This window comes from Grampus griseus (genome assembly GCF_964374135.1).
Source record: "Grampus griseus genome assembly, chromosome: 7".
NCBI lineage: Eukaryota > Metazoa > Chordata > Mammalia > Artiodactyla > Delphinidae > Grampus > Grampus griseus.
In genome coordinates this window covers 82647753-82936110 of record NC_139001.1, presented here as the reverse complement: position 1 = coordinate 82936110, position 288358 = coordinate 82647753, and positions in this window count along the sequence as shown.

Here is a 288358-nt window from a genome sequence, read left to right as displayed (position 1 = left end):
AAGACCCAGCTCTACTTAGCGACGAGCAAGCTACAGTGCTGGACACCCTATGCCAAACAACTAGCAAGACAGGAACACAACCCCCCCTATTAGCAGAGAGCCTGCCTCAAATCATACTAAGTTCACAGACACCCCAAAACACACCACCATATGCAGCCCTGACCACCAGAAAGAAAAGATCTATCCCCACCACCAAAACACAGGCACCAGCCTCCTCAACCAGGAATCCTACACAAGCCACTGAACCAACCTTACCCACTGGGGGCAGACACCAAAAAACAATGGGAACTACGAACCTGCAGCCTGTAAAAAGGAGACCCCCAAAACAGTAAGTTAAGCAAAATGAGAAGACAGAGAAACACACTGCAGATGAAGAAGCAAGGTAAAAACCAACCAGACCAAACAAATGAAGAGGAAATAGGCAGTCTACTTGAAAAAGAATAAGAGTAATGATGGTAAAGATGATCCAAAATCTTGGAAAGACAATGGATAAAATACAAGAAACGTTTAACAAGGACCTAGAAGAACTAAAGAGCAAACAATGATGAACAACATAATAAATGAAATTTAAAATTCTCTATAAGGAATCAATAGCAGAATAACTGATGCAGAAGAGTGGATAAGTGAACTGGAAGATAAAATAGTGGAGATAACTACCACAGAGCAGAAGAAAAAAGAATGAAGAGAATTGAGGACAGTCTCAGAGATCTCTGGGACAACATTACACACACTAACATTCGAATTACAGGTCTCCCAGAAGAGGAAGAGAAAAAGAAAGGGACTGAGAAAATATATGAAAAGATTACAGTTGAAAACTTCCCTAAAATGGGAAAGGAAATAATCAACTCCCAGAAGCGAAGAGAGTCCCATATAGGATAAATCCAAGGAGAAACATGCCAAGACACATATTAATCAAACTATCAAAAATTAAATACAAAGAGAAAATATTAAAAAACAGCAAGGGAAAAACAACAAATAACATACAAGGGAATACCCATAAGGTTAACAGCTGATCTTTCAGCAGAAACTCTGCAAGCCAGAAGGGAGTGGCAGGACATATGTAAAGTACTGAAAAGGAAAATCCTACAACCCAGATTATTCTACCCAGCAAGGAACTCATTCAGATTCAATGGAGAAATTAAAACTTTTACAGACAAGCAAAAGCTGAGAGAATTCAGCACCACCAAACCAGCTTTACAACAAACGCTAAAGGAACTGCTCTAGACAGGAAACACAAGAGAAGGAAAAGACCTATAAAAACAAACCCAAACAATTAAGAAAATGGTAATAGGAACATACATATCAATAACTACCTTAAATGTAAATGGATTAAATGCACCACCCAAAAAACATAGACTGGCTGAATGAATACAAAAACAAGACCCATGTATTTGCTGTCTACAAGAGATCCACTTCAGATCTAGGGACACATACAGACTAAATGTGATGTGATGGAAAAAGATACGCCATGCAAATGGACATCAAAAGAAAGCTGGAGTAGCAATTCTCATATCAGACAAAATAGACTTTAAAATAAAGACTACTACAAGAGACAAAGAAGGACACTACATAATGATCAAGGGATCCATCCAAGAAGAAGATATAACAATTGTAAATATTTATGCACCCAACGTAAGAGCACCTCAATACATAAGGCAAATGCTAACAGCCATAAAAGGGGAAATCAACATTAACACAATCACAGTAGGGGACTTTAACACCCCACTTTCACCAATGGACAGATCATCCAAAATGAAAATAAAGAAACACAAGCTTTAAATGAAATATTAAACAAGATGGACTTAATTGATATTTATAGAACATTCCATCCAAAAACAACAGAATACAGTTGTTTCGCAAGTGCTCGTGGAATATTCTTCAGGATGGATCATATCTTGGGTCACAAATGAAGCTTTGGTAAATTTATGAAACCGGAAATCGTATAAAGTATCTTTTCCAACCACAACACTATGAGACTAGATATCAATTACACGAAAAAATCTGTAAAGAAAAACGAACACATGGAGGCTAAACAATACACTACTTAATAACCAAGAGATCACTGAAGAAATCTAAGAGGAAATCAAACAATACCTAGAAACAATTGAAAATGAAAACAGGATGACCCAAAACATATGGGATGCAGCAAAAGCAGTTCTAAGAGGGAAGTTTATAGCAATACAATCCTACCTCAAGAAACAAGAAAAATCTCAACTAAACAACCTAACATTACACCTAAAGTGATTAGAGAAAGAAGAACAAAAAAGCCCCAATGTTAGCAGAAGGAAATAAATCATAAAGATCAGATAAGAAATAAATGCAAAAGAAATGAAGGAAAAAATAGCAAAGATCAATAAAACTAAAGCTGGTTCTTTGAGAAGATAAACAAAACTGGTAAACCATTAGCCAGACTCATCAAAAAAAAAAAAAAAGGGGGAGAAGACTCAAATCAATAGAATTAGAAATGAAAAAGGAGAAGTAATAACTGACACTACAGAAATACAAAGGATCATGAGAGATTACTACAAGCAACTATATGCCAATAAAATGGAAAACCTGGAAGAAATGGACAAATTCTTACAAAAGCACAACCTCTGAGACTGAACCAGGAGGAAATAGAAAATATAAACAGACCAATCACAAGCACTGAAATTGAGACTGTGATTATAAAACCTTCCAACAAAAGCCCAGGACCAGATGGATTCACAGGCGAATACTATCAAACATTTAGAGAAGAGCTAATACCTATCCTTCTCAAACTCTTCCAAAATATAGCAGAGGGAGGAACACTTCCAAATTCATTCTATGAGGCCACCATCACCCTGATACCAAAACTAGACAAAGGTGTCACAAAGAAAGAAAACTACAGGCCAATATCACTGATGAACATAAATGCAAAACTCCTAAACAAAATACTAGCAAACAGAATCCAACAGCACATTAAAAGTATCATACACAACGATCAAGTGGGGTTTATCCCAGGAATGCAAGGATTCTTCAATAAATGCAAATCAATCAATGTGATACACCACATTAACAAACTGGAGGAGAAAAACCAAATGATCATCTCAATAGATACAGAAAAAGCTTTTAACAAAATTCAACACCTATTTATGATAAAAACCCTCCAGAAAGTAGGCATAAAGGGAACTTACCTCAACATAATAAAGGCCATATATGACAAACCCACAGCCGACTTCGTTCTCAATGGCGAAAATTGAAACTATTTCCTCTAAGATCAGGAAAAAGGCAAGGTTGCCCACTCTCACAGCTATTACTTAACATAGTTTTGGAAGTTTTAGCCACAGCAATCAGATAAGAAGAAATAACAGGAATGCAAATCAGAAAAGAAGAAGTAAAGGTGTCACTGATTATAGATGACATGATACTATACATAGAGAATCCTAAAGATGCTACCAGAAACGTACTAGAGCTAATCAATGAATTTGGTAAAGTAGCAGGATACAAAATTAAGGCACAGAAACCTCTTCCATTCCTATACACTAATGATGAAATATCTGAAAGAGAAATTAAGGAAACACTCCCATTTACCATTGAAACAAAAAGAATAAAATACCTAGGAATGAACCTACCTAAGGAGACAAAAGACCTGTATGCAGAAAACTGTAAGCCACTGATGAAAGAAATTAAAGATGATACAAACAGATGGAGAGATATACCATGTTCTTGGATTGGAACAATGAACAATGTGAAAATGACTATACTACCCAAAGCAATCTACAGATTCAATGCAATCCCTATGAAACTACCAATGGCATTTTTCACAGAACTACAACAAAAAATTGGACAGTACTAGAACAAAAATTTGCACAATTTGTATGGAAACACAAAAGACTCCAAATAGCCAAAACAATCTTGAAAAAGAAAAATGGAGCTGGAGGAATCAGGCTCCCTGACTTCAGACTATACTACAAATCTACAGCAATCAAGACAGTATGGTACTGGCACAAAAACAGAAATATAGATCATTGGAACAGGATAGAAAGCCCAGAGATAAACCCACACACATACGGTCACCTTGTCTTTGATAAAGCAGGCAAGAATATACAGTGGAGAAAAGACAGCCTCTTCAATAAGTGGTGCTGGGAAAACTGGACAGCTACTTGTAAAAGAAGGAAATTAGAACACTTCCTAACACCATACACAAAAATAAACTCAAAATGGATTAAACACCTAAATGTAAGGCCAGACACTATAAAACTCTTAGAGGAAAATGTAGGCAGAACACTCTATGAAATAAATCACGGCAAGATCCTTTTTGACTCACCTCCTAGAGAAATGGAAATAAAAACAAAAATAAGCAAATTTGACCTAATGAAACTTACAAGCTTTTGCACAGCAAAGGGAACCGTAAAGAAGACACAAAGACAACCCTCAGAATGGGAGAAAATATTTGCAAATGAAGCAACAGACAAGGGACTTATCTCCAAAATATACGAACAGTTTATACATCTCAATATCAAAAAAACATAACAACCCAATCCAAAAATGGGCAGAAGGCCTAAATAGACATTTCTCCAAAGAAGATATACAGATTGCCAACAAAAACATGAAAGGATGCTCAACATCATAATCATTAGAGAAATGCAAATCAAAACTACAATGAGGGGCTTCCCTGGTGGCACAGTGGTTGAGAGTCCGCCTGCCGATGCAGGGGACATGGGTTCGTACCCGGGTCCAGGAAGATGCCACATGCCGCGGAGCAGCTGGGCCTGTGAGCCATGGCCGCTGAGCCTGCGCGTCCAGAGCCTGTGCTCCACAATGGGTGAGGCCACAACAGTGAGAGGCCGGCGTACCGCAAAAAAAAAAAAACCTACAATGAGGTATCACCTCACACCAGTCAGAATGGCCATCATCAAAAAATCTACGAACAATAAATGCTGGAGACGGTGTGGAGAAAAGGGAACCTCTTGCACTGTTGATGGGAATGTAAATTGATACAGCCACTATAGAGAACAGTATGGAGGTTCCTTAAAAAATTAAAAATAGAACTACCATACCACCCAGCAATCGCGCTACTGTGCATATACCCTGAGAAAACCATAATTCAAAAAGAGTCGTGTACCACAATGTTCATTGCAGCTCTATTTACAATAGCCAGGACATGGAAGTAACCTAAGTGTCCATCAACAGATGAATGCATAAAGAAGATGTGGTACATATATACAATAGAATATTACTCAGCCATAAAAAGAAACAAAATTGAGTTATTTGTAGTGAGGCGGATGGACCTAGAATCTGTCATATACAGTGAAGTAAGTCAGAAAGAGAAACACAGATACCGTATGCTAACACGTATATATGGAATCTTAAAAAACAAAAGAAAGTGTTTCTGAAGAATCAAGGGTCAGGACAGGAATAAAGACGCAGACGTAGATAATGGACTTGAGGACAGGGAGAGGGGGAAGGGTAAGCTGGGACAAAGTGAGAGAGTGGCATTGACATATATACACTACCAAATGTAAAATAGATAGCTAGTGGGAAGCAGCCGCATAGCACAGGGAGATCAGCTTGGTGCTTTGTGACCACGTAGAGGGGTGGGATAGGGAGGAGGCGAGGGAGACGCAAGAGGGAGGGGATATGGGGATATATGTATACATATAGCTGATTCACTTTATTATAAAGCACAAACTAACACACCATTGTAAAGCAATTATAGTCCAATAAAGATGTTTAAAAAAAATTCAAGAATCATCTCAAAATTATTTCATCGTTTATGAAAAAATGACTGAATAAGCAATTATTCACAAGTAAACCCATGACAGATTTTTAAATGGTTCTTGAGAGGTACACTGTGATTTTGCTCTCCATCCTAATGAATGTGTGGCCTTTGTTATTATTCTGTACCTTCAGCCTTGAGTTCTTTGAACATTCTCAACTAAATTCCGTAACTCCTTTGTAGAAGAATTTTCCATAAAAACACAAAATGAAAGTACAAAAAGCAAACTTAATAATGATTGGAGAATTGAGAGTCAAAGTAGTGAAACAACTAAAGACTTACACTAATTTACAGTAATTTCTGGGCTTAAGATCAGGTCTTTAGGCTTCAACTTTTCTGGGGTTTTTTGAAACAAATAGTTTGGCTCTCAGAATAATCTGAAGGCTTCTGTTAGAATGGCATTGGGTTAGAAATTCTAGAGATTTGTTCACATAGAACTTCTTAATAAAAGCCAAAGAACATGAAAAAAGTAATGATTTCATAAATCTGCTATCTTTATTATAAAATCATTATTTGTTTTGCTAATTTCCCATTGGGCTAAAACACACTTGTGTTTATTAGTCATCTGCTGCCTTTACTTCTGCTATCAAACTACTGAAATAAAAATCATACAACGTCACAAATTCATTCAACTTTAAAACTCATTGCCATAATTTCAACTGGACTTTGACACCTGCCTGACAATCCTTCTGGTTTTCTTAGTCAACTCTATTTTCTAATTTTCATAAACACTATTGAAAACTTCCATCCTACCACCTTCCTCACATTATCAGAAAATCTCCTAAAAAATCATGGGACATACTAAAATGATTTGGGGGTTTCTACTATACATGATATGAGGGCTGAAACCATTTTTATTTGAATGGTTCAATATAGAATGGCCTCAGCAGGTTGGAGGGCCTAACAGCTAACTGGGTAACACTGACACATCAGATGAACATATCCCTGTTTCATTCTCTTCGTCATTTTCATCACTGCAGGAAAAGTAAAAATACAGTTCTCATCATCCTTAAAATAAGGTCAATTATCTAACAAACGTGGAGGGTGATTATTAATCTATCATTCATCAAATATTGCGTGCCTGCTACTATATGTTTCATGTGAAATTTCTCAGTCAAAATAGGTTTTACTTTCACTGTAGGAGGAAAAAGAGTTCTCAGGTTGTATTATATAACTCAAACATTTCTATCCAATATACTCTTTTTCTTAATAACTGAAACTCACAGAGTTGATACCATTGACCTATACAGGTACTCTATTCCTCTTGTCAGCATGGCTAGTTTTTGAAGCAAGTGTCTCCAACAAATTTTTCCTACTTTAATAATTGCTGTCACAATGGGATATATCCATTTGGCCCTCGGTATTCACAGGGATTGGTTCCAGGATCCCCCTAGGATACAAAATATGGTGGCGCTCAAGTCCCTTATATAAAATGGCATAATATTTGCATATAACCTACACACATCCTCCCATATACTTTAAATCAACTCTAGATTATTATAATACCTAATAAAATGTAAATGCTATGTAAATAGTTGTAAACACAGTTGACCCTTGAACAATGCAAGTTGAAACCCTGCACAGTCGAAAATTCTCATATGACTTTGGAGTCAGCCATCCATATCTGCGGTTCCACATCCATGTATCCAACCAACCACAGACTGTGTAGTACTGTAGTATGATTTATGAAAAAACTCTTGGTGTAAGTCGACCTGTGCATTTCAAACCTGAGTTTGTTCAAGGGTCCACTGTACAATGTAAATGCTATGTAAATAGTTGCCAGTGTGTGGCAAACTCAAATTTTGCATTTTGGAACTTTCTGGAATTTTTTTTCAAATATTTTCCATACATGGTTGGATGAATTCACAGATGCAGAACCCACACATATGGGAGTCCAACTGTATGTGACGTGAAACTAGATGCTACCCTAGATTAGGCTGGATACTACTGTCAAAGTCATATAAACAATTACTACAGCAATTTTTTAAATGTCTAAGACATTACATGGTTAAACAAGCATATCTGAATACAGGTCCCCTTTGAGAGAATGTTCATAAACTCTACCCAATGTTGGGAGTGTCAAATCAATCTGACTGAATCCTCTTACAGAGCTGAAATACAGGATAAATCACTCAGCTCAGGGTGCTTCTTCAAAGGACAGCAAGCAACTCTCCCAATATGTTTATTTATAGATGGTTGCACCACTGAGACCACTATGTTTCTGTGTGATTGGTGGAGGAGGTTCTCTTTCTTGAACAAACTTCTACTACTATAAGAAATTTGTAGAGTGTTGAGAAAATTGACCAGCAGTTAGGTCAATTAATTATTACCAAATTATTAATTAAATGACCATATGATAAATTGAGTAGTTACTAATTTCTGTTATATAAAATATATAATAAAGGCAATTTCTACCTTTTTCAAGCCCTGTCACCTCATACTGATCCAATCTTACCCATGTACCTTCGAAATTTCTACATAGGATATTCACCTTGACAAAATTCAAGACCCTCAATAATCAACATTAGACTTCATTACCCATAGATTATAAAAATTAAGAAAATTAAGTTATATTTTTTACATGTATTTTTTAGATAACTTGTATCTCATGAGAGAAGCCCAATCACGAAGCTAATCAAAAGGAAGTGCATGATGAGAAGAGGGGACTTTAGACCATGTTCACCACTGAGATGGGACTCACAGAGGTTAGGTAGGTGGGTGTCCTTCCCAACAACAGGCTAAGCAGTGCTAATAAAGACTACAAGGTGGGTGAAGCATCAGAAGCCACTCCAAAGACAAATCCACAAGTCTGGATCCAACCTGTTCGTGTTGTTCAGAGACTGGAGGCAGGCAGGTAGGCAAGAGTCAGATTGAGAGATGCCAACTCCCAATCCCAGTCTACTGGAACAAGCAGACTACTGAGGAGACTCAGGAGTAGGTTAATGATACATGCAGGGGTAAGTGAGCTGTGTGGTTAGGAAGAGTAAGTCCCTACAGAAGCAGAAAAGTTTAGTGAGGCTACAGCCATCCTTTTTTGGAAGGAATCATAATTACTTTGTTGTGTTTCTTGATAAAATAGTAACTGTAACAAAATTTACTGATAGTAATGTATAGTATAGTATGGTATGGTATATTGCAAAAACAGCAGGGATCTTTCTGCTACTCTCTATATCTTTTACAATGTGACTTTGCAGCTTCTCACATCAAAAGCTAGAGTCCATTTTCCCTTCTCCTAAATCTTGACTGGCCCTTAACTTGTTCTGGACAGGGAAATGCAGCAGAAGTGACGGTGTGCCAGTACAATCCAAATCCTCAAGTGCCTTGCTTGCCTCTGTTCATTCTCTTGGAAACCTGAGCAGCCACTGTGAGAACGATCCCAGGCTATCCTGCTGGATGATGAGAGAATACATAGAACCAAGAGGAGCAGCCCCGGCAGAAGCCATTCTAGACTAATCAGCCCCCGGCTGACCCGGCAGCTGACTGCAAACACAGGTTCAGCTGAGCCCGGCCTAGATTAACGATCAACAGGATTATGAGCTAAAACATTTTTCAGTGGTTATTATTTTAAGACAGTAAGTTTTGTGATTTTTTTTTATGGGAAAAACTAACTGATGCAGAAATAATTGGTTCCTAGAACTGAGGTGCTGCCATGACAAAAATCTAAAATAAGCACCTTTGGCAGTGAGCACTAAGCAGAGGCTGGGAAAATGGGAAACAAACTCTTAGCAAATGCTGGGAAAAAATAAAGCAAATTGTTATTGGAGGTTAAAAAAATGGCAATCTGTGTTTTTTAGAATAAAATAATTGGCAAAAGAGCTGCCTACAGGAACTTGAAAGATAGCAAATGTATATAATTAACTTCTGATTTTGGCTAAAGAGATCTCCACAGAATGTTGAAATGTCAGCTGGTTGGTCCTAGCTGCATATACGTACAGGAAGAAAGAAATGGGCTAAATAAAGAACTAGCCAGTTTGCAAGGAGAAATTTAAAGGAATTTAGAGGGGACAAAATTTTCTGGGATATAAAGGAATTTGTTTCTTATCTTTAGTCTTCCCAGCCAGTAAAAATTCTCAAAGTAAAACGAGGCCTGAGGAAAAAGATTTATTCAAGTGTGTAGCTCCAAAACACTTTCCTGAGAAATCTGAAAGAATATGTTGTCAAATAGACTCTCTCAAATAGACAAAACTGCTCCTCAGATTCTTAAGAGCATGGTTTCACAAAAGCCCAATTCCAAAGTGACAGTAAAAAAAAACCTATATAGAGACACAAATCTTAAAAACGATCATGGCTATGATTTTTTAACAAATGGAATAGGCACAAATCGAACTCATTAAGGCCACACGACTTGGAGGAAATTGTATATGTAAAAGTGACATCAAGCTTCTTTAAGAAAGAATGACTTTACTCAAATTACAAAAGCCCTCTGGACACCCAACTTTCTACAATAAGGAAGCTGGCTAAGAAAATTTTTCGAAGGGCTAAGGAAGGAAATTGTAAAGGAAAGATGTTCTAGAGGAAGGAGCCAGGAGCCCAGAGGGTAGAGCCAAGAGCCAAGAGCCACAAAAAACAAAAGGGGGAACATTATGTCCCAAGGAACATAATCTTGCTTTAATCAAAGAGTATTCATTATTCCAAGGTAAGGAGCCTGACAATATTCCCACCTAGATTTTAAAATTTCTGTGGACCAGTCACTGCTATGTATCTCTCACTTTTTCTCTTTTAGAATGGTAGTGTTTATTGAATTTACCCTATCCCCATATCAACAGTTTACATCAGATGTTTGTAGGACAGATAACTTTATATTTCATGAGTCTCTGGATCAAGGAAATCCACATATGATAAGTTTCATCTGGACTTTACATGGATAATTTACATTCTAGAATTTAAGTCTGATGCCACAGTTCCATGGCATGGCTTTTAGGGATACTCAGATAAGGAAGAATATATTTTTCATGGGAATGGATGTGAAAATTGTAGCCAGAAGACAAACTGTGGCAGATTCCAAAATTGGTAATACTCAATCATTCCTCCTTGTAATCTATGTTAATTGTAATGTGACTATACAGTTTTTCTCTTTAAGAGATTGGTTCTTATTTCTCATTGTCTTGAGTCTGGGCTGGACTTGTGACCAGACCAGCTTTGGTCAATAGAATAAAGTAAAAGGGTTGATGTACTAGTTAGAAGCATAGGACTCAAGCAAGCTTTGTTTACCACTTGTTCTCTTGGAACCCTGTTCAGCCACCAGGTAAATAAGCCCAGGCTGATGAGCAATTGCATGGAACAACAATGAACCATCATAGCTGAGGCCATTCTAGACTATGTAGCTCTAGCCAACTATGTTGCCATCTGACTACAGATTCATGCCTGGACCTGGCTGAGTCCAGAAAACCATACAGCTGAGCCCCTCCCTAATTGCTGACTCATAAAATCGTGATCTAAATAAACAATTGTTATTTTAAGCCACTTGATTGTGAGTGAATTTGAGATTCAATGAGCATGTCTCCTTACTTTGGGCATATCTCCTAACTTTTCTCAGTCTCTCTTCTTCACCCAAAAAATGGTGAAAAAAAGAGTACCTACCTATTATGTTAAGCACTTAGGATAATACCATGTATACAATAAACGTTCCCTTATTAATGTTTTTAAGGAGAAAGCAATAGGTCTTCACCAATATTATATCAATAATAATAAATCTTGTTATAAACCTATGATCAGGCCACTATGCTTGGCACTTCACACATTATCTTTAATCCTCACAACAAAACTCTAAGTAGTTATTTTGATTTCCTTTTTCCATATGAGAAAATCAAGTAATAAACATGTTGATTAACTACTTCCAGATCTATGACCAAGACAGTCATCAAGCCAGGGTTTGAAAATCATTCTGAATCTTTCTATTATACCATGACCTCTGTGGTGTATTAAATAATGGTCCCAATTCTCTCCCCTGCACTGTTAACATTCATCCATTCCTTTATGATGGCCTTACAGTAGATGGCCTTACCCCTTGTGACTGGTATTGGCCATGTGACATGGTTTGGCCAATGATTAACAAATGTGACATGAGTATAGGCTTGAAATATGATTAGGCATTTCTTCTTGTCCTCTTGTGCTCCTGTCATAGCCACGAGAAGAACAATCCCCAGGTATCTGCTCCCCCTCCAGTTGGGTACTCTAAAGGAGCAGCAGAGCGGCCCCAAATTACAGATGCAGAACAATTACAGCCAATTCACAGGCTGCAAGTATGTCCTTTCTTACATGAGCAAGAAGTACTGAGTGTTGTTTGCCATGGAGATTTTTGTTGTCACATGTTGCCTAGCAAAATCTGAATGACACAGCTTTCTAGAGTCTTCAAATGTTGAATAATATAGTAATAACGAAACATTTCATTGCCTGAAATATTCTATAATCTGGTGGAGGTAGACAGAAGATAAGTGAATGTCAACCAGAGGGGGGAAAACAGTTCTTCCATATGTGAGATAAAATTTTAGTCTCAAGTTTGAGCTATTTTGCTTAGGAAATTATGGATAGATATCTTGTGAGAAGTTTAGATTCCTAGTTTTGAGCGATAAAATATGCTTATGCATAGAGGAATTGATTCAGTGGGTCTGGGGTTTTCAAACCTCACACTTTCCAGATAAAGGTTTGGTACTTGACTAACTCCAGGGAGATAACCTCTAAGCCTTTGAAAGGTTCTGCCTCAAAGAGTGTCTTAATTTATCTGGTGCCTTGGTCCAATCTAGATAGTTTATGGTGGGGGCTTTTGGGTCACAGGGTATTAGTTTGACTTTTGGAGGGACTGGAGACTAAGATCAACTATATGGGCACTCCTTGTCTACATACCTAACCCCAGATTAAATCCTGGACACCAAGTCTTGGGTGCACTTCCGTGCTTAAGAAAACCCATACGTGTTGTCACATAATGTTGCTGGAAGAATTAGATGCTGTGAGACTCCACTAGGAAAGGCCACCTAGAAGCTTGCACCTAGTCTATCCTGCACTCTGCCTTACATGCCTTTCACCTTTGCTGATACTGATCTGTATCCTTCCAGTTTAATAAACCATAACAGATTTTCTGAGCTCCATGAGCTCTCCTAGCAAACACCTGAAACTGAGGGTGGTCTTGGGGATCCCTAACAATATTATTGGCCTCATAAATTCTTGAAACCAGATTACTTGCCAGGCAAAGGAAAGAGAACAGCAAATGTATCGCGTAGGTATGGTTACTAAATCCCTAGTGAAGGGTGCTGCAACATGTCTAGGAAATCCCTCTAAGTATCCAAAACTTGGCTACCAAGTAGCAAATCTTGGTAGCCAAGCTCTCCTTTTCTTTTATAATATTGGTCCTGAGGAAAGTATACTTCTGGATTAGATAAAGACTGTCCTGGGATTGGATAGCCTCTGGTATAACATTAGAAACATCTGGTTCTCTGAGTGCTGTGAAATCTGAGAAATCTAAACATAGTGAAACTGTTTAATTTCCTAAAATGAGACCAATATTTCAATAGCATTTGTGTGAGAAAGCATTTGATCATTCGTTATTTGATAGATAGGACAATTCAGTGAAGATAAAACTGAGTCCCTGAGTCACATTATATGTTGGGGATAGGGCGTAGGACAGATAATTTTTCTTTTTGGGAAAAAGTTCAAAGACTCTAGATCAAAAGGTGCCATATCTGAGGGCTTACAAGCTGGAAATGAAAGACTACAGACTCAAAATTTTATATTCTTCTAGAAAGCAGAAGACTGAAGAGGAAGGCTCTCAAAATTATAATGGCATACTTATTGCCAACAGAGAATTTTACACATAGAAAAACTATCAAGACAGTTGGAAGAAACAGTATGTGTCAGAAACTACATGTGGCCTTTAAAGCCTAAAAATATTTACTGTCTGATCTTTTGCAGAAAGAGTCTGCCAACCTCTGTTTTAGAAGAACAGCCCTTATCTTTGCCAAGGGAGGTAGGGGTAATAACTAGAAGGCAGTGTAAGGGGACTTCTAAGTTCTAATGTTCTGATTCTTCATATGAGAACTACTTACACTAGTGTTCAGTAAAAAGAAGTTCATCCAGCCATACACCTATGGTATGTGCTTTTATATATGTATATTACATTTCAAAAAATGTTTTGGTGTGTGTAAATGAGTATGTATATATATATATGTGTGTATACACACACACACACACACACATATATACATATATAAGGATCACCTCTACCACTACTTTATTCTATACCACCCGAATCTTTCACTTGGATTATTACAATAGCTTCCTATAGATTCTTTACTCACTAGAGTTGATTCTCCCCACAGCAGCAAGAGAACTCAACGAATCTGTTCAAAATGTTCCTGTGGCTTCTTGTCTCTCTCTCCAAGCAAACTCTGAAGAGCTTGCTTATGACCTAAAAAGTTCTGTATGACCTACGTCTCCTCTCCTTCCTTGACCTCTGCTCCTGTTATTCTTCTCCTGTTCATTTCAATCCAGTCTGAAGGTCCTCCTTGGTTGTCCTTACTAATGCCAAGCATAGCATATTTCCACATCAGGGTCTTTGCATGTACTACTTTTTCAATCTGCAATTCTCTTTCCTTAGATATTTTCATGACTCACTCCTCACTTTATTTTTGACTCTATTCAAATGTCACTTTATCACAAAGGACAAATAGGAAGAATGTTATTCATCTGCACAGTTACACTCTTTCTCTTTACCCTGCTTTATTTTTTTTAATAGAACTTACTTCTACTATACATAACATAAATATCATATTTGTGCTATCACCTGTCCCTCCCCATTAGAATGCAAGCAGCATATTTGTGACTTATCGGTTTTGTTCACTGCTTACCTCAATACCTAGAACAGTGCCTGAGACATAGCAGGTGATCAATAAATATTTATTTTATTTATTTATTTTTGGCTGCACTGGGTCCTCGTTGCTGCGCACGGGCTGTCTCTAGTTGTGGCAAACAGGGGCCACTCTTCGTTGCGGTGCACGGGCTTCTCATTGCAGTGGCTTGTCTTGCTGTGGAGCACGGGCTCCAAGCATGCGGGCTTTAGTAGTTGTGGCACGTGGGCTCAGTAGTCGTGGCTCACGGGCTCTAGAACACAGGCTCAGTAGTTGTGGCGCACGGGCCTAGCTGCTTCGTGGCGTGTGGGGTCCTCGCAGACCAGGTATCGAACCCGTGTCCCCTGCATTGGCAGGCAGACTTCTCAACCACTGTGCCACCAGGGAAGCTCCTAAATATTTATTTAATGAAGTATAAATTTGGATGTGGTCATGGAATGAGGATCCCTATAAACAGTAATAAAATTTAGAGGTCTCAAGAAAAAAAAAAAAATTACCAGATAGATACCCTGCCTCTGTAGAGCATAGGTCCCTCCTGCATAGATATGTGAGATATGTGGCTTCTGCAAAACAATAATCCTGGTTCAAGCTTTGTCTCTGCCAATTCCAATCTTGGTGATCACAGTCTCAGTTTCCTAGGCTATAAACTGGAGATAATTCTAGCAGCTACTTCATGATGTGGTTGAAAGAGTCATATGAGCAAATCCATATAAAACACTTGGTTTAGACTTGGTACAAGTAAGCACTAAATATATACTAACTGTTTATTACTACCATTATTAGGATTAGTCTAGTACTGACTGAAAAGTCAGTTTAAAATGGATGATAATGAGGCAGAGAATACTGGCTTCCACATTCATATTCTAGGCTGAAGCAGTAACCAGGATAAAATAAACTGAGGTCAGTTCTGGAGGAGGGGTGAGATTGAAGGGAAATGAAGAATAATAATTAGCAGAGATCAAAGGAAGTTTGAGAAAAGGAATGAAGTAGAGTAGAAGGAGGTCAGCCAGGAAAAACAGACTCTAGCTAACAAGCTATAGAAGGAATTACTAGCAAGGTGGTCAGAAAGCTGTCACCGACTACCAGTAGAACCAGACTGTAGTGAAAGAAACAAGCTGAGCTGGCTAGGCACAGAAGTTAAAAAATGCCTCTGGAGATCAACTGAGCCAATATTTTGTTGATTAATTTTAAAGATAGTTGCTCAGGGCTTCCCTGGTGGCGCAGTGGTTGAGAGTCCGCCTGCCAGTGCAGGGGACACGGGTTCGTGCCCCGGTCTGGGAGGATCCCACATGCCGAGGAGCAGCTGGGCCCGTGAGCCATGGCCGCTGAGCCTGTGCGTCCGGAGCCTGTGCTCTGCAACGGGAGCAGCCACGGCAGTGAGAGGCCCGCATACCGCAAGAAAAAAAAAAAAAAAAGATAGTTGCTCAGTATTTCTTAAGTCTGGGCAATGAGAAGAGGGTTGAAAAAATAAAAGGGAAGAGGGGAGCTTCTCCCACTTGTGACCAAATTCTCCAGTTAGTAGATTTGACCATAATCTTAGTGTAATCCATTTTCCAAGCAAATTTATTGACAATCAAACCGTCAAAAAATTGAATTAAGTTCCAGTATGAATATAGATATACATATATATAGAATTTATAAATTACTAATAATTTAACTTAAAACAGTTAATCGTTTTAGGGAGGTAGAAAATTAATACATCAAGGAGCATCCAATTTTCTAAAATAATGTTATATTTGCCTAAATATTTCAAAACTTCTATCTTCTGGGCTTCCCTGGTGGCACAGTGGTTCAGAGTCCACCTGCTGATGCAGGGAACACGGGTTTGTGCCCCGGTCCGGGAAGATCCCACATGCTGCGGAGCGGCTGGGCCCGTGAGCCATGGCCGCTGAGCCTGTGCGTCCGGAGCCTGTGCTCCGCAACGGGAGAGGCCACAACAGTGAGAGGCCCGGGTACCGCAAAAAACAAAACAAAACAAAAAAAACCTTCTATCTTCCTTGAACTTATTAATATTTCAGAATAAAGTTAGTGTTATAGAAAAAGGGGGGCATCTTACTTTTCATAAAACCAGAAAGAAAAACAATGACAATAAAATTAAAATATTGTGATTTCATAGTGTGTGATGCCCAATAAAGTATACTTCTAAAAAATCTGAGATAAATTTGTTTCCTGCTACCATGTAATATATTACACTTACATAGTAAAAAAAATACCTGTTTAAATATAAAGATTTTTACATAGAGATATTATTTCAGCATCATAAATGCTGAATTCCCAAATTGTCATTCAGTTATTAAATAATTTTAAATAAAAGGGGCCAATTACCTAACATGGAACTCACTCTCTTCTCAAAGTAATTTTCCATACTATTAGTTTTATATCACAAGTGATGCAGAAAATGCTTCAGACACTATGTATCATTTCCCAGTATAGTTTATAAATATTCAAACTAACAGAAATTACTCAAATTTTGGTTCATCCATTACTTATTTAAAAGCTGGAAAGTATTTTCCAGTTTAACTACAGACTATGTTCTACACAAACTCCTTTCAAATCTAGTTGACTTGACAAAAAAAAAAGACAAAAAACTAACTCGCAATGCTCTCTTCTGAAATAAAATGTGAATCTGAAGCCAGTGGACGCATCCATAAAAACTTGAGGATCTGTCCGAACAGATAACAGCAAGTGCATAAGCTATGGTTTGAGTTTTCCATCTGCATTAGTGACTAATCCACACCGCATAAGACATTGTGGAAACAGTAGTCTGAACTGTCCCATGTGTTCTCATATTCTGGAGAAGGAGTGAATTTGATATTTAATCCATAACTCATTCTTGAGAGTGTAACACTGTTTATGTCTGCCTCTCTAATACACACACACACACACACACACACACAGCTGTATGTACATTTAACTAATTATATGAAGGAATACATCTGAAAAAAGGTCCATTTTATAAAAAGCTAAAGATCAAAACCACCCCATCAATATCAAAAAAGCTCATCAGCTTACCTGGATTTATCACCACTGGTTGTTATCATAAAACCCTCTGCACAGATAACCATTTTCTGAACACAAATAGCAGATTCATCAACTAAAACATCTTTAGTCCAAAGTACATCTGAATAGATCTTTCAAGAAAATCTGCAACACAGTCAAGGCTTGTGACTCCTAAATAGTGCAGCAACTGATAGTTAGGGTTAGTGAGCAAAAGGCTTCCGGTTTCTGAGTTTTCATCAGAAATACACATACCTATCACACTAATACATTGTGAAGAAAACTAGCAAAAGAGGTCCACATGAGTTTGCCTTGATGACTTAAAATGCTATATAAAAGTATGTATTATTGTACATATGTGCCACATCTTTATCCATTCATAACACATATATATGGAATCTAAAAAAAAAATGGTACTGCTGAACCTAGTGGCAGGGCAGGAATAGAGACGTAGACGTAGAGAATGGACTTGAGGACACAGGGTGGGAGGGGGAAGCTGGGGCAAATTGAGAGTGGCATGGACATATATACACTTGAGGATATGGGGAGGGGGAAGGGTGAGCTGTTACAGGGCAAGAGAGAGTCATGGACATGTACACACTAACAAATGTAAGGTAGATAGCTAGTGGGAAGCAGCTGCATGGCACAGGGATATCGGCTCGGTGCTTTGTGACTGCCTGAAGGGGTGGGATAGAGAGGGTGGGAGGGAGGGAGATGCAAGAGGGAAGAGACATGGGAACATATGTATATGTATAACTGATTCACTTTGTTATAAAGCAGAAACTAACACACCATTGTAAAGCAATTATACCCCAATAAAGATGTTAAAGAAAAAAATAGATAGCTAGTGGGAAGCAGCAGCATAGCACAGGGAGATCAGCTTGGTGCTTTGTGACCACCTAGAGGGGTGGGATAGGGAGGGTGGGAGGGAGACTCAAGAGGGAGGGGATATAAGGATATATGTATGCATATGGCTGATTCATTTTGTTGTACAACAGTCACTAGCACAGTATTGTGAACCAATTATACTCCAATAAAGATCTATTTTAAAATAAATAAATAAATAAAAAGTATATTTTAGCAAAGAATTGAATGCTGTACTGTCTGACCTATTCATGCGAACTTGTACATTCTTAACTGAAGCTAAATCTAGCATTAATTCACTGGATCCATTCTGTATAAAGATTAGAAAATATTTCAGTTATACATAACACATAGTTTATTTACTGAGACCTCAAGGTACATTCGCATTATGAGGCAGTATGGTGTTTATAGGTATTATTTAAACATGATCCCTAATTGTCTGTTTCCATGAATATTTGGCCTTAAGTATTCATATGGACAGAAGGAAGAAACTATATATTAGCCTATTGGAGTTACATCTGGCTATAGGGAAATTCAAGAAGCATTTATTAGTTGTCAATGACTAACAGACTAGTTATTACGCCTGCTTATATTTTAGGTATAGATTTTAGATTTTTCTTAAAATTTAGATAGTGCTCTGGTTCCTAACTCAGTCCCATTCCAATTGTTAGGCAAATGAGTGTCATTATACTTGATTTAACAGAAAAAGAGGGTGTCCATTTCTTTTGTTGCTATTATTGTTTAAGGTGAACCTGACATGATATCTAAAAAGGTTTAGCCAGATGTGAAGATGATCAGAAACCTCAGATGAAAATGTCATCCCTTATCTACATTAGTCAATCCTTACTCACTGGATAGCAAGAGATGATCTGTTATAGCTCAGGTGGGGAGTAATAAATGGAAGGAAACTTCATCTCTACTTCCCATCACTAACTAACCAGGGTTTCTGATGCATCCCACTCCATTTGTAAACATAACACGTTCTGGAACATTAAGAACATCTTTGAGCAAAAGTGGTGTTCCTCAACACTGTCCCTTGCTTCCCACCTGCTCATATACAGTTTTATTACATCAAGTTCAAAAATAAAGTCATTCTTGCCATTTATCTTTAACGATTCACTCTGCTTTATGAGTTGTAAATTAAAATCTAGAGAACTTTACCTAAAAAAAGTCACCGATTGCCCAGAAACCCAAATCTTTACTCTGAAGTTGAAGAAAAATGGGTACTTTGTTAAACATAATTCATTAAAAAAAAAGAAATACCTAAAAGAAAAATTCAAATTATATCTCTTTCACTTCTTATTGTATGCTTATATGCACATGTTGTATATATGTAATTTTGTCCAATTACTAAAGTTTCTGAAACTTTGTGTTATTTATTAAATTGATAAATGAATTGTAATCAGCAGAATTATTTTGAGGAATAAACAAACAAATGCATGTAAATCTCAAAGGAAAAAATTGCCTAAGTTTGGGGAACAATTCGAAAATAAAACCAAAATTGGGAAAGGGGGAGACAAATGAGACTATGTAGGATTTTGCTAGTTCTTAGTAACTCTAAGATTGTTGATCAAACACGGAATTCTCCACAACAGCATAGAAAAGGCACTAGGAGATTTATACTTTTACATGGAAACATATTTCAACAGACAGCCGTGCAAAATGCCTTTCTGATCAACCAAGGGTGGAAGTCAGCTATACTTTAAAAAAGAGGAAATATATAAAAAAGAAAAATCCAAAGTAATTAGAAAACGTTTTCAAATAATAACATACTTATTATTTGTACTCTTCTACTTGACAGTACCCTGTTAGATTAATTTACTTTTTATCACAATATGTTCCATGCTACATTTACTCTCAGGAAAATGACACTGACATATTAACCTTCCTTGAGAATTAAGCTTCTGTAACTTTCATTTAAAGGTGTCTCAAGCTTCTGCTTCTTAGTGTTTTATGTCCTTAGTTTTTGTAATTTCACTTGGTTAAAATATTATATATATTATTATTTATACTAAAAGGATATTATGAAGATAAAACTCTATAAAGTACTAACTACTTTTGATACAGAAGGTTTAAATAATATTTAGACCACAAAGTAAACAAACCTTCCTAAGGACAATATCTATACATCAAAAAACATGAACAGTTTACATCCCTAGTAAATTAAAAATGCTTGAAAGGACTCAGAAGAAATTAGTTTAGGACTATAATAAGGATTTCATTTCATGGTCTTATTCATAGAAGGTAATAAGAGTTGAAAACCATTTTCAAGAATAAAAGCAGATTTTATGAATATAGGACTAAAATTAACAAAAAACTGGGGATAGATTATTCATGTAACTTCCACCACTGAAATTTTCACCTTACAGTTGAGATGACATTTCACTGACAAACCTTAAACACTGTAACATTCGCTTAAGGAAAATCATAGAAAGGGACTTCCCTAGTGGCGCAGTGGTTAAGAATCCACCTGCCAATGCAGGGGATACGGGTTTGAGCCCTGATCCGGGAAGATCCCACATGCTGCAGAGCAACTAAGCCCATGTGCCACAACTACTGAGCCTGCACTCTAGAACCACACCACAACTACTGAGCCTGCGTGCCACAACTATTGAAGCCCGTGCGCCTAGAGCCCGTGCTCTACAAGCCACCACAATGAGAAAACCATGCACCGCAACGAAGAGTAGCCCCTGCTCGCCACAACTAGAGAAAGCCTGCGTGTAGCAAAGACACAATGCAGCCAAAAATAAATAAAATTAAATTTTTGAAAAAAAATCATAGAAGTATTTCATAATTGAAAAAAGTCATTAAGCAAAAAATAAATATTTCAGCATCAAATTTTGTTAAGGTTGACTTCTGAAAACATTCTGAAGGTAATAAATATTTCTTTATAAAAATATGTAGACGGCTTCCCTGATGGCACAGTGGTTGAGAGTCTGCCTGCCGATGCAGGGAACATGGGTTCGTGCCCCAGTCCGGGAAGATCCCACTTGCCACAGAGCGGCTGGGCCTGTGGGCCATGGCCGCTGAGCCTGCGCGTCCGGAGCCTGTGATCCTCAATGGCTCGAGAGGCCACAGCAGTGAGAGGCCTGTGTACCGCAAAAAAAGAAAAATATGTAGAAAGAAAACATAACTTATGGTAAAGATGTACTAATACTAATGAAAGTTTTTCTCTTAAATCCCCGTCAAATAAAATATTATTTTCAAGATCTATCAAGATAATTTAAGACAGAGGAATCAAATATTCCATATGGGATGCTCAGGAAGCACAGCCATTCTTTAGAGTATGCCAAGACAATATTCTAAGTCAGAAGAGATGCACATAAAATGTGTAAAAGTCTTCCATAGTACCCAAATCACAACAAATGAATTGCTAAAATGTGTCTCATTTTCAGCACGTCTTAACCCCAGTGCTCATTTCCATTTTCTCAGGCAGGGAGCTGGCTGTAACCCATGCTTTTCACAACCACAAGTTCTTTATCCCTAAATAACCAAATCCTCAAGAGAGCTGCAGACAGCAGAAGACAATTTATTTAGAGAACTATTATGTGAGGAAGAAAACAAGTTGCCATTTCCAATTTGAAACATAATTAGGCAGACAATAGCCTCCTGACTGATGCGCTTTGTTCACTTTGGATATTTACGTAGGACAGTAATTGGAGTGTATTTACCTGTTTGATTTCACATTGTCTAGGAAAGGGTTTCTCATGCTCCATGACTTTCTAGTTGGATTCAGAAGAAAACATCTTGCAGCTACTGCCCTGTGCCACGGCCACACATCACTGCCTTCTAGACACTGTCAGCTGCTGAAACTTTTCCTTTTAATTCTGCCAAACATCTGAGTTAACAGGACTGTTAGAAGGAAAAGGTGGTGTCATTGGATTTGGGTGATTGAGGGCTTTCTATTACTGGGAAGCATTGGAAAAGTCAGCCACTCTTTCAAACAAAAAAGAAAAAATGGACATATATATTCCAAAATTCAATTGATGTAAGTATCCATACATAAATATATCAAAGCATTTGGTCAATGACCAAAAAGATAAAAGATAGTATTGAGACCCATTACATTTCCAAAGAGATCATTTCAAGAGTGGATGGGGACAACTACCTCCATATATATGCAGAGAAAATCATTTTTCCTTATCCTTTGCCTGTGAACTGTCTAGCTACTCATGTGGGAAAAATCTTCATTGGCTGCCATCACACTGTCCAAGTAATAGGCAGTGGGGCAAGGGGATAGACTCATTTATTATTTATTCAATACTATGAAGTAATTACTAAGAAACTTCTCTGATCCAAAGCACCTCATTTGTAATATTGAGTATAAAATTTTAAATAAAAACCCAGCATATATATTGAGCAACTACTTTGACAAGCTGATCAAACCTCACAACAAATTTATGAAGTAGTTATTAACCTCAGTTTTTATAAGCTAAAATTGGAATTTAAAACTTAGTATTTAAACCAAGTAATACAGCTATTAAGAACTAGATTGACCCTTTTGTTCATTTCCTCATTTATTTCACTGCAGTATACTTTCCCCAGATAAGTCAGTGCCTTAATCTTACACAGCCTGATTTTGAAGAATTAAGAACACTTTGGGGGTTTCCCTGGTGGCACAGTGGTTGAGAGTCCGCCTGCCAATGCAGGCGACACGGGTTCGTGCCCCGGTCCGGGAAGATCCCACATGCCGCGGAGCGGCTGGGCCCGTGAGCCATGGCCGCTGAGCCTGCGCGTCCGGAGCCTGTGCTCCGCAACGGGAGAGGCCACAGCAGTGAGAGGTCCGCGTACCACAAAATAAATAAATAAATAAATAAATACTTTGGATTCTCTCTAATAGTATCAATTTTTCAAGATAGTTTTAGAAGTGAATAAGATATATCTAGAAGCACCTGAACAGAGCTAGGCATATGTCTACATTCAGTGGACTGGTTCATATCATGCTTGTAAGCCTCAGGAGAGAAAACTGCTGATCAGCAACCCTACCAGATATTATGTAGACAAATCCCCACCATGGTAATGGCTAGCCCTCCATGCCTCACAATCTGGAATGTGATGAAATTTTATAAGTTTTATGCTATATAATAAACCCTGATATAATCAGAAACGTATTAAACCAGTTCAATCTTCTATTTTCTAAGATGCATTAAATGTTAAGATCATTTTCTAATAACTATTGCTTTCTAAGTGTTTGACAAGTTGTGGACTTTAAAACTTAATATATTTTTTTCATATTTAATATTGGATACGTTATTCAGAATGGGATATGTTAGGCTATAATAATAAACAGCCCCCAAATCTCAGTTGCTTAACATAGTCAGTCTTTTTTAAACACTTTTTCTTTCATTTTATTGAAATATTTGACATATTATTGTATAAGTTTAGGGTATACAACATGCTGATTTGATTTATATATTGCAGTATGATTGCCATTGTAACAATAGCTAGCACTTTTATCACTTTACATCGTTATTTCTTTTTTGTGGTGGGAATAATTTAGATCTAGTCTCTTAGCAAGTTTGATGTTTATACCACAATATTGTTGTCTGTAATCACTATCCTATATATACTGTTGTTTTTTTTTCCCACACATTATATGCCCATCAGAGCTTTGGTAGAGGCTCTGTTACTTATCATCCACATTCTAAGACCCAGGCTCACAGAGCAGCTGGTGTTTGTAATAGTGCCATTAGCCATGGGAGAGAGAGAGCATGGCCAATCTTGCACTGGCTTTCAGAGCTTACAAATAGTGTAGCATATACCATATCTCTGCTCATATTTCATTGTTCAAAACCAGTCACATAGCCATACCTATTTATAAGCATGGGAGAAATATAATACCACCACTTGCTTAGATGGACCAGAAATATTTGATAAAGAACTCTAATGACTAAAAAGCCTGCTTCACTCTTTTTCCTGCATGTAAATACACTCACTCACCCTCGCCAAAGGAAACAATCCATGTGGTCATAGTTTCAAGCTTAAAGTCCAGAATCTCCAGATAATGCCTGATGCCTCTTCATCAGGTCCAGTTATAGCGCCTCGTGATCAGCATGAAGTTAAAAAAAAACTACTATACTACTTTCTAACATACAGTGTGTTCATACTTTGACTCTGTAATTTGGTCTTTAAGTTACAGGAGGTTTTGACTAGTCTAGGAAAGGAATGAACATCACCTAGAGATAGATATGGTGACATACAGGACTTGGTGTCCTCCCTTATTCTAGAGACGGTGATCATACTTTTGATCATATGAGGGATATGTGCATATATGTGTCATGTTAATACCTTGATTTGTTGTTGGTAGTGGTAGTGGTGGTCAGAAGTTAAAATGTGGGTGAAAGAATGTCATGGGATGCTGAGATGAGATATGATTGGACTGTGCTGGATTAACTGCTGTCAAGTCAACATCACCATCATCGCCTTTGATGGTCTTCTCTGTATTGCAGAGAGACTAGTGCCACATTCCTCAGAATCCTTTTTCCTGTATGGTGTCCCGTAGGGTTAGATTCTATCACCAACAGTCACCTGTGTGAACGTTGGAAAATGAAAGGGAAGAAGATATTATTCAGTGGAGGCAGATGCAGCCAGACACATGAGCAGGTATCAGATGTGAAGTTTGCAGGTATTTCAAGGTGCGCTTTTGCAACGTATCCACTTCGGTGCTAAAGGCAGCTGACATAGCTGATAAGGCCTCTTGGGAATCACTCACTCTCACTTCAGTGCAGCTGTCTGATACAATCAAATGGCGCTTCTTAGAGGACCTTAAGTTCTGCAGCAGCTCTACCACAAGCTCTTGAGATCCACCACTTCCATTCTGCAGGCTAAGCAAGTTAGGGACAGCTTCTGCCTTTCTCTTCTCTGGCATCCCACAACTGTGGATGTCTCTAATTCTGTGTATTATCAAAGACAGGTATAATGGCTTCTGTTTTTCTAAACAAACACTGACTGATACCCTGAGTAATACTGAAAACCATGGGGAAGACATCTGACATGTACCACAGATTACATTCTATGGCTGTTCAAGAAATAGATCTATTTTTTTTTACTACTTAAATACCTGTAAGAAGAACTGCAAGTACTACAATAACAAAAATTTAAGTATACATTTTTGTTCATATTTTTATGATTCAGTTATCAATAGTATTACATTGTCAGGAAAAATATTTTTATGAAATCAACCTAAAATTTCTCACTGAATCTCTAAGTATAAACCCACAAGAAAGAAATGGGTAATATAGATTTGTTTTTATTGATTTTAATTCATCTGAAACTCAGGCAGAAATAACAATATTTGAATTACTTAAATGCTGATGTTTTTGTTTCAAACAAAATAAAGTCTGTTAGGAATGATACAAAATTCTACTTTTAAGCATTAAGGAATCATAGATGAGGGATATGTAGAATTTCAAACTATCCAGCATCTTTCACAAATGACATGTCTGAAAATCTAACAAGTAGCTACCACTCTTAACAGACTACCACGTTCCTATTTAGTTTCTTATTTGTCTCTGTCAGGCTGATCCATGGGTTTAGTCCCCAAGTCATCAAAATGAGACTTGGCATTGATCACTGAAATTTATAATACTTTGAAAGATCGCACCCGATTAATGGCATAGCCACACTTTATGTATTTTCATAGCCATACTCATTCACAGTCAGTGCTGGTAGCATGTTGAGACTGTGGGAGGACTTTTACATAAACTGGAGATTGGCATAAATCCTGGATCTCTATCTCTTTACAATCAAAACGCTGCCACATTTCTTCAAGGAGTACCAAAGGCTTGAAGTATGTTTCACCCAATAGATGCTTCACTTTAGTAACTTTTGAAATGTTTTTAAATCATTACACTCCTAAAAGTTTAAAAACTGGCACTATTTTATAGATTAAGTCTTGTTCACCAATCCCACACTTTTGCTTCTTTTCTTCCTCTGGGAGCTCTGTCTTAATGCATTAGCGCCCTTCAGCCTCAGTTTCCTGTGTGCAAAAGGGAGGTGTACCTTTCAGAGGGTTGTTATAAGAGTAAGTGAGGGACTTCCCTAGTGGTCCAGAGGTTAAGACTTCTCCTTCCAATGCAGGGGGTGAGGGTTCAATCCCTGGTCGGGGAGCTAAGATCCCACATGCCACATAAAACAGAAGCAATATTGTAACAAATTCAATAAAGACTTTAAAAATGGCCCACATTAGAAAAAAAAAATCTTTAAAAAAAAAAGAGTAAATGAGATAGTCATGTAAGTTACACAGCCTGTGCTAGGCATTTAGTAGCTATTAATAACATTACCTATTAATTTGCTCAATTATTAAGTATCCTATAATATAAACACCAAATAAAGATTAAATAAAATAATTCATGTATAGTCAAAGGTCATCAAACAGTTTTCTAACTTTCCCTATCTCAATTTCAGGTGTTTTTTTTTCATTTCCAGCTTAAGAATCCATATTATTTCATGGCTTTCTTATTGCCTCAGTAAATGTGGACTTAAGGGAGCACATGCACAGCTCTCCTAGGTGGTCTTTTTGCCCCCCACAACCTAAATTTGGACTAAACTTTGCTCAGTGCATCACATCTGAGGAGACTGCAGTGCAGGCTGGTATGTCCCTAGGCAAATGAATGCAATAAAACACAATAAATACCTTATGAGGAACAAAGTAAAAATCAATTAAGTGAATGTGAATAAAATTCTTGGAAGTGATATCCACATTCCTTGAGATTCCTTTTTATCAATATTTTATCAATATTGGTCCCCTCATTTATGTGTGTCTAGTTGAAGTTTTCCTTCTTTAAACTACTGCTTCCCACGGTATTATGTAGTAGACATCCCAAGCAACTTACATGTGGGAAATTTGAGGTCTGTGCTCACCTGTCTTCTCCGCTACATTCCATAAAATACGAGCTCACCCTCCACAGCTTTCAGGAGCTTTTGAAGTTCTCTTCATGTATCCTGTCATGCTATTAAATTGTTTTTACGTGTTATTTTCCTTAAATAAACTATATTGTTTTGCCTGTAAAACTGCCAAAGCACAAAGGAATGTCTCTAACAAATTTCAAAGATCCTTATTTTCATCATACAGAAATAACTTCGAGTCCTTCTAAAGTTGACAAACTTAAAAATTGAGGTGGGAACGAGCACCTACTGTGGTGCCTAACTTCCACACCTGGAATATTTATTTTAAGGTATCCCTTCTCTGTTCATATCAGATTTTGTATTTTTCCACAAATAATTTCTGAGCCTTGCCACCTGACTTATTTTTGATGATAGAAAACAGGTTACCAGACCCCGTGGATAAAAACATCCTACAGTAAAAAGGGAAACAGATGGTAATTCAAAGTGGCAGTTACATGGACACTATGGGCAATTTAAAGCAAAACACTTCTGATCCATGACTTATCTTGATCATCTTGAAAAAGGCTAAAAATGCAAATAACTGGAGATGCGAGATTTTCTAGACCTGAGTGATAGGACAAAGTTAGAACCCTATCCTTCTTCTAAAAAGTACGTGTTTTAAATGAGTATTTTTCTTCAACTCATGTAAATAAAGCAGATGTGTTGCTTAAGAAATTTTGTTCTGCCTTTTGTCAATGATTACAGATCCCATCTCTGAAAACAGAGCCTGCACAATTCAACACTGTTTAGTAGCCAGTTTATATCTGAAACTTTTCCAATAGGAGTTATTATGGCAGACAGAAAACAAAATAAAATATAAATTTCGAGTGTGGAAAGACCTGGGTTCTGATTTCATATATTAACTGTGTTGTGCTTAATGTCTACAAACCTCATTTTCTTCATCTTAAAAGTGAAAATAGGGCTTCCCTGGTGGCTTAGTGGTTGAGAGTCCACCTGCCAATGCAGGGGACACGGGTTCATGCCCCGGTCTGGGAAGATCCCACATGCCACGGAGCGGCTGGGCCTGTGAGCCATGGCCGCTGAGCCTGCGCGTCCAGAGCCTGTGCTCCGCAACGGGAAAGCCCACAATAGTGAGAGGCCCGCATACTGCAAAAAAAAAAAAAAAAAAAAAAAAAAAGAAAAAAGAAAATAATGATCATTATTTTGCAGTATTAGGATTTTTAGGACAAGGGAAACAATGTTATTTTCGTTCTATCAGCCTTTCTTAGCTCCTCACCCTTCCCTTACGGCTGGTTTGCCTATTCTATTCCCTGACTTCATCATTTAGATATTTTACAATTGTAATCCTCAAAATAGCCCTCTGAAGTAGGTAATTTTATCTCCATTTTCAAAGGGGCAAATGGGAGTTTATAAAGATATATCAGTCAGAGTCTAGTCAGGAAAATAAATACCACTCTAAGTATTTCCAGCAGAGGGAATTTAAACTTGGGAATTATTTACACAGGTGATGGAAAAGTAGAAAAAGCTCTCACGGGTAGCTGAGAGAACCTAGGAATTAGCACAAGAAAAAAAAAAAAAAAAAGATACACCCTTCCTCCCCACCCAAGGTTGGAGATCAACAGGAAAGACACTCAGAACCAGGGCCATCCTGCATGAGCTTCCTCAGGGAGCCGTTAAGAGGGAACTAAAGCCTTAGAATATGCAGCCACTGTGGAAGGTACTGAAGTTAGAGCGGGAGAGGTACAGTTACATTCCTGAGGTCAAATAGCCAGTAAGCAGAAGATTCAGGACTGATCTCCAGATCCTTTTAACTCCTTTCTCATGAAATGAATAAAATTTTATATGTGAAAAGGTTTATAAATTGTAATTCACAATAGATATTTAAGGTAACGTAATACAATTTTAAAGAGAAATTTTGGAATTCCCTTCAAAAAAGAAATCAGAAATAATCCTTGGAACTTTCAGTGAGAACTTACTCAACACTGTTTCCTGGAGTGATACCATCTATTCTAACGGCTTTGGGTCAAAATCAGGCGTTTACTAAAGGTTTTTTGGATTAAAGTGAATCCAACGGGGTTTTGCCATGGTTTTCATTATGTTATCTTTTCAACCAATGGATTTGACCATGAACTTTCATTTCCAAACACAAAATCAGAAGACTAGAGGAAATATAGAGTAAGATAGCAATTTGAGTAGATCTTTGTTTGTTTAGTCATATCTGTGGTTGAATTAAATTTTTGAAAAAAATTAAGTAGAAATGTTTGAAGCTATGGACAATAAAATTGGACTTCTGAAATGTAGTTCACATCCACCTATCTCCTAAACCAAAATACTGAGATAATAAAGGGCTTTGCAATGAAAGATAGTCAATCCAGTGTGTATCAATTATTCATATATTTCAATTGGTAGTGAAAATAGCAAACATGTTCAATGAGTAGTCTTTATTTCCGCAAAGTAGGAAATGCATAATGGATGGAAAAATAAAGAACTCACTTTTCAATACTTGAAACAGCACAGTACTAGAATGCTTATATGTAAGTAAAGTTTTCAAAGCATTTGTTGAAATTGCTGATCAAAATACCCCAAACTACGGTTGAACTTCTGCCATTAATAAAGGGCTGTGCTGCAACTCCATTTCACAGTTTTTGGGTTTCATAGCCTTTAGGCAAGCACAGTTCATACCCATTACTATGCTTGAAAAGATCCATTTCAGCGACAGTTACACAAACAGAGAAACTAGCACGCATTGTCCTAAAATGCTGTGTTTAACCAAAAAAAAAAAAAAAAAGCCTCTGAGTTTTTAAAGTTCTATATGGTGCACCACTGGGAATTGCATATGAGAAATTTCAAAGCATTAGTATCTACAAGCTTTGAAACCCCATAAGTGTTAATATTTTCAGTAATCTGAAATTTAAGTAACTTTTCACATTTTTCCAACTAATCTGTGAATAAGAAATAATATTTTGTTCTATGTGCTTTGTAAATGATGAAAGCAGCTGGATTTTGTATGGAAGGCAAGTTGTTGTTTGAGCTGTGAAAAAAGGACAGACAAAACTAGAAAAAGTAACCAAGAGCTATAATCATGTGCATTAAGACAGCAAAATCTCAGTGAATTTCTTTCCATTGGAAATAAAAGGTATCATTTTCTTCACAATAATTTGGCTAAAATATTAATGTTGACATTAGGAAATTTGAGATTTAAATATATAGGCAGTTCACCTTGAAGGAATATTTAAGATTTAATTACAGATAAAGTTTGTAGAAAAATCCTTGGATTCAGATCATTACAGGGAAGAAAAAAATACGATTGGGTTAGGCATAACACACAGTAGGGCCTATAAAATGCTGAACAAGATGAAAGTAACTTCTTCCTTGTCAAGGAAGATAATACCAAAAAGCAAAAAAACACAGAAGAAAATAATTATTGCAACACAAATAAACAAATGCATTACCAGTAACACTGTTTTATTATATGATTTTGCAGGTAAAGCCAACTTGGGTTTTCAAGTGATGAAAGTAACTGCAGCTGTAAAAGAGTGCTGGGTGGGGATGATTTTATTAGATGAGACTGTTAGAATTAGTGCTTGCCCTGTGGGTCTTATGATTGTTTTAGGATTGGCATCTCCTTCTCCTCCCATCTGCATGGCCAGTGTGAGTCTTACCCAGTAATTCAATGTCACCTCAAGTACATAATATTACCCGATTCCTCCTCCAATCTGGGGCATGTCACCAACCTCTTTCTAATTGTAGGCATAGTGTGTTATTATCTTAGTTACTGTATGTCTCTCCACCTATACAGTAAACTCATGAAAAGCAGGAACTATTTTGATAACCTCAGTTCAAAACACAGGACATGGAACATGATTTACTAATTAACCATGTGAAAACTCTCTTTATAGAAGAGAGACTGGTAAAGAATGAACCTTTCTAATTTGCCATACCTTGTTCTACAACAATTTTTAGTTGATGAATTTTGTTTCATTTCAGCCTAAATTTTTTTTTTTTTGCGGTACGCAGGCCTCACCGCTGTGGCCTCTCCCGTTGCGGAGCACAGGCTCCGGACGCGCAAGCCCAGCGGCCATGGCTCACGGGCCCAGCCGCTCCGCGGCACGTGGGATCCTCCCGGACCGGGGCACGAACCCGCGTCCCCTGCATCGGCAGGCGGACTCTCAACCACTGCGCCACCAGGGAAGCCCCAGCCTAAATTTTAAAATACTGGTTGCTCATGTTAGGAAAAACCAAACCTCCAAAATTTTTAAATGAGGACACCGAAGTCTAAAGTCATTATCTTTGTCAGTTGCTAAATTTACATAACTGAGTAGACATCAAATATTAATGGAAAATTATGTTTAAGTATTATCTAAAAAATACTGAATATATCATAATGCTAGAATAAATCCCCTTAAAATGAAAAGCAAAGCAAAAGGAGACTGCATTAATAAAAAAATAAACTATTCTAACCCTTTACATCTTATATTATTTACTTCTGAAGTCTGAAATTCTAACTTTGAATCTATAGGCTTCTCAGTATTTGAGAGTACCTGATGAATTGTTTTCTTAAAGAATGTTCTTTTGGCTACTCAGGATAATCATGCTTAGTTTGTTCAATTCCTTGTGACTCCATCATCACAATGTCACCTTGCCTGTCAGGCTCAATAAAGGAGGGATGAGCATGGGCACTTAACTGCTTTCTCTCTTGCTGGAACGGGCAGATATTATTAAGAGTCAGTACACATGGGCATGATAAGCCAGGGGAGATGTCTTAGTCTCGGCATATATGCTGTACCTGAAATAAGAACTTTGATCTTCAATTCTGCCAAGCTGACATACCTCATGGGCATAATGTTCCCTAAAAAATTTCAAAACAAAAACAAAACCCTCCCATCTGGGATTACTGTCATATAATTTCTATATCTTGCTGGCTTCAAAAGACTGAATCCTTTAACATGCTATTTCGGTCATTTTAAAAATAAGAGGATGGAGTCTTGGGATGATTGCCCCACACAGAAACTCAGTTGGACAATGATAAAGCTTCTGAATTTTAACGAGAAAGTATCCATGCTTTGCATAGCCACAAAATATCCATTCAGGATATAAGAAAAAGAGAATACTCCCAGTGAGATGTCTCTCTGAACTCGTTATTTAGCTAGTTATAGCCTGATGAGAACTAGATAGTAGTTTTCACATAGATTTTATTTAAGGTTTTACTTGAAGCTCAGAGTTTGTACCCCTAATTCTTACTGTGTCATAAATATCTATACTTGCTCAATGGAGTAAAAAGGATATAGAGATTGGGGGAAAAAAACTGACCATCACATCCAAAAATTCAGAATCCATATCCTAGTAATGATAGAAATAGTTACTTCTTCATATTTATGTAATTATATGTATCTATATAGATATGTAAATATCACTAATCAATATATAACTGTAATAATTAAATGACTGATCTCTCCTAGGCAATCCTGTAAATGAAATGGTTCACATAAGAAGAAAAGATGTGGAAGGGAAATGAGGGGAAAATAGCACTGGAAAGATCCCAGGACAAATAGTCTGAAGATCATGGTTCTGGTCCCAGCTTGACGAGGAACTGACTGGCTTTCGATTTTAGTTAAGACACTTAACCATCTGGATCTATATTCTCACATTTAAAATGAAGATGATGACTGTAGTCCAGATCTAACACGCTATGAGATTTGGTGCTACTAAGAAGTGTGAGAGAGGTATTTCTCTCTTTATTCCAGGAATCAGTGAACATTAAAGTAGGTAGAAGTGCTCCAGAGTTAATATACTTGCCTAAGTATAAACTATGAACCTGTCACTTTCTCACTGGGTAAGTTGGTAACTTAGAACTTTATACATCAGTCAAATAGGTATAATAACAATTTCAGCTTCCTAGGGCTATTTTCTAAGTTTAGAATAGGTTGGTTTTTTCTTTTTTTTTTTTGAGGTATGCAGGCCTCTCACTGCTGTGGCCTCTCCCGTTGCGGAGCACAGGCTCTGGACGCACAGGCTCAGCAGCCATGGCTCACGGGCTCAGCCGCTCCGCGGCATGTGGGATCTTCCTGGACCAGGCCACGAACCCGTGTCCCCTGCATCGGCAGGCGGACTCTCAACCACTGTGCCACCAGGGAAGCCCTGTTTTCTAAGTTTAAATGAGAGAATGCATATAAAAAAGATAGCATGGTGACTAAGTAATAGAACAGTTCAATGAATCTTAGCAGCTATTTGTAGTAATACTAACGGTAGGCAAAGATATAGTAGTAGCATCAACACACCAAAATCAGTCACATTAAGGAGAGAGAATGCCTTTAAGGTTAACAAAACTTAGAACCTGAGTGAAGATAGGAACATAATTCAAAAAAGCAGATGTTATACCAAAGCAAGATTATTCAGCAATAGAAGCATAGGTACAGAACAGCCACTGAAAAAACACAGGCACTGACCAAGTAAACACTATCAACATGAGAGAGGTTGTGTCAGATACATGTGAGTATATGTCTATCAGACAGGTACATTCCTATCAAAGGAAATGACATATCAAGTTATGAGGTCCTGATGACGTTAAAACTCAAAAAATTGTAAAACAACACTTCTTGTTATTCCAAACTAGTCAGACAACTATCTGATAATTTTTCTTTTTATGTATTTATCTATATAGAGAAAATGTAATAATAATTCTAACAAGAGAATTTGTTCCTTCTGCCTGATACATCACTTATTGTGAATCAACAATCTAACATTCTGGACTTCTACTTCAGTCTCTGTGAGTGATGACAGCAAGAGACGGCACCGGAGTTTAATCAAGACTTCAACATCAAAAAGTACAATAGTTTATGCTGTAAAGTCAGACTCTGGCCTATATTAAATTCATTTAAATGCTGCTTTAAAAACGTTCTTAGAATTTGACCACTTCTTCTTTTATGACACCCAAACCGCTTTAAGTGTGATTTTTTTCCTAATACAATTCAAACATCATACAATCCATCAGCCTATTAGCAAATCATCATCATAATATATATATATGTAATATGTATAAATATATAGTAAATCTGTATCCTACTTTATGTCTTAATTTAACAACTGAAATCAATGTACTACCCAATACTAAATGCTAAGTGATAAAAGAACAAATCAATATCATTCAGAGAATGATGGGGGACACCTAAAAGACAAATACTTTGGAAAGGAATGTTTTTCATGTATGGCAAAAATGTTATTAAAAGGAAAAGGCCATATAAATTCATAGTATATGAAAATCTATAATTATGCAAAAAAAAATAAAACATGCACATGAAAACTGATTAAAGTCTCACAACATGGTGGACTGAAATATAGACTTCTACCTCATTCCAAACACTTAAAAATCCTGAATAAAACATAACAATTAAACAAAAGAAAAAAATAGTAGGTGACCTTGAAAGAAAAAAAAAATCTCGAAGTCAGAAGAGCAAAGCATAAGGTAAAACTTAAATAAGAGATCTAAAATATGAGATGAGGGAAATACAATATCTAAAATAAGCCCAACATGAAAAGAGCAGGACATTACTACATAGACAGGGGCAAGGGACATGGTCTTGGTTCAAGAAAAGCCACAGAGTTGGAACTGTAGTCCCTAACTGAGGCTTGGACCCTGGGAAATCTTTTCTCTTAATGAAAATGGAGTTATAGAAATTACATCCTCAGGCCCAGAAAAGTCCTAAGTCTGACTAGGATTCCACATACACTTATAAATACGTATACATATATTTATATTTATACGTATTTATAGATATTTATACTTAAAGAAATTAAAAATATGGTTATTAAAACTAAGAACTTGTTTAATAAAGAGTTTAACATCAAATAAATTTTGATTCAGGAAGACTATCTAAACTGGAAATTAGATGTAACTATATTATATAGGAAGCAAAAGAGAAAGAAGGTAGACAATAAAAGATAGGAACTGCAGAGGCTTAAATGAGAGGATCCAACTTATGTTGCATAGAAGTTTCAAGAGAACAGAATAGATTTAATTGGAGCTAGACAAAATTTCAATAAAAGCTAAAAAGTTCCCAGGTGAAAGACATGAACCTTGGATTAAATAAGCAAAATGAGTCCTGATTCTAAGAAATAAATATAAATCCAAACCAAGATACATTTTATGGTGAAAATGAAGGATATACATATATTTTTAAAGATAGGTAAAAGTATTAAAGAAAATAAAGTTTTAAAGAAAAAAATTTATCACTTAAAAAAGAAAATTTTATAACAGCTTGTTTCTCAGCAAAAATGTAAGATGACAGTGGAAAATATCTTCAAAATGCTGACAAAAAATAACATTAGACAAAAATTCTAAAGTTCCAATGAAATAATATCAAATATTAATGCAAAATAAAGGCAGTTAAGAGAGAAAATGAGATCATTTACTTGTGAATGTTTACTCATAGATTCTGATTGAAAGGTAGAGATAAACTGATTGAATGTAAACATTAAGACAACGGGGCATGTTAAAATTTTAAGATCACTAAAATAATGAAAAAATAATTTCCAAACAAGTAGAATTGGAAAGGGAGGAATAAATAAATCAACAACCCAACAGAAGGTAGAAAGGTGGAAAAAACAAGCAAGAAAAATATATGGTCAAAAGAAAGCACAAAATAACATAGACATAAGGCCAAATACAGCAGCAATTACAGAAAATGTTATCAAATTCAACTCAAAGATTGAAGGACAGATTCTCAAATTAACAAGAACAGCAGAAATTCAATTGTAATCTGACCATAAAATTAGTCAGAACAGACTAGGCTGTGCCGTGATAAATTAACTCTACAATCTCAGTGGCTGAAAGAAATAAATTGTTATTTCTCCCATGAACTTGAAATACATTAGTCAGCTATCCTCTATCTGTGAGACACAGTCACCACACCAGAGGTTACTATGGCTCACTGGCCAGGTCTGGTCACAATTGAAATGAGGCTGGAATAAACAGAGATGATATTCATAATTTTCTGAACACTATCACTTTCACACACATTTAAATGTAACTCAGAAATATTGAAAAGAAAGGGACAGAACAACATACAACTGGCAAATATTAACCAAAAGAAAGCCAATATACTCATCTAATAACTAAGATATTGATTTTAAATTAGAAGAAATCACTCTTAGGAAAAAGAGACAATTTACTAGGAAGATATGATAAATTTTTGTGTGTGCTTAACAAGACAGTCTCAAAATACATATAGAAAACATAGAAATATAAAGAAAAACTCAGTAAATCCACTAACAGAGATTAAATACATCTCTCTCAGATATGTATTAGTAATTATATACACCTAAAACATACTTGGATATGCATATTTATTTGAAAGACAGAAAGTACACAGTGCACATAAATGACACAATAAAAATGTGATCTAACAGATGTGCATTTATACAGGAGACCACATTTATAGAATGTACACTTTTCCAAACATACATAAAAGTTACAAAAATTGACTATGTACTATCTGTGAAACAAGTCTAAACAAACCCAAATTCCTGATCAGACCAAATCCTCTTGCCAAAACACAGTGGAATTAGAATTTTAAAGTCTACGCACAAATACATTTGAACATTTAAATAACATCTGTAAATATTTCTTTGGTCAAATCACAATGTAAATCATAAAATATTTAGAATAAATCATAAAATATTTAGAATTGAACAATAATTAAACTACAATGAATCCTAACTTGTGGGATATAGTTAACTTAGAATTTAAAGTTTTCAAGAGACATATTTGTGACCTAAATACTGGATTAAAAATACTAACACAAAAAATGTGAAGAGAGCAAGCCCAAAGAAAACAGAAGAAAGAATTAGTAGAAAGTATCAGTAAAACCAAGAGAAGTCTTTGAAAAACACAAGTAAAAAGACTGATTTAGAGACGGGGCAGTTCAAGATGGCAGTGTAGGAAGATCCTGAACTTAGCTCTTCCCACAGACACAACAAATCTGTTGTGTCTACACAACAGATTACATATGGAACAATTCCATCTGGGAAGGACTATCCCATAACAGTGGATAAAGGGGCCACATCCAGACAGGTAGGAAAAACATGTGAAAAATGTGCTCTCACCAAAAACCCCACCCCCAGTGTAGCGATCTATAATTAGGAGGGATCTCATGAAAATGGAGCTTCTTCCTGAGGAGTAAGGAGTTTATGCCCCATTTCACAGACCCCAACCCCTGGGTCTTGCACCAGAGATGAGCTCCCAAAACAACTGGCTTTGAAAACCAATAAAGCTTGCAGGCAGAAGGACCATAGGACCATATGAAACAGAGATTCTGCTCTTAAAAGGACTTGCATGCAGACTCATTCACCAGGCAATCTAGCACAGAAGCAGCTGTTTGGGAGGCACCTAAACCATACGTGAAGATTTATTTGTTAGTCTTAGAGCATCTACTAGAACATCAGAACCTGTTGGGACTCTCTCTAGGGAGACAGGTGATGGCATGTACCATTTTTGCGTTCTCCCTCTACCTTGCTAGCACAAGCACTAGCAGGCACCACTTTTATACTCTCCCTCTAACTTGTTAGAGTAGATGTGCCCCACCCCCATGCCACTCCCAGAGCCCTGATAAAGCCACCTGGCCCAGTGCCCTGGCCCTGAGCTGCTCCAGTGTCCCCCCACCCCAAATCAGCTGGCACATGCAGCCCACATAGGGGATGCCCCTTGACCACCTGGCTCTGGGTGCCAGAGGTACTGCTTTTCTGGGTCTCATGGATCTGAAATAATTGAAGAGACAGCTCTTGACACCATCACAAACTGGGCCCTAACAAGACAAATATCAGGCTGCTTGGACAATCACAAAGGCTCAAGAAACAACCAGTGACTAGGGAAAGGTTAAATGATAAGTTTCATCTCCTACACAAGGCCATTCCTTCAAGACTGTGAGAGAGAGCACTTTCACTTAATACATAAAAAACAAACACAGAGAACCAAGCAAAATGAGGAGACAAAAGAGTATATTCGAAACAAAAAGCAAGATAATCCACCCCGGCAGAAAAAACAATAAACAAACCCTTAATGAAACAGATAAGTAATTTACCTGATAAAGAGTTTAAAATAATGGTCATAAAGATGCTCACTGAACTTGGATGAAAAATGGATGAACACAGTGAGATATTCAACAGAGACTGAGAATATAATAAAGTACCAAACAGAAGTCACAGAGCTGAACAGTATAATAACTGACTGAAAATTACACTACAGAGTTTCAACAGCAGACTAGATGAAGCAGAAGAACGAATCAGTAACCTGGAAGACTGGACAGTAGAACTCATACAAACAGAGCAACAAAAAGAACAAAGAATTTTAAAAAGTTAAGATATATTGAGGGACCTATGGGACAAAATCAAGCAGAATAACATTTGCCTATAGGGATCCCAGAAGGAGAAGAGAGAGAGAATGGAACAGAAAACTGATTTGAAGAAATAATGGCTGAAAACTTGCCTAACCTGGGGAAAGAAACAGACATCCAGACCCAGCAAGCCAAGAAAGTTCTAAACAAAAAGAACCCAAAGAGATGCACATTAAGAAACACTGTAATTAAAATGTCAAAAATTAAAGATAAAGAGAAAAATCTAAAAGCAGCAAGAGAAAACAACTTGTTATATACCAGTGAGCCTCCATAAGACTATCAGCAGATTTCTCAGCAGAAACCTTGCAGTCCAGAAAGGACTGACATAGATATAATCAAAGTGTTAAAGGGAAAAAAAGTCCACCAAGAATACTTTACTTGCCGAGGTTATCATTTAGAAACAAAAATGAGATAAAGAAGCTCATCACCACTAAACCAGCCATACAGGAAATATTAAAGGAACTTTTTTTTTTAACATCTTTATTGGAGTATAATTGCTTTACAATGCTGTGTTAGTTTCTGCTGTATAACAAAGTGAATCAGCTATATGTGTACATATATCCCCATATCCCCTCTCTCTTGAGCCTCCCTCCCACCCTCCCTATCCCACCCCTCTAGGTGGTCCCAAAGCACCAAGCTGATCTCCCTGTGCTATGTGGCTGCTTCCCACAAGCTAACTATTTTACATTTGGTAGTGTATATACATTAATGCCACACTCTCACTTTGTCCCAGCTTACCCTTCCCCCTCCCCATGTCCTCAAGTCCATTCTCTATGTCTGTGTCTTTATTCGTGTCATGCTCCTAGATTCTTCAGAACCTTTTTTTTTAGATTCCACATATATATATATATTAGCATAGTTGTTTTTCTTTCTGTCTTACTTCACTCTGTAGGACAGACTCTAGGTCCATCCACCTCACTACAAATAGTTCAATTTCATTTCTTTTTAAGGCTGAATAATATTCCATTGTATATTTGTGCCACATCTTTTTTATCCATTCATCTGTCGATGGACACTTAGGTTGCTTCCATGTCCTGGCTGTTGTAAATAGTGCTGCAATGAACATTGTGGTACAATACTCTGTTTGAATTATGGTTTTCTCAGGGTATATGCCCATTAGTGCAATTGCTGGGTCATACGGTAGTTCTATTTTTAGTTTTCTAAGGGACCTCCACGCTGTTCTCCATAGTGGCTGTACCAATTTACATTCCCACCAACAGTGCAAGAGCGTTCCCTTTTCTCCACACCCTCTCCAGCATTTACTGTTCGTAGATTTTTTGATGATGGCCATTCAGACCAGTGTGAGGTGCTACCTCATTGTAGTTTTGATCTGCATTTCACTAATGGTTAGTGATGTTGAGCATCCTTTCATGTGTTTGTTGGCAATCTGTATATCTTCTTTGGAGAAATGTCTATTTAGCTCTTCTGCCCATTTGTGGATTGGGTTTTTTGACTTTTGATATTGAGCTGCATGAGCTGATTGTATATTTTGGAGGTTAATCCTTTGTCAGTTGCTTCATTTGCAAATATTTTCTCCCATTATGACAGTTATCTTTTTGTCTTGTTTATGGTTTCCTTTGCTGTGCAAAAGCTTTTAAGTTTCATTAGGTCCCATTTGTTTATTTTTATTTCCATTACTCTAGGAGGTGGGTCAAAAAGGATCTTGCTGTGATTTATGTCATAGAGTGTTCTGCCTATGTCTTCCTCTAAGAGTTTGATAGTGTCTGGCCTTACATTTAGGTCTTTAATCCATTTTGAGTTTATTTTTCTGTATGGTATTAGGGAGTGTTCTAATTTTTTTTTTTTTTTTTTGCGGTATGCAAGCCTCTCACCGTTGTGGCCTCTCCCGTTGCGGAGCACAGGCTCCAGACGTGCAGGCTCAGTGGCCATGGCTCATGGGCCCAGCCGCTCCACGGCATGTGGGATCTTCCCAGACCGAGGCACAAACCCATGTCCCCTGCATCGGCAGGCGGACTCTCAACCACTGCGCCATCAGGGAAGCCCTCTAATTCCATTCTTTTACATGTAGCTGTCCAGTTTTCCCAGTACCACTTATTGAAGAGGCTGTCTTTTCTCCATTGTATATTTTGCCTCCTTTATCAAAGATAAAGTGACCGTATGGGCATGGGTTTATCTCAGGGCTTGCTATCCTGTTCCACTGATCTGTATTTCTGTTTTAGTGCCAGTACCACACTGTCTTGATTACTGTAGCTTTGTAGTAGTGTCTGAAGTCAGGGAGCCTGATTCCTCGAGCTCCGTTTTTCTTTCTCAAAACTGCTTTGGCTATTCAGGGTCTTTGCGTTTCCATATAAATTATGAGATTTTTTATTCTAGTTCTGTGAAAAATGCCATTGGTAGTTTGATAGGGATTGCATTGAATCTGTAGACTGCTTTGGGTAGTATAGTCATTTTCACAATGTTGATTTTTCCAATCCAAGAACATAGTATATCTCTCCATCTGTTTGTATCATCTTTAATTTCTTTCATCAGTGTCTTATAGTTTTCTGCATACAGGTCTTTTGTCTCCTTAGGTAGGTTTATTCCTAGGTATTTTATTCCTTTTGTTGCAATGGTAAATGTGAGTGTTTCCTTAATTCCTTTCAAATTTTTCATCATTAGTGTATAGGAATGCAAGAGATTTCTGTGAATTTTGTATCCTGCTACTTTACCAAATTCATTTATTAGCTCTAGTAGTTTTCTGGTAGCATCTTTAGGATTCTTTATATATAGTATCATGTCATCTGCAAACAGAGACAGTTTTACTTCTTTTCCGATTTGGATTCCTTTTATTTCTCTTTTGTCTCTGATTGCTGTGGCTTAAAGGAACTTTCTTTAACTTGAAAAGAAACGGCACTAACTAGTAACAAGAAAACATATGAAAGTTATAATTTCACTGGTAAAGGTAAATATACATAAAGTAGTGAATTAATCACTTTAAAGCTAGTATGAAAATTACAAGGGGCTTCTCTGGTGGCGCAGTGGTTAAGAATCTGCCTGCCACTGCAGGGGACATGGGTTCGAGCCCTGGTTCGGGAGAATCCCACATGCCACAGAGTAAGTAAGTCCGTGCGCCACAACTACTGAGCCTGCGCTCTACAGCCTACGAGCCTAACTACTGAAGCCCGCGCGCCGCAACAAGAGAAGCCACCGCAACGAGAAGCTGGCATGCACCACAATGAAGAGTAGCCCCCACTTGCTGCCACTAGAGAAATCCCGCGCACAGCAACGGAGACCCAACACAGCCATAAATAAATAAATAAATAAATTACTTAATATAAAAAAAGAAAATTACAAGGCATAAGTAGTAAAAATAACTCTATAATAATTAGAAAATGGATACACAAAATAAAAAGATGTAAAATGTGATATCAAAACAAAACTTGTGGGGGGTAAAAACGTAGAGTTAGAGTGCCTTCAAACTTAACTTGCTATCAACATAAAACAGACTGTTATATACGTATAAGCTGTTAGAGATGAGCTTCATAATAAATGAAAAGCAAAAATCTATGGTAGATACAGGCATATCAGTGATAATGCAGCTTCAGTTCTAGACCACAGCAATAAAGAGAATATCATAATAAAGTGAGTTAACACGATTTTTTTTTGTTTCTCAGTATACACATAAAAGTTGTATTTACACTATACTATAGTCTATTAAGTATGCAATAGCATCATGTCTAAGAAAACAATGTACATACCTTAATTTAAAAATATTTCATTGCTAAGAAGTGCTAATCATTGGAGCCTTCAATGAGTTGTGATCTTTTTGCAATAGTAACAAAGATCACTAATCTTAGATCACCATAAAAAATATAACAATGAAAAATTTTGAAATTTACAAGAACTACCAAAATGTGATACAGAGACATAAATTGAGCAAATGTTATTGGAAAAACTGCACCTACACTGGCTCAGTGCAGGGTGGCCACAAACCTTCAATTTTTAAAATGCAATACCTACAAAGTGCAATACAGTGGAGAAGCACAACAAACAGAGATAGGCCTGTACACAAATCATAAAGAGAAAGGAAACTAACTATGCATAACACTATTGAAATTCATCAAACACAAAGCAAGAAAGCAAGAGAAGAAAGGAAAAGAGAAAAGCTACCAAACAGCTAGAAAACTCAATTAACAAAATAAGTGCATAACTATCAATAATTATTTTAAATGCAAATGGTGTAAATGTTCCAAACAAATGACATAGAGTGGCTAAATGGATAAAGAAACAAGACCCATCAATATGCTGCCTACAAAAGACTAATTTTAGATATAAGAACACACATAGACTGAAAGTGAAGGGATGAAAAAAGATGTTTCCTGCAAATGGAAATCAAAAGAAAGCTGGGGTAGCCATACATAGACAAAAAAGTCATTAAAACAAGGTCTTTAATAAAAGACAAAGATGAGCACTACATACTGATGAAGCTGTCAATCCAGCACGAAGATATAATATTTGTAAATATTTATGTACCCAACATAGGAGAATCTAACTATATGAAGCAAATATTTATATATCTAAAGGGAGAAATTGATAGCAATACAATAATAATAGGGGACTTTAACACATCAATGGATCGATTACCCAGATGGAAAATCAATAAAGAAACATCTTATTGATTATAAGATGTATAATAAAGGACACTTTAGGCCAGTTGGACTTAATAGATACATTCCATCCAAAGCAGCAGAATACACATTTTTCTCAAGAGCACATGGAACATTCATTCTCCAGGATAGATCATATATTAGCTCATAAGGAAGCTGTATATGATAGCTCATAAGCAAGTCTCAATAAATCTAAGAAGACTGAAATCATGTCAAGCATCTTTTTTGAACAGTGGTATGAAACTAAATCAAATACAAAAATAAAAATGGAAAAATCACAGATATGTGGAGATTGAACAACATGATACTGAAAAACAAAGGAGTCAACAAAGAAATCAAAGGAGAAATTTAAAAATACCTTGAGAATACAAATGAAAATGGAGATGCAACATACCAAAATCTTTGGGATGCAGCAAAGCCAGTTCTAAGAGGGATGTTGTATAGCAAAACAGGCCTACCTTAAGAAACAAGAAAGATCTCAGAAAATCTTATCTTACACCCAAAGAAACTAGAAAAAGAACATATAAAACCCAAAGTTAGCAGTAGGAGGGAAATGTAAACAATTAATAAACCGAAACTTCAACTAAATAGAGTTGGAAGAACAGAAGGGGGAACTCTCATGCCCTGTGAAAATAACAAAGCCTAACAGGGAGAAAAAAGACTCCTCTTCTTGCTTGGGAAGGACTCAGCCAATGAAAAGCTATGGACTCTTTGTTTAATAAAACCCTCCTATCTTTTTTTTTTTTCTTTCCCTCTCTGTAAAAGTGTTCTCCTTCCCTTGTCATACAGGGACTTGCTCACAGCTTGACCCCAAATTGAAATTCTCTTCTGATCCTGAATAAATGCATCTTTGCTGGAGAAATATTTGGCAGTCTCTTTGTTTCAGATCTACAGAAATAATATAGATCAGAGCAGTAATAAATGAAAGAAACAAAAAAGACAATAGAAAAGATCAATAAAACTAAGAGCTGGTTGAAACGAAAATAAAATTGACAAACCTGTAGCTAGGCTAAGAAAAAAGACAGAGGGCTTAAATAAATAAAATCAGAAACGAAAGAGGAGACATTACAACTGATACCAAAGAATAACAATAGAAAAGATCAATAAAACTAAGAGCTGGTTGAAACGAAAATAAAATTGACAAACCTGTAGCTAGGCTAAGAAAAAAGACAGAGGGCTTAAATAAATAAAATCAGAAACGAAAGAGGAGACATTACAACTGATACCAAAGAATAACAAAGGGTCCCGATACTACACACAATTATACACCAAAGAAACATACAATCTTCTAAGATTGAATCAGGAAGAAATAGAAAATCTAACACACTAATCACTACAAAAAGATTGAATCAGTAATTAAAAAAAAAAAAAAAAGCCAACAAATACAAGTTCAGGACCAGGCAGTTTCAATGGTGAATTCTACCAAAAATTCAAATAAGATTTATTACCTATTTTTCTCAAATTCTTCCAAAACTTGGAGAAGGGAACACTATAAAACTCATTTCACAAGGCCAGCATTACCCTGATATCAAAACCAGACAAGAACACCCCCCCAAAAAAAAGAAATAAAATTACAGTCCAATATCCCTGATGAACACAGATGCAAAAATTCTCAACATAATTAGCAAGCTGAGTTCAACAATATAAAGAAAGGACTATACACCATGATCAAATAGGATTTATCCCAGGGATGCAAGGAAGGTTCAACATCTTCATATCAATGTGACATCATATTAACAAAGTAAAAGATAAAAATCATTTAATAATTTCAGTAGATGCAGAAAAAGCTTTTGACAAAACTCAACGTCTATTTATAATAAAAACTCTCAACAAAGTGAGTATAAGAAGGAGTGTGTCTTCACTTAATAAAGCCTGTATATAGTAATCTTACAGCTAACAACATACTCAAGAGTGAAAAGCTGAATTTTTTTCTTTTATTATCAGAACAAGATAAAGATAAGAAAAATGGCTCATCACTTTTATTCAGCATAGTATTAGGAATATTAGCCACAGCAAATGGGCAGGAAAAAAAATCATACATTTGGAAAGGAAAAAGTAAAACTGTCACAATTTGTGAACAACATGATTTTATACACAGAAAACCCTAAAGAATCCACCAAAAGACTGTGAGAAACAATAAATGAATTCAGTAAAGTTGCACAGTAGAAAATCAACATATAAAAATCAGTTGTATTTTTATACACTAACAATGAACCATCAGAAAAAAAGTTAGGAAAAAATGCCATTTACATCTACATCAAAAACAATACCCAGGAATCAATTTAACCAAGGAGAAAGATCTGTACAGTGAAAACTCTAAGATACTGATGAAAGAAATTGAAGGAGGCACAAATAGATGGAAACATAGTCTATGCTCCTGGATAGGAAGAATTAATATTGTTAAAATGTCCGTATTACCCAAAGCCATCTACAGGTTCAATGCAATCCCTATCAAAATTCCAATGGCATTTTTACTGAAATAAAATTTAAAAGCCCTAAAAATTGTATGTATGCACAGCAGATCTCAAATAGCCAAAGCAATCTTGAGAAAGAACAAAGCTGGAGGCGTCATGCACCCCAATTTCAAACAGTACTACAAAGATACAGTAATCAAAACAGTATGGTAATGACATAAAAACAGACACATAGATCAATGGAACAGAGTAGACAGCCCAGAAATAACCCTTTACATATATGGTCAATTAATTTATGACAAAGGAGGAAAGAATATACAGTGGGGAAAGGACAGTCTCTTTAATAAATGGTGTTGGGAAAACTGGACAGCCACATGCAAAAGAATGAACTGGATCACAATCTTACACCACAGACAAAAATTAACTAAAAATGGATTAAAATTTTGAATGCAAGACCTGAAACCACAAAACTCCTAGAAAAAACCACAGGTGGTAAGCTCAACTTCATACTTGGTAATAATTTTTTAAGATCTGATTCCAAAGGCAATGGCAACAAAAGCAAAAATAAACAAATGGTATTACATCAAACTAAAAATCTTCTGTGTAGTGAAGAAAACCATCAACATAATAAAAAGGCAATATACTGAATGGAAGAAGATACTTGCAAATGATGTATCTGATAAGGGGTTAATATCCCAAAAATATAAAGAATACATACAACTCAATAGCAGAAAAATACTCCAATTTAAAAATGGGCAGAGAATCCAAATAAACATTTTTTCCAAGAGGATATATGGATGGGCAACAGGCACATGAAAACATCACTAATCATTAGGGAAATACAAGTCAAAACCAGAGTGAGGTATCACCACACACCTGTCAGAATGGTTATTATCGAAAGGACTAGAAATAACAAGTATTGTCGAGGATATGGAGAAATGGGAAGCCTCGTACACTGTTGGTGTGAGTGTAACTTGGTGTAGCTACTATGGAAAACAGTATGGAGGTTCCACAAAAATTAAAAAATAGAACTACCATATAATCCAGAGATTCCACTTCTAGGTGTTTACCTGAAGAAAACAAAAACACTATTTCAAAAAGATATATGCACCCCTATGTTCACTGCAGCATTATTTACAGTAGCTAAGCTGTAGAAACAATCTAAGTGTCCATTCATGGATGAATGGATTAAAAAAAGATGTGGCAAATATATACCATCAAATACTACTCATAGCCATAAAAAAGAATGAAATCTTGCCATTGTGAGAACATGGATGGACTAGTGGGTATTACGCTAAGTGAAATAAGTCAGACAGAGAAAAGACAAATATCATATAATTTCACTTCTATTTGGAATCTCAAAAACAAAACAATCAAAATGGAACTCAGATACAGAGAATAGATTGGTGATTGCCAGAGGGGATGGGGGTTAACGGGTGGGTGGAAAGGGTGAAGGGGACAAGAGGTACAAACTTCCAGTTATAAAATAAGCCATCAGGATGTAATGTACAGCATGGGGACTATAGTAAATAATCTGGTATTGCAAATTTCAAAGAAAGTAAATCTTTGCTAATACAGTAAACCTTAAAAGATTTTTATCATAAGAAGAAAAATAATGTTTTAACTTTGTATGGTGATAGATGATCATTTCTCAATTCATACAAATATTGAATCATTATGTTGTACACCTGAAATTAATATAACATTGTATGTCAATTATATTTCAATAAAAAATTGATTTAGAAATAAGTTAAAACCAAAACCTTGGTTTTAAAACTGGACAATAACAGAATAATAAAGGAAAAAAACAGGCTAATAAAAGTTATAAGCACATATACAAAAATCCTAATTAAATGATTGGTAAATCAAGTTATGAAACACATTTTATGATGAGAAGGGTTTACTCAGTAATAAAAAAACATTTTAAATTTAGAAAATCTATTAATGTAATTTTCTACTTCAAGTTATCATGTGACCATATACTTATCTCAATAGAGAAAAAGCACTTTTAAAAATAGAACTCTTGGGCTTCCCTGGTGGCGCAGTGGTTGAGAGTCCACCTGCCAATGCAGGGGACACGGGTTTGTGCCCCGGTCCGGGAAGATCCCACATGCCGCGGAGCAGCTGGGCCTGTGAGCCATGGCCGCTGAGCCTGTGCTCCGCAACGGGAGAGGCCACAACAGTGAGAGGTCCGCGTACCGCAAAAAATAATAAATAATAAAAAAAAAACAGAACTCTTAATTTTGATTCAAAACTGAGAGTAAACTAGTAACACTAGGGAGTTTCCCTAGGTATTTAACACCAAAATATAGTAAGTATCACACTAAATGGTGAAATTTTAGATTTATTTCATTTAAATCAGGAACAAAGCAATAGTGCTTATTACAACCTCTGTTAAACATTGTATTAATTATATTAAAGAACCAAGGTAAAGGAAAAGAATATTGAGGAATTTAAAAAATAGGAACAGTAAGGAGAAACTGCCCTCATTACTAGATAACATGAAAGTGCTCTTAGAAAAATTTTTTGTAAATCTCCAAACAAAATTTAAATCTAATGAGAGAATTCACTAAGTTTAGATAGAAGAGAAACACATGAAAACATCTCTTATTCATTAGAAAATGTATTATTAAAAGGAATTCTACTCATTAGTAGGACAAAAATATAGAAAGTACCCAAGAGTAGATTAAACCAAGTAATTTTTGAAAAATTTTTATATTTAAAATGAAAAAAAGAGGATCTGAATAAATGTAGAGAAATATCATTTTCACAAATGGGAAGATTCAGTATTGTAAATATGAAAATTCTCCCTAAATGAATCTATATTTACTTTAATACCATTTGCTATAGTACAGAAACTTCTGAAGAATTTGAGAAGCAATTCTGAGTTTACTGTGAAAAACAAAGGGCAAGTAGAAGCCTAGATGAGGTTAAAGAATAAAAATGGTGGAACATACTCTAAAATATTAAGCATTTGTATATAGCTAATCTAAAATATGTATATATATACTTTAATTTATAGTATATAGTATATTTAGATATTTAGATAATTATATAATGCCTATATTATGTACTATATATATTATAAAATTTATTTAACTAAAATATTTTATATTTTAATAATTTAAAATGTATAATATATAGTTTGCATATGCAAACTATAGTGAATGTAATTAAATTTTTTAGCAACTGAATGGTTGAAAAGTGACACTGAGTAGTACTTAAATGATTAAGAATTGGCACCTTAAAAAAAACTAAAAAAGGCAAGTTATCAGAAAAAAAAGCGCCCATGAATAAAACAGGTAAAATATGACAGAACATTACAAATCAATTAGAAAATGAGTGATAGCTGTATTAGTCTGGATCTAATCAGGAGCCAGCAAGTACACATAAATTTAAACGTGGGAAACCGATGTACATTTATCCCTTGGTATCAGCAGGGAATTGGATCCAGGACCCACTATGGATACTAAAATCCATGGTTGTTCAAGTCCCATAGTTGGCCCTCAATGTCTGTGGTTCTGAATTCTAGGATTCAACCAACCTTGTATTATGTAATACTGTAGTACTGAGTGAAAAAACATCCACATGTAAGTGGACCCACACATTTCAAACTTGTGTTGTTCAAGGTCAACTAGAATTACTTTTATAATAGAAGAGTAACTATAAAAGTTATTCTGAAGATACTTTAGAGCTGAGGGAGAGTACCCCAGGAAGAACAAACTTGGAATGAGAGTCTCCCTCCTATAGTCAGGGATCCAGAAGGTTTGCTTGAAGGCTACCTGTCAGAGAGGTCCACTGGATTGCCGAGGCCAGAGCAGTCCTGAAGCATGTATAGTGTCTCCCTCTGAACCATCTGGGAAGCTGGTCACTAGACATGGGCCATGTTGGAGCAGTTGACAAGGGACTGAGAGCTTTGGGCACATAGATGAGCACCAGATTTCCCCTACACCCATATCATTGACCGGCCATGAAGCAGGGGCAAAAAGCAACAGAAGGAAACACACACAGAACCAGAGAGAGAAGTCCCCTTCCTATTGGAATGCCCTTCAAGGACCATCTCCTGACAAAGCTTAATGCTGTGCCTGCCTATTACAAAGCAGAAATATTCCTGATTCCATTCATTATGACTGAACAAGTACTGGCAAATACTGAATCTTCACAATTTGAAATAAATACATATGTAATATTAAACATTTGAATACTAAATTCAATATTCAGAAATTGACTACTCAAATCAAAAAATAATACATAATAAAATATTTTAAAATTAATTCTAGATGGATTAAACACTTAAAATTTAGAGAAAATTTATAAAACATTAGAAGAAACTATAAACTTTTTAATCTGGCTAAGAAAATAGTTTTAAAAGACACATAAAAATGAAAATGTTGATGAATTAGACTGTTAAGTTTAAAATTTTTTGCCTCAAGGACCCATTAAATAAAATTTGAAACAAATCACCAACTGGGAAAAGATATTTACAACTCATAACTGACAAAGTTTTAGTTTCAAGAAAGAAATTCCACAAATAAGAAAAGGTTTACTAACAGAATACAGTATAAAGAATTTAAAGAAGAAAAAACAAATGAGTCAATAAACACATGAAAACACGTTCAATCTTACTACTTTTTAGGGATGCTAATTAAAACACCAATGAAGTGCAATCTCACACTCATAAGAAAAAGTTGAAAGGCTGAAGTTACAAGTATTTGATGAGACTTTAGGAGAGGAGAGCTCTCATGGAATGTGATCATAAATTGTTATATTCACCACTAAGAGCAATTGACAAAACTGTCCCAATATGTCTAGGTACGCATTCTAGAAAAAAACTTTCATGCATGTGTAAAAGAAAAAATGATGATTTTCATTTCAACATTATAACAATGAAAAATTAGAAAACAACCTACATATATATCTACTAACAAATTATTGTACATTTATATGAGATGTTATATATCTATTAAAATAGTGTACCAAATCTATATGTACCAACAGTGAAATATCTAGAAAAGAAAAATCAGTGAAATGGAAAAATCAAGTTTCTAAAGAATAACAGTATGATAACATTAGAAGTCTTATTTGTAGATACATATATGTATATAAGATAGCAAAAACAAGGTATTTAACATTTACTTATGTAAACAATGTAGACTGTTTGGTTCATGGTATGAGAAAGACACCCAGTTATATGTGTGTGTGTAAGTAGGTAGGTAGGTAGACAGATAAATTGATAGAAAGAACATGGACACAGATTATCCCAACAATATGGATTGACTATTTTATTCCTTTCTATATTTTGAAAGCTATTTTTCTCATGTACTAAATTCCAATATATATGTTGATATATTTCTCGGCTTTCCATTTCTTTTCATTCATCTTTCAGACCCTGCAGCAATACTGCACACTTTTAAATACTATAGTTTAAAAGCAAGCCCTAATTTTAAGTAAATCATTTTTCCTTGTTTTACAAAATTATCTGAGCTAACCTTGACATTTTCTCAGGTGGTCTTTTTCTTCTCTACAATTCTTTAAAGAATAGACTGAACGAGACTCAAATCCATCAGACATTTACAGAGCACCTACTGTGTCAGGACTGACACCAAGTGCTTTCCAAATGAAACCCAAATATCTATAGACGTGTAATAACATTTTAAAGACTAAATTTTAAAACAGAGTGTAAACCCTGGAGGCAAGGAGAAACAACTTTAGAATTCCTTATCTAGGAAAAAGATGTTTATCTTAAAGACAAATTTCGAAGTCCACTCATCTGATTTAGAAGCTTCCTTTCATCTTGCTCCATGGTTCTCAAAATGTTAGTGTACACAAGGAAACTGTATGCCATTACATACAAACTTTACTCATAACTTTAAAGGATAGTTTTAAATATACACGCATTTCTACCCAATCTGCTGACTTTAGAATCTGAACCTTGGATAAGTTACACTGATACTTTATAATATTAAGGGCTCAATTTTGTGGTATACACTATGAGGGAGAGAAGTGCTGTAGAAAACCAAATAGAAGAATGTATATTGGAGTTCAATTTCATGACTTAGCTTGAGGTAAGAGTTGGACTTTCCAAATAAAGGAAACACCCTGAGTGATGATACACAGGCAGGTATACGGTGAAGTACTTAGAGATCTAGTGTATACATACATATGGTTATACAGGTGGGGTAGTAGACAGTACAAGAAGGTGCACTGACATTGTAGTCCATGTGAACTGTGCAGTGCACAAGGAGTGCAGCAATGTCCAATAGACTTAATTACTTGAAAAATAATGTGATGTTAATCTCATCTATTTAGTTAAGTAAGATGGTCAATATCAAAGAACTGTAAATCTTAAGACTGGAAGAGACACAGACAAATACGATGCTGCTGACATTTTCAATTTACACAGTGTACAAATCATGGGATCATAGCCATAGAAATAGTAAATGATAGAAACGTTGACTTCTAATATTATTCTATAAACAGTGATTGCCTTGCCCATTTTTTCTCTGAAGAAAATGTCCTTTGTTAGTGGCCGATACTTAATCACGTCATCTTTCTACCACTTACCAGCTATTCATTATTAGACTAAGCACAGTTGACTCATAGGCTAACAAGCATCAAACTATGTGTCATAGAAAGATAAGCTGAGACTGTCAGACACTCAACAAGGAAATTTAGTTACCAAGAACTATCTACATATTTTCCTCTCCATTTTTTACTTCCCATTCAGTTTTTAAACACTAGACACACAAGCACACATATTGTAAAATATAGTGTGTGTGTGTATATATATATACACACACATGCTTTTTTTTTAATTAGACAACATAACTCCACTGTTTAATAACCAGAAAAGCCTGGAATCTCAGTGGCTTAATACATAAAGGTTATTTCCTGTCTGTGCAAAGTCCATTTTATGTCCTGTGGCTCTCTAGGGCAGCTGCTTTCCAAACAGTGATTTAGGGATCCAAGCTAATTTGATTTTGAAATGCTGCTATCTCAACATATAGATTACAGCATCACTCAGCAGAGAAAATAAGAGGTATTGAATTCATACCTATCCTGAAGGGCCTTGATCTGCTCATAGCTATCTGGTCAGAAATAGTCACACTGTCGAGCCTAATTCTAAGAAGGCTGAGAGGTCTTCCCCCCAACTAGAAAGAAGACGAGACCCAGATACAGTGAGCACTAGTCATATATGTCACCTCTACACTCTACCTGCCACAAACATGTATGTAGAGTTGAACAAATAGTTATAGAGGGAACATTCATGTACCAACAGTATGAAGAACACTGCCTACAGCACAAAGGGTCCAGGATGCCCTTCTCAATCACAAGATTCTCCCCCGCTTCACAGAGACGACCACTCTCCTGGTAGGTAATCACAAAGTATGGCCATAGCGACCAACTGACTTCAAAGTTATGAGCCAAATGAAACATATTAGTGTTAAACTCAATTAAGCTTAAACTTAACCAAGTTATTTTCTAAACTGATATAATATTTCAGTTTATTGTTTAACTACTGAACAAATTTTTGATCACAATTTCTTATTGGCATTTAATATGCTATTGTTATACAAAACCACATTTTCAATTTATGTTAAAGATTATAATATTATAGATTAAACATAAACCTTATCAAAGTATACCATAAAATTCTGACACTACCTCAATCATTTTAGTATTTTAATTGTAATAGAAATGTATAAAATGTAGATGGGAAATGGGAAAACTTACATGGCAATTACTTAGAGATTTTATATACATATATATCCTTTTTCCTCTTTTTTTTCCAGTTGCTTAAATAACTTGGATTTAGATTTACAGTGTGTTTAAATGAATTTCCTGTTAATATTATCTAAAGACAGTACCTGAAAAGGGAAAAGATAAAGTAGTATCTAACCACTCTCAGAGAAGCATTGAAGAGGGCACTAAGTATTTAGATAGAATGGTATTTGATGATAAATAGGAAAAAGTATTGATAAAAATAAGTTATTGAGACATTGTTTAAAGTTTCTAATCATTTATTTTTATGAATGAAGACTAGCCTTACTTATTTAATGCTGGTTGACATTCCTCAGCTATTAACCCTCTCTGGAAATTGCCCTTGCATGGAGAAAGCTAAATTGCCCAGGTCATGTACTCTTCTTGGGCCAGCCATCATCCGGTGACTTGTCCAAATGAAAGTGTCAAGGCTCAGCCCCTTGACTCCAACAGAGCACAACTCTGAGGGGCCATCCCAGCTTCAGAGTCTCCATTACAATTCTCACTCTGCCAGTTCTGTTTCTTCCCTTTCCCTTGCACAGATATTGCTCTCATGGGCACTCCCTAATAAACTTCCTGCATGCCAATCTTTCTGAGTCTGTTTCTCAGGGTATTCAACTTGCAATATCCACTTCAAAATTAGCAACATTTATACACACATGCACAATTTATTTTAGCAACATAAAAAGTCTGTTAGGAGAAAAATGTAATGCTTACCTTGAAAAAAAAAATCTGTGTATTAATGAAAGGGCCAGTTTAGTATATACATGGTGAGAAGAAAGCTAAACTATGTCTAGATAATTGTGATTAGTTGGTGTATGTTAATATTTTTCCTAACCTAATGTTCTGTGTATTTAAATAAACTCATTAATAGAATTTGGCAAGATATAAGGGAGATTAAAAACACAATTGGCCTAGGGAAGAGAAGAATAAATGTGAACACATTAAACTAGACTGCTTTGCCATGTTAATTAAGAAAGAACCCATTAGTTAAAATAACTACTTATTGAGAAATTCAGTTGGTTAATTAATTTTGTATAGTATAGAATGCATGCCTATTCTGTGTATTTTTGTTTGTTTATCCCTGTAAGTTAAAATACATAAGGTCCTTGTGAGTATTAGAGGAAGATACCAAGAAATTATTCTAAAACATATTTGCTCAAATATAACTAAACCATTTTTCAGGTGAGAAAAGTGCCTGTAAAGGTCTTCAATGCCACTGATTTTTGTATGATATCTAATTCCATGTTCATTCCCCCAAGATAGATGGTAAATAAATTGATATCATTAATGGTTTAGTTTCTCTCTGTAGAAGTCTTCCTTGAATTTTGGAAGGTAAATAGAAATAACCTGAAAAGTTTTCGATTTCTGCTTTAGTCTCACTGGTTGTATGGACAAGGAACTGGCAGAAGGTGAGAATCGTGGCAGTGAGGGACATGGCAGCATTCTATAGAGGTTGGAGCAGTAATAGTAAAACAGCTTAGTAATGGGCTAGTGCAACTGACCAGAATGCACACAAGCATGGAGTCACTCAAACATCCAACTCTCTTACTGACTGGAGGTAAGATATCAAAAACCTCAAGAGGGGCTTCCCTGGTGGCACAGTGGTTGAGAGTCGGCCTGCCGATGCAAGGGACACGGGTTCGTGGCCCGGTCTGGGAGGATCCCACATGCCGCGGAGCGGCTGGGCCCGTGAGCCGTGGCTCCTGAGCCTGCGCGTCTGGAGCCTGTGCTCCGAAACGGGAGAGGCCACAACAGTGAGAGGCCCGCGAACCGCAAAAAAAAAAAAAAAAAAGCCTCAAGAAGAAAAAAGATGAATAAGTAAACAGCTATCTTCTTGGCTGACTAGAATTAGTATGCTTTATTGTTTGGGTTTTTGATTACAGGTCAACTAGAAAAACATGTGTATCTCCATATCACTGCAGCCAGCATGATCTCACAGTGGTGAATAAAGAAGGATTATCTACAATCTGACTGGATTACAAATCGGGGAGCTCAACTCTGCCTCTGTATCTTGCTGGCAATCTCTCTTCACTGAAGCTCCCCCTGTGCTTTCAGGAACACCATGCGGGTGCCAGAGAAGCCACAACCTAAGCTCTGCAGGCTATTCCACAGCTGCTCTCAATGGTGTAAAAGGAGAGGCAGAGAGCACCCATCAGGGAGGAGATGAATGGGACATTTTACTAGCAGAAAAGAGCCAACTTTTTGTCTCCTTTTGAGCTGACACTTACACCCTTTCACTTGCTGCTAAACCATCATTTACCTTTTACAAAGTCCTTTTTGCTGTAGTTAATATTAGAATTTTACCTGCCCTTAAAATCCTGAAAATTAATAATAAATAAAAACATCTTGAGAAGTGAAATTTATGAATATCAAGCCTATAAAAATTACATATTGATTCCTAGCCTCTTTCCTTCTTGGTATTACTATTGCACAAGTTATTCCAATTCATAGTTTAAATCAGTTAAGAATCTATGATGGTTAATTTTATGCGTAAGACTGGCTGGGCCTCAGTGCCCAGATATTTAGTCAAACATTATTTTGAATATTTCTGTGAAGGTGTTTTTTTGGATAAGATTGACATTATGTCAATGGACTTTGCATTGGGCAGTTTATCCTTCAAAGTATGTACAATTGACCCTTGAACACATGTGGGTTAGAGGCTCCGGCCCTCCACAAAGTCAAAATACATTTATAACGTGTAGTCGGCCCTCCATACATGCAATTCCTTCATATCTTGAGATTCAAGCAACCTTGGATCCTGTAGTATTATACTACTAAAAAAAAAATCCATGTATAAGTGTACCCACACAGTTCAAACCCATGTTGTTCAAGGATCAACTATGCGGTTGGAGGGTAATCTGCTCTTCTCAAATCAGCCTTACCCAGTTAGATGAAGACCTTAATACAACAAAGAATGACCTTTTCCACGCAAGAAGGAATCAGGCCAGCAGACTGCTTTGGGACTCAAACTGCAACATTTCCCTGTGCCTCTAGCCTGCAGGCCTACCTGAAGATTTTAGACTTCCGGAATCACGTGAACCAATTCCTTAAAATGAATCTCTCTCTCTCTCTACACACACACACACACACACACACACACACACACACACACACACACACACACACACACACACACACACACACACACACACACACCCTGTTAGTAGTTACGTTTCTCTGGAAAACTCAAATACAGAATTCAAATTCAATCTCAGTTACCTTGAAATTAAATGTCTTTTTTTTTTTTAATCACCAATATTCCCTTTCATGGAATATTTGACAAGGTGTATGTATAGAAATCCTGATTCTGGACTGCCATCTCTGCAAGACAGCAGCAGAGAGTTAACTGAACAGATACAGAGATAAGCATCACAAAGGTATGCATTGCTCAATATTTTTAAATTATATTGATGCTTTTTAAAAAACTTTTTTTCAGTTAATATAATACTTCAAAAAGGAGTTAATAAAAATCTCATTATTTACCTTTAAATTTAATTATTTTAAGCTCCTAATCTCTTCAAATTTTTATCTAGTTATTTAATATGACAGAACTATTTTTATTAACATCAATATCTATAAATTGCTCTAAATCTACATTTCCTGTATATTTGGGCAGTTCCTATTTATCAGTATGATAGGTGGCCCATTTTCAAATCAGCTGGTTTCTCCATAGCTGTCATAATAAAATTAATGTTGGACATCATATTCTTAAGTAACCTGGCTGATTAACATAAGGTGATTCCAGGCTCCCAAAATAATTAATCAACACAGGGATTAATGTCCATGTCCTTCTACATGGACTGATGTCTGTGCAATAAAGCAGTTATGGGAGTAACCATTACTAAGAAATCATATACAATAATAAATATCAAAATCTCATTTTTTTTCAGTTTTCAGTTCTCAAAACCTTTGAGTTCTTTCATTCTATCTAAATGCCAGTCTGTTTTGATATAATCCTTAGTGGTGAGAATTACAGATAACTTTCAAGAGTGTTCTACTGAAAAACAAACAAACAAGCAAAAAACAAAACAAAACAAAAACAAGAAACTTCTCTGCCCCTAACCAAAGAATAAGAGTATTGCTCTTGACCCTGACCATTGGCGATAGTTGATTTTATGTGTCCACTTGGTTAGGCTCTGCGATGCCCAGCTGTTCGGTCAAACAGTAGTCTTGCAGTTAAGGTATTGCAGATGCGATTAACATTTACAATCAGCTGACTTTAAGCAAAGTCGATTACTCTGCATAATGTGGGTGGGCCTCATTCAGCTGAAGGCCTTAAAAGCAAAGACTAAGTTTTCCCAGAGAAAAACGAGAATTCCTCAAGACTGTAACATGGAAACCCTAACTGAATTTCTATTCTGCCAGACTATCTTACAAATTTCAGACGTGTCAGTCCCCACAATTGCATAACTACATGAGCCACTCCCTTAAAATGAATCCTATTGGTTCAGTTTCTCTGGAGAACCCTAACTGATATGAGCATATACAAATCTAATGTAAATTATAACATCTAATATCCACTTTTACAGTTAGAAATCCCATGGAGACTTTATTTGCTTTACACTTTTTTGGCCAGTAACTTTGGGGTATACGCTCCCGTAGTTACTCTTATAACCGGCACAGGCTTGAAATATAGTAGACACTTTTTTTGTCTATTTTGTTTTTGCAAACAACATCCTATTCTTGGGTGAGCACACAATTTTTGATTTACTTTATTCCAAAAGAAGAGTGGTCCTGATTTACAGTTGGCTTAAAATTGGTCTTTGGAGTTATTTGAAGGCCAAACACCTGGACACAAGCTCATTCTATTAAATAAAAAGCAAGGCCTAAGTGTTAAAAGATCTAATGATAATCTGTGTTTCACACAAACTGAAAAAGAGCCAAGTTGCAAACCTGAGAGTAATGAGTTTGAGGAGAATTTCTTAACAACTCAACCTAAAATGTCTTTCTATCTATATTTTATCGATTTTAAATGGATAAAATCTAGATTAACTATTAAATTCAAATATTTATTATTTTCAGTATAATGTTCTATGTTAGACAACATAATCCCAAAGATCTTAATCCCAAAGAAGTTCACATCGTAATCCCAGAACCTCTGAATAGTTACATGGCAAAAAGGGACTTTATAGACATGATTAAGTTAAGGATCTTTAGATGAGAAGAGTATTCTGGATTATCCAGATGGACTCAAATGTAATCACAGAGGTCCTTATACAGTATGTGAAAGAGGGAGACAAAAAATTTAGGAGGCAAAGGAGGAGATGTAACAAGGGAACAGAGTTCAAAGTGGCATTGCCACAAGCCAAGGATTGTGGGTAGCCTCTAGAGGCTGGAAAAGACAAGGGATGTCATCTCCCCTAGAGCATCCAGAAGGCAGGCAGCTCCGCTGATACTTTGATTTTAGAAACATAAGACCCAGTTTGGACTACTGACCTCCTGAACTATGGGGTAATATGTGATATTTTAAGCCACTAAGTTTGTGATAACTTGTTAAGCAACAGAAAACTAATACACCTTCTTCCCCTAGACAGGTCTGAATTTCTATATCTGTCTTAAACCTGTCATAAAGGATACCTATGATTCCAAATTTATATAGTTACCTCAAGATAATCTTATAAAAGATAATTTAACTGTATATTAGCTTCTTGGCTGTAAGTTCCCAAAGCAGATATTCTGCCTCTGAAGAACGAGTCCCCAATGTATTAATTGCCCATTTGTTTGCTTATCTTTTCACAGCTGCATTTTTGAGTACAGAGACCATGTCTGCCTGGTTCACAACTAAATCCTTAGCAGAAGTTCAGTGCCTGACATATAGTATATGCTAAATATTTTTTTTTTCAATGAAGAATTTTTGCTTTACCCTTAAAGAGAAAGAAGGGAGCTGGAACATACATTTATTTTTAAAGTAAATAATGATCTAGGAAAAGAAAGGCTGAGAAACAATCAGGTCAGTGTTCCCAAGGGCCTTCTCTTATGTGAATAATATTTGCTAACCTAACTCAGAAATTATTCCTCTCACATTATTTAATATATTGATTAGAATTCAACCTTTGTCAAGTTACTTAAATTTTCTGAAACTGTCTCTTTATCTGAAAATGAGGATAAATCAGATAGGAGCATGATTCTAGACTTCCTGAAATCTGTGTTATAGGGGAAGGGAAGAAGCTTGTGAAAGTTTAACGTAAGGAAACATAATAAGCAGCATAAGCACACCTGGATGGTTATACAACAATCATACTTATTGAACATATAAAGAACTTAGCACCATTCCTGGAAAACTGCAAGCACCATGTGTGTGTGTGTGTGTGTGTGTACACACATATACATGTATACAAGCCACTGTCTCCATTATCATCATTAATAAGGGACCTCGGAGATTTTTCTCATATTCCTCTATAGTTACCTAGAAAATGAAAATTAGGCACTGCTATATAAAACATCAATGTTCCACTGGCACTCTGACCACTCTCATCTTCCTCAGTAGCTTGCAAGATAGACAACATTCATTGCTCTCCATGTACAACTGCCTCAATTCAATCATTTAGATGAGTGTATAACAGCTACAGATTTCTCCTCATATGCATTCACACAGCCCTTTCTGGTTGCACATAAAAGCACAGATGGAAATCATGGTCCAGGAACAGCCCCATAGGCCTAGACAGGCCTAGCATAATCAAGTCTCACAAACAAGCAATCTTGGCACACACCAACATTTCCTCAGTATTCCTCTCTCAAACTATTTGAGGCATCAGTGGTATAATAGATGGGCTTATTGATATAAATAAACTATATACATATATCATGTTGAACTCTTAGTAATATAAATGATGTGGCCTCTAGGAAAATGACATTTCAGAACTTCCAGTTTGTAGAACCTAGATAAAAGGCCATTTCCCCTTCTTTGACACATCACTTAATACAGAAAAAGAAGCTAATTGTTTCTCCACTACTCAGCAACTGCTATGATGAAGGACATTGAGAGACAATTTATTTAGTTATGATAATAAATCTTAGATTTAAAAGTCATTGGGCATCATGGGATCCTCAGCTTAAATCATGGGTTTGGTTTTTGCCAGGACCTTCCCAAGAACCTAAGAAAATTACCTGAGCTGATGAAAAACAACTCCTCTAGCAACAGTGCTTTTGATTTTCTAAACCACAAGCCCATAACCAGAAAAATCATAATCAGATTTTATCATAACCAGAAAAATACTTATCCTCAAATGGCTTCACTCACACTCTGAATTCATTAACAACAAACCATGTCAAATAACTAATTTTGCTTCATCTATCAAAGGTTTTTCTGACTTTTGAAAAGTAATTTTAAAATGAATTATATACCTAATACAGACAATATTCACTAAAGGTACACTGCTTCTCCATAAGGGTTTAATTTGCATCTTTTTTTATCATAAATTTTTTAAATTATAAAAATGAAATATTCCATATGATAAGGAATTAGCACCCTCTCCCATCTTTTACCCTTCCAGTTTTTGAAATAATCAGAAACATTTAGATTTACTATAGCTCTCTTTTTTCCTAGATTTAATTTTGCAGGAAGGAGGGGAAAACTATCATTTTCTTCATACTTAAAATATATCTAGCATGTTTTCACCCATATTCTCTCATTTCATCCTTGTAATTACTCTTTATAGGAGTACATGAGAAGTAAAGTAACTCACCTCCCTAATGAAGTAACATACCAAGATTCAAATGATCAAAATCAACTATCCCAGGACCTCAGAGAAAAGACTAGGCCAAGATGAAAATGGGCAGCAGAGAGAGACAGTAGTCAAGTCTGAGTTGTCTATTAATCTCCCACCGAGCTCTGAATCAAGGTTTGTTCACCAGCACCAGACCTTCTGAGAAAGCAGCTGCCCATCCTGAGAAGGGACAGCATACAACAGATGGGCTCCTGTGGTGAACATCTACTCCACAGTGACAGTGTGCAGACATCATCTCAAACAGCTCAGATTACTCAGTCTGTCTGTACCCTGGGTCATGGTCAAGTGAAGGAGGACTATACAAGGAAGAAAGCATTCGGAGATGGTTACCAAAAGCAAGCAGGTCTCCTATGAAACTTTGAGCTCCGGCCCCATGAAGACAAGTTCTGATTAGCAGGAAATAGTACCAATTTCCTTCCTGAAGAAGGGGCATTACTCAGATACTTATCAATTTTTTTTTTTTTTTCCCTCAAGTTTCTTGAGTCTACAGAACCATTTTGACGTGGCTTTTTGCCACATTTACATCACGGAACAGGTTGGCTGTCCTCTGTTCTTTGATTTCTTTTCCTACTTGGCAGTTCCATTTCCTCCTGACTCAAATGTGCTTCCTCTCTTTGGGAAGGAAGGCACAGGATGTCACTGACCCAACCCCAGAAGAATGTGTGCTTTGGGTCGTTTTGCCAGCAGTGGGCATGGTCTGAGTGAAAGAGGGGAGTAGAGGAAGAGGTGGTGCACGCATGGCTGGCTCAGCTTCTCTGCTCCACTTATAAGCTGCATGACCTTGGGCAAATCATGCTGGTGTCTCCCACTCTGCATTTGTAGAAAATTAGAGGGGAGGATGTGATAACATTATACCTACCAAGCAGAGGTGGCTCATACCATGGGCTTCCAGAAGTCTCTTCTAAGTTGAAGTCCAAAATTGACTGTCTACTGTGTTCCGAGATCCTTGTTGATCATCTTGTACATAGCATCTCTATTCCTCACAAAATCCTACATGGTAGGTATCACTAGCCATGTTCTACAGAGAAAAACTCTCAGAAGAAGGCTGAATAAATTGTAGTGGTGGAGTTGAAGCCTTTAGTCCTTGGTCTACATGAATCCCAAACTTGTGTTCTTTCCTTTGTGCTCTGCTGCTTTCAGGTCTATGATTTATACTATGTGCGATCAACGTTCCCTGTAATTCTTTCAGGCTGAAAGCAGTCAACCATGTTTCGTGAGCAATAGTCTTTGATAGTTGAGTAGGCACAAGAGGAATTTTGTGTGGCAATTAAAATTACAACAAAGTTAATCAGACACATATATAATGATATGTATAACAGCTATTGTGCTACACATCATTAGGCATAAATGGTAAGCTGGTTCATAGGAATGAAAATAATTATTTTTACATTGCTGAAGCAAGTGTGACTATACTCAGACAGGAATTAAGATGGGATGGACGGCTTCCCTGGTGGCGCAGTGGTTGAGAGTCTGCCTGCTGATGCAGGGGACATGGGTCCGTGCCCCGGTCCGGGAAGATCCCACATGCTGCGGAGCGGCTAGGCCCATGAGCCATGGCCGCTGAGCCTGCGCGTCCGGAGCCTGTGCTCCACAACGGGAGAGACCACAACAGTGAGAGGCCCGCGTACCGCAAAAGAAAAAAAAGATGGGATGGAAAAAATTTTGGAATAAAAATAATTATTTCCATTTATTAATTTATTACTGATATCCAAGCATTGTGCTAGGTGTTTTACATGCATTATCTCATTTAATCCTCTTATTAACAATATGAGAAAGATATTATTAGTAATAAATCTTTTTACAGATGGGAAGACTGAGGCTTAGAGAAGTTAAGAAAATTTTGCTAGTACTAGTTGGGATAACATACCAATCCAGGAGGTGACCTACAGTCTTCCTTCTACACTCTTGTGTCCCACAGCCATCTCAGAAAGAGAGAACCACTCCTTCCTCTTTCTCATCTTGTCGGCTTTGCTCTAAATGTGAAGTGCTGTCTTGCTTTCAACCAGTTTGGCCTTAGAACAATACTGCTTGTTTATACCTGAATTACCTATTGTAAAATATGAGCAACTCTTCAATGTCCTTTTTCAAAAGCACAGGTCCATGGACTTTTTATCAGGAGGGAAAACAGTGGAAAACGTATCGGTAAGGACAGACTAGCTTGTGCCAAGGTTTTGGTAACAAACCAAACCAATATTTCGGTGGCTTAGAGTTACAAGTTATGTTACCTGTCCATCACTGGATGGACGCTGAGAGCAGTCTCTAAAGAGAACAGTACTGACCATCTCAAGAGAAGAAAAAGAGGACTGCAAAACCTTAGCTCTTTCCTTGTCCACATTATATTCCACAAGTGAGCTGTGGGTCAGCCAGAAGCCATTTTCGATCAGAACTCCAGGACTTCAGTAGACAAAGAAGTTTTCTTACTGATTAAAATAGAGAACCATAAAGGGAAAGTTCAAAGAAAACCTTCACTAGCTTTAAAGATTTGCTTGAAATCTGCCTTCTCTGACCTGAAAGGTAAATTAAGGTATCACTTAACTCTGGTCCATTCTCCTTCCCATCTCTACCCTTTCTTCACCTCCACTGCCTAGAATCCGGAGACTAAGCAAGCAGAGAATGTTGAGATATCCTGGTGATCGATATTGCAGTGCTCTGGGCGGCCTCTTACATATTAATAGAATCTATTTGCAAAGCATTTTATTCCTTTAGTGGTGGGAAATTATGTACAGATTTGTGAAAACTGTTTGTGCCCTAGGATGTGCCCAATCACAATGTTTGGCTTGAACCAAATGCTGGAAGACAGAGAACTAGATGGTCGATGATAGGTATAAACATGGATCTGATTAGTTTAGTGCATGCATTGATACAAATAACTAAGTACCAAGGGGCCATGAATTTATATGTCAATAAGTGATCAGAGTAATAGAATACTTATTAAGCTTAATACCAGGAAGATTAAGCAGCAGGAACCCACTTCCCTTCTGTTCAATCAGCAGTATTAAGAAAATGTATACTCAACATTGCACAGTACGGAGGGAGTGGTCCTGAGTCAGAAATTTGAGGACTCAAGGTTTCTATTCCCATTAGGTGATATGACATTTCTGAATCTCAATTTCTTTTTTTTGCGGTACGTGGGCCTCTCTCACTGTTGTGGCCTCTCCCGTTGCAGAGCACAGGCTCCGGACGCGCAGGCTCAGCGGCCATGGCTCACGGGCCCAGCCTCTCTGCGGCATGTGGGATCTTCCCGGCCCGGGGCACGAACCCGTGTCCTCTGCCGATGCCCTGAATCTCAATTTCTTAATTAAACAGTAAGAATAAATGAGGTATATCTGAAGTCCTTAGGAACCAGAAGCCAGCATTGTTTCCTCTTCGGGTTTAAGTTACATTGCAAAACCTTCCCTTAATTTTAGTATGTGAAAACATCCAGGAAAAGGATGAGGAATGGGGGATGGGGGAGAAATACTGGTGCTCCCATGCTGATACAGAATTTCATGTTTAAATGAGGAAATAATGAAGATGGTTTTGCATCACAAAGATCTAATCAACTAAGAAGCAGTATGCAGCACTGATGAGTTAAGACATTTTAAATGTCCCTACAAGAGCTGGGTCAGTTGGATGCGTTTGGCTTCAACTTCCTTGAAAGTGTTTTTCTTTGTCCAGGGAGGATGGTTTCAGCCTGTATTTAGAGACTGTGAGTCACTGAGACCTAATGGGAACAGGCTCTCCTGACATTATGGGAGTCTGGCACCTCTAGCCCTAAGATGTGGAGCCTTTTCTGCTTGAGCTGAGGTCCTTGATATCAAGTGGTCTCTCTTCCTTTACCTTCCCCTCCTTGCTTTATTCCAAGTTCACTTACTTTCTTTTATCTCCCCCTCCAAATTTCCAATACAAATCTCTTTCTGACAATTATGTTCCCACTCCTGTGTGCCACCATTCTGACCACTGCAATGAAGTGTGACCATACTGATTTCCTTATGGCCAACTCAAAATATCAATTCTGCTGAGTCAGTTTTCCCTGTCCTAAAACCTTCCAAGCTCAGATGATTTGAAACCATGGTGGGAAGTGAGATTGGGAACAGTTGGACAAGCTGTTCAAGCACTAATCGTGCTTATTCATGGAGGAAAACAGATGGAAGGAGAGAGATTCCTGAAGAGGATATAGTTGGTGGGGTAAGGACCAAGTCTACTGAAATTACTTGCCGATTTGGAGATGGGAGACCTGGTTCCACGGCCTACCATGGAATAACTTGCTTAGCTTATGCAAGATTTTTGAGATCTGAATTTCAATTTAATAATCAGCAAAATTAAGATTTTAAAAACTTACTTCTTAGGGTTCAGGTTAAAAGATACAATCAATTTGAAATTATCTATATGTTTATTACTATAATTACTATTGTTGCTGTATATCTCGTCGTCTAACATGACAATAATGGACAGAGTAGAATACGTTGAGTCTTAGATAATTTTGAAAGTCTGACCTTGACAAGAAAAAAGCAAGAAACTTTCCCAAGAAAAATGCTCACATTACAAAACATAGCACACAATTTCAGGAGCACACGGACCCTTTTAAGTCCAACTGTGGATTTCCAGAATGAAATAAAACAAATAAAAATGCCCAAAGATATGAAAAGCTTAACTTTAAGTAGGAAACTGCTGGAAAATTATCTTCTTGTAAATTACTGTATCTTTATTGTATGATTTGTTCCATAGGGTATCTACTTACTGCTCATTTCTAATTATTAAAATTCACAAATTCCCCACAAAATAATTAACAGGTAATTAAGTAAGAGTGAGGCTGAAGGAAGAATAAGATTTGTTTTGATTATTTCATTTGTTTCTATGGAACCTGTTTGGAAAGCCATGTTGGCTGAAGCATGGAATTTTGGAAGATACTCCCATCAACTAAGAATGTACATATGTGTGTGTGTGTGTGTGTGTGTGTGTGTGCAGAAAAAGAGATCATTAAAATTATATATAATATATATTATATATGAACATATGTATGTGAGTATATATTTGTGTGTGTGTGTGTGTGTGTGTGTGTGTGCGCGCGTGCATAGAGAGAGATATGAAATGTCTAAGACTAAACGTCTAAATCACTTAGAATCACCACCTCTCTATTCCCTCCAGGTACTAAGGAAGCATCATCAGAGAGCCAGAAATCCCTTGACCAATTTTTTTTTTCATTTTTCTAGAGATAATGAATTGCTTTATAAATTTTCTACTCTATTGTCAGAATTATGATACTGGAAAGGATTTATTTAATTCACTAGATATTTGGCAATCATAGACTATGCTAGAAATAGATTAATAGGAACAGAGTAAAGCAAGAGACAAACATGTGAAGGAATGAACTGTACTTGGAATGCACAATATAACAAGAGTAGTGCACACCTTTGTTGTACTGAAGAGGAGGGAACTGACACTGCCCGAAAGGGATCAAGGGATGCTTCCCAACAAGGTGACCTGGAACACAGACATCTGTCCTCCAGTAAAGACAGAAGAAAAGGGAAGAAGGATAAAGTCTTTCGTAACGGAAGATTATGCAAGGAACAACAGAGTTTGGGAGGTACTAGATGAAATAGGTAGTGCAAGGAAACAGAGTTCTTTCACCTCATAAAAAGAGAATCGGATTACTCGCTTATTACCTTTCTCATTGTATAGCCACAGAAAGGCAGTTGCTTTTTCTTTAGTACCTCACCTTGACTCTAATTCTATTCTAAATGGAATAAAGACCTCTTTTCTAATGTATCCGCTTTGGGTTTATCTGTTTGATTTTATAAGGGACCTTATTGTTAAGACTGGTAATAAATATCCAGTGATGGTCTCCCAATTCATTCATTCAATAAATACTCATTAAACATCTACCTTATGGTGGTTTCTATCTATAAAGGTAGTCTTTCCCAAGACCCATTTTCTTCAAATGACTACACTTCTTTGGGATTCCAGTCCCTCCACATTCTGGGGAAAAAATCTCCAAACTTATTTCTCTATTCCTCTAACACATCTATCCCTCCAGCTAAAATTGGAGACTGTCTCTTGGTTTCTGCAGCTCTACATTAGTATTACTGTCAAGAACTTCCTTCCCTCATCACATTGACCTGTGCAAAACTTTGCCTTCATTAAGTCTCACTTTCTCTTCTACCAAGGAGAATTTCCAGAACAACCCAACCAAAAATAAATTCCCCTTTCAAATATACCACCTTGAATCTTAGTTACTGCTGAAATATTTTCTCATCTTTCCTACTAGATCTTAATCATATTTGGAATTAGAACCACATCTTACACTTTTTTTTTTATCCCTATGGTAGCCAGTGCAGTGCTTTGCACACTCTACTGCATGTTTAATAAATAAATGTTTAAATTTTAGATTGAATCTCCACATTCTATTCTATTCACCTCTATTCCAGAGGTGTTTGAATGGCATGAATAAATATTGAAATACCTTTAGATTAAAAGGATATGGAAGGTCAATGCTTAGTCCCAGAACTGCTTGACCATTCTTTTATCACTTCCTTTTTAATTATAAGAGTTTCAAAATGATAACCAAGGTTTCAAGCATGAAACTATCTGAATTTTATTTCTTCTGCATAACTTTAGCTTTGCCAGAACCCTGATTATTTCCCATTTCTAGGCTTCAGCACATTATTACTAATATCAAGAAGTTTTTATCTCCAGATTACACTGCTCCCGCCTGCCCTTGGCAGTGTTAATTTGAGCTATATAAAAATCAGTAAAGAAGTTCTTACTGTTATGTTTTTCTATCTGCTGTGGGGAGAATTGGCACCTAAGGCTATGTCTACATTATTTATACCACTTTGATAGATTAAATCTTAACTGTACCATAGAGCTTTTAAAGACATGTCTGTAAATGTTTTAGGATTCCACAGGTGTTCATCCTGACTACAAACAAAGACTCCTTTTTGTGGTTGAAAAACAAAATTAAAATGTAACAGTGTCCTGCAAGCCATGGTTTCTGCTTAAAACAGGTCCTTGACCGGACATGTCAGATAGATTTGTTACTCTTGACACATTTTTGGAGTTCAACAAAGTAACCTACATCAAGGAAACATTTCTGTGATCCTATACTTCTAAGATTAATCTCTCTGATGGTGACATTTCATAAAGGAACTATAACGTTGGAATTCCACCAATGTGACAACCTCCTCAAGGACTTTCATCTTGAAATGTCCTCAAGCACTAAAGTATTCTTAAAACTGTTTCATTCTTTTCTCTGCACTGTTACCAACTCTATGGTACAATTTTGACACATTATTAAAGACACGAGCTTTATTTTTGGAAATTATTGTTCACAGGACCCCTGAGGATTTTTTTCTTCTGTTTATAACTCGAGGATCTGATTCTATTCTCTGAAACTCAGGACTTGTTAGAGTTCCTTTTCAAGCACGTGGTAATTTCATTAGCTTTCCCTGAAAATAATTATAATCACCTTTGATTCAGTGAAAGATAAACACTCTCAGCTAGCTAAGGTCCACATCAGTGCATAGCATTGATTTACTCAAAATTACAGAAGCTGTAAGATAAGTCATGGAAATATTTAACAAAGAATAAGGAAGGGCTTCCTTGGTGGCGCAGTGGTTGAGAGTGCGCCTGCCGATGCAGGCGACACGGGTTCGTGCCCCGGTCTGGGAAGATCCCACATGCTGCGGAGTGGCTGGGCCCGTGAGCCATGGCTGCTGAGCCTGCGCGTCCGGAGCCTGTGCTCCGCAACAGGAGAGGCCACAACAGTGAGAGGCCTGCGTACCACAAAAAAAAAAAAAAAAAAAAAAAAAAAAAAGAATAAGGAAAACTATAATGATAATTATAAGGTATTTTTACACTCAATTAAACCCAAAGAATTTTAACACCCAGTCCCTTTCAGGAATCACACAGGTCAAAAAGGGATCTGGGATGTATTCTCTACAGTGCCCCCCCAAACAGGCAGAAAGGAAAACCATTCTCAGAAGAGTGAAGGGAGCAGCCAATGACATTTTTGTGGCATGTGTTAAAAGGAAGAAAATCTTCCTTAGCAAACTGTGATAAAGGTGCAGCCCTTAAGTGGAACTTTAAGCAAGGGCATTAGCAGAGAGTGAGAATTCCAACAAATAGTAATGAGGGTCTTCATACCTGATTTTAAAGTCACAAGTATAACAATTTTAAGTCAAAATTATTTAACAACGCATTTTTAGTGAATTCTAGCCTCCGTTTCTGCTCCCTCCACCTGTTGCATCCCCCTCAAAGAAATCATCTGTATTCATTTTTTGGTTTTTCTTTCCATTTTTAATATAAGGAAATCCATATATTTACACATATATGTATAATATGTAAACATGGCTATAGCATACAAAAATATGGCAACTTGGCCACATTTGCACTCCGTCTTAGAGGAATGGCAGCATACTATAATGCTGTTCTGTACACTGATTTTTTAAATTTTAATCAGTAGTTTATAGAGATAAAATTTTTGTTTAAGATGGGAGAAATAACAGCATATTTGTACACTGATGGGAATAATCCAGGAGACAGCAAAAAACAAAATTGGTGATGGGAGACAGAGGGGAGAGTTACTGGAGTGACTGGCTTTAGATAGGAGCATGAAGAGTTCAGCCATGGGAACAGACCAACTTCTTAGTCAGAGTGTGGGCACAGATGCTGGTAGGTGGGTGGAGATGGGATGGGACTCTATGGGACTATCAGTAGATCGAGTAGAGAAGGTGTGAAAAAGTCACGTAGAAGAGGAGACAAGGGAACAAAGCAGGGACATACTGGATGACTGACTGCCAGCATTAAGGTCGTACTTGAGTTAGGTTTATTGTCTGCAGAGCCTTCTTACATTAAACTCAGATAAGGTACACTTATGTGAGGAAAATACTTTCTTAAAATCGATTTCACTTTTACTTAAAAGTGCAGTGCTTATCCTGAGTCGTAGTATGTACAACTAATAGTCCTAATGTTACTGGCTCTTCCCAGTGGAGATTTTCTTTTTTTAAAGACTAAGCATTGGAGTAATCACATAAGTCAGGTTGATGAGGCAGAGATGATCTGAATTTTTTTAATCTTATCTGTCCTCACGAATGGCTACCTAAGCTTGTCAGGAAAATGAAATCTGTCAGCTAAATGACATAAGCTATCATGTATTAATTATGTACATCATAAGCCTACTATATGCTATATTTTATATCTCAATATTACTGGGAGAGAAAGAGAAAGATTAAAAAATAAATTCTAAGATTCCAAAAGCTACTTTAAAATACTTCTAAACTTAATCAGAATATTGAGCTCTAAAGTTTGTGTAAGTGATAACCATAGTCAAGTGAAAATACTTCTGTAGTCATGAGATTTTGATTCCATTATAAGAACGAGATTTATGTAATATCATTTTCCTGCACTGATTTTATATATTCTTGATGGTAAATAAAATGGTTATAGTATACTAAAAAAAAATTATAAGGTATAAAGATTGTAATCATGTTTTCCTCAATAAGAAAACTGAACTCTAATTGGATTTTAATTTTTCAGGTGTCATAGTTTCTAAGTACAAACTCAGTTGTATATTGAATTCAACATTTCATTTTTCTCTGACCCTCCTTTGTTTTTTTACTCTCCCATTTTTCTTTTCCTCAGATATTACTATGGAAATTTCCCACCCTGGAACAGAGAGAAACAAGATACCTCTTACGAATGCTGAATTTGAAAGGTAAGGAGAAAAGACACATATAAATGGAGAGAAGATTTTTAAAACATTAATCAGTGGTCCTTTGGGGTCCATATTAGACTTCCTTCACATTCCTCCATTTTCTCTAAGTGCCATTACTTAAGCTTTCTAAATCAAATAAGCAGAGCTGACAAACACAATAGGTATTGTTTCACTATATCATCAGAGAACAAAAAACTTCAGACTCAGGAGAATGGTCAAGCTAATCAGGGATCAAACGATTTCCATTCTAACTCCTATCTGGGCTTCAGAGGATACTGTGCATTCTACCCCAGATCAAGAGATTTCAAAATACCAGTAGTATCTCATTTTTCATCTATTAACTTATTCTTAAGTATGTCAATGTAGAAACTAGATTGTTGGAAGACCTAGCTAAGCTGTTTGATAGAGAAAATACTAGCTGCATGTGACTATTTACATTTATACTTAATTAAATGAATTTTAGAATAAAATTAAAAATTCAGTTCCTCAATTGCACCAGCCATGAATCAAGTGTGCAACAGCCATAAATGACTAACAACTACAGTATTGAACATCTCAGATATGCAACATTTACATCAGCATAGAGTGAAAATTAAAACTGGAAATTAAAAACTTTTTAACTTCTATTTATCTAAGAATAAATCACATTGTTAGAAAATATTTTTAAACATGAATATTAAACATCACATATGATGAACTAAAACTGTAGATACTGTTAAACAAAGAGAAACATATAGTATTAAGTACCAGAGTGCAATATAAATAGGAGTAGAATCCAGAAAAATATAAGCACATTAAAAAAAAAGAATTATAAAATCAGAAATTCACAGAAGGAAAATAAAACCACAATAGAGATAATCAAAGCCAAAGATTGGTTCTTTGAAAATATTAATAAATTTGATAACCAACTAGCATGAGTAAAAATGAAGAAAGGATGACAAAACAAATTGACAATAATAAGAATAAAAAAGAGGGGATAGAGAGCTTCCCTGGTGGCGCAGTGGTTGAGAGTCCGCCTGCCGACACAGGGGACACGGGTCCGTGCCCCGGTCCAGGAAGATCCCACATGCCGCGGAGCGGCTAGGCCCATGAGCCGTGGCCGCTGAGCCTGCGCGTCCGGAGCCTGTGCTCCGCAACGGGAGAGGCCACAACAGTGAGAGGCCCGTGTACCGCAAAAAAGAAAAAAGAGGGGATAGAGATCCTATAGATTTTTTTTTAATAGATTTTTTTTAAAGAAGATATAATCAAATTTATGCCAAAAATGTTAATTTCAATGAGCAGTAAAAGTCCTTAATAACACAAGTTACCAAAATTGACAGACACCTTATAAATCTGAACATTCTTCTAAAAGAAAGTGAGCCATTTAAAATTTTCTCACAAACAAAACCCCTAGCCCAAATAGCTTTAACAGTGAATTCTTCCAAATTTAAAGGAAAAAACCCAATATTAAATTTGTCTGAAACAGAGGAAGAGAACTTCTCCAACTTTCTATGTGGCCAGCATAAATTTGATACCAAAAGGTGACAAGGATATTAAAGGGAAGAAAAGTTACAGAGCAATTTCCCTCATGAACACAAAAATCCTTAACAAAATATTAACATATGTAATCCAGATGTATATTAAAAGGATAATTTCCAAACTGTTTCAATATTATAAATGTAGGTTGGCTCAACATTTGAAAATCAATCCATATGTTTTAACATATAAATAGAAAATAAGGTGAAAAATCATAAGATCTCAATAAATGAAGAAAATTTATTTAATAGAATTCAACTCTCATTAATGATAAAAATTATATTTAACATTTCTTGGAGGTTCTAGCAAGTGCCATAAGAAAAAAAAAAAAGGAAAGGAAGAAATAAAAGTATTATTTCAGATCAAGTGGAACCCTCATCTACTTCTGGTCAGAGTAAAAGTTGGTACAACCCCTTTGAAAAACTCATTGAAAAAAGAAGTTACATGCACCACCAAAGAAATACAAAGGATCATAAGAGACGACTACAAGCAACTATATGCCAATAAAATGGACGACCAAGAAGAAATGGAAAAATTCTTAGAAAGGTACAATCTCCCAAGACTGGACCAGGAAGAAACAGAAAATGTGAACAGACCAATCACAAGTACTGAAATTGAATCTGTGATTTTAAAACTCCCAACAAACAAAAGTTTAGGACCAGATGGCTTCACAGGCAAATTCTATCAAACATTTAGAGAAAAGTTAACACCTAACTGTCTGAAATTATTCCAAAAAATTGCAGAGGAAGGAACACTTCCAAACTCATTCTTTGTGGCCACCATCACCCTGATACTGAAACCAGACAAAGATATCACAAAAAAAGAAAGTTACAGGCCAATATCATTAATAAACATAGATACAAAAATCCTTAATAAAATACTAGCAAACCAACTCCAACAGCATGTTAAAAGGATCATCATCAAGTGGGATTTATCCCAGGGATGCAAGAATTTTTCAACATCTGGAAATCACTGTGATGCACCACATTAACAAATTGAAGAATAAAAACCATATGATCATCTCAATAGATACAAAAAAAACTTTTCATAAAAGTCAACATCCATTTATGATAAAAGTTCTCCAGAATGTGGGCATAGAGGGAACATACCTCAACATAATAAAGGTTATATATGACAAACCCACAGCTAACATCATACTCAATAATGAAAATGTGAAACCATTTCCTCTAAGATCAGGAACAATACAAGGATGCCCACACTCATAATTTTTTTTTTTTGCGGTACATGGGCCTCTCACTGTTGTGGCCTCACCCGTTGCGGAGCACAGGCTCCAGACGCACAGGCTCAGCAGCCATGGCTCACAGGCCTAGCCGCTCCATGGCATGTGGGATCTTCCCAGACCGAGGCACAAACCCGTGTCCCCTGCATCGGCAGGCAGACTCTCAACCACTGCACCACCAGGGAAGCCCCCCACTCTCATACTTTTATTCAACATAGTCTGGAAGTTGTAACCACAGCAATCAGAGAAGAAATTAAAGGAATCCAAATTGGAAAAGAAGAATTAAAACTGACACTGACACTGTTTGCAGATAATGTGATACTTATCAGAGAAAATCCTAAAGACACTACCAGAAAACTACTAGAGCTCAATGAATTCAGTAAAGTTTCGGGATACAAAATTAATACAGAGAAATCTGTTGCATTTCTATATACTAACAACAACAGAAGGAGAAATTAAGAAAACAATCCCATTTACCTTGGCATCAAAAAGAATAATACACTTAGGAATAAACCTACCCAAAGAGGCAAAAGACATGTACTCCCAAAACTATAAGATACTGATGAAAGAAATCAAAGATGAAACAAACAGATGGAAAGATATACCATGTTCTTGGATTGCAAGAATCAATACGGTCAAAATGACTATACTATTCAAGGCAATATACAGATTCAATGTAATTCCTATCAAATAACCAACAGTATTTGTCACAGAACTAGAACAAAATTTTTTAATTATGTATGTAAACACAAAAGACCTCAAATAGCCAAAGCAATCTTAAGAAAAAATGGAGCCAGAGCAAACAGGCTCCTTGACTTCAGACTATACTACAAAGTTACGATCATTAAAACAGTATGAGGGGCTTCCCTGGTGACACAGTGGTTGAGAGTCCACCTGCCGATGCAGGGGACACGGGTTCGTGCCCCAGTCCGGGAAGATCCCACATGCCGCAGAGCGGCTGGGCCTGCGAGCCATGGCCACTGAGCCTGCACATCCGGAGCCTGTGCTCCGCAATGGGAGAGGCCACAACAGTGAGAGGCCTGTGTACCACAAAAAACAAAACAAAAAAAGAAAAAACGGTCTGAGACTGGCAAAAAAACAGACATATATATCAATGGAACAGGATAGAAAGCCCAGAAATAAACCCACAAACCTATGGTCAATTAACCTATGACAAAGAAGGCAAGAATACACAATGGAGAAAAGACAGTCTCTTCAATAAGTGGTACTGGGAAAACTGGACAGCTACATGTAAAAGAATGAAATTAGAACATTCTCTAACATCATATACAGAAATAAACTCAAAATGGATTAAAGACCTAAATGTAAGACTGGAAACTATAAAACTCCTTAAGGAAAACATAGGCAGAGCACTGATATAAATCACAGCAATATCTTTTTGGACCCATCTCCTAGAGTAATGGAAATAACAAAAATAATCAAATCAGACCTAATTAAACTTAAAAGCTTTTGCACAGCAAAGGAATCCATAAACAAAAAGACAATCTACAGGATGGGAGAAAATATTTGCCAATGATGTGACCAACAAGGAATTAATTTTCAAAGTATACAAATAGCTCATATAGCTCAATATGAAAAAAAATCAAAAAAAAGGGCAGAAGATCTAAATAGACATTTCTCGAAAGAACACATACAGATGAACAAAAGGCACATGAAAATCTGCTCAACATCACTAATTATTAGAGAAATGCAAATCAAAACTACAATGAGGCATCACCTCACACTGGTCAGAATGGCCTTTATCAAAATGTCTACAAATAATAAATGCTGGACAGGGTGTGGAGCAAAAGGAACCCATCCAAACTTGGTAGGAATTTAATTTGTACAGCCACTATGTAGAACAGTATGGAGGTTCCTTAAAAAAACAGAGTTACCATGTGCTCCAGGGATCCCACTCCTGGGCATATATCTGGAGAAAACTCTAATTCAAAAAGACACATGCACCCCAATGTTAATTGCAGCACAATCTACAACAGCCAAGACATGGAAGCAACCTAAATGTCCATCAACAGATAAATGGATAAACAAGATATGGTATGTGTGTGTGTGTGTGTGTGTATGCATAAATATATGTATATATATATTATATATGTGTGTGTATATATATATATAAATTTTGAAAATCAATCCATGTTTTAACACATAAATAGAAAATATGGTGAAAAATCATATGATCATCTCAATAGATGAAGAAAATTTCTTTGATTAAATTCAACTCTTATTCACGATAAAAATTATATTCAATATTTCTCAGAGGTTCTAGCAAGTGCTATAAGACATGAAAAAAACTGGAAAGGAAGAGATAAAAGTGATATTATTTCAGATCAACTGAAACTCTTATTTCTGGTCACAGTAAAAGCTGATACAACCCCTATGGGAAATCCTTTGGAATACCCACCAAAACTAAATAAATGGAGACCATACAACTCACAATTCTATCCCTTATAGGTGTACACCCAATAGATTCTCCAAATGACATTTACAAGAATGTTTACAGAGCACACTTTTAATAATAACACCTGGAAGATTGCTCAATTGTTTATGAATGGATAAATTGTGGTATAGTCACATAATGGAATACTATATAGTAATGAGAATAAACAAATGGCAGTTGCATAGCAATATGGATGAATCTCAAAACAATGTAAAATGAAAGAATACATACAAGGGTGCATACTGTATAATTTTAGATACATAAAATTCTAAAACCTGCAACAATTAATCTATGGTGTTAGCAAACAGTATATTACCATTGGGGTGATAGTGAATGGATAATTACAAAGGTTAAAACAGTAACTTCATAAAAGAGATACCTCTTAGACACCACTTTAACCAAAAGATCAAAGTTTACCTAGCCATAATTGAGACAAAATAACATCATGTTGTCTCTTGATATGATTAAAAAGGACATATCACTTCTGTGGTTTTTCACCAAAAATGCAAAGCCTGAACCTAACGATAAGGAAACATCAAGCAAACTCTAAGGGATATTCTACAAAATGCTGTAAAAATGTCAATTTAAAAAAAGACAAAGGATGGGTGAGGAAATGCTAGACACAACAAAATGAGAAAAAGATGACTATTAAATGTAATGCATTGTCATGGATTGGACACTGGACTAGGGGATGGTAGAAGGGGCTATAAAGGACATGTTGGGAATGATTAACAATTTAAACATGACTATGGATTGGATAATAATGTATCAAATTAAGATGTTAATTTTTCTAATTTTTATAATATGTTTTTATATGAGAGAATGCCCATTTTCCTAAGACATACATACTGAAATATTTAGGGGAAAGGGAACATGATGTTTCTAACACATCATTAGAAAAATATTCCTGTATGCACACATATGCCCATATTTATATGTACATGTACACAGAAAATGATAAAGAAAATGGGGAAAATATAAGCAATTTCTAAATCTGGTTAAAAAATTTAACAGTAGTTCCTTGGATTATTCTCAAATCTCCTGTAAATGTGAAGTCACGTCAAATTAAAAAAAAAAAAAAGGATTGAGGGGTACAGGATTTATTCATCTTCTGCAGAACTGTGTGATGGGGAAATCAGGTTTCAGAGAAGTTTTAAAGGGCCAGATAATTGATCATTCAGGATCCAATTATGATAATGTTCAAGGAGGCTAACTCATGTTAACCAAGCTCAGAAGAAGCTGATACATCAAGTAGAATGCCAGTTTATTAATTTAACAACAACAAAAAAATGCTACAGCTAAATGGGATGTAAGACTTGCATGAGCATAGCTGTTACATTTGTCTTCTTGGCAGATGTAGATGGAAAATCAGTTATCAGAGGACTGCCTTGTGAGCAGGGTTTAGAACATGCAGAGTTGGATGAGCACATCAGGTGCTTAATGTTCAGGTACAAAAAAGTTAATATATCTATTTCTACGAACATTCTCTTTAACAAGGAGACATGTTACTTCTAAACTGTTTTGCCTAGGGTTAATTATACATCATGCTTGATTATACAATTAAACTGAGTGTCAGGAGGGTCTTGCTTAGATCCAGCCTACAGATTATATATATTTTAGGCTCTTGTCAAGTCTGAAAAATCAGGACTTATTTTCTTGATTGCTAAAAATGTCCATATATATATTTTTTACTAACACAAGTAGAAGAAACAAAGTCAAAAGTGAAAGCTTGAACTGATGAATTTTTTGGCAAGACATTTTCACTAAATACAGAATTCTGGGCTGACATTTTCTTTCCATACTTTAAAAATCTAATTTGTCTTCTGATCTTCATTGTTTCTGAAGAGTGGTCAGCCACCTTTCATATTGCTTTTTCTCTGTGTATAAAGTATTGTTCTCTGGCTCCTTTCAAGGTAATCTCTTTAAATCACACTTGGTAATATGGTAACTGTGCTGGGAAAGGGTCAACTGTACTGCTTCTGCACCTATTGAGATAATCATCTTTTTCCCCCCTTTATCCTGCTAGATTTGATGTTCTAATATCTAAAGATTTTTCCATCTAAGTTCATAGAGATAGCAGACTCCATTTTTCTCTTCTTATAATATCTTTGCCTAGTTTGGGTACCAGGGTAATACCTCCTTCATAAATTGACCTGGTAAGTATTAACTTCTGTTTCTGAAGAAAATGTGTAGGACTGGTATTATTTCTTCCTTAAACTTTTGATAAGATTCATCAGTGATGCCATCTAAGATTGAAAATATTTCCACAAGGAGAATTCCTATTACAAACTCCACTCCATTATTAGCTATTCGTTAATTTTTTTTTCCTTGAGTCAGTTTTGCTTGTGTTCTTTTAAAAGAATTTTTCTATTTCGTCAGTCTTTCAAACATTGACATAAAAATGTCATATTTACTTATCAAAATGTTAATGGCTGGAGACCCTGTACCAATGCTTCTTTGATTCCTTCTATCAGTACTGTGTTTTCTATTTTTCTTGATCACTCTAGAGATTTATAAAATTTATTGATTTTTTTCAAAGAGCCAAATTTTATTTTCACTGATTTTCTATTTTCCATTTTATTATTTTTTTTATTTACAGTTTCATCTGTATTATAGCCTCCATTCTATTTATTTTTGGGTTAATTTGTATTTTTCTAAATTTAGGAAAATGCTTAGAACAGTGATTTTAGGTTTTTTTTTTCTAACAAGGCATTTAATTCTATATATTTTCCTCTAAGCAACTTCTTTAGTTGTGTCATAAAGTTATTGTTTTAGTTGAGTCATAAAGTTATTGTTTTCATTTTCATGAAGTTCAAATCATTTCTAAATTCATATTGATATTCCTTTTGATCTGTTCTTTGACCTAAGGCATTTATAAAGAATGTTTTTCATTGTCTCATATTTTAGAATGATCTAAATAATATTATTGATTTCTAATTTAATTCAGTTTTGATCAGAGAACATATTCTATGAACAATACTTTCAACTTTATTAAAACTTGCCTTGTGGCCCAGAATGTGGTCAATTTTTATAAATTTTCCTTTTGCACCCAACCTATATTCTGCTGCTTTGGGATAAAGTACTCTTAAAAAAAAAGAAAAGTTGGTTTGTAGTGCAGTTTTAGCTTTCTAAATCTAAATCTGACTTTGTCTATTTGTTCTATCAATTACAGAGTATTTAAATCAACTAAAATTTGTGTATTTCTCCTTTTCTATCAGTTTTTGTTTCACTATTTTGAAGCACTGTAATTAAATGCATACATTTGGGATTGTCTTTTTGATGCATTGACTCCTTATAATTATAAATGGTCCTTTTATTTCTAGTAATATTCTTTGTTTTAAAGTCTGCCTTTCTGATATCAACACAATCACTTCACCTTCCTTATGATCGATATTTTCTTGGTATCTTGTTATTTGTTTTATCTGTGTTCATTCTCTTATTTTGTTTCTTCTTTTCTCCAGCTTTCTTTTAGAGATGAATATATATTTCATTTTATCTCTGCTATTGGATTATTAGCTATACCTCAGTGTTTTATTTTTAGAAGGTTATGGAGAATTTACAATAAGTTTAACTTGTCAGAATCTACCTTCAATTAAGATTGTATTATGTTACGTATAAGATCCTTACAGCAGTATATTTCTAATCTTATATTTTCTTCTATGTATATTTAAACCACACATTTTATTTATTTTTTTGCTTTAAATGGCTATCTTTTAAATTAGAATGCCCCCCTCAAATAATAATTACCAATATGTTCCAATTCTGTTGCCCTGCATTCCTCTATTTAGCTTCAGTCTGAAATTGTATGCTTTCAGCCTGAAGAATCACATTTAGAATTTCTTATCTTTATCTTATTGCCTGGAAAATTTTTTATCTTACCTTTTCTTGGAAGTACATTTTTGCTGATTATAGATATCTATGTTCACTTTTTTCTTTAGCATTTTGAACGCACTATTCCATTGCATTAAAAATAATGCAAACAGAAGACAAGATCTCCATTCATTCTTATTTTTGTTTCCTAGAATATAATGTGTCCTTTCTCTTGCTATTTTTAAGATTTTTTTTTTTTTAAATCAATGGTTCAGCAATTTGATTATGACTCTTGGTGAAGTTTTTGTTGTATTTGTTCTTTTTGGAGTCATCATCACCTTGGAACTGTGAATTCATCCTTGTCATTAAATTTGGAAAATATAGGTCATTATTTCTAAATACTTTTTCTGCCTTCCTATCTCCTTTACTTCTGGGACTCCAGTTATATGTTAGATCAACTGCCACTGTCCCATCCTGAGATTCCATTCAATTTCTTCAAACTTTTTTACTCTTTTTGCTTCAGTTTGGATAGTTTCTTTTGCTATGTTCTCAGTTCTTTAATCTTTTCTTCTGCAGAGTCTATCCTGTGGTAAGCCCATCTAGCAAATTTTCATGTTAGCTATTCTATTTTTCAGCTCTAGAGGTTTCATTTCAGACAGTTTTAACTTCTCATTATGGTCATGTTTTCATTTAAATATTGAGTATATTTTTAATAACTTTTTAAAGTTCTTGTTTCCAAATTATTTTATCTTTGGCTATATTTCTATTAACTGATATTTTTTCCTCTTTAGGAATCACATTTTATGCTTCTTTATAGGCCTACTAACTCTTGAGTAACAGGCCTTATGAATACTGTTATTTAGTGTCTGGATTTTGTAGTGTTACTTTAGAAAGTTTCAAATTTAGCGGTAAGAAGCAGTTAAATTACTCATGGATCCGTCTGATATATCCATGATATGTTTTTAAGATTTCTTTTGGCTTGTTTAGAGTAAACTTTACTCAAGTGTACCTTGGACCTACTTCCTGGTATCCTACATAGTGCCTCAGGTGTCCAAATAGATCTCTCTATTCTGCATGATGGAAACTCCCAACTTTGTGTGAGCTCTGGGAATTATTTGATTTATAAATTCCTTGATATTTGTTGTCTCATAAGGTTTCACTCTGCACACACATCCATCACCATTCAGCAACAGACTGAAGGCAAGCCTATGCATATTTCAAGAATTATTTTTCTAGAACTCTTTTTCTTCACAGTTTTTAACTCTTTGATACTGTTATGTAAATTCAAGTTCATTCAACCTCTCCAAATTCTTCCCTCTCTACCTCCTGAACTGCCCCCCTGTACTATGGAAAGTAATTCCTTCCAAAAGCCAGAAATATCCATCTAAAAGCCAGGAATATCTCAGAGCACACCTCACTTGTTTCCTTCTCTTAGAGTTCATAGTTCTGTATTGTCTGTTGCCCAGTATCCAAAACCAGTTATTATATATTTCGTCTAATTTTCTAGTTGTTTACAGTGGTAAGGCAGGACCAATACCAGTTACTTCATCATGGCAGAAGTACAATTCTACAAAATTTAACGTATATAATAATGTTAATTCTATAGAACCTAGGATCTTTCCAGTTCCGGAGGGATTATACATCTTTTCTCGATTACTCAGCCCAATGGAAGAAATCACAGATTATATGGTTAAATCTTCTCAACATTTAAGACTTGTTTCCTCACTACCACTTACAGCTGATATATTGTACTTGATTTCCTGGCTTATTTTTTCTTGATGGTATCTTTCAAACCTACTCATTTCCTTTTCTACTCCCACTTTAAATATAATCATCTAGGGCAGCTGCCAAAATCTCCTAGCTGTTTTTCTTAACTCATCTTTTTTTTCACCACATCACAAGTAATTTCAAAATTATAATTCTTCAAATATCACTCCCATCATTCAACTAGCATATTCAATCTGATCAACAATCTAGACTGGCTCTGTGGCCTACAACTTCAAATAGCACCTGCCTGCCCCTTCACAGAATGTGCACATGCAGAGCATAAACTATTAAGCGGGATTAGCAGACATTTATTCCATCATTCATTCATCCAGTACTTCCAACATACCAATTACTGTGTTATGCACTGGAGATTCAAAACTAACAATTCAGCAGGGGACCCAAACAAATCAATATGATAAATATTGTGATAGTACAATGCAAGATAAAAATATCCAGAGTAAGTTCTACCACCCTATATGTGGCAGTCAGTGAAAGCTTCACAGTATTAATGGCTATGTTTAATCTTAAAATATGAGTAGCAGTGGAGCGGGCATTCCAGGCAGAGAAAATAGCATGAGAACAGGGACAAAGGAGGGAGATCTAGCATGATGTAAGTGGAAACTGCAGACAGTTCATGTATTTCATGAGCATTAAGTCAAAGGCAGAGGGCAACAGATATGTCCAGAGTATATGCAAAAGAAAATTCAAGGAACCAATTATTTACTACATTTCAAAGCTTAGATTTTAACAAGATGCTGATGGATTTTTAATCAAGGGAGTTATATATTCAGATTTTTGTTTTTTAAAAAAAACTTTCTGAATATTTTATTAAAGATAAAAAATTAATAGGACAAGAGTGGAGGCAGGCAAGTTGTTGAGAGTCTAAGCAAGTGATGGAAAGTCTGAACTACGCTAGTTGTAATGACAATAAAGAGGAAGGAATGATGGTAAACTTAACGCTATGTAGTAATTTATAGGACATGAGGGGTGAAGGTATAACTGAAGTACCTAGGGTGACTCCCTTTCTAGATTTGGTAGCAACTGAGTGGATAATTGTGTCATCTACTTCAGATGACACAATTAACACAAAAGGAAGAGCATACTGAAGGGTGGTTTAAAAAATGATTAGTCACAGTTTATCTGGACATCTGAGGTACCTATGACATAGCCAGTTGAAAAGGTCACATATGTGATTAGACATAAATCCAAAGTATATTTATATAAAACTTAAAAGCCATCACCCCACAGTAGGTAGCTGAGACTATGAGAGAGTAAAACACCTAAGAGACAATGTGTGAAGTAAAAGAGAAAGACATCAGCATTTAGAGGTCAGGCAAAGGCATAGAAGCACCATGTTTCATCTAAAGTAAAAATAACTTGGGGCTTCCCTGGTGGCGCAGTGGTTGGGAGTCTGCCTGCCGATGCGGGGGACACGGGTTCGTGCCCCGGTACGGGAGAATCCCACGTGCCACGGAGCGGTTGGGCCTGTGAGCCGTGGCCGCTGGGCCTGTGCGTCCGGAGCCTGTGCTCCGCGGCGGGAGAGGCCACAGCAGTGAGAGGCCCACGTACCGCAAAAAAAAAAATAATAATAATAACTTGGCTATAAAACACTCATATTTTTATTCCGCATTCTCCTAAGGTAAGGGGTATAAAATACATACTTCATTAATTAAGGTGGCCCTATATTGGCTTTATCCCATGATGTAGTAGATAGCTGATCCACTGATGCCCTTGAAAACTCAGGTAGTTGAAGTGTACCTCTTAGCATTTCAATTTTCCACTCTGTACTCACCCCTAAAACTGCAAGGTTCTTGTCTCAAATTCTTAGTGGTCTCTTTAAATTCTCCTCTCTTCATTTGAGGTGGAGTTGGAATACTCCATACTCCTTCCTCTTGGGAGAAGATGTAACTCAAAATATGGTGAGAGCATTAAAAGGCATTCATTTGATTCCTGTCCTCCTTTGGAACTGATTCTTACCTCTTTTACCATGCGGTATCTAGTGTTTCTTTGGTGCCTGTTATAACAGCTACTGTAACATTAAAGTATACGTCTGTCTCTCCTACAGGAGCATGAGCTCCGAAATGAGAAGAGTGATTTTTAAAATTCTTTGTATCCCCAGTTTTTATCACAAGGTAAGAACTGAGAAAACAGTAGTGTTAAAATGAACATCTAGGGCTTCCCGGGTGGCGCAGTGGTTGAGAGTCCGCCTGCCGATGCAGGGGACACGGGTTCGTGCCACTTTCCGGGAAGATCCCAAATGCCGCGGAGCGGCTGGGCCTGTGAGCCATGGCCGCTGAGCCTGCGCGTCCGGAGCCTGTGCTCCGCAATGGGAGAGGCCACAACAGTGAGAGGCCCGCGTACCAGGAAAAAAAAAAAAAAAAAAAGAACATCTAGGAGTGAAGGAATGGCATATGAATAGAGTTTGACATCTGGTACCTTGTTTGGTGGATTCAAAGCCCCCGACGGGAGAAAACCATTTTAATTATTTGGGGCAGAGAGATACAGTGTCTCTCAAATTCAGAGAAAGATTAAATTGTGTTAATAGAGATATATCTTTTAATTCATTGATTTGAAGCTGAAAGGGATCCCTATCAAAAACCTCAAAACTCAGATCTATGAATGGACATTACAAAAAGGGATATATGGGCTCAGGGTTGAAAAGGGAGACTGTAATAATTATACGAAGATGAAGACAATTCACTTGATCTTCAAGGCATAATTCCAGGAGTCACTCTTGTGTACAGTATTTTGTTTTACTATAAAAGGAGATTTTTTTACAGATTCTTAAGTAAAATTTTTTCAAACAAAACTTTATATAACCAGAATCTGTCTATCTTTAAATAAATGCTTTGAAATATTGGCCCATGTCTAGGGAAAAGTACTAGATGGTATAAGCTTTATTTGATGAACAAGTAAACAAAAGTTATTCCTAAATTCAATTCTCCTCCAAATTTCTATACTACCACAGACAAGAATGCAGCCTACTTTTTCATAACTAAAATCTGAAATAACGATATCTTACTCCAGAGACCAACATAGTTCACTTTTCATTCTGATGGGTATCTCATTTATTAGGCACAAAATTCATGGTGCTCCAGTGCCAAGAATTACTAAGCAACAGAACATATGTAGGCGGATGTGATGTTTGCATATTCACACAATATGACATTTACACCAAGATCAGAAGTATATTATTGCTGAAAGAGAGTAACAGTAACAGAACAAGAGGGAGTAATATTCTTTTATTTTATAAGATACCATTCACAAAAGTAACTCCATGATCTTAAATAACCCTCTCCTAGAGAAAACAAGCAAATCCAGAGGGACATTCACATCTCCCCACGTTTAGTTCCTCCTAAATGCCAGAAAGGAAAACATACTGCTTGAAGCAATTTTTGTGCCTTCTATAGCATAACACCTATTACAGCGTGAATACAGGAACTGCCTATCAGCCTGAGCAGAATACTAACTACTTTACAGCATCGAAATCAGGAAATATTCTGGAGTGTTCTACTCAAGACATTTCCCTAGGGACCCTGAAACTTGGCAACTTTCTCTGATAGGCAGCTACTTCTGTTCCCATACTGTCTCTCTGCTGAATACAGGAACCAATGATCAAGACAAGGTTGAATGTCTGAATAAACGTAACTATTTCCTCACAGGGGGAAAATAAATTCCCAATGCCAAATATGTGAGCCAGCCCCCTTCAAACTGATGTGTGGTTTAAGGCAGTGACCTCAACACAGCGTCGCTTTGAGGCAACCACCCACGTGCCCATTTCAGTTGTACAACTTTTAACACAAATACAGACTTATTAAAATAAGTGAATGAGGAAATGTTTTTAAAGGAAGATATCCAGAACACGTCACCCAACAAGATGGGTCATTCTGTAAGCATTAATTCTTAGTGAAACATAGTATTTTATACATGCTAAAATTCCATGTTTAACAATAGGTATGCATATCCTTAAAACATCAAATATTCCTTCATATTCTTTCTAAATGTCCTCAGCTGATACTTTTCATGGTTTCTTGACAGATGTCATTAAATTTCTAGATAGAAGAGCTTCCTCTGGCAGTATTTTGCTACAATGATTTCTCCACTAAACTTGTTTTTAAAAGAGTTAAAGGTTCTTGAACTGTACTCCTCCTTCCTTCTCAGTGAATGGATTTTATAATGACTTTTATAATTTGCTTAAAGATTTAAATATGCCAGCTACATTTCTTGAGGAATCATTTCCTGTTCATAACCCTCAGGAAAACTGCACCTACTACAGAGGGTGGAAAGCAACCTTTTTTCCTGTACAAGAAGATTTGAGGTTCATTATAAGCATGTTACTATCCTGTATTACACTGGGTCCTAAACTGGGGATTACAAAAGGAACAAGAAAATAAAAACCTAGCAACAACCGCTGATACTTTTATTTTTATAAGTGCTGTATGTTTGCAAGTCACAACTGTTGACAACAACCCTATCTGTAGAGATTTCCATCAGTATGGCAGGAATATGGTAGCTATGATATGGAAAGCTGATGAGTCACTGGAATTTGTTACGATGAAGCTCTGTGCACTTTCCCCATGTGCTCCTTGTTACTTGAGCTGATTTCTACAACTGCGAATAGTGGACCTATAGAAGGATCTCTCACGGCTCCTGAATTTAGATGGACCTGACAGTTATATTATATAAAAATGTCCAATATATAAGAATTTGCTCTTCAGATTATTTTTAAGTAGTAAACGGAACCATTTTCAAATAAAGACACCTGGAGTTAGAAGCGGAAGAGGCCATTCTGAAAGCAAAGCAAAAGTATACTTGAACTACTCTCAGAAAAATATTTCTATTTTATGACTAAATCTCCAGAAATGTTCAATAACATGATAATAATAGCAATACAGGCCCTCGGTTCCCCTGAATAAAGAGTTCCAAACGAATAAATAAGTAAAAGACCATTTGCAACAAACTTACCCGGGTCGCTTATTGCTGGGCTTCATCCGAGATTTCCTGAATAGAGGTCGCAAAGATGAGCCTAAGTGTCTGAATTTTCAAACAAGCTTCTACCACCATTTTGCTGCACCTTAAGTTTTGGGAAACAGGAGATAAAAATTTGGAAACCAGAAATTAATCTTCTCAGTTAAACTATTCTAATAATAATCATTTGGTTTTAGATTCACTAGCCCTTCTACTTCTTTAGCCCCTGGGGGGTGGGTGTCTCCCACTTACTCAGGTCTCCCACTTGCGGAAGAGCAGCACGGCCTTCTCCTTCCCCCATCCAGCAAAACCTCACCAGCTCGGAACCCCACTCCTGAGGACCCTTCCTTCCTCAAAGCGCTGGTTTTTATAGTCCCAGGAACAGGCAACGCCAGCTCACCTGGAACTTGTTAGAAATGCAAATTACTGAGCCTCTCCGCAGGCCTTCAGAATTAGAAACTCTGGAGGGGGGGGCATAGCAACCTTTGGTTTAACTAGTCTTCCAGGTATTATGAAGTGCGCTGATGTTTGAGAAGCACTGCTACAGAAGAAGGGCTACTGTTAGTAGGAGAAACTGTATCCATCTATATTAATTCCAGATGTCATCTCTCACAGATAACATTTGCATTTCACAGAGGCCTTCCAGGCTGAAGTAAGCAGTAAAGGATTAGGGTGAAGGAGTTCAGGTGCCACAGATGCGAAAAGGGAGCGACTCTGAATCATGGAGGCCTGCTAAAATTACAGCTTTTAAGTGACTTACTTTACCTTGTGCTTGAAAGCACAGTCTAGAGAAATAGGTCTCAGCCCTGTTTACCTTGAACTCTCTTCAGGTGTTTTGCTTTTGTTTCTTTTTGTTTTTACCTTAAAATAATTGAATTTCTGGGGCTGCAAGCACCCCAGGTGAATCTAATATGTAATCAGCTTTGCCTTCCACTAGTCTTGGTCCCGGGAGTCTCACAATTCAGCCTGCATCAGAATAACCTGGAGGGATTGTTGCAGGAAGGATTGCTGGGCCCACCCCAGAGGTTCTGAGTCAATAGGTCTAGGGTGGGGCAGAGAATCTGCATTTCTATAAACTTTATTGGAGCTGGTTCTGGGAGGAAAATCTGAGAATCACTGCAGTGAAGCTTGCTATCAATTCCATTTGCCTAAAGCAGAGGAATAGGTTGTGAGTCTATAGCCAGAACATTTGAAACGCAGTCAGGGTAATATTTAAATTCATGAATTTGTAAGTTGTCTCATTCACTCCAAAAGGAAATTCAGTTCAACAGTGTAACACCTCACTTTTTCCAAGGCAGCTTATCTAACACCTTCACTTTTAAAAGCAAAACAATTCCCTGGAAAGCAAAACAGATCCTACCAAGTACAAAATCCCTGTGGTCAAGAGAATTTGCTTTACACAGAGGGAGAGCACGCCAGGTGCTTCCTCTGAGTCAAATTACTCCTAATTTATTTCAAATTCCAATTGGGTTGATAATCTGATTTCTTGGTGTGCAGAAGATTAAAATCAGAAAGTTGCAGGCTGAGCAACTGACACAGGAAGCAATAAATGAAAGCTAATAGTTTAAAAGCAGAAACAAAAAAAATGATAAAAAGCAAACAGAGGAAGTTAAGATTTGAAGAACTTCAGGACACTTACATTTAAATGCTCCTTTAAAGTAACACTGAATTCCTAACAGAAACAGGTGCGTCCACGCAAATGTAAGCAGCTGGATGGAAATGTATTAAGAAGGGAGCTGCTCAAGGGCAAGGAGAATAAACTCAACTCATGGGATGCATCGACTGTTGGTAAGACACTGCTCTGGTGCTTTTCCATGAACTAAATTAATCTAATTCTTACATCACTCCTGTGGAGTAGTAACAATTACCTTTATGCTCACTTTACAGATAAGGAAAATAAAGCATGGAGAGATGAAGTAATTCACCCCAGATCACATGGCTGAAAGTGCAGAGAGGATACTTGAACCTCTGAGAGGGCTGTGCCCCAGAGTCTGGGTAGTTGACCACCCCCTACCCCCATCCTATCACAGCAGTTTGCTATTAACTACTCATCATCCTGAATAAGGCAGTAACCATGGACTGTGTTTGGGGAGATGGGGGTACAAGGGACTAGTGAATGATTTTCTATTTTTAAAAATTATGTTAAAGAAGACAATGTTTGGTTCAAAAGGGGACCTTAAATGTAACTGGAAGAATACTTGGACTATGTGAGACTCTAGTTATTGATCAAATTAGCCTTTATCTTATGATTTTAGCAGTTCTACACTAAAAAAATGTGTCTCGGGGGGAATATAAATCATTTCCAGAAACTTTGCTAAGAATTTTTGAAGTTATATTTTCAGAACTATTGCAAAACAAATTAAAAGATTGCTTCAAATAGATACATAGCCATTGTGATTGTTAGCCAACAGCATGCAGACTCCATGGGAAATAAAATAACCATCCAAAGAACACAGGCTTCTGTTTGTTGAATTAAAAGAACAGTTCTATTAGCTCTGTGGCAGAGAGAATTAATAAACGTCTGGTCCTGCTGTAACATTCAACCAGTGGAAAGCCACTTTACAAAGCCTGCGGCATTTCTAACAGTATATTTTTAAACTTTTGTTTGGCAAATTAAATGTGAACATTCCAATCATCAGGACAAAATATTTCAGTTAGTTTCAAAAAAAATAAAGTTACAGTTAATTAAAAGTTAAAAATTCTGCTGACAATTCTTTAAATTCTTTAAATTTCTAAGAGTGGATGATTTTCAATGTATATGGGAGAAAAAAGTCATCTGTGGGGAACCTACTCTTATTTGGAGGATGTGGGATTCTTAAGGGACTAAAAAGAGAATTAAGAGTTGGATTGGATTAGTTTAACCTATGATTCAGATTTCTCTGAAAGTTCCAAATCTATCCATGTTTGTTTATTCATCTCACTGTCCCAAGTGAATGAACTAATCGTTAGATTAATGCTTAGTGTCATTTATGTGAAAATAAACCCTTGATATTTCTATTGCGAAGGAGGAGGCACTACTTGGAAAATTATTCTGGTCAAAGTTTTCTCTGTCATTCTCCATGGTTAAAGCATTTTTTAAAGTGCTATAGAAAATCTAAAGATGCTTTCCTGAGGAAAATTTGTGCTGTCCCTTCGGTTTACTCTTTTTCAGGAATGATTTCCTTCTGGGTGAGAATACTGCTTCAGTTTTTCATCTTATTAACATAATGACAACTCTACCTAGTTAGCATTCTTCTGGTCTTCAAAGTATATGGAGCCATATTAAGTCAATAACATATAATATTAGCATATAAGAAATTACAGTGATTTTAGACTGATACTACATGAACTTCTAACTAAAGTTTTCTAGGGAGGTGAAAGTTTAAGGGATACACTTATTCTCAGTTCTAAATTAACACATAAGATTCACAAGAAGGCTACATATGTGAAGTTCATTGGCTTAATTTCTCACGTAACAACTCACCTTCCCTGAATTGTACCCTCAAATGCTTTGACCTTGAATTCACCTAATCTCCTTATTTTAAAAAATCACATGCCAATCACCTCTATATTTATTTTAAAATGACTACAGAGAGCAGTATTCATTACATGACCTTGTACCTCCTACATAAAATCCAAGACTATACCTTTTTCCTTAAAACCAGTTCTTCATTAAGGAATTTGAATCTTCCCATATTTCTCTTTTTGCCACAGACACTAGGAAACTCTGAGGCAAAACTAATGCCCGGTGATAGCAAATATATGGGACTTCATGGTCAGATCACTAATTTGTGTCCATGATATTGACTTAATCATTGTTACTTACTTTTGGCATATACGTCTTTAGGTCTTCTCAAAAGTGTTTTAAAAACTCAACATCAGTATTTTTTATCTTTTATGTAAAGTTACAGGTAGAATGTTTCTCAGAAGTTTTACAGGTCAAGTTATTTTAGCTATTATGATGGACCTTCAAAAATGCATTTTTCTCTGTTATATTTCTTTTATTTTTTTCTCGGAGTATAATCAATAAACAAACCCTCGCTATCAATCTCCAAAATATATAGTCATATTTCATTTTCAAAACTAAACACCTCCTGTGATGAATTACAGTCATTAGCGAGATTCTTGTACAGAAACTTCAAACCATTTGGAAATGACTGAGCAGCTGACAGAAAAGGTGGGAGGAGGCAGAAGAGTTTCTGTTCCCACTACTTTCTGGTTCTCCAATGTAAATATTTCTGAATCTATGCAGTTCTGCTTGACACTTTATCATACTAAACTTTTTAAAAGTTTCCAACATTTTTGTTGCTGCTGTTTGATTTCCAAACGAGGAGAGAAAAGACTTTTCTCTCCACCTCAAGCTTTTCCCCAGTACACAAGGCCAGATACTCTGCCAACACAACCTTATCATCCAGTGTGTGGAAAGATCCAATCTTGAGAAATTAACACCAAGAAGGATGCATTTTATATCTATTAGCATTATTTTATGAGAAATCGTGTCATCCAAATTTAGGTTTTAATTAAATCAATGGCCAGGATCTTAGAAGGAAAGCAAGATGAAATGCTGGTCTATCACCACACCACCAAGGCCATGAGATAAAAATTAACTTAACCAGACTTTCTACATTGGTTCCAACCAGACACCTCAAGATTTCTGGCTATAGAAATAGGGTTAGGCAATATACGGAGGCATTAAATTCTGGTTTCCCAATTATCAAATTATCCAAAAACTTTAAGTGCTCTTCTGCTTGGAAAAAGTCATTCTGATTTCTTTTCAATTCTTTCCCCATGAAAGAATTTTCCTCTAGCTAGCCTCTTATCTCCTTCCCCAACCTTAGCCCAACCTTTTTTGCTAACTCTCTTTCTTCTAGTTCAATAATTTTCAAACTTTAATGAACGTTAAGAATCACCATTAAGGGTTTAGTAAACACAGATTGCTGGTCCCATCCCCAGAGATTTTGATTCAGTAGATCTGGTGTAGTACCTGCAAATTCCCGATACCACACGTTGAGAAGTATGGCTAAGGACTATCAAATCCACCAGAGAGAAAACAGAAATTCCCACCTCACTTAGAAAGGCAATTTAGATGACTTTTTTAAAATTAATTTTTTTTTGGAGTATAGTTGCTTTACACAGATGACTTTAATGACCTACAGTAGGAGCTGGCAATCCACCGTTTTTTACCCAATCTTGGCCAATTTGATCATTTTCTACATATGGCACAGGGTTGCCAGATAGTAAAACCACATTCAAAGGCCCTGCCCAACTTTTTAGGCCTGGCTGTTTTCCTGCAGTAATTCTTGTAATCCTTTAAATAAAAATTATTTATCAGGACCTCTCTCCCATCCGGCACTAACCACTATCTTACTTTCTCTTTTTATACCCATCCCCCTTAACTCCTTTGCCAAACTAAAGAAGGTTACTATATTATTCAATATCACAAGAATTTATTTCACATAAAATCTTTGTGTGTCTGAATGATTCTGCATGTGCTAGTGTGATGTAAGCATATAAAACACTGAAAGGCAAGTACCAAGCTTCTCAGATATGGGACTGGAAAACACAAAGGTAAACTTTTTTATCAATACATCTCTATCTCTTTTTTTGTACTGGTAAATAAATTTTTGTACTTTTCTTTTTATTCTTTTTAACATTTTATCCCAAAATTCAACACTAAAAGAATCATGCACTGCTAGAATTTTCTGAAACACTCATGTATTTATTGAAGACACGTGGTGTATATTCATGGTAATAAGTATGTTAATAAGTCTGGGGTGAGAGGAAAAGGGGAGCATTCATGGATAGACGTATTATGGAAAAACAATGACACATGGAAAGGTAAGATAACTGCCATAGAAAGATACAAAACAAGTGTGCTACAGAAGACCAAAGAGGAGAGAGATCACTTCTGACTAGAAATTTGTTAGGGAGTATATAGCAGTTAGTACTTGAGATGGTTCTTCAATAGGAGAAAGAACAGGCCTAAATATGTAAGGGACAAACAGAGTTAGATGGAATGCATTCCCAAAGAGTCATTTCCAGTGACTCAGTCAACATTCCCATGCCATTCCTATCACTGTGGACTTAGTGTTTTTCAACGAAAGACAAGATTTTGGATCAGAATATTTGAGTCCAAGTCCTTAGGCTAGTATAGTGTCATTAATAATAAAAATAAGAGACTTCCCTGGCGGTCCAGTGGTTAAGACTCTGTGCTTCCACTGCAGGGAATGTGGGTTCAATCCCTGGTCGGGGAACTAAGATCCCACATGCCTGCCATGCGGCACAGCCAAAAAATACATAATTAATTAAATAAAAAATAAAATACCAGGAACTGACAGTAATAAAAGAGAGAGAATATTAAAAAATAATAATAAAAATAAATTTTCATGGGTGCAATATATATCTGCGAAAAGAGTTTTGCAGTCTGCAAAGCTCTATGCAAAGGTCTTTAGGGGTTGCAGCCCACTTATTTGGACTGTCCAGTTTTGACATGCATTTTCAGACTAGACCACTCATCTTAGTCCTGCAATTAGAAAGAGACTCAGTTGTCTCTGAGCTCAAGAACTCATGCAATGAGGACCTAACTACACCGAGAACACTGTGTCATCCTCTGGCCATGGCACACAGCAGCAATTCATACCTAAGAGGCAACGTAAAAGAGGAAATAAAGCAAACTACCCACCCTCGGTTCAAATTTCTAGGTCTTCTGCTTCTGGCAGCTGCCCTGACTTATTCTTTGATCCTCCAAAGTCTTCTTGAACTTATGACCTTCGTGGAATTCATGGGTTGGATTTATTGCTTTGCCTGAGCAGTCACAGCCAACATTTTCTTTACAGAGCTCCCTAACACTCCAAATACAGTCTGACTTACCCAGCTACTGCCAACTTCCTTCCAATGGCTTAGATTTCTAGATTTCACCCTTGGCCAACGCTGTGGTCTGATAGCTTCCTTTCCTTTATTTCCCATCTTCAAAATGGCAGTTTACAATCATTCTCTTGAAAAAATTGATTCTGTGTTGTACAGGCCCTAGGTGCAATTACATACATATTTTTACAAGGTAAGAAGAATTATGCAAAAGCACACTTTCCAAATCTATTATCAATATACAATTTAAACTAAAAGGAAGAAATTCAAGTCAGATCACAAATCTTAGGCCACTTAAGGGAGGTGAATATTAGATTATCAAAATGACAACTGCTGGTTTGGCAAGGCCAAATTAACAGGAAGTTCAATGCAAGGCTTCAGAAGCAAGAGCTGTTTAGCAGGTTGGAAGGCAATCAATTAAAAACTGGAAGGAAAGGCTTGGAATCAGAGGAACCAGCTGATACCAAAGACCTGAAAAGGAAGTAGGATCAAGATGATTATAAAAGCAGATGACTTCTTGGTGTGGCTCATCTGCTACTAATGAGCTGTATAAACTCATCTGTCATGTCTCCACTGGATCAATTCAACAACAGGCCTTTCTGAACCCTGTAGCAAGAGACATCTTTCTAAATGCAAATCTGATCATGCCATTTCCTGGCTTAAAGCCTTTTAGAGGTACTTTATCACTTTCAGGACAGAAGCCAAGATTCTTAATTTGGCCCACACAACTCTTCATGATATGGTACCTGCCTGTCTATTACACCTCATCTCACTACATCTCCAATCCTCTCTTAAACTCTTTCTCCTAACATATATTTGTTAGACTAAAGAATTTGTAGGAAAAATGGTCTGGATACAAATCCTGGTTCCTTTGTATACTTAACTTTAGGGAAGTTACCAAACCTACCCTGAGATGCACTTCCTTACCTTTAAAAATGGGTCCAATGTGATGATAATATCTGCCATAGATGTTTTGGGGGGAGAATTAAATGTAAGATAATAAAGGGTCTACGTAATGCCAAGTGTTTAATAGATGCCAGTTATTGCCTTCTAGCCCACAGCCACCCAAGATCTGTAATTGTTGAGCCATCCACACACTAACACCGTACGCATATCTAAGCACTTACCTCCTCTCTACCTTACTAATACATTTTGACACTTAACCCAGGATTCATCTCCTTGAGGAAGATTCTTTGATGTCTCTTAAGGGAAAGAAGCTGCCCACTCTTGCTCCAACAAGCTTGCTCTGTAGAGAGCATTCAAAATTTGATCTCTGCAGAGGGCAATCAAAACCTGATTTGCAAGTATGCCCCTTCCTTGAGTCTGGAGCTCTTTAGGGCCAGTACCTTGTCCTTTCTCTGCATAGCCTCAGTGCCAACTGACTGCTGAGCTCTTGGTAAAAGTAATAAGTTAAAAATTGGAAAAAAAATTGGATGAATATGTGGTCAGACAACAGATAGATGCCAACAGTGATTTAACCTTAAAATAGAGATAGGAAGTAGATATGAATCCAAGTGTCTTTCCCCTCACCCTCCCAGACTTTATTAATATTTGAATGAGAAATTCCCAAATGTATCCTTTTTTCACAGTTTAGAAGGTATATCAGACTTATAGTCCATATGTGCTGGCAGAAGCCATGTCTACTCAAGTTTATACTGGTCCAGATAGTAGAAATTACAGGTAGACTTCGGGGGACAAGGTTCTTAATAACTCGAGGGGAGAAAAGTAACATAAAGGCAATCTCATGGAACTACCTCTTATAAGCCAGGGTATAACTAACATGACAGATGAAATGTCTAAGTTTCATAATATTTTCTGCCTTTCCTTATCAGCAAATTAAAATGTGAATTTAGTAGCTGCAACAATGAATTAATCGTACTGCATTCACCTTTATAGGCTTAGAATCAAAACCTTTTGACACCAATTTTCAAATTTATGGAAATTTAAATCCCCAGAGAGCTTTTTTGATCTGCTCTAAGCACCAGAGACAACTCCAAATTCTGGTGGTATCTCTGAGGAATATCTAATCTCCTTAGAAGAGGGACTAAGGGATAAATCATGAGGACTGGGAACGTTTGCAAAACATACACATTGGCAAGCGTTTCCCCATTATTTCTTACAGGAAAAAAAAAAAACAGAGGAGGACAGAAGGGAGTATAAATAACACATTTTATATCTGGGTGATGTGATTAGGGGACATTGTTGCAGAAAAGAGACCAGTAGCATCAGCACCACCATTGGCCCAGGAAGCAACACGATGAGAACAAACAGAAATCAGCAGCTGGTGAACAGAATGTGTCTTTACATGGCACGGGACAGGAGATGTCTGACGGACAGCATAAAAACAGCATCTGAAACTCATCTTTCCACCTTTTCCATGCCAACAAATGAACTAGATTAACAAGACCAGGATAATCATGCCCACCACTGAATTAACAGTTGGAAGAAGAAAATCAATTTAGGTTAAATGATTGGACTGGAACAGTTTTCTACTTTCACTACCCCAAAGCCAAGAATATTTAAGATGGGAGACTAATACATTCATTTAACCCACAAACATTTATTGAGCACCTATTATTTACCAGGCACTATACTTGGCAGTGGAAACAAAGATGAATAAGACACAATCCCTATCTTCTAGTTAAGTTAGTCTTGGAGACGATACTAATATGAAAATACATAAGCGAAATATTGTCTCAGAAATGATATTATAGAAAGACAAGGGAGTATGGAGCAAGGAAGAAAATGATTATTAATAATTGGCTAGTGATAGTATTTACATGGACTTTCTACAGGAGGCAAGGCTATGGGTCTTGATATGTGAGTGGTGCCAGCCTTTAGATAATACAGAATAAGCCATGAAAGTAAATATAGGGACATATAAAAACAACAACAAGAAACCGAGTTCAAAAAACTTCCATTTATCCCACATCTAATGTCCTGTGATTTCTGATTTGAGTTTTCAAACTATTCTTAAATCACTGTCTCTTTTTTCTACCCTAGATTCTGAGGCACAAAAGTCACAATCTTTGCATGAAATATATATACATATAATAGGCTTTAGGCACACCAAAAGGATCCGATGCCTTTTTGAATTAACAAACGTAATATTTCATGTAAACTTAGACTCCAGTCTGTCCTAGATATTTTATGCTTATTTATGATGCTGGGCTATGACTTTCTAGTTATTCATGTGGTATTATTTTGGCTGTTCAAACACCATAGTAAGCCTTGAATACAAGAACCATAGTTTCAGTCACTTTCCAGCTTGTCCAAAAGGTAGTTCAGTTTTATGTCCACTGTAGGAACTAATTAATGAATGAATGAATTTTAAATGAATGAATGAACTATGCGTAGAATGAATTAATGAACCAAGAAATGTATGGAGAGAAAAAAAATCAAGGTCCAAATCAAGGGAAAGAGGCCCAGGACAGCTCCTTTCTGAACAGTTGGCAGAATGATGAATAAAAGTAACTGTAAACACCTTCGATTTGTCTCTCATGAAAGCCAGTCTTAAAAAATTGTCTTCCTACACATCATGAACTCTGTCTTAAAGATGCTACCTACAGATAAGCAGAGAGGTCACAAAGTCTCTCCCACATGCATTTTCAAGGATACCTGCCCCCTCTTTAACCATTTTAAGGTGTTATCTGTCTTCTACATGATCACTAGAATGAAAACCCTGCTTTATACATATCCAAATTACACTACATATATGTAACCAAAACTGCCCTCAAGAGAGGGAGAAAATCAAAACAGGCCAAATTACAACAGAACACTATACATAAACGATATTCTAGGAGAGCTATTCATAACTCATATCATGAAGGGTTAGTTTCCTAATACTTAAAGAGCTCTCAAAACTCAATACAGGGCTTCCCTGGTGGCGCAGTGGTTGAGAGTCCACCTGCCGATTCAGGGGACATGAGTTCGTGCCCCGGTCCGGGAAGATCCCACATGCCGCGGAGCGGCTAGGCCCGTGAGCCATGGCCGCTGAGCCTGGGCATCCGGAGCCTGTGCTCCGCAACGGGAGAGGCCACAACTGTGAGAGGCCCGCGCACCGCAAAAAAAAACCCGAAAGAAAAACAAAACAAAAAAAAAACCCAAAAAACTCAATAGAAAATAAGACTAACATCCTAATAGGAAAATAGGCAAAGAAATCTTTCTCTACCTTCCTTTTTCCTGTATTTCTTAGCTTTGTCTATTGAGAGGACCTAGAAGCAGTGATCCTAAGTAACAAAGAAGACAAGTGTCTTCTAGATATTAGTTTCTAAATGGTATTCTATACTAAAAGAACCAAAACTCTTTGGAGAAAGGATTAAATCTTGGATTATGACAGGGAAAATATAAGATGATCCTGTAACATCTTTTTGTATCCAAAAGTAAATAAATACTCAATGCTGGGAAAATGTCAAAAGAATACAAGAGTCAGCATGAAAGGTTTCCACTGGCCAAGTCTGGAACAATTTGAGCATCAAAATAAATATTAATAATTGTAATAGGTAGTAATCCTTTGAGTAAAATAAAAATTTATGAATTCAAACTGCTATAAATACTATGGTGGATTTGTCTTATATCAACTGGACTAATCTGTGACTACATGTCCCAGAATTCCCTTTCCTCAGAGTTCTGAGTTGGCATGACACAGAAGTGATATTTTGCACAAGATCTGTAAGATGGAAGTAAATGAGCAGCAGTATTCCTTATGACCAGAAGGTAAGTTGAAAGAGCACGATGCTGTTGCAGCCCACTCACATTACTTATCTTGTCTTCTCAGGTAGGAGCAACCACTAGATCTTTGGCCTCAGCACCACTGATGCCTGGCCAGATGCATGCTCCATGGTGAAGGACACTGGCTTCTCCTGCAGGACACTCCATAATCCAACTTGGAGGCTTGGAGGTGATGAGAGAGCATTCTCCATTGGACTCTATTCTATCTTCACTAGTTCCAATTCATCCTTGCTTCCCTCATTTCATGTCCACTGGCCCTCCATGACTGCCCGCCCAGTGAGATTCCGAGTGCAGCTCCAGGCACAGAAACAAAAGGCTCACAAAACTGTGTAATCAGCTCTCATTCCTGCATCAAGTGATACCCCTATAATAAATCCTTTGTTCTTCTCTGCTCAAATCCTGATTGATAGAAATACATGAATGAATGAATGAATGAATGAACGAATGAATGAATGAGAAGAGAGCTTTATGGGTTAGTGAAAATCTCAAAGTGTCTCCCCAAAAGATACTTGATTGTTTATTAATTAATAAGCACGAATACTTATCAAATGGCTTTACAGTAAAGAAGCCTGGCATAAAATGTGCTAACCAAGTAATGAAATTTAATATCACTAGTAATGAAACAAATTGACATTGCATACCTGCTGATATGATATAAGATAAACACAGTAACATTTTGAGGTAATCCTGCTGAAAATGAGAAAATATCAGCAAATCCAAATTAAGGGACATTTTACAAGTAACTAGCCTATAACTTTCAAAAAGTCAGGTCATGAAAGACAGGGAGACAGAGGAACTGGCCAGCTTGAAGGAGACTAAGGACCATGACAATCAAATACAATGCATGACACTGTGTGGACAACAGAAAAAAAAATTGAATAGAGTCTGAAGGTTAAATGATTATAATGAAATTAAGTTAATTTACTAATTTTGTATTATGACTAAGTAGGAAAATACCTTTGTTTTCAGAAAATACATACTTGAAGGATATCATGTTTGTATCTCATTCTCAGATAGTTCACCATATATAGTGATATAGATGTTTGTGTATATTTACACATATCTTAGATTTATCAGTTGATAATATTTACACACACATGGAGAGAGAGGGAGGGAGGAAGGGAATGAAAAAGCAACTATGCTAAAACATTAACAGTTTGAAAATATGGATAAAAAATATATAGGAACTCTATTTTTTATACTGTTTTTGCAACTTTTCTGTAAATTTGAAATCATTTCAAAATAAAAGTGAAAAATATATATGTTATAGGGGAAGGTTAGGAATAGATACAGAAATAGAGATAAAATTAGCTCTTATTTCAAAATATTCATAGCCTCACTCATACTCAGAAAAATGCATATACAATATCTCAGCACTCAGATATATAAGGATAAAAAAAATACTGTTGATCTATGTTTTGGTAAAGATAAGGATAGTTGAATGAGCTGGGTATCTTCTGTGTATGCTTCTGGACCCACTTCTCTACCCTGTTCTGTACCTCAGCTAGCTAACCTGTGTGAACAGCATCCGGGGTCTCGTTTGCCCTCTGGCCACCTGTCAAGTTTGGGCAATAGGTAACAACAACAAGACATCAGAAGGAGGGATGAGAATGTGGTCTGAATATTCATCCTCCAGACTTCCTCCCTGAGGGTGTGCTTCTGGCTGGCTACTTCCTTGACCAAAGATCACAGCCCATTTAAGGAGGTCCTTTTCACACAACATCCTCTCTGTCTTTGGTACCAGTAAGTGCTCTCTCCTCTTGCCCTCTCAGGTCTAGTGGCAGTAATCCCACCCCCTTACCAGCTCTGGAATATTACAACATGTCTTGGGAGTTCTCTATATCCTGCCCATATTTTGTAAACAGTTCATTTACCAAATACCCAATTGATCCATCTATTTCCAGCTAGGCTCGTAAGGATACAATGTCATCCTCAAGAATTCTAGTTGTATTAAAACAGTCCAACTTCAGTTAAGGGAGACTAAGCAATATGTATTAAAATTATAATACACAGGCCCATTGGCCCAGCACTTTCATATACAGATACTCATTTTATATATGCACCACCTCATTGTGAAATGACAAATATTCATTGTAGCTTTGTAACATAAAATATTGGAAAGTCTCTAAATATCCATCAATAGGAGACAGTCCTAAAATGGAATGTTGTATAGCCACTAAAAGAATGAGACAACTCTTTATATATGACATAGAATGATCTTCAAGGTATAATACAAAAGAAAGAAAAGTGTAGAACAGTGTATTAGTATGTGTATGCGTGTGTGTATGTAATTTATATATCTACAAGCACAATGAACAGACACAATCACCATATCCACATAGGCTTGTGTGTACTATATATGCATGCATAATGACAGAAAGGATGATACAGAGACTATTAACAGTAGTTGTAGCTCGGAAAAACTGAATGGCTGAGGGTGGCATGGGAAGTGCCACAGGTAAAAAAGTACTAACCTTTATTTTGGAAGCTTTCAGTTTTATACTATGTACATGTGTTATCTATTAACAAAATAACTAAAATTGAATTTTGCCTGCAGAGTGCCTATGTGGACTTCTTTTAAAGTACATAGCAAAAGAAGAAAGCCAACAGGTGAAGTCACTGATCAACTTTAATTCAATTCAGGCTGTTTTAATAAGAGAAATGCTGAGGCGTTGAAAATATGAACCTGTAAATAAGGGGTTGAAGTTGACTACCTGTGGTGGGACTGTGGAAATAAATCAGTCATGGGGCAGGTACCTCTGGGTATAGCTTGGCAGTGCAATGCCCATTTTCTAACATGTGCATTATACAATTTCAAGTATAGCTCAGTGTATTATTGATTCTATGTGGAAATCACAAGTGAGGTAGGAAAGGAGGAAAAAAAATCTAATATATGGAACACTGAACTAAGATATATTTAAAGTCCAGAAGATGGTTGTCCTAGCACCGTCCAGAAGAAACCATCCATTCAAGGCAGGACACCAGCTGATAGCAGGCACTGAGTGGGCTGAGGAAGTAGAAAAGGTATGAGTGTAGAACAGTAAGTAATGAGAAGAGGGTCAGTTTTCTCAGTGGGAGGAGGCTGGCATGAGTAAGGCAGTGTGGCAGAGTCCCAGAGTTGAGCAGAATGACATTCAGGCAGGGGATTCACCTAGCAGGGAACTGGAGCATGGAGCTTGTTGAAGTGGGTAGGTAGTGCCTCATAGACACCCGGGTCTAACAAGGCATGCCCTCTAATGGCAGTGAGACCACACTGCAGGCCCCCTGCTGTCTTCTGTAAGTATTGGTGGGTTGAGAAACGAACAACAGGACAAATAAGAAAAACTGCGGTGGGCCTGGGTCCAGAGATGAGCTGTATCCATAATTCCAGAAAAGGGACTGTAGACAAAAACCCATGAAATGTGTCTGCAGATGAGAACAAATGGGATGTAAACTGCACCTTGCAGTATGGGTAGGATTCAGATAAGAGAAGACAAGCAGGACATTTTCTAGACCCAATAAGTAGTATGTTTATCATTGTTAATTGCTCTGAAAAGGCTTATTCTATGTAGTAAAGAGCTTATAGTCTTATGTTTTGAAATTTCTCCTTTCTCCTTCCTGAATTTCTTTTACACACTTTTGTTTTTCTACCTCTTGGATACCATCAAGGATCCAACTGGTTAAAAAGCTAGAAGAGTAAAACTTTATTATTCTTGCATCAGGAAACAAAATAAGTGTTGCAGTTATGATCAAAACTAGGCATAGTTATGGAAGGATATGCAACAAATAGGTGCTCTATATAAAGAAGCATTTATCCCCTCTGAGTTCTTTCTGTAAACAATTCCAAAGTTAATTTAAGAATGCATTTATGTCATTTTTTGTAAGTCTTAAGAAGATAAACATAAATATACCTGAAGAAGTACAAGATTTAAGGCCACTAATATTTTATGACTGGCCAAGAAATTAACTGATTTTTCAGATAAAAGAAAAAACCTACAAAGTAGATTAAAATTACAGCTTAATGCCCTGGAAGATAAATTATCTGTGCAAAGCCACGGAGACAGCCAAGCCCACCTGACCACTGCAGCCTGCAGATGCCCTTACTACAATTTCTTGCCCCAGTCCCAGTTTACAAAAATATGAATCAAATTCAATATTCAGTTTGAACACTTTAAATAAAGAGACAGGGAGCTTTCCATCCATACACACCTTTTTTTAAAAAACAAACAAACATATAAACACCATTTCCTGATTTCCAAACAGTCCATTTGTTGAAAACATTTCTATGATTACCTGGGATGCTGGAACCTATTGACAGAGTAAACGCAAAAGCGAAGTCTCAGAGGAACTGTACTCAAAGCAGAGGTGCTCAAAATAACCTTGGTATCTTATCTTAGCCTTCTCCCATTCATTTATAGCTATATCCAGGAAACCTGCTGCCTAAATGGATATAACAGTTCAAAACCTACCAATGCTTCCGCAAAAACTGCATTTTGATCTGTGAGTGTCACCTTCTTTTTTAAAAAAATTTTATAGGCTTATTTTCCTCATGACAGTTTCATTGCATTTGTTGGGTTGTAAACCATGTAAGGCTCAGCAATAAAATGACTGCAATCTGTACAAGTAATAGCAAGCATGTCTCATAAACAAGATAAGTTGTGCCTTGCCAATATTGCTACACTTCATAAATATGAACTCAAGTCTGTTTTGTGTTTTCTAGATCAGTAGCATAGTTTTATTTTAATTAAACACAACATATAAAATATTCATTTATGAAACAAACATCATTGTTTTAAAAGATTCTATTAAATTAAATTATACTCTTGCCATAATGCCATGCACAAAGGAACCATTCTGAATGTTAAGTGGATTGATACAGTTCAAGCAGCCATCAATAAAAACTATATTAGGAACACAGTAATGCTACCATGAATAAATGAGCTATTTATATTTCCTGATAATATAAGTGCTTATATGAACTCATTCCAATTTCTAAACACTAGGCATTTCAGCTATGGTGGTAATTAAGAAACTATAGTATCTACAAAGGAAAGGTAGATGCTGCCAGAGCCATTCCATACAGCAGATTTTAGTGTTGCATTTTATCAATGACATAATCTGGTGCTACGTTTTATTAGATCAGATCCGGCTAACTTTAGTAAACCAAAAGAAGAGCTCTTGAAGGTGATTTCTATACAAGATCGTGCTGTGTAAAGAGCATAGGGCTAGAAATGAACAGATCTGAGTTTTGTTCTTAGCTCTGCTACTAAATAGCTACGAATCAGTTGCCTCTTTGAAATCAAAAGGAACCATGGACACTAAATTTCTAACTTGCAGATTCCATCACTGTCTCCCAAACAGGGATGGATACAGGTTTTGTGGTGTCTGATTTATATAAACCAGGAGACCTTTTAAGAAAAAGAGTATAAAATTATAAATACAAAAATAGGTATGAAAGTGAATATTTACTTTGACTGAAACAGGAAATCACAGTAAATAAATCTCAGCAAAGATCTCTTTAGAGATATCTCTACATAAATTACCAGAAATGATTATGTAGATATGCTTCTCACCCTCACCCCCACCCATTTTCTACAAATTCCTGTGCTCCAAGGTCCAAGGCAAGTGGGTGCCTTGGAGATTCAGCCTCATTAACCTAACAGTAAACCTGACACTACTCGCAAATGATCCGTAATCCTTATCATACATTGCGAATTAGAAAGAATTCACCCGAATTCTACCTTTAGGATTGTCCTATATGCTCCATGAAGGTTAACCTAACCCATTATTTTTCATCATTCCTCCTTCTCAAAACCCATAGTATCAATACTTACAATCTACACCACACAACATATAATCTACAAGCATGTCTTAGAATGTCCACCATTGTTTCAAACATTGTCTTAGCGCAAAGAAACTGAGGGCATGAATTTTCTTGTTATGCCCCACTATAAGAAGGGTTGTTTTTACAACCAAGTAGGTTGTCTTAAAAACTAGTTGAGGGATTTCTCTGGTAGTCCAGTGGTTAAGACTTCACCTTCCAATGCAGGGGGTACGGGTTCAATCCCTGGTCGGGGAGCTGATATCCCACATGGCTCTTGGCCAAAAAACTAGTTGATGCATTTCTCAACTAAAAGTAAAACTGTTATGAGGGCTTCCCTGGTGGCGCAGTGGTTGAGAGTCCGCCTGCCGATGCAGGGGACACGGGTTCGTGCCCCGGTCCGGGAAGATCCCACATGCCGCAGAGCGGCTGGGCCCGTGAGCCATGGCCGCTGAGCCTGCGCGTCCGGAGCCTGTGCTCCGCAACGGAAGAGGCCACAGCAGTGAGAGGCCCGCATACCACACACACACACAAAAAACAAAACAAACAAACAAAAAAAACTGTTATGTATTGGTTGTACAGAATATCTTTAACTTAAATCTTATCTTCTCAAGTCATACCATTCAGGTACATTTTGACTTCTCATTTCTATGAATACTAAAATTGCAAAATGTTATCCTGGATTCAAGTCGTAGAAAATTGAAACTTTGGAAATAATGTTTTGCCTTATTGTGCTATAATGGATTGAGGTGCTTTTAGGTGCTAAAGAAATATTTCCTTTAGAGTACACCACTTTGAGAATAGCTGTTTCAAACATCCAGTCTCAAATCTATTATAAATCTCACTTACTCATAAAACAATTAACTCACTTCATGTAAAAATGTGACACTTTGCTGAATCTTAAAGGGTTCACCTAGAGTTAACATATTTTTACAAGAAAATTGGCAAGACCCAGTGGAAAAAAAGAAAAAAGTAAAGAGAAGATCAAGCTTTCCCCCAAAACTATCACAAATTCAGCTGCTCTACTATAAAGGGCATTTTCTTTTCTTCTTTTTTCTTTTTTTGCGGTACGCGGGCCTCTCACTGTTGTGGCCTCTCCCGTTGCGGAGCACAGGCTCCGGACGCGCAGGCTCAGTGGCTATGGCTCACAGGCCTGGCCGCTCCGCGGCATGTGGGATCTTCCCAGACCGGGGCGCGAACCCGTGTCCCCTGCATCGGCAGGCGGACTCTCAACCACTGCGCCACCAGGGAAGCCCAAAGGGCATTTTCAATGATAAAAAGAGTATTATCAATGTGCTTGAAGAAAACTATATGCTTACTTGTTTCTTTACTCATTTGATAGTTTTGTGGGTGAGGCACATTTGTTTTTTAAACAAATAAGTGCAGCTTCTGCCTTTAAAGGATTCCCATGATTGAGCTTCAGCTCAAGTGTCAACATATGGTTCCCCTTGCTATGGTTGACAGAGAAGGCCTTCAGGGCATAAACTGAAACCTGGTGGTAAAATAATGATATACCTAAATATTTCTGGATATGATACAAGTAAACAATGGGCATGTGAAAAAGCAGAAAAAGGAAAAAGAGGTTGGGTTAGAGTAGAAAAAAATAATGTCACGTGACAGAAAATGAATCCCCAATAAAGAAATGTAGATCGGTCAGAAGATCTTGGTGACAGGGACATCCAAAAAGTCTTTAATATCATGATTGTTTATATTCTAATTTTAAATTATTTGCTCCACAGTGGCTATGATATTATTTCTTCTATCCCTACTATCCTTGGACTCCATTAAACTACCTACCAAACCTTCAGTAAAATCTAATACATATATAAATATCTCGTATAAATGTTCTTTTGGAACAATATGGAAAAGGGTCAACATTTAACATTTTAATTGCATGAAGAAAAGAGCTGCTACTGGAAGTGAGAAGCAAGTAACAATGAAAATGTAACAGAAAAAGAAACTGGAAGTAGATTTGGTTGGTAGAATATACACAACTTAGAGTTTAGAAGTCTTGAGGAGGGCATTATATCTAAATCTCAAAGAGAGTTTGACAGGTTGTGCTCTCCAAAGATGACTGCACCCATATATCCCACCTCACATATGTGCTCTTCTTACAAAGTGGCATGATATTCCTCTCCTGAGAGGCACAGGTCTTTGTTCTCTGTCTCTGAATATGCATCAAACTTAATGAGTAATTTCTAAAGAGCAGAATGTGGCAGAAGTCATGCAACATAACTCCCAAGGCTGGGTCATGAAAGGCAATGCAGTTTCTGCCTGGCTTTCTTTACTTCAAGACACTTATCACTGGAATCCTGTTACCATGGTGAGTGGAAGCCCAGGCCGCATGGTGAGATGAGAGATAGATGTTCCAACTATCAGCTCCAGCTCCACTCAACTGACAGCCAGGATCAACCACGAGCTATGTGTGTGAGCAAGCCTTCAGATAATCCCAGACTCCAGCCTTTGAGTCCAACTGAGATTATGACATGGCAGAATAAAGAAAAGGGCTTTCCATTGTGCCCTGTCCACATTCCCGACCAACAGAATCCACAGGCAAATTAACTGGTTGGTATACATCACTAAACTTTGAGGTAAGGTTTTACAGAGCCATAATACTTCCATTTGGGCACCATTACATCACATTCTTTCTGGTCAGTCAGCCTACTGACTGACTCTTCCCCATCTCTAGAGACAGTAGAAATGGAATTGAATGGAACTGCAAATTGGTGTAATGGTAGACATTAAAAGAATTAACATTGCATCTTGAGATATAAAATATTAATAATGTTAACAAAATGAGAGCTGGAAGCAGTGCAAGCACTACAGAGTGGGTGGGTAGGTGGGAAGGAAGCTACAATTTTATCTGTTCATTCAATTAACAAACATTCAACTAAGACACAGAAGTAATAAATAGATTTAGTTGTCTTTGTTTATCTGATTCCTCTATGAGGATTAGTTTTCCAAGTAAAATAATGGGAAGAATCAAGGAACACATCAATTTATTTGGTTAACTTAATCATGTTAAATCATAGAGGTAGAGATAGAAGAAAATGTAGTATCAACCTAACGTACTTGTAAAATACATAAGAAAAGGGTGGGAACATGTTTATAAAAAGTATGAAAAGGTTAATAACCTTACTATATAAAGGACAATACAGAAATTTTCATAGGATAATGAAAAATCCTAGAGAAAAATAGCTAAAGGACATGAGCAAATAATTTATTCCAAATAGCAAGAACACACATGCACGCACACACACACACACACACACACACACACACACACCACACACCACACACCACACAATTTACCCTCGTTAATAAAGAATGGCAAATCAAAACAGTGAGGGGGAAAAGAAGTAATATAGTGATGGGACAGCTCTCCAATAATAATGGCAGGAGCAAAAAGGCTCAATATTTCTAGAAAGCAAGTAATTTGAAAATACTCCTTAAACATGCCTGTAACTTTTGGCAAGTAATAACACTTCCAGGAATCTAGATGAGAGAGAAGAAAAAGATGTTCATTGAAGCATTTATAACTATATTTGTACTATGTAGAAAGTGGGCAGGGCCAAGGACCTTCCCTCCGATGTGGAAGGGGTCATCCTGATGCTTTGGGCCATAGCATCAAAGGAGCTGTTCATGTGAGCTGGCTGGAGGCAAGAGCAGGATGACGGGACTTAGAAATCTGAGTGCTAAGAGAACAGATATCTCTCAGTACAAAATTAAACAATGAAGGAATAAAATTCCCCCAATAAGACTTTCTCTTCTCTTCTCTGGGTCCAAAGTTTTTGGATTTATTAATGCTAATATGAATTTATACCAAAAAGCCCTCCAATTCAACATCTAAAAGGAAGATTTTTTTTTTCTTAAATATCACCCAGGAGGTGAGTGGGAAGATTCAAGGAGATTGCACCCATCCAGATTTGGGAGACTATTTGGCTTGAATAAATCTCTTGTCTTTCAAGAAAAAGTAAACAGGAAAACACCAACCATAGCGATAGGGACCTCTAAAGAATCAACAAACCAGAGAGAATAGAAAAGCATTTTTTCTTATAAAATAAACTTTTATATGATAAGAGTATAAATTCAATGAAGAAAGTTTAGAAAATATAGGTAAATGTAAAAGAAAGTAAATTTCACCACCTGTACCACACCAGAAAAATATCTGTTACCACTTTTTGGAATATCAGAAGCCTGGAACAGACAAATTTTTTTAAAAAGCATCTATTTACATTGTAGTCTCAAATTCTTTTAGGAAAAAAAAGAAAGATTAAATAATACAAGAAGTAAATATAGAGTATTAATAAATAAAGAGGTAACTGGATATCAGAAGATACTATATATATAAATATATATGTTTATATATATATTTAAAAAAGCATAAAACAAATTAAAAATTCAAGTAAAAGAAAAGAGAAACTAGTATTTAAAATGGAATTTCAAGCACTAAAATCAGGCACAAGCATGCACAAATCTTTCTCACAAATACATAGCATCAAACTGAAAACTTTTACACAATACAAAGACAGAAAAAAATAAACAAAAAGAATTAATAGAGATGAGAGAGTTTTCTGGCCAAGATGGAGCAAAAGGGACCAGATTTACCCTTTCACATGAAACAACAATAACAAAAAAGCCAGACAAAATATATGGCAAACCTCTTTACTTTAGGAATGAAGGTGGTGTGATATCCGGGAAATGGGACTCTTTCAGAGATGAGTGCCACAATTGCTCGGTTTACTGTCCTAATAAAGTTTTCAGACTGAAGCACAAAAAGGTGGAAGGGCTGAGCCCAGCAGACTCCCTGAGTTAAGGACATGGAGCTGAGAGTCCAAGGAGACGAAGGCAGGTAGAATTCACAAGACAGAGTACTGAAGAGGAGAGAGCTGCACATAGAGAAAATTCCAGAGACCTGTGAATTGTCCCCTGTAAGTACTCAAAAGAGTACTGATCAACATAAGCATGTAAAGAAACTACCAAAGGCTGGGGAGAGAACCACCTGAAATAATTTGAAGGAATAGTACTTGGCCAGGAGTTGAGCCTATTACCAGTCAATCTGGAAAAGTTCATGATTCACAGGATACGTGATCATGTACTCACAAGGGTCTTATATCAATAGTGATCAATAGTGGGGATTTAGCTCTTAAGTAACACTGCTCTGGTCCCACCTAAATAATGTTAAAAAGTGAGACTGGAAAGGATAGAAATATTTTTAAGTAACTTAACTGTGTCTAAGAACAGAGTTCAAGAATTTTTACAGGAATACAAAAATACAATGCACCTAAAAGGTGAAATTAGCAATATCTATCCCCCAAACAAAAAAATTTGAATGAAAACAAGCAGAGAAATACAACTCATAATAAAGAGGAAAATTAGTTGAAACAATATAGACTGACACAGATCTTAGATTTATCAGACAAGAATAATCTAAAAATTATTATAACTACATTCAATTTGTCTACAAAGTTAAGTAGAGAGCTAGAACACACACACACACACACACACACACACACACACACACACACACACACACACACACACCAAAAATGAACTTTTAGAGATGAAAGCTACAATATGTGAGATCAAAAATATACTGGATGGGAAGTCACTCTACAAGTCCATCATCACTCTGATACCAAAATCAGACAAAGACACCACAAAAAAACAAAGCTACAGGCCAGTATCACTGATGAACATAGATGCAAGAAACCTTAACAAATATTAGGAAACCAGATTCAACAACACATTAAAAGGATCATACACCATGATTAAGTGGGGTTTATCCCAGGGATGCAAGGAAGGTACAATATCCACAAATTAATCAATGTGACACACCACATTAACAAGTTGAAGAGTAAATATCATAAAATCATCTCAATAGATGCAGAAAAAGCTTTTGACAAAATTCAACATCAATTTATAATAAAAACTCTCAAGTGGGTATAGAGGGAACATACTTCAACATAATAAAGGCCATATATTACAAGCCCACAGATAACATCACACTTAACAGAGAAAAGACAAAATCTTTTCCTTTAAGGTCAGGAACAAGAGAAGGATGCCCACTCCCTTCATTTTTATTTAATAAGGTATTGGAAACCTTAGCCACAGCAATTAGGCAGGAAAATAAATTAAAAGGCATCCAAATTGGAAAGGAAGAAGTAAAACTGTCACTACTTGTGGATGACATGATTTTATATATAGAAAACCATAAAGACTACAGCAGAAAACTGTGAGAACTGATAAAAAAGTAAAGTTGCAGAGTACAAAATTAATATACAATAATCAGTTGTATTTTTATACACTATTAATGAATAATCAGAAAGATAAATTAAGAAAACAATCCATTTACAATTGCATCAGGAAGAATACCTAGGAATAAATTTAATCAAGGAGGTGAAAGATCTGTACATGGAAAACTGATGAAAGAAATTGAAGGAGATACAAATAAATGAAAACATACTCTATGCTCACAGATTGGAAGAGTTAATATTGTTAACATGTCCATATTACACAAAACAATCCTTATCAAAATTCCAATGGCATGATCTCACTTATATGTGGAATCTAAGAAACAAAACAAACAAACAAAACAAAATGAAAACAGATTCATAGATACAGAGAATAACTGGATGGTTACCAGGAGGGAAACGGTGGCAGGGTGGGCAAAATAGGTGAAGGGGATTAGAGGTACAAACCTCCAGCTATATAATAAATAAGTCACAGGGGTATAATATGGAGGAAAACAAAGAAGAAAAGAAAAATGGGATAACGCCACATATCTCTTAGAGCTGTGGGGAGAATTAAAAGCTTATGTTTATTTATGCAGTGCTGGCTCCATGTGGATGGAAGACTTCCTCTATACATGGTTAGTCACATGGCTTGAAGCATGATCACCTTGGTTTGAATTTCTAGTTTCTCTACTTCTTATCTACGTAAACTTGGAGTTAATTAACTCTTTTTAATCTCAGTTTTCTCATCTGTAAAATGGGGATAAAAATAGTACTCACAGCATATGATTATTTTAAGGACTAAATTAATTAATATGTGTAAGTCAGAACAGTATCTCAGAACTTCATTCTACAAAATTTAGCTGCAATTAATATTAAAAATTAAATAAAACTATCCTCCTGACCAAAATAATAATAATAAAACTGCACTGAATGGGACTAACAGCAAAGTAGGTATTGTAGAAGGAAAGGTTAGCAAATATATAGACAGAAATAGAAACTATCCAAAATGAAACACAGGGAGAGAAGAGAATTTTTAAAAATTAGCAGAACTTCAGTGAACTGTAAGACAACTTCAAATGGCTCAATAGATATATAATCAGAGTCTTCAAAGATAAGGGACAAGAAGAGGGAAAGAAGAATGTTTGTAAAAATAATGCCCCAAATTACCAAATTTGATAAAAATTATAAACCCACAGATCCAAGACACTCAAAAAATCCATGGTTTAGAAAGATGAAGATAACCACACCCAGCTACCTCACAATCAAATTGCTCAAGAACAGTAATGAAAAATACATTTAAAAGCAGCTGGAGAAAGAACATATTACCTGGAGGAACAACATTAAGGGAGATAGCAGATTTTTTGTCAGAAACAATGCAAGTAAGAAGCCACAGAGGACATCTTTAAAGAAAACAAGTTTGGGTGAATTCTATATCCAGAGAAAATATCTTTCCAAATAAAGGTTAAATAAGGACCATTCAGGCACACAGAAGCTAAAAGAATTCCTCACCAGCAGTCCTGCACCATAAAAGAGACTAAAGCAAGTCTTTTAGGCATAAAGGAAATGACACCAAATAGAAATATGGATCTATGCAAACAAATGAAAAGCAACAGAAATAGTACCTTCCTCTGTAAATACATTAGATTTTTTTCTTATTGCTTACATCTCTTTAAAGATAATTGATGGCTTTTCTTCCAAAAACGCATAACCTCTATTTAATTATGAGAAAAACATCAGAAAAATCTCAATTGAGGGAGATTATACATAATATCTGATCATATCTTATTTTTGAATTTTATATCTAAAATAAATACTGTTTCAAATATGTGCCTTGAAAATTTAAATCTAACTGCAATTAGAATAAAAATACTCATACATTTTGCACAAAGAGAGGAAATGAAAAAAATTATGGTCAACATAGAGGAGGAAAATGTGAAAAAATAAGTAGCAAGGAAGCATAAGAACTATGACATAATTAAACCAAGAAAACAGAAATAAAATATGCATATCTGATATGCACAGTAATTATAAACAAATTCATTTCCCTCAGTGAAAGACAGAGATTCACATTCACTTTACAAAATGCAATTAGATTCTACCTATATTTTTTATACCTAAAATAAAATAGCTCAGATTATTCAAAGCAGTCAAAGACATGTAATTCACATGCAATGAAAAATTCTTAAGTTTTATTACATAAAATTCTAATTCAATTAGAAAATAGAAATAAATATACAAATACGATTGTTTTATTAATAAAGTTTATAAGCAACATTAAAGAAAATCATCACCAAGTGTTATATATCAAATACCATAGAAAAGACAGTGAAAGCATACAAAATAATAATGATATGAGGGAAAAACAGAATGAGAAGCAAAACAAAAAGAAGGGCAACAAGGAAGAGAAAGGAAACAAAAAGGAAAAGAAAGGGAAAGAGAAGGAAAGAAGGGGAGGGAGGAGGAGGACAGGAGGAAAAGGTAAGGCAGACAGAGAATAAAAAGTATGTAGTTGAAAAATACAGTAACAACAGATGTCTAAAATATTTCCATCTTCCCCCAGCAGGCAGAAAGAGATAAATAATAGGAAAGAGGAAAAAAATGAATAATTGATATAATTAATAAAATTGAATGATTAGATAAAACTTTACCCAAAAGAGAATGTGTCCTTTTGCTAGCAACATGAAATAATCACAGTTATTTTCCTAAGTATAAAGTCTAAAGAAGTCATTCTTCTCAAAAACAGAATAATACCGTTCATGTTCTCTCACCACAATACAATGAATCTAAAAATTGATAATCATGTTAATATTTTAATATGTATTATATGTTATTTTTTAATTCATAAAATAAATATTCTCTGAGCATCTTTTATGAGCAGCAACTAAAAGGACTCTGCTGTTAAGAGTATTTAACATTCTAGCAGGGAAGAAAAACAATACACACACAAATAAATAAGTTTAAATTATTTAATTTTCTCTTTTGCTTTTCTGAATATAACGCCCTTGCCCTGACTCTACCCCCAAAAAGTCAACCTTCAGGCTCTACTGGTTATCCTGAGTGTCATTTTGTTGTCTCTATTCTTTTATCCCTACTGCAAGTTCCCCAACCCTGTAGCAATTTAACAGCTCAGCTTGCGGAAATCAGTTCACAGAGTTCACCTGAAATAATAGAATTTATTTGTTTCTGTCATTATGGTTTTGATGGAGCCAAAGGAAGGCACATGTAAGACAAGAAAAATAAAAGCTATGCACTCTCCAATCCCAGAAAAGGAAACCAAGAGCTTGTAAAGGAGCTCCAAACTGGGCTCTTATGTAAATACTCCCCTTTCTGGGCTTTGGTCTAGAGAAGAGGAGGTTAGTTAGCATGGTCCACACCAAGGGCAGGGGAAGATCTTACTCCATCCTGTTCTCCCTTTTCACTCTGGGAAGAGGCTTATTTTCAGGCTGCCCTGTAACAATCTGGGCACAGATACATCATCATATGCCCCGGGAGCTCAAGAAGATGCTCCTGAGGTTCAGCTCTTCCTGGAGGCCCTCGGTTCCTATGTGGTATAGAGAGAACTCAAATCTTGGCTTGTGGATCTTACCAAAGAGGTCGCTGTACAGTGGGCAAGGTGACTCTGAGCAAAGACAGTCAAATGATGACCCAAGCCAGAGTCTAAAGTGGAAGACACAGGTCCACTGGAAAGTAGACAGCATCATTGTGTGCTGAAGTGGGTCAACTCAACCAGGCAGTGGTCCTGGGAGCACTGTCTGAGCCAAAATGATAGTGAATGAGATACAAATTCCTAGCCTCAATAGGAGCTTTAATTAAGACCTACCCCTCAAATTCATGTCTATAGAAATTCACACAGAATAAAATTCCTTTTTAATTTCAGAGATTCCTAGGAGCAAAAGCCCCTACAAACAATTTCCTTCCTCTTGGTCTACACAGTTGTTCTCTATAGGCAGATATTGCACTGGAAAGAGGTATTTAGTGTTGCTTGCAAAGACTGAAAAATTCCTAACTGACTGGTACTGTGCCTGTGCAAAGTTAAAACAAAACAGTGAATGCTACAGTAAGACTGAGCGAGACCTCATGTTAACAAAGTTCATCACTGCTTTCAATTGTGATAATGTTCTTAGATATAAAAATTGTGGTGCACGGTTGGAGACTGGTTTTGCGATTGAAATCAAGGAATACATTTATTCTGAAAATCGGGCAAGTAGAACTATGGCTGTTATACCATCTTTTTGTTACAAACTACTCCATCAAGTCTCTCCAACATGTAACATATTTATACCATCACAAAATTATCCAGTGTACTAATCATGTGGGCTTGCCAAAGGAAGGACCAACAAAGGTACTAACAAAGAAAGGTACTTGCCTGAATATCTGTGCAATAGCATGGAGGTAAGCCATAAACATAAACTGTAAGCATTCACAATTGATATTGAAATGACTTATAGTCTACTTACCAATAACATTTTTTTTACTATTACTTATTTCCATAATTACAATGCAGCTAGATAAATAATAACATTGACAATAAACTGTCACTAAAGACCAAAGGGAGACTAACTCCTCTATTAGATAAATATCAAATGATAAAATATATTGGATTTAAATTGTTTTTCCTTCACTAAATTAATCAGTCTCCATCAGTGAATGAAAACACTTCTCCATTTCTAGAATGTACAATCATGGTTGAATGGTTAAAATAATAAACCTATAATGTCATTTGGGATTTCCTAGTATCAATTTAAATCTCACTGATTACAAGGTTTATCAGTGCCCAGCACACACTAGGTACTCTAATAAAGAAAATTAATACCTTGTAATTGGATAGTTTTTAAAAAAAGTACAAAGCACTTTCACATACCACATCTCCCTAGATCTTTCTAACAACCTTATGCCATTAGAAAACAGAAATGGGGCTTCCCTGGTGGCGCAGTGGTTGAGAGTCCACCTGCCAATGCAGGGGACATGGGTTCGTGCCCCGGTCCGGGAAGATCCCACATGCCGCGGAGCGGCTGGGCCCGGGAGCCATGGCCGCTGAGTCTGCGCGCCCGGAGCCTGTGCTCCGCAACGGGAGAGGCCACAACAGTGAGAGGCCCACGTACCGCAAAAAAAAAAAAAAAAAAAAAAAAAAAAAAAAAAACCAGAAATGAACCCTTCACTCTACAACTGTGTGAAGGTTTAAGTTCAAAAGTTGGTCTACAAAAGAATGCCATTTATGATAGAAATATAAATAGTATCCTCAAATGGGTAACTGTTCTAGGTGGCTGACAACTATGACATATAAACTAACATACACATGACATTCCTAAAATGAGGGGTTAAATCGAAATAGCTGAGCATATGAACAAATAAATAAGCCATACTGGACTTCCACACTGAAGTTTTAATGAATCCAAACACAGGGCTTCTCTCTCATAATAAAGCTCGTTGATATTCTATACAGTCAATCATTTCATGGTCGCAGAGTATGTGACCAAGTTACATGCAAGAATGAATGGGCCAGATCATACTCACCATAATTATAATTTAACACACTTGGAAGACTGTACTTGAAGACTCATGTTGAATTAAATAACTGTATAACTGTATATTTTAGCAGAGAAAATGTATATGGTATGATCTAAAAGAGAAATGTCTAATAACAACTAGAAATTTGATTTTAAAATAACGATTCCTTTGGTTCTGGGGTGTTCATGTTATTAGTGCATTATTTGACCTCAGTGCATTATTTGAAATGAGACCCCGAGGATAAGTTTTCCTGACTCCAAGTCCTTTGACCTTTTCACTGACCCATCCCTACCTCTCATAAGATGCATTAAATTCCATTATGGACACAGTATTCATCTTCAACTCTGTTATGTCTTTAGTCATACAATGAAGCTTTGATAATGTTTTATATTTTGTTTCCTATAACCTTCTGACAATGCTGAGCATGCTGTTGATTTTTTTTCTTTTTTCTTTTTGGCAGCAGCGGACCTTTTAAAATAGCATATAGATGCCAAAAGTGATATCGTGTTTACAAAGTTTACCTGATAGAACTCACTTCCTCAAATTGTGAATGAATGAAACTTGGATTTGAAATAATCCTATTATCATCTCATCTCTGCATAGCATTCTATGAGCATTTTAACTTACGTTATCTAAATTAATACTCACTAAAAATATGACTTCAATTTTGAAAAATATATATTTTAAGGAAAGGTTAAAGAACTTGAAGTTATTTCACTCAGTGTAGAAAATATTAGTAAATATCTAATCTCTGTCTTCCATTCATAAAACAATTTTAGAAAGAAGAGTGTCTGTTCCCCTGCATCCTCACTGGAAGAACGAAAAGAAGGAAAGCAGTGGAGTGAGGAGTGAACAGAATAATAGATTTAGCTTATTTTAAAATTACATGATAGTAAATTTTATAACCTTTCAATGTTAATTTCTACAAACATGACTATTCAAACAGCATTTACAAAGTATTTACTGTTATGCTTGCGGTAGAGACTCAGGTATGGCCTTCCCCTCAAAAACTTCATAGGCTAACATAGAAAACAGATATGTTAACAAATGTCATCATTCCGTGGGATTGAAACCTTTACGGAAATATGTAATATATGTAACAGTAATGTGGAACACACAAGAGCTATCTGTTAAGTCGGCTTCAGTTCAAAGGATAATTTTCACTGAGGAGCTAACTTTGAATCGTGATGAAGGAATAAAGATTCACCAAGTAGAATAAAGCCTGAGAGTATCTGAATATAAAGGTTTGAGATTCAAGAGAGCAAAGTAAGGCATAAAGTTGTGTAACTCAGCAACCACAGGGCTTGATACAATGTTGTTGCTGTTGTTATTTTTCCTCTAGGAATCTAGGGGGAAAAAACAAATTCAGATGCTATTCTTAGCTTGAAGCTCTCTCACACATCCTCTTCAGGATTTGTACTTTGGTTTGATTTTTAAATAATAATACCTAAGAACTGAAAAAAGCTCCCTGCGTAGTCTAGAAATTAGTCACTAATTCTTTTGTAGTGACTACTTAATTCTATTCAAAACACAGGCATACTGCTTTTAAAAATTAATAATGTTTCCAATAACACACGCAGTTTACATCACAAAAAAATAAATCTGTTGGAGTTTCTCTAATGAAAAGGCCAATGTTCTAAAGATAGGTTAACAAATAAATTTATCAGGGGCTTCCCTGGTGGCGCAGTGGTTGAGAATCTGCCTGCCAATGCAGGGGACACGGGTTCGAGCCCTGGTCTGGGAGGATCCCACATGCCGCGGAGCAACTGGGCCCGTGAGCCACAATTACTGAGCCTGCGCGTCTGGAGCCTGTGCTCCGCAGCAAGAGAGGCCGCAATAGTGAGAGGCCCGCGCACCGCGATGAAGAGTGGACCACGCTTGCCACAACTAGAGAAAGCCCTCGCACAGAAACGAAGACCCAACACAGCCATAAATAAATAAATAAACAAAACCAAAAAAACCCTTGATATTTAAAAAAAAATAATAAATTTATCAACTTTACAAATCTGAAATAACCATCTCCCATAATCAACCCTTGTTGATGTGCTCGTTACGAAGTATCAGTTGACAGTGAACTGACAGCAGTGAATATTATCATACTGAAAAAGTTAGAAGCTCTACTTTTTAAAAAAATAACATTCCCTATTGGCTCTATTTATCAATTTTCCATTCAACACATTTACATTTAATTATACAGTAGGCACTGACCAATCATATTAGTAAATTATTGTAACTTTTGCCACTTTGGTGGTGTGGCTAAGTTTATATTTTCTGCTAATAAGAGCCTTAAGCATGACCAACTATGTAAATGTCTAAATGACTATAATCCAGTGACCAATGGGTTAAATAAGCAGCCTTTATAAGGACACACTAACCAGTCATCCATTATGTTTAGAAACAAGAAATAGAAAATAAGGAGGTTATTAAAGGTATTTACTTATTTTAGACTTAGCCCCTGCAAAAAAAATGTGAAATGGATAATTGGCAGAGGTGACGAAGTTGTCCATGACTGAGGACATTAAGACCACAATAGGCTTTCTAAAGTCAAAGAGCAACTCAAACTGTAATTCAACAATAAAAGGTCATATGTCAAAATATTATCAGTGGCAAAAGCTTTATGTACCTCTACAAGTAAAATACGTTTTCCCTTCTCTGCCAGCTTTTACGATTTTCTCTTCTTCACTGGATTTGGGCACTTGATTATCATGTGTCTTGTTGTGGTTGTCTTGCCCTTGGAGTTTAGTCAGCTTCTTGGATCTGTGAGTTTATCATTTTTACCAAATTAGAAAAAAAAAGAAATGGCCATTACACATTCAAATATTTTCTCTGCCTCCCTCCCTCCTCCAGAGGCCACTTGAAGTTGTCCACAGCTCACTGATGGTCTGTTCACTTATTTGTTGTGGCTGTACTTTTTTATTTCCTCTGTGTGTTCCTTTTTTGGTCACTTCTATTGTCATGACTTCAAGTTCAATCATCTTCCACGATGTCTAATCAACCGTTAATCCCATCCAGTGTATTTTCCATCCTACACGTTGTATTTTTCCATCTCTAGATGTTTGATTTGGATATTTTTTCATACCTACCATGTCTCTACCTAACTTTGTAAATATATGGAATAGTTATAACAATGTTCAGTGTCCTTTTCTGCTAATTCTATCATCTGTGTCAGTTCTGGGTTTGTTTTCAAGAGTTTATTCTCCTTATTAAGGCATCTTATACTTCTGTAGCTTTGTGTACCTGGTACACATCTTGCTGGGTGATGAACAGTTGCACAGTATACTACAAGATTGCTGCAGATAGGTCACACAAGATATGCAGAAAAATGATGGAGCATTTTGCTCTATGAAGCTTATTGATTATCTTTTATTTAATAAATTTATTTATTTACTTTATTTTTGGCTGTGTTGGGTCTTCATTGCTGTGTGCAGGCTTTCTCTAGTTGTGGTGAGCGGGGGCTACTCTTCATTGTGGTGCGCAGGTTTCTCATTGCAGTGGCTTCTCTTGTTGCAGAGCACGGGCTCTAGGCATGCGGGCTTCATTAGTCGTGGTGCACATGGGCTCAGTAGTTGTGGCTCGTGGGCTCTAGAGCGCAGGCTCAGTAGTTGTGGTGCATTGGCTTAGTTACCTCACAGCATGTGGGATCTTCCCAGACCAGGGCTTGAACCCGTGTCCCCTGCATTGGCAGGCGGATTCTTAACTACTGTACCACCAGGGAAGCCCACTTATTGGTTATCTTGATGTAAGTAGTCTCAATGGAATGCAAAAGAAACATACTCCTGATATACTGTTAAGAAAATAATGTTAACGGTAACAGCATGCCATCACATTCAATTTATGATGCATCATAATTTATCTAATAAATACTTTGTAATATATATTTCATTTATATCCATTTTTCACAATTACAAATAACATAATCCTGAACCTCCTTGTGCATCTTGATGATTTCCCTAAATTCATAGTTGAGGTATTTTAAATTCAAAGATAATGAACATTGTAAAGGCTTTGAATACACGTTGCCAATCTCTCTTCTTCTCATGAAGATTAATTTAGAATATTTTATAATTCTTTTTCTGGTGACAAGATGTAAATTAAATAAAAATTATTTATCTTGAATTTTAAGTTAAACTGGGGGTCTCGATCTAAACAATCCGTTTCTATTTACTTGCTTTAAAACAATAATTCCTATTTAAAACATTTATTCTTCTATATACTGGAATAGAGTCAGGTTTTTTCAGTTTTTGTGTGGAAAAATATTAGAAAAAATGATGATTTAATCACATTATTTGTTATTTTAATTGAGTCCATATACTATGTATCCCTTACTGAATGGAGGTGAGCTCTGAGCAAAACATACACATTCTGAATTATGTGAGTTACTAGATAAACCTGCAATTAAAACTACTTCACCAGAAAAGCATATACTATGGCATTATCAGGATAAAAAAAATCCTCTGTGTTTATTTACATCTCACAGAGCAATAACAATCAAAGTTATAGTCAAATAGCACACTGCCTGGCAATTAATGGGTGTTCAATAAATATTTGTTGAATGAATTAAAAGCCAGTTCAGGAGGAAATAAAATAGATCACCATCACGTTCCCTCTTGTGGATGAAGACCCTGTTTTGCAAGGTAGCCCAAGATGCAATAGTAAAATAATTACTTTAGGATTTTAATAAATTGAAAATAAACTTTAAAAGTCTAAATTAGGTTTTGTGTTGGTTTGTCTCTAAAGCATAATACCTTGCTTTCTAAAATGAACCTAGGAAAACATTTTTTTCTCCAAAACAGCCAAGTATTCTTTAGACACCACAGTTTATCTTTAATGCACAGTTATCGAATAAATGTGGTTCCCAGTAATAACCACAGTTTCAACTCTCCTATTACAAATGTTCATCTAACATGAGCATTTTTTAGGCTGGTCAAAATCAACACCTCTATTAAACAGTGTTTTCCTCCAGTCAATATTTTTTCTCATTCAAACATTTACTTTCAGCAATCCTAAAACTCCAGAGATCTAAATATAGGCAACCTCAACTTGAAAAAATTCACAGCTAAAATTAACATATACTCTATGCCAATCTGTGCACCAGCTGTGGATTAAAATGTGCTGAAAAGCAGAACATTCTGTCTCTCTTCAATGATCAAATAGTCTCCTGCAGCATGTACCACTCTCCATGTAATGGGAGGAGGTGGTGTGGCAGGAGAGAGAAGAATCTAGGTAATTTTGTTTAGAAGTATCCAGAGGTGCTAAAAACTACTTAATTTATAGTTATTACCTGGATCTTTAAACAAAAACCTCTGGGACTACTAAATAGGGACAGGGAGAGGAATGCTAACTGAGCTAGATTCTTGGAAGGAGAGAATCTTTCTGACTTTTCTGAACTACTTTCAGATATGTTTCCTGTTTATTTTCTGGCAAACATTTAAAAATATCTGTCCAAATGAGGTCGCAAATGAGGTAGAACTTTCTTGTAACTGCACATTTCCAAGGAAAAATGACAGATTTATTACAGGGGCAAGCATTAGCCAAAGAGTTTATTTATTATTTTAAGTCTCTTGAAAAATGTGTTTGTGTATTTACGTGAATACAGTATTTACCAGTATGAATTATTCTGATATTTATAGTATAAAATTGCTCAACCTTTTTTTCTAGAATCCCATGGATCACAAATTCTTTGCTTATTCATTCATTTTAAATGACTTTAAAAACTGTACAGGGATTATCTACCATGGGATGTTTTACTTAAAGAGACTGGATGCTAACGGGACCTGCTTAATAGATCAATGAAGCATAGTGTCAAAAGGAAAAAAAAAAATCTTAAAATTGTTGACTGCAAATTTGGGCTGAATATTTTCCCAGTATTTTGCAGAATGGTCATATTTTACTAGAGACTTTTGTCTAGTGGCAGAACAATTTGTTTTACTTATTTAGCTCCTCAAAGTTTAAGTTCTGTTGTTTTCTAACCACTTGGCAAAACAGAATAGTTGCAATCCTAATCAGAGTTTGTATTATTTCATTTTAATGAACAATAACTTATATTCTTCACCATAATTTTATAAAGACAATGTACATGAATGCTAATTAGATTGCTAAATTTGGAATAATTATTCACTGAGAGTCAAAAGGAGAAATGTACAATAAATGAAAAAACATATTTAAGGAAAAGTGTTTGTACTTATGTGTGTCAAATTAAAACATGTAGATTATTTAACTTTAGATAATGTACAATTTAAAAGGTAGAACTATTGAAAATCAAAGCAACATAAGTAACATCTTTATTATTTTTAAACAGGATTTTATACTTTTAAAAATACTCATTTTTATTATCTCATTTTGAACTTTACAACTACACTTTGAGATACAAAAGACAGAAACTATTCTTAAATTAAAGAGAAGAAGACAGACAGAAATGAAGTAATTTTACAAGCCTTAAAACTGATCTCTTAGTGGGTTTTTCTTTGCATTTCTTTTTTTTTTTTTACTTCAAACTGATAAACATGTGCATACTCACATCCACTGAATTACAGCGAGATAGCCAAATAAAAATTAGACTCAAACTTGTCATATATCTTGAAAGGATAAGAAATCAAAAATTGCTATATGGAAATATTTGCAAATGAAGCAACTGACAAAGGATTAATCTCCAAAATTTACAAGCAGCTCATGCAGCTCAATATCAAAAAAATAAACAACCCAATCCAAAAATGGGCAGAAGACCTAAATAGATATTTCTCCAAAGAAGATATACAGATTGCCAACAAACACATGAAAGAATGCTCAACATCACTAATCATTAGAGAAATGCAAATCAAAACTACAATGAGAGACCATCTCACACCAGTCAGAATGGCCATCATCAAAAAATCTAGAAACAATAAATGCTAGAGAGGGTGTGGAGAAAAGGGAACACTCTTGCACTGTTGGTGGGAATGTAAATTGATACAGCCACTGTGGAGAACAGTATGGAGGTTCCTTAAAAAACTAAAAATAGAACTACCATATGACCCAGCAATCCCACTACTGGGCATATACCCTGAGAAAACCATAATTCAGAAAGTGTCATGTACCAAAATGTTCATTGCAGCTCTATTTACAATAGCCAGGAGATGGAAACGACCTAAGTGTCCATCATCGGATGAATGGATAAAGAAGATGTGGCACATATATACAATGGAATATTACTCAGCCATAAAAAAAAACGAAATTGAGCTATTTGTAATGAGGTGGATGGACCTAGAGTCTGTCATACAGAGTGAAGTAAGTCAGAAAGAGAAAGACAAATACTGTATGCTAACACATATATATGGAATTTAAGAAAAGAAAATGTCAAGAAGAACCTAGGGGTAAGACACGAATAAAGACATAGACCTATTAGAGAATGGACTTGAGGATATGGGGAGGGGGAAGGGTAAACTGTGACAAAGTGAGAGAGTGGCATGGACATATATACACTACCAAACGTAAAATAGATAGCTAGTGGGAAGCAGCCGCATAGCACAGGGAGATCAGCTCGGTGCTTTGTGACCGCCTGGAGGGGTGGGATAGGGAGGGTGGGAGGGAGGGAGACGCAAGAGGGAAGAGATATGGGAACATATGTATATGTATAACTGATTCACTTTGTTATAAAGCAGAAACTAGCACACCATTGTAAAGCAATTATGCTCCAATAAAGATAAAAAATAAATAAATAAAATAAAATAAAATGAGATAGGCAATCAGTTCAACAAAAATCAAAGCATGGAAAAAGAGGGAAGAATGCATAAATGATTGGAATTTTCAAAGTGGCTGTCTTTCTTTCCTCCCAATACACACACAGACACTCACACATCCCTAATCAGAAATCTAAATGGGAATTTCACCAAAACAAGGTCACACCAAGGAAGTTAAAAGCAGCACAGTATAGGTTAAGAACCACTTGATTATAAAGTATAATCAGCCCTTTTCAATTGACCTTTTAGGCATGATCAGAAGTTTTATCACTGAATTTCACAGTTGTTTTTTTTTTCCCCCAGCCAACTTATATTCTCTATCTTTGACTAACTTACAAAAGGATACATTATTAAATATGCCATGTCACAGCTACCATTTATGCTAGTCTTTTGATGGAGAGAGTACGTAACACTCATCTTAATGGAATCATATCCAAAAAAGATCAGACATTCTGTTAAATTCAGTATCAAAACTCCTCTCAAATAACTAGTTACAGTTTTTTCATTTAAGTTTCAAGTATTGGGTACTACACCTAACCAGAAGTCAGAGACGAATATTATTGATTTCAGAGAATTTGCTCTTAAAATAAAAGTGGCCAAATGTTGAGCTCAATTAAATAGTAGCTTATATCACCTAGGGTTATCAAAGTCCCATTTGCCCTCACATTTTTATCCTACAACACCTCATGGTGTCTTAAATGCCCAGTAAATCTAAGATTCTGAAGGTCACTGGAGAAATGCCAATGTTATCAGCATACACATGAACACATCTAACACATCTAGTGCTTATCAGCTATCAACACCTCAACTTGGATTCAAGTAATCAGTTAAATCAGTTACCTAGCAGGGGACCTGAGAGAGTAAAATATAGGACTTGTACATTTTAATTAAGAGGAAAATGTGACAAACCGGCTCTCTTGTGAGGTAGGAAGGGTAGGTATAATTTGGAAAATAAGAGTGAAGGGCAACCAGGGATTGACAGGGAGAGACTAAACACTAGAGGAATAAATTACCCTCTTTGCTTTTTCCAGCATCATGAAAAACTGCAGGTCTAGGCTCATCCTTGGTTCTAAACCAGCCATTGCAATTTTTGCAACAAACTGACAGATTCAATATTTGATTCTTCAAATAGGCACCCAATCCTAGCATCTACTCCACCACACATGTAGGAGCCTGTGGAACTGCCGTGGGGCTGTTAATTAAAGGGTTTGCACTTCAAGGTCTCCGACACGTAGTGTACCAGAGACGGGGGAGGGGGCATTGCCGAAGTGTAATACCTGCCTCAGTTTCCCTGCCTAATTCTTTGTCTTTGAACAAAGCTGAAGCTCAGGCCTATTGTGTCCACCACCACCGAATGCTGGGTAAAGAGAAAAACAGGAGAGGAACACCCCCATCATCACATATTGTGAGAAGCAAGAAGTTCGACCCGTGAGCAAAAAGGTGGAGTCTTGAGCCAGCAGGGCGGGTAATTGGTGCCTCCCAGCCAGGGAAGGCACCACAGTCTGTACTTCAAAGAATATCCAGGAAGGCCATTCCCCTGGACGAGAAACAGAAACATGAGAAGAGTTACCCGCACAGTCTCTGATTTATTTAGATTTATTCTGCCTAGAGGAGTCTTTCTCTGTTGTTTTTTTCACATTTAATTTTTTATTTCTTGTAAGTAATTCATGTTAACTGGAGAAGACTTGGAAAACATACAGATGAAACTATATATCACCTGAGATTCTACCACCTGGAGATAATCACTAATAACATCTTCATGTATTTCTTCCCAATCTGTTCTTTTCCTCTGCATATATAGGTGTAGATAAAAATACAGGGATAGAGATATTTTGCCTCACATGGTATGCATAGTTGCTTAATTCTTTTTATCTCTCAATTCTTTGTTGTGGATATTTTCCTAGGCACCCAGATTCTGTAACACGATTTAAAGGCTACAGGGTCAGGTATGGTATATGGTATGCTGCCTGTGGATGCTGATAAACTACAGAAATTCCCAGGCAAACTGATACTGCCTAGTTCTTACAGGTCTCCTCCTTCAAATGTTGGAACATTCTGAGTCCTGACTCTTTGCCAAGATGAGCCACCCCTGGGCCAAGTCCCCAGTATGACACCACCTGACTCAGTATTACACAGCCTACACCTCCCTGAAGCCTATGACATTGAACCTTTATGGAAGAAGAAAACATCTGCTCAATGGTCCACAACCTTTGAACTGCTTGCCCTGGAGTGCCTGGTCACCTGTGCCAGAGTCAACGACTTCTGCAGACCCATTTCTTCAGCACCACCTGCTCCTGTTTTCCTTCCTGACTGTCCTTGTGGGTGAGCTGCCAGCACATCCTCTTTCTAAGCCCGTTTCTATGATGGGAAGTGTACAGAGGGAGGGTTCATAAAAACAAACTGTCATGCATTATATTGTCTTGCCTGGTGACCCCTGTACTGGTATGTGGATTTCAGTCTGGCAGTACCTGATGTAGATCTCACAAAGAGAGGGGATCTTGTTTGGCCTTTTGGCATATTCATTCAACAATTATCATTATTTTTAATTCTACTGCTCCACCAGGCCCTTGCCCTAGGCCTCAAGGCTCACCGCACTGGCCCTCCTTCTCCAGTCCACGCAGCGTCCAGCGTCCCCGGGCAGGTCCTCTATGAATGGTTTTGTACCAGGTTCTCCCGACGTGCGACCTGCATGCGTCGGGTGACGGGCGAGGGGATGCCCCGTTTCCTAGGAAGAGGCGGTCTCTGAGCATGTGCAGAGTTAGGCACGCCCTTCGGGGCTACAGTGATGGCCTGCCTGTGGGGTCCACTGGGGACCGCTGCGTGGACCGCTGGGGACTGGCTAACAGAGGCTTCGCAGCACCACCCGGTCAACATTTTTGTTTGTTTGTTTGTTTTGAAGTATAGTTGATTTACAATGTTGTGTTAGTTGCAGGTGTACAGCACAGTGATTCAGTTATACATGTATATTCTTTTTCAGATTCTTTTACATAATAGGACACATTTACTGAGCAGTCACTGTGCGACATGATCCTGGTCTTTAGAGAACATACATTCCAGAGAGGGAGATTGAAAAAAGTAAAGAAAATGGAAAAATATAAGTATAAAAAATGCTATCAAGGAAACCAAAGAGGTTGAGATAGAGAAATACTTAAAGGACCAAGTTTAAAGAGACAGTCAGAAAACACTATCCTGAGAGGTTTCCAGCACACAGGGGAGACTTCCTTTCCTCAGATCTCAAACATGTAAATTCTTCCCCTTACTGTTTTCTGCAGCACCTGTTACATTATAGGCTAGGATCCTTAGGACTTGATCATTTCTGTCCACGTGTCCCTCAGCCCCACCGATGTCCAGTGTATATGACTTCTCATTAAAATATGTCTATTGCCACCTCACTAGAAGTGTTTAAATTCCTGTAGTGAATGAGTTAAAGGATTAAACATGATAAAATGCATTTTTTTCCAGCCTGTAGCAGTTCAATACATAAATTATGTCTTTGATCCTGGCAACTCTTCAGCAACTAAAAAGATGTTTGAAATAGGAAAACAGGAAATGCCACAGAGAAATGTGTCTCTTTGTTTCTTTGGAGAAAAATCTTTCCATCAGAGATGGCACAGTAGTGAAATATGCCAGCCTAAGAGTCAGCCAAACCTTGGAACTTGAATTCCAGCTCTACCACTTGCTTAGTGTGGCAAATTACTTAACCACGCGGAGCCTCAATTTCCTCATCTTAAAATGAGAATACAGGACACCAGGCAATATAACTCTAAGAATCAGAAATAATATATGTAAAGCATTTAACACAGTGCCCTCACACAGTGATACACAGCTATCGATATCAGTACTTAACGACTTTGTGATGTATGAATTGTCATACCCACTGTATCTATACATTATCCTCGTATTATGCCCATCATGCTCAGTGAAGTTAAATAACTTGCCCAGAATTAGGATCAAGGTGAGGATTTAACTACAAAACTCTTTTCTTAACTGTGTTTTAGAACGCTGGGAGGGACTCAAATATAGCATCTTAGCAGTTTCCATAAGCAGTGTAAGGCCACCAAAAGGAACACTCGGCAGATGGAATATTATTTGGTGCCAGGATGTCCCTTAAAATGAAGAACCAAGGCAAAGTGAGGGCTGGGAGGACTGATTTGCTCGCAACTGCAGTAACTCAGGGAAGTGTGAGCTCAAGGAGCAGCAAGCAAGAGAGCAGGAAGGGGCTTTCCTGGTGGCGCAGTGGTTGGGGGTCCGCCTGCCAATACAGGGGACAAGGGTTCGTGCCCCGGTCGGGGAAGATCCCACATGCCGTGGGGCAGCTGGGCCCGTGAGCCATGGCCGCTGAGCCTGCACGTCTGGAGCCTGTGCTCCGCAATGGGAGAGGCCACAACAGTGAGAGGCCCGCTTACCGCAAAAAACAAAAAACAAACAAACAAAAAAGAGATTAGGAAGGATAAGGAAGGTGGGACCCAGCAGATTAGGGGCTGGTGAGAAGAATTTTCTATAGGGGGTCCCAAAAGAGGACCACATATGAACCAAACACTAATGAAGGGGCCTAATTCAGACCTCATTTCAAATATATTTTACTTTTTATGCTGGGAAGGCTGTTTACTTCAAAATATTTGTCCTGAGGTAGCAGTGTGCTGACCAGCAGCTTGGACTATGCACAGGTCAGCAATCTTTTCTTGGATGGAAAGGGCTGGCACAAGAGAAAATCAGAGCGCTCCAACCACGAGATTGAGCTCTGGCCAGAAGTAAAGAGCAGGACCCACAGCAAATCTAAGCCTTTGGACTGAGCCAACACGGGGGGCAGGAAAGAGAAGAGAAGGGGTGCAACGATGCACAGCCTCACAGGGAATGTACCTGCAGCTTTGGTCATAGGTTTCTTCACAGCAAAGATATTGGGGGAGCAATAGGGAAGCCCAACAACCATGACTAGATCAATCGTTTACCTGAGAGTCTTAATTCCAAGGCTCTTCAGACAGAGGGAGTGAGGCATTTGGTATAGTCCCTGATGTAGTCAAGAATCCTTCAGGAACAGGTAGGAGATTGAGTCTGTGTCTGGGAGACTTAATTGCACATATCCAGAAGTGTTGCAGAAAACAATAGGGGAAATGAGGCCTAAATTCAGCATAGGTGGAGATACTTACAAATAGACTTTCAAACAGGGACCTGGACAGTACTGTACCTCTAGCACTAAGTAGAGAGATGATCTCTGGAAAGGTCTTTTAGACTAAGATTATTATATACAAGCAACATTGGCAGAGGGTCCATTCCCTGCAGCACAAGGTATTGAACCCCAGAGGTTAAGAAAGGAATGTGAGACACTACATGTTAGAGTTTAAAGTCTAGATAAGGAGTTATGAGGCATATAAATCTGTCTTGAGTATTGAGACTTTGTATATTAGTATAATTATGGTAGGAAATCAGACCAAGAATATGAAGAATCCTGTACTGACCTATTGTGGAGATTTCAAGGTTCTTAACTGGCTTCAGCACGGATATGTCTCCTGACATATACAATACTCTGAAGACAGAGCAAGCCACAGAGAATAAGGACGTGGGTGTGCCTGATAGGGGGTATAAGAATTACATGTCTGTGTGCCTGGGAGTGGAGGTTGGCGGGGGCAAGAGTAAAACCAAGTGTCTTTCTATAATGCTTAGTAAGACAGCGGGATCACTAGGTGAAAATATCATGGATTCTTTGTAAGTATTAACTCACCTTTGATAATGAGGATGTTTTCCATCCATATGATTGTTCTCCACATATCCTCTTGCCTGCTACTCCTTTTCCCATGATGGATTATGGTTATTGAAGCTCTTTGGCATAGCAGACCACCCAGGTGAGCCTTCCTAGAGAGGGCCCATGATGATTATGATAATAATGCCATCTATGACAACAACAGCTACTGTTACTGAATTAGTAAAATGTCTATCGTTACCCCCACTATTTGCTGTTATTACTGATAATGTCATTGACAACATTACTACTGTCACCGCTACTACTCATACTATTATTGTTACTACTATTACTAGTACTACTGTTAACTACTATTATCCTCTACTATGATTAGCTTCAAGTAAGCATCTTCCATATGCCTGACAATATATTTGGCCCATTAAATATAATCTTTTACATTTATTTAATGGCACTACAATATAGATAATAACATACACATTTAAGGTGGTGAATTGGCTTGGCCAAAAGCATCCAGCTATTAAATATTTGAACCAGATTTCAATCCAGATTTTAGAGATTTCAAAATTCAAGCTGTATCCACTCCACCATACTGTCTCCCTATGGGAAAGCATCTTAGAATGCTCATTTTAATTGTGTTTACATTTTAATATCTTATATTTATAAGAAATCATTTAAAATTATTTATATTTTAGAATATTTAGAAAATTACAGGAAGCGCAGGACAAGAATTCCCTTTTTTGAGCCACTTGAGAGTAATTTGTCAGCCTGATGCCCCATCATCTTTTATGTGTATTTCCTACAAATAAGGTTATCATTCTCCTCATAACCAATGCAATGATCAAAATAAGAAAATTAACATTGATACATTACTATCATTTAATCCTTAGACCCCATTCAAGTTTTGCTAATTGTCCCTATAATGTCTTGTATAGAAAAATGAATTAGCTCAGAATTACATGTTGCATTTAGCTATCATATCTCTTTATTCTTCTTCACACTAGTTGCTTCTAATTGCTTCTCGGTTCTTCCTTGCTTTTTATGACCTTGACGCTTTTGAAGAGTTAGAAAGCAGTTATTTTGTAAAATGTCCTTCAGTTGAGGTTTGTCTGATGTTTCCTCATGATTAGATTCAGGTTATATTTTCTGATGAGAATATCACAAGAGTGATGTCATGTTTTCCTAATTGCATCCTATTAGGTGGCACACAATTTAGATTTATCCCACAAATGATGATGTTCACTTTGATCATTGACTAAGGTGGTACCTGCCAGGATTTTTTTCTATAAAGTAAATCTTCCTAGCCCCCCTTGTAATTAATAAGTACTTTGTAGGGAGGTACTTTAAAACCATGTAAATTTCCTTTTTTTCAGCAAACTTTTCATTTACTCATGATTTCCTAACTTACTGAATGTAATATTCTGTTACTGTCATTATTCGTTTTGACACTGAAATTATTCCCAATTTGTCCAGTGGGAATCCTTTCAAAGTGGTTTCTAGATCTTTCTGAAATGATCTAATCATTCTGTGACCTTTTGTTGTTTGTTTGTTTCTGGAACAAGAAAGATCTTCTAGACTAATATATTCCCTGCCTCAGTTCTAGAATCAAATATTTCTCCAAGGAGCCTTGGTTTCTTTCAGTGGAGAATGACAGTGAGAAGTCACGATCTGAGCACTAGGTCTGTTCAGTGTTGCTAAGGTTTTGCTGCTCCCAGCCTCTCAGTAGACAGAGCTAGGGAAGGTATATATAGGTGTGTGTGTGTGCGCGCGTGTGTGTATGTACTTAATTTACATTTATATCTATTTCTTTATGTATCCATACGCATTGAAAACTTCAGGGTTCATTCTGGTTTTATTCCTTTCCATATCTGTAGTTCTCTTCTGATACTTGGATGGCTTTATCCTTAACATAGTTACTCATTTAATCAACCCGCTCAATATAACCAGTCCCCCATCTCCAGTCTTACACAGATGCCCTCCTCACCTCACTTAGGTTCTGACTCATGCTAGGCTGCTCCCATGACTTATGCAGAACACACCTCTCCTCTCTCAACATCTGATATACCCAGTAAAGCAACTTATTCAAGTATATGTATACATGTCTATAACTTTAAATAATTATGGTCGGGCTTCCCTGGTGGCGCAGTGGTTGAGAGTCCGCCTGCCGAGGCAGGGGACACGGGTTCGTGCCCTGGTCCGGGAGGATCCAACATGCCGCGGAGCTGCTGGGCCCGTGAGCCACGGCCAATAAGCCTGCGCGTCTGGAGCCTGTGCTCCGCAACGGGAGAGGCCACGACAGTGAAAGGCCCGCGTACCGCAAAAAAAAAAAAAAAAAAATTATGGTCTACATTTTTTTCAGTGCTTTTGAAAGAGTTGATTTAAGTAGTTTTATATTTAGCTTCTTTTAAAGAATTATTCTTCACTGTAGTACATATTCAGTTACATTAGTCTGGGGCAGGGGTTGGCCCTGTGGCCTAAATTCTGACTGCAGCCTCTTAGTGTAGAACCCAGCAAGCTAAGAATGGTGAATAGATTTTTACATTTTTTAACAGTTGGAAAATATAAATAAGTAAATATATATATGTATTGTTTTAAGAGTTGGAAATATATATATAAAACAGAGACCATATATGACATGAAAATCCTTAAGTATTTACTATCTGGTTCTTTACAAAATATGTTTGCCAACCCTGACCTGGGGTATTTGACTGCTCTGTCACCTTGGCTGACTCATTTACCTGGAGGTAGTGACATAAAATGAAATGTTTGTGAGCTGCTTTAAGCCTCAAGGACTCTAAATAAGTTGCAAAGAACCATTGAAATTGCCATCTTACCAAAACAGAAATAATGAACAACTTGAAAAATCATCAGTGAGAAGAGGATAGTTCTAACGATAAAATCTAAGTCACCCCACTCCTTGTCTTAGATTAAACTTGCCAAGCTCCATTAGCCTCTGATTTGCATGGCCATTAGCGAAGGCTAGCCTCCAGCACTATTTATTTCAATCAACATCCTCTTATGTAAACTCCTAATGCTTGATTATATGAGTTTGTACAAGTACAGAATTAATTGAGTATAACCCGTAATTCAAATTCAACATTAAGTCCATTTTGATCTAAAATATGATTGATTGCAAGAATTGCAGAACCCTGGAAGTAGAGTACTTCAACAGAACAGGGTCATTATTTTTGAGTTACATGCCAAATAGTAACAGAGTGGGAGGGCCAAATTGCCACCTTTGGACTATTGTAGTATCTGCTTATTAATGAACCTCGTGTATTTGGTTTACTGCTTTGTATTAGAAACCCGTAAGCCTGGTTTCTTAGAGGCAAAACTGCATTGTCTGGATTAAAAGAAGGAAATCTCATTTGTGTTAATACAAGGATAAGAGGAATGGACAGAAACAGTTCCAAAGCCCCACTAACAAAGGCATGCCTCACATAGTGTCCTTTCTTCACTGACACAAGAGAAAGAAAAGCTGCATTCATCATTTTTTACCAATTTAAGTGCATCAATTCTATTTTCCACATACTGTGACTTCCTTGCCTCAAAAAAAAAAAAAAAAGAAAGAAAAGAAAAAAGAAATCTCTCCTTTCAAAGAAAGGTTTTAAATAGCTGAAGTCTTTTTTTTTTTTTTTTTTTTTTAGTTTCCTTTCTTACCCAACTAGTGCCCAGACAGTTAGAGGTACATAAAGGAAAGGTAATATGAGGGGGGGGAAAGAAACAACAAAATATAAACGATTTTCACAGTGCCATGAATTCATATTCTATTGATACTATTAGTTTATATTCCCACTTAACAGCTTGGGCTAAAATGTGGGTTCCAGTATGGTGCTGGTACTAATTGCCTTGAAAAATTCAGGTTTTATCACTCTCCAGGGCTTCTCTGGAGCTGGGCTGCTGGAAGCCATATTTGGTACTTTGGAACCCCCATCCGATGATTCTCAAGGCTGCAAACTACACGGTGAGCTATTGTTACTTGACTTGGTAAGCTGGGAAAGCCAGGACAGAGGAGAAATTGGAGAACGTTACCCAGTTCAAGAAACCAACTGGTGTTCAGTGTGTTCCATATACACTAAGATTGGAATCTTACCTGGGTTTATGGATCACAGTTATTTATATGTGCTCTTCTTTAACAAGGCTAGAGAAACCTCTAATTGCAATTTTTGTTTTCTTTGGCTCAGGAGAAAAATTCTGAAGTTGCTGATGACTTGAAATAGGTCCTGGAGAGAATAAAGAAAGAAAATTAGAAAAAAAAAAGAAAATATATATTTAAAATACCTCACTCAGTTGCCTTGTCTGCGTAATAACATTGAGCATGACTGTCACTCTGAAGACGTATTAGCTCATTTAGGTAATTAGTGTGAGCAGCATGTTTCCCTACTTACTCCATTCAATTATAGGGTTCTCACTTTGTCATTACTGGAGTGTCTTAATGTGACTTGTAATTAGTGTAATTACAATCCAATGTTAATTATATCTGCCACTTAGACATAATTTTATATAGTAATGGTCTCTAATCTCAATAACCTTATTATGTTGTTTATTCAAACAGGAATTAAGTCTTCTTTCATGCGTCAAATATGGAGATTACAAAAAAAGTACTGCTTGTGTCATTTTGGTAGTTATGACAAGGGAATCTCTGAAATAGCGAAATCGTATGTGAGACAATGTCTGCATGTGCAAACAATTACAGCAGTTCCTCCCTGTTTCCAGAAATATGTCTGTGTATCTCCAAATAACTGTGCGCAGAGGCAGTTTGAGCCTTGACTTGCTCATGAATTCTGGGAAGAACTAATGTGTATATATCTAGAAGCCTATCTCAGTGGTTCAGTTTATTAGTATACCAAATACACTCATGGCTGACCATTTCATGGACCGTTGCTCTGAGTAACTAACCAATGTATACAATGTAATAATATCACCTCATATTTGAAGAGCACATTCTCTTTTAAAGTGCTTTTAAATATATTATTTCAGTTAACCTTGAAAACTTTGCGGAAGTAGCAATGGCGGGTATCAGATCATTTGAATAGACTGGGAAACTAAAATAAAGACCATGTTCACTTAGCGAGGGTAGTGTTGCTAATCAAAAGGCAATTTAGCAGAGGAGTTAATAGCTTGGGCTCCAGAGTTAGATTTCTAGGTTTTGCATCTCAGCAACTCCACTTAGAAGTTCAAAACCCTGTGCAAGTTCTTAACCCCTCTATCCCCCAGTGTCCTCTTCTGCATAACAGGACTAACAAAGTATCTACTCCAGAGGGTGGTCACAAGGATTAGATGGGCAATATAGAAAAAGCCTAAAACGGTTCTTGGCACAAACTAAAAACTAGATAAATACAGACTGCTGTTATTGTTACTCTCAAAAGCACTCTCATCTCTTGATTTGTGACTTGAAGTTTTTTCCCATAAACCACATCATTTCCCTATAGATTTTCTTTTGCTAATTACTAATTAAAGGTTTGATCTAGACACTGTGTGGTTTTGTGTACATATAGTATATTCATTTAGAAATAGATAACCCTGACCCAGTACTATTTAATAAAGCTGAAATAAAAAATCCTTTGGCTAACTCAGCTGTTATAAGAATACAACACTAGTATGAAGTTCCTTGGGAAAAGATTCAGTGGTTTTATTACTCTATACAAGCATCAATACTTCCTATTCCTGCCATAACTCAGAGTGGTACTACTTGTGCCTCTAGAATTTCATGAATCCTTGAAAACTTAACAGGGTCAAATGCAATAGCAAATGTGAAGTATTCTTTACACTAACACCTACAAAAATGTTAGTTTTATTTATTTAATAAATCTCAGTATCTGTATTTTCAAAGAAATATTGTCAGAATATTACAATTTACAAATGTGCCTGTGGAGCTTTTTCGTTTCCCTTAAGCTCAGGTTATTTTCCTAATTTTCCAGAAACAAATAGCTTGCGTACCAAGTTCTGAAGTGATTTGGCCTCTTTGGACGTATGATCCCTTCTCTGATGAAGCTGGCAAAGGTGGATGTTCCCACAATCCATTCAGTAATAAACAAGAAGATGGTTTTTGCTGCTAACTTCTCTCAGTCAACAACAACATCAAGGCACCAACATATAGTATCTGGCTATGGATTTTTAGACCATTTTTAAAGTTCTCAGGTAGGGGAAATATTAGCTCTTGAAGTGTGCTCTGAGCTCAGAGAAAGCTAGGCCTGCTGGAGTTTATAGCAGTATAATAAACACAACCGGATGGGAAATCTTTGGAATGTGCACTACTGCCAGAGAACTAGTCATTAAATATTGAACTAGTCATTAAATATTAACTAGCAACTTTTCTGACTTTTGTTTTATTTATAATTATTTACATGCAGTGTTGGGATATTTTTGCCAAAGAGACAAAGAACACAAAAAGATGTCAATTTCTCCATCTTTCAATACTTCCAGTAACTACAATGACCCAGGTTTAACCTTCAGTTAAATATGTGGATGAGTTCTCACTTCCAGACCAAGATTTCGCAACGAGACATTAGGTTTCAATGTTCTCAACTGCACAAAGATGGCAGTCACTTCAAGTTGCACTTGCGTGAAGAGCTCACAAGCCCTCCAGCCGCTGCCCAAGCTCCAAATTAGACAATGCTGTCCTTCAGACTGCTTCTCCTAGGGTCCCAGTTTCCTCCACTATTGTCTGGAAGCATTTCTCCAGAGTATTACTGGGGAGTGGCTGAAGATGTGGAGGCAGCATTCCCATCAGGAAACTCCCACACTGGGGGCAGGAAGCCAAGGTACGAAATGTCCTTGGTCAGAGGTTAGTGACATACTTCCATTCTTGATCCCAGAACTGGCTAACTTTGTTACCTTTAACTGGTCACTTGACCACCTTAGATCTTACTTTTCCCATCTGAAATTAGCTCCCAACCCAATCATTTTCCCAATATTCTATGAGGAAAAAATACAAAATTAAATCAAATTTATTAAATACTGTATGTTTCGAGAAATAAACATGAGTTCCTAATAATGATGATGATTTCATAGGTGAGGAAGTTATCTGAGAAGCCGAAACAATGTTTGTTTAAACTGAAGGCAAGAGCTTGGAATTTTTACATAAGTAGACATTTTGAGAACAGGTACAGCAGGGCTTTGGAATCCAACAGGACTGGGTTGAAATCCAGACCCCACTACTTCCCAGCTACGTGACCTTGGGCTAGTCATTCAACCTCATTAAGATATAATCTCTTTATCTGTAAAGTAGTTACAATAACAGCATTTGTGAGGGCTATCCTGAGGATTTTATGAGGTAATGAATGTAATGAATCAGCAGGTTCTGGACCTAAAGCATGGTGGCTGTTATTTATTAGAATAGGTCATGGTGAAGAGCATCAGTTTTATGCTACTTGTGATAGGAAACAATAGGAAGGTGTTAAAATATGATATGTTTTATATTTTCAGAAGATCAACTCTGTGTTGAAGAAAATGGAGTATAGAATGGTAAGAGGCTACAGAGGGAAAACCACTGGAGGACTGTTGTCCAGATAAAGGAAAATAATATATAATATGTGGATTTTTGCAGTGGAAATGGTGACAGATGAAAAAATTCAGGCTGTATAGGGGATGTCCCATCAAGTTGACTCTGATGGATTGGATGTGGGATGTGAGAGAAAAGAATCCAGGTTTTGAGCCTGAAAGTTGGGTGGATGGTAGTGTGATGGAGCAGATACTGTGGTGTGCTGCCCAAATCTTTCCCTTCTACATTCAGGAAAGGCACTCATTCCTTTAGCCTCTGGGAATATTGGCTGCTGGTTTTTCATAGCCAAGTCCCTCACCAGAAATTGCTTTCTGGGGAAAGTTGCAGCCTTGTCCAAAGTTGAAATCCTCTTTAGAGACAGCCCCTACCCAAACAATGGTTGATAATGGCCTAAAAAGCCTTGGCCCCATTAGAATGTGGGACAAAATTCAGAACAATTCTAAAATGCCGCCCCAGCTATAGAGCTCCCTACAGACACATCTGAAGCCTTTTTGTGTAATGCAGCTCAGCTTCTCTCACTCCCCAATTTTTTTTTCCCATTTAAAAAAAACTTTTTTATTTTGAAATAATTATAGATACACAGGTATTGCAAAGATAGTACGGAGAGGTTCCATGCATCTTTCACTCATTTTCTCTCAATGGTTACGTCTTATGGAATGATTAATATAATATCATAACCAGAAAAATCAATGTTGCTACAATGTGTGTATATTCTTATGCTGTTTTTTCACAGACATAGCAATAGTAATGGGTAGATTCCTGTAACCACCACCACAATCAAGATATAGATTTATATCATCACCACAAAGATCTACTGGCGTCATCATTTTACCACTTTGAATGAATGTAGAAACCTTACCTCCTGTTATGGACTGAATGGTTGTGTCACCCCAAAATCCCTGGGTTGAAATCCGAATCCCCATCTCACTGCCCAATCTTGCTTCTTACTCCCTTACTGGTGTTATTCCAGAAAGTCCTCCCAATAACCTCCTTTACACAGATCTCTGCTTCAGAGTCAATTTTAAGGTATCCAACCTAAAACAATTTGGGTTTGTCATGGTCCTTACAAGCAAAATCTAAAATGGGATTTTGGACTGGATCACCTGTTGGCAGGCTGGAGATGAGAATCCTGACACTGATAGACACTGGTAGCTAATGTGGCATGCTATAGTGGTGCAATAGTTAAAATTGTTATAGATGGTGACCTGGGATGAAATACTGGTGGAAGGAAATGCACTGCTGAGACACTAGATCAAGTAACTGAGAGGTTCAGGACTATGACTTTGGATGACCATTTCTCGAAACTCAGTTAACTGGACAAGTTAATGAAAGTTTGAGGTTGACCGATTACCAACTTAAAAAAAAAACAAACATAAAAGCTAGGGGACATTTTTGGCAGAATGTAAAGAGATATTCATCAATCAAAGCTGAAGGGCAGAAAAGGTGAGTATTAAACCCATAATTAGAGTGGAAGATGGGCAGAGCCCCAGAGAAGATGGAATTCCCAACCACAGCAAATCCGGTCACCATAGTCCAGGCTCTGGTTGAAAAGGTGCAGGACCCTGAGAGGTAGGAGGGGACTATATGGGTTAATGTACTCAAAAATCAAACTCCCAGGTTTCCCTGCAGAAGTGGCTTCTCCTCACTGCTAAAAGTGTGTGCCCCCTCTTGCTTAATAATCACACAAAAGTATCTATCTTGCAAGGCAAGGGGGGAGGAGGAAGAAGGGGAGGGGGAGGGGGAGGATGAAGAAAGTAGTATATGCTGAAGGACCTCCAGGACCTAACCAGCACATCCCAACAGAAACAGAGAAAGTATATATAGGAATAGATTCTGAGAATGCTGGGATGGCGGGGGGCGAGGGGATAGGGAGTGGTGCAGAATATAAGGCCAGAAAAAGGAGAATTTATTGATAGGGAAGCACTATCCTGTGATAAGATTTAATACTATATCCATATTAGTCAGGGTTCAACAAGAAGCAGAACCAATAGAAATGTCTATCTACCACACACACACATATGCACATCTATATCTATATAAAGATATGGATACAGATATAGATATAGATACAGATATTGATGTCTTTTTAAATTTTTTTTTAAAGAATTGACTTACACAATGATGGGGGCTGGTTCCGTGTATTTGAATTCATAGGGCAGGCCATCAGGAAAGCAAGAGCAAGAGCAAAATGAAGCTCTAACCAGCACAGGCCCAAGCTGTCATCCATAATTACTTCCCTCTCTATGGGAGCTTCATCCATAATTACTTCTCTCTCTTTAAAGATCTGCTTTAAAGGTCTTCCAAATGAATAGCCTCCCTTACTTAAAGTCAACTGTTTAGAAACGTTAATTATATCAGCAAATTTCCTTCACAGTAACACCCAGATTACTGTTAATTGAATAACTTGGGATTGTAGCATAACCAAGTCAACACATCAGAAAACTCATAACCAATCGTTTCTTAGCTATGACACCAAAAGCACAAGCAATAAAATAAAAAATTAGATAAATTTAACTTCATTAAAATGAGTAACTATGCGCTTCATAGTTTTTTGATGATGCTGTCAAAAAAATGCAAAAGACAACCCTCAGAATGGAAGAAAATATTTGCAAATCATATATCTCAAAAGCAACTTGTATCCAGAATCTGTAAAGAATTCTTAAAACTTAACAGTAAAAGAAAACCCAGTCTAAAAGTGGGCAAAAGACCTGAATAGACATTATGAGTGTTTTGAGGATGATATACAAATATTGAAACAATTGTACACTATGCTTTGTTATCCATTAGTATCCTAGCTCATTGTCATCACTGTTTGCCTCATTGTAGTCTTTTGTTACAATGAGAAAAACTTTTACTTTCCCCTGCACACTTATTGCCTGTCCTTAGATTGTGATGGGTTCACCTTGCTCCCCACTCCAACAATCTCATCCAGAAGCATCAAAGCTCACCATGAAATTTTACTACTCTTCGATTAGCTAGCTAGGATGTTATACACTTTGGAAACCACCAGTGATAGAAATCTCAGCTCATCGGTATCTTGCAAACCTTGAATCTCATCTTGTTTCTGTGAAATCCTGCTCTCCCTACCCTTGTCAGAAATATACAAAACCCAGAAAGAACTCCAAGTCACATTTCATGACACCTTCCTCTTCCCCTATGATTTTCTTTTCACCTATTCTGGTGAGAGTTTTTGTCTGTTGTACCCTGATCAATCAAGCTATTTCTCTAGTATACAAATATCTAAAAATGGAATAGTGACATGAAATCCTGAGGAAGAACAGACCTATAGATTTTAATATTGGGAGGTTTATATGTTAATGATGAGGTAGGAAAAATTGCTTTGATTTATGTTTATTTGCCTCATAGACTTTGTCAAAACATTAAATAATCAACAGTTTTAGGGAATTCCCTGGCAGTCCAGTGGTTAAGAACTCTGTGTTTTCACTGCCAAGGGCCCAGGTTTGATCCCTGGTCAGGGAACTTGAAATCCTACAAGTAAGCTGTGGGGCAAAAAAAAAAAAATTTGTTTATTGAGCACCTATTGTGTGTACTATAGTTGTAAGTGTTAGAGTCCTTGAGCTCATAAAATTTATTTACAGTTTAGTCAGAGAGACCAAAGTTTTATGAACAAAAGTAAATAAGTGTAGCCCCATATGTGGAAAATAAAATTATATTGAGTCAAAATGACAACTCACAGAATGGGAGAAAACACTTGCAAATAATGCAACCAACAAGGGATTGATCTCCAAAGTATACAAACGGCTCATGCAGCTCAATGTAAAACAACAACAACAAAAACAATAAAAAAAATGGACAGAAGATTTAAATAGACATTTCTCCAAAGAAGACACGCTGATAGCCAAAGAGCACATGAAAAGATGCTCAACATAGCTAATTATTAGAGAAATGCAAATCAAAACTACAATGAGGTATTGCCTCATACAGTCAGAATGGCCATCGTCAAAAAGTCTACAAACAATAAATGCTGGAGAGGGTGTGGAGAAAATGGAACCCTCCTACACTGTTGGTGGGAATGTTAACTGGTACAGCCACTATGGAGAACACTATGGAGGTTCCTTAAAAAACTAAAAATAGAGCTGCCATATGATCTAGCACTCCCAATCCTGGGCATATATCTAGAGAAAACCATAATTTGAAAATATACATACACCCCAATATTCACTGCAGCACTGTTTACAATAGCTAAGACATGGAAGCAACCTAAATGTCCATCGACAGATGAATGGATAAAGAAGATGTGGTACATATATACAATGGAGTATTACTGAGCCATAAAAAAGAATAAAGTAATGCCATTTGCAGCAACATGGATGGACCTAGAGATTATCATATTAAGTGAAGTAAGACAAATGTTGTATGATATCACTTATATGTGGAATCTAGAACAATGATACAAATGAACTTATTTACAAAAGAGAAACAGACTCACAGACTTCATAAAGAAACCTATGGCTACCAAAGGGAAAAGATGCGGGGGGGGGGGGTGGATAAATTAGTAGTTTCAGATGAACATATACACACTACTATATGTAAAATATAAATAATCAAAAAGGACCTACTGTATACCACAGGGAGCTCCACTCAGTGTTCCGTAATAACCTAAATGGGAAAAGAATCTGAAAAAGAATGGATATATGTGTATGTATATCTGAATCACTTTGCTGTGCAACTGAAACTAACACAATATTGTAAATCAACTATACTCCAACATAAAATAAAAATTTTTGAAAAAAGCATCAGAAACACTGTGTTCTTGGTCTGGACTCCTTAGAAACTTAAGCAAGTCACATAATTCTTCTGTTTTCCTACACACTAAAATTAGAGATCATATCTACCCTGACTATCTCACAGAAGGAAATAAGATAATTTGTGTGAAATTTCTTTGAAATGTAAAGTACCATATAGGGTAAGGTATTAAGTTAAATAGCAGTACAATGCACCTTATCACAAAATGCCCATCCTTGAAAGAGACAAGTGTTTAGGAATTCAAGGTCAGAGAAGACTTCACAGAGGATGTGGGACTGCTGGAAATACATGGTATTTAGATGGGCAATAGTAGGGCATTGGACAGGGACAGAAGGTGGAGTAAAAACCTGATTTAGCAAATGCCCTCTTCCCACAGATATGCTCTTACTTAGCAGGGCAGAAGAATTGTGGAGAGAAGTAGTAGAAATAAAGGTTACAAAGGAGGATGAGGATCAAATGTGGATAGTAAAGTCATATAAGGGACACACACATAACATAGAAATATATATATGTATATATAACAGTACAAATATATATATATGTAATAGTACAAACTTTAGAATGGACAAATAAGCAAAATGAGAAGAACCATTGTGCATAATCTTACCATGCAGAGTAAACCTCTGGTAATTTTGTCTTACATCCTTCTAGATGTGTTCCTTGTTTATGTAAAACACTTTCTCCATAATCTGTGATTTATTGTATCTTCAGCATGTTGTGGTATCTGGTAGATAGACAGTACACACAGAATAAATCTTTACTGAACTGAATGGAAGCTTTCTGACTCATTTCTGTATGAAGTTTGGTTACATGTTTTGATTTTTCTCTTTAAAATTGAAGTTTGAAATGATTGGGTTTTTCTCTTTGGGTTTATTTTGCTAAGCTAAAATCATTGAAGTAACATCTACTTTGCATTTTATCAACTCTCCTTCTGATTATATTGATGCTGTGGTTGAAATCCAGTCATTTGTATTGACTTTGAATAATTATATATTGTTCCATTCCAATTTCTTTAAAATACAGGTTGCTTCATGATTGATCTGGGGAATTAGGCAGCTACAGGTCAGTTCCTTATGTGGGTAGAAATCTAATGGGTTTTTTCTTACTTATTAAACAAACATGTAGTTAACATTTTTAGAAAATGTATAAAGTATAATAAAAAAGTTTAAATCTTTTATAATTATATAATCCAGAGATAACCATATTAACAGACATAAGTGGAATAAAATGCATTTTAGACTTGAAAAAGTCTAGATTGATAGACACTGTGAAATATGTTTTCCTCTCAAGGCAGTAGCAGTATAGTCAATGGGTTCAGAATTAAAGCGTTAGGTTTAATTAATTATTATTATTTTTTTTTTGCGGTACGCGGGCCTCTCACTGTTGTGGCCTCTCCCGTTGCGGAGCACAGCCTCCGGATGCGCAGGCTCAGCGGCCATGGCTCACGGGCCCAGCCGCTCCGCGGCATGTGGGATCTTCCCAGACGGGGGCACGAACCCGTGTACCCTGCATCGGCAGGCAGACTCTAAACCACTGCGCCACCAGGGAAGCTCAGGTTTAATTAATTTATTCTCATATCTGGCATTCAGAGAGATATATATATGGTTGGTATCCCCACGTATCATAGATAGATATAGATATATAGATACAGATATGGATATAGATATCTATCTGTTTAACAAATTTAACAAATTCACTTCCTTTAGTCCCTCTGCAAGTGTACCAAACATGGGCTTCTGAAAGTCCCAGGTCTTTACCTATTTCTTTGACAGGTACATCCAGATTGCCATTATATTAGAAAATAATCAGAAAACAACTACCTCAAAAAGATAATAAATAAGAATGGCTTATTATTTTCACACTGTTTGAATTTCTTGAAGGCACCTGTGAAAAATGCAAAGATTTACCCACCCAAAATCTCCCTCTAATTTCAGATTATGAAGAGATCTGAGAAACTGTACTTCTGGGACCTTTTGAAATCTCACCATTCAGGCAGCTGCCTATTCTTTCAACCACAAAACTGACCACAACAAATGCATTCCATTTCAGACAGACTCCAAAATAATCAGGCATCCCTAGAACCAATTAAGAATCCTGCTTTCATTTTTACACTTTGCCAGAAACAATCCTATGGTGGCTCAAGGCACAGTTCCATGCGTATCACATTTCATAAATCTTTTTATATAGCTTAAATAAAATTTAAATGAATATGAGAGGCATTCTAGAAGGGGAAAGAAATAATAAAATATAAAAACAAAATTTTAAGAATATTTAGAGGGGGAAACAACTGTCCCAACTACCACAATTTCCTAATGAGATTAATAGGCCAATTGTGCACATATGTATGCAAGAGTACATGTAGATACGTAAGGGCAGGTGTCATACACATACACATAACAGCTTAAACTCTGTCCCATCACTAACTGATAGATTGGTCTCTTTTTCACACTGTGACTGTCTATTGTAGTCAATACTACTTTACTTTCCATGGCAATCAAAGTATGTATTACCTTGCCATCCTTGAAAAACGATAGGTCAGTGAAAATATTCCGAATTCACCACACTCTAAGGAAGCTCCAAATCCCTAAGAAAGGAAGACAGTATTAATAATAATGATAACTAGTGTCTTAATTGCATTGTGCTAAGTGTTTAATAGATGTTATCTCTTTTAATTCTCCCAGAAACACTATGCAGCAGATGATAATATCATCCTTACTTTACAGATGGCAAGACTAGGGACCAGACCTTTTAAGTAACATGGACAGGGTCACAAAGCTAGAAGTGGTGGAAATAAGACTGAAACCAAGCTTTTAAGTGCTATGCACAGTTGTCTCTGTTGAGAAGAGAAGGCAAACAAAATATCTATTATGGACTATTCCAGAGCAACATAGATGACCTCCACCTAAAAATAATCAAAATACTTTAAAAAATTCTTACAAAAAAAAAACCTACCTGTGTTATGATGAAAGTACTACATTTTGCTTACAGCCAGTGTATTAACTTTGCTAGCTAACTTCAAAAACTGGAGTTATACATGAGATATATGCTGACTGACTAGATCTCCAAATATTTTTGAATCAATGGTTTTCAAACTCAAAACCTTAAGGATTATGGCTCAGTAAGAACTTTCACTGTTTCTCCTTCCTTCTTTCCTTCAGCCAGCCAAAAAAAAAAAAAAAATTATAATTTTTCTTCTGTTTCTCTCCTTTATTGGAAGCACAGAGTCTTAGCCACTGGACACCAGGGAAGTCCCAAAATTGTATTAAATGCCCTTTAAAGTCAGACACTGTTAATTACCTGGGCTGCTTCAATAAACAAATCAAGATCTCTGCTTTTAAGATTATAATCTAGTGGGAAAGACAAGAGAATAAAAAGCAATTTCAATTCTGTGTAAAAGGTATGATAAGCTCTAAGTATGGATAAATCAGCCTGATATTTAGGAGGGTGCCCCTGATCCAAGCTTTTTCTAGGGACCATAGAAGCATTTATGTTGAAGGTCATTTCTAACCTAAGAACCAAAGAAAATGACAAGTTAACTCATTGATGTGAAAATATAAGGACAGCTAAAGAAATCAGAGATGATATCTGTGACATAAAAATCAATTAGAAAAACCAAACTCGCAGCGGAAAACCAGCTAAACACATAAACAGGCAGTCTTCAGAAAAAGAAATCGAAATAGACAATAAACATATAACAGAAATGCATACCCTGACTTATAATTAAAGAATGCAAATCAAAACAAATATACAACCGTATTTCACACATCAGATCAGCAAAATGTAGAGTGCAATGATAATGCTAGTAAGCTCATATACATTTTGCGGCCTCTCCCATTGCGGAGCACAGGCTCTGGACGCGCACGGCTCACGGGCCCAGACACTCCACAGCATGTGGGATCTTCCCGGATCGGGGCACGAACCCGTGTCCCCTGCATCGGCAGGTGGACTCTCAACCACTGCGCCACCAGGGAAGCCCCAAGCTCATATATTTTGAGCAAGAATATGACACTGTAAGGAGTGCAACAAGGCAATAGTTATGAAACCTATAAATTAAAAATGAAGGTACCCTACCATCTCAGTCCTAAGAAATTAATGCCACTGCTACATTTATAAGAATTTGTTCAAATGTGTATTTTAAAATGTTCATTAAAACATGACTGTAATGGCTAAAGCTGAAAATAACAGAAGCAACTATCAATATAATTCTGGTTAAATAAGTGTTGGCAAGTCCACTTGTTATGCGCTGAGTGTGCCCTCCTCTAAAATTCACATATTGAAGCCCTAACACCCAGTACCTCAGAATATGACTGTAGGACCTTTTAAGAGGTAATTAATTTAAAATGGGCTCATTAGGGTGAGCCCTAATCCGATATAACTGGTGTCCTTATAAAGAGGAATTAGGACACAGACAACACAGACAGAGAAACCACATGTGAAGACATAGCAAGAAGGTGGTTACCTGCAAGCCAAGGAAAGAGACCTCTGCCAACAGAGGTCAGAATTACCAAAACACATTGAAGGAAGGGCATTCATGGAGCTGGGGCTTAGAGCTCTGAGGAGGAAGCACCTCTGGGTTGATACTGGTGCTTCTAAGCTAGAAGGAAGAACCCTGTGGATCTGAGACACAGAACGAGGGCCAAATCACCCCTTAGGCAATGTGGGCACAATGCCTAGGCCCAAAGTACTTTTAGGGGACCATGAGACTGTTTTGATTTGTTTTAAAATCAGAAGAATGAACTTTTAGGTCAATGAAAATGTTTTTATAAATAACATTAATGTATTTGCCTTTATACTAACACCATCAGAAACTATAATTTTAAAATTTTCTTACAGTAGAAGGAACCCACAAAGGCATAATGGTCCAGGGCCCACAGAAATTACAATGTGGTCCTTCCCAGATTTCTAAGAAGTGGCTGCCTGAGGTGGTACTTGTGTCTCTGAGGGGGTAGAAAGGAGTGAGTTGTGGGCGTGTTGGAAAACTGAAAATTGGAATCAACTGCCGCTACTGAAATTAACTGCTACCATCAAAAGAAAGAAGTGATGCTGGAGAGAGAGACGGAACAGAAAGAAAATAGGAAAATGGATTAAAGACCTAAATGTAAGGCCAGACACTATCAAACTCTTAGAGGAAAACATAGGCAGAACACTCTATGACATAAATCACAGCAAGGTCCTTTTTGACCCACCTCCTAGAGAAATGGAAATAAAAACAAAAATAAAAAATGGGACCTAATGAAACTTAAAAGCTTTTGCACAGCAAAGGAAACCATAAACAAGACCAAAAGACAACCCTCAGAATGGGAGAAAATATTTGCAAATGAAGCAACGGACAAAGGATTAATCTCCAAGCTTTACAAGCAGCTCATGCAGCTCAATATCAAAAAAACAAACAACCCAATCCAAAAATGGGGAGAAGACCTAAATGACATTTCTCCAAAGAAGATATACAGATTGCCAACAAACACATGAAAGAATGCTCAACATCATTAATCATTAGAGAAATGCAAATCAAAACTACAATGATATATCATCTCACACCAGTCAGAATGGCCATCATCAAAAAATCTAGAAACAATACATGCTGGAGAGGGTGTGGAGAAAAGGGAACACTCTTGCACTGCTGGTGGGAATGTGAATTGGTACAGCCACTATGGAGAACAGTATGGAGGTTCCTTAAAAAACTACAAATAAAACTACCATATGACCTAGCAATCCCACTACTGGGCATATACCCTGAGAAAACCATAATTCAAAAAGAGTCATGTACCAAAATGTTCATTGCAGCTCTACTTACAATAGCCAGGACATGGAAGCAACCTAAGTGTCCATCATCGGATGAATGGATAAAGAAGATGTGGCACATATATACAATGGAATACTACCCAGCCATAAAAAGAAACGAAATTGAGATATTTGTAGTGAGGTGGATGAACCTAGAGTCTGTCATACAGAGTGAAGTAAGGCAGAAAGAGAAAAACAAATACTGTATGCTAACACATACATATGGAATTTAAGAAAAAAAAAAAGGTCATGAAGAACCTAGGGGTAAGACACGAATAAAGACACAGACCTACTAGAGAATGGACTTGAGGATATGGGGAGGGGGAAGGGTAAGCTGTGACAAAGTGAGAGCGTGGCATGAACATATATACACTATGAAACGTAAAATAGATAGCTAGTGGGAAGCAGCCGCATAGCACAGGGAGATCAGCTCTGTGCTTTGTGACCACCTAGAGGGGTGGGATAGGGAGGGTGGGAGGGAGGGAGACACAAGAGGTAAGAGATATGGGAACATATGTATATGTATAACTGATTCACTTTGTTATAAAGCAGAAACTAACACACCGTTGTAAAGCAATTATACTCCAATAAAGATGTTGAAAAAAAAAAAGAAAGAAAATAGGAATAGGAATAGAAGGGAACGGGAATAGAAAGAAAATAAGGAGGACACTGTTTGTCCTCCAGCCTTCTGTTCTCCTTCTACTACCCCTATTGGCAGAGATTAATGGGGAATCAGGGAAAGAGTTGGACAGCACATGGAAAGGAAAAACATGGTCTACAGAGTTCCAGTCCCAGCATCATAAAGGAGTATAGAAGTGTAGGTCTGAAACTGAGAGACAATAAATTACTGGCACATCCACATAATGGAGTAATATACAACTATTAACAAGAATTAGATGATTCTCTGTGTGTTAATACAAACAATATTCAAAATATACTATGACATATTAAATCTAAATGCACACTGGTAGTGAGTAAAATAGAATAATATATAATAATAAATATAGATATATAGATAGATAAATATTTCAAATCCTCACCCTGCAAGAAACTCAACAAAACTTTCAGTGGTGGTTAAATTTAGGGAGTTTTACTAGACTGAGGATGGTGGCTTTCATTTTTATTTGATTCTTTTTGTATCATGTGAAATTTTCTTAATTTGCATTTGTAGCTTTGTTAGTTTGCTTTAATATCAAAAGATGTTATTTGCATAGTTGGGTTATACCTCTATTTCCTTTTTAAATCATGTGCATTAAAAATTAATAACTGCTATTTAATGATGATAAAGTTCTAAAAAGCATTTTTTAGGAATCTTTCAAACAAGTACCTCTATTTGGTCTTCTCTTTGATTTCATCCCCCATCTGTCTCCTCATATTCCCCTCCAAAGAAATTGAACTCCTTTCAGTTTTTAAAACATGTCTCTATCTCCTCTTATCAGTCCCTTCTTTAGCTGACTCCAGCTATTCAAGTTAATACCGCTTTCTCAGGAAATCTTCCATGATTTCTTGTTTAGTTCATTTGACCAATATGTGTTTTCAAAGTCCCTGAACTTTTTCTTGTAACATTTACTACACTTCTGTTTTGCTATCTGTTTAATAACAGTTTTCTTTATTAGACTATAAGAAGCACTGTGACAGCAGGGGCTGTACCTTCCTCATTCACCTAGAAAATTGACTGGTTCTCAATAAATAATGGTGTGGGTTATGGATAGAAGAATGTAACCACCATATTATAGAAGTACATACTGATAAACTAAAATTACTTTATTAAAAGCATGAACTGAGCATGGATTAGTTTCTTTTTTGTTTTGTTTTAGAAAATTAAGATGGGGAATAGTATTTCATATTTTTAATCAGAGGTTTTTTATGACATTTTATTTACAAAACAACTCATACTTCGGGGCTCAGATAAAACAAAACATAAATTTTTTAATCCACGTAACTATTTCTAAATTTTAATGGGTATTTATGCTTGTGGGTTAACCTCAATGCATAAAACTACAACAATTTATTCATTGACTGGCCCTAATACATTCAGTTTAGCAATATAAAAGCTCTGGTACCTTTTAAAATTTAGATGGTCTTTTTGAAACAGTATGCAAATTAGTTCTCAATTATTTTAATATTATCAGTAATTTTAAAAATTTTTATTTTTCAATGTAATTTTTATTTTATATTGGGGGTATAGTTGATTTACAATGTTGTGTTAGTTTCAGGTGTACAGCAAAGTGAATCAGTTATTCATATACATATATCCATTCTTTTTCAGATTCTTTTCCCATATAAGTTATTACAAAATACGGAGTAGAATTCCCTGTGCTATACAATAGTTCCTTGTTGATTATCTCTTTTATATATAGTAGTGTGTATATGTTAATCCGAAACTCCTAATTTATCCCTCATCCCACCTTTCCCCTTTGGTAACCATAGGTTTGTTTTCGAAGTCTGTGAGTCTTTTTCTGTTTTGTAAATAAGTTCGTTTGTATCATCTTTTAGATTCCACATATAAGAGATATCATATGATATTTGTCTTTGTCTGACTTACTTCACTTAGTACAGTAATCCATGTCCATCCATGTTGCTGCAAATGGCATTATTTCATTCTTTTAAAAAATGGCTGAGTAATAGTCCATTGTATATATGTACCACATCTTCTTTATCCATTCATCTGTCAATGGTTATTTAGGTTGCTTCCATGTCTTAGCTATTGTAGATAGTGTGCTGCAATGAAAATTGGGGTGCATGTATCTTTTGAATTATGGTTTTCTCTGGATATATGCCCCAGAGTGAGATTGCTGGATCATATGGTAGTTCTATTTTTAGTTTTTTAACTTAAACTCCATACTGTTCTCCACAGTGGCTGTATCAATTTACATTCCCACCAACAGTGTAGGGGGGCTCCCTTTTCTCCACACCCTCTCCAGCATTTATTCTTTGTAGATTTTTTGATGATGGCCATTCTGACCTGTGTGAGGTGATACCACATTGTAGTTTTGATTTGCATTTCTCTAATGATTAGTGATGTTGAGCATCTTTTCATGTGCTTTTTGGCCATCTGCATTTGTCTTTGGAGAAATTTCTATTTAGATTTCTGCCTATTTTTTGATTGCATTGTTTGTTTTTATTGATATTGAGGTGCATGAGCTGTTTGTATATTTTGGAGGTTAATCCCTTGTCAGTCTCTTTGTCTGCAAATATTTTCTCCCAGTCTATGAGTTGTCTTTTCATTTTGTTTATGGTTTCCTTTAGCTGTGCAACAGCTGTTAAGTTTAATTAGGTCCTATTTGTTTATTTTTGTTTTTATTTTCATTACTCTAGGAGGTGGATCCAAAAAGATATTGCTGTGATTTATGTCATAGAGTGTTCTGCCTATGTTTTCCTGTATGAGTTTTAGAGTATCCGGTCTTACATTTAAGTCTTTATTATATTGAGGTAGGTTCCCTCTATGCCCACTTTCTGGAGAGTTTTTATCATAAATGGGTGCTGAATTTTGTCAAAAGGTTTTTCTGCATCTACTGAGATAATCTTATGGTTTTATTCAATTTTTTACTGTGGTGTATCACACTGATTGATTTGTGGATACTGAAAAATCCTTGCATCCCTGGGATAAATTCCACTGGATCATGATGTATGATCCTTTTAATGGATTATTGGATTTGGTGTGCTAGTATTTTGTTGAGGATTTTGTATCTATATTCATCAGTGATATTAGCCTATAATTTCCTTTTTTGTGGTATCTTTGTCTGGTTTTGTTATCAGGGTATTGGTGGCCTTGTAGAATGAGATTGGGAGTGTTCCTTCCTCTGCAATTTTCTGGAACAGTTTGAGGAGAGGTGTTAACTCTTCTCTAAATGTTTGATAGAATTCACCTGTGAAGCCATCTTGTCCTGGACTTTTGTCTGTTGGAAGTTTTTAAATCACAGCTTCAATTTAAGTACTGTGATTGGTCTGTTCATATTTTCTATTTCTTCCTGGTTCAGTCTTGGAAGATTGTACCTTTCTAAGAATTTATCCATTTCTTTTTTTTTTCTTTTTTTTTTTTTTTTTTTTGGTTGTGTTGGGTCTTAGTTGTGGCACATGTGATCCCTTCATTGAGGCATGTGGGATATTTTGTTGTGGCTGTGGGCGTCTCTCTAGTTGTGGTGCATGGGCTTCTCTCTAGTTGTGGCATCCGGGCTTCTCTCTAGTCATGGTGTGCAGGTTTTTCTCTCTTTAGTTATGGTGCATGGGCTCCAGGGCGCATGGGCTCTGCAGTTTGTGGCATGTAGGCTCTCTCATTGAGGCACTTGAGCTCTACTTCTGGCACACAGGCTTAGTTGCCCCACCGCATGTGGGATCTTAGTTCCCCGACCAGGGATCACACCTGTGTCCCCTGCATTGGAAGGCAGATTCTTTACCACTGGACCACCAGGGAAGTCCTTGTCTATTTCTTCTAGGTTTTCCATTTTATTGTCATACAGCTGCTTGTGGTAGTCTCTTATGATCCTTTGTATTTCTGTGGTGTCCATTGTAACTTCCCCTTTTTCATTTCTAATATTATTGATTTGAGCCCTTTCCTTTTTCCTTGATGAGTCCAGCTAAAGGTTTATAAATTTTGTTTATCTTTTCAAAGAATCAACTTTTAGTTTCATTGATCTTTTCCTTTGTTTTCTTCGTCTCTAGTTCATTTATTTCTGCTCTGATCTTTATGATTTCTTTCCTTCTACTAACTTTGAATTTTGTTTCTTTTTCTTTCTCTAGTTGCTTTAGGTGTAAGATTAGGTGGTTTGAGATTTTTTTGTTTGTTTCCTGAGGTAAGGCTGCATTGCTATAAAATTCCCTCTTTAGAACTGCTTTTGCTACTTCCCAAAGGTTTTGGATTGTTGTATTTTTGTTTTCATTTGACTCTATGTATTTTTTATTTCCTCTCTGATTTCTTCTGTGATCCATTGGTTGTTTAGTAACATATTGTTTAGCTTCCACATGTTTGTGTTTTTTACAGTTTTTTTTTCATGTAGTTGATATCTAACCTCATGGCATTGTGGTAAAAAAAAGAGGCTTAATATGATTTCAATTTTCTTAAATTTACTGAGGTTTGCTTTGTGGCCCAGCATGTGACCTATCCTGGAGAATGTTCCACTTGCACTTGAGAAGAATGTGTATTCTGCTGCTTTTGGATGGAACGTTCTATAAATATCAGTGAAGTTCATCTGGTCTAATGTGTCATTTAAAGTCTGTGTTTCCTTATTGATTTTCATTTTGGATGATCTGTCCATTGATGTAAGTGGGTGTTAAAGTCCCCCACTATTATTGTGTTACTACCAATTTCTCCATTTATAGCTGTTAGCATTTGCCTTATGTATTGATGTGCTCCTGTGTTGGGTGCATATATATTTACGATTGTTATATCTTCTTGGATTGATCCCTTGATCATTATGTAGTGTCCTTCTTTGTCTCTTGCCACAGTCTTTATTTTGAAGTCAATTTTGTCTGATGTGAGTATTGCTGTTCCAGCTTTCTTTTGATTTCCATTTGCATGCACTACCTCTTTCCAACCCTTCACTTTCAGTCTGTATGTGTCCCCAGATCTGAAGTGGGTCTCTTGTAGACAGCATATATATGGGTCTTGTTCTTGTATCCATTCAGCCAGTCTATGTCTTTTGGTTGGAGCATTTAATCCATTTACATTTAAGGAAATTATCAATATGTATGCTCTTATTGCCATTTTGTTAATTGTTTCGGATTTGTGTTGGTTGGTCTTTTTCCTTCTCTTCTTCTTTTGTTCTCTTCTCTTGTGATTTGATGACTATCTTTAGAGTTTGTTTGAATTGTTTTTTCTTTTGTGTGTATCTATTGAAGATTTTTAGTTTGTGGTTCCCAGGAGGTTTCAATACAGCAGTCTCTCTCTCTATACACACACACACACACACACACACACACACATACACACACACACACACAAGACTGTTTTAAGTTGCTGGTCTCTTAATTTTAAATGTGTTTCCAATAACCTGCATTTGTACTCTCCTCTCCTCATGATTGCTAGTTTTGTTATCGTATTTGTGTGTGGATGGTTCTCTACCTTTACTCTATATTTGCCCTTATTGGTGAGCTTTCCTATCCATAATTTTCTTGTTTCTAGTTGTGGTCTTTTCTTTTCCACCTAGATAAGTTCCTTTGGCATATGTTGTAAAGCTGGTTTAGTGGTGCTGAATTCTGTTAGCTTTTGCTTATGTCAAATTTTGATTTCTCCATCAAAGCTGAACGAGAGCCTTGCTGGGTAAAGTATTCTTGGTTGTAGAATTCTTGTTTCATCACTTTAAATATATCATTCCACTCCCTTCTGGCCTGCAAAGTTTCTGCTGAAAAATCAGCTGATAACTATATGAGGATTCCCTTGTATGTTATTTGTTTGTTTTCCCTTGTTGCTTTAAATATTTTCTCTTTGTCTTTAGTTTTTGTCAATTTGATTAAATGTGTCTTGCTGTGTTCTTCCTTGGGTTTATCCTGTATGGGACTCTCTGTGCTTCCTGGACTTGTGTGTGTGCTTCCTTTCCCATGTTAGGGAAGTTTTCAGCTATTCTCTCTTCAAATATTTTCTCAGGCCCTTTCTCTCTCTCTTCTCCTTCTGGGACCCCTATAATTACAAATGTTGGTGAGTTTAATGTTGTCCCAGAGGTCTCTGAGTCTGTCCTCGTTTCTTTTCACTCTTTTTTTCTTTTTTCTGTTCCACAGCAGTGATCTCCACCAAGCTTTCTTCCAGCTCACTTATTCGTTTTTCTGCCTTATTTATTCTGCTATTGATTCCTTCTAGTGTATTTTTCATTTCAGTTATTATATTGTTCATCTCTGTTTTTTTGTTCTTTAAATTTTCTAGCTCTTTGTTAAACATTTCTTGTGTCTTCTCAGTCTGTGCCTCCATTCTTTTTCTGAGATCTCGGATCATCTTTACTACCATTACTCTGAATTTTCTTTAGATTGCTTATCTCCACTTCACTTAGTTGTTCTTCTGGGATTTTATCTTGTTCCTTTGTCTGGAATATACTTCTCTGCTGTCTCATTTTGTCCAACTTCCTGTGTTTGTGGTCTTTGTTTCTCAGGCTGCAGGTTTGTAGTTCCTCTTGCTTCTTGTGTCTGCCCCCTGGTGGGTGAGGTCCAGGGGTTAGTGCAGGCTTCCTGGTGGGAGGGAATGGTGCCTGCCCACTGGTGGGTGGAGCTGGGTCTTGTCCCTCTGGTGGGTAAGGCCATGTCCAGGGGTGTGTTTAGAGGTGGCTGTGCACTCAGGATGACTTTAAGCAGCCTGTCTCTTGATGGGTCGGGCTGTGTTTCCACCCTGTTGATTGTTTGGCCTGAGGCATCCCAACACTGGAGCCCATAGGCTGTTGGGTGAAACCAGGTGTCTGTGCCAAAATGGCGACCTGCAGGAGCACTCACACTGATGCATATTCCCTGGAGCCTTTGCCACCAGTGTCCTTGCACCCACAGTGAGCCTTAGCCAACCCCCACCTCCCCAGGATACTCTCCAAGACAAGCAGGCAAGTCTGGCCCAGGATTCTATCAAGTCACTGCTTTGCCGTGGGTCCCAGTACATGTGAAACCTTGTGTGTGCCCTCCAAGAGTAGAGTCTCTGTTTCCCCCAGTCCTGTGGAGCTCCTGCACTCAGGCCCTGCTGGCCTTCAAAGCCAAATACTCTGAGGTCTCCTCCTCCCAGTGCCAGACCCTCAGGATGGGGAGCCTGACTTGGGGCTCAGAACTCTCACTCCTATGGGAGAATCTCTGTGATGTAATTATTTTCCAGTTTGTGGGTCATCCACCTAGTGAGTATGGGATCTGATTATATCATGAAAACACCCCTCCTACCATCTCATTGTGACTTCTTTGTCTTTGGATGTGGAATATATTTTTTGGTAGGTTCTGGTCTTTTTTGTCAATGGTTGTTCAGCTGTTAGTTGTGATTTTGGTGTTTTTGTATCAGGTCCTTCTATTTTGCTGTCTTGTCTCCTCCCTTCCAAGAATATTATATTTTAAATTACCTTTTAGCAGAGATGTAACCAAACACAAGTTCACATGCCCAACGCACAGTGAGGCCAAACAATTCCGAAACATTTGTGTTTGGAGCAAGAAAGCAATTACCAGTAAATTAAAAAATGCTTACAATTTGTTGGGATTCTTATTCATATCTCTCTATCCTTCTAAGATTTCAGGAGGCCTATTGATGCCCAATAATGGTTTAAATCAGAGATAAGGCAAAGTAAGATGTTTATTATATGAGTCCAATCAGAAAATAGAAATCACACAATAATTTGAACAGAGAAATTTAAAATAAAGAATTATTAACGGGAGATTAGAGTAAGTAATTATCTAGGTAGAGTTAAAGAGAAATATAAAGAATAAAGGAATAACAGATACAGGTAATAGCCACTACTCTTAGCCCTAGGGCTGAGATAGAATGACAAAGGGGTGCCTGCCTGAGTGATCCCACGCCTGACTGACTACAGGTGAGATCAAGACCTTTCTGGAATGGACACAGCCAGGGGTCTCTGGATGGTGGGAAACTTGCTGGTGGACCTTCCTGGAAACCTGCCCTCTGAATGGTAGGGGAAGCTATCCTCAGGGAGGTGCTGCATTTTAGAACTTGACATGAAGTCACATAAGAGTTAATCAGTGAATGGATAACTTTATTAACAATCCTGTGATGATTTAAATGACAAAAAATAATATATGTGAATGTCAGTAATCACAATTAAAAGTGTGCTACATTTACTAAGCATTAGCATGACTTGCATGTCTACCATGTAGTAATTGACCTAATTCATCATCTCATTTTGACTTGACACTCAGGTTCTAACCTCTGCAAATTTTCACTCTAAGCATAAGATGCAGAGCCAGATTGGCAAAGAGTGATGTCAGAGTTCACTATCTAGGGCCTCTTAGCCTTGTTCAATTGGCATTTACCCCTGGACCCAGCCTGACACCCCTAAAATCATTATATAAGGTTATATTCCATCAGTGCTCCCATAATCCCAGGGCAAGAGAGGTCCCTATTAAAACTGGGGACAAATGCTTGGTGTGTTTGAGCTAATTAGGTACTGACTTTTAGCCTATGACAATTGACCATCATAATGTACCTATTGGAATGCCCTGAGCACAACATTTTAGAGGAAGCCAGGGTAAATTGGATTCTTAATGGTGCATTTAACAGAAGTCAGTCAATAAAGGTTAACATAATCTCAGTATGCACTTTTAAATTGCAAACGGTTTTAGAGTGACCATTTCTATAACAGACTGGACTGACATGCCACACAATGGGCTTTTGGCCTTCCTAAGATGGGCCTGCTTTGGTTTTGGTCCTGAATACAGCATTAGTTAAAAATGCATTCAGTTCAGAATAGAATAGCATTTTTTTTGTGGAGAGCTGCCTTATTGTTTGATTCAAACAAAGAACCTTTTATCTGGTGAGTGACTTGTCATCTTATGTCGATGTAAGCTATGTAAAGAATGACTTTTCATTAAAGCAAGTTTAGCGTATTTGCAATTGTCTTGGTCAGATGGGAAAGTTCTGGCTGAAATAGTGAATTATATCCTGCGGTTTATGCAATCCACAAATTGATTCTGTGTGGTAACACAAAAATAATAATAATAATGAAGTTTTTTTCTTTTGGCTCCGCAGAAAAACTCTGTCAAGCAGCAATTTTTGGACACACCAAAGAAAATCCATTAATTGTACAAGTGGCAGAATTTTCCAAGTTTTATGGAGACTGTATACATGTACAGTCTCAAATTCCTGAATTTGGCTCACTCTGGATTAAAAATAGCATTGTTACTTCATCCAGCTTTTTGCACTTTCCTATAAACTATTATATATAATCCCCATTAAACCTTCCAGTGCTGCTTCCATCACCCCACTCTGAACATCCTCCTTGCAAATAAACTGTATACCATTTCCCCATGCTCCAAGCTATCTTGTACGCACAGTTCTTATGTTGCCTAAGTCTCTCCTGTCTACTACTAACAACATATCATTCTTTTGGCCGAGAACTTCTAAGCTGAACAAATAAAATGGAGAAGGTCTGGCATATTGTAGTACAGCCCTGTGGACAAAAGCTATAACCTTCCCAAGCACAGTAGTAATACCCTTCCTTGACCATTTGAGAATCCTACAAAATTCTCAGTATTTCTTGTCCTATATGTGCTCCTTCATCATTGATGATATTGAGGAACGAGGGAAGCTGTTACAAAGATCACTCCAATTTGACCAGTGTTACCATTTTGTATCATTCTAACTTGCCAAGCAGTCCCCCTAAGGGCCATGGGGATATGGAGAGGACCCACCAGAACCATCTTGAAAACGTGTATCTCCTTTATCATTAGCCTCTGGAGGCCAGGGGCCCAGAGATGACCTGATCATTTCCCGGGACCTCAAGAACGTTCATCCTCTCAAGCAGCTCAATCAGCCACAGGTAATGTGCTATACATCGATCAGGTGCCACACATTTCACATAGACGTGATTTTGAACGTCAGAACACCAGAGGTCATGAGGTGGAAAAAAGAAAGATGGTGGAGAAATATGGTCAGTCACGATGTGATTTCTCCATGAACTTATCTTCATGGTTTACCTTTGTTTTTTGAGCCTATTGTAACAAATTTGTAATTTTCACACTGTCATACAACACCAGAATGTTGCACACATTACATAATTAACTTTGTTTTCTTTTATATTTCCTATTTTATATCACTTTTATATTTCTTTTATATTTTATATAATATAAAATATATAAATATATATATATATTTATATAAATATATATTTATATATAAATATATATATAAATATATAATATAAAATATATAATATATTTTATATTTCTTTTATATTTCCTATTTTATATCACTTCATTATAACATAGGAATCATATTATAATATGAGATGATCACATTTTCCTTACATCTCTCTATTCCTTGGGTTAAGTTACTAGCCTGAATAAATGCCCTGTCCCAGAAGGAGAAAGATTTCCTGAAGAGACAAGTTCTAGACTTTTCCCTCTGCTCCTTTTAATATTTATCTATAATTATGTCTCATTCTCACATTGTGATCATAAACTCAGTACAAAAGTTCATTCCCTCAAACATATTTTTCTCACCCAAAGTGATTTGATGTGGTTAAAACATACCTAGCTCCATAAAAAATTCCTCAAAGAAGTAGATCTTTGATGTGAATATCAGCACCTGTTAACAACAGTTGGATATTGGAGAAAGTTGAAGTTAAAGGAGTTTCCTAGAACACTGGATTATACAACGTACTACAAATCTACTAATACTGGCTCTGATGCATAACTGATGAATATTTCTTTTTATCTTCCATAAACTGCTTCCATCTCCATGGTAAGAATATCTATTTCTTTGGTTGATCCACAAAAATATAATTAAAATATAATTGACCAGTGTTACCATTTTGTATCATTCTAACTTGCCAAGCAGTCCCCCTAAGGGCCATGGGGATAAAGCCCTTTAACCAGGACAGACTGAATTACTACAGGTATTTTAAATTCTGTTTTTTCTAGTTCAATGGTTCTCAAATTTAGGGTTCATCAGAATCACCTGGATAGATTGTTAAACCACAGATTTCTGGGTTCTATTCCTAAAGTTTCTAATTAAGTAGGTCTGGGTAGGACCCCAGAATATATAGTTCTAACTAGTTCCCAGGTGATGACGATGCTGGTTTAAGGTTCACAGTTTGAAAACCACTGGTCTCGTATGTAAGCAAAAAAAAAGGGTTAAGAGAAAAAAAATTAGTGATATTATACTTGGTATGTGCAAATTCTAACAATCGTGATAAATTTTGCATGGCTTAGTGATTTATGTACTTGACTGACAAACATACACGTAGTAGATTTAAATTTCATTGTTAACTAAAATTATAAATTGTTCAGGGTAGTCTTAGATCTCTGCCTACACTTTCACAGGAAAATCATCAGAGATTTCTTCATATTCCTCTTTAGGGTACCCTCTATAACGTGATTCTTTTATTTTCTATTGTCTTGCATTCTGTTTGAATTTGCCAACATAAGCCTTTTTTGATTTTAAAGAATCCTGGTTACATGGGTGATTGTGAAATCGTTTTGGAAACGATGACCTGTTTTTATCCTAGCTGTCAGCTATAATACTCTTAAGATAACACGGGCCCCTAACAGGGAAAGAGACTGAAGGCAACTGGGCAATCAGTTACTCATCCTTGCACACACCCCATCCCACTCTGAAATTGTACATCCCAGACATTTTCCTCTCACGCAACTCTCAAAAGGCAGTTCTCTTACTTATCAATTCAATGACTTCTTGAGGTTTTGCAAAATTCTTATCCCAGTGTTCATAATATCATGCCTCCCAAATGTGATCCTCAGAACTATAAGGTAACTGCTAGAGAGTTTCCCGTCCCTCGATCAAAGGAAAGTAGAATTAGAGGCTCCAAACACTTTACCCTTTGGTCAGAGCAGTCTCAAAGTTTGTGAAGGGAAATTTCAACCAGAATGATTCTCATTCTGCTATTAAATGGACGAAGAGGAAATCTCATTCCATTTTCCAATTACTAATTGTAACACTTCTTTAAAATATCATTGATCAAATAACATGCCAAGTTAGGGTCATATTAAAACTTTTTTTTAAAAAGCACTACATAATTCATACAATTGTGTTGGATGGATAGGTAAAGTTATCACATATCTTGTAGTGAGGAGCTGCTATTATCTGCCTTTGTGCAGATGAATGTAAAATATGCAGCACCCATATTAATCAATCTTTATTTGGGGAATATTTAAAGATAGATATTTAATTGAAGAAAACTTGGAAAATATGGAAAAGCATAGGGATGAAAAACAAATTGTCCACCAGTTCCATTTAGAGATGAATATGCACTTTATACAAAGATATAAAAAGAACGAGGTTAAAGAGTCCAGAAGAGAATATTTTACTGGAGCAAGTTGCTGAGTTCTAGGTTATCTTCCTGCTAGGGGAAAGGAAAAGAGGTGCTTCCCTTCTATCACAAGAAGTGAGAGGACTTTGTAAGGACCTTGTAGCATTTGTTATGTATTTCCTGAAATGTGAATGAGCAGAGGTGACTGGTGTTTGAACCACTTAAGAAGAATAAATGCAGACGTTTGTGTCTAGAGGTAAAAAAGATAGCAGCGGGAGCAACTACATTCTATTTAGTATGGCAAGGATGCGTGGGGTCCCTCATGGTCCAAGTGGATATTGCAGAAGGGAACTGGGCTGGAGATCTCTTGAAGGAATCTCCACAATAAAAGGCTGCAGGAGGTACTGTCAGGCGCAGGAGTTGGGAGGATACTGTCGTGCCCCTGTCAGAGAACTACACTGCCCAGAGATCCCCAGGGCCAACATCCAAAGAACACCAAACAAGTTCCAAAAAAGAGACTGCTTTGAATGTCCATTAATCTCAAAGTATGTCAATGCCAAGTCATAAAAATACCTGTAAAGTAACAACTTTCCTGTTCCTCACTCTTCTCTTCCCCACTCTCCTGGAAGGATTTGAGAAACCTTGGCTAAGGAGATGTGAGGCGAAGAGAATGTTGAAGAAGGAGAGAGCGGACCACACCTATTTCCCACCAGAAGTCTCTAGACTCAGCATCTCAGAAGAGCAGCATCTTTAACTCTAAATGTAGTTCAGAGTTTCTACTGTGGAAATGGTTATTTCAATTATTAAAATTAGATTGCAACTAAAAGTGAGTAAAGGAATTTTTATTATAAGAATGTGACCATAAAAATCATGGACCACCCCTGGATTTCATCCAAGGGATGGGGGAAAACTAGCTTATACAGAGAAAAAGGAAAACGTTGCTTTCTCTTAATCCCATTGGAGTCTTGCTCTTTTAGTGTAATGAAAACATATATATTTCAATATATGGTTGTGCCAAAATCTATTTCACTAACTTCCTAACTTGTTTCTAGTGTATTATACTTTCTTGAAAATTACTATAACTTAGACACTATTTCCTTTCTCTTCTTAATTTTAATGTCTTATCACATTGATAGCCAAATTCTCCCTTATTTAAAAAAGACTAAAAATCTTATTTAAACGTACTGCCCAAAATGTAAATATAATAGATGATCAATAAAGATATGTATGAGTAAATGAATGAACAAAAGCCCATTTCTTCATGCTTTCTCATCACAGGAAAAAAATAACAAAAGGAAACATAATTCAAAAAGATACATGCACCCCCATGTTCACTGCAGCACTATTTACAATAGCCAGGACATGGAAGCAACCTAAATGCCCATCGACAGATAAATGGATGAAGAAGCTGTGGTACATATATACAATGGAATATTACTCAGCCATAAAAAAGAACAAAATAATGCCATTTGCATTGACATGGATGGACCTAGAGATTGTCCTATTGAGTGAAGTAAGTCAGACACAGAAAGACAAATACCATATGATATCACTTATATGTGGAATCCAAAAACAAAACAAAAAAAAAGATACAAAGGAACCTATTTATAAAACAGAGTCACTGATGTAGAAAACAAACTTATAGTTACCAAGGGGGAAAGGCAGGGGGAGGGATAAATTGGGAGATTGGGATTGACATATAGACACTACTATATATAAATTAGATAACTAATAAGAACCTGATGTATAGCACAGGGAACTCTACTCAATACTCTGTAATGGCCTATATGGGAAAATAATCAAAAAAAGAAAAAAAGAGTGGATACATGTATATGTATAACTGATTCACTTTGCTGTACACCTGAAACTAACACAACATTGTAAATCAACTATACGCCAATAAAAATTTTTTAAAAAAAGAAACAAAATCTTCTCATTATTATCTAATTTTAAAATAAGCACTCAGTTAGTCTTCTTCATTTTAGAGCCCTTTCATTCAAATCTATCAAAAAGTTAAGGTGTCAACTATTTTCTAGGGATTCTAGAAGTATAATTGGTGCTCTGTCATAGTTGTGTGATGAGATAGCATAGGAAGAAGCTTTCTTTACTAAAAGATAACATTAAAAAAATCCGAAATAGGAGAAGAGTAGGGGGTTAAACAGTTTAAAAAGAACAGTTTAATTGTACTAGTTTTTAGACAAAAATAGATGAGGGGTCATAGCCAGAGTGAGACTCTTAAATACCTGCTGTGAGAAGGCACAACTGAGCAAAGCAAGTACTTAAGGTCTTAGGTTATTCCAGAGTCACAGAGCCAATAAGCACAAAGGAAGAGATGAGGCATGGGAACTAGAGTAAGTGCTAGTTACAGCTAGGAGTATTATAAATCAATTCTCCTTCACGACCCAGGATTGTACTCCCATGACAGTGACTTTGTCAATCTCAAATGTTACAAGAATGGTTGTCTGATACTCTAGCCTTTTCTGAAAGGCTAGAAGAAGCAAGCACGTAGGCTACGTGGGGATTCAGTCCTCCCTTCATCATTATGCACTTGTAAAATCTGTTTAAAAATAAGTTCAGGGGTTTTCCCTGGTGGCGCAGTGGTTGAGAGTCCGCCTGCCGACGCAGGGAACACGGGTTCGTGCCCCGGTCCGGGAAGATCCCACATGCCGCGGAGCGGCTGGGCCCGTGAGCCATGGCCGCCGAGCCTGCGCATCCAGAGCCTGTGCTCCGCAACGGGAGAGGCCACAACAGTGAGAGGCCCGCCACCGCAAAAAAAATAAAATAAAAAATAAGTTCAGCAGTGGACAGCAAGGGAGGAATGAAGTAGAGGGAATGACAGTGCCAAATGTGAAAGAAAGGGTAATGGCAGGAAGAGGAAGGGGATGAACAGTCACACGCCAAGGACAACTGCCTGGGCAACACCTTTTCCTCTTCCTTCCAGGCCAGACCACCCTTAAGCTCTAGTCCCCCACCCCTGCCCCCTCACCTTCCCAGAGAGCCAGATATTCCCCAACTGAAGAGTTTGGCTAATTGTCCAGTTCAGGTGATCAATTTACAATTCCTAAAGGAAAATTGTTGCTACAAAATCATGCAAATCCAGAAAGAACCACTGATAACCATTTAGGATGTATGAATAGAAAGTTATTGCAGCCAAATTTGGATCATTTCCAACGTTTTGACTTTGTTTCTTGAATTACAAAGAGAATTTTATGACACTGGCAGGCACAGAGCTTTCTCCAGCATTCTAAGCATCTTCCTATCTTTCTTGTTCCCACACGTTAAATCAGCAGTGCATGACTTAACAATTTGACTTGCTTCCTTTTTTTGCAAAGTCGTCAGAACTTGACTCCATTCTTGAGTGACCTTTTTCCTCCCTCTCAGATGCTGATTTGGGCAACATTCAGATCACTTTTATTTCATCTTGAGAGATAAAAATCTGGTTGCCTCAGGAGTGGGAGAACTTAATGACTGTTTCAGTAAAGCATTTACCAAGTGAGTATTCAAAGCCATCTGAAATAGTTGGCACAGTTGAACAATAAATGGCATTACTTTAATAAATTGGGAGAGATTAAGACTGCCCCATTGTGCCTAGCAACTGTTAAACATTATGTTCTCTCTTAGAATCTAACAATGTAATGTCTGTTTTATTCAGCATTATGTATTGTTTCTTAAAAACAGATCTTGATATATGTATATGTATAACTGATTCACTTTGCTGTACACCTGAAACTAACGCACTGTAAATCAACTATACTCCACCAAAATTTTTTTTAAAATAGCAACAGATCTTGAGATGAATTGTATGAGTAAATTGAGAACATTTATATGCATATATTTATACACACACATATACACACACATATGAAAAATTATATTTAAAAAATGGATGCCACTTTTTAGATCTAATCAGCTGGCCAATCCACAAAAAGATAACCATGTCTCAGAATAACTAGGTTTCATATATCTGTGATGAGTATACAAAACAAAAACAATATAAGAGAATAAAAAATGATTCAGGAAAAACAGAATAATAGATTGTTAAGAGCTTAGCTTTGGATTCAGAGGAAACTCTGCCTTGTGCAAATAAGTTTTTAACTTCTCTAGCCTTTACAGGTAAAAATGTATCCTTTAGATGTAAAATCAAGAAGATAATAGCAGCTTCAACCTAGGGCTAGTGTGACAATTAAATGAAGGCTTGCAAAATGTTTAGCTAGTAACTGCCAATTAGTGAATACTTAATAAATGTTAGTTTTCACAATGGCTGATCAAGGCAATAACTCTACTTAGCTTTAGACTTTGAATATGTTAAATTAGGCCATATGTTAGAGTTTCAAACATAGGTTACTTCGGGACTATTAATCCAATATCAACCTTTCTTCGGTCTATAGTTTCTAAGTTATTCACTTTTCTTTTTGGTTACGTTTATCAGACATCAGAATTTCCATGCGCTTGTACAATTCAGATAGGATGCTATCTCTGGCATATACAAATCATACTACATAAAAGAAAAACAGCATTATACAGAAAGCATTTTCTTTGCTATGCGAGTATGTGTATGTGTATGTGTGTGTATGTGCACACATGCATGCACACATGTAAGCATGTGATGAAGACGGGGGGGCATATAAGGATTCATACTATTGTTAGAATTTGATGTGTCACTATAATCCTGTAACACATTTTACAATTACCAGTGGCTAAAATGACTAATATACTTGATGATGCAATGTATATCATTTACTTGGTTCCTTGTACTAAAAGTTACGAAAAAGGTTAGGGGATAGTCATTAGCCAAGAGAAGTGAGAAAAGAGAGCAAATGCTCTTCTCTAGACATCTCTCTTCTTTTGAGACTGCAAACGGTGGGGTGAGTTTTCTTGAATATTTTCCTTTTGGGATGCAGATTTTAAGTTCATCACACTCTCAAGAACCCACATCAATAGCATTGCTTATATGTTACATTAGAATTTTCCAAGACTCTTAGTTACCTTGAAGAACAAGTAACACAGACCACGATTATCCCCTAAACCTATTAGTATAAGACAAACAATAGGTAAATCAGAGGGAACTACCACTCCCCTTTTTTCCATGGAGGTCTAAGCATCTCCTGCTCTTCTACTTGCATCTATCACTGGCTCCCCTCCAAAAGGAAAGATCTGATAATCTGGTAGGCACCTGAGGCATTTGTTGGGCTACATTTTACTAATATGTAAGATTACTGTGCCTTAGTGGCAAAAATCCATGGTACTCCTGCTGTCTTTTGATTCCTGTGTCCAGTGCAGTAAACATTAACATTGGGTGGTTGCAGGGGCAGGGAAACTGTTTTATCCCTTCTTGTCCATCTTTAAGCTGGTGAGTAAATGGACTCAAGAGGGTCCAATCACAGGTCTCTCTCCCTCTACAGACATTCTTAAATATAAGGATCCCAAAACTGGAGACAAGAAAGAGTCTTTATTGAGGCTTTTGAACCCAGCTTCTGCTTTATAACAAAGTGAATCAGTTATACATATGCATATGTTTCCATCTCTTCCCTCTTGCATCTCTCTCCCTCCCACCCTCCCTATCCCACCCCTCTAGGTGGTCACAAAGCACCGAGCTGATCTCCCTGTGCTATGCGGCTGCTTCCCACTAGCTATCTATTTTACGTTTGGTAGTGTATATATGTCCATGCCACTCTCTTGCTTTGTCACAGCTTACCCTTCCCCCTTCCCATATCACACTTTCTGAAAGTTAGCAGAAAGTCTTGCCTTGGACTAGATGAAGGGGGAGGTAGGTTTGGGATAAGGAGAGTGTGTAATGCACTTCCTTAGCCATTGCTGAAGCAGTAATTTGCTTTCCATGCAACTACTGCCCTTTAATTATGCAGTTTCCTTTACAAAGAATTTAAAAGACAGAAGGGATGAATAGTACGGTTAGAATAAAGTTCACCTTAATCTTAACTTGGGTGAAGATATCTAGAAAGTTCTCTAAAAATGTGATGATATGGACTGAAGCTGAACTTCACAATTAATAGAATGCAAGGGTTGCATAAATATATATATATATGCATATACATATATAAAATAAGTTATGTAATATATACACACAGATACACATATATTTCTGTGTATATATACACATATAATAAGTTAATGACAGTCAATCACTGAAATTAACTATAGATCAATTAAAGTAATATTACATTTAAAAATTGAGGACAATCAAGCTAAAATCCCTGGATTATTAAGTTATGGCTATTTTGTGATCACCTACTAGATTTTAGGTATTTCATTTAACTTGTGGCCATCATAAACCCTTCAGAAAATCTCAACAATACATTGTGAAAAACTTAAGCAATCTGGATGTTCCCAAATGTTTATTCAGTTCTCATCCACTGTTCTAGCTTCATGTGGATATACCATTGAATCAGGAGGTTTTCCTTCAAGAACAGTGTTTTTTTATATTTATTCATTTATTCATACTTTGCTTTATTGCAAAAAGGATATGAAGCAACAGAATACATGACTAATTACCTGAGAGGAAGTTGCTTGTACTGAGATTAATTTGCCTTTCTCTAAAAAAAAGGATTTTAGAAGATTAGGAATTTAAAAAAATGTCCATCTGCTAAAATAAGGAGAAGAAAATAGAATTGTACACTGATACTTTCACTTGATCATTTAATAATCATTCAATTCACTTCGACTTAATTCCTACTCTGTAGATACATGGCATTATAATAGTATTATTTACATTGATGTGACGTCTAAAATATTTCAACATTAAATGTCTCATTTGTTCCTCCAAACTGAAGAAAATGATCACTCCCCCCACTTAATATCAGCAAAACCTCAAGCTTCAAAAATATTGAGGAACTTGTGAAATCACAGTCTCTTGTTCAGCAGTATAGCTTTTCTTCTATCTCCCTCTCACATGCTCTTAAAAGTGTAGGAACTGCCTCCACTCTGCTCTCTCTCCTGTGTAAGATTTCTTTATAAAAAAAAATATTTTTCCTATCACGCTTGATCAACGGTAGAAAATAATTTACTTTGTAGAAATTTGTTCAATTTTCTATCACTAAGCCCCTAGGTTGCTAGGGTGATGGCTCCTTCCAAGAAAGTTGTCACAAATTTCACAACTCTCCTCCTTTTTCAAGATGTCTCAGTCCAACTGCCATCAAACTCGGTAGAATGGAATCACCTCCAGCAAGTAAAATAGCTCGTTATTTAGTTATTACAACATTCAGTGCTTTTTTGTCTATCGCAGCCTTAAGTCTTTCCTGGAAGGTAAGATTTTTCTCAGTTTGGCAAGTGCAGACTCGTAAAAAGAAAGCAACTGACAGAACTTGTGAAGAAAAGAAACAATGCCTGAGGTTCTTCAAGGATGGGAGCTCATGTCTCAATTACTCTTCTTCCATCTCCGAGAAACAAATATAAAACCCAATAAAATAAAATTTCCACCTCTTAACCAAGCCAAACAGCAGTGCAGAAGTATTACGTGGGAAAAGTTAAACTAATAGTTAAAACAATTGATAGGTAAAGATAATATTCTTATCTGAGAATTCTAGAGAACATCTGATTGATAAAAATGTGAGGCTTGGAATATCAAAAAAATTAGTATTGACCATACAACACAGCAGTCAAATAAACTTGCTGAAGAGAGGAAAAATACTTAGAATTAAGCCACAGTTAGGGTAATCACATGTCCCAGTTTTCCTGGAAAAACACTGGTTCAAACCTTAAAACTGGCTTAATTAATAAATTACATCCTGTTTACTCTCAAAGGTGTCCTTGTTCAGACAAAATATTATATATGTGCCACCCTCATCAAAGAGGATGAAGCAACCTTATTCAGGTGCATTGTAAAAAACAAAAAAAAAAAAAAAAAAAAAACAACAACAGAGGGAGTGTCTCCAAAGACTGGGGACACACCATTCTCTTTATGATAGTTCATTACAAAAAGGCACATGCAATGGCCTCAACCAATGTATGTTTATTTATAAAATTGAGCAACAACCCACAAAACCGTTTTGAATTACTTAGTGGAAATCAAAATCTTTCATCACAGAAATAAAGGAAAGCAGAGAAGGGGAGATAAAATTGGCAACATCCTCTGAAACTCAAGCTGAAAACCATGTTTCAGCAAAGGAAACACAGAATCCTTAACCAATGCCATGGCACATAAGAGCCTTTCCACATGCCAGACAAACCATTCTAGCAAGAATCCTAGTCCAAACTGGGATTGTGAGTATATTTGTATTTTCTCTACTTTAAGAGAAGACTAGCAGAATTTTTCTTGTAAATGTAGGGATGCATAATCACATGTTGTTTTACATAAACATGTATTCCAATTTACATAAATTTGCATCACATTTTCCCCCAAAACTAGCTCTGAATATGTAAGACAAATTAATCTGTGCTCTCTAATATAACTGTGCTCAAATATGAGATACAGGGGCTACCACAAGATATAGGCTTACCAGAGATGGCAAATGGCATTTCTCCAAAGCTCTTTACTGAAAAGAGATGATAGTTATAGGTTAGATAAAACTTGGATATTTCCAGAAATTAATTAGAAACATTCAACAAACTGTTGATGAAATAATCCCAAGTTGGAAGAAGTAGATGGAATACTTGACACAATTTATTAAGGATTAACATTAGTTTGCCTATTTGCCAACTTCTTTATAGCCCTGTTCAATTCCAGTTCTTCAAGTTTGTTGCTCAAGAATGAGAGGTTTTAAAATAAAGAGAAATAATTTTTTTCAATCTATATTTTAACAAAAGGATACAGGAAATAATAATAATAAAAGAATAATTATTCTTTTTTAAAAAATATTATTATTATTACTAAAAAGCAGTGGCATTGTTTAATTTCTGACTACCACTAAAATATTTCAGGTCTGGTTCTTTCTCCTTACTATTAAATGTAAACAACAGAAGGGGAGAGAAGTAGTCTTTTCCTTCCTGTCTTTCATAAGCTAAACTGCTTCTTGGTAAATAAGTATTTCTGTGTGTAAGACAGTCTAGTAGTGTGGCTTGTTTTCAAAGTGTGTTGTAAAAAATAGGATTTCCTTTCATGAATATGAGATGCACAGTGAAGTCTTCTGTAACCCTCAACTAAAAACCTTTCATGTACCACACAGGTATGGGATTCCTAGTTCATTAGATTAGATCCATAGTTGGCAACTCTGGTATCTTAACATGCGAAAGAAACTTTCTGCAGGAAAAAGAAAAAGTGAGAAAAAGATGAAGCCGAAGTTTGTGAACCAGTCAAAAGGGAGCAGAGATTAAAGTATCCCATTAACACATAAATCATAACAATTGCCTATTCAATAGCTTCTTATATCCCCCCATTATCTCAAAATAAAATCAAAATTTACTAGGACCCACAAGACCTCACACAATCTGGCATCTAGCTTCAACTCTGGTCTCATTGCAGTCTTCCCCTCACTCCACTCCCCCAACACAAGCCTTCTTGCTATGCTTTAAACATGGCAAGCAGGGCTCTTTGTGCCTCAGGAACTTTGCTCTGGTTTTCAATGTTACCATGAATTTGGGGAGAGGAAGATTGGAACAGTTCAAGTTAAAACACTATCAAGCTCTCCATTCCTACCAAGGTTTAGCCATTTTTCTTGAATGAACCATTCTCAGACTGTCATATGCCTGCTTAATTACTGAGAAAAAGAAAGTTTCCAAGTTCTGAGAAAGTTGATTTTGACAATTTGTGCTGGTGTTCTCACTGCTTTATGGAAGACTGGTTTGGGGAGGGAAGTCCTTACTTTGCCATTTTGGAAATGCTTTTCTGGATATTCTTCTTTAGAATTCACTAAAAATTAATAAGTGATAGGTTGTTAACAATTAGTTGCATGTGATTTCTGAAGCTATAGTAGTAGAATTTTTGTACTTTAAATTATTTAATATTAAAACATAAAATTTAAGTTTGTCTAGATAGATTAGGTTAAATGTATTTATTCTACGAATTTGTATTGGGTCACTGCCATGAATTAGTCACTATTCTAGGCACTGGAGACCTGGCAGGAATGAGGAAGTGACATTTGCCCAGAGGTCCTAATGAAATGATGGAATGGGCCATAGGCATACCTGAGGAGAGATAATTCCAGACTATCTACAACAGATAAGTTTTACATTTGATAACACAAATAGGTTGAAAGTAGAAAGACAGAAAACTATATACTGTGTAAACAGTATCCAAAAGAGAGCTAGAGTGATTATACTAATATGAGATAAAATAGACTTTAAGGCAAAAAACTACAGACAAAGAAAGACTTTTTTTTTAACTGATCAAAGTGTCAATCTATCAGGAATACATAATGATTTAGAAGATATGTATCAATATATGCACCTAACAAGAGATCCAAAATACATGAAGCAAAACTGACAAAACTGAAGAGAGAAATAGACCATTCAACAATGATAGTTGAAGGCTTCAATATCCTACTTCTAATAATGGATAGAAACACTAGGGAGAAAACCAACAAAGAAATAGGAATCTTGAACAACACTATAAACCAATTAGACCTAATAGACATTGATAGTATAGTACAGACATTCCACAAACAACAACAGAATGGGTATTCTTTTAAGTGCACATGGAATAGTCCCCAAGATAGAACATATAGTAGACCACAAATTAAGCCTCACAAATTTAATAGTGTTAGACCCATACAATTTATAACAACAGAAGGAAATCTGGAGAGTTACCATTTGAGAAAAATGGTAATTTTTTTTTGTTTTAGAATATTTACTTGTCATAGTATGCTATTTATGTTAACAGGTAATAGATTTATTACTGTTAGTTTTAAATGAATTAATAAATACACATTTAAAATGATTCTCAGTTTTACTTTCTAATATAGTGAATATTGATAGATATAATCACTTAAATAAAAGTTCTTTGGGAGCCCTTAATAATTTTAAAGAGGGTTCTGTTATCACAAAGTTTGAGAAGCCTTGATTTAGACTAGTAATTTGGAAGATATGTTCAGGATCCACCACAATAACCATTACACTACAATGTTCAAGCAACTGTTTGCAGGGGTTACCTTGTGGGAAAGCGAGTGGGTTCTGGGGGAAAGAACTTCATCATTCTCTATACTTCTAGTCCTCTGAAGTCACAGCAGTGAGAGATAACAATTTATATTTGTGGAGTTAAAAGGAGTACATTGAGACTGGAGTGTAGAGAAAGTGTGTGACAGTGGAGAAGGAAAGTAAGAAAAAAGAAGTACGCTGGGGGCTTCCCTGGTGGCACAGTGGTTGAGAATCTGCCTGCTGATGCAGGGGACATGGGTTCGAGCCCTGGTCTGGGAGGATCCCACATGCCTCGGAGCAACTAGGCCCATGAGCCACAACTCCTGAGCCTGTGTGTCTGGAGCCTGTGCTCCGCAACAAGAGAGGCCACGATAGTGAGAGGCCCGCGCACCGCGATGAAGAGTGGCCCCCGCTTGCCACAACTAGAGAAAGCCCTCGCACAGAAACGAAGACCCAACACAGCAAAAATAAATAAATTAATTAATAAAAAGTCCTACCCCCAACAACAACAACAAAAAAAAGAAGTATGCTGAAAGAATCTATCTTTCAAGAAAGATAGGTCAGATTCAAAAATCTATAATAGGAGGGAATAATAAATGCATAAAAAAGTTATCAACTAAGTGCTATTCAGAGAGAGAGAGAGATAACTTTATTGTCATCTGGAAGTCAAACTCATTACAACATTCCCTCTTGAGATGCAGAACCGAACCCACCGAAATGTTATTAACAATCTCAGCAATTTCAAAATATGTACTCTTATGTAATCTATGGATATTATTCAGCTCCTTCAAAATGAAAATTCTAAGGCTGAAGGTATTTTTAGTCTAGGCAAGTGAACAGAATTTATGAATGTGCAGTTCTACACCCAGAAAGCAATTCCCATGAGTTAGAAAAGGAAAAAAAAATTACTTCAAATAAAGCAATGCGTTCTCCCCCACTCCCATCTCCAACTCGGTGGGTTTAGGAATACCTAACCCCTACTATTTTTTAATCTTCAGCAGGGATCTCATACCTAACAGCTGCTATTTAGGTAGCCCCTTATGCTATGAAATTCAAACCCTCATTTTATCTCCTTTCCCTACAGCAAAAATTGCAATATCTCACACCCAAGCTCCAGCTGTCAGATTCACACACCATTTCTATTTCAATGGCTGGAATAATCCCTTGCTCCCTTGTTTTCATTGAACAAGAATGTGCCAGCTTAAAAAAAAAAAAAAAAAAAAAAAGGAACAGGGAAAAGGCATTTGTCTAAACTCAAATACTCAAAGGGACAAAACAGCTTGAAGAAATATGATGCTTTGTAACAGGCATTTTGCATTTGAAGCACAGTTTTTCTTTTCTTTCTTTTTTTAAGACATATATACACTCAGAAACGTATAAATATAAATAGAAGGACATAAGACTCTGTAGACTTTTCTTTTTCAGAAAGCACTATATAAGTCAGAGAAGATATACACACATACCAATGCCAAGAAACTAGACAATGTGAGCATATCTATGGCAACCATTCTTAAGTAAAATTTTCTTTTTAAATGAGAGAGGAAAAAAATGGTAGGTTCTCAGTCTTTCTTGTCTTTTATGATACTGGCAATCTATAGCATGGTAGTTATGCTTAATATTTACAGAGTTAGAAACCCAGATTCCAAAGCAGCCTTGAAACCAAGGTGCCCCTAGTGTTAGTTAAAATAAGCAATCCCTGAAGACATCATTTCAAAATGGACACACAGATGCAATCTCAGCTGTCCCTAGCCTGAATGAGCAGAGTCAAATGATCTCTGCTGGGAGAACAGAAGCTCTAAAAGAGTTTGATGCCTGACTGTGCATGAAGGAATACATGAAGAGAAGAGCTCAAAAAAATATCTTCCGTGCTTTCTAAGATCTGTGGTACTGGCATAACCATCTGAAATCAACAATGACCTTCTAGTCGTGACAAAGCACAGAGAGATGAAGGAAAAGATTAAGAATTCTCAGTTAAAAAGAAACATAGAATTTTTAAATCAACTATAAGCAAACAACATAAAAATCAGAGTTATCTAATAAACTCTTCTCTCAAGATGATTTTTACCAACATCATTTTTCAATTCCTACAGCCTTGGGCCTCGTCACCTCCTGCCCATGGAATCATTTCCTTCTGGCTCTCTGGCTGGCCTGACTTAAATGTCCCAGCCCACTGAAGGACTCTTTATTTTCTCTTCCCATGACTCCTTTGTTCTAAAAGCTTCCATGGGCTCCCTACAACTTCAGTCCAATCATGAGTCTTTCATAACTGAGTTTTGTTTTAGCTAAACCAAACTCATGTCTTTAAGCTCTTGAACAGCTGAGGCTGTTTCCTCACCATTCCTCCCCAAGGCATCCTCTCCCTATGTTCTCAACACACCAAGCTCATCTTCAGCTGAGCATGTTAAGAAGCTAGTGTCATTTTCCCTTCACTAAATGTTGTCCCCCCTCCATCAAGCCAAATTCCACCCAGCTACCGGGTTCTGCTCAGTGGCCATGAGGCACATCCTGACAGCATCAACCCTCATTAACTTGCCTGACATCTGGAGGGATATTTCATTATATTATAGATGAGAACAAATGAGCTTCAGTATCAAATAATTAGGTTAATAATAAGGGACTGTTTTCTAAATATAATATCTTAGATATTGAATTAAGACCTGAGGGAGTCTGAAATCATTCAAAAAGCAATTACCACAATTACTCTTAAAAACAAAGTGATGACAATCACAGGAACAAATGTATCTAAAAGATAATAATAATAACCTCTCTTTGCTGATGCAAGTACCAAACACACATGAGGTTATCTCTCCTTTCCCCCATAAAAATTGTCTTCCTAGGGCTTCCCTGGTGGTGCAGTGGTTGAGAGTCTGCCTGCCAATGCAGGAGACACGGGTTCAAGCCCTGGTCTGGGAAGATCCCACATGCCGCGGTGCTACTAGGCCCGTGAGCCACAACTACTGAGCCTGCGCGTCTGGAGCCCGTGCTCCTCAACAAGAGAGGCCACGATAGTGAGAGGCCTGCGCACCGCAATGAAGAGTGGCCCCCCTTGCCGCAACTAGAGAAAGCCCTCGCACAGAAACAAAGATCCAACACAGCCAAAAATAATTAATTAATTAAAAAATATAAATAAAAAATAAAAATTGTCTTCCTATAAATAACTAGAAACAGTTTTAAAACAAATATCGAGGAAGGAACCATAATAGGCTCTGTAATTTCTTTCCCTTTACAATGGAAAACTTTACCTACGTTAGAACACAGAATGAGTCTTTACTTCTAAAACGTAAAATTTTAAGCTAAATGAAAAACAGCTAATGTTTTTGCTTTAAGGTAGCTTGCCAACTTTAGAAAAATATCTTCAATTCTTCAAACAGATGGCAAAGCCACCTTTAAAATATATTAAGCATGCTAAAATAGATACAAACTGATAGTTCTACTCCTGATAAATGCTGCTGTGGACAACCGAATGCCTCCCATTCTGTTTCAGTAATAAATCACTTTCCTGACTTGAGTTAGTAATGAGATTTTTAATCATGTGGATTGAACATATCCTCCAGTTAATAAAAAACGTATCACCTCCTTTTTATCTTTAATAAAAGATTTGTACACTGCTCAAATGATTAGTATTACATTTTTAAAGAACCTGAGATTGATGTTTTTCAATCCTCCTTTCCATTTTTCTGGGCTTTTATAATTCAAAGGTAATATGCCCTGTAATTAATAATTCATAAGGTAATTTTAAGGCTTTTATTCAGAAACCTCTTTCCTATTGACTTTAGAATGTGTCATAAAAATGCAGGTATTAATATCTTGGCAATTCTCAGCTCTATACAGATGAGGTCCTTGAATTTAAACAACTCAAGACTGTAGCTTCAAAAATCAGGACACATAATTTTGAACCTTAAGGTACAGAAAAGACAAATATCTTTTTAAAGTGCTATTTATACCATTATATTTCTCTCAACTGACAATTAACCATGACACATTTGTCTTGTTATTCAGATAATTGTCAGGATTAATTTTTTTCTTTAGCATGAGAATTATTTTGAGGAATAAATCAAGGGCAAACAGTTCTGTTTGAAAATGATTTTTTCTAACTATAGCTCTAAATGTGCATTTAAGCATCTGGAATCTCTAAAAGATTCATTCAAAGACACTTTTACCTGAAGGTAAAGCTTTGCTTCTCTCATCATTATTTTTCAGCCACAACAAAGTAATATGTATAAGGAAAGGAGCATAGGAAAATAATCTACATTTTTTTTTCTTTTCTAAATATTTTCCTGCATAATGATTTGGAAATTTATTTGGTGAGGGGGTATAAGGGTGTCACTTATCCCAGATTGTTAGGAAGTGATTCTTACAAGGGCACACACAAGAGTCTGCCAGCATTTACTAGCCAGTAAATTTCAGTCTATTCTCATAAAACTGCCAGGCATCAAATAAGGATGATTATGCATGGCGAAGTGCATTGTAAATATACACTGCCATAGAAATGTGGGGTTACCGTCATCCGCCAAATACCTCACATGAGCCTCATGGAAGCTTGGTTGAGTAACAGATGGAAAATTATGAACCTATCACTACTGATTAAAGAACAATTCAATGTACAACAGGACACTGAATAAGCAATGACCCACTTGTTTAAAAAAATAAATCATGGCAATGAATAAACAACACATTACTATCCCCCCACTAGTTTGTAAACAAGATCAGTTGTGGACTCACCCTTGCATTCCTTGAGCAGTTCACAAGACCTGTAACACATAATAAGACTCTCTTGGTGTTGGTTTAAAAAATAATACCTGAGATACAGAAAACAATAGCTGACCCACTGGAACATGCCAAGAAAGTACTTGGAGTCTATTCCTATAAAAGAAAACAGGCCCCATTCCCTCCTAATCCAGATACTGTGAAAATAGTTTAGATAAAACTAATAAATCTGAGTCATTCCTCTACTGTTACAAAATATGGCCAGTGATCAGTTTCTTTCCTTAGATATAAACAAAGCTTGAAACCAGAGTAAATCAAAATTTATATACAAGGAGGAAGCTGAGGAGCTGAAAAAGTCTTTTTCTGCCTAAGAATGAAAATCTAAGATGTACAATGCTTAGATCAAGGATCCCCTAAGGAACTCAATTAGAGACTTAACTGTTAAAGATAAAGGTACAGGCTAACCTTTAAATATCATCCAACTAAAGGAACCACTATTCTTTTATTTTTAATAAATTTATTTATTTATTTATTTATGGCTGCTTTGGGTGCACGTTGCTGCGTGCGGGCTTCTCATTGTGGTGGCTTCTGTTGTTGCGGAGGCTTGGGCTTCAGTAATTGTGGCACGTGGGCTCAATAGTTGTGGCTCACGGGCTTTAGAGCACAGGCTCAGTAGCTGTGGCACACGGGCTTAGTTGTTCCGCAGCATGTGGGATCTTCCCGGACCAGGGCTCAAACCTGTGTCCCCTGCATTAGCAGGCAGATTCTCAACCACTGCGCCACCAGGGAAGCCCCAGAAGCACTATTCTTTACTTTTGATTTAGATTTGGTATGACAGAACAAGCAAATAAAAATAGTTTACTACAGCAAAATATAGGATATTAAAAAATCCATGTCCAAAGCTTTCAGCTACACTTCTTGAGGAGCTGTTATTTTTATTCTCTCATTCATTCATTCAAGGTGGCATACACTGTGATAAAATTTCCTATACAGAGCAAAATAAGCTCCATGTCCTCAATAGGTTTGTAGACACACCCAAGTGAGACACACAAATGAAGTGGTATGTGTCCTAGGGGGTTACACATGTTATATTAGAAATGTATGGTAACAAGGGGCCACAAAGAAAAGAAGTCCATTCTCTGGGAAGTGGGAAGGTGTGGTGGGGTGTTCAGGAAATATTATAGTAAAGTGAGTGTTGAAAGATGAGTAGGCATTCATCAAGGGGCTATGAATATGAAGAAAGCCATTCTAGGCACATGGAGGAGAAAGATCAAAGGAACAGAATAAAAAGTATGATTGCGTGATGGCTGAAGTGTGTGGTGTTGGCTGTAAGGAGGAAAATGCTGGAGAGGCCACCAGATCATGAATTAAGTTAACCTTTTCATAAAACTTGGATTTTGTTCAGTGAGCAATTTTGAGTCATTAAGGAGTTCAGCAGGGGAGTTACATGATTGGTTTTCTATTTTAGAAAGATCACAGCGGAAACAGTATGGAGGATAGATGGGGAAGACAGATTCTGAAAATAGTTAGAAGATTCTGGAAATAATCGAGGTGGTGGTTAATGAGGTTGGCCTAAAGCACAAGCAATAGAGATGAATATATAAGAAGGCAATAACTAAAGCAGGAGGTGACTAGCTTTGTGGAAGGAAGGAAAGGGCATCATTTTAGGGTAAACTTATAATTCATTCTTTGGTAACTAGAGGGTGATGCTGTTCACAGAAATGGGAATGTAGGAAGAAGCGTAGGTTTGGATGTAGAGGTAATTCCAGTTTTTTTACATGTAGTATTTGACTTCCTAAGGCCAGGGTGTAAAAGTCCAGCAGACAGTTTAAATGGACAGGTCTGGAGCCCAGGTGCCGAGCTGGGGAAATAGATTCAGGACTCCCGTGAGAAACAGTTGATGCCTTAAGAGTGAGTGAGATACTATGGGGAATATTTCTTTGCATCAGAATCACCTAAGCTTATACTTAAAAGTACATATTTCTAGACCCTTTCACAGATTTACTGGATCAGAATCGTGGGTCTGGGCCCCCAAATCTGTATTTCAACAAAACTTTCAAGGTATTCTGTTGCTTACTGAAAGTTGATAGCAGGGATTTTTCTCTCTTTTGTTCACTGCTGAATCTCCCATTCCTTGAAAGAGTGCCTGGCCCATAGCAGGGTCTCATAAATATTTGCTGAGTGAAAGAAAGAAAAAAGAAAAGAGCTCTAAGCACATTTCAAATACATCTTATTTCCTACTTATTCCTTAAATAAACAATTTATCTTTTGCATTGTAGAAATATACTCCTACAGGCTTAGGAATTTTTTCCCATGTACTCTATTCATTAAAAAAACTGAGTGTTTTTCCCTCTTTCCCTAATATTATATGTGAATTACTAAGGAAATTGTGGAAAATCCCTTCATGGAGTCATTTCAAATTACATACACTATTTTTACTTTTTAATGAATAAATACTTGGAAACATGAAAAAGATCATGAAACTTTAAAATTCCTTTTAAGGTTATAGTTATCATCTGCATAACTTTTACTGTTCTGTATCTTTATATTCATTCTTTACCCTCTATACCATATATTTTAAAAAACCTGTAATATTTCTTAAAACTTCAGTTGCTAACCTCATTGCCCCTGACTGCAGTCTCCAAATTTCAACTCCACTTTTTCTCTTCTTTTAATATTGCTTTTCATGTTTCCTTTTCTCTGGCTGATTTTTTTTCTACTCATTTCAAATGCTCACCTGCTTTCTCTGCTCTTGAACTCAAATGGGTTGTTAGCAAAGAGATGAGAGACCTTTGTAGCTGCTGGAGGGGAGTTCTGAAGCGACGTGGGTTGTCTGGCTTCAGTCTACAGGTCACCTCGGACCAGCAGGAGAAGAAATTAGACCCTCAGTTCCATGCACAGAAGCATTTTGTCTGCAAGCCAGCACCTCAGTGATAGCATAGACACAGACTAGGGACATGCTGAAAACTCTCAGCATCCCTACTTCATGTTCAGTGGACACAAAGAGAAAAGAGATTCTCTTTTGAAAGATAACATAAACTTCTTGAAAAGTAAATCAAACTCAGAATCCTCTCAGACCCCAGGTAACTCATTTTCCAAGCGTCATCCTGGCCAGGCTGTTTGACCCTGCTTATTTGGTGGGAGTCCTTGGGGGCATCTTCTTTGATTGTATCCAGCTGCAGTATAATGGCCAGCTGTCCTCTCAGCCTCTGATCAGGACCTTCCAAAGGTCTAGTCAGAAACTCCTGGTGAGTGGTATATGGCATCAGAGGCCTGAGTGTGCTCCAATTTGTCACGGTACTGATTAAGTGGATACATAACAGATGGTATCTCATTTTAGATGGAGATGAGTAGGTGAGAAATTGGCTACACTGAATTTTTTTATTAAAAAAAAAGAATGGGAAAAATAATCTGCAGCTGGTATGTCATTTTTACCCCATAAGCACAGTTTTCTTTCATTCCATCATAAGAAAGAAAGAGAAGAAAACTCAAACTCTCTCAGTTTGGGGCAAAACTAAGAATGTGGTTTCCTTCCATTATATGAAGTTAGGGTTAGCAAATTATTCTTTAAAAAAAAAATTAAAGTCATGTATGTTTATTTTTCCTTTTTTTTCTTTTGAAATGGACAGCAGCAGAATAAGGGAATTCTTTGTGCAATACTTCTCAAAGTGAGGTCCCCAGATCAGCATCATCATTATTACTTGAGAACCTGTTAGAGATGCAAAGTCTCGGGCTCCTACACCAGACCTACTGAATTAAAAATCTGGGGTGGGGAGGCAGATGTGGTTCAGTAATAAAAATTTTATCAAGGCTTCCAGGTGATTCTAATGCACATTAAAATTTGAGAACCACTGTCTTTGAATACTGAAAACTAACTGTACTGATAAGAAGACTGTTAATTTAAAAAAATAACTTTCAGCATCAAAGATTTATCAGTCTTATCAAAGATCTATACAGCACGAGGAAATGGAAGCACAGAGAGGCAAAGGGACTTGCCTGAGCTTACACAGTTTGCAAGTCACGAAGTTGGGATTTGGACCCAGGAAGTCAAGTTCCAGAGTTCACACTTACAAGCACTGCTTTGGGCTGGTTGGTTTTCCCAAGTGGTGCTCAGGAAGCTGACTCCATCTCCAGACTTAGGAGTGGGATATGTGGCTTAGATACAAGCCATCAAGTTTACCCTCTCCAAAATTTCCATACCAGCCACCCTCTCCAAAATGTCAATAAAATAAAATTGAACAAACAAAAAGCAGTGTACATCCATCATAGCATAACTCTACCATCTTTTTAAGATATTATCCATTGGTAATGATTGCCCAGATCCATGAATTTACCAGGGGTTTGAAGACAGTGATATTCTAATTTTATCATTACTTCTTCATTTAACAGATAGAATAGTGTTATAAACAGACACTTACTTTCATCAACTCTTTGGTTTCCTTTAAGTATTACAGTTCTTACAGAAAAGAATAAATGCTTGATTATTTAGCTTTTCAAAATGATAAGTCTGCGGTTTCCCTGGTGGCGCAGTGGTTGAGAGTCCACCTGCCGATGCAGGGGACGCGGGTTCGTGCCCCGGTCCAGGAAGATCCCACATGCCGCGGAGCAGCTAGGCCCGTGAGCCATGGCCGCTGAGCCTGCGCGTCCGGAGCCTGTGCTCCGCAATGGGAGAGGCCACAACAGTGAGAGGCCCACGTACCGAAAAAAAAAAAAAGATAAGTCTGTTCCCTAGAACCCTCAAATATAACTGAGTTTTTCAAGTATTAATATAAACTCATGATACATATATATTTAAAGTTGTTCAGGCCATTGCAGTTGTTTTCCAAACTGGTGCACACATTTTTCCATCTTTGTTGAGTGGGAGTTTTTCTAATTGGCTCTGAGTCTTTTTGACATAGATCTACCAGTCTTTGAAAGCATCTCAGTTTTCCATGATAGCAAGATGTTTCAGGTTTATCTTATAAGTTCCCTGCCCTAAACTCTGAAACACCTCTTTCTTCAAAGAGTCTTGGTTCCATTTAGTGGGAAAAGGCATTTAGAGACCATAATCTGAGCACTAGAGATGCTATTGCTACTAGGTTGGTCATTGTTTCCAGGCCTTTGGTGGACAACGTTGGGAAATATTTTCTTAAGAAAACATATAGCATGAGTTCATATAGATGCTTCAAAAATTTTTAACTAAATGTTATCAACCTTCAGTCTGAATCTCTTTCCAAACAACCCCAAAATTTGAGTTCTCAAAGACACCAATGTAATTACTCATTTGATTAATTCATAATATATACCCGGGCTTCCTTGGTGGCGCAGTGGTTGAGAGTCCGCCTGCCGATGCAGGGGACACGGGTTCATGCCCCGGTCCGGGAAGATCCCACATGCTGCAGAGCGGCTGGGCCCGTGAGCCATGGCCACTGAGCCTGCGCGTCCAGAGCCTGTGCTCCACAACGAGAGAGGCCACAACAGTGAGAGACCCGCGTACCGCATAATATATACCCAACAGACTCAGAATAACACCAATGTTATTAATTTAAAAGTCATTACTGAAAAAAGTTTAGAATTATTTTTAAGTTCTTTTGACTTAAGGGCATTACCCCACTAGGAATACACAATCAAGTTAATGCATTATAAAATCACTTGCAGGACTTCCTTTCTGTGTGAATATTCTGTTTCTGAGCTGTCCAGAAATATAGCCACTAGCCAAATGTGGCTATTAAAAGTATAATTCAAATTAATTAAATAAAATATAAAATTTAGTTATTCAGTAACACTAGGCACATTCCAAGTGTTCAATAGCCATATGTGGCTAGAGATTATCATACTGAATGATGCGGTTGGTGAGCATTTTCATCACATAGAAAGCTCTATTGGGGAACACTGATTGCTAGGTACATGGTTAAAATCATTTATTATCTTTTTATTTTAGTTTTTAGAAATTTATTTTATATTTATGTTGTTTTGTTATTAAGTGAAGACATATAATTCCAAAGACCAATCTACAAACAAGATATATTCAAGGAAGTCTAGTTTCCCTTCCTGTCCCCTCTAACCTATTCTCTCCCTCTTCCTATAGGTAAACTTAAAAAAATTTTATTTTGGCTTATCTTTCCATTGGTTTTATTTTTAATGTACACATATATACATCCTTATGCATATATATAATCATAATTCCCCTTTTTTGATAAATGGGCACATACTAATTATTATTTAATTAAATAGGATTTTCTATTACTTGCAATATAAAGCATGCACAATAACATAATCACTTATCCTTTAAAAGTAAATCAATGCTAAATTGCCATAGTAGTCTTTTTTTAAAGAATCCCCCTGTAGAAGTGGAGAGACCAATGAGACACTAAGTCCCAGGAAAACTTAGAGTTGTGGGACATTTTTAAACAGAATAATTTAAAGCTCAAGTTCACGAGCAAAAATAAATTCTGACTATCCCAAGTTGTGAATGAAGGGCGCCATGTGTATTGGAACACAGGAATGACCAATTCAGTCTGAAAGGATGCCAGAGAGTGGTACTAACTTGCTCTCCAATAAGAAAATTTCAAATCCATTGGATTGGTTGCCAGAAAATGGAATTCTTTTTAAAGAGTGGAACATGTTCATATTTCCCTAGTTTTTGTCAACAACTTAACAGCTGTGTTCCAAATGGACTGAAGTTGAGCCAAAATATTGTCTGGCAGCCCTGAAAACAGAATCTGACAATAATTGATTTTCAGAGCATTCACAGTATGAATCCCAACATTCCACAGTCTGGAGAAATTGGAGAGACAAGGGGGAGGTGAACGTAGACCTTTATTTTCTTAATACTGTAGATGGTACGTGACCACAGAAAATCTGAACAAGAGATTATCTCCATCATTGTGTTCCATTTCTTAAGACAGAGTAAAATATCCATGAGATAGGTAAAAAATAAAATGTCTTTCTATCTGGATGTTTTCTACTGCTCTAGGAGGTGCCTTGGCTACCACTGTGCCACTGCCTTTATGGGTGACCCAAGACAGTATGCATATAAACATGATTTTCCCCATGTGGAAATTTTAAAAGATCAAGTCTTACCTCTAATACTGAGGAAGATATGGAATGCAACTCTCACAAGTTCTGGGAAACCTGTGATTCTTCCAAGGAGAAATAAAGGAAATGTAAAGTATTGAAAATATCTCTTTTAGAGATGCTCTCCAGAGTTTTTGAAAGGTATTACAAAATAAAAAGTAGTCAGTGATGGGCTTCCCTGGTGGCACAGCGGTTGAGAGTCCGCATGCCGACGCAGGGAACACGGGTTCGTGCCCCGGTCCGGGAAGATCCCACATGCTGCGGAGTAGCTGGGCCTGTGAGCCATGGCCGCTGAGCCTGTGCGTCCGGAGCCTGTGCTCCGCAACGGGAGAGGACACAACAGTGAGAGGTTCGCGTACCGCAAAAAGAAAAAAAAAAAAAAAAAAAAGTAGTCAGTGACAATTATTTAGCAATTCAGTGTGGGGAAGAGGATATGCAACTAAGACCAACCTCAGAACACTCCCATAAATCCTATCAATGCCCACTTTCCATTCTAAATTTTGTTAGAGAGCAAGTCAGCTGACTGAAGGTACTTGAATTTCTACTTTAAATGTTTACCCAGATCTCGATTTACAAAAAATAACAAAAAAACTTTGTCTACTAAAGACAAAAAGGATCTCATTTCCTTAGTAAACAACTTGGGACAAAATTAATTAATCATCATGGCCTCTGGTTTTAAAATTTTAAACTTTCCCCAAATGTCCAGACACAGCTACATGCAAATATTTTCACTCGGCCTCACTTGCTCACCATAAATACCTACCTTCTTGAAAAATACTCCCTATATAAATGTGAATGAGATTGTAAGTTTTAATACTATATACTAACTTTTTGAACTCTGTTGACTCACTAGACAATATTCAATTAATTTGGAAAACTGTATGTTGAATCTCCTGTTCATAGTTTTGGGGTTTTTTTTAATCTTTTTTTTAAAACATCTTTATTGGAGTATAATTGCTTTACAATGCTGTGTTAGTTTCTGCCGTATAACAAAGTGAATCAGCTATATGTATACATATTATCCCCATAGCCCCTCCCTCTTGCATCTCCCTCCCACCGTCCCTATCCCACTCCTCTAAGTGGTCACAAAGCACTGAGCTGATCTCCCTGTGCTATGCAGCTGCTTCCCACTAGCTATCTATTTTACATTTGGTAGTGTATATAAGTCCATGCCACTCTCTCACTTCGTCCCAGCTTACCCTTCCCCCTCCCTGTGTCCTCAAGTCCATTCTCTACATCTGCGTCTTTATTCCTGTCCTGCTCCTAGGTTCATCAGAACCTTTTTTTTTAGATTCCATATATATGTATTAGCATACGGTATTTGTTTTTCTCTTTCTGACTTACTTCACTCTGTATGACAGACTCTAGGTCCATCCACCTCACTACAAATAACTCAATTTCATTTCTTTTTATGGCTGAGTAATATTCCATTGTATATATGTGCCACATGGAAGCAACCTAAGGGTCCATTGACAGATGAATGGATAAAGAGGATGTGGAATATACTTTTAACACTTAGGTGGACCAACCAGTGGGGAAAAAATATGCTTTATTTACCTTTAACAAGGTGTAAATCTCCAGTGAAAAATTTATGAATTGCAAATGTGCAACCACAAAGACTAAGAAGTTGACTAATTGTAGCCTAATAGACTATAGACTAATTATTTGAAAAAAAATTAAGAATAGACTAGTTGACAAAAAAAGTTAAAAGAAACCTCAAAGGTCGTCTTGTTCAATCTTCTCCCTCAGAAGAGGAAACTAAGGCTCTGAGAGTTTGTGTGTCTCACCAATAATTTTCTAGTACATCAGTGGCAAAATCAAACTAGATCTGTGGGTTCCTGCTTACCTGCCCAGAACTATTCTCTCTCATAGCTTCAGGTGCATTGTCTTTAATGAGAAGGTACCAAGCTTCTTCCTGTTCAAAACAAACACCATAAATTATCATCCTAATGAGGGTGTTCTCTCCCAGGATCACATCCTCTTTCTGATTCACATTTCCTGATCTGGTGAGCACCCATTCTCACTGCTGGCATCTCACAAATCTGGGATGGTTTAGATGACCTGGGCTGGAGGTGGCTGGTTCACAGAGCTTTGCCTCCATGGACTTGTTGAAGGGCTCTAATCTCAGACATATAGCTTTGCTTGCTGCAGCCAAAACATATGCTTCTGTCCAGTCAGCATTCAGGAAAGGTTTGCCTTTGAGTCACATTTTTCCTCTGAACTTTTGTTCACCCACTCTGCTTTTAATCATTATTTAACATTCATTTAACACCTTCTGTAATAACCTCAATGGGAAAAGAATTTGAAAAAGAATAGATACATGCATATGTATAACTGAATCACTTTGCTGTACACCTGAAACGAACACAACATTGTTAATCAACTATACTGCAATATAAAATAAAAATTAAAAAAAATATATGTGGTAGAAATATGGAGAAAATTCAGTATTTTAAACACAACTTGCTAAGAATTATATATTGTATATAAATCATGGCAAATTTGGGGATGTTCTTCTGTGCCCAATTTTTTTTTTTGTATATATGTCCTAAATTTCAGAGAAATGATTACCTCTCCCTTTCATCATTAAAAATAATCATCACAAAAAACAACAAAAAAAAAACACCTTCAATATTTCACCTCACCACATACCACTCGGATATTTCACGGAAAAATGATTTTACTTAAATACTTAGAAACAGCATCAATAAACCCAGTAGCAACTACAATCTTTTGAGCATTTATTGCATGTCAGGTAACTTGCACATTTTGTCATTTAATCCTTAGAACATCTCTTTAAGACACACTATGAGGCAGGTATTATTAAACTGATTTTATAGATGAAGAAGCAATCTCAAAGAGCTTTAGCAATTTTTCCAAAGGAAGTGGAAGATGCAGGGCTCTCTGACTCCAAAAGCTCTGCTCCTAATTGCTACTCTACACTGGCTCCAGATTTAAAAGTACCATCTTGTCCATTTCACATCCAACAGCTGGATCACAGTTTATGAGAAAAGAACTGGGAAATTAGGGCTGTATAGAACATGTTTAAGAAGGAAATAAATCGATAACTACAACAGCAAGTATACATAACTTTTTAAGTAATCTCACCCCCTTGTGATGACTTAGGATCTTGTACCTCTTCTTAAACAGAGAACATAAAGTCTGTTATAATCCACAGTCCATGTACCCCTCCATGTAATCCCCCTAATTCCCCGTTCAATACCCCATACCTTTTCTCTCTTCTAGCAGCATCTCTCACAGTCTGGTCTTTACCAAACTACTTTAACATGATTTCTTTACCTTCTTTCATGTTTTAGGCTCCTCAAGTTTCCTTCCCTTTTAAGCATGCCTTCTAAAACTAGGAATCTAAGTTTCTGGCCATTACTGACAGAAACTTTCAGATAATATGTTTCTTTTTACAAAAACTCAACAGAGAGAAGTTATAAAATAAAAAAGCAGTTGGAAGAGTTTTACTGAAGTAGAAAATTGTAAACCAGCATCTTATTGATCCACATTTTTCAGACATTTCCCTTTTTTTCCTAGCTTTTCTTTCCTTTGTCTATGTTTTCCCCAAAGAAGACAAAAACTCAAATGACTCCAGCTTATTAATAATTGAACAAGGAGGCTTCCGGGAATATGGCGGAAGAATAAGACGCGGAGATCACCTTCCTCCCCCACAGATACACCAGAAATACATCTACGCGTGGAACAACTCCTACAGAACACCTACTGAATGCTGGCAGAAGACCTCAGCCCTCCCAAAAGGCAAGAACCCCCCCCCCCCATACCTGGGTAGGGCAAAAGAAAAAAAGAATAAACAGAGACAAAGGGATAGGGACGGGACCTGCACCAGTGGGAGGGAGCTGTGAAGGAGGAAAGGTTTCCACACACTAGGAAGCCCCTTCGCGGGAGGAGACTGTGGGTGGTGGAGGGGGAAGCTTCGGAGCTGCGGCAGAGAGCACAGCAACAGAGGTGCGGAGGGCAAAGCGGAGAGATTCCCACACAGAGGATCAGGGCCGACTGGCACTCAGCAGCCCGAGAGGCTTGTCTGCTCACCCGCCAGGACGGGCGGGGCTGCGAGCTGAGGCTCGGACTTTGGTCGGAGCGCTGGGAGAGGACTGGCATTGGCAGCGTGAACACAGCCTGCAGGGGGTTAGTGCGCCACGGCTAGCCAGGAGGGAGTCCGGGGAAAAGTCTGGACCTGCCGAAGAGGCAAGAGACTTTTTCTTCCCTCTTTGTTTCCTGGTGCGCAAGGAGAGGGGAGTAAGAACGCTGCTTAAAGGAGCTACAGAAACGGGCGTGAGCCGCAGCTAACAGCGCGGACCCCAGAGACAGGCATGAGACGCTAAGGCTGCTGCTGCCGCCACCAAGAAGCCTGTGTGCCAGCACAGGTCACTCTCCACACCCCGCTTCTGGGGAGCCTGTGCAGCCCGCCACTCCCAGGGTCCCGTGATCCAGGGACAACTTCCCCGGGAGAACGCATGACGCGCCTCAGGCTGGTGCAACGTCACGCCGGCCTCTGCAGCCACAGGCCCGCCCTGCACTCCGAGCCCCTCCCTCCTCCCGGCCTGAGTGAGCTAGAGCCCCCGAATCAGCGGCTCCTTTAACCCCGTCCTGTCTGAGCGAAAAACAGAGGCCCACCGGCGATCTACACGCAGAGGCGGGGCCAAATCCAAAGCTGAGCCCCTGGGAGCTGTAAGAACAAAGAAGAGAAAGGGAAATCTCTCCCAGCAGCCTCAGAAGCAGCGGATTAAAGCTCCACAATCAACTTGATGTGCCCTGCATCTATGGAATACATGAATAGACAACGAATCATCCCAAATTGAGGAGGCGGACTTTGAGAGCAAGATTTATGTTTTTTCCCCCCTTTTCCTCTTTTTGTGAGTGTGTATGTATGTGCTTCTGTGTGAGATTTTGTCTGTATAGCTTTGCTTCCACCATTTGTCCGAAGGTTCTATCCGTCTGTTTTTTTTCTTTAAAATTTTTTTTCTTAATAATTACTTTTTATTTTAATAACTTTATTTTATTTTACTTTATCTTCGTTCTTTCTTTCCTTCCTTCCCTCCTTTAGACAACGAATCATCCCAAATTGAGGAGATGGACTTTGAGAGCGAGATTTATGATTTTTTCCCCTTTTCCTCTTTTTGTGAGTGTGTATGTGTATGCTTCTGTGTGAGATTTTGTCTGTAGAGCTTTGCTTACACCATTTGTCCTAGGGTTCTATCCGTCCGTTTTTTGTTTGTTTGTTTTTTCTCTTATTTATTTTAATAACTTTATTATATTTTATTTTATTTTACTTTATTTTCTTTCTTTCTTTCTTTTTTTCCTTCCTTCCCTCCTTCCTTCCTTCCTCCTTCCCTCCCTCCCTCCTTTCTTTCTTTCTTTCTTTCTTTCTTTCTTTCTTTCTTTCTTTCTTTCTTTCTTTCTTTCTTTCTACTTCTACTAATTCTTTTTCTACTTTTTCTCCCTTTTATTCTGAGCTGTGTGGATGAAAGGCTCTTGGTGCTGCAGCCAGGAGTCAGTGCTGTGCCTCTGAGGAGGGAGAGCCAACTTCAGTACACTGGTCCACAAGAGACCTCCCAGCTCCACATAATATCAAATGGCGAAAATCTCCCAGAGACCTCCATCTCAACACCAGCACCCAGCTTCACCCAACGACCAGCAAGCTACAGTGCTGGACATCCTATGCCAAACAATTAGCAAGAGAGGAACACAACCCCACCCATTAGCAGAGGGGCTGCCTAAAATCATAATAAGTCCACAGACACCCCAAAACACACCACCAGACATGGACCTGCCCACCAGAAAGACAATATCCAGCTTCATCCACCTGAACAAAGGCACTAGTCCCCTCCACCAGGAACCTACAGAACTCACTGAACCAACCTTAGCCACTTGGGACAGACACCAAAAACAAAGGGAATTATGAAGCTGCAGCCTGCAAAAAGGAGACCCCAAACACAGTAAGATAAGCAAAATGAGAAGATAGAAAAACACACAGCAGATGAAGGAGCAAGATAAAAACCCTAAAACCCCACCAGACCTAACAAATGAAGAGGAAATAGGCAGTCTACCTGAAAAATAATTCAGAATAATGATAGTAAAGATGAGCCAAAATCTGGGAAACAGAATAGACAAAATGCAAGAAACAATTCACAAGGACCTAGAAGAACTAAAGATGAAACAAACAATGATGAACAACACAATAAATGAAATAAAAAATACTCTAGATGGGCTCAATAGCAGAATAACTGAGGCAGAAGAACGGATAAGTGACCTGGAAGACAAAATAGTGGAAATAACTACTGCAGAGCAGAATAAAGAAAAAAGAATGAAAAGAACTGAGGACAGTCTCAGAGACCTCTGGGACAACATTAAACTCACCAACATCCGAATTATAGGGGTTCCAGAAGAAGAAGGAAAAAAGAAAGGGACTGAGAAAATATTTGAAGAGATTATAGCTGAAAACTTTCCTAATATGGGAAAGGAAATAGTTAATCAAGTCCAGGAAGCACAGAGAATCGCATACAGGATAAATCCAAGGAGAAATACGCCAAGACACATATTAATCAAACTGTCAAAAATTAAATACAAAGAAAACATATTAAAAGCAGCAAGGGAAAAACAACAAATAACACACAAGGGATCCCCATAAGGTTAATAGCTGATCTTTCAGCAGAAACTCTGCAAGCCAGAAGGGACTGGCAGGACATATTTAAAGTGATGAAGGAGAAAAACCTGCAACCAAGATTACTCTACCCAGCAAGGATCTCATTCAGACTTGATGGAGAAATTAAAACCTTTACAGACAAGCAAAAGCTGAGAGAGTTCAGCACCACCAAACCAGCTCTACAACAACTGCTAAAGGAACTTCTCTAGGCAAGAAACACAAAAGAAGGAAAAGACCTACAATAACGAACCCAAAACAATTAAGAAAATGGGAATAGGAACATACATATCGATAATTACCTTAAATGTAAATGGACTAAATGCTCCCACCAAAAGATACAGATTGGCTGAACGGATACAAAAACAGGACCCATATATTTGCTGTCTACAAGAGACCTACTTCAGATCTAGAGACACATACAGACTGAAAGTAAGGGGATGGACAAAGATATTTCAGGCAAATGGAAACCAAAAGAAAGCTGGAGTAGCAATTCTCATATCAGACAAAATAGACTTTAAAATAAAGACTATTACAAGAGACAAAGAAGGACACTACATAATGATCAAGGGATTGATCCAAGAAGAAGCTATAACCATTGTAAATATTTATGCACCCAACATAGGAGCACCTCAATACATAAGACAAATACTAACAGCCATAAAAGGGGAAATTGACGGTAACACATTCATAGCATGGGACTTTAACACCCCACTTTCACCCATGAACAGATCATCCAAAATGAAAATAAATAAGGAAACACAAGCTTTAAATGATACATTAAACAAGATGGACTTAATTGATATTTATAGGACATTCCATCTCAAAACAACAGAATACACATTTTCCTCAAGTGCTCATGTAACATTCTCCAGGATAGATCATATCTTGGGTCACAAATCAAGCCTTGGTAAATTTAAGAAAATTGAAATTGTATCAAGTAACTTTTCCGTCCACAATGCTATGAGACTAGATATCAATTACAGGAAAAGATCTGTAAAAAATAAAAACACATGGAGGCTAAACAATACACTACTTAATAACGAAGTGATCACTGAAGAAATCAAAGAGGAAATTAAAAAATACCTAGAAACAAATGACAATGGACACACGACGACCCAAAATCTATGGGATGCAGCAAAAGCAGTTCTAAGAGGGAAGTTTATAGCAATACAATCCTACCTTAAGAAACAGGAAACATCTCAAATAAACAACCTAACCTTGCACCTAAAGCAATTAGAAAAAGAAGAAGAAAAAAACCCCAAAGTTAGCAGAAGGAAAGAAATCATAAAAATCAGATCAGAAATAAATGAAAAAGAAATGAAGGAAACAATAGCAAAGATCAATAAAACTAAAAGCTGGTTCTTTAAGAAGATAAACAAAATTGATAAACCGTTAGCCAGACTCATCAAGAAAAAAAGGGAGAAGACTCAAATCAATAGAATTAGAAATGAAAAAGGAGAAGTAACAACTGACACTGCAGAAATACAAAAGATCATGAGAGATTACTACAAGCAACTCTGTGCCAATAAAAGGGACAACCTGGAAGAAATGGACAAATTCTTAGAAATGCACAACCTGCCAAGACTGAATCAGGAAGAAATAGAAAATATGAACAGACCAATCACAAGCACTGAAATTGAAACTGTGATTAAAAATCTTCCAACAAACAAAAGCCCAGGACCAGATGGCTTCACAGGCAAATTCTATCAAACATTTAGAGAAGAGCTAACACCTATCCTTCTCAAACTCTTCCAAAATATAGCAGAGGGAGGAACACTCCCAAACTCATTCTACAAGGCCACCATCACCTGGATACCAAAACCAGACAAGGATGTTACTAAGAAAGAAAATTACAAACCAATATCACTGATGAACATAGATGCAAAAATCCTCAACAAAATACTAGCAAACAGAATCCAACAGCACATTACAAGGATCATACAACATGATCAAGTGGGGTTTATTCCAGGAATGCAAGGATTCTTCAATATATGCAAATCAATCAATGGGATACACCATATTAACAAATTGAAGGAGAAAACCCATATGATCATCTCAATAGATACAGAGAAAGCTTTCGACAAAATTCAACACCCATTTATGATAAAAACCCTGCAGAAAGTAGGCACAGAGGGAACTTTCCTCAACATAATAAAGGCCATATATGACAAACCCACAGCCAACATCGTCCTCAATGGTGAAAAACTGAAAGCATTTCCACTAAGATCAGGAACAAGACAAGGTTGCCCACTCTCTCCACTCTTATTCAACATAGTTTTGGAAGTTTTAGCCACAGCAATCAGAGAAGAAAAGGAACTAAAAGGAATCCAAATTGGAAAAGAAGAAGTAAAGCTGTCACTGTTTGCAGATGACATGATACTATACATAGAGAATCCTAAAGATGCTACCAGAAAACTACTAGACCTAATCAATGAATTTGTAATGTAGCGGGATACAAAATTAATGCACAGAAATCTCTTGCATTCCTATACACTAAGGATGAAAAATCTGAAAGTGAAATCAAGAAAACACTCCCATTTACCACTGCAACAAAAAGAATAAAGTATCTAGGAATAAACCTACCTAAGGAGACAAAAGACCTGTATGCAGAAAATTATAAGACACTGATGAAAGAAATTAAAGATGATACAAATAGATGGAGAGATATACCATGTCCTTGGATTGGAAGAATCAACAATGTGAAAATGACTCTACTACCCAAAGCAATCTACAGATTCAATGCAATCCCTATCAAACTACCACTGGCATTTTTCACAGAACTAGAACAAAAAATTTCACAATTTGTATGGAAACACAAAAGACCCTGAATAGCCAAAGCAATCTTGAGAACGAAAAATGGAGCTGGAGGAATCAGGCTCCCTGACTTCAGGCTATACTACAAAGCTACAAGTAATCAAGACAGTATGGTACTGACACAAACAGAAAAACAGAAAAAACACAAAAAACAGAAAGATAGCTCAATGGAGCAGGATAGAAAGCCCAGAGATAAACCTATGCACATATGGTCACCTTATCTTTGATAAAGGAGGCAGGAATGTACAGTGGAGAAAGGACAGCCTCTTCAATAAGTGGTGCTGGGAAAACCGGACAGGTACATATAAAAGTATGAGATTAGATCATTCCCTAACACCATACACAAAAATAAGTTCAAAATGGATTAAAGACCTAAATTTAAGGCCAGAAACTGTCAAACTCTTAGAGGAAAACATAGGCAGAAAACTCTATGACATAAATCACAGTAAGATCCCTTTTGACCCACCTCCTAGAGAAATGGAAATAAAAACAAAAACAAACAAATGGGACCTAATGAAACTTCAAAGCTTTTGCACAGCAAAGGAAACCATAAACAAGACCAAAAGACAACCCTCAGAATGGGAGAACATATTTGCAAATGAAGCAACTGACAAAGGATTAATCTCCAAAATTTATAAGCAGCTCATGCAGCTCAATAACAAAAAAACAAACAACCCAATCCAAAAATGGCCAGAAGGCCTAAATAGACATTTCTCCAAAGAAGATATACAGATTGCCAACAAACACATGAAAGAATGCTCAACATCACTAATCATTAGAGAAATGCAAATCAAAACTACAATGAGAGACCATCTCACACCAATCAGAATGGCCATCATCAAAAAATCTAGAAACAATAAATGCTAGAGAGGGTGTGGAGAAAAGGGAACACTCTTGCACTGTTGGTGGGAATGTAAATTGATACAGCCACTGTGGAGAACAGTATGGAGGTTCCTTAAAAAACTAAAAATAGAACTACCATATGACCCAGCAATCCCACTACTGGGCATATAGCCTGAGAAAACCATAATTCAGAAAGTGTCATGTACCAAAATGTTCATTGCAGCTCTACTTACAATAGCCCGGAGATGGAAACAACCTAAGTGTCCCTCATTGGATGAATGGATAAAGAAGATGTGGCACATATATACAATGGAATATTACTCAACCATAAAAAGAAGCTAAATTGAGCTATTTGTAATGAGGTGGATAGACCTAGAGTCTGTCATACAGAGTGAAGTAAGTCAGAAAGAGAAAGACAAATACCGTATGCTAACACATATATATGGAATTTAAGAAAAAAAAATGTCATGAAGAACCTAGGGGTAAGACAGGAATAAAGACATAGACCTACTAGAGAATGGACTTGAGGATATGGGGAGGGGGAAGAGTAAGCTGTGACAAAGCGAGAGAGAGGCATGGACATATATACACTACCAAACGTAAGGTAGATAGCTAGTGGGAAGCAGCCGCATAGCACAGGGAGATCAGCTCGGTGCTTTGTGATCACCTGGAGGGGTGGGATAGGGAGGGTGGGAGGGAGGGAGACGCAAGAGGGAAGAGATATGGGAACATATGTATATGTATAACTGATTCACTTTGTTATAAAGCAGAAACTAACACACCGTTGTAAAGCAATTATACTCCAATAAAGATGTTAAAAAAAAATAATGGAACAAATGATAAAAAATTCCTCCCAGAAAATTTACCCTCAAACTGCCATTAAAGGATAGTGACATGCTCTTTCTTCTGTTATTGCTTCAGTGTCATGATATTAAATGTGGGCAAACTTTGTTCAAATAAACATATCCTCAAAGGATTTAAAGAGTATCATTTATCATATAGCTATGGCCATCATGATTCATAGCTTTAAATGCATCAAACAGATAAAACAATACATTTTTTTCATGAATTTAATAAGATCATAAGGGGACTTTCCTGACGGTCCAGTGGTTAAGACTCTGCACTTCCAATGCAGGGGCTGCATGTTTGATCCCTGGTCGGGGAACTAGGATCTCACTTGCTACACAGAAAAATAAATAAATAAAATAAGATCATAGGACTTGATAGCACTGGGAACAGATGCAGAACATTCCCATCTTCCTTTCAGATGCATCTATTGCTCCTAGATTGGCAGGAATGAAGCCTATCATCTACCAAGAAGAGGAAGATTCTAATCAACCTCTTGAAGTAACCTATCTTAGGACTTGGAAACCTTACCCCAGATCACTTCTCTCTTTTCTTCTCAAGGGAGCTAGACCGTAATGAGTGACTATTCTCAGGAATGAATAATCCTCACTGGGTATCTCTCATGAGCTTTTTTCCAGTTAAAACTACCTCAGGCTTTGTAGCTTTTTTTTTGATAGATCATTTGATAATCTCTATACAAAGTTTTATATCACTATTAATATCATGCCCTCCCTTCCAAAGCCCTGAACTCTTGCTACTGCTACACAAACATCAGTTCTCATTAGGTACACAAGGCCAGAATCAATAGGAAAATGGAGAGACTCTCAAAATCATCTGTAAAAGTCAGTAAACTAGAGACTGAATCTGTATTGAGTCCCATGCAGTTTTCTCTTCTCAAAGAGACAACACACTCTCAGGAAAAAAAAAAAAAAAAAAAAAAAAAAAAAAAGAAAGAAATAGTAATTTAAAAAAAAGAAGAAGAAAAAGAAAGGCTCAGAAAAAGCCAATAACTTCTTAAATCCACTGACACAATATTATAAACAAATGAAATTGAGAGTGATCGCCAAGTACTAGTCACCATTTCAAGAGTCCCAAATCTCCTTGATTCTAAACACATGAATGCGATCATGCTAAGAGATGTGGTGGAGGCAAAATCAGCTAAGCCAAATGAACGAGAATGGTGCCAAGAGCCTTTAAGAAATCAGAGAAAAGGGTTCAAGAATCAGTCCTGGCAACATAACAGAGAGAGGACGTAAAGACTGCAAATGTGAGGAATATGCTGTGACCACCTTAAGAACACATGCCGCACTGTTCTGGGGAGGAAAAGTAGAATTTTATCATTCTATGGCAAACAGAGGCCCCGAAGGACAGCATCTCCAAAGTAGAGGGTTGGGTCCTCAAAACAGGGAAGAAGCATGAATCCAGGTACCTGATTTGCCCTGAGGCTGAAGGAAAAGGAAAGAATGTACATCTTGTTCAACTAGGTTCTAATACTGACACTTGGCTTGGGCTCCTCTCCCTGGGCTGTTCCGTTAACTGTCCTTCAATGTAGGGGGGTGGCCTAAGATCAAAGAACAATACAGTTCAAGTTCATTTATGCAACCCCCTCTGTCCGCAGTTGGCAGAAAGCAATATGGGTTTTGAAAATGAACAAATGGGATTGAGTCAGAGATTGTTGAATTGCCAGGAAAGCAAGAGGAAGAACTAAATCTATTGATTTATTTTAAGAATGGCAGGCTTACAGATATATATTTTTTTAATATTTTAACTTTAATTTAAAAAATAACTTTAAAAATCCTTCATATTATCACTTATGATAAAAATTAACAAGAGTAGAGTAATGAGGGTCTTATATTATGAGAAATATTTAAAGGAACAGTATAGGTAGTTTGCCTTCCTTTCTCTAGACATCAAGAATTAAAAATTTTATGAAAAATTTTATGTTCAAATATGAATAAATTAATAGAAAGATAGATGAATAGATGATGGAAAATATATATAAAAATCTGTCTGAAATGAGTCATGGAAGGACTTCAAGACTGTGCCTCTGCCATTAATAAAACATACCCAAAGCTTTCCAGAAGTATGAACAGAGCTCTTAGAATCTGGGAGGAAAATTTTAAATTTTCAGAAAAAGAAAGAAACTTTGGAGTCTCTCTTGGCCATGTTTCTAGATACTCAAATCCAGCTATGCCAGTTTATATCATGGGTCACAGAGGAATCATAAATTTAGCATTTTTCAGAGTTGAGTGGAGTCAAGACTTGTGTGTTCAGCCTGTTGAAATATGAGCCAGGGTGCCTGCTTCCCAGGAAGTCTTTAACCCAATAGAATGTCCAGAACCCACCTGTCCTAAGTGCTCTCAGCATATGGATCTTGGCACCTCCCTCCAAAGCAAGTTTTTTTTTGTTGTTGTTAAACAAACCTATCAAGGGATGGATTTTAACCCAAACAGGACATGGCAATTAGGAGATAAAACTAAAGCTTGGTTACTATATAACAGGAAAGGAAAAGAAAATAAGGTAACATGTTGTGGTAGATAGATCCTAATTCCTGGAATTTGTGAATGTTACCTTATGTGGCAAAAGGGACTTTGGAGACATTCTTAAATTAAAAATCTCGAGATGAGATTATTCTGGATTATCCAGATGGGGCTTAAATATAATCTCAAGTATCCTAAATGAGGGAAGCAGAAGGAGTTTGACCACAGAGGAAGAAGACAATATAACGATGGAAGCAAGCTTTGTGGATAGAGGAAGGGGCTATGAGCAAAGGATGTAGGCAGCCTGCAGAAGCTGCAATGAGGTGAGGAATGCAATCTGTCTTGGAGCCTCCAGAAGGAAACAGCTCTGCCTACACTTTGACTTTAGCCCGCTGAATCTGACTTTGGGTTTCTGATCTCCAAAACCATAGGAAAATAAATTTGTGCTGTTGAAGCCACTAAATCTGTGATCATTTGTTGCAGCAGCAACCGGAAAAAAATGCATGTGGTTATCAAGAGGATGGTCTCCAGTGTCAGGGATATCTCAATTAGAAAACTCTGACTTGTTGACCTTGGGACTGGATTTAATTTCCAGAAGCTTCAACTTCATCATGTTCCGAGCAGATAATGAGATGATTCATGGCAGAGTTTAAGCACAGATTATGACACAGAATGTGTGCAAATGGAAGCTAATATTATAGGAAGGAAAGGAACTGAAGATTGTTGAATCCAACTAAGCCCCAAGCACTTTTTAGCCCCTATCTCATCTAAGTCCCATGACAATACTGGAGGAAAGTATATGTGTTCTAGATATTTTACAGATTAGCAACTGAGATTCAGGTTCAGATTAAATCATTTGCTTAGCTGATTATTAGTCTATTTTTATTCCCCAACATTTACTCTCTCTCTCTGATATTCTGACAATAAAATCCTTCACAGTTTTTCCTTCAAACCAAAGCAAGTTCAAGATGAATGTACCAAATACAGTTTATAAAAAGAGTGCAGTATCAGGAGTCTGGCAAACCTAGGTCCTCACTCCCTCCTCTGTGACAAATTAGTCAGACTTCTCTGTGCTTCAGTTTCTTCATAGGTAAAAATAAATTAGTTAAAAGACTGATGATGAAATAAACATCTGACCTTTTTTGTACTTTCTAAACAGATCTAATAGTGGAATTTTTAATCAACTATTTTTTTTTTACTTAAGATCTTTAGATTCATCAGCAATTTTTTTGCCAACTTGATTATGCAGAATAAAAAGACTATGAACTCTAATTGAATTGTAACATTTTGATTGAAATGTAACTCTATCATTTCAATAAGATAACAGAATTTTCACCCTAATCGTAGAATGAGTAAGAGTCTTTTTTCTTTTAAAAATATACATTAATAAAGGGTTGGGGAAATTAAAAGAAGAGTATTCCCTGGTATTTATAGTAAACAGAGTGAAAGTCTCTATGATGACCACAAAGACATTTTTAGAGGATAACAAGTTAATTGTATACAAGTATACAATTATATAAAAGTTTATTCATAGACTTACCAGAACCATGTCTGTTTCTTATGGGGGCACAGAGATAGTTGTAGGATATGATTCCTGGTTTGTTCATAATTAGACCCTCAACATAGACACGATTCATATCTTCAGAATATCCTTTACCATGGCAACAGAGACTATTCAGACTCTCCCTACTTTCTAAGGATGCTGAAGGATTTAATCTCTACAAAAAGCAAAGTGGCCTAGGATCAGAGGACTTATATTTGGCAGCCTGGATCTAAAGATGACTTGAGTTCACTTCTAATTCCAAAATGCTTTGTTTTCATTGTCTTCTTACTAATCAGTTAATTTGCTTTATGCTCCATTGGCAGGGTGCTTAGTAACTACATGCCATTCCAGAAAACTGTTTTATAGATAAAAAACTGAAGAGAGGCGAGGTGACTTCTGTCACCTCAGCTGGCCACTTGCAGAACAAATATTAGAACTCAGGAATTCCAAATCTTATGCCCACTCTTCTTTTTCCCCACAGTCTGCAAACTACAGCAACCTTTACACAAAGGCAGCAAAGTGCAAGTGTTTGGATAATATGTTGCCTGTTACCTAAAATTTCATGCTTATGAAAACTGTCATGGCTAGTAACCCAGAGGAAGTAGTACTTGTTTTTCTATTTTATTAAAGAGGTTAGCTTAGTTTCTTTTTAATATAGAAGAAAGTAAATGATCCTCAAAACTATTCTATAACTTGTAGGGCTTGCAAAGAATCATGGATCAATGAAAGGGCACTAATCTAGGAGTCAATCCTGACCCTGTGATTACTAAGCTGTGCAACCTCTTTCTAGAATCTTAACTTCTCTGTACTGTAGGTTTTCTCATTTATAAAATAAAATCTACTCCACAGGGTTGTTTTTAAAGTCAAATAAAAATGAAAACACTAGTTAATATCACCTTTTTTTATTATAGTGGGTTAGGCATTCTGCTAGCCATTTTATGAATTTCATTTCACTTCATTTTCACAATCACCCTAAGAGGTAGATTCTATTATCATTCCCATGGTATAGGTCAAAAATTAACCTTGAGCGCTTAAGTTATTTGCCTAAGGACACACAGCTAATTTCAAGTCCTCTTCACCAGTATATGTAAGCGTATTTAAAAACATGAAGCACTATAAAATATAAATTACACATTCTTCTGATTGTCCTTAAGACGGCTATAGGGGATAAATTGATATACGTGCCTACTGCAGGAGCTACCTTTGGGTTAGTAAATTAGGACAAGTACTTGCTTTCCTTTCCTTCCTATTCCTACACTGTCAGCAGCTTAGGGATGAATGAAGACAGCTGATGAGAAAGTAGATGTGTTAGCTAGTAGGAGACTGAAGGGAGAGACTATGATGTACCTCTGTGTTATATTCTCTGCTTAGTGTTGCATACTGAGTGCCTTGCCAATGCCCTGCTCAGAGTGATGTTAATAGAATTTGTTGAGTGAATAAACAAAATTATGAATATATGCCTATCAGCACAGATTTGAGGTTTTCCTACAGGCAACCTACCCATAATACTAACAACTATCACTAAGAACATATTGATGAGTGTGACTGAGACAACAGAATGTGTACACAATGTGTACATGAAACTCTGCTTCCATGTCCTCCAGAACTGGGGTCCCCAACCCCGGGGCCTGCTAGGAACCAGCCGCACAGAAGTAGGTGAGTGGCAGGCAAGCAAGCGAAGCTGCATCTGCCACTCCCCATTGCTGGCATTACTGCCTGAACACCCCCCCCACACACACACCACCATCCGTGGAAAAACTGTCTTCCACGAAGCCAGTCCCTGGTGCCAAAATGGTTGGGAACCACTGCTCCACGGTACAACCAGACCAGACTTTTCAATCTCCCCTGCAGTTGTATGGGGGCCTGAGACTTCGATCTGGCCAATAATAGGAACAAGAGTGAGCTACACCATCTCCAGGCCTGGCCCCCCAAACCTCACATGCAATTCTCTCTTTCTTCTCCTGCCAGCTATAGACAAAGAATCCAGTGGTGGAATCCAAAAACCTAGGATACAGTGGGGCCATTACATATATATAACATATATATATATATATATATATATATATATATATATATATATATATGTAGTATCCATTCATTCATGAACAGACATTTAGGTTGTTTCCATATCTTTGCTACTGAATGGCAATGAACCTAGTAGTGCAGATATCTCTTCAAGATATTAATTGCCTTTCCTTCAGGTATATAGCCAGAGTAGGGTTGCTGGGTCATACGGTAGTTCTATTTTCAATTGTTTGAGGAAGCTCCATACTGTTTTCCATAGAGGCTGCACCAATTTATCTTCCTACCAATGGTGTACAAGGATTCCGTTTTCTTCACATCATTGCCAACACTTGTTATCTTTGACTCTTTGATAATAGTCATCCTAACAAGTGCGGGGTGATATTTCATTACCGGTTAGTCATTTGTATGTCTTCTTGGGAAAATGTCTATTCAGGTTCCTTGCCCATTTTTTTAAATTGGGTTACTTAATTTTTTGCTATTAAGTTGTATGAGTTCCTTTTATATTTTGGATATTAATCCTTTATCAGATATATGGTTTGCAAATACTTCTCCCATCCTGTAGATTGCTTTTTAAATTTTTTGGATTGTTTCCGTTGCTGTGCAGAAACTTTTTAGTTTGATATGGTCCTACTATATTTATTTTTGCTCTTGTTGCCTATGTTTTTGGCATCACATCTAAACACTGTCACTGAGATTTTTGGAGCCATTGTTACAGCAATTTGCCTACCTTTCTCTTTTTCATACATTCTTTAATACATTCCCAGACTGCATTCATGTGACTTACTTTCCCCATTCATTTCCTATTGTTATTGTTTACCTTAATAAAATTGCACATATATAAAAATATTTAGAGGGCTTCCCTGGTGGTGCAGTGGTTGAGAGTCCGCATGCCGATGCAGGGGACGTGGGTTTGTGCCCCGGTCCGGGAAGATCCCACATGCCACGGAGCGGCTAGGCCCGTGAGCCATGGCTGCTGAGCCTGCGTGTCCGGAGCCTGTGCTCCACAACGGGAGAGGCCACAACAGTGAGAGGCCTGCGTACCGCAAAAAAAAAAAACAAAAAAATTTAGAAAAGGGAGGTGAGCAAAGAGAATATCCTAGGCCTCAGAGATTCAGTCATGGAAGCTCATGAAACAAGTCCTGCTTGTTATGATTTCTGATGTTCTTTCAAACAGAAGCTAAGGTGACAGCATTTGGAAACTTCTTGGTCTAGAAATATTTACAGGTTTATAAAGAGAGACTACAAAGCTAAAATTTCCACCTAGGTACCAAATGTTGAGATATGCAAAATCAAACATGAATATCAGTATTAAAATTAATTCATTTTGTTTCAGATAAAAAGACTTGGCCTACAAGAGTCTGTGGTTCTTTTGGACAGGACTTTAGTTAAAAAGATAACTTGGATTTAGACATGATAGCTTGGGAAGGGACGTGACAAGATCTTTAAATATTTTATGCAGTTGTACATAAATCCCTGGCACAGGGAAGACCATATTTCGTTCTATCCTTTATGATGTTTTATGATTGCTCTTCTAATAATTGGTGTGATATTTCCCAGTTGTCAAATGTCCCTGATTGCCAGTGATTAAGACTAATGAGGAGATCACACTCCTCCCCCAGGTGGTTGTTAGGAAACATGTGAATCATAGTGATTTGTTTGGTGAACTCTCCCTAGCAATCTTGGGTTTACATAAATAAACATTCAATACACCCCACACTAATACATTCATTTGCACTGTGGGTTTCTGATCTAAAGGATCTACTTCCTTTATGGTTTAGCAAATCATAAGCATGTTCAGAAACACAAAGGCTTGGATTTCAAGATTCATGGTTTTGCACATACTAAATAAACCAGATCTGAGCTACTGGAGAATGTGGGCATTTGAGCTTCATATATGTGAGAACAACATAATTCTTAATGATGACATCAGTCACATTTGAAGAGTTAGGGAAATATTCAGATGTGTCTTATTTTTTGGTCCTATTAAAACATAAAAACAAAAACAAGAAATAGTGTTCCACGAGGTGATTAAGAAGTAGATACCATGAGGGTAAATAAAGGGGTCACAATGTAAGGCTGTGTCTGTCACTGTACCTGGCACAAAGGAGGGGTGCTATACAGTGATCTACTTAGTTCAGTAATAACACAAAAATCTGAATTCTAGCAAAATACATAACTAAAACTTTTTGGGATCTTTGAGGTAGATTAAAATAATATTTTTACTGTTTTTCAGATACTTGTAGAAACATACCACACTCTGCCATGCCTACATATCTTTGCATTATGTTTTTCCCTCCTCCTGGAAGGCCAACCTCCTTTATTTTTTAGGTAAGTCATTTCTTAATCTTCAAGTCTTGCTCCAAGAATCACCGCCCTGGCATAGACTCCTCTGACCCTTACAGACAGAACCGAAATATCTTTTATCTCTCTTCCATAGCATACTCCACTAACTCTAATCTACTTATTTCATGACTGGTGTCCCCTTTTAAAAATCCAGAGCTCCTTGAGAGCAGGTACTTGGCACTGTCCATCTTTGCATCCTCAGAGCCTAGAAAGTAGTACTATACTTACTGTGTGCTCGATAAAGGCTTGATATATCCATGAAATGGTTCTCAGAGTATAGTTTGTGAATACCTGGGAGTTCCATAGCCCTTTCAGAGGGTCTGTGAGGTCAAAACTATTTTTATATTACTACTAAGGAGTCATTTGCCTTTCTCACTGTGTTGACTTTTGCACTGATAGAGCAAGAACAGTGAGGGGTAAAATAAGTTCAGAGCATAAATCAAGACAATGGCAACAAACACTATTAGTAGTCATTATATTCTTCATTGCTGCACACATGCAATAAAAGTAGTGCCAGTTCTACTTAGGAATGTCCCTGAGGAAGCAATAAAAAAATATTAATTTTATTACATCTTGACCCTCAAGACACATCTTTCTAATACTATATGTGATGAAATGGCACAGATGGATTAAAAGTACTTCTGCTGCATTCTTCAGTCCAATGATTTTTCTCAAGGAAAAATGGTTGTATGGTTGAGCTGCGAGCTGGACTAGCTGCTTTCTTCCTAGAAAGAACTACTGACAGGTAAACTATGCTTATTCAGACTTGGGAATTTGGCAGAAATTTTCACCTGATTGAATAAAGTAAGCCCGCTACTTTATGGAAACAACTGAGAGTATACGTTGCAAGTGATAAAATTCAAGTTTTCAAGTGAATGTTAGAATTTTTGAAAACTCCTATCTTTCATTTTGTACTTGACAGCTCCTCAATGCTTAAACTTTCCTGATGAGTTCAGGGTGATAAAATGTGTCAACATTTAGAGATATGCTTATTAGTTGTAGCATCCTGAAAAGCAGATGCTAAAATGAGTTTAGACACTCAAAGGAGTTACTGGAAATACCTCTGAAGGGTAAAGAGAGAGAGAGATCCAGAGAAGGCAAGGAAAGCCTTCAGACCACAGTGCAGGTCTGACACTTGTGAAGGAGAGAGGAAGGGACATGGATGGGGTAGGGAGAGTTTCAGACTGCAGTGCAGTTCCAGGAATGTTTCTGCCAAGCCACTAGCAAGTTATGGAGCCAAAGTCACCAGTTTAAAGATGTCTACATCTTGCAGGGATGGGACAGCATTAGTGCTTTCACCTACACTCATTCCTTAGCTGTGATCAGCAATCCGTAGCATGACTTTTGTACAAATGTTGTTTCATACATCCAGAAGGACAGCAGCAAATGCTGTTAGTCAATTATATTCCCTTCAGTAGGATATCTCAGCAGTGCATTTTCATGCCCATCAGAATCTGTATAAGTCAGTGACTGGATATTTTCCAAATGACCAATGCATGTTTTTACACAATCATGCATGGATAAAATATTCACCTACACTGAGTACAAAAAGCTCACTGATATGCACTATGGTTTTGGATTCCACACTGCAACAAATTTAAGTAGTAGTTAATATTTAAAAACCACCATTTGTTGGGGTTTGATATAGTATCAAACAATATTCATAATCATCTGGCTATTAATCGTAATCAAAAGGCTATTAATTATTTTATTGTCTAACCTCATTTAGGTGTGTGGCCAGATTTTCTTCATATACTGTACTTCAACAAAAAGAATATATCTCAACAAACTGAATGAGAAGCAGATATGAGAATACAGATATCTTCCGTTATGCCAGATATTAATGAGATCTGCAAAAATGTAAAATAGTGCCACTCTTCTCACTAATTATTTTTCTGGAAAATACTTTTTATTAACATATCTTATTTAGGTTAGCCTGTGACGGATTAATTATTGTTATTTTTTAAATAAATTGATCAATATTTTGAAAGTTTCTCAGATTTAGTTTCTAATACAATAAATGTAAATGGATATTACCCATATTAAAAAAGCTCTTTGAGGTCCTCAATAACTTTTAAGAGTATAAAGTAGACCTGAGAGAAAAATGTTTAAGGACCACAGAATTAAGGAACCATTACATTCAGGTATGAGTAGTGAAACAAAGTCAGTATACCATGAAAGAAGGCAGAAAACACAGTGGTTAAGAGAGTGGCTCTAGAGGCAGAAAACTGGAATTTGGATTTTGGCTTCAATATTTCCTAAAGAGTGTCTTTGGACAAGTGAATTAAGCTCTTGAGCCTCTATATCTTCATATGCAGATAATAATATCTATTCTATAGGATTGTTGTAAAGATTAAATCAGATAGAATACTCTCATTTTAATGGAGGTAAAGCAGCAAAAGTTTGATAAAATTTAATCTCTTCTAGTTATTATAAATAATGTTATTCTACTGGTAGTAGTTTTCTCTATTAGAAAAGCAAACACTCACTCTTCCTCCTCAGTGGTATATATTAAATAATCCTTGAATACTGTACATCAGAACCATGTAAAGTGCTTATTTAAAATACAGAAAACCAAGGTATCAGGTTAATTCAAGTCTTTTCATCAAATGCTGCTGGAAGAACTAAATATCTGTATGGAAAAAAAGTACGGATCTCAGCCTACTATCTCATTACACATACATACATACCACACACAAATTCAAACTGATCAGAGTCCTAAACTATAAAACTCTTAGAAAAAATATAGAATACCTTTGCAATTTCATGGAAAGAAATGTTTCTTGAAACAATACCCAAAAAGTACTAACTATAAAAGAACAAGTTGATAAATTAAACTCAAAACTAAAAATGTCTGCTTATCAAAAGCAATCTTTTAAAAATGATTGCTTTTTAAGCTACGTTTTGGGAAAATTATTTATACTATGCATATCTTATAAAAACATATGCAAAATATATAAGGACACAAAAATCAACAATAAAAAGACAAGGAACCCCATTAAAATGTTCAAATGATTTGAACAGAAAATTCAATGAGGAAGATATTACAAGTGATCATTAAATGCATAAAAACATGTTCAACATTTTTAATTAAATTAAAAAAATAAATCTGTCAATACCAAATGTTGGTGAGGATATGGAGCAACTGGAACTCTCCTGCATTACTATTGAGAGTATGAAGTGATTCACCCATTATGAAGAAGAGTCTTTGGTGTCTTATAAATTTAAATATATATCTATCCTATGAGCAATTTCCCTCCTAGGTATTTACCCAAGAGAAACAAAAACATATGTTCACAAAAAGAAATTTATAAGAATGTTTATAGCAGACTTATTCATGGTAGTCAAAAACTGAAAACAAACTAAATATCCATCAAAGCAAAAATAATAAACAATGTATGGATTATTCAAACGGTAGGATATTGGGTAGCAATTTTATCTTATTTATTTATTTATTTATTGAAGTATAGTTGATTTACACTCAATGTTGTGTTAGTTTCTGGTATATAGCAAAGTGATCCAGTCATATGTATATATATGGTTTATTATATATTGAACTATATTGAACATAGTTCCCTGTGCTATATAGTAGGTCCTTATTTTTTATCTATTTTATATATAGTAGTTTGTATCTGCCAATCCCAAACTCCTAATTTATCCTTCCCCCATACCCCTTCCCCTTTGGTAACCATAAATTTTTTTCTATGTCTTTGAGTTTTTTTCTGTTTTGTAATAATTTCATTTTTATCATATTTTAGATTCCACGTATAAGTGATATCATATGGTATTTGTCTTTTTCTTTCTGGCTTACTTAATATGATAATCTCTAGGTACATCCATGTTGCTGCAAATGGCAGTACTTCATTCTTTTTATGGCTGAGTAGTATTCCATTGTGTATATACATATATATATATATATATATATATATACCATATCTTCTTTATCCATTCATCTGTTGATGGACATTTAGTTTGCTTCCATGTCTTGGTTATTGTAAATAGTGCTTCTATAAACATTGGGGTGAATGTACTTTTCAAATTAGAGTTTTCTCCAGATATATGCCCAGGAGTGAGATTGCTGGATCATATGGTAACTCTATTTTTAGTTTTTAAAGGAACCTCTGTACTGTTCTCCATAGTGGCTGTACCAATTTACATTCTCACCAACAGTGTAGGAGCATTCCATTTTCTCCAAACCCTCTCCAGCATTTGTTATTTGTAGACCTTTTAATGGTGGTCATTCTGACCAGTGTGAAGTGATACCTCATTGTAGTTTTGATTTGCATTTCTCTAATAATTAGTGAAGTTGAACATCTTTTCATGTGCTTATTGGCCACTTGTATGTCTTCTTTGGAGAAATGTCTATTTAGGTCTTCTGTCCATTTTTTTATTTTTTTTATTTTTTTGTCATTGAGTTGTATGAGCTGTTTGTATATTTTGGAAATTAAGCCCTTGTCAGTTGCATCATTTGCAGCTATTTTCTCTCAGTCCATAGGAGGGGAGGAGAAGGGGGAGGAGGAAGAGGAGGGGGAGGAAGGGAGAAGGAGGAGAAAGACGATGATGACAGCAAGTATCTGGGCCTAACTTCAGATCTATTCAATAAGAAGTTCTGAGGATGGGATCCAGGAATCCATATATTCTACAGGCCTCTCTGGGGATTCTGCTGAACTCTAGGGTCTTGACAGGTATTGTTTTTGTCATTCTTCTTACAGCTGTGGAAGACAATGGTTTCAAGTGAGAGTAGGTCAAACAGGACTTCTATGTCTCAGGCCTTCCTTCAGGAATCCCCCAGCATGGGTCTCCTGAAGCACTTTCTATCAAATTATTCATAAGATTCTCATAATTTTCTACCCTGACCTGCATATTTGCTTTTAAAAGTCACATCCTATCTCCTGTATGGATTATAAACCAGAAGCTCAGGTCTTTTCTGAAATATCTTTCTTGACTTCCTACAAATGTTGCTGTGATGAGGTGTCTGGGGAAGTTTTCCCTCTCTTAACTCCTTCTGCCATGAAGCCGGTACTTACGGAATTGCCCTAAGGGCAGCCACAGCCCATTAAATACCTGAGGCACCTTGACAGGAGCTCTTCTGTCAGAGGGAAAGCCCAGGCAGGGAAGGGTCAGGAGCCATCAGCTTCAGCCTCAGAGCGAGTCACTAGGATCACCAGGCTGAACATCTAGAGGGCAGCCCAGGGCCAGGCCTAGGCCACAGAAGTGTGAGGTGATTCTGGACTTTTCTAAGAAAGTTCATAAAGCCAGGAGCTTAGGAAAGCAAATTGGACCATTGTTCCCAGCATGCCTGGCTTCATGACCAGGCTCAGCCCTCCACTCAAGAAAATGGGCGTAATCCCGTTTTCACAAAACCTCTTCCCCAGAATCTAACACAAGGGCCCTCCTGGCACCAGGTGTTAAATCAGGTGAAGGGTTCCACAGCCTCTAGCCAGATTTCTGCAAAGAAAGTCACGTTACTGACAGAGGTTGTGAAAACAAAGGCAGCCTACAAACCCTGAACAGTTTTTTGTCACATTTCCTATTGAAAGGCAATTATGCAGTCTCCAAAAATTGAGATCCAAGATTCTGTATAGCTTGAATTAAGAGCTGAGTTACTCGTTCCATTGATTGCATGTTCTAAATGGCTGGGCACAATTCCACTGAGAATAACAAAATTGCATTTTATCCATGGGTAGCAGAGTCAATAGCTGTCAAAAAGTTTTGAGTGCCTATTATATGTCAGACACCTGTGAAGTAATGTATGTGAATGATCTCACCTAATGTTATAGCAAACTAATAATGAGGCGGAGACTATTATAATTGCCATTTTACAGATGTGAAAACTGAGGCTAAGAGAAGTTAAGTAATAGACTAATGTCAAATAGCCAAGCCATATTAAAACCCAAGTGGCTTTACCCCATGAGTCATTCATTCCTTCAACAAATTTATCCATTGAATGAGTATTTATTAGACACCTATTACATGCCACATACTACTCTAGCCACTGGAAATATAATGACAATTGAGACAAATTCCCTACCCTCACGGAGCTCATGTTCCAGTGCAGAAGAAAGAAAATTAATGAATAAAAATATTTCTAATATAATAAACAGTATTAAGGGATAAAAGTGATAGTGTGTATTGGGTACAGCTTAACAAGATAGAATGGTCACAAAAGGCATCTTTTCAGAGGCATCTCTGTAATAATACCAGACCAAAGGTAGGAAAGTAGCCAGGCACACATTTGCAAGGAAAGAGTCCCCAGGTGGTGAAATGCCTACAGTGAAGGCTTATCACATTAAAGGAATGGGAAGGAGGCAAATGGGACTATAAGTTGAGAGAGGAATGGTGGGAAATGTAGTGAAAAAAGGTTCCCAGGGGCATATCTTGCAGAACGCTGTGGAATATTTTATTCTGAGGCTGATCAGGAGCCTTGGAAGGTTCTGAGCTGGGGAGGGGATGGTTTGTCTGATATGGGGGGATCAGACTTCAGAGGTGAGCTCAGTCAGAAAGGAAGGAGGGAGATGGTCAGGAGACCACTGCAAGAGCTCAAACTAGACATGTGGTGGTGGCAGAAGTGGTGAGAAGTGATTGAATTCAGGATATGCTTCAGAGAGAACCCAGGGATTTGCTCAAAGATTGCATATGCAGTGTGAATCAAGGATGACAGTGATGCTTGTTAACTATTATAGTGTACCCTCTCCATGTGCTCGCCAAGGAGGCATGAATATTACTATTTCCACCTTCCAGGAAAAGGGAATGAGAGTTGAGAGAAAGACCCTCTCTAGAGATGAGCAAACTGCTGTCTCTAGAAAAGCCAATAAATGAGTAGCCTTCCCAGCAGTAGTGTCTTAGTATGGTGATAAGAAAACTCAAAGTTGTTATAGTACAAGGAAAATTAGACCAAGTGTCAGGAGAAGTAGCTCCAATTCTGACTCGGTCACTTAAGGAGAGTGTGACCCCAGCCAGATGCATGAGCCCTCTGGTTTCATTTACTTTAACTATGAAATGGGCATAAGAATTAATGTCCTACATACACATGAGGTTGTTATGAAGAACAAACGCTAAAACTCTATAGTGTAGGATACTGAAGAACATAAGAATTCTTCCTTTTTAGATTTAGTAGGTCTATGTCTTGTTAGTCGTGAAGTTAACTTTATTACATCTACTTCATAATCTGAATTTTAATGTATCTGAGATTGGGACTTGTCTGGTGGCTGGAAGGTTGCCCTTTCAGCTACAGGAAAAAAAACACAAAAAAACAAAACCCTCCATACTAATGTTTTTCCATGCACATGTTACTTTATTTCCCTTTCCAAGCCAGGTCAATTGCTCTGTGTTCTAATATCAGCTCTGCCATCTACATCTTCTTGGTAGCATGCAGCTATTTTGCTTATATGAAAAATATGGTTGGAAATTGAAACTAATGGAAATTGCAGTGAAAAGGAAGATAGAATAAACAAAAGACATAAAATGTTCGAGTTTTAAAAGTCAAGTTAGAAGTTTTAAATCAACTTGAGGAATTACAGGCTCCACATTCAAAGAACACTGGGGCTAGGGAATTACACAGTGAGAACACATTAGACAGTCCAGGGGATTGTCCACTCAAGCACTCAGGAATCTGAGTGTTTCCTGATTTATGAAACCAACTCACAACCTAAACCCATTAAAATATCAGATATGATTCACTTTCTATCTCACAAGTAACTGACATTCATAGCAATTCCTAGGAAGTCCACACCAGTGCATAAGTCCAGTGGACTGACTTCCTTCTCCATAATTCTCAGTGGCGTACACTTCTTCTTAGAACTCGCACTATATGACACTGCCTTCATATTTGGAGTTTGTTGATATAGTTTTCCTAAAATTTAAAGGGTTGGAGATAGGTCATCTTGGTCCCTGCACTTTTAGACTTACTGTTTGTACCCCAACAATTTTGTGAAGCAGTTACTAGCAGAGAAAAAAGGAATGATTTTGCTAGCTGTTACTGAAACAAACAGTGAGGACCAGAGAGAAGAGTCCCTGATTTAGGAAACACAATAACTTTTCCATGCCTCCTGATTCTGCGTAGGTTGCTCAGTTCTTCTCATTTCCCAAACTACCTCGCTGGCACTAGCTTCCTCACTTGTCTTCCTACTCATGCCACTGCCATTAAACTACACCAGGCATTAGCCAGGCTAACACACACACACACAACACAACATACGTGGTGGCGCTGTTATCATAGGGGAAGGAGCTGTGGAGCTTCAAATAAGTTTTAGTTGCAGGTAGGAAAGAAAAAGGTGAGCAGCTTACTCTAAGGACAAATACCCACCGGCCAGGGTGTGGCAGAGAGTGCTAAGGGCCACCCTCTCCATGTGTTCCTCCACATTTCTGACTCCCTTGCAGTTGGATTGGACCAGATAAAGGAGTGTGGCCAAGACAAAAATGGGCAGAGAAGCTGTGTGTCATGTGTCCCGTCTGCCTCTGGAGCGTCCAGCTCAGTCTTCCATGTTCTTTCTTTAGCAGCTGGAACTGAAGGACTGACCTGACAGAGCCACCTGATTCTCCTGTTGGAGAAGAGCTGCCTGACTTCCAGAGGACTTTGTGTGAAAAGAAATAAACTTTTATTGTGTAAATCCATCAACATTTGGGACCTTTTTGTTTCAGTAGGTACTGTTAATTACCCTAAGACAGAATTCTTTTCATGACAAATTATATGTCATCTTGTGGTGTCAGAGCCAGAACCAATAGCTGAAGCACATGAATCTGTAGTGCAAACACAAATAAAAAGTCAGGGTGTAATACACAAATTTAGTTACATGGTAGGAATTACAAGTTGACCAACTTCTATGATGTTTCCCATGCCCCCAGCACCTCCTCCAACTGTTATAACTGCATCATTTTATCTGAATTTATATATTTTGGTCAACAAGTCTCTTTTTAAAAAAACACTTGCAGGGAAATTGTTGGTTTTCCATGGCTTAGTGTGACTGACTTGGTTCTGACTGATTTGTTCTTAGCACCTATCTGAGAGCAAATGTACTGAGAAAATAGGAAACTGAGAGATGAAGGAAGGTAGACCATTTAAAACAGCATGGAAATGGCGGGTGAGGTGCCTAAATACAAGTGTCTTAGGAAAGGTTAAGGGTGTAGTAAGACTGCCAGGGTGTCACTAAGTGGAGGGAAGGAGAACAGAGAGGGTTTGTAGAAGGAAGCCCAGGGTAAATCTCACAGGTTTCACATTTTTGCTTAGGGTCATCCCTAAGAAATGGAAAGAGCCATTCTTCTTCCATCTAAGTGTCAAGTTTCCTGATTCCTATTCCCAGGTGGTCTGCCAATGCATGTTGCAGTTCATGCACATAGCGTGAATTAACTAAGCTTCTGTGGGTTAACCTGACACCTAATCGCTAATCAACACACTGTTTCTATGACAGAATACTTACCAAATTTCAAACAAACAGTTCTGGAATACAACTTTTTCATAAAATTTGATATTGTTTATGCATGAAATCAATCCATATACTTCCTTACCACCACTAAGACTAAACGGTTTGGAGGGGAGACCTTAAAGATGGTGGATGATTAAGATGTGGAGATCACCTTCTTCCCCACAAATACATCAAAAATACATCTACATGTGGAACAGCTCCTGCAGAACACCTAATGAATGCTGGCAGAAGACCTCAGACTTCCCAAACGTCAAGAAAATCCCCACATACCTGGGTAGGGCAAAAGAAAAAAGAAAAACAGAGACAAAAGAATAGGGACGGGACCTGCACCTCTGGGAGGGAGCTGTGAAGGAGGAAAGGTTTCCACACACTAGGAAACCCCTTCACTGGCAGAGATGGTGGGTGGGCGAGGGGGAAGCTTCGGAGCCACGGAGGAGAGCTCAGCAACAGGGGTGCGGAGGGCAAAGCAGAGAGATTCCCGCACAGAGGTTCCCTGCCCACAAACACTCACCAGCCCGAGAGGCTTGTCTGCTCACCTGCTGGGGCGGGTGGGGGCTGGGAGCTGAGGCTCAGGCTTCAGAGGTCAGATTCCAGGGAGAGGACTGGTGTTGGCTGTGTGAACACAGCCTGAAAGGGGATAGTGTGCCACAGCTAGCCGGAAGGGAGTCCGGGAAAACTCTGGACCTACCTAAGAGGCAAGAGACCATTGTTTCGGGGTGCGTGAGAGGTGATTCCTTCCCTGTCTGCCCACAGAAGGCAGCACACTGCCTAAATGAGCTCCAGAGATGGGCACGAGCCACGGCTATTAGCTCTGATGCCAGAGACGGGCATGAAACGCTGACGCTACTGCTGTAGCCACCAAGAATCCTGTGTGTAAGCACAGGTCACTATCCATGCACGCCCCCCACCCAACCCCCCTGGAGCCTGTGCAGCCTGTCACTGCCAGGGTCCCGTGATCCACAGACAACTTCCCCAGGAGAACACATCACATGCCTCACCCTGTTGCAACGTCATGCTGGTCTCTGCCACAGCAGGCTCGCCCTGCGTTCCAATTATAACTACCGTACCCCTCCCTTCACCCAGCCTGAGTGAGCCAGAGCCCCTTAATCAGCCGCTGCTTTAACCCCATCCTGTCTGGGGAGGAACAGAAGCCTGAGGGAAACCTACATGCAGAGGAGGGGCCAAAAACAAAGCTGAAACCCAGGAGCTGTGTGAACAAACAAGAGAAAGGGAAATTTCTCCATGAAGCCTCAGGAGCAGCGGATTAAATCCCCACAATCAACCTGATGGACCCTGCATCTGTGGAATACCTGAATAGACAATGAATCAACCCAAAATTGAGGCAGTGGACTTTGGGAGCAACTGAAGACTTGGGGTTTGCTGTCTGCGACTGACTTGTTTCTGATTTTAATGTTTATCTTAGTATAGATTTTAGCGGTGTTATCACTGGTGGATTTGTTTATAGGTTTGGTTGCTCTCTTCTTTTTTTATTATTACATTTTTATTTTAATAAGTTTTAAAATAGTTTTATTTTACCTTATTTTATTTTACTTTTTATTTTATTTAATTTTCTTTGCTTTTGTTTTTTTTTTGTGTGTGTGTGTGTGGTACGTGGGCCTCTTACTGTTGTGGCCTGACCTGTTGCAGAGCACAGGTTCCGGACGCGCAGGCTCAGCGGCCATGGCTCACGGGCCCAGGCACTCCACGGCACGTGGGATCTTCCCGGACCAGGGCACGAACCCGTGTCCCCTGCATTGGCAGGCGGACTCTCAACTACTGCGCCACGAGGGAAGCCCTTTATTTAATTTTTAAAATAATAAAAATTATTATTTTTTTTTTCAGTTTTTCTCCCTTTTCTTCTAAGCCACGTGGCTGACAGGGCCTTGGTGCTCTGGTGTGGTGTCAGGCCTGAGCCTCTGAGGTGGGAGAGCCGAGTTCAGGACACTGGACCATCAGAGACCTCCTGGCCCCACATAAAATCATTCGGTGAGAGCTCTCCCAGAGATCTCTGTCTCAATGCTAAGACTAACCTCCAACCAATGGCCAGAAAGCTCCAGTGGTGGATGCCCAACGCCAAACAACTCGTAGGACAGGAACACAATCACACCCATTAGCAGAGAGGCTGCCTAAAATCATACTAATTTCACAGACACCTCAAAACACACCACCAGACGTAGCCCTGCCCACCAGAAAGACAAGATCCAGCACCACTCACCAGAACACAGGCACCAGTCGCCTCTACCAGGAACCCTACACAATCCACAGAACCAACCTTACCCACTGGGGGCAGACACCAGAAACAATGAGAACTGTGAACCTACAGCCTGCAAAAAGAAGACCCCAACACAGTAAGTTAAGCAAAATGGGAAGACAGAGAAATATGCAGCAGATGAAGGAGCAAGGCAAAAACCCACCAGACCAAACAAATGAAGAGGAAATAGGCAATCAACATGAAAAAGAATTCAGAATAATGATAGTAAAGATGACCCAAAATTTTGGAAATAGAAACGTTTAACAAGGACCTGGAAGAACTAAAGAGCAAACAAAAAATGATGAACAACACAATAAATGCAATTAAAAATTCTCTAGAAGGCATCAATGGCAGGATAACTGAGGCAGAAGAATGGATAAGTGATCTGGAAATAAAATGGTGGAATAACTACTGCAGAGCAGAATAAAGAAAAAAAGAATAAACAGAATTGAGGACAGTCTCAGAGATCTATGGGACAACATTAAAGACACCAACATTCGAATTATAGGGGTCCCAGAAGAAGAAGAGAAAAAGAAAGTGTCTGAGAAAATATTTAAAGAGATTATAGTTGAAAACTTCCCTAACTTGGGAAAGGAAAAGTCAATCAAGTCCAGGAAGCACAGAGTCCCATACAGGATAAATACAAGGAGAAAAACACCAAGACACATATTAATCAAACTATCAAAAATTAAATACAAAGAAAAAATATTAAAAACAGCAAGGGATAAGCAACAATTAACATACAAGGGAATCCCCATAAAGTTAACAGCTGATCTTTCAGCAGAAACTCTGCAAGCCAGAAGGGAGTGGCAGGACATATTTAAGAGTGATGAAAGGGAAAAACCTACAACCAAGATTACTCTACCCAGCAAGTATCTCATCAGATTTGATGGAGAAACTAAAACCTTTACAGACAAGCAAAAGTTAAAAGAATTCAGCACCACAAAACCACCTTTATAACAAATGCTAAAGGAATTTCTCTAAGTGGGAAACAGAAGAGAAGGAAAAGACCTACAAATACAAACCCAAAACAATTAAGAAAATGGTAATAGGAACAGATATCAATAACTACCTTAGATGTAAATGGATTAAATGCTCCAACCAAAGACACAGACTGGATGAATGGATACAAAAACAAGACCCATATCTATGCTGTCTACAAGAAACCCACTTCAGACCTAGGACACATACAGACTGAAAGTGTGCGGATGGAAAAAGATATTCGATGCAAATGGAAATCAAAAGAAAGCTGGAGTAGCAATTCTCATATCAGACAAAATAGACTTTAAAATAAAGACTATTACAAGAGACAAAGGACAGTACATAATGATCAAGGGATCAATCCAAGAAGAAGCTATAACAATTGTAAACATTTATGCACCCAAGATAGGAGCACCTCAGTACATAAGGCAAATGCTAGCAGCCATAAAAGGGGAAATCGACAGTAACACAATCATAGTAGGGGATTTTAACACCACACTTTCACCAATGGACAGATCATCCAAAATGAAAATAAATAAGGAAACACAAGCTTTAAATAATACATTAAACAAGAGGGACTTAATTGATATTTATAGGACATTCCACCCAAAAACAACAGACTACACTTTCTTCGCAAGTGCTCATGGAACACTCTCCAGGGTAGATCACCTTGAGTCACAAATCAAGCCTTGATAAATTTAAGAAAACTGAAATCTTATCAAGTATCTTTTCCAACCACAACACTATGAGACTAGACAACAATCACAGGAAAAAAACTGTAAAAAATACAAACACATGGAGGCTAAACAATACACTACTAAATAACCAAGAGATCACTGAAGAAATCAAAGAGGAAATTAAAAAAAAAACCTAGAAACAAATGACCATGAAAACACTATGACCCAAAACCTATGGGATGCAGCAAATGCAGTTCTAACAGCGTAGTTTATAGCAATACAATGCTACCTCAAGAAACATCTCAAATAAACCACTTAACCTTACACCTAAAGCAATTGGAGAAGGAAGAAGAAAAAACACCCAAAGATAGCAGAAGGAAAGAAATCATAAAGATCAGAGCAGAAATAAATGAAAAAGAAATGAAGCAAACAATAGCAAAGGTCAATAAATCTAAAAGCTGGTTCTTTGAGAAGATAAACAAAATTGATAAACCATTAGCCAGACTCATCAAGAAAAAAAGGGAGAAGACTCAAATCAACAGAATTCGAAATGAAAAAGGAGAAGGAACAACTGACACTGCAGAGATAAAAAGCTTCATGAGAGATTACTATAAGCAACTCTATGCCAATAAAGTGGACAACCTGGAAGAAATGGACAAATTCTTAGAAAAGTGCAACCTTCAGGGACTGAACCAGGAAGAAATAGAAAATATAAACAGACCAATCACAAGCACTGAGATTGAAACTGTGATTAAAAATCTTCCAACAAACAAAAGCCCAGGACCAGATGGCTTCACAGGCAATTTCTATCAAACATTTAGAGAAGAGCTAACACCTATCGTTCTCAAACTCCTCCAAAATATAGCAGAGGGAGGAACACTCCCAAACTCATTCTATGAGGCCACCATCACCCTGAAACCAAAACCAGACAAAGATGTAATAAAGAAAGAAAACTACAGGCCAATATCACTGATGAACAAAGAGGCAAGAAACCTCAACAAAATACTAGCAAACAGAATCCAACAGCACATTACAAGGATCATACACAATGATCAAGTGGGGTTTATTCCAGGAATGCAAGGGTTCTTCAATATATGCAAATTAATCAACGTGATAAACCATGTTAACAAATTGAAGGATAAACACCATATGATAATCTCGATAGATGCAGAAAAAGCTTTTGAAAAAATTCAACAACGCTTTATGATAAAAACTCTCCAGAAAGTAGGCATAGAGGGAACTTACCGCAACATAATAAAGGCCATATATGACAAACCTACAGCCAACATCATTCTCAATAGTGAAAAACTGAAACCATTTCCTCTAAGATCAGGAACAAGGCAAGGCTGCCCACTCTTACAGCTATTATTCAACATAGTTTTGGAAGTTTTAGCCATGGCACTCAGAGAAGAAAAAGAAATAAAATGAATCCAAATCAGAAAAGAAGTAAAACTGTCACTGTGTGCAGATGACATACTATACATAGAGAATCCTGAAGATGCTACCAGAACCGTACTAGAGCTAATCAATGAATTTGGTAAAGTAGCAGGATACAAAATTAATGCACAGATATCTCTTGCATTCCTATACACTAATGATGAAAAATCTGAAAGAGAAATTTAGGAAACACTCCCATTTACTATTGAAACTAAAAGAATAAAATATCTAGGAATAAACCTACTTAAGGAGACAAAAGACCTGTATGCAGAAAACTATAAGACAGTGATGAAAGAAATTAAAGATGATACAAACAGATGGAGAGATATACCATGTTCTTGGATTGGAAGAATCAACATTGTGAAAATGACTACACTACCCAAAGCAATCTACAGATTCAATGCAATCCCTATCAAACTACTAATGGCATTTTTTACAGAACTAGAACAAAAAATTTTACAATTTGCATGGAAACACAAAATACCCCAAATAGCCAAAGCAATCTTGAGAAAGTAAATGGAGCTGGAGAAATCAGGCTCCCTGACTTCAGACACTACTGCAAAACCACAGTAATCAAGACCATATGGTGCTGGCACAAAAACAGAAATATAGATCAATGGAAAAGGACAGAAAGCCCAGAGATAAACCCATGCACATATGGTCACCTTATCTTTGATAAAGGAGACAAGAATATCAATGGAGAAGACAACCTCTTCAATAAATGGAGGTGGGAAAACTGGACAGCTATATGTAAAAGTATGAGATTGGAACACTCCCTAACACCATACACAAAAAGTGAACTCAAAATGGATTAAAGACCTATATGTAAGGCCAGACACTATAAAACTCTTAGAGGAAAACATAGGCAGAACATTCTATGACATAAATCACAGCAAGATCCTTTTTGACCCACCTTCTAGAGAAATGGAAATAAAAACAAAAATAAACAAATGGGATCTAATGAAACTTAAAAGCTTTTGCACAGCAAAGGAGACCATAAATAAGACGAAAAGACAACCCTCAGAATGGGAGAAAATATTTGCAACTGAAGCAACTGACAAAGGATTAATCTCCAAAATATACAAGCAGCTCATGCAGCTCAAAAAACAAACAACCCAATCCAAAAATGGGCAGAAGACCTAAATAGACATTTCTCCAAAGAAGGTATACAGATTGCCAAAAACTAATGAAAGGATGCTCAACATCGCTAGTCATTAGCGAAATCCAAATCAAAACTGCAATGAGGTATCACCTCACACCAGTCAGAATGGCCATCATCAAAAAATCTACAAACAATACATCCTGGGGGGTGTGGAGAATAGGGAACCCTCTTGCACTGTGCTGGGAATGCAAATTGATACAACCACTATGGAGAACAGTATGGAGGTTCCTTAAAAAACTAAAAACAGAACTACCATATGACCCAGCAATCTCACTACTGGGCATATACCCCGAGAAAACCATAATTCCAAAAGAGACATGTACCACAATGTTCATTGTAGCACTGTTTATAATAGCCAGGACATGGAAGCAACCTAGGTGTCCACTGACAGATGAATGGATAAAGAAGATGTGGCTCATATATACAATGGGATTTTACTCAGCCATAAAAGGAAACAAAATTGAGTTATTTGGAGTGAGGTGGTTGGACCTAGAGTCTGTCATACAGAGTGAAATAGGTCAGACCGAGAAAAACAAATACCGTATGCTAACACATATATATGGAACCAATAAAAGGTTCAGATGAGCCTAGGGGCAGGACAGGAATAAAGACGCAGATGTAGAGAATGGACTTGAGGACATGGTGAGGGGAAAGGGTAAGCTGGGATGACGTGAGAGAGTGGCACTGTTATATATACACTACCAAATTTAAAGCAGATCGCTAGTGGGAAGCAGCCACATAGCACAGGGAGATCAGCTCGGTGCTTTGTGACCACGTAGAGGGGTGGGATAGGGAGGGTGGGAGGGAGACGCAAGAGGGTGGGGATATGGGGATATATGTATACATATAGCTGATTCACTTTGTTGTACAGCAGAAACTAACACACCATTGTAAAGCAATTATACTCCAATAAAGATGTTAAAAATAAATAAATAAATAGTAAAAAGACTAAATGGTTTGTCTTCATTGCAAATGTCTTTGGATGCCCTTTTGAAAATTTACATTTTTTTCCTTCTTTAGGTTGTCCCTAGAATATTTTTTCACCCTGATTTCATCACTTGAATGCATTTTAGAACTTACATTCTAGAAAGAGACATGATGGAGGAAAAGGCCTGTACCATGGGTCAGAATGTTTTATAGGTTAGCAAAGAAATCAAGTAGTGACACCTAACAAATATCTGATGGAGAAGGAAAAGCTTATCCTTGATAGAACGTCAATGCCAAAATCTCTCTAAGGATTGCTGCCAAGACAGGCAGAAGCTAGTGTAAAAGTTCTTCGGGAATATCTAGGAGGAGTCAAGCAATTTTCATATACTGAGGTGGCACAAGGATAACCGGCACTTGAGAAGCAAGAAAACTGCACGTGAAAGCAACTGGAAAATGCTTCCTCTTGTGTGACTGCTCCACCAGAATCCCCAGAAAGAGCTGCTTTCTATGACTAAAGTCAAATCCAGACAAAAATATAAAGGCACGCTGCAGGAGATGGCAGAGTTGACATGGGGACACCCTTTTCGAAAACTTTCAAACCCACCCACTGCTACATTCATGTTGCTACCATAGGAAGAACCTCATCTCCTTAATGGCAGGAACCCAAGTTTTGAAATGGACAGCACACACCTTTGAGAGAGCCCCCCCCAAACCAAGACTCCATTGTGTTTCTAAGTTCCAGACTTATATGAATAAAAACAGGGCTGGCCCTGAGCAAAGTCAGGAGTTTCTGCTTCCTCAACACTTCTTCCTACCACCTCTTTTGAGCCTGACACAGCACCACCAACTATTTCTCTCACCTAACTGTGAGGGATTCAGTTAGATGCCTCCAGTCATCTGAGGTTTCCACTGCAACACCTGAATATATTTGGGTAAAATTTGCCACATATAGTCAAATATGGGCTATGTACTAAAAGAGGCAACCAAAGAAGATTATTAAACCAAGTTTTACAATTGCCCTGTGAGTGAAATCGTGACACTCGACTGTGTTCTTTATTTACCAGTTTCAACTTCTTCCCTGAATGATAGTTTTAAGAACAATTCAGGAAAGACCTTAGGGCTTTCCTTTGTGTCCAGGACTCTTCTTTTCAAAATAAGCCTTCTCTTTCAAGCATGACACTGATGTGGCAGCTATTAACATCTCTCCATTACTGCCCTTAGAAATAAAACTTTCACATCCCTGGTCTCATTTATTCAGAATACTAGTCGTTGACGTTATTGTGGAAGTGAGAGTTATTCTAATACCTACATTTGTTCAGTTGAAATCCATACATCTTCTGAATGTCATTTCAATTGAACTAAATTAATAAGGTAGGCATTAACTGCTTACAACATGTAAAGAACTGATTTGGGAGAGTGGGATAATATAAAGAAAATATTAGCTCATCTATGCCCTAAAGTAGTTTACATTTGGGGTGACCAGACACACACTAAGCAAATAGTTTACCAACCTAGACCAGCCTGCATTGAACAACATACTCCAAAAGTATTTGTTGAATGAGTTTACCAACCCAGACGAGCCTGCATTGAACAACATACTCCAAAAGTATTTGTTGAATGAGTGAATGAAGAACAAAGAACTGTTTGAATGAGCAACTCAGATATCAGGGACAGCAGAGAAGTACTTAAGACCTTGTTATCACAGGATGAGTAAACCAAATTATCCAGAATTATGCAAGTGTGTTCCCCTTGCAGAGTACCCTTTCTACCCTAAGAAGTAACTGTGAATCGTTCATGGCTACCTCTATAGGTAGAGACTTAAAGTTGAATGTAGGGAAGTCACATTTCCCCTCCTTTGGCATAGTTCCCATCCTGAATCTATGCTGTCTGCTGAACAAGGCCTTTGGAAACCCCACCACCCCAGATTACTTTTGGGTCCAGAGAAATCTCTTTGTAGTGCATCAGTGTGACTATAAATTGAAGACTAGACAAAATATACAGAGTCCCCTACTCACAATGGTTCAACTTAGGATTTTTCAGCTTCTCAATGGTGCAAAATTGATACATATTCAGTAGAAACCACACTCCAAATTTTGAATTTTGATCTTTTCCTGGGCTAGCAATATATTGTAGGGGAACAAAATTTGCTAACCCAAAATGTATATTTGGCATGTTGATTATTTTGAGAAAAAGAGTCAAGGCCCAAAAGACCCTAGAAGAAACTTTGACCTTCCCCCTAAATGCCTAAAAGAATTTAGATGGAGGGTATGTTCCCAGAACAGAGCTATCACCAGAGATATCTGCAAGGAATATGGGGAAGGTGTGGTGGGAGAAACTCTACAGGGCCTAGAGTTCAGAGTCTACTCTATGCAGCATTGTCTCTGCAGGGCCAAGCAAACATTTATTTATCAGACATTTGCTCTTCCATCTCCGTGTGAATTGCCTTCCTCCCCTTTGAAGTCTCAACCCCTACCTCCAACACCCTCTTTAGTCTTTAGCTGAAGATGGTACTTAAGGTGAAGGTTTCAACTATTTTGGTGAATTACTCAGTTTTCCTGGGTCTCTCCCATGTATACACGTTATCAAACTTCTGTGTGATTTTTTTTCCTGTCTCATGCCAATTGAATTCTTAGACCATCCAGAAGAACTTAGAAGGGTAGAGGAAAATTTCTTCCTCCCAGACAGTACTCTCAAGATGCTGGGCAGTGGCACTGACCACAGCTCCCAGTCAGTCATGTGATCACGAGGGTAAATAACCGATACATTTATAACATTCTGTACACATACAACCATTCTGTTTTTCACTTTCGACACAGTACTCAACAAATCACATGAGATATTCAATGCTTTATTATAAAATAGGCTTTGTGTTAGATGATGTTGCCCAACTGTAGGCTAATGTAAGTGTTCCAAGCATGCTTAAGATAAGCAAGGCTAAACTATGGCATTCAGAAGATGAGGTGTGTTAAATGTATTTTCAACTTAACACATTTTATGATGGGTTTATTGGGAGATAACCCCATCTTAAGTTGAGGAAGATCTGCAGTAAAAAATACAGTCTACTTGGGTGCTAGAGCAATGAAATGCCTCTCAGTTACAAAGAGAACATCCTACATTGGGCAGCGTCATTGGAGATGCTATCTGCCATCCAAACGATGACCAGAGTTTAACATAGTCTTCCAATAATATAAATGCTCAGCTTATCCCAGAGAGGTAGTACTATGTTGTTTAAAGTTTTGTGTTCATATCCATACTGACCTGAGCATAGCATCTCATCTTTTATCTGAGTACATTAATGTCTGTAAAGTTCAAATTAAATCTAATTGCTCAGAACTTGACTATAATAAACACTCAACTTGGGTTGGGACCAGTTGAATAGGAGGTGATAGCTAAACGCAGTGTGTGAATGAATACTTTCCAGTCCGTCTACAAACATGCTTTCCTTTAATGCCTATCTTCTCTTGGAGGGTTTCTTAATACTATATTTTTGTGGTATTTTTTTATTACTTCCTTAATTTGTCATTCATTTAATTTTCCCATGTTGCCTTTTCATCCCAATGAGGTTTTCCTATATGCATCCTCTAATTTCTTCATGCTACTTTGTCACTGAAATGCTTTGCATTGTTTCTTTCCCTGACTGTTTATGATTTTCTTTGTTGTGCAGCTTTTGGACCTGATTAACTATTTCCTTCAAACAAGTTATAAGGTCTTATTCTCCATTTACTTTCTCATATTTCTTCCAAAATCCATGAACCCTATTTCTAAATCAGTCATCAAAATCAATGAACAGTTCTTGCAGTCTAACCCAAAGCCTTGGAACCAAGATTTCTAAAACATAATCAGTCTAAACATTTGCCCACACTGTTTATTGATGAATCATCATGATGGTTTTATGGTTCCATGGGAAGTTTCTATAGCTCTTCTCTTCTAGATTTTCTCACATGCACTGAGGTTCTTAAGAAAATCAATTTAACATATTTAACATATCAAGCTAAGCCTACCCATCTGATATGAATTTCCATAAACTAGGAAATGTCTTCTAGACTTTAGAGCTATGCAGATTAAAACTTCACACATTTTGATCTGTAAAAAGATTAAGTGGTCGCATAACTTCTTGGAGTCTTCAACAAGTGAGGAATGTTGATTCAAATTGTGCCCTTAGGGAAAGAGAATTAGACTGGATGGGGCAAGGGCCACCCTGGGCAAAGCTGCTAAGAAACGTCCAATGAACTTGACATGTTCATAGCCCTGCAGCCTCTCTCCCTGGGAACGTTAAATATTGAACAAAGGAAGAAGAATATTTGGCATCAGAGAGCATACCTCCCCAGACCCTCTTCTGTTAGCAAGTTAATTAATGACTTATTATCGGCTTAAGTCTTCACCCCACTCTAAGGAAAATAAAAGTAGTAAGGATGAGGGAGTTTAAGATACTTTTATCACTCTCTTACCTTCCCAACCTGTGGACTAAGAGGTGACAAGGCAGGGCCCAGCAACAATTCTAGAGTTTGTAGAATTGTAGGAACTACCTGATTCCTCAAATTTATAGGCATTCTGTGATTACCCAAAGAGAAAAATTAATATAAGGTAACATCAGACACTATGTGAACATAAATATACCCATACAAAAAATAACATACTGTTAACTTTATGTTATTATAACGACTGTAAAATGTATTTTAAGATTTTTTTTGCGGTACATGGGCCTCTCACTGTTGTGTTGTGGCCTCTCCCGTTGCAGAGCACAGGCTCCGGACGCGCAGGCTCAGCGGCCATGGCTCACAGGCCCAGCCGCTCCGCGGCCATGTGGGATCTTCCCGGATCGGGGCAAGAACCCGTGTCCCCTGCATCGGCAGGCGGACTCTCAACCACTGCGCCACCAGGAAAGCCCAAGATGTTTTTAATAGAATGGATGGATAACAGTAATCTAGGATCTTTATGAGTGTCTCCTTTGAGCTCCTTTGATCCAGGGTCTCAAAGGCAGAGAGAGTGAGCTTGCTTTGGAGGAGAAGAAGGGAGAAATAAGAAATTCATTTAGGTGTGTTAGAGACAAAATCCACCAAATTGAGAAGCAGGGTTGTAACACATAAGCAGGTAGGAATTTTTGTTTTTAAGTTTAAAACAGCAAATTAGCTGCTTAGTTTTTGGTAGGAAGTAAGGTAGGAGGGGAGCAGAGAGACATTATCTGCGTTCATAAACCTGGTTTCCAACATATAGATAAGAACTGAGCTTATCAACTGGAATTCATTCTGACAGTGCTAAAAATGGATATTATTATACTTATGTGCTGTGTCAAAAATTTGCAAAAAATTCTACCATTCTAAGCAACACATTGCAGAAAATGTGACAAAACAAACAATATGATTTGCTTTCTTTATATTCATATGATACTGGCTACCTTATTCTGTTTCCTACTGTTTACCATTTAAATAAAATTTGTAGGTTGATTCAGCTGACAGAAATCATAAGCCAAAGTAGCATGCTTTTTAATGTTCATAGTCTTGTTTTATGGACTTGCATTTGCCTATTAGGGACATTCCATTTTTTAAAAATAATTATTCCTGGGGGAGTGGTAATAATGATTATGAGAGAAAATATTTTTTGCAAGGAGTATGAAATTTGAAATCTTCAGAGCTAGATCTGTGAGACTCAACAGAACTTAGAATGGGAAAACAACTGTGTTGATGCAATAGGAAATTATCTAGGAAACATTTCTAGAGAAGCAAAATGGGGGTAAGAAGTAAAGATCAAACTCCAGACTGGTGAGGGCACAAGGTCATTCTAGCAATGCATTCTGCCCCACACACACATGCACATGCACTGTCAAATTCAGTTAGAAAGAAAGATTCCACCACTCTAATTTAAAAAACCCAGACTTTCAATGGTGAATTTCCAAGTTATTTCCCCATGGTTGTTGTTAAAAGGAGACAAGAAATATTTAAAACAAGCAAAAATTTGACCACGCCTAATTTATCCAGTTGCCTCAAAGTTGTATTTCCTTGGGACCAAAACAACTGGGTGAAAAGTACAGCATGGACTTAAACATAAAAATAGATCAATTTAAGTGGTCTCATGTCAGTAACCAATCAGTTTGACCCACATTTAAAGTGAGTTGACTAGGTTTTTTGTCAATATGGAGATGACAACAGATGCTTTTTATCTTTACAAAGATATTGTCATGTTTTCTATATGATCCCTGCTAAATTGCTATAAAGTATTGTTAAAGAAAGGGGTAATAAGGTAAGGGCTTGTGATATTTCTTCAAAGGACCATGGAGTAAACTATTAAATGTCTGAGAGAAAATCAGTCAGATCTACAGGAAAACGTAATATAGAAATGTGGGAATTAAGACTGGAGCAAAGAAACCAGTTCATCCCCCCTACAATTCCCTACTTACTGGAAAATGAATAATTTAACTGTTATTTCAAAACAAGAACATCTTGGTACTATGTTATTAAAATATTATTTTAGAGTATGGCAAAATCTGTGGTTTTGTTCTTATTTCAATTCTTCTCCCTTTGGCTAGAAAGTTTAAAAACAGAGCTAGTTATGTCTGTGAGATTGAGGAGATGTGTTATAATCACATGCACATTGGCTGTTTGAACTATTGCAGTCAGAATGAAAAGATGGCCAAACTAGCAAGTGGTTGGTGATGTCAAGTTAAAAGACACAAGAGGAGGCCAGTCAGTACTTTAATTGCAAAGTTTCACATATATTAAAAAGAAAACAGTGGGCAAGATCATTGCTGTGGTTTTTATTAATCTGAAAATATAGAAGATGGAAAAGAGCAATGGTGATTTGAGAAATCATATGAGTTTCTTTGGATTCAATAATTATACTTACTAATTTACACTCTTGAAACTAATATAATATTGTAAGTCAACTATACTTCAATTTAAAAAATACAGAAAAGGGAAAGAAAAAGAGAAGTCTCTAGGTAAAAAAAAAAAATTGCACTGGGCTTCCCTGGTGGTGCAGTGGTTGAGAGTCCGCCTGCCGATGCAGGGGACGCAGGTTCGTGCCCCAGTCCGGGAAGATCCCACATGCCGCAAAGCGGCTGGGCCCGTGAGCCATGGCCGCTGAGCCTGTGCGTCCAGAGCCCGTGCTCTGCAACGGAAGAGGCCACAACAGTGAGAGGCCCGCGTACCGCAAAAAAAAAAAGAAAAAAAATTGCACTTACTAATTTTCAAATATTTTAAATGAATGAGTAATCACCTTGCAAATATCTTTAAGCATCTATGATGTCACGGCTCTTAGGTTGTGGAGACTCTTACTAGATCAAAGAGCCATATACGAGTGTGCGTATGTTTATAATATATATATATTTACAAAGATCTGATAAGTGGAAAATATAAAAATATATAAGCTGCAGGGTTCTGTAATTCTCACTTTGTAATTAACCAACAGTATGACCTTGGGAAACTTATTTAACCATTTGGTGACTCAGTTTCCTAGTCTGTAAAATGGGGGAACATTTGCCTTAAAAGTATATTATGAGGATCAAATGAGTTTGTATATGTAAATCAACTAGAATAGAGTCTCACACACTGTAGGCCCTGTACAGGGTTGGCTTATTTTTGTTACAGTGACAACATGGAGAAGAGAGTTTATATATCCTAGAAGTTTGGCTAGACAGAGCTGAGTCAGTTCAATATGGGCTAAAAGGAGAGGTAGAAAGTGCACAGTGAGGAGTCAGAAAGGATATTACAGGCACTGAGAACAGCTTTTGTCGGGTGCAAAGGTGAAGGGTATAAACCCCTGGTATGTTTTATTTCTAGAACTAAAGTGTGGGGAAAGGGAAGCAGTGATATGAGATCAGACCAAAAAGTTAGGGCCAGATCATGAAAGGCCGTGCATGTCAACTAAGGCACTTGTATTGCATCTTGTGTGGATGACGGAGAGACACTAAACACATCTAATCAGGGAAATGACATAATCAAATTAGATTTATTTCTGGAAATGAAAAGATTGATTTTAGAACATCTTAACCGGAAGATATTGAAAGATCATAGGTCTATGACTATTTCTGAAGTTAAATGACTATTAAAGGTTAATGTATAAATAAAAAAATTAATTCACCAAGTCTAGCTTCTTATCAATAAATGATAATTTAATGCCTTTATCTAAGTGCTTCCTACAGCAAGAATCCATGGTGAATGATCCTGGGAACCACTGTGACCATAATTTTGTTCAAATCTAATGAAAAGGTTTAGCAAAATAGAATCTATATGAAAATAGCAATGTGGACCAAATACTGAGCAGAGTGCTCAATCACTCAATAAAATTTATAGGCCATCCACCAAATGCATATATAAACTCTTCTCATGGAAAGTAAATCACAGCAATGTTATCTTCCTTTGAAATAATGCTGTATAAGCTTCTTTCACTGCCACTACTCCTTTTCCTATTAATGTTAAAATTTCCATCTTCTTGGAGAGACTGGACATTCTATTCACTGAGAAAACACTTTTAAGTTGCTTGCTATATGGCAGATACTATTCTAATTGCCTTATAAATATTTGCTCTTTTAATTCCTGTAACAATTTTGTGAGGTAGATGCTGTTTTTAACTCCATTATACATACTAGGAAACTGAGCCATAGGCATGTTACAAAGGTCACAATACAGAGCCAAAATGTGAACCCAGGTAACCTGGCTTCCAAGTCTGTGTTCTTAATCGCTCCACTTACTCTCACATATGGAAAATTTTTATTCTGGAGGGAATCTAGGTAACTTTGACTATTCAGAAAAGGCAACATTTCCTCTTATTATTCTAGCACTATTCTAGCACTGCTACAGATGTCTATAAGATGAAAATAATTCAACTTGTTTATAGATTTCAAAACTGAATGAGATTGTCTCTAAGCTGGCTCTTCCATTTGCTTCTCTATAAGCAAAGAGGCTACTCACTGACTTGAAATGAACACTCTTCACTCTTCCCTCCTCTTTATGTTAATGCCTCCTCTCTGCCCTGCCACTAATTCTGTTGAAGAGACAACCCTGCCTTTCCTTGGGTAAACAAGACTTAATGGGAAACCTGTTTTTACAGCGGTCATTGCTGGCCTTGCGTTCCTAAGACTCCAGTGCTCTCTCTGTGTTGATATCTAAAGGACCCACAGAAGGTTTAATCATTTCTGGGTGAAATGCCCACCTCCGAACAGAAGATAGGGAGATGGTACATTATAAACAAACTATAAGCCAACCCAGGCTCCATGCCCAGAAAAGAGCTACATATAAATAAATGTAATAGACAAAGGAAGGAAGGAAGGAAAAACAAAGAAGGAAGTAAGAGGAAGGCAAGAGGGAGGGAGGGAGCGACAAAGGGAGCTGGGGAGGGAGAATACGTCCACCTACCTGCAGAGACTGTGAAAAAATGACTGACTATGCAGTCATGAGATGAAAACTCCAATCTGTTCCTCTAGACAGCCTCAGGACTGCTAGAGAACCTGAACAGAATCCTTATATAGAGAGTTCTCACGGAGGGATTATCCTGCTTCTTGGCCGCATTCAAATAGGAAGCAAAAGACCAGAGCCAGATGCTGCTTCCTTAGAAGGGCCCTATGGGAAAATCAATTCTCTAAGGGCCTCAGACATAAATGACTATGGATATTCCAAGAAAGTGATTTTCTACTGGCCTACTGGCAGCCACCACAGATGGCAGATGATGAGTCTTGGTAATTGTCTTACCCACCGTAGGAGTAGTAGTTTGCCCTCCAAGGAAATTTTAAGGGAACCCTAATTAAACTATGCAAACTGCCTAAATGGGGCAACTCTATCAATGACCTGGGAGGAGTCTGTGTAAATGAGAAAAGACCAGAGTTTCTAAGTGTTCTTATAAACATCATAAACAGTAAGGTGATAGCAGTGCTGAGGCTTGCCATCCTTAGCACCCTTTTTCCTTTACAACCTTTTAGGTGCAAAGATTGCAAAAAAGAGGCCCATAAAAATCCCCTTAATAGGTCCTGGGTATATTGCATATCACTAACAGTAATTACTGTAACTGCTGTACTCTGAGCTCATGGAAATGGCAGGAGCATTTTTTAATTACTTTATTAATGATTTCTGAGAATTTATTCCAGTGCAGAGATCCCAAGTTCAATAGAGAGGAGGCTTCCATGTTAGCCAGATCTGCAAAATGCAGCAACATCTGAGGCAGTAGTCCAAAATTATTCTCCTGTGCAGCCATGTTTAATAGGGAGAAATGCAGCCCAAAGTCGGTGACATCATTGCTTATCAGGCTAATAACTGTGACTTCACCCAATTTAAACACACTGAAGACACCAGTTGCAGAGGAGAGATATTTTGTAGCACATCTAATTGGCTATTGACAGGTTGAAGAGCTTGAAGTACTAGTTCTAACACACCCTTAAAACAGTTAGTGAGAGTAGCTCTTCTCAAATTATCATAATCCTGAAAGGTTCTGAACCTATCTAACACTTTCCTTAGGAGAAGCACAAAGTCCACTTCCGTTATTAGCTTGTTAACTGCTACCATGTCTTTCTCTATAGAGAGAGTAAATAATTGTTATGTTTATCATATAAAAGATGAAATGGAAATATAGACAGCTCTCTTATTGAGTGTTATGTTTGCTGAGAGAGGTCATGTTTCTCTAGTATCTTTTATTGTGGAGTTCTTAGTGTCTACATTTACATTTCAAAGGGCACGGGTATCAGGAGAAGAGGGGAAGTGTTGAGGGAGGGAGAGAGAGAGAGGGACTATACTTGCGCGCATCAAGATAGAACACTGAGCAATCAAAAAGAAAAGTTTGTGTGTGTGTGTAATTATTGGAAAAATCTAACTCTCTGTAAGTATCTGATTGATTTCATCTAAAACTGTTGTCTGAACACTTCTGAAATTATAAGCACACCTATACAATAAAGGTGAAAAGGGGAGATTACCTAACCACCCAATGTACTCAATATCTGTAATTAAATTTCACACGTAGCTTTATAAAATTCTAACCTTATCATCCTTATCATTCTCTATCATGACCAAGTAGAGAATAAACAAAAAATGACCTGGTATTCAAACAAAATAAATTTCAGCTACATCGAGAAAATATCTAAAGCACAAACAGCATTTTAAAAGGAATTTGTAAAGCTATTTCTTTTTTGAGAATATTTTATATGGTACCAGAATAAAAACAGAAAATAAACATTTCTTTTTTAATGCTTTGCCCTAAGGAGAATATCACATAAAATATTTTCTCACCAGTGTTTGTAACATGTTTGAGAATGTTAGTTTGAGAACTGAAAATATATAACCACTTTTTGATCTTTAATCTCAGTTTCATGGGCTTGGTCATTGCAGTTCTCTCAGGGATAAAAAAAAAAAAAAAAGTAGTCTTGGATCTCCTTGGACAGAAATATTTCTGAATAGGAAATAATATGCCAGAAAAGAAATGCATGCAGGAACATTAGACATAATGTTAAGAAGTCTCTTTGCTATTTTCTTTCTTGCAAGGTCACAGCCACTTAACATTTATTTTTTTTTAATTTTTTAAAACTTGTTTTTGGAATATAATTGCTTTACAATGCTGTGTTAGTTGCTGCTGTACAACAAACTGAATCAGCTATATGCATACATATATTCCCATTACCCACACTCTTGTGTCTCCCTCTCACCCTCCCTATCCCACCCCTCTACGTGGTCACAAAGCTGATCTCCCTGTGCTACGCGGCTGCTTCCCGCTAGCGATCTACTTTAAATTTGGTAGTGTATATATATCAGTGCCACTCTCTCACGTCATCCCAGCTTACCCTTTCCCCTCACCATGTCCTCAAGTCCATTCTCTATGTCTGCATCTTTATTCCTGTCCTTCCCCTAGGCTCATCTGAACCTTTTATTGGTTCCATATATATGTGTTAGCATACGGTATTTGTTTTTCTCAGTCTGACCTATTTCACTCTGCATGACAGACTCTAGGTCCAACCACCTCCTCACTCCAAATAACTCAATTTTGTTTCCTTTTATGGCTGAGTAAAATCCCATTGTATATATGTGCCACATCTTCTTTATCCATTCATCTGTCAGTGGACACCTAGGTTGCTTCCATGTTCTGGCTATTGTAAACAGTGCTACAGTGAATATTGTGGTACATGACTCTTTTTGAATTATGGTTTTCTTGGGGTATATGCCCAGTAGTGGGATTGCTGGGTCATATGGTAGCTCTATTTTTAGATTTTTAAGGAACCTCCATACTGTTCTCCATAGTGGTTGTATCAATTTGCATTCCCAGCACAGTGCAAGAGGGTTCCCTATTCTCCACACCCACTCCAGGATGTATTGTTTGTAGATTTTTTGATGATGGCCATTCTGACTGGTGTGAGGTGATACCTCATTGTAGTTCTGATTTGCATTTCTCTAATGATTAGTGATGTGGAGCATCCTTTCATGTGTTTGTTGGCAATCTGTATACCTTCTTTGGAGAAATGTCTATTTAGGTCTTCTGCCCATTTTTGGATTGGGTTGTTTGTTTTTTTGATATTGAGCTGCATGAGCTGCTTGTATATTTTGGAGATTAATCCTTTGTCAGTTGCTTCAGTTGCAAATATTTTCTCCCATTCTGAGGGTTGTCTTTTCGTCTTATTTATAGTCTCCTTTGCTGTGCAAAAGCTTTTAAGTTTCATTAGATCCCATTTGTTTATTTTTGTTTTTATTTCCATTTCTCTAGAAGGTGGGTCAAAAAGGATCTTGCTGTGATTTATGTCATAGAATGTTCTGCCTATGTTTTCCTCTAAGAGTTTTATAGTGTCTGGCCTTACATATAGGTCTTTAATCCATTTTGAGTTCACTTTTTGTGTATGGTGTTAGGGAGTGTTCCAATCTCATACTTTTACATATAGCTGTCCAATTTTCCCACCTCCATTTATTGAAGAGGTTGTCTTCTCCATTGATATTCTTGTCTCCTTTATCAAAGATAAGGTGACCATATGTGCATGGGTTTATCTCTAGGCTCTCTATCCTGTTCCATTGATCTATCTTTCTGTTTTTGTGCCAGCACCATATGGTCTTGATTACTGTAGTTTTGCAGTAGTGTCTGAAGTCAGGGAGCCTGATTTCTCCAGCTCCATTTTTCTTTCTCAAGATTGCTTTGGCTATTTGGGGTATTTTGTGTTTCCATGCAAATTGTAAAATTTTTTGTTCTAGTTCTGTGAAAAATGTCAGTGGTAGTTTGATAGGGATTGCATTGAATCTGTAGATTGCTTTGGGTAGTATAGTCATTTTCACAATGCTGATTCTTCCAATCCAAGAACATGGTATATCTCTCCATCTGTTTGTATCATCTTTAATTTCTTTCATCACTGTCTTATAGTTTTCTGCATACAGGTCTTTTGTCTCCTTAGGTAGGTTTATTCCTAGGTATTTTATTCTTTTTCTTGCAATGGTAAATGGGAGTGTTTCCTTAATTTCTCTTTCAGATTTTTCATCCTTAGTGTATAGGAATGCAAGAGATATCTGTGCATTAATTTTGTATCCTGCTACTTTACCAAATTCATTGATTAGCTCTAGTACGGTTCTGGTAGCATCTTCAGGATTCTCTATGTATAGTATGTCATCTGCACACAGTGACAGTTTTACTTCTTTGCCGATTTGGATTCATTTTATTTCTTTTTCTTCTCTGAGTGCCATGGCTAAAACTTCCAAAACTATGTTGAATAATAGCTGTAAGAGTGGGCAGCCTTGCCTTGTTCCTGATCTTAGAAGAAATGGTTTCAGTTTTTCACCACTGAGAACGATGTTGGCTGTGGGTTTGTCATATATGGCCATTATTATGTTGAGGTAAGTTCCCTCTATGCCTACTTTCTGGAGAGTTTTTTATCATAAAAGTTGTTGAATTTTTTCAAAAGCTTTTTCTGCATCTATCGAGATTATCACATGGTGTTTATCCTTCAATTTGTTAATATGGTTTATCACATTCATTGATTTGCATATATTGAAGAACCCTTGCATTCCTGGGATAAACCCCACTTGATCATGGTGTATGATCCTTGTAATGTGCTGTTGGATTCTGTTTGCTAGTATTTTGTGGACGATTTTTGCATCTTTATTCATCAGTGATATTGGCCTGTAGTTTTCTTTCTTTATTACATGTTTGGTTTTGGTTTCAGGGTGATGGTGGCCTCATAGAATGAGTTTGGGAGTGTTCCTCCCTCTGCTATATTTTGGAAGAGTTTGAGAAGGATAGGTGTTAGCTCTTCTCTAAATGTTTGATAGAAATTACCTGTGAAGCCATCTGGTCCTGGGCTTTTGTTTGTTGGAAGATTTTTAATCACAGTTTCAATCTCAGTGCTTGTGATTGGTCTGTTTATATTTTCTATTTCTTCCTGGTTCAGTCCCTGAAGGTTGCACTTTTCTAAGAATTTGTCCATTTCTTCCAGGTTGTCCACTTTATTGGCATAGAGTTCCTTATAGTAATCTCTCATGAGCCTTTTTATCTCTGCAGTGTCAGTTGTTCCTTCTCCTTTTTCATTTCGAATTCTGTTGATTTGAGTCTTCTCCCTTTTTTTCTTGATGAGTCTGGCTAATGGTTTATCAATTTTGTTTATCTTCTCAAAGAACCAGCTTTTAGATTTATTGACCTTTGCTATTGTTTGCTTCATTTCTTTTTCATTTATTTCTGCTCTGATCTTTATGATTTCTTTCCTTCTGCTATCTTTGGGGTTTTTTTCTTCCTTCCCCAATTGCTTTAGGTGTAAGGTTAGGTGGTTTATTTGAGACTTTTCTTGTTTCTTGAGGTAGCATTGTATTGCTATAAACTTCCCTGTTAGAACTGCATTTGCTGCATCCCATAGGTTTTGGGTCATAGTGTTTTCATTCTCATTTGTTTTTAGGTATTTTTTAATTTCCTCTTTGATTTCTTCAGTGATCTCTTGGTTATCTAGTACTGTATTGTTTAACCTCCATGTGTTTGTATTTTTTACAGTTTTTTTTTCCTGTAATTCATGTCTAGTCTCATAGTGTTGTGGTTGGAAAAGATACTTGATAAGATTTCAGTTTTCTTAAATTTATCAAGCCTTGATTTGTGACTCAAGATGATCTACCCTGAAGAGTGTTCCATGAACACTTGAGAAGAAAGTGTAGTCTGTTGTTTTTGGGTGGAATGTCCTATAAATATCAATTAAGTCCATTTTGTTTAATGTATCATTTAAAGCTTGTGTTTCCTTATTTATTTTCATTTTGGATGATCTGTCCATTGGTGAAAGTGTGGTGTTAAAATCCCCTACTATGATTGTATTCCTGTCCATTTCCCCTTTTATGGCTGCTAGCATTTGCCTTATGTACTGAGGTGCTCCTATGTTGGGTGTATAAATATTTACAATTGTTATATCTTCTGTTTGGATTGATCTGTTGATCATTATGTAGTGTCCTTCTTTGTCTCTTGTAGTAGTCTTTATTTTAAAGTCTATTTTGTCTGATATGAGAATTGCTACTCCAGCTTTCTTTTGATTTCCATTTGCATCGAATATCTTTTTCCATCCCCACAGTTTCAGTCTGTATGTGTCCTTAGGTCTGAAGTGGGTTTCTTGTAGACAGCATAGATATGGGTCTTGTTTTTGTATCCATTCATCCAGTCTATGTCTTTTGGTTGGATCATTTAATCCATTTACATCTAAGGTAGTTATCGATATGTATGTTCCTATTACCATTTTCTTAATTGTTTTGGGTTTGTATTTGTAGGTCTTTTCCTTCTCTTCTGTTTCCCACTTAGAGAAGTTCCTTTAGCATTTGTTGTAAAGGTGGTTTGGTGGTGCTGAATTGTTATTTTTTGCTTGTCTGTAAAGGTTTTAGTTTCTCTGTCAAATATGAATGAGATCCTTGCTGGGTAGAGTAATCTTGGTTGTAGGTTTTTCCGTTTCATCAGTTTAAATATGTCCTGCCATTCCCTTCTGGCTTGCAGAGTTTCTGCTGAGAGATCAGCTGTTCATTATATGGGAATTCCCTTGTATGTTAATTGTTACTTATCCCTTGCTGATTTAATATTTTTTCTTTGTATTTAATTTTTGATAGTTTGATTAATATGTGTCTTGGCATGTTTCTCCTTGGGTTTCTCCTGTATGGGACTCTCTGTGCTTCCTGGACTTGATTGACTCTTTCCTTTCCCAAGTTAGGGAAGTTTTCAACTATAATCTCTTCAAATATTTTCTCAGAGAATTTCTTTTTCTCTTCTTCTTCTGGGACCCCTACAATTTGAATGTTGGTGTGTTTATTGTTGTCCCAGAGGTCTCTGAGACTGTCCTCAATTCTTTTCATTCTTTTTTCTTTATTCTGCTCTACGGTAGTTATCTCCACCATTTTATTTTCCAAGTCACTTATCCATTCTTCTGCCTCAGTTATTAGGCTATTGATTCCTTCTAGAGAATTTTCAATTTCATTATTGTGTTGTTCATCTTTGTTTGTTTGCTCTTTAGTTCTTCTAGGTCCTTGTTAAATGTTTCTTGTATTTTCTCCTTTCTCTTTCCAAGACTTTGGATCATCTTTACTACCATTACTCTGAATTCTTTTTCAGGTAGACTGCCTATTTCCTCTTCAATTGTTTGGTCTGGTGGGTTTTTACCTTGCTTCTGCTGCATATTTCTCTGTCTTCCCATTTTGCTTAACTTAATATGTTTGGAGTCTCCTTTATGCAGGCTCCAGGTTCGTAGTTCCCATTATTTTTGGTGTCTTCCCCCAGTGGGTAAGGTTGGTTCAGTGGCTGTGTAGGGTTTCTGGTGGAGGGGACTGGTGCCTGTTTTCTGGTGGGTGGGGCTGGATCTTGTCTTTCTGGTGTGAAGCGCTGCATCTGGTGGTGTGTTTTGGGCTGTCTGTGAATTTAGTAATATTTTAGGCAGCCTCTCTGCTAATGGGTGGGGTTGTGTTCCTGTCCTGCTAGTTGTTTGGCATGAGGTGTCTAGCAGTGGAGCTTTCTGGCCATTGGGTGGAGCTCGGTCTTAGTGTTAAGACGGAGATCTCTGGGAGACCTCTCGCCGACTGATATTACATGGGGCCGGGAGGTCTCTGGTGGTCCAATGTCCTGAACTTGGCTCTCCCACCTCAGAGGCTCAGGGCTGACACCAGCCCAGAGCATCAAGACGCTGTCATCCACGTGGCTCAGAAGAAAAGGGAGTAAAGAAGAAAGAAAAATAAAGAAAGAAAGAAAAGAAAAGAATTAAAATGTTATTAAAATAAAAAAGTAATTTAAAAAAAGAAGACAGCAACCAAACCAATAAGCAAATCCACCAATGATAAGAAGGGCTAGGAACTAATCTACGATAAACATAAAAATCAGAAACAAGTCAGTCACAGACAGCAACCCCAAGACTACAGCTTCTCCCAAAGTCCACTGCCTCATTTTGGGTTGATTTGTTGTCTATTCAGGTATTCCACAGATGCAGGGTACCTCAAATTGATTATGGGGATTTAAGCCGCTGCTCCTGAGGTTGCACTGAGAAATTTCCCTTTCTCTTGCTTGTTCACACAGCTCCTGGGGTTCACCTTTGGTTTTGTCCCCACCTCTGCGTGTAGGTTGCCCTCAGGCTTCTGTTCCCACCCAGACTGTATGGGGTTAAAGCAGCGGCTGATTAAGGGGCACTGGCTCACTCAGGCCAGGGGGAGGGAGGGGTACAGAATGCGGGGTAAGCCTGCAGTGGCAGAGGCCGGCCTGGTGTTGCACCGTGTGTTCTCTCAGGGAAGTTGTCCCTGGGTCATGGGACTCTGGCAGTGGCAGGCTGCACAGGCTCCCAGGGGCATGTGGAGAGTGACCTGTGTTTGCACATAGTATCCTTCGTGGCTGCAGCAGCAGTGTTGGCGTTTCATGCCCATCTCTGGTGTCTGAGCTGTGAGCCGCGGCTTATGCCTCTCTCTAGAGCTCGTTTAGGTGGTGCATTGCCTTCTGTGGACAGACAGGGAAGGAATCCCCTTTTCTCGTGCAGCCGGAAACAATGGTCTCTTCCCTCTTAGGCAGGTCCAGAATTTTTCCCGGACTCCCTCCTGTCTAGCTGTGGCACACTAGCCCCCTTCAGGCTGTGTTCATGCAGCCAACCCCAGTCCTCTCCCTGGGATCTGAACTCCGAAGCCCAAGCCTCGGCTCCCAGCCCCCACTCACCCCGGCGGGTGAGCAGACAAGCATCTCAGGCTGGTGAGGGCTGGTCAGCAGTGAATGTCTGTGCGGAAATCTCTCCGCTTTGCCCTCCGCACCCCTGTTGCTGTGCTCTCCTCCCTGGCTCCAAAGCTTCTCCCCCCACCACCCCCCGTCTCCGCCAGTGAAGGGGTTTCCCAGTGTGCAGAAACTTTTCTTCCTTCACAGCTCCCTCCCAGAGGTTCGGGTCCCATCCCTATTCTTTTGTCTCTGTTTTTTCTTTTTTCTTTTGCCCTACCCAGGTACGTGAGGAGTTTCTTGCCTTTTGGGAAGTCTGAGGTCTTCTGCCAGCGTTCAGTAGGTGTTCTGTAGGAGTTGTTACACATGTAGATGTATTTTTGATGTATTTGTGGGGAGTAAGGCGATCTCCACGTCTTACTCCTCTGCCATCTTGAAGGCCCCCCACCCCACCACTTAACATTTATAGAAGGGCTAGCTCTTGAGCATTCATGGATCATTGGGCATTTTAAGTTTCATAAATTGAAACCAAGAATAGTCAGGCAAACATAATTTTATTCAATTTCTCTGGTTAAACAATTATTTTCTAAATATGTTAAGAAGAACTCTGCACTGGTCACCCATAGGGCAAAAAGTGGAAAGAAAGCTATTTTTTCAAGGCATGTTCTTCAGGAGAATGAGAAGACAAGCCACAAGCTGGGAGAAAAGATTTGCAAAGAATACATCTCGTAAAGAACTATTATCCAGAATATATAAAGAACTCTTAAAAGTCAACAATAAGAAACCAAACAACCCAATTAAAAATGAGCAAAATACCTCAACAGACACCTCATCAAAGAAGGTATACAGATCGCAAGTAAGCACATGAAAATATGTTCAACATCATATGTCATTAGCAAATTAACAGTGAGATACTATTCCACACCTATTAGAAGGGCCAAAATCCAAAGTACTGACAGCATCAAATGCTGGCAAGGACATACAGCAACAGGAACTCTCATTCACTACTGGTGAGAATGCAAAATTGCACAGCCACTTGGGAAGACAAAAATAGATATACTCTTACCACACAATCCAGCAATCACCCTCCTTGGTTTACCCCAAAGAGCTGAAAACTTATGTCCACATAAAAACTTAGAGCAACTTTGTTTGTAATTGCCAAAACTTAGAAACAACCAGGAAAGATGTCCTTCAGTAGATGAATCGATAAACTGTGGTACATCCAGGCAATGGAATATTATTCAGCACTAAAAATTAATGAGCTATCAAGTCATGAAAAGACACGAAGGAAACTTAAATGCTTATTACTCAGTGAAAGAAGCCAATCTGAAAAGGCTACATACTGTATGATTCCAACATTCTGGAATAGGAAAACCTGTGGAGACACTAAACTGATTAGTGCTTTACAAGGGTTGGGGAAGAAGGAGCGATGACTATGTGAAGCATGGAGGATTTCTAGGACAATCTATTCTCTAGAATACTAAAATAGTGGGTACGTTTCATCATAAATTTGTCCAGCTTTATACGATATACCACACCTAGAGTGAACCATAATATAAACCAAGGACTTTGGGTGACAACCATGTGTTCTTCCATTGTAACAATGCACTACTCTCGTGCGGCATGTTAACAGTGGGGCAGGCTGTGCATGTGGGAGGGCAGGAACATTTGGGCAACTCTCTGTACTTTCAGCTCATTTTTGCTGTGAAGTTAAAACTGCTCTAAAACATAAAGTTAATTAGTGGGAAAAAAAGCATGTTTATGTTCCCTACTCTTTTCTTCGTTAAATGTGAACAAGTTCATGTAAGTTAAGTGTTTTCTTCAATCTAGTCAATTTTGTAACATTTTTCTTATTTTTAACCATTAAGAGAGAAGGGGAGTAGAGGGATCCACCCCACCTCAAGGTTGACCCTTGCATGGCTAAAAACAGACCTGTCCACAGATTCTCCTTCAGGCTTGGGATATTATTCCACTGGAGACGCCTAACCTCACCAGCTTCTATAAGATAGAAGCATTGGCAAGCAGTAGTATAGCATCAGGGCTGGTGATTTTGAGTGATGCTGCCTTGGTGCCTTGACTCTGAGCCTATTTGTTGCTTTCTAGCTCACCGAAAACTGTGCATATGAATTGACTTCACTATGGCCAGAGACACGGGAAGATGGAGAGCTGAAGTATTGACAATAAGGGTATTTGGGGTGAAATGCTCCCCCACGTGCCCTTTATAACAGAATTATTCTTCCAAATTTGGTTACTTGTCAAAACCACCTTTACATATATCATATTTTTCTCTTATGTTCTAATTGGTGGCAAGGTAATTCAGTCATGATGCAGATACTTTGGAAACATATGGGATAAAAAGGGCTGGAAAGAAATTCAGAGGTTATTGTGACTTAGTTGAAATTTATGGTCAAATAGTTTTGATCCTCAGAAAGACAATTTATGATGTCCTGGTACTAGGAATTTAGTAGCTGAGAATAACTTAACATTTCATTACCACTTTTATTGCCATTTTGGAAAGCACGTCATGAACTCAGAACAGCCAGTCGACCACATTTATCGATCATCACTGCATAAAGAGCCTAGCATTCTACAGTGTGGGGAGAATACAGAAGAAGTGGCTGTTCATACATCCAAAATCCATCTTGCAGATGCTTATGATCTTATGATGATCTGAGATCCCAACAAAGTTGTGAGTATGATCGCCTCCAAAAGGAGGCTGTCAGTATTTAAAAGGACAAAAATAGCTAATGTCATCTCACTATGAGGAAGAGCAGGCTACAGAACCACGCATACGGAACCACACAAATAACATGTACAGGATACACCATAATGTTAATGGTTGCTATCTGTTTTAGGTGAAATACAGGTGATGTTTGCTCTCTCTATGCCTTTCAGTGTTCTGCACGTTTTCAATATTGAGCATGCATACTGTCTTAATGAGGAAAAGAGATTTTATATTTAAAATAAACGGGAAAATACAGTTCATTGTTATGAATCAAGATAAGAGCGTACATAACCAGTTTTAGTGATTGGATAAATCCCAGAAAAAAACACTTATTAGTGAAAGAATATTAGAATAAAACAAGAAAAAAAATAATTGGAGAGAGTTGTAGGAGAGAGAGAGAAGAGAGAATTATCTCGCCTTCCCTGCAAGTAGCAAGAACATGGGATTGGCCCGGAGTTAACAAATGCCTGGGTGTGCGTGACTCCCACCCCTCGGTCTGCAAACCGAAGGGTTAATTATAATTTGAGCCAGAAGGGGGCAGCAAGGAGCTGTTCCTGAAAAACAAAAAACAAAAATGTTCCAAAAATACTCCAGAGGCCTTTAGACTGGAAAGGGGAGGTAGTGATGCGGTCAGCCAGGGAGTACACAGAGTGAGGGCAAAGCCAAACACGGCCACGGAGAGGGAACCGATGGAGACAGGTGTCACTCCAGCAGCTGAGAACTGAAAGCAGTCAGGGCAGCATCGGCCAAAGCTGAATTCTGTGGCAGGTTTAGGGACTAAGAGAGAAACATCTAGAAAGAGAGAAACAAATATCTAAAAAGATTGCTCCATGGGGTGGGATCTAGAGGAGGAACCAAGTCATTATTGTTTCAAGTGTCAGGAGCCAGCGGGGCCCCATCTAAGCTGCTGATCAACAGAGCTCTAAGTGAAGCCTCTAGACGCACACACACAACTCCCATCTTGAAGTCTCTCAACCTGCGTGCCCAGGGAATCATGTGATAGCCCTACAGGAATGGAGCATGCAGTTTACCTGTACATGTGAACCAGGGACTGAATTTAAGGGCACAGCCCACACGTCATATCCAGCCACACTCACAAAATGAATCCTCCTGATTATCAGCCATGGGACAGATCTTGAATCTGGTTTAACTCTAACCCTTTCTGTAGTACCCAACCTCTTCTTTGGGAACTAGTAATACAACAGGTTTGCATTAGATGGACTTAGAATATTCGTCTTCTACTACCCCGCCCTGGAGAGGAAGTAGCTTTCTTTTTCTTCCTTTCTCTTTCTCTCTGCTGAGCCTAGAGGCAGTTCTGTCCATAGATTAGGAGCACAGATCTAGAATTCAAATCAAAGTATGTCCAAGTGCAAAGCCTAACCTCACTGTTGCATAACCTCTCTAAGTCCTAGTGTGCATATCTTAAAAACAATCCAAATATCAAGGAGTGGTGAAGAACAAATGATATAATCAATTTATATGAAGCATTTTGTAATTGTAAAGTGCCCAGAACAGTGTAAATTCCCTGACAAAACTAACAAAACCCAAAGCACGGTGTCTTTTTATGGAACTCATCAGAACACAGGCTTTCATACACCTTTCCGCTCCTCTATTTTTCCTAGGACATGTTTTAAGTATTTATAATTGCTGTCTAGATTGGTGATAATTTCCATTTCACAACTATGCCTGAAGTCCTCTCTAAATGGTTCTTAAATGTATTAATTATGCAAAATTTCTCACCTAACATCTAAAAAGGTTAAATTTCAAATGATTTCAGAGTAAATGGAGGGCCAACTATTGAATAAAGAGCCTCTCCCAACCAGTGATAGCAATATGCTTATTGGAAACTAGGTCATGAGGCTGCCCAAAGAAAGGAAGCCCTGAAATGTCTCTGAAGTCAACAGGCAGATGTTTCTTCATGAAAAAGTCAGAATCCACCATGGGGGATTGGGCTAAATGTAGGACTAGTAGAATACTCTGAAACTATATTCTCTTGCCTTTAAAAAATTACTGAACTCCTTGTGGTCCTTTGGCTATAGATTGGATGCTGCTGACAAGAATATCAAGCCTATCTGTATAGATAGTATGAGTGCAGGATAATGGTCAGATAGCACTTTGGAAATAAAAAGTGTAAACACCTTCCAGAATGTTCCTCAGTCAAGAGTAAAAATGCATCTTTTAAAAGCTCTAATTAAGTATTCTGCTGTGAAAATAAAGCCTCTGGGTCATTTAATATCATACAAAACTACAGCTGTAATATGAGTAGTTGAAGGAACAATTTGGATTTACTCAAATATGTGCCCTTAGAAGGCAATAAATAACTTTATCATTTTGACAGGTAAGTCACCTGAGGTGCTTTAAACAGAAATAGGACACTGTCTTTCTGAGTGAATGCTTTCATCTGAAGACTTCTCTTCTTATATCCACAGCACTACCTTGAATTCAAGTGACACTTGTTTTCTCAAAATATAAAAGAGCCTCCATTTTCTTGTCTTTGTTCGCACTAATGTCCAAGGAGCTTTTTCTTACATGACGCAGCAGGACCCAAAAATCTCAACAAATTATCACAGCCCGCCAGAGGCAAAAGTAGGGGGAATGAACTCTGAATTCAACATCAAAAGACTACAGTAACACATTTACGGTTTTGCTAGGAAACAAACAGAAAAACCTTTCCCTCTCATTTCACATCTTCAGCTCTGCTGAGGCAGGCTCAAGGAGCACTGTGCCATAGGTAACTTGAGGACACCAGGGACAATTTAACTGAGCACAGAATAGAACCACTGACATTCGTGGACTACCTCACGTCCTTTCCAAGCGGGTTCACCTGTATTATCACACACATCAAATACTATTTTCTGCTTTTGCAGCTGAGGAAACTGAGACAGAGAGAAGTTAAATGTCTAGTTCTCCGTTATGCTATCCTGTTTATTCATGTCAACTCAGAAGCATCCAGCCAAGGGTCAGAGACATCATCCAAAAGGCATTTGCAGGATGGAAATAGGAAATCTGAAAGTAATTGAAACTGCACAGTGTTCTCATTCCTGCAGGGTTTCTGAGGAACCTTGATATTTAAGAGCAAGGGCCAAAGATAGGATGATATTTAACCAGGCAACAATGTGTTTGTGAAGCCTTGACCTAACTGTATTTCTGGACTTTCTGTGCTAGGAGGACCAGCTCCATTTTTACCCCTGTGAATTCTTCCTCTTGTAAAGTGGGTGTGTTTGATGACAATGTAATTGATGATATAGATGACAAGATATGAAGTTTACATGGTATTTTTGTAAAATATTTATGTCACTTCATTCCTACCAGAAATAGCCCATGTCTTTTGCACAGAACATCAAATCTGATACAGAAAACAGGTGGCAAAAACAAGCTAGTTAGGAGGATTCCGGGAGAACTCCAGGCACCTAAAAACTCAGCAATATTATCTGCTAGTGACCACAGTTATACCAAAATTAGTATTTTAAGTATTCATTTCCCCTCAGGTATGCCAAATATCTAACATGATTTGCATATGTATGACATTAGCTACTTAAATTGGAATCTCAAAAGCATTATAATGGTGAGAACCAAGAAGAGGCTTTGTGGAGTATGCTTTGTCCAGTTTATAAAACCTACTTTAAAGACAGTTTGCTTATGAATGAATCTACTTTGTGGAGGACACCTGGGTCACATCACATTCTATCAATCCAAATAAAATGCTATAAAACAAGGACTGGCAGCATTCCATGAAATAGTGGAATTGCACCCAGCCTTTATTTAGAAGTGGTCCTTTGGAGCTCCTTTAAAATATTTTCTCCGAAAAATCCACCTCATCATCCAGCTTCATCTTCTGTTTAAGCTCCAGAACACAAGAGATCTTTGAGGTGCTCACACGGACCCAGCCGCTCCGCGGCATGTGGGATCTTCGCGGACCGGGGCACGAACCCGTGTCCCCTGCATCGGCAGGCGGACTCTCAACCACTGCGCCACCAGGGAAGCCCACCATGCTGTTTCTTGTCTCTCTGTGTAAGAGTCTGCCTAAGCTGTTCCATGGAATTGCTGCCTGGCATCCGGTTGTTTTGTCAAGTGGCCTGTGGGGGGCCCTAAGCTGACATTAGCCCTTGACACAAGTGCCCTAGATAACAGCCCGCAGAATCACAAGTAAATGTAAGTGCCTAATAAGACTTCCCTTGTGGTAAACAGTCTCCCCAACTTCCCAGGGCCTTCCACTTATGCTCAGAGCTTACTAAAACCGCTGCTCTTTGGTTTGAATTGACCAGTCTCCTGCATCTTTCCTTGGCCTCCCCATGTGGCCCCTGAGGCATAGCATGGACCTGTGAGTAATAATCTTCTCTGTTTCAATTCTTTGTGCTCTCTTAGCGAACAGTGGCTCAGCCTCTACTTAACAAATGTTAATTTAACAAGGTCAGGACACTCTTCTCTTGCTTAATCTGTTCTTTTTGCCAGAAATGTCTTTCTTCTGCTCGCTTCTACATTTATTATCTTCAGTCATCTTGTCTGAAAAGAGATTCTGAGTTGTGAGGAGGAAGTTTATTGGGAAGTGCCCCTGCAGGGAAGTTAAGACAGTAGGATTGGGCTGAGAGAAATAGAACTGCACAGTGAAAGCCTCAGAGGATTGCAGGGGGAGCTCTGGAGCTAGGCTGGACCTTTAGCACGTTCTTGCCTTGAGGCAAGAGGGCTGGGCTTTTAATTATCCCCCATTAACAAGTCATGGGATGCCAGTGTTTCCATGAGAGGGCGCGACCTTGACCCAGGCAACTGTCTTCTGATGAAGGGATTCCTTTCAACATTCCCAGCTCTGAAAGAGTGCCCCAGACCTGAAAGGAATGTACATGGTTCACCACAGCATCCACTATACCTGACCACTTATTACCCATCCTTTACGGCTTGAGAGCCACTGCTTCCTCCAAAAAGTCAAGACGGCGTTGCAAGCATTCCCCAAGTTCTAGAGAAGACAAATGTCTCGCGTGATCCCATAAGCCTTCTACCTACCTCTGCCATTCTTACTCTGTCACACCATAATTATCTGCCGATTTCTTTACCTCCCTCACTCGAACTTTGAGATTTAGGATCTTTCCTTTGCTCACTTTAGTATCTCACAGTCCCCAACATAGAACTTAACACACAGCAGGGGCTCCATATATGTGGCTGAATAAATGAATAAGTATGTGCTTGACCCTGCTCTATAAGTCCTCTTTGCATTGAATGAAACTGTAGTTTGGGGCACAAATGGGATGTCCAGTGGTTGTGAGATGCATTAAAATGGAAAGTTTAGAGAGTGCTAAGATATGTGAATGTTTACTTTTTAAAAAACAAAGCAAAACACATTCAAGGTAATCCCTATAATAACATGGCTCTCAACCATTTGCATTTCAATATGTTCCCTTGGGTGGGAGGAAAAAGGGTGAGCACCTAATAGAAGAAGTGGGGTGCACATAATACCAAATTCTAGTCCATCTATTCTACAGCCTCTAATGAACAGCCTGTAATAGTTGTGGTGATTGCAAATTACTAATGAAGCTCTTAAGTTTTCCTTAAAAATCTTGTGTGTTTCCTGGAAGTGAACTGTGACTGTGAACATTAGCTTCCCCTCCTATTACAGTGAAGAATCCAGAAGTGTGAAGAGTGCTGTTTTAAGAGTATTTCAATTTTAGCCATTAGTTTCAACATTCTACAGTTTCGAGGCCTTCATAGAAGCAGAGAAGTTTTCATTCCTCGTTGCACCTTTCCTTTTCAGGCAAGGAAAACAGGCGAAGACAATACCATGAGGGGAAGAGGAAGGAGCTATTCCAGGAGCTCAATAATACAGTCCTTTGCATTTTCCCAAAGAAACACAGAGACAGAGGGAGGAAGGATGAAATGAAGTTGTGCTCTTTCTCTAAAACAAATACTCGAAGGTATACTTCTTATAGGAAATGTGGTCTGCAGGGAAAATGAATTTTGAGGAAAGCAGTGCTTTGCTTGAAATGTATTGCAAGCTCCTTCCTGACTGAGCTTCCAGCTGCTCCTGGGTCATTTGGCTAATGGTATATACCTCATCTCCCTCTAAGTGGGCAATGACAATTCTAGTTAGTTTTTCCTCAACTGACTAACTGTGTTTAGACCAAAGTAGAGACAGAATGATCTAATTATGCATGTTTAAAGGCATTATTAAGTGCTTTGCTTTTCTACCAAAAAAACAGAGTTGAGAGTTCTCACGTGGGACTAATGAAATCAGGGTTTTGTTTCTGGCTCTGCTGCAACTCACTGTGGTATGAGGACATTCTTTCATCTCTCAGCTTCCTTATCTATAAAATTAGAGGGCTGGACAGCTTGACTTTTAACATGATCTTTAGGTTCTGTGACTTCAGAGAGGCTGTGATAAGTGCTGAGACCCTGGAGCTAAATGGCCTGAGCTCAGATCCAAAGGTACCACTCCCAGCTGTGTGAACTTGGGCAAGTCATCCCAATATTTATCTTACTGATGTATGAAATGGCTTAATATATATAAAGAATATAAATGCTCCTTAGCCTATTATAACTGCCATGTAATAATATTCCACTTATTAACTAGTAATCTTTAAAGAACTTTATAATAACATAGATTTGTTTCCACTATAGGTCAAATAAGAAGTGTTTTTTTGTTGTTGTTGTCTTTTACTATAATATAAAAAGTCAACGAATTGTATCCTTGCTCTGTGTACTCGGATTGTGAAAACAAATTCACGAAATGTGGGTTCCACCTATATATTCTCTGAGGAGTCTGCTTAGAGTCTCCAAAATTATGTTAAGCTGTGGATTCTATAATTGCCCTCCTCTGCTACATTCTAGGTCCTCCTTTCAGGTGAATGACTTAAGAAATTGCCTTTTTCAACTTGCCTTTTCTAAGAAATTACCCATTTCCACTTGGGCCATCCCAAATATGTTAATAAATTTTAAAGGCTGCTTGATTACATGTAAAAGATCAATGTATCTATTTTAAAATATTTTTTACCTAGTCCCCTAAAAATGTGGATAATAGTGAAAAATTACCAGAAAGTGTCCAGAGTTTCCAGATTATAGCCTCTACCTATAATAGATCCAGCATATATAGAAACTGCATTACTGGAAGAATTGCACAATCTACAGTAGCCAACTGTTAGCAGGGCTGCCAGAAGCAATGTGTTCCCTTCTGAAATTACATGCTTATTGCTCATGTTGTTTCATTTGTTCTAAAGGTTAAACTTCTTGCTGCCCTTAAAATGTTATATGTCATTTTTGAAAATCATATTCAAAAAATGCTGAATTCAGGGTTTAATTTCCATATAACTTACTAGTAGTAGGAGAAAGAGTCATTCTTTACATTCCGTTCTCTCAGTGAAGAGATCATTTAGAAACAATAGCATCTACTTTTCTAAACAAGGGAGTTATTTCCAACCTGGGGCTCATATGTTTGTGAATAAGCCAAACATTTAATGGTTTTTTTTTCTGAGCCAAGAACCATTTGAAGTGTGGTCTAAAACCAAAGGACAGGAGAAAGGAGTAAAAGAGAATTTTACCAACTCACTTTAACTAGAAAGAAAAAAGTAAAAATGCTCAAACTGTGGCCTTTTGGAAGTTATTTTAAATCTACCCGAACAACAAATGTTTTTCAGGTGACATGTAAGAACCTGTTGAATTCAGAATTTATCCAAATAGCCCTCTGGGCCAAAATGAACAGGTAGACTCGTTTCAACTCGTCCTTCTTGTGAGTATTTCTGAAAACATACTTTCAGAAATAATGACATATTTTAGCACCATCCTTCCCTTTTCTGAAATGATTAAGTTATTATAAGCTAAGTACATATTCTCTGAATTAATAATATGCTATTTTCAAAGTCAACAGTCTTGTTAATTTGCATGAGTTTCTGTTTTCCTTTGGAACACACACATTCTGGGTGTTTCCCAGCACTCTCCTGCAAACATATCTTCTAATTACCCTTACCATAGAACTGGAGGTTCAGCAGCCCCAGTGCAAGGAAAAGAAAGCTGTTCTTATTCCAGAGGTGGGGCGGTAGGGAGCTATTGGAGCTTGTCTTAAGGTATTTCTATTTTTGTAAATACAGATTTTTCAGTTGGGGCACCGTTCATTTATTCCACCCTCTCCCTCCTGGAAAATTGCAAATGACAATATTTTATATCAAGACCGTATAAGCCACACCATTATAATACAGAATCTAGGATATTAATGCTTGAAGGAATTGCTGATACTCTAGTTCATATGTCTCATTTTACAGATAAGAAAACTGAGTTACAGACAGACTAAACATTTTATAGATTAATAAAAAATAAGATCTGGAACTTGGGTCTCCTGACTTTCTCTCCTATGGTCTTCTCATTGTGTCATTTTACCACTCACACCTTGATGTTTGTTAAACAGTTTAATTATGTGTCAAATCTAATTTTATATCTCTTTTTCCAGGTAAAACCAACTTTCTATGTCTAATGTGATTAATCCATTAGCTATGGTTATTCTGTCTCCCTAAGAGACAGAACTACAAAAAGGGGTAGTTGTATGATATATTTCCATCCTTTAATTCACAGGTGACTCTACCAGTTGATATCATGTTCAACTGTCAATGGAGAATTAACATCACTTTGGACAACTTTTAATTTTAGGATTTGGTCAAATGGATACAGGAAGTCTGTTTGGGGGAATGAATGGAGTAAAGCAGTCTCCAATGACCAATGAGTTTATCAAAATGGAGTAGTCATGTGGATCAGAAAACAGAGGTGCAAATGTATATCAGAAACTGGAAACAGGCATCAAAAGACTAAGACAGACAAAATGAAAGTACTACTTTCTAAGTTCTTTTCTCCTTGTGAGGAAGATGCTGGTCAGTCTCCAGAGCTCAGTGTCAGTTCCTTCGTCTTGTCCAAATTTCTTGAAAACTTTTCTCAGTAAACATTATCTGGTCATATACAGCTCCCCCAAACCCCAACCCCAAATCCAGAAATGTTGTTCCAGGAAGGATATAAGGAACTGTCAGGAGCTTTGTAGATCAGTTTCTACTCTTGTTGGAAGCAAAAATAGCTATGGCGTCTTAATAAAACACTCCGATGGTGAACTGGGGGCAGTAGAGCTTAGACAGAGTAAGAAGGGACTCTGGCAGTCTGTCTCTTTTCTAATCGGGGCTATCTGGGAACCTGGCACATCCTGTTGCCACCTCTGTCTGATACTTTAGCACCTGGAATTGAGGGGAGCCCTGTCTTCCTCTCCAGACATGCATTTGAGACCTGTTTTCTGCCATAGCCCTTTCTCAACTCCTTGCTTGTACTTCCATCCTCCTTTCTCCATATCACACTGGAGACTTTAACAATTATGCTAGACTCTGACCTCATGTGCTCTTGTTGTCCAAATCCTACCCTTCATGCAAGTGAATTAGAATGGCCATTTATATGTTTGGAATTGAGTTCTAAAGTTGTCAAACTTCCCCTAAGACTGCTGTTCCCATGTCCATGTTTATCCCAAACTCCTCTCCTCTCCAAATTACCTTTCACAGTCAGTATGTTGTGCAGCCAGTGTATTAACACAGGGTGAGAGTCTGGAAAACTGGCTTAACTTCCAGCTTTCACAGATGTGGTTTATACTCTTCACAGATGAAGATCATAACCTCCCTTAGAAAAGCTGGCCATTGGCCAAAACCCTACCTATTTTACATGTTGAGAGCTATCGGATACCTTTAGACCAATGGTCTTCAAAATGGAGTGCAAGCACAACACTGGGTGTGCAGCTGATACATTGGACCAGATATGGAAGGAAGTATTAAGGCTGCCATTTGTATTTGTATCTTTATTTCTTCCTTTTTATTATCTACTCTTGCAAACTCTGAACAATGTGCATAGAAGATTAGTATAGTAATATCTGTGCATAATTTATAAATAAATAGGATTTTCACTGATAGAAGTGCATGAACAAAACTTCTGTAGACGACTACCTTATTGGAACAAGCACTGGGTCACCTAGAATAAGTAAGCAATAAATCACGTTTGAGCGATTGGTTAATTGATGGATAAACAAAGCAGATGAAACTACTCCTACATGCTCTGCAGCACTCAACGGCTTTCTTCATCAATCACCCCATTTGCCCCCAGTTCATTTTTAGTATCATTTATTCCTAAAAGTGTTCAGAAAAGAGGAATTTTGTCTTCAAGAGCAAGTTGTGTTCGTAGATTGGCAACTCCTGGGAATATAAAGTAACATAGATGAACTTAATGAAAAAGTCAAATTTTGTGGGCAAAAGTCTCAAATGAGATCTGAGGTGAGCCTCAGAATGTATTTTCCTTGATTTGATGGGACTTTAATTTTCTCATTTCAGAATTACTGAGAAAGCCCACACTCAGTCACCTTGTTGGTAAAGAAGAAATCTCATCAGAATAGCTTATTCCTTGCCATAATGTTTTGAAATATTTAGTTTCATTTAGAAATATCCAAATGAATTTAGGGGTAAACAGTCTAGAATTTAAATGAAGCCTAAAATGACAGGTTGATTGTCGTATGTATCTGTGAGTTAGAGCGTCTAAAGTTATCATAAGCACGTTCTATACTCAGGGCAGACTGTCCTCATGGGACTCATGTAAGTGACATGATTTCGACAATTTATTACAAACCAAAGGTAATGTGAAATAATTAATGTAAGGTAAACTACCTTGTAAAATATAAATAATGTAATGTAATATGATGTAAAATAATTTGGAATTTGCCTGAGGACTTTATTTGAAGCACAAAGTCTATAGGGCTAATTGGGTGATCCTTATATGACCAGCCACACCTCTTTAACTCAATGTGGAATTGTTGCTTTCTTGTTGTCATTTTAATCAGAGTAATTTTATTTTGAAAGATATCCGGTGAGAGAGAGAACAACTATCTGGTGAGAGACAGAACTTAATTACAGATATCTATAGAAAACTCATGCATTTTCATGGAAATTAGATTCTGGAGAAACACAGGGGTCTGTGGAAACTTTCTTGCTATAAGGATTTGGGAACTCATAGAGGTCTCTGGAAAATATCTCACCTTCAGAATTACTAGTAATAATCTTATTATGGAGTGCTTACTCTGTGTTAGGCTTTGTTCTAGGTGTTTTAATTAACTTTCTCATTAAATCTTCAAATAATCCCACAGAACTGCAAACTGAGATTTTGAGAGATTAAAGCTTGGTTTACCAAGATTAAAGCTTGGACACAAAGCTTGGAAGCGGTGATGCTAGATTTTAAAGATAAGTCTATCTCATTCCAAATCCTCTGCTCTTTAAAATTGTCTCATTTACTGACAATTTTTTAATTATTCAAAACTCAAGAACTACTACGATAGTGTATGTACTTTGTCTGTCATGAATCTGGGCATTTCCAGGGAAAAAATGGGGAGGAGAGGGTGAGAAGCATGTAACAGTGCACTAACATTTTCCTTTCACTGGTAGCATAAAATTGATTCTTGATGCAGTAAAATATTCAAAGTGAAGCTTTTCCCAAAGTATTTGGTGATAACAGTGCAGTAAGAGGTAATGGCAAGAACTGAATGATACATACAAAAACATCTAGTGAAAATAAAATAATTGTGAACCTCTCATGAAGGGTGATCTTTGGGGGATAGGAGAGAGAGGTGATTCTCTGCCTTTACAACAGTATATAAAGGAACCTGGGCTTTCAGTGCCTGGGAAAAGAGAGAAAGAATCTAGGTGATCAAGACTATTGGAGAGAAGCCTTGAGAGAGGAGTCAAGACCAAGAGAGTAAAAGAAAAAGAGAAGGAATTGTGGTTGGGAAGAATAGTGGGGTTTGAGGAGAACAAGCTCTGAGAAGCTGAGACAAAAGACGTCCTAAAGAAAGCCAATCCTCTACAAGAAGATCACCCCTCATGTGCTGATTCTCAAATTTGAGGGCGATCTCAGCATAGGTGAGAGATAAAGGCAATATCTCCTCTTCTGTCTGCTCAAGTGTGGCACATGACCTCTGCAGACAGTCAGAAGCCCTTTAGGGAGTGACAAGAGTGAATGGGATCAGGTGGAGATTACTCCCAGTGGTTGCAAGGTAATGCATTCTCCAAGGGCCATGGAGCCATCGGTGGCATCCTTCAATAGATCAGCTTTGTGGAAGAGATCGGCCTGCATCTGCCTCCTTTGCCAGTCCTGGCTCTACAGGCTTGCCACTGATACCCTTCCAATAAATTCTTTAGCTAGAATTTATTTGTGTTGCTTGCAAGAAGAACCATGATTATCACACATTGGAATGGATGTGTGTAATACATGGCAAAAATGATGCCTGAGAGGTGTAAAATGAAAGCTTCTACTGAGAAATTTTTGGAATAAGTTGGATGAAGAATTAATTGCACCCCAAAGCCCTATTTGAACAAAAGTCATCCAAAGTCTAAAGGGGAAGAGAAATGAGCAGGACAGAGCCCTGCCAAACATCCCATTGAAACTAAGGGAATACAGACTCTCTTTCACGTGTGCACAAGAAGTCTGTACCAATTTAAATGTACAGAGGAGCCCCTTCTCTGTGTGCCTTCCAGTGACCCCCTTGGGGTCCTCATAGGTGGCTCAGTCGATACCTTGTCATACTCTTCCTTATCCTCTCTGTATATGTGAACAGTCCGTCTCAAGCTCCCCAATGTGACTGAAATCTACTTAGATCTGGAGAGGTGGAGACTGAAGCAGGCTCAGAGTTAATCCTGCTACTTTCTAAGCATCATTCACAACATGTTCCAGTGAAGACTATCTTGGGAAATTACCATAGTCATATTGACTCTGTAAAAATCCATAACTCAGCTCCCCAAAATAAGAACACACAACTGAATTCTATAATTAATCCACATTGTGGCAGTTTGTGAATTGTAAGTTATAAACTCAGTGTTGAGTACAGCAGTCCTGCTGTTCCCAGAATGTTAATTTTCATGGCTCCCTCCCTAGAGCAACCTTTCCATTGCTAAATGCCCATATTCCTCACAACTAAGCCTTGCTTGGCAGTGTTCAACTTTGTAAACCAGTATTTCATCTGACCCTCAGAAAAACTCTATGGGGTTAACATGAATCACATTTGAATATCAGAAAATTGGGGCTCAGAGTCACTAAGTGCCTTATTTAATATCACACAGTCGATACATGGCAATTCCAGGAAAGAAATTCACCATAGTTTTAAACAGAGCTTAATGATATTGTTAGAGGACATTTGTTTTTCTATAGATCTGTGCGTTATGATTACTGTCTTATTAAGGCAAGTATAGGGCATCATTTTGGTAGGTGAGGTATTAGAAAGTCATGCTGACTAAAATACCTCTCACAGAAGAATGAAAGACCACTGTTACTAATGTATTGCTTTGTGTTGAGCATTTTTTTCCCACCCTTTGTCTACCCTCTTTTAAAATGCAAATGTCCCTGGAAGGATAACACATGTATCAATGATTTTTATCCTGTGGCTCCTTCCAATATCTAATTAGTCAACAACAGCAGCAAAACAACAAGGACGACAACAAAAAAGCCGAAGGTGAGAAGAAGATTCTTAAAGGGTGAAAGAGAAAGGAGATTAGAAGGCAAGCATCTGCTCTTCACAACTCCCTGGATATGAGGGGCTTCCTCACTCTCCACTTTCCCCCACCCCGTGTGCCCAGTCTCACGACCAGAAATACCAGTGCAGGTGCAAGGACCCTGCAGGTTCCAAAACTGATCTTCCCCGATGAAACAGTGGCTCTTAATTCTGGGGCAGATAAAAACAGAGGCCGATGACCAACCTCACAAATGTTTTTCCCACACTGTTTTCCTTACACTGGTTGCGTAAAGGTGTGGGGCGGTCCCATCCATCTCTATAATCCTCTACAGGGACCTCTTAAAACTACCACAGAAGACAAGAAATGGCTGATTCACAGGTATTATTCTCAGAAAATTCTTCCTTAATAACCTATCAAGACACAATTCCCTGTTTTACAGAGTAATGAAAGCACAAAGTTTACAGGAGTCCTTACTCTTCTGCGAAGCTGAAACCCAGAGGTGAGGCTACTTTCACTAGAGCTCTGAAAGAGCTTCGGCCTCTCTTAGGTGATGACCTTCGAATATCCGTGCCTCTGAGTTCCGGGATTGCCTCTGAGTTCCGCGATTGCCTCTGCTATCACCTCTGCAGTATTTTAAATATCCAAGTGAATCCCCACTCAAGACAACTCACCACAGGCATTCATTGAAATGAGTAAGACTTGCATGCTCTTAAGATAGCTTTTCTGACACAGAGGTCTCTAGTATTAGTTTATCAAAATATTAGATATTAGACCACTTTGTAAGTTTTGCAAATTCCTCTATTTTTTCCCCTGTGACTTCTGTATTAAAGGGAATAAAGATTTTTGCTTTTGTTTTTCTTATAATCCTGAAAACAGACATAATGATTTATTTAAAGAGAAAAATAATCCAGACCTTGATTGAAAATTATTAGAAAAAATTATTAGAAAATAATTTTTTAAAACTTTGTATTGAATACTTTCAATTAATTGAGATAAAAATTGTGAAAAAGATACATTCCCCAAATATAAAGATAAATGATAAAAGCATAAAAACCATTAGTCAAATAGACTGAAAAGCCAAAAATTAAAACACATCTAATATTTTTATTAATGCAAAAGTACAAATGATATCATATTTGGAATTATTTTGTAAAATTGTTTAATCAGGGGTCTGAGGCTCCAGTGCTGTTGGCCAGTGGAATTAGATCACCCCCTTTCTAACAATTATTTGCACTGTAGCTTGGATCCTTAGCTAATCCTGCTGAGTATTAATTTTCAACCACTGATTTACACAGGAGAGCTAGAGTCTCTGAAGGAGAAAGACCACAGCTAAGGACTGCATGGAGATACACACGTGTATAGAAATACATGTCCAATGGAGCGGCTGATAGATGGAGATTAGATTGCAGAGAAAGAATAATGGGCACCTGAGAAGGGGCACACCTTAAAGGGAAAGGAATAGGGACGAATCAATTAAAAATAGCCCTCCAGGATGAGGGAGGTAGAGGAGTACTGTTTCTGAGACCACCAAGTAGCTTAAAAGAACCCATCACAATCCTGTCACCCATGAGTATCAGTTGCACCTTTGGAAAAAAGTGTGTGTGTGTGTGTGTGTGTGTGTGTGTGTGTGTGTGACCTGAAGTGAAGTATCACTAAAAACATATAGCACTTTGCAATCCAGGCAGGATTACCGTGGGACACTCCATACTAAAAAAAGGCAGGAGTAAAAAATGGCCCCTTGCTTTGTAAAAACATTGCTGAATCAGCAAACTGTTGGAAGATCTCTTATAAAATTTGTCATCAAGATGGCAAGGAGATAACCCAAGAGGCGAACCACCACTCCACAGAGCTGTTAGGAAGAGGCAGCCTTGGCTCCTACCAGCAACATAGCAGAGGACTTTGATAGACTATTGGACTTTGATAGGCTATTGGAAAGATCCTCAGTGTTGCAGCTCAGTCTCCAGGAGGACAGCTCGGCTCCCACTTGCCAGGAATGGAGAAAGACAAGTGAGAAAACACAGAGAACCATTTTGTAGACACATGTTTCAAGCCCTGGAGGTTTTGGAAAATTTGCAGGGAAAAACTACCAGAAAGAATTGGACAGCTTATTAAGGGATGCAGGTGAGGTTTGGAAACCATCATCATTTGGATATATATGTAAATGTGGCCTCATTGATACATAAACTCTTTTAGGCCTATGACATAGTAGCCACTCAATAATCTTATTTTCTAGTTTTTCCCACTGCCCTACTATTTAGGAAGGTCAAAGAGAGATTGATACAACTCAGTGAACTCTACAATTCAGTCACACACATCATAAATTATCCAAGATAGTTTTTCTTTTTCGGTAACCATTCTTTACAAATTGGTCCTTTTATTTAGTATGCTGAAAATTTCTGCATCTGTGTTGCAGTGTTTCTGTGGACTGGCTGCAGCTCCCAACAGAAGGTCTTTGAGATAAGAACATTTAATGTGACTTGGTTCATATCAATACTTAATCTTTTTGGATTAGGCCCTTTCGAAAATGTGATGAGAGATATGAACATTCTCCTCAGAAAAAGGCACATGGATATATCACCCTAGAGTATGCCAGTTTCTAATTTCCTTCAACACTTCCCCTCCTCTATCACCTCTCTCATACCTACAGTCTCTCCCTTGGACCATCAGAAAATCTTCCTGGTACCCAGCCTCACCTGCTTTCTCTGCCTCTTACACCACACCCCCAGCCTTCTCACACAGCTCAGATTTTCTCTAGTTTATTGTTTACAATCCTTTCCATGTGGCCCTCCACTTGGATTCTCTGTAGCAGAGGGGAGCCCAGCAGCTAACTTAGCTAGCAACAAGCCTTCTTCCTTTGCTTCAACCTGTTCAGCCTTGTCTTTCTTGTTACATTTGTCTGGTTCTGAATCCTAAGATTAGGAACAAGGGTGAAAAAGACAGACTTCTCTTGAGAGCACAGAGAAGGGAAGGAATCCAAATGCCTAATTTCCTTATGGGAGTGGAAAACACCCTGTCATTCTCAGATATCAATATATTTTCCCCTATCCTATCTCCATGTGCATAAACCTTTAAAAACAAAATTAATAATGATGTCTCTTCTGGGAGTGCACAGGGTGGAATCCAAGGAAACTAGGTTAAGAAGCCCTCAAATCAAGATTGAGCTTTTGCTTGAGTATTTGATTTTTTTCTGATTGGCTATTGAACAAAAGATTAATTTTATTCAAGAAAAAAATCATTTTGAAAAAAGTTCATAGTCCAGCATCCCAAGAAATCCTATCTGTAATTTGCTTTGAAATTCTAAAACACTGAAAAGATATCTTCTAGATTCCTGGGTTACAATCCATACATATTAAGAAAAATAGTATAATAATCTACATCTCAAAGGCAGGCATAAAACCAGAAAATGCTATACATTCCAGGTTCCCTGGATTGATGTCACATAGAGAAACACTAAAGAAGTCTAAGTGTCCTTCTAACAGTGGATCAGATATCTCTTCTCTTTGTTCTTTTTCCCTGGGTGAAATTATTTGATTGAATTAGGAATTCAGAGGAACATTTTCCGCTTGTATGTTAGAAATAGTATGTCCATTCGTTATTTCTCTTTTTATTTAACAAATACTTACTAACCATCTTAGGCACTATGTTAGCTGCCGAGGCCATAAGGATAAAGATGATTTGGTCTCTGTCCCCAAGTGCCAAATCATAAAGATGATTTGGTCTCTGTCTCCTATAATCTAATAGGAGCTATATCCGGTAAAGAGGCAATTATGTGAACCCTTAAAAGGTACCATCAAGAAAGTCTTCCTGGAAGAAGCATATTTAAATTGCGAGTGAGCCAAGCAGACTTAATCTCTGGAAAGGGGAGTTTGAAGTACAGAACACTGGATGAAAATGTTTAGCCTTAAATCTAGCCTGTGAAACAAGACTATACAAGATAGTGGAGAGGAAAACAGATGTGGGTCCAATCAAGGTGCTTTAATCATGGGCTAATATTTGGCCACTTGGATTTAAAACTTGTGATTGTCATAAGATTGGCTCAGTATGTAGGACAGATGATAGCACAGAGTAGACATCCAGTGTATCTTTGTTGAACTAATATAAGAAGGAATAAAGAAAAGAGATTTATTTTCTGGATAGTTTATTTCCAAGCAGTTTTGGGTAGTGTGCCATCATGGGAAAATTACCAACTCTTCTGGATTGTCTTCCTTGTAAAACTTTATTATTTTGCTTAAAATATTATAAGCTCCATGATTCAGATTGTAAGTATTAATTTAGATTCTGATGCCAAGGATAAGTTATATCTAAATTTTCAACAGCCCTGGGTTATCCACTCTGTTCTTTGGACCTCCTACCTCCATCAATGAGTATAATTAGAAGGTGATACTGAGAGTCATCTGTATGATTAAAAAGTCTTTGAGAGGAACAAGCTTTCATTCCAAAAATACTCAAAATATCAAACCATAACATCTTTCAGGATGATCATGAAAGCAATACTGTCTACTGGAGTAAAGTTTGGTACTCAGGACTGTCTATAATTGGTTTATTGCTCAGCCTCAAGGAAATTATCTATGGTTTTGAGAAAACCTTACTCTTTTCTAGCAGTGTATTTTTTCTTCTACCCTTCTACTTAGTGATTTAATAATTTATAGTCCTCAGAGCTATGTATATTCCACAGTTGGAGTCTCTCATTGCCTTATCTTCCACTGGAATCCTTATGGAAAAATTATGAAGGTGTTTAAGCTTTATTAATTTGTTTGAAAGCCAAGATCTTTCTAAGCAGGTAGCACTATCATTTCACAGTTTATTTTTCTTACTCTTTGGATTAGAAAATTATCTCTTTGAAATAACTTTAGTAGGTAAAAGACCCCCACGGAATGAGAACAACACTGAATGATGTTTCTGTACTCTCTATAAAGATACTTGGCTTATTGCACATCTTGTAATATGAAGTAGGTCCGGACATAATGCAGGCCTTGATTCTCATGTCATTTTGCCCAGTGCAAAGCCTTTCCCCATTGGCTGCCTTCTGGTTTAAAGGCTCATTATGGGGAGAGTATTTATAGCTGATGCCCTGACTAAGGAATAAAGAACAGAGCAGAATATACTACTCAACTCTTATACTGAGACCCAGAAGTATATAATCTTCCACTTTTCTTAACCTCAATGTCCTCATTGGGGAATTCTGGGAAAGAAAACAAGTCTTTGAGTCTTTGTTCTACCACTTACCAACTATGTACTCTTAAAATATATCATTTAATATGTCTTATCATCCCAATTTTACTGAGGCAGATGCTAACGCCTACCTCACAGGGTTGTAAGAATGAATGAGATAAAATAAAGTGTTTCACAAAGTAGTCATGTAAGGTTTTATCAGATAGTCCCCTTTGCTGAGGCAGGAACATGTAAACATGCTTCCAAATGAACAATGAGGGGTTGAAATTATTATACTAGTCCTTTAATTTTCTAGCACACACATACCCAACATTATGTTTATTCTTTCATTCAACAAATATGTATTAACTGTGCATTTTTAACTTTTAATTACTGGGAATAGTTTGGCACTTACATCACATAGACCACATTCTTGGGGACCAATAGATACAGAGTGAGCTAAGCATTATCATGACATCAAGGGTCAATCTGTCCATCATTTTCATTAATTTAAGTCTTTCAAACCACGCATTGAGCCCAAATTCTGAATTAACTGAACTGCCAGAACTGTATGCCATCCCAAGAATGCTTCATAGAGTAGCACTGTTCTGTAAAAATAACTTTGTCTTATATTTTAAAAAAAACCTGAAAGATCCTGGAATGCCATTTCTTTCCAAAAGAGTAGCCATATTTGAATTTTCTTAGCAGCTTGCTGAGAGAGTGCAAAGCTAACAAGAATCAAAACAGACTCTTTACATAGTTTGTTTGGGTCTAGAGGAAATCTGTCCATGAGCTTTTGTGAAGGGGCCAACATGTCAGCATATGCCTGACTACAGTGAGTTTATCTTTCAATTGATTTAGTCCATTCTGGGGAATCAAGATGATGCAAGAGTGTGGCATGTAACCAAGCTCTTTCTTTTTTCATTGACAGAGGTGCTAGAAATGTCCATATTCTTATAGATCACTTGATCAGACATAACAGAGTCACAGACCATGTTTAATTTCCTATTACAGTTATTTTGTTTTTGCTTTAAAATTTTACTAATGTATGGTATAATTTTTGCAACAGTAATGGCTGTCAATAGCAAAGAGACGGGGTGGATCCATGACTCTGCTGCCTTGGGGTTTACACGCAATTTCCTGGAACATATGTTCTATTAATGGAGTTTGAAACAAGGCTTTCACCTTCTAGAAATGCTTGAAATTGAGCTACAATGGTGGATATATTTTTGAGGTATTCTCACAAAAAACTCAATCTTGGATATTCCAAGAAAATGTTGTCCTCTATTCAACTTTTCTATTTCTTTGAAGTCTGCTGGAATACATGCATACCAAGGGTATGAACTGAGGCTAAATTGAGACTATGCAGCTGAGTAGAGGTCACCTCAGGCTTCTGTTTCTCCAGGTTATTTGCACAATTTCTCTGGGTTATTTTCTCAAGCCACAGACCTCTAGAGAACAAGACAGCAGGTGCCAAAGAGGTACAGCCCACACCTGACTAGAGAGTGGCTGTGCCCAGCAGCTTGCTGTGGGGACTTCCCTGGTGGCACGGTGGTTAAGAATCCACCTGCCAGTGCAGGAGACACGGGTTTAATCCCTGGTCTGGGAAGATCCCACATGCCGTGGAGCAACTAAGCCTGTGGGCCACAACTACTGAGCCCATGTGCCATAACTACTGAAGCCCAAGTGCCTAGAGCCCATGCTCTGCAGCCAAAAAAAAAAAAAGAGAAGCATGTGACGCACTGCCGACACCACCAAAACACATGGGGTTAGGGGAAAGGTGGAGGGAGCTGTGGCCTCACAGAAACAATAGAGACATGATAAGGTACTGAAATGCCAATGCAATGTAGTATAAATGCCAATCTTATTCTTATCCACAGGCTGGTGAAACCTGGTGACATATGGTTATACATAAAATCAACAAATATTACTTGAGAACCTACGATGCCCAAGGTGTACACACACACACACACACACACACACATGCAGTTAAGTATAGAAGACATTTATATAACAAGGTTTACTGATAGAATAAGAATTTTTAAATGAGGGGGATTAAGGGTCTAACAAATTTGTGCATGCTAATCTTGTTTCTGGTTAAACATCTGCTGAATGATGTTAGGTCTCTGAATAAAACATTAAAAACCCAAGTTTTAATTCTGGCTTTTCTTAACTTTGCTTAAATATTCATTTGCTTTCTATTCATATTTGGAACATTCTTTAGCTATGGAGTAAAATAACTCTGGAAGATGGAAGCTGAAGAGAGCTTGACCAGCCTGACCCTGATTATCAGGAAACAAAACCTATGCCAAGTCTATTGCTATCAACATGGTTCCCTCTTCCTTTCCCCTCTGTTGTCTCCAAACAAAATGCTATGCCTGGTCATCAAGATCAAGGAAGTCAATTATCAAGTGGCAGAACCTTAATGACTTTTTTCCCTTTAGCTCCTGGAAACCCTGGACTCTCTACCACATCCTCTGCTTACTTGCTCCCAAAGGTTCTCCTCCCACATCTTCTTTATCCCTAAGTCACAGTGGCTATTAGCTTTGCCTGAGATGCAGCCCTCACTAACTTCTGTTTTCTCCATCCATGGTCTTTTCTCTCTCTGATACTCAAGTAAGTAGAGGCTTGTGCCAAAGTTATGAGGTACAAAGCAACATAATGTGTTCAAGACCCCGAAGAAGCTGAATGTAGCTGGTGCGTGGCCATACAGAGATTTACACAGGATGAATTGGAGAAACAGGGTTTAGTTAGATAAAATCTTATAGCTCGGTGGTGAAAATTTTGAATTTTTATCCCAAGCACAGTACAATGTCAATATAAAATGGAAGGCATAAACAATATATGCTGAACATTCATGAAGGAAAGAGATAATTATGAGTGGTGTTAGGGAAGATTTTGCAGAGAAAAGAGCCTTTGAGAGTGGGCAAAATATGCATTGTCCAAAAGGAGGTGGGGGTCTCATGGATGTAAAAGTCATGTCTGGGTGACGATAAGTTGGTACTTCTGGCTGGAAAGATGTGTTTGGGGGAAGTAGTAAAAGATAGGTGTGGAAAACCAGAGTGGAGTCATACTATGAAAGGCTTTAAGCTTAGACTGATGAATTTGTGCTTTATCCTTCAGAACCAGCCTTCTCCCGTGCCTTTTACTTATTTGTCTCCCAGAATCAGCTTTGGGTCCTATTTTCTGTCCTTACTCATCAACATCATGGTGAAGGGGTACCTACATCTGTTCTAAGTCTTTGTCAGTTGCTTCATGAGGTGGATGGTCTATTTCTGCTTCCAGACTTTTTCAGGTCCCCTTGAGGTTTTCATCTCCTATCACTGGGTATTTATTGCCAGTGCAGCAACAAATACCATGTGGCAGATGAGTTTAGAGAATGAGTTTTAATAGATTTATTCACCAAGGAGCCATCCTAACATATTATCTAATGTCTTTTTCAATAGGTAGCATTTTCTGATCATAAGATACAGTGGCTAAGAGGAAGGTTAACACAATTTAGATTGGGATTAGGTCAAACTGTTTTTATCAGTTGTCCTTGGATTTTTTATTAATTTGTTTTCCTTCCCTGCAATGATTTCATTATTGGATCCATCCTTTTGCATGAACCATGAGACAAAGAAGGTTAAGATATTAGATGCGTCCCATCTTTGAAACTGGGGCTTGTTACCCTGCTCTATATTCCCATACAGATCTAAAACACATATCATTAGCACCAGCCCCCAAATGTTCTAGTCTGCCTCTTCAACCATGATCAAAGCAATTTAAGAGTTCTTCTTCTTCCTTATACATCAGCCAGAGCCAGAATCTCCTCTTGTTTATCCTCATTATTAACTTTAACCAAATAACTCCTAACTCCTATATCCATATGACAGACTGTGTCTTCCTACGAGTATTGTATGTTCACTATGCAAACCAGCCATGATGTTTCTTTGCATTGCACAGCAACAAACTGCTCTGGGTCTTTAACCAAACTGCATACCAATGGTTACCAGCCAAGGGGAACCAACCAAAACTGGGCTGAATCAGTATAAATTCATCTTCCACTTGAAAAAATAAAATCCCTGAATGCTTTCCCTAGAGATGATAAACCCATGAAAGTTCTACATGCACAATAGTTGTTGACTTATTTAATACCCAGGATTAGATTTTTTCCAGCTGTAGGCAGCCATATGGCCTAAGTATAATGTCAGCCTCTCACTTTGCATTTTGAAGTCTACAATTACAAAAAAAAATTACTTAATTAAGATGCATTCTAACTTGGTCTGAAAGACACTGAACTCTCACTGGTGTGACAGAACACATTCCTCTCCAGCTGGAATGGAATTTTTGCTGGTAACCAGGCACAGGGATTTCAAGACTTATAGCTATGAGTCTTGAGAACAAAGTATGTGCCTGCTCATTTTTTCAGACAACCCCACGCTTTGGCCGTTCCTTCATTAATGGGTTCAGTTGGAAGTGGACCTAAAGAAGACCAAGGGGAAAAAAAGAGAATGGGAGAAGAGGAGTATTATACTTAAAAATCAAACCTGTGCTTCTTTAAAACTGAGAATATCGTCTTTGGGAAAAGATGAAAACTTATTCTTTTCTTTTTTAAAGCTTAGACTCTTTCTTCTTTTCAGAGTTCAGTAAGATACCCACTAGTTTCTTCTAAAGCCTTTGAGAACTTCGCCTCAAACACACCACTGAAGAACTAAGTACTCTCCTTAAACATTATAATACTGTTTTAAAAACTAAGAAAAGTATGCCTTTATTTGAGACTAGTATTTTTAAAGCAGATCAAAAGATTGGCCTAGAGCCCTGACAACTCACCTCTGTCACTGCTCAGAGAAGATCTTTACCTCATTTCATATTCATTATGAGAATTTTGCCTTTTTCTTTTAAGAAGTTTTTGGTGGAATGCATGCTGACTTTCAGTTAAAAGGGAAGAAAAAAAAAAGGATGTCAAAACAGTCACATAGTCCTTCCTTTGTCGTTTTCATAGTTGCTGAAAAAGGGATCAGAGAATCCACACATGAGTGTGTGCATGTATGTACATACACGTACTTTTATTTTTGTGTCCCTCATACTCATAATCTATGGAAGTTTATATAACATTTTACAGAGTTCAAGAGTTAATCCCTTCTCAGTATCTGGATTCTACTGAGGAGGACATAAGAAGACGGAAATCAAAGGACAGAAATGAAAAGACTTAACTGCAAAAGGTTGAATTTATAAACACTAGCTTAAAGACATACATGCAACTATGTATTCGGAACGAAAATCGTAGCCGCATTTTGAGACATCTGATGTAGCCAAATTTCTCACCCAAAATTTGTCAGAGTGTCTCCCAGAAAAATTTCTAATTAGTTGCTCATCCAGGCAAATATTTATAAGTGTCTAGACAAAACCTCTAGAGAGAGCAAAATGATGCTTTTTCTTACCAAAAGCAAAGAAATTTTAGTCTCACCTTTGCCAAACTCCCGTCTTTCTAACTCTTATGTGTCTTTCCATTCTGGATTCTACCAGAATGTTTGAGAAGTACATCCTGGTTTGATTCTGAAGTCTTGTTTGTTTGGTTTTTAATTTTTTGTGAGTGTGAGAGTGGAAATGAAGTAAATTGGTTTAATACTTTTCTGTCCCCAGCAAAGACAGAACCCACACGGGAAGAGTGGGCTGAGGCTAACATGAACTGCCACAGAAATCTGCTCTTGATTTAATCTTAACACATAAAATGCCAGGATATATTTGACATGAAGATGGCTTGTGCATCTGGACAGCTAAAGTAGTGTGTAATACTGTTCTTTCACAATGTCTTACATTCTATTTTATCTTACAGAGTACCTCTGCAGAATAGATTACTGACACCAAAGTACAGAAAGCCAAAGTATTACAGCCTCCAAGAAGCAAAACCAGCAGAGAGAAAATGTCCTTGCTCTTGTCACAGTACATTTTTAGAACTAAGCAGCTGATTTTATTTTTTAATGAAAAAATCTGTGAGTAAATTTTAATTGTGCTGTGAGGGAAAAAAATCCATTTGCAATTGCATCCAATTACAACTCATTTGTGATTAAGATTTGGTATTTAATATTGATGGGTTTATATTGTTTTCTTATTGCTGTCTATGGAGAATTCAGTATGAACAATATATTGAACACAAAATACATGAATGCCTATTGTTTCTTTACTCTATAAATATTGGATTGGATTTATACTGTAAATATAAAAGAATCATTAGTTAAGAGCTTTTTAAAAAAAAAATGAATATGCATAAATGAAGAGCACCAGAGTTCCTGTCTAACAAAACTCCCTAAGAAGACATTATGCAGCGTTTAATCTAGAGACTGCAAAGGAAAAATTGGGTTACCTTCAGATAATGAACCTCTCCAATTCCAAAATTTCCTCTTGGCAAAACATGTAAAGAAAGATAATTTTCTATGTGATTTGTCAGAAATTAGACATGACAACAGATGTTTGATTTAATAGCTAAGCAGTTCACTGTCCAACTTTGAACTATAGCGTGGACAGATAAAAATTTGTTGTCTCAGTCCTTACTGCATCTTTTTCACTCCAAGTTAATGGTCTCACAGGATGGGAGAATCTACCTTTGGCTTTAGAAGTTGCACTTAGTTTGTATAAAGGAGAGAAAATAAAGCAAAATCTCCAAGAGGCACAAGCACAATGGATAACAAAAGGGGATAATTAGGTAAATTATAGTCTAACTATATAAGCAAAAGCATAAAGACATGAATATATCCAAACTATGCTAAAAACATTTAAAAATTAATAGGAACACATTTATATTGTATTTTCAACTGATAAAAGGTAGAATGGTACAATCATAAACAGGTTAAAAGATACATAGTGTACTGAAAAGAAATGTACCAAAAATTTTAACAATTTTTTAATCTAGTTTGGGAATTGTAATTTTCTTCTTTATACTTTTGAAATTTCCCAATTTGTATAATGGGTATGTATTATCTTTAAAACTGAGAAAATGCACAGTGTTATGAGAATAAATGTAAATTAATACTTTCCTCAGTGCAAAGTAAGGTGCCATCAAAATCTGAGGGGAAAAAAAAATGGCTTCCACGTGCCCATTTATTATAACCTATTTCCTTGCAAATCTAAAAGACAGTGAAAGCCAAAGGGAGAGAATCATGCTAATTAAGATCTTGCTCCAACAAAGCTGAAGCCATAGATATTGCATTCCCTCAGTCCAACACCAGTGTGTTTTCCTGGCCAAGGCTCATTCCATAGGAATTGCTTCACTCCACTCAAATGTTCTCAGCCAATCCCCAGTGTCCATGATTCAACTGAGAGAAATGGCTTTTTCCAGTTTCTTCGCAATAAGCCCCACCACTTAGGCCTTCAAATCAGATCATTCACTCTTGGGAACAATCTTCCCATAATGTTTTGGCATTTAAGACATATTAGAATGAATGGATTTACAAATCTAAACTGAAGTCCCAACATTGAACCTCCTTAGGGTACATTGCACAAAACATGACAGTTTTTCAAGCCTCATTAAAATATTTTTTTCATTCTATTAACAGTGTTGGAGCAGAGAAGTTGTTTTTATGTGACTATTTCTTAGACCAGGCATAGGAACTGGGTTCTCACCTGGCTGATGGTGGTGGGGAGGAGGATAGATTGTGCCTTAAAAAACTGGGGACATATGGGACAGAATGGGATAGGCTTGTGTGGAGAAAACTAATGTTTCCTATTCAGATATTGGGGGAACTTAATATCAGTACTGGGAAGAGCCTAAGGTCGAATGTGAGTTCAGGGGCAGCAGTTTCAAGAGACCAGAACAAGATAAAGTTGAGATTAATGAAAAAAATATTTCATAGAGGAAATAGTGCTAGCAAAGCAGCATTACTGGGTCGTAATTTCAAAGAATCTGGTGTGCTGGGCCTTATTTATGAGATAGCAAGAGCGAGAAGCCAGACAAGATTAAAGGGTTGGAGGGTACAATGTGCAGTATATGAACCATTTACAAAAATCCTCAGTAGGGCTTCCCTGGTGGAGCAGTGGTTGAGAGTCCGTCTGCCGATGCAGGGGACACGGGTTCGTGCCCCGGTCTGGGAAGATCCCACATGCCGCGAAGCGGCTGGGCCTGTGAGCCATGGCCGCTGAGCCTGTGCGTCCAGAGCCTGTGCTCTGCAACAGGAGAGGCCACAGCAGTGAGAGGCCCGCGTACCACCAAAAAAAAAAAAAAAAAAAAAAAAAAATCCTCAGTAGCTTGTATCTTAAATATACTCATTTCTAAATATAATATATGCTTCAAAATTTATCCAAGTTTCTCATTTAAGTGTCAAAGGAAAAGATTAATGATTCAACTTTATCTAGGCTACTTGGCTACTAATTCAATACACTACCAAGTAAGCAATACTAAGTCTCATAGAAAGATCAACACAAGCATAAAAAATTATTTTATTTGGTAAATATTAACTCATCAATTTCTATACCTTACAAGATTGTAATGCATTGCCATCAGTGAATCCTTCCATATAGGAGGATTAATATCAATATACAAAAAATAAGACATGATAATAAGGCAATTAATTTTTTGACCATCCAAGGTCTCAAAGACAATATTTATAATGAAACAGAAATAAGCAGTATTTTACTTGTTCATTTGTCTCTCATTTTTTGAAAACCTATAATATGTATAACTTGATGTTAAGGTATAATAGAAGATTGCAAAGGAAATGAAACATAATAGCTCTTGCCTTTAAGAAACTTGAAATTTAAAGGACAAGAAATAAATGAAATATTTTAATAATGAACATAGTAATGGCCAGACTAGTCCCTTCAGTTGAAATGGCCTCACCACCATCATTCCTTCCTCCTTCACTGTCTGATGAAACACACCCCTTCACCTCCACTCCAGCCAAATGCCAGGTACACCATGCAAAAGGGAGCATCCAGGAAGTAGACTCAACCCTTGCTAGCTTTGTTATCACTCTAGAATCCCTACCTGCTTCTTATAAAGTACAAAGGAGTAGCTCTACTAGCTACTTGAATCCTTGAATGAGAAGTCCTTGAACGAGAATAATGATTACCCACATTTATTGGAAGATCTACTATATGCCCAGCCTGTGCTAAGTATGCAACGTGCATTGCACTATGAGTATTTCCTGAACTAAGGACCCAGTTCTGTGACAGAACAATTGGCTGATGAAGAGGCAGGTTAATATTGGCTATGAGACATTTTGATCTGTGAGATGCAATCTGCTGTCAAAGGTACTGTTAGAAAGTGTGTGGATCAGATATTCACCTGTCCTAAGGCTTGTCAAAGAAGTCCCTCCAGGTTCTGTGGGTCTATGAAAGAGGGAAACACATTCTATTTAGAGGAACTGTGTCTACAGAAATATTTCAAAATAGTGAGGTAGTGAGTCACAAAGTATGAAGTAGAGGGAAAGAGGCAGAAAAAACCCTCACATCTAAAACATTTTTTAGGGGGAGAAACACATCTCTGTCTTGTGGGGTTCATTCATATTCAACACCTTTATATCTTTCATCATTCTTTATATTTTCTTCATGTTTGAATTCTAATTAACTGCTACTTAATTCCTTTTGTTTATTTGCCTGAGAAATATAAAAATGTGTTGATAAGCACATGAAAACAGTTTTCAAAAGCTGAAGTCCACTTTTCATTCATTTGTGTGTGCTTGTCTCCAACCCAAGGGCTGGGAGTAATAGAAACTGTGGTTTGACAAAATTGGACAGCTGCCTTTATCCCAGGGCTGTACAGGCGACAGTCTGGCTATGGATTCAGTGCCTTTTAGACTTAGAGCTACTTGGCCAGGAATAATAGAAAAATTGTATAATATTTGTGATTTGATATTCCCCACTACCATGTAGAGTTAAAACAAATCTATGCATATTAATTAAAATATGAGAGCGCTCATTTTTCAAAGGATTTGTATCCCAAATGATTCCAGTAACTGTGAGACTTATGACTATGTCCTCATTGTGTTGCCTTGGATTATGGTAAACCAGCAATCACAAATGGCGGGGCTTAGATCTAGGTCATGTCTGGACCACAGGTGTATTCGGGGGTGAGAACAAGTGTTTAAAAAATAAAGAAATATACATAAGAGGACATATTTCTGACTTCTGTTGGACATTCTTAGTGGACAACAATCAGCTGTTGCCGAGTAGCACTCAGTCCCTTTAGACAGGGAGTGTGATTTCCACTTTGCCATGAGCCCCCGCTGAACCGAACCATGCCCTTTTCACTTTTAATTTAAATTATCTCCTTTTCTCTATCTGCATTTGAGTTTACGATTCTAAGTGTAGACTCTGATATGAAATTCATGAAATTCATGGTTTTTGAAAGTGGTAAACACCTTGAAAAATAAATAATATTGTACCTGTAGCATATGTGTGAGAAAGAAATAATAGCACTAACTTGCAAATGAATACTTAATTAAAAAAATAAAACCTGGAATAGTCTGGATCTTGGTTTGACAAATCATGTGACATTGTCTGCTGCTATGAATTGATACATTGTATTTTTATTCGTTTGCATGTTGAAATCATAATGCCCTAGGCATATTTGAATTGTGTATACTATAAAACTGATGGGCCCTCAGTTTTATAGTCACTACATTTAGAGGCTGATATTTGATTATTACATTTCTATAGCTTTCATCTATTCTGCCTTGAACTGTGCTGAAGAACTTCAGAGGACTGTCCTTCAAAGCAAGCTGCAGTTTGCATTGTTTCCATTAGATGGCGCAGAAGATTTTTAAGGTCCCAAACAAAGAGAAGCGTTGGCGAATTCTGTGTGCCATCAGCTATGTGTAAACAATTTCAATCCCACCACACCTAATTTAAAGTATTTCCAGGGAGGAGTTATTTCGTAATTCATGTACCATTTTTCCCTAAATACTTTAATAAGATATGAGACCATTTCCTTTGCAACTGACGTCTGTTTTTCCTTGGTTATAGCCCTATTCCTTATCAAACTTGAGAAAAATTATACCAAGTATTGCAAAAGATATGGGGGAGAAAAAAGGACACTTTTACACAACAGGGAGCAAGGGCCAAAGCTAAAGCCCATAAGATACTAACCAAAATTTCTAAAAACTTTGCAGATGTATATAATTACCAGAGTTTGCTGTTAGACCATTTACAGTCATTTTTGTCCAATTGCCCTTTGAGTCTTCCCATTCCCACTTGACACTACTTTTTTCCTTTTGATAATTTAGGACAGAAAATGGTTTTCAATACTTTGGATAAACTTGAACTTAGTCACATCTAAGTTCTTATATTATTCCAAGTGCCAATCATTCTGACCATTACACTTCCTCATTTGTGACTTTCAGGGTTTCCTGGGGTTCTTGGAGGATTTGGGCATTGCTTTATTTTAGATTCTAGGGTAAAGTGTCCCACACTAATTTTATTGGAAATTTAACTGACCACTGCACTTGATTATGATCCATATGTGGAGAAAGAGTTTGAGCCTGAACCATTAAGATGCCTGATGACCTGGCTTGGATTTCTTCCCTTCACATGTGTTGAAAGACTTTGAGAAGTCCCACAAGACATCGTGCACTGGCCAACATGCAAGCCCAATATTTTACATAAACAGGAAGAACATTTTTTCTACCAGATTAGAGCGCTCAGCATACTTGAACCAAAATCTGTTGAGCCAGGAATAGAAGTACACAATATTTGTAAATTGCCCTTACTGTCTAATGCCCCGTAATTATCCCAATCTCTTCCTCAAGTGGTTCATTTCCATTATTCTCTTCTATACAGCTGACTAAACATTGATTCTTCAAAGTCAGGCCCATCTTGGAAAATCATAGCTTAAACTTACCGTAGAGCCATGGTGATAGTGCTGAACACTGGACTGCCTCAACCATCTCTCCATGGAGATGTGAACATAGAAAGCAAAAGAGGTTATGAGTAACTAATGGCAGAGGGGCCACATTTAATTCTAGGTCTTTTCCATCCTCCTTGAGGTAGCTTTTTGGTGATGAAGAGTGTGAAGTTACTGTTCCTATAATATGTAATCCCATCTCAACAGAAATGAAATGGCTCTGAGGTGAATTGAGGACTCAAGGTAAAATTTGCACACCCTGAAAAACAGTACAGTGAACAATGAGTCATTGTTTCAGAGGATGTCTTGGAAACAGAACAATTAGAAATAGGAGGATTGCAAGCTTGGCTCACTTAAAATTGGAAAAGCAGAGGGAGCGAACTCTATGAAGCCTTTATTAGTGCAAACGTGTGGATGTTAGGTTTCTTATGATGGTGCTGATGGCAGATTTCACTTAGCACAGTTAGCATAGCTGACCAATTTGAAAGAACTAAAACATAAACCTTAAAGAAATAAAAGTAGGATTAGGAGAATCTTAGGACATTCTTCCTAAGCACTAGACAGGGCACCAGAAGATCTAAGTTCAGTCCTTATTCTTACTTATACTGAGTTAAAATTCATCTCACTAAAGCTTCTTTTTATTGATTCTGTTTTTAGTCACATATACAGATGTAAGAATAAGCACAAAGTTTGGGTTTCTTGCCATTTAGGAAGCAATCAGCATTTTTTGTTGTGTTATTTTTCATTCCTTCAGATCCATAACACACACACACACACACACACACACACACACACATGCACACACACACACGCACGCACACACACCTTTAAATCCTAAGTTTGTGTAGCATGGGTATTCTGGGTTCATCTTTCTAAAATTATTTTATCTTTTATTTTTTGCATTTCATAAATACTTGATCATTGTAATTGCATACTCTAGAGCACACACACTTGTTCCAGTCTGAATAACACACGTTCACTTCCAAATAATAAAAGCTGTGAACTTGTCAATATGACAGTAGTACTAATATCAATCCAATAAAAAAGACAATATTTCAAAAAATAAAAATACTTTTAAAGAAATGAGGAAGAAGCAAAAGCCAGGAATACCAATATAATAAGATAAGAAAGGGAAAGTTTGAAATTTAATGATCATTTGGTTTTAGAATCAAACATTCTAATATTTACTTTTAATCATTTAGTTATTTTTTATTCAAATGTGAAAAGAAGGCATTTGGTTGGATCAAAATCAGATATCCCTCTATATCTTCTACTCTAAATTCTTTTGCAGATTCTGCTTTTTTTCAATTCTGAGTAGAGAAAATAATTGTGGAGGGAGAATTTTGGGAGAGAAGCTAAACTTTATCTTGAATGGTGAAAGTTTTTCTTGGATGTCAAAGGCACTATTATCAACCCAGTTTGAGTTTGATTTATGCTATAGATTGTCTTGTCCAATACTGGCGATAAGTTCAGACTGATGGTGCCATTACTTCTGATCTCAGTTGTGAGCCTAGTGGAAAGGTGAAAAGGAGCTAAACAAAAGCTCAGATTCTCAGGGAAGAGCAAAGTTAACTGGTCCATATAAGGACTGAAAAACCTGACCCTGGAATTAATGACAACATCAGTTTTTCTTTTACTATATTAAAGAAAATCTCTCTGTGTCCTGAGAAACACCTGTGTCATATGAGTTATAAATGGGTGTTCTGGAAGACAGTAAAGGATTCCATGAGTTCAGAAATCTCTGGATACATTATATCTCTCTTTGAAATTCACATTCAATTCTACATTAACACAGTAAGTATCCTAAGAAAAGCTGCTCCAAAGAACCCTGGTTTAGAGAGTGTTTCCAGACTTAATTGGCCAATATCAATATCTAACTGGATATTTGAGCACACTAGCTTGAAGGAGAAGTATTAACAGAAGATGTTAAAATGATAGTATTGAAGGTTAATAATATAAAGAATGGTTTTCAACGCCCCCAGTTGTAAACAGGTTCTAAGGAAAAGTCTACTTTCCTTCCACCAGTTCTAATCTTCCATTTGGCATTACATAGAAGAGCATAAGCAATTACCACAAAATAAGGGAAACCGATATGGCTGTCTTTGCAGGTCCCTGACAAATGGTTTCAGATGGAAAAAAACAGCCACAGATCGATTTGTTGTCATAGGCTAAAGTATGAAAAATGATTTTATTATAAAAACTGAAATTTGTATCCAACTTCTTAAATACTCCTATTTCCATACTTTTATATTTCTTCCTGTGGGTTTCCACCATTATACCCATTATTAAACTTTCTTATGGGAAAGGAAGGTTTAACTGCCATTAAAATCTTAATGTGAAGAAATCTGTGCTTGTACATTAACCCTTTTACAAATTATTGCAAAATAAAATTTTCTATCCATATTAAAGGAATTTTAGGCAGCCATTAAAACTTAGAGAGGGTTTTAAATTAGAAAATTGTAACATGTATGGGTTTACTACAAATCTTATTTATTTTTATTTTATAATTTCCTCTTATAAACTTATTCCTTATGCTTTTTTAATCTAAAAGAAATAGATTTATCCCATGCTTAAGGATTTTCATGGTGGGGTGTGTACAGTTCGTATATGTAAAAATACATACTCTCATGAAGTAATATTGACAATAAATGAACAAAGTTTTGTAATAAATAGATTTTACCACGTGAGAAAACTTGCCTAGACAAGCTTTGGCAGTTCTATTCAAATATGTGTGTGAGTGACACAGATGTCTCAGTTCACCTCACCCGATTACTCCAGGGCAAATTGTCAGGTGGATGTGCAACAGGACACCAAGATTACCTTTTGTTTTTATTTTCAGCTAGCACTAGTACACTTGGAATTTTTCATTCACTGTTTTTGCAAAATCCACTCAGAATGTGAGAGGAAGAAATGCATCAGATGTAAAGATGGATGCAGGACAAATGCAAAGGCAGAGGATTAACCGAATAGCCTGAAACATAAAAGACCACAAATAGAAGTATGGCCCCCAGATGAGAAGTCTGCCCAACAGTTTATTCCCTATAATGATTCACCTTCATCTCTCATCGACTTTCTCTGAATAATCACACGAGAAACATAAAGAAAAAAGTACGTTAGAAACAAGAAGCATGATCAAAGGGAGAAGGCAGGTACTAAAAAGAATGAGCAAAAGAAATGTGTTAGATGCTCACTATCCCACAGCATCGTCTGCTTGAGGAAAGCTGCACTCAGGGAAATTACAACTTGGACTCACACCAGGGAGAAGCAGGGTGGTGAAGGCTAAGTGTAGGCCGAGCTAGTCCTGGGCAACATTGTAAAGTGGGAAATGTGTACTTTTTACTCTTGTCTTTCAATGCAAGAAACAGAAAACCCAATCAAGACAGACTCTATTAACAAAAAGGAACTTTACTGTTCATCTAACTGGAGTTTAGGGCCAGAACATACCTCATTCAGAAGCCGAACGGTGGTCAGGAGGCTATTTCTGTATTTTTGTTGCCTTCACTCCACATCCTTGATGTTGGCTCTCATCTCAGGTATGTTCTCACCTTGTGGTCCCAAGATGGCTGCCAGCAACTGCTGGGGCTGTGTGCTTCCTTGATGGGGTCTGTCAAGGAAGAGAGGAATCTAAGTCCTACCATTCTCAGCAAAATCCTCTGGTTCACTCTGATTGTACCAACTTAGAATACAAACCAGTATCCTTGGATGAGGGCAATATACAGCAATGAGCTGACCGACTTATGTCTGAGTTATATACCTATTCCTAAACCATTTACCATGATCGTAAGAATGGCTCGCTCAGATTATCCTAATGCAATTAAGGTCCACCTCTGGAAATAGGATTGAGTTCAGTCCTACCCAAATGACTAACAGTGAGGCAAGGTATGTGTGTGTGTGTGTTGGCGGGGGTGGGTGGAACATTGCTAAGGGAAACATAGACTCTGTGCCAGGAAGGATCAGACACAATGTTAGGCAGCAAACCAGGGCTGCCCGTTATAGCACTCCTTTCCTAGATCCTAAGTCCTTGATCCCAGAAGCCCATTTAATGAGGCCTTAAATTTAGTTAGCCCCTTGATGAATGTTAATTGACTCAATTCAGAAATAGCTCAGAACTCACTTGAAGGCCTACCTGAAGAAACCTTTTTGAGGGGAGAAAAACTCCTTTGGAAACTTATATGCCTATATATGCATATGTATATATACATCATATATACTTAGGATGTGTTCATCAAAAATGTAGTATATAGTATCTAAAAATAAATAACAAGTTATAACATGATCACTATAAATGTAAAACAATAAATTGGTTAAAATCTGGTTGTACTAGTTCTTTATTGCTGCCTTAACAAGTCACCACAATCTTAGCAGCTTGAAACACCACCCATTTATTAGCACATAGTGTCTACAGGTCAGAATTGCGGCATAGCGCAACTGGATTCTCTGTTTAAGATCTCATCAACATAAAATCAGGGCATCAGCAGGGGTTGTGTTTTCCTTCTGGAGAGCTCAGGATTGCCTTCCAAGCTCATTGGTCATTGACAGAATCCAGTTCCTTGTGGCTGTAGGATTGAAGTTGCCATTTCCTTGACACGTGGCTTACTTCATCTTGAAGCTAATGGGGTACACTGAATCCATCTTACGCCTTGAATCTCTGTGCTTTCCTCTTCTGCTCTTAAGGGCTCATGTGATTATGTTGCGTCCCCTTGGATAATCCAGTATAACCTCGTATTTTAAAGTCAGCTATTTAGTAAACTTAATTATGTTTGCAAACATCCATTTGCCATATAACACAATCACAGGTACGACATCAGAGGGTGAAGATGGAGAGGGGGGCAAAATTCTGTTTCCCACACTGGATGTTTCATTTTCCACACTGGTAGTAAAATTAAGTGAAAGTTGAGGAAGCACACATAGGGAGGAATCTAAGTGTGGGTTCTTCAACTCTCACAGTTTGGTGAATAACATCCTTATATCTATTGACATATGTAGATATATATGTAAATTACAGAAAGATAAAAGGTGCTGAGACTTTTCATTTGTTCTGATTTAGACTTCTAAAAACTCTGTTCTGCAGACTAGGAATCAGTAATAAGGACACCTTTGAAAGAATCTGCCTGCATTTATCTCGTGTTTCTTTTTTGTCAGACAGTACAAAGAAATTAAGGTTTTTCTTCTTTGCTATACATATAATGCTCAGAAGTGAAAGCTTAATTAACTTGTCAGAATTGTGGCATCTCTTTTCTTGAACTGCTGTACCCACCTTCCCAAAAGATTTGAAAAAGGAAGAATAAACCTCCCAAACACCTTAGCGGGAGGACTGCACATCCACAGCAATCTTGCCCTCTAATATGGCTTCCTGTCATTACAAGTGGTGTTTTCATCCATCTGGGTGAACATACACTTTCACATTTGTCAAGAAATGTCTGTGGTGCAAGAACACCAACTGTTTCATAAGGTAGGGCCCATCAGGTTGCAAAGAGGAAGCAAAGCAGAGCAGCTAATTACCATGTACCAAATTCATCTTTTTCAGGAAGACAAAAAAAAAAAAAAAAATTAAAAGAAGCAAAGTAGTTGACAATTCCAGTGTTGCCTCTGAGTTAATTTTCACTTTCTCACAGTTGGCTTCTTAGTATTCTACTGTCTCAGAAAATTATGTTCCCAGAAGCACCTCAAATATCAGACCAGATTCTCTCAATGTGTAAGCCTTCCTCTGGGCCTAAATAATTTACCTTTGAAAGCTGCATAAACTCCTTCCAGAGGCTAACAGACTGAGTATAAATTGTTTCTTTAGCTTACTACGGGTAATTCTAAGGACTTGAGTTACTTCTATAATGAAAAAGATTGACAACCTCTTTTTCAATCTTTGACATTCACTTTCTTAAGCCTCCCATTGACCCACAGCAGAACTTAGCTTTTCTAGGAACTGCTTCTCTGATACAACCAGATACCTCCCTGATTACTGCAGAAAGTAGTAATCAGGGGGGTATGGGAGTCCCACAGATTTGATTTTTCCAGTATTTATGTGCCTGTGTTTCTGAATTATTTGGTATGTCACCTGTGCCAGTGGGTTCCGTCTTCCCAAGTGAACCACGCTGTGCACAGGAACAGAGACCACACTTTATATTACTGATGATTGTCAATTAATGTTATTGGTTTGATCATGTATGGCATCATTAAAAAAGATTAATAATTCCAACATCTCTGCCATATATGAGTCTAGTTCTGATGCTCGCTCTGTCTTTTCAAACTGTGTTTTTTGCCTTTTGATTTGTTTTATAATTTTTCCTGATAGCTGGGCACAATGCACCAGGTAAAGGGAACTGCTGTAGAAAGGTCTTCAATAACGTAGTGGTGAGGCGTGGGGAAGGGGAAGCATTCTGCAGTCCACAAACAGGCTTCAGTCTTTTGGTGACTCTCCACCTCTGGACTGTGAAGTTCACTTGTGCTTCTCAGTCCACTCTGCCCCCCTCTCCCAGATGGGTCAGGATGGCTAGACTTGGCTGAAGCTGGGTATTTCTCTCTCCCTGGGTCACTTAGGCTCTGATAAAACTCCAGCACATTGGGCTCTGGTTAATTCACTTCTCCTGAGGGCAGGCCTTGTTAAGTAGAACAGACAGAGTGTTCTGGAGTATTTCAAAATGGCTCCTTTCCCCTCTCCTCTACAGGAAGCATGAGGGAATTTTTCTCATATTTACTATGAGAACCTGGTCAAGCTTCAGGAGGTAAAATTCACAAAAGTGTGGGAGTCCTCGACGACTGATTCCACCAGGAATCTTTAGCTCTAAGACTTGCCTATTCTGAGCCTCTAGCAATTCCTCAATTATAGCTCAGGTTTTTCCTACTCAGGATACTGGGTCCTGTTCCAGTAGGTTATGATTCTCTATATTCACCTATCTCTCCAAATTGCGGGGTAAGGCGGGAAGTGGTTTGCCCTGTGACCTCACTTCTCTGATATTTCTAAATATTTTGCAATTTATCCAGCTTTTTACTTGTTAGGACAGAGTGGCAACTTCCAGCCTCTTACATGTTGGACTAGAAACCAGAAGTCCTCAGCTTCTGGTTTTTAGCTTTCTACTTAACAAACATTTACCGCATGTCAGGTGCTGTTCTAAGAGTTTTACAAATATTCAGTCACTTAATCCTCCTACCAACCCTATGAGGCAGGTATTATTATTAACTCCATTTTATAGTTGAGGAAACTAGTCACAGAAGTCATAGGTCTAGTAAGGGTGGAGCTGGGATTTCACATCCTTTACTTGTAAAAGATAAAATCATCAAGTTATAATTTCTCAGGCCCTCTGCAATAAGTTAGTGAGAGAACTGAAGAAAAGTACTTCCTCATCATGAATTCATATCTTTTGAGTATCTACTGAGTTTGAGTTATTCCTGTATACTCTCTTGGCTTTTACTTTTGTAACAAAGAAGAACAAACTTGACTCCATATTGGATCTATTTCTTTAGCTCTAACTCTTGTGCTCTGCTGCCTGTGCTTAGTCATGCTGACTCTGTACCTTTGTAAAAGAATGTTGCCTATGGCCTGAAATATACATGATAACCCATTCTCAAGGCTCTGACCTTTAAATGTACAACACTTTCCCATTCATATAGCAATAAAAAAGCTGCAGAACAGAAAAATAACAATGGTCTTGTTGGAAGTTATAGGAACATTGTGACCAGAACTAAGCAGGCACCTAGCTGTAAGAACAAAGGATTCTTGTACCAAGAAGTTTGCAACAAACAGCCACACCCTCTCCCCTTTTAGTATAAAAGATGTCTGAATTCTAAGATGGTTCTTTGGGACACTAGTTCACCATCTTCTTGGTCTGCTGGCGTTCTGAATAAAGTCACTATTCCTTGCCCCAACAACCCTTTTCTCAATTTATTGGCCTGTTGTGTGGCGAGCAGTATGAGCTTGTACTCAGTAACACTTTTTCCAGCTAAACCACAGTCAACCTTGTTTGGCAAGTTTCATCACTTGTCTTCCAGACTGTTCAGTGAGCCTACACTCTCCTTTAGAAACTAAACTCTCATGTAAAGATGGCTTAGTTACTTGTCTGCCTTTGCACTAGAGGGAACTTTATGGTTTATCAGATGTGTAAGATACCACTTTCCAAAGGATAGCTCCTTAGAGCCAAGTTTTATCATCATTCCAGATGCAGGCGGATAAAATATGCCTTAAAGAGGGAAAGAAAATGAGCGTCAAAAAAACTGGTCAGAGGTAGATGTCTCGGCAGAAAAAAAAATTAGTTAATTGATAAATTAATTTGGGTTTACATTTCAACTGTGGAAAAAGAAAATCTTGGCTAACTTAAGAAGGGCCAACCCTCTGCAGAAGCTCTTCCACTCACAAACAGGTTAGACTGTGAAAGGCTTTCTGTGATTTCATGTGTCAGGTCCCAAGAGCTACTATACACTGGGATAGCTTATTATCTGTTGGTGGAATGCAAAGTTGACACTTTTTTTTCTTTTTAAATTTAGTCTGTCATTTATCTCTGTATAATTTTAAGTGAAAATTTCATAAGTAGAAGGGTTTCATTATTCTGATTGAAAGTGTCAACATAAATAAATATTTATCACTTTTATCATTTACCTTTGCCACAACAATGCTGCATAATAAACAAACAAATCTCAGGGGCATCCAACAGCGTTTAGTTTGCTCACAAATCTGTGAGTTATCTGGGTGCTTCTAAATTGGCTTATCGGAGCTGAGTTTGCATGTGACCGTGATCAGCTGAAATCTGGCTAGGAGCTGGCCTGTCTCGAAGGCCTCAGTTTGGATGACTTAACTCTGTTCCACTTGGTCTCTTGTCCTGGAGCAGGCAGGTCTGGGCTGATTCCCAAGGTGAATGCAAAAGTCCAGGAGAAAGAGCAGAAGCATACATGGCTTCCGGAGGCCTGAAGACAGAACTGGCACATTATCATTTCTTCCACATTCTGTTAGTCAGAGCAAACTATACGGCCATCCCAGGTAAGGCCATCCCAGGCTGAAGGGGTAGAGAAGGAGATTCCATCTTCTGATGACAGGAGCTGCAAAGTCACTTTGCCGGGGGTGAAGGTATGAGAGTGAGGGGAATAATTGTGTCTGTCTGTTGCCAACTCCAAGCTTGTACTGCTTGCTGTATGACAGGCCAATAAATTGAGAGAAGAGCTGATGGGGCAAGGAACAGTGACTTTATTTAGAAAGTCAGCAGACAGAGAAGATGGTGAACTAGTTTCCCAAAGAACCATCTTAGAATTCAGACATCTTTTATACTAAAAGGGGAGAGGGTGTGACTGGCTCCTGAGAACTTCTTGGTGCTGGAACCCTTTGTTCTTACAGCTGCCAGCTTAGATCTGGTTCCTATAAACCTCCAACTAGATAAATGTTATTTTCTGTTCTGCAGCTTTTTATTGTTATATGAATGGAAAAGTATGATACCTTTAAAGGTCAGAGCCTTGAGAATGGGCTGTCATGTATATTTCAGGTTATAGGCAACATTCTTTTCCAAAGGTGCAGAGCCAGCATGACTAAGCACAGGCACCAGAGCACAAGGGTTAGAGCTAAAGGAGTAGTTTCAATATGGAGTCTTCTCTGTTACACATTTTTGCAGTTTGTCTGCCATACCAATCTTGTGAGTAATGTTGCAACGTGCTTGAAGCAATTCAAAGACATTTACCTTTACCATATTAGATAAAGCAAAACAGATTTAATTCAAGCAAATAATTTCTGGGAACTAGAGAAAAAAACCATAATAAATACACTAGTATGTCTTGTTCAGTGGACAACACTAGCCTGATTTTCTCTCTTTTCCAAATATAAATAACTTTCAAAAGCTCACAAAGTTCAATCAAGATTTCTTACATAAGAGAAAAATGCATCTGTTTGTGCCTTGCTTATTTGTTTTTGAAGCTAATGTAACAATATTATCATGTAGAGAGAAGAAAAAAGATGTTTTCTTAGATGGTACTCGTTATTTTTTCTAAGCAAACCTAGTAATATCTAAGCCCATCTCAGCTTTTAGTGAGCCCTGGGACTAAACACATAGTCCTGTCTGCCTGTAAACTCCAGGGCTACTCTATGGAATTCCAGGCTCACCGACCCCTATTCCTTGTACCCTGTTGAGAAATTCTATTCCCTATTCTCACTCTGAAAGGTGCATAAAAATCTGAAATTACTGAGTCCCACATTTATTTCTACACATGTAACTAATTAGATTTGGCTTAAAGAAAAAAAAAATAGTACATCAGGACAATGGGCTGGAAATATTTTATCCAGACATTTTCTGAAACATGTGAATATTTGGGATCAAGACAGTTTTGAAAGAGCATCCTTTGTTGCTAACAAACATGCTCCCTGAAGAAGAAAACCTTTCACTGGAGACTAAGCATCGTCTCACTTCCATTGTGATTGAGAAAGACATAATCTTTCAAGTCACTGGGGCTCTCATTTAGTACTACAAAGTAATTTATGAAACAAGTTTTGCCTTTAAAATGTCTGCATGGTGCTATGTGGTCTTATGCAGAACCCTGTCCTTGTAAACAAGAGTGAAATGTGACCTAGCCATGCTGGGTGTGGTGTGTTCCTTAAGAACAGTGTTTCATCCCAGATTCCCAATAAAAAGTTCCTTTAGGGAAATGAGTGTGAGCAGAAAGTACCTTTCTTTAAAATATACTATAGTGAAAAGCTTTCTTATGCATGGCAAGCAGAGAGCTATGCCAGTTAGACAAAGACTCTGATTCAGAGAGGGAATTCACATTGCCCCAGGTGGTCTCCTGCTTCCAGTTTACCTACTTTTAACTCCTCAGACATATATTTGAAATAAAGGACAGTGATAAATCACCCACATTAGTATTGACAGAATCCCTCTAGGGAGACTTCTAACTTTTTTCTAAAACTGCAGGAGGAATAAATAACAATTCAAGCGGTGACCAGCACAGTCTAAATGGTTTCTTCCTGTTGCTTTGATAACCATGTCAAAAGTTAACAGTGTGCACGATATGACAGGGCAGCCTGGTGGTTAAGCGCAAGTTGGAGGCTCTTTCAATGACTGGTTTTGAGACGGAACAAGTCACTAACTGCCTCAACTCAGGAATCTCTAAAAGGAGGCAATGAGGCCCCCCTACCTATCCCAGATGAACCATGAAATAAACAAATAAATGTTTCAATGTTACTAAAGGTGCTGTGAAATTTTAAAGATCACTGTAATCATTAGATGGGGGGCAGAACAGTGTGGTAGAAAAAGCACTGGATTAGAAATCAGGTGACCTGGTTTCTAATCCCAGCTCTGCTCCAAATTAGCTGGATATCCTTGGGCAAGTCATTTTCACATTCTGGGCCACAGTATCCTCATTGGGCAACCACATGAGATTGTGGCAAGATCAAAATGAGAAACTGGGAACCTGAGAGTGAGTAAGGCAGTTTTTGCCCTGGAGGAGTTCACTTCCAGTGGGAGAGATGGAGATGTAAAGAGATGAAGATGATATAAGTGATGGATTATAGAAGAAAATATGCACTCTGCTTGGAGAGCATGGAGGAGGAGTGATTCATGTTGCCTGAGGGACTTAGGTGAGTTCCACAGAGAAGGTGACATTTTAGCTGAGCCTTGAAGGATGAGTAGGTGTTTCCCAGACAGCAAGGAGGGAGGAGACAGGAGATGGGGAGATGGGGCTGGAAAGATTGAGCTGTGAAGGACTTTTCATGGCATGTTAATGAGTTTGGACACAATGGGACAGGTGACAGCACAAATGTCTGTTGATTGCATGGAGTAGCTGCCTAAAATTTTATATTGTTAATGGATCATTCTTAAGTCTGCCTTTTTATCAACACATGTGAAGAGTACAAGGAGCGGGCTTCCCTGGTGGCGCAGTGGTTGAGAGTCCGCCTGCCGATGCAGGGGACACGGGTTCGTGCCCCGGTCCGGGAAGATCCCACGTGCTGCAGAGCGGCTGGGCCCGTGAGCCATGGCCGCTGAGCCTGCGCGTCCGGAGCCTGTGCTCCGCAACGGGAGAGGCCAGAACAGTGAGAGGCCCGCGTACCGCAAAAAAAAAAAAAAAAAAAAAAAAAGTACAAGGAGCATTTTCGAGCCATCCCGGCTATCAGGTTCTGGAAGCCTTTTCTCTTTAATGGATCACCTGTCTTCTGCCTGCACAGTTTCCATGTCCTAACAGCAAAACATAAAACCTTAGGTCTGTATGTATGTGTGAGATCAGGGGGAGATAAGGCAGAGGATGGGCTCTCGAGAGCTCCAACACAGTGCTCAGCATCTTGGGGTTCTTGTTAGTGAATCAGCTCTGACCCTCAGCTCCAGTTATGTCTTGCGTTAAGATCCTACCTCCCCCCCCCCCACTCCTTTAATCTGATTTCTCATGACCAGGTTCTCATCCTGACTTTCTGTAGTATGCACTTCATAGCCTTTTGGAATTTGGGTTTTTTTCTCATTCCTTATTAGCTACTCTGGTCCAAGAGCTTGCTTTCTCCTGATAGACACCCTTGAATAGCCACTGAGTCATCTGATTAAATGCAGAAATATTAACCTCTCTAAGATTTCTGTTCCTGGTCATTACTGTGCTCCATCCACTTGTCACGTCAATCTCGCACTCCCTGTTGGACCTCTGTGACCTGGACTGCTAACTGACAGTCTTTTGCTGCACTCCTTAAATATTGTTCTACCTTCTAGACTAGACTTTGTTCTCATACCTCCAGGTGGGTTTATCCCTATAACCTGCTTCACTCCACCAGCTAGGTCTGCTTCCAGGTCTCTCCAGGACCCTGCAGTGGCTACCTTCCTCCATTCCAGCTAGCCATGACCTGCCAGACCAGAGCACAAGATATCTCACACACTGCAGAACAAATACAAACAAAACTATCTCATAATGGCGAGAAGTCTTCCAGCCTCAGGCACTCAAGACCCCTAATAAAACTGAAAATATTTCTCAACAGGAAAATTGGTATAAATAATTATTACCACAAATACATCTGCCAATACCCGTGTACCATTTTAGTTTTTCTGTCATAGTTAATCCACCACCTACCAAGCCCTTGAGGGCAAGAAACCCAGAATAAGATCTCTTGAGGGGCCTATAATAATCTTGCAAATTGTATACATGTCATTATATTTATTTCACAAGGGGAGAAACTGAGACAGAAACTAATTTGTCCAAGTAAAGCAACCAGTCAGTAAATGAAAAAGCTTTAATCCATACCCCATTCCTCCATTCATTCTTTGTTTTGTGTGTCTAACAACTTTCACTGATGGCTATATGAATCGTCACTATAGCACAGTAAAGTGAACAACTCAGTGTAAGACATCACTGTTCCTATTATCCATGGAGAATTTCTTCCTGATCTTGTCTTTCCATAGTTTCTGGTCTCATGATGTTTCTTAGGAAGCTCTACTCTCAAAACTCTTCCTCATGCCCTCTCCTTTTCTTTCAGAGTAGCTGGCCCCTCAATCCAATGATACTTTATAAATAGGTTGATTTCAGTAGAAGTGTCAGAAAACATAAGAGGAAAGTGAGAAACGCCTCCAGCGTGGCACATGCTGAGACCACAGGCCACATGTTGTGGGGCATGCGTAGGAGTATAGGTGAGGACACGGAAAAGTAAACAAACTACTCATGTTTCACAACTATGTTGAGAATCAGTGTCCCACTATCTGGGAGGGTGGATGGATACATGAATAACAAAACTGACTGTAGCAACGCTGTGCAAAAGGAAGGACAGGGTACTAGATTAGATTCTTTCACTAGAATAATCTAGATGGATGGGAACAAAGAATAGTGTAAACTGTCTTTCAGTATATCTGCCTGGTTAAACCCTACATTGATTGAAACTTCTGGTGTTTGAACCACTTTTTGCCTGCCTGGTATCACTGAAGAAAATTACAAAGTCATTCTGTTTGGAGCTGTTACAGTGATGTGAGTCTCATCTTCAGTGCTTTCTTTTCCTAGCCCTTGGTCTTTCACTTTCCTATTACTGTATTGTAGACTCTATCACCACTCCCTGAAAGCTCCCTTCTGCACTCCTGCCTCATCAGTCTTGGCAGAAGATCTTGTTTTCTACACCAAGTATATAGTGTTATGTGTGAACTGCATCAAAGTTCCTCCATTCACCCCCACTGGATTCAATGGTATATTTGCCACTTCCATCTCAGAGAAAGTCTTGTCTCTGCTCCTTTCCAAGGCTAACACTTCATGTGTACTCAAGATTTCAGTCCCTCCATATCATCTGAAAACTTGATTTTCAATAAGTCCTTCTTTTTGTAATTTCCCTCTCCACCCATTCATTCTCCTAACCAACAAACATTTTCAGGTATCCTTCACCCCCAAAACAATTTGCTTATTTCTTGTTTCCCTTTTAGCAGTCATGCTCTCCTTTCACTTTCCTTTAGCAGTATTTTTTGAAAGAGAAGTTTACATTCTCAGCCTTTAATTCATTATTTTCCATTTGTTCCTCAGCTTGGTTTCTGTTACCACTATTGTGCCATTAAAGCTGCTCTGATGATGTCATCAAATAATTTAAACTCAGGTAGGATCTGAGGCCTGCTTAGAACTTTTCTTCTTGCTTTAAATCAGTGGTTCACAACTGTAAGAGTGTGCATAAAAATGATTATGGTGCTTATAAAAATAAAGAAAAAGGAAAAAACAATTCTGGACTTCTCTAGAGAAATTCTCACACTTCATAATGAGTAATTACAATGGTTTTATTAATCTCCTATGGATACTAGGAGAAGAGTAAACACAAAATTCCTGAACTATTTCTCTGAACTCTAATCCATATTTCCAGCTGCCAGTGAAACACTGCCACCTGATTATCACTCAGGCATCATGAACTCAAATTCCAAATCTGAACTCATTACCTCCCCTGCTAATCAGATACCTACACTTTTAATCTCTGCCTTCACTGAAAATGTCACTCTCCACCCATCTGCCCCAACAAGAAGCCTTAATCATCCTATACTTCTCCTTTGATTGCAAAACCTCATCTTCTCGCTTCATCGTAAGCAGTGTGATATAGGTTATGCTTTGTATCAAATAAAGAATTGAAAGCACCTAACTTAGCACCTGGACTAACGTTAGTTCCGCCTTCTCAACCCAGTCACACTGAGCTACTTGCTACCTGCTTTCCAAGTCCACATCTCTTTGCATATATGGTTCTACCTGTCTAGGGATTTTTTTCCTAACTGACCTTTAGGTAACTTTTCCAGAAAACCCAACTTAAACACTGTTATGCATTCTAAGATCTCACCATATAATTCTATGATAGTACTTACACGTCACTAAATTATAGCTACTTATTTGTCTTTCCACCCTTTGGACCAAGAGAAACAGACTACATACTGTAAGGGCCCAAGTGACATTCATCTCTGAGTAACAGATATTCCCCTAAGCCACTTTAGCCTGGGGCCATGTGCAAGGGTCCAATAATCACAAATCTGACTTTGTAACTAGACTTCGCTGGCACTTCAGACCTTGCCCAAGGCCCCTCGTCTGGTTTTAGGGTGTGTGCATGATGTCAGAAGCAGCCCACAACAGGCAGATGATATCTATTTTATATTCAGCTTCTTGGCCCACCCAGCTACGGAAGTACTGCCCAGCCATGCCAATGATGTTGCATTTCGATGCTTCTGATGCTGCCCAGAGATGCCACATTCATTAGCCTGCTACCCTGTGCCAATGCCATTTCTCCACAACTGTCTCACTGAAGCAGACATCTGTTGTCTTTATCTGGAAACTTGTCCACTCTCCTGGTTACAGAAACCCTTTTTCTAGCTTAGAACCCATTCTTGTGGTAACCCAAATTTGCTGATCAAAATTCTCTATTCTCATCTCATCCTCAGGAAGTGCTTCAGAAAGGAGTATGTGAACCATGCCAAGCAAATCAGAGCCCTTGCTGGGACTACTCTCAACTGGAAGGCTGTGATTCTGGGACTGGCCACTATCCTACCTGCTACATGGAAGTGACGTGCTTGCAATGTGAAGTTCTGCAAATCAGCAGAGCTTAGATAATAAGCTAGAGCCCTTGAAACTTGTCACGTGAGACAGTAAATTTCCTTGTGGTTTAAATTTGAGTAGCATTTCTATCATTTGTAACTACAAGAATTCCAATAACTTCTAATACTATTTTTAGCATGGAACCTAGACTGCTTGTTACTTGAGCAAGTGACATCCATGCATTGCCAGGACTGAGCCCCTGGGATGCTTCATTCCCTTTCCTGCCATTGCCAGCTGTGTCATTCTCCTCCCTTCCCTTCTTACCACCTAAATCCAATCTACAATTCCTGAGCCTTAGCCCCCATCATCCACCACAGCCTGGTGTCCTACAGTGGTTATTTTGTTTCAGTTCCTAAAGAATGAATGAGGATTTCTTTCTTAACCCCTTTTCAGAGACAAGCAAACATTTTCTGTAAAAGGCAAGATAATAAATATTTTATGCTTTGCAGGACACACCCATCTCTGTGCACCTACTCAATTCTACCAGTGTGGACATAGGCGATGTAAAATGAACGAGCATTACTGTGTCCCAATAAAACTTTTCTTATGAACACTGAAATATAAATTTCATGTAAGTTTCATGTGTTACAAGTTTTCAAAAAAATTATTCCTCTGATTTTTATCTAACTATTTAAAAATGCAAAACCATTCTTAACTCCCAATCTGTTTACAGACCACAGATTGCCTATCCCTGCTCTAGGTCACAGAGTCCCCCTCACCAGCTCCCCCAAATCATTCTTTCCTCTTCCCATGCCCACCCAACTCTTCACCAGAGTTCAGTCAACAAATTCAAACTATTTGAACTTATTCCCAAATCTGTCTCTCCAATGCACTAGCCCTCTGTTATATGAGAGAACACTCAACACAAGTCTGTTGGATGACTGGATGAAGAAAAGCTAGTGGAAGAAATGACAAAATTAGAAGGGAAAATTCCTCATTCTTTCTTAAACAATTTTTTAGCATAACATCTTTTTCCTAGCATAATTTCATCAGAAAGTGAAAGGACCATACAGAATGGTACTTCTGGAGGACACCCAAAGCTGTCATCTCAGTCAGGGGAAGGATTCTCCTAGTCAGCCAGTTGAAAGAGCCAAGTGTGAATGCTACAGGAAAAGATTGGCCAGCTGGACCCCTGTACTTTGAATGTGGACTCTGAGAATTCACTGTGGAGAAGGAGAGAAGAGTTCTAAACTGGCAGCATACTCATGGTTGAGTGAATCCAGACACAAGGCTGAAAAATGACTAATTTATCATTTTCAATTAATCTAAAGTTTCCTGATATTCAGACATTGTCATAATTACCAAATCAATTTCCCTATGGAGTTTAAGCATTCTTGTAGAAAATGAAGTAATTTCTCAAATTTAAATTCAAATATCTTGTGTTTTAATGTAATAAAGATAAAGTGATATGTTATTGCCAAGAAAGAGAAAAAAACATGAATTCCATCCCAAGCCTCCCAGTTCCTGGCCACCCTTGTGAACTTGTGGCATCTACCAGAACTCCTATTTCAGGCAGGATACGTGTCGGTGCATACAAGCTAACCTCTAAGGGTATCTGGTTTATTAAACAATCACAGCTCCAAGAGCCTGGAAAACCACATCTGGCACACAAGAGTGAGAGTCTTGGGACTGACAACATTAACAAAGGTGGGAAATCTCTACTTTCACTGTGTGTGAAACAGAAAGTCAGAGGCTCCCAGGGGCATGGCCTTGGGCATTCTCTTACTCTGTCCTCACCTTGATCCCTCCCTGGCTTTCCATCTTTTCCTCTCTCTATCTCTTTCTCTCATTTCCTGATTCTTCCTCCTTCTCAAAATAAACAAGTGA